At 35.3% G+C, this 247,077-nt stretch overlaps 1 pseudogene; it reads left to right on the top strand.

The window, feature by feature from the left end:
• The first annotated feature begins 38,381 nt into the window (after window positions 1-38,381).
• Window positions 38,382-161,341, top strand: LOC123383995 (annotated as a pseudogene).
• Window positions 161,342-247,077: the final 85,736 nt, after the last annotated feature.

The following is a 247,077-nucleotide window of genomic DNA, read 5'->3' on the forward strand; positions in this document are numbered from 1 at the left end:
GTCAAAATGTCAATACTACCCAAAGCTATCTACACATTCAATGCAATCCCAATCAAAATTGCACCAGCATTCTTCTCGAAACTAGAACAAGCAATCCTAAAATTCATATGGAACCACAAAAGGCCCCCAATAGCCAAAGGAATTTTGAAGAAGAAGACCAAAGCAGGAGGCATCACAATCCCAGACTTTAGCCTCTACTACAAAGCTGTAATCATCAAGACAGCATGGTATTGGCACAAAAACAGACACATAGACCAATGGAACAGAATAGAAACCCCAGAACTAGACCCACAAAAGTATGGCCAACTCATCTTTGACAAAGCAGGAAAGAACATCCAATGGAAAAAAGACAGTCTCTTTAACAAATGGTGCTGGGAGAACTGGACAGCAACATGCAGAAGGTTGAAACTAGACCACTTTCTCACACCATTCACAAAAATAAACTCAAAATGGATAAAGGACCTGAATGTGAGACAGGAAACCATCAAAACCTTAGAGGAGAAAGCAGGAAAAGACCTCTCTGACCTCAGCCGTAGCAATCTCTTACTCGACACATCCCCAAAGGCAAGGGAATTAAAAGCAAAAGTGAATTACTGGGACCTTATGAAGATAAAAAGCTTCTGTACAGCAAAGGAAACAACCAACAAAACTAAAAGGCAGCCAATGGAATGGGAAAAGATATTTGCAAATGACATATCGGACAAAGAGCTAGTATCCAAAATCTATAAAGAGCTCACCAAACTCCACACCCGAAAAACAAATAACCCAGTGAAGAAATGGGCAGAAAACATGAAAAGACACTTCTCTAAAGAAGACATCCGGATGGCCAACAGGCACATGAAAAGGTGTTCAACGTTGCTCCTCATCAGGGAAATACAAATCAAAACCAAACTCAGATATCACCTCACGCCAGTCAGAGTGGCCAAAATGAACAAATCAGGAGACTATAGATGCTTGCGAGGATGTGGAGAAATGGGAACCCTCTTGCACTGTTGGTGGGAATGCAAATTGGTGCAGTCGCTCTGGAAAGCAGTGTGGAGGTTCCTCAGAAAATTAAAAATAGACCTACCCTATGACCCAGCAATAGCACTGCTAGGAATTTATCCAAGGGATACAGGAGTACTGATGCATAGGGGCACTTGAAGCCCAATGTTTATAGCAGCACTCTCAACAATAGCCAAATTATGGAAAGAGCCTAAATGTCCATCCATTGATGAATGGATAAAGAAATTGTGGTTTATATATACAATGGAATACCATGTGGCAATGAGAAAGAATGAAATATGGCCTTTTGTAGCAACGTGGATGGAACTGGAGAGTGTGATGCTAAGTGAAATAAGCCATACAGAGAAAGACAGATACCATATGGTTTCACTCTTATGTGGATCCAAAGAAACTTAACAGAAACCCATGGGGGAAGGGAAGGAAAAAAAAAAGAGGTTAGAGTGGGAGAGAGCCAAAGCATAAGAGACTCTTAAAAACTGAGAACAAACTGAGGGTTGATGGGGGGTGGGAGGGGGAGGTGGGAGGGTGAGGGTGGTGGGTGATGGGTATTGAGGAGGGCACCTTTTGGGATGAGCACTGGGTGTTGTATGGAAGCCAATTTGACAATAAATTTCATATATAAAAAATAAAATTATAAACTGTTGCAGCTTTTAAAAAGAATTTTAGAATTTTTTGAATTTAAAGCATTAATTTTTTACCTGATTAATTATACCTACATTCTGATAAACTCTCCAGTTTGACAACTTCCATGAAAAATCCATACATTCAAATTTTTTCTCTAGTTTTACTCAGTCTTTCAATTTTCTAATACTTCTAGTAAATTTTATATAACATATACAATATATTTACTCATGTAGATACCTGATTTTTCTTTATGTAGTACTGTGTTTATTTTAGTAAAGTTTCAATTCAATTTATTTTTTTTTTGACTCCATATATTCTCATTAGAGAGCAAAGACAACTCATAGTTTCAGTGAGGCCACTGTATTGTATTGCCTGTGATTTTATTTCTAGTCATAAGTAAGGAGACATTTCAGATATTTTAAGAATAGTAATTTATATTCTTCAGTGATAAACTAAAATATGCATTGTATTTAAATATTTATTCACATTACTCTTTGAAAGACATATTGTATGCAAAATCAACATTTCAGTTGATTTCACTATAATAAATTTTCTTTGAACAAATACGTAATGCCTACCTTGAGTTAGGCATAGTGGGGTTCAACAATGTATATTCCACAGGCAATGGTCTCAAATAGTTTAACAACATGTATTTATATTACAAAAGTCAATCTAGTTAAGCATGTTTTAGATATATGATAAAATTATGTACTGTGTAGATAGATATTTGTGTATATGCATTACATAGCATATGCAGTCTCACAAAGAATCAACTAATTTAAAACAAGTATGTGAATCTTGTTTTAATATTGCTTTTATTTTTTTATTTTTTCATTTTTTTTTTCAACGTTTATTTATTTTTGGGACAGAGAGAGAGCATGAACGGGGGAGGGGCAGAGAGAGAGGGAGACACAGAATCGGAAACAGGCTCCAGGCTCTGAGCCATCAGCCCAGAGCCTGATGCGGGGCTCGAACTCACGGACCGCGTGATCGTGACCTGGCTGAAGTCGGACGCTTAACCGACTGCGCCACCCAGGCGGCCCTAATATTGCTTTTAAAATGTGACTTAAACTACCCTAAAAGTGTGTATACACTCCAGTTCTGAAACAGAGACAGTTATGAATTAATAAAAATATTTCAAAACATGTATTATTGGTCTGTAATATTAGAAATTCATGGAGTTCTTTCCTTAATTTTATTTTTTATGATTGAAGAACAGTTGGATTACAGTGACGTATGGCTTGCAAAATAGGTTAGATTTATTTTATCATGCATTCCCTTACAAATTCTATTATTACTATATATTACTTAGCTAAATTCTTTTTGCTACTTGTTTTCCTGTGATTACTTAATGATTGCCTTAATTTTAGGAAAAAAATTGTGTTGATGGCGGTTTGAATTTATGATACAAAACATTTGTCCATTACCTGGGAAGTTATGAGGTCCTGAATCTACCATATTCTTTCATTTTGTACATGTATTACAAATATCTAAACAGAATCCTTCCATTAATTAGGTAAAGTGAATCAAGTGAAGTAGATGACATTCTGAGGTAAAAGATGTGTATGTTTCGTTTTTGATTTAGTAAATAATTAACTGCGCCATCTGGTTGAACATTAAGTAGTATATGCCACAGATTTATTTTCTTTACAAAACCTGTGATAGGATAGCTTTTCCAGAATATTTATAAAATCCTCCAATTCTTGACCAGGACATGACCTTCACTAAGAGATTTGCTGATGCTTTGGGAGGAGTATTGTGTGAATAGGAATCTTTGTAAATATGTCTTTAATAGACCTTAAAACCAGAGGCCAGAATAAAGAAAACAAACATAGTGTCTTCAAAAGGAAAACAAAAAGTAGATCAATCCTTGCCAAAGTACTGTAGTAATTGTCTGCAATAGGTCTTACTGTACCTTTTTTAGGAAAAAAGTAAGTACAATTTAGACTAAACAATGACAAAAATTAATTGGTTTTTAAAGGAAGAGAATTCCTAAGGTAAGTAATGAAACTGCCAATCTCCATTTTATGCAGCTGAACAACAGGGCACATTGCCCTTTTTAAGAGATGAATCATTCTAACTTTACTAGCCCTGATGTTTTGCATTGTAAGCCTAGCACTTGCACATCAGCACACATTTAAAAAGCATCCAAATGTACAGCCAACTAATCTTCCACAAGGCAGGAAAGAATATCTAATGGAAAAAAGACAGTCTTTTCAGCAAATGGTGTTGGGAAAACTGGACATGCAGAAGAATGAATCTTGACTACTTTCTTACACCGTACACAAAAATAACTCAAAATGGATGGAGCACCCAAATGTAAGCTGGAAACCATCAAAATCCTAGAGGAAAAGACCGGCAGCAACCTTTTTGACCTTGGCTGCAGCAACTTCTTAATAGACATGTCTCAGGAGGCAAGGGAAACAAAAGCAAAAATGAACTATTGGGACCTCATCAAGATAAAAAGATTCTGGACAGTGAAGGAAACAACCAACAAAACTAAAAGGCAACTGACAGAAATGGAAGAAGATATTTGAAAATGACCTATCAGATAAAGGAATAGTATCTAAAACCTATAAAGCACTCCTTAAACTCAACACCCCAAAAACAAATTATCCAGTGAAGAAATGGGTAAAAGACAGAACAGACATTTTTCTAAAGAAGACATGCAGATGGCTAACAGACACATGAAAAGATGTTCAACATCACTCATCATCAGGGAAATACAAATCAAAACCACAATGAGATACCACCTCACACCTGTCAGAGTGGCTAATCTTAACAACTCAGGTAACAACAGATGTTGGTGAGGATACGGAGAAAGAAAACCCTTTTGTACTGCTGGTGGGAATGCAGACTGCTGCAGCCACTGTGGAAAACAGTATGGAGGTTCTGCAAAAAATTAAAAATAGAACTACCCTGTGACCCAGCAACTGCACTACAAGGTATTTATCCAAAATATAAACATGCTGATTTGAAGGGGCACTTGCACCCTAATGTTTTTAGCAGTGCTATCAACAATAGCCAAATTATGGAAAGAGCTCAAATGTCCATCAGCCGAGGAATGGATAAAGAATATGTGCAATGGAATATTACTCAGAGACCAAAAAGAATGAAATCTTGCCATTTGCAAAAATGTGGATGGAACTAGAAATAAGCAAAATAAGTCAGAGAAGGAAACATATCATGTTATTTCACTAATATGTGGAATTTAAGAAACAAAATAGATGAACACAGGAGAAGGGAAGGAAAAATAAGATAAAAACAGAGAGGGAAGCAAACCATAAGAGGCTCTTAATACAGAGAACAATCAGGGTTGCTGGAACAGTGTTGGGTGGGGGGATGGGCTAAATGGGTGATGGACATTAAGGAGGGCACTTGCTGGGAAGCACTGGGTGTTATATGTAAGTAATGAAACACTAAGTTCTACTGCTGAAGCCATTATTACACTGTATGTTAACTATGTATGAATTTAAATAAATTTAAAAAAATACATTGTGCCACTAAAAAAAAATTATCCAAATTATCATATTACATGTCATATTTGGAGTACATAATCAGAGGAAAAAATAGCCAGCACTTTTATTCTAGTGGGATAGATGGAGAGATGATTCTGGTATTGATCTCCTATCTGGGAGTTCAAAGGAATCCTTCAGTAAGGCTTTATAGCAAAGGTAATAAGACAGGCCATGCTCAGTATGAGACTTGCACACATCTTGCAACCCACAATTTAATTCAGATTAGTCTGTTCATGTTATTTCATTATCTCATTCTAATTTCGGTACCACAGATGTTATCTTATAGTACAATGCATGAATCTTTTTATTTTTCAAAGTACCTTCCATATAACATTGTGAGTCTTTGTGTGTGTGCTTTGTGTTTCTCCATTCTCACAATGAAGTAAAGGAAGCTTGATTTCTCTGTGGCAGAATTATAGATCCCTAAAACTGCTGCCAACAGAATATATTTCACTGTCAGTTTAAGTGATAAAGTGAGACCGAAGTATGAACTCTTTTTACGTTTGCCACCATCTGATTTAATGTGTATGATTTTTGTTGGTTTTGCTGTATACCCATGCTGTGGTCTAAATGTGTCTCTTCCAAATTTATGTGCTAACATCCTAACTCTCAAAAGTGATCATATTAGGATGTGGGGCTTTTGGGAGGTGCTAAGTTAGGAATGTGGAACCTCATGAATAGGATTAGTGCTTTATTAAAAGAGACTTTAGAGAGATCTGTGATTCCTCGTGCTATGTGAGGATACAATGAGAAGGCTAAGACTCAGAATAGAGCTCTCACCCAGCCGTGCTAGCACCTGATCTCAGATTTCCATCCTTCAGAACTCTGTGCAGTAAGTTTCTGTTTTGTTTTGTTTTTGTTTTTGTTTTTGTTTTTGTTTTTGTTTTGAGAGAAAGAGAGAACAGAGCATGTGTGCGCATGGAGGAGAGTCAGCAGGCTTAAAGCTGTCAGTGCAGAGTCTGATATGAGGCTCAATCCCATGAAGCACGAGATCATGACATGAGCCGAAATCAAGAGTTGGATGCTTAACCAACTGAGCCACCCAGGCACCCCAAGTTTCTGTTCTTTATAAGCTACCTCGTCTGTGGTATTTAATTATTAGCAGCCCAGATGGATTCAGACAACCCATTTATGAAAATGCAGGTAGTCAATCTGACATCCTATAAAATTCAAGAGATGTGTCAATTAGAATGTGGTAGGGCACGTGAAACATGCTGAATTCTGTGTCAAATTAAAAAAAAAAATGAATTCCAAACAACAAAATCTAATAAAATTGAATTCCATTAAATCTATCTGTGTTATAAAGCCTAAATAACAGATTCTCTGCCAGGCCTCTCTTCTTACTCTTATGGAGAAGGAATTGCTTTTCATCAGCAGGTGAATTGTTTTATGCTTTGGAGTAAAAACAAAACAAAACAGAAACAACAAAACAAAACACTAGGTTTAAGGACAGACTCTAAAAGGTTTCAGAGAGTGATTGTAATCCTGTACAACTTCTATATCGGTACATATATTTGGGTAACCGACCTCAAAGGAGAGACTGAAAACAAATGGTTATATTTAATTGTTCTTTACAATTCCATGGCTTTTACTGTTTATTTGACATAGTTTTTAATTCCCGATAACAAACATTCTGTGACTCTCAGAGAGAATGGCTGTTTGGCTACAGATCAATTAATTCAGAGACTGGATAGGACCAGGACTAGGGAAAAGCAATGCACTTCCACAGAGGAGTTCTGCTATATTGTCCTATTTTCCGTTGTATGCAAGAGTGGATGTAATCCCATAAGATTTTACTGAAAGAAATCAGACCTATTTCTAATAATCAGGTAATAACCAGATGTCCTTTGCTAGATTTAAAACTGTTTCTAGCGCACAACATATTTTCAGAATATTTGAATATCTAAAATCAAATTTACATAAATTTACGCACCAGTTGTGCCATTTCCACATATCCATTCATCAGTTTTTTGGGTTTTAACATAATTATCATATAAGAATATATCAGAAAAAAATGAACCAAAGAGACTTGAATGATTTTAATAAAAAGCCCATAATCCAATTTAGCTTCTTCAATTGACATAAGGAAAATACCCCTCAACCTTGCCATATAAAATAATAGACAATCGAAATATTGTACAGTATAGAAGTTTTAAGTTTTTAAAATATTTTTATGAATATATTACTTACACGAAGTGATCCATGGGGGTGGGTCTTTCTTGAATGAATTGAAAGTAATGATTCATGTTTTTATTATTTTTTCAATTATTTCAGCAATACCACATATGGAGTTGAGGTACGATGACTCTCTTGTTATTTAATTATTTTAGTTTATTTTTGTCTGTAGTAAACAAGAGATTTATAGCTTTCTCCCTCCCAGAGAAGACTTTGAGGTTAAGAAGAAAAGCTCTGCCCCAAAACAATTTTATCAGTGTTATCTATGTTGTAACAGTGCCTTGGAACTGAAATATATTGCCTCTTCAGATATTGAATCTCTGCTTTTCTTTCCATGGATTGAAAAGCGATGGTCCAAGTTACTGTTACAATGTCCAAAGAGGAGAAGGAAAAGGAAAGAAAACCAGACTATCGGTAACAAATCCTGCAGGCTTACAGAATAATCTTGAACAAGAAAGGACAGTGTAGAGAAAATTGGCTCTACTTCAAAAGGGCCCCTTCCTTAGAAGCATAATAGAACCATTAGCATTAGAAAACAGAGAAGCAGACTCCATACAGTGTTACTTAAGAGAAATCTGAATACTACCATGTTCTCAAGTAATTTTAAGAATAGTTTTACAAGCCTAAATCATCTTTGGGATAAGGCAATAAATTCCACTATTCAAATTCCAGTGGTCTCCTGGGAAAGTTAATTAATTCACTCTACAATATATTTTTTAAAATTTGCTTTATTAAAAAATATTTCAATCTTACAGGAAATTACAGATTTAAAAACATGTTATGTGAATAAATAATAAGTTTGGCAAGTAATTATTTGCTTCATGTTATGTATGAGGCAGTTTGTTAGCACCTGAACTTTCAGGGTTTGAAGAGGGACAGAACAGTCTTTACCTTCAATGGCCTTTAATTTTTATAATAGAGACTTGTGCACATAGCTCACTATAGTAAAAGATTGATGGTGGCAAATGCTATGGAATAATTATGCACACAATACCATAGGAAAATGAAAATATGCAATAACGTAAGACGAAGGGGAAGCAGACTTTCAGTCCAAATCTGTTGAGATGATAGTATAGCACTAGTGAGCAGAAGAGTGTTGAGCAGAGGTTACATGAGAGTGGGTGCCTCCGTGTGCATTTCCGTTGTGCCCTCACACATATCAGCTGTCGTCTGTTAGGGGGAAATACGAGGAAATAGGAGTACTGGCAAATACACATAAAAGGGACGGGAGACGTTTTAGCAGTAAAGAAGGTGCTGTTTATATAGGGTAGTCAGATAAAACCTGTCTGATAAAATTACATATGAGGGGGAAGCTAATGGAAAAGAGCTAGCTCTGTGAGTGGCTATCTGACCATGGGGGTGGGTATTGAATCTTCCTGACAGAAAAGCAGTACAAAGGCTGAGTCTGGAGAGTAAGTGCTGAATTACAGGAATGGGTGGGTGGCTAGAGCAGAGGGAGTAAAGGTATGGAGTGTGGGTAGTAAGACAAGTGAGCTAAGAGGTAGCAGATGGGTTGTACTGAAAATTCAGGAATGTTCCACAGACCTTCTAGAGTACCCAGAAGAGGTCAACACTGGCAAACGGTTTTGATTAATTTGCCTAATAATCTTTTAAATGATTAAGATTAGAAAGATGGCTATTTTTACCACACACTTTATCTTATGATTAATTATTTCCCTTTCCTCCCCTAAACTGACTTCCCCATAACCACGTGTGGAGCATGGATCATTTGATAAATAATAGAAGACTTCAATTCTTAAAATTCTGAGACTTGGAAATTATTTTACCAGATGGACTGAAGTTTGTATCTTACCATAATATGTTTTTCCTTAATGTTTGTTTATTTTGAGAGAGAGAGAGAGAGAAAGAGAGAGAATGCATGCACATGCACATGAGCAGGAGAGGGACAGAGAAAGAGCAGGATAGAGAGAATCCCAAGCAGGCCCCTCACTGTCAGCACAGAGCAGGATGCTGGGCTCATGAGCTGCGAGATCATGACTTGAGCCTAAGTGAAGAATACGATGCTTAAATGATTGAGCCACCCAGGCGCCCCTGTATCTTGCCTTATTTTTTCTTAGGTGGTATTACCAATTAACTGCTGAGTAGAAGTGACAACTGGAAATTCCACTGAGAAAAAGATGGTAGTTTTTTTCCTTTTCCTTTTTGTACCTTTGGACATTGTATCAGTACCCTAGCCCAACACTTTTCTCTTATGGAAAGAGATCAGAAAAGATTCAACATCGGAAGAGGTAGTATCTTTCTTTCAATCCCAAGGCAGTGTTACATTATAGATAATATTAACAAAATTTCTCTTGGGGCAGAACTATTTTTCTTAACCCTGAAGTTTTCTCCATGAGGGAAGAGAAATCTATAAATCACTTGTTTACTTCAGGGAAAAAAAAATAGCCAAAAGAATAAAATATATAACAAAAGATTTGTATTATCTTAAACTTCAAAGAAAGTGGATCTTTAATTTCAGTGGACTTGCTAGATATTTATATGTCTGCAGCTTGCCCTGAGAAAGGTAAAAATAGCAATGAAGATAATTAGAAAACTGTGATGTTACTTTTTTATAGTAAGCCAGGGAGGAGATTGTAAGGGCAAATACACATTAAAAGTAAGAAGCTTAATTCTCCCTGTTGAAAATAAGAGAAAATACTTTATCCCTTCATATTTCTTAGAGCATTTACTTCAGAAAATTTGTAATTTTAAGTTCTTTCTATCTCTTTGAAATGTATATAAATTTGTTAAAAAGCAAAATAGTTTCTTGCCAGCATTAAGCTCCAGGAATATCTGCTTAAAGGTGTTGCGGATAATATCTGGTATGTAATCAAGGAAGATAGCCACCCTGTCTCCCAGTTTCTGTAGAAAGAAGGGTAGAGGCCTAACTTGGGCGAGCAGCCCTCTTGAAGTTGCAAAACTACCTCTTGTTATAAAGATACAAGTTTACTTTTCCTTTGGATAACCTAATTAGCAAACTCAAATGACCACTCCAATTACTGAGAATGAACCCTGGGTGACAGATGTTGCTATCTAGTCCTCTTACCTGATACCCAGTTGTTGTTTACGAGAGCATGTTGTAATGGGTTGTATCTGCTTGTCTTTTTATAAAGGGTGAGATTTTTTTCTGTCTGTGCAGTGTTTTAACAGATTACCTGTGATGCACAACACATTCTGGTTTAATGTTTATTCAGTAGCAAAATTGTTTTCTTTCGTTTCTACCTTTGTGAGAAGTTTTTTTGAATTAGGAGATTAAAAAAAATCTATTTCCCCAATGCATGTAATGTATTTAATATGCCTCGTTTTGCTAGACTCTAAGCTCCATGAGTGCAGGGCTTTATCTGGTGTTTTTCTGCATCTCTAGTATCTAGAATAAATAAATATATCAATCAATAAATTAACTAGAATTTATCATGTAATTTTGTCACCAGATACTTCTTTGATAAAATGTCATTTCTACTTTCCAGTGGTTCCAAAGCCCTAGTTCCATGTTGTAAGTTAGTGCCTAAAGCATAAAGGCCCAAACTTTTAAAATATGAACATACTCAGTAATGGAGCCGTCAGTTAGTCAGACATCTTTAAATCTTATTCAGGACAGTAGGAATGTAGGGATAAAACAAAAATTGCCTTAGTCTCCATTCCTGTCTGGTACCTTTTTCATTACATAAGGAAGGGAATAAACCATTGAACCTGATATCAGAACTTCTTATGTTCTGGTATCAAAATTGCAATACATATGCAGATTTAGCCATAATGTCCTTTTGCAAGTCATAAAATATTTTTTCTCTGGCTTACACAACATCATTAGGAACCTCAGATAGGACTGTTCTCTTTTTAGAATACTAACATAAATATTGTTCCCTTGTATAAGAGGATACTTAAAGACTTTTGTAAAAGATGTATATATATACCTGTGTTCACAAAAACCTGAGACTTGAAATATACTAACATCCCAGTTTGTCTGAAGGAAAAAAAGATATGTAACAGCTGCTATCCACAGGTCTCTGCACCCAGTGATAATGATACAATAGAGAGGAAGGTTGCAGAATTTAAATTAGGCATGATAGATACATTTTAGATGATGTTATATGGAGCAATCCAGCATTAGTAAGGTAATATATATATGAATCCTTAATAGTTTATCCTACAGAATGACTTTTGTATATTTTATGCTGAGGAAAACATTGCTTAGATCCTCAAAAATAAACTCCCACAAAATTTCCCTATAAACTCCATGGCTCTGAGAATTACTTATTACTGCTTCTCTGTTGCAGATTAAGAATATGGGGAAGAAAAGTAGGAGAGTGTGATCATTTGAATACAGTGATGATAGCTTTAGTTTCAGGATATTCTGAAAATGAAACTGCTTAAAGCCTTTAGTGAGCCTTCGGGCAATTCAGCAGCTCTTTTCTCCTGCTGCTTCAAAAACCATTTATAAGACAAACCCTATTGGACTTCTTGACATCCTCCTTCCAGGAATCCACATTCAAATCTGATTGTACCTTAGAGGTGAGGGATGCCTCAGGCCTAAATTCCACTTGGGTAAACATTCAAAAGATCCACTGAAGCTATGCCGTGTCATTTGCATAGTTATGTCTGCACAGCCAAAGCTTCTACCAATTCCAGAAATAAAAGGAAGAATTATGGTAGAGGAAGGACTCCAGGTAATACAAGAACTTCTGTCTGCTATATTTGTTCTCATGAATTATGCCAATATATTAAACATATAATTTCTTGTTGTAATCAAGTGGACATCTTTAAAAAGTTAAGGAAAATGGGGTGCCTGGGTGGCTCAGTCAAGTTTATCTGACTTCAGCTCAGGTCATGACCTGATCTCAGGTCATGAACAGTTTGTGGGTTCGAGTCCCACATCGGGCTCTGTGCTGACAGCGCAGAGCCTGGAGCCTGCTTCAGATTCTGTGTCTCCCTCTCTCTCTGCCCCTCCCTCGCTCACACTCTGTCTCTCTCTCTCAAAAATAAACTTAAAAAGGGGCGCCTGGGTGGCACAGTCGGTTAAGCGTCCGACTTCAGCCAGGTCACGATCTCGCGGTCCGTGAGTTCGAGCCCCGCGTCAGGCTCTGGGCTGATGGCTCAGAGCCTGGAGCCTGTTTCCAATTCTGTCTCCCCCTTTCTCTCTGCCCCTCCCCCGTTCATGCTCTGTCTCTCTCTGTCCCAAAAATAAATAAACGTTGAAAAAAAAAATTTAAAAAAAAATAAACTTAAAAAAATAAAAGAATATAAAATTAAGGAAAAGTATTTATTATTGTCTTAAGTATAAGAAAGAAAAGTTATCCCATTAGAATTCATTTATGTCTGAAAATTTCTCAGATCCTTTTGGCACTTGTTGCAGCTGGAGTATATAATTTCATTGGGTATGGAAGTCTTTTTTTTTTTGTTTCTTTTTTTGCATAATGTTTCTCACAGAGGCAGATTTGCTTGACAATCCACAGACTTACAGGAGGATTTCAGAAGAAATGTTTTCATTTGATGGGGGAAAAATCCGTTGCTAGCATTGACTACCAGGAAGAGACTGTGCTCTTAATGTAAAGAGCTTTATTATCACAATTAAACAGACATATGCCATTAACATAAACAATTGAGTGTATTTTATGCCATTTATGTCGTTATGGACCGAATGTGCCCCCCTGCCCCACCAATTAATATGTTGAAGCCCTAGCCCCGAACAAGATTATATTTGGAGACAAGGAATTTAAGGAGACAGTTAAGGTTAAATGAGGCATAGAATGAGGCCTAATCCAACAGGCCTGGTGGTCACAGGCAGACAGCAAGAGACACCAGGAGTGTTTGTGCTCAGAGGAAAGGCTGTGTGAGGACAGAGCAAGAAGGTACTGTCTGCAAGCCAAAAAGAGAGCTTTCACCAGAAACCAACCCAGTCGGCAGCTTGATCTGGGACATCCAGCATCCAGAACTGTAAGAAAATGAATTTCTGTTGTTTAAGCCTCCCAGTTTGTGGTATTTTGTTATGACAGCCCTCTCAGACTATACATAATGCTAATGCCAATTTCTTCTTTTTTTTTTAGGTTTATTTTGAGAGAGAAACACTCTCATGAGTGGGGAAGGGCAGAAAGAGAGAGGGAGAGAGAGAGTCCCAAGCAAGTTCTGGACTGTTAGTGTGCAGAGCCCAACATGGGCCTGGAACCCACGAACCATGAGATCATGACCTGAGCCGAAATCAAGAGTCAGATGCTTAACCAACTGAGTTACCCAGGTGCTCTGCCAATTTCTTTTAGATATGGAATTCCAGAAATGGCAAAAGTGACTCAACCAGGGCTGCTATTGTGCCTTACTGTTCTTGAGGTGACAAATATGGTGAAATATTATGAGTTTTGGACATACCAAAACCAGGCTCTAACTATGGGAACAGATAGGGTTGGGCTGAATAAAATGATTGAACTTTCCTGGTGAGTCTTATTTTTGGGCATTTTATTCAATAATTGTCAACTGCAATAATGGACTAAGTGCAGAAGTACTTTATTTCCATTTCAATATAAAACTATGCTTATAGATTAATGTGTCCTTATGGGCTTTGATCCAATAACAAGTCTCAGACAAACTTTCAGAAACAGACTTAACAATTTTTTCAAACTCTAAGTTTATAAGTGGCTGATTTTGACAGGGCAGGTCACAGAAATGACCACTTTGGTCATATGAAGCTCCTTAGGGGCTTCAGCTGAAAACACTTTATATTGATTCCTAGGTAAATAATAGAATGACTTGAAGGGACTTTTTTCATCTGATTCTTTCAGCTCACTTATTTTGTATTTTTCTCATGCAAGTTTCCATTAATTTCTTATTGTTCCTCCCTAGCCAACTCACTATCCCCCAATTTAACAAATACTTTCTCTGGTCATCTTCTACCTGTATGCTGAATTCACTCTTTTACTTTTAGATAACTGCTTCCTTTCTGTCTAGCATTTATGATGCATTTCTCTCAATTGGTTCTCCTCTTAAATAATCTCATCTCCCCAAATATATCACTTCCCAATAGTCTCACTGTAACTTACTGTGAATTTCATCTTCTGTCCAATTTCTCTTCTGCTTTTGTGTTTAAATTTACTGATTACATAGACTTTATTTACCTGTTGTACATCTATATTTAGCACCCTTAATGGCATATACCCCCTTGACGTCCACAGAAGACTGAGATGGTTTTTTGAGAGTGTTGTATCAGCAGACACACTTGCAGCTTGGACTGAAGGAGGAGGGGCAGAGAGAGGGCAAAATGAAGGAAAACTGACAGACTTCTGGGATTCCATAGGCAGGAAATGGACTGATGCCAGAATTACTCAGCTGCAAACATGTACTATTCTAGAAAAGAAGGACATCTGGGTGGCTCAGTTGTGAAGCATCTGACTTCAGATCAGGTCTTGATCTCACGGCTTGTGAGTTTGAGCCCTGCATTGGTTGAACTCAAGCCCTGCTTCGGGTGAGAGTGAGCCCCATCTGTCAGTCTCTCTCTTTTTCTCTCTCCCTCTCTCTCCTGCCCCTCCTGGATTCGCTCTATCTGCACTTGCTCACTTTTGCCCTCTCTCTCTCTCTCTCTCTCTCTCTCTCTCTCAAAAACAAAAAACAAAGAAGACAAAAACAAAAACAAAAACGGAATGATTTCTGGGTCAAAGCGCAGATGCAGACTCAGAGGCTAACACAGCCCAGAGGTTGGGCCTGCAGGGCTACCACAGGCCTATAGGGCAGATCAAGCCACAAAGAATTATACGCAGGCCTTGAAACCTATTGGAAATTGCCCTGCTTCAGAGCCTTCAAAGGGAGCTTGACCCTGCCAGCACTTCCATTTCAAACCTCTGGCCTCCAGAACCAGGAGAGAGTTTATTTCTGTTGTCTTAAGTCATCTCATTTGTGGTAACTTGTTATGATATCCGTATGAGACCAGTAGAGCTTACGGAACAGTTGACAACTAAATACTTACTTAATTGTGTTATTTGTAACGTACACTTCCTCTAATGCTAAACAAATACTACTTACATAAGTCAAGGTGTATGTGGACTTCAAACACTGACTTGCTCACTATACTAGGTTGTAAATGAAGTGAGGTATGCCTAAAAGTTATAACCTGTTTCAAAGTAAAAGTAATACGTGCAACATTACACTGAGAAAAGAATCCTAACTTTTTATTATATTTATTATATTTATTATATTTATTTCTTTATTTATTATATTTATTATATTCATTATTATTTATTATATTGTTAAAGAGCAGCTATTATTAATTTAGCATGTCTTTTTGGCAATTTCTTTTTTCCTCACCTCACTTCACCCCCTCCTCTTCCTCCTCTCTTTTCTTCTCCTTTAATTCCTCCCAACTTGATACTTCTAATATATCAGTAAGTTATCATTTTCTTTAAAGTAATTGAAATGTATTTAAAGTCTCTTTAATGATGAAATGAAAAAAAATTCTAGTTCTGGACCAAAGAGAGCTTGATTTTAGTTGGCTAATACTTACAACTCCATATTATTGCTTATATATATGAGCATTTATAATTTGTAAGTCACAATATGAGCATATAGAATAGGAAAGTTCTAATCTCATTAGGATTTTTAACAGCCTGGTGGTAAAAATAGTTGTAGTTGTTTGAAATAGAGTCACAGGATTTACTTAGGAGATCCTAATAGTTTTAATGATGTTTGAAAATGTATTGTAATTTTAGTCAACCAGAACAATTGTCTTAATCTATAAGTTACAAATATATTCACTGTTCGAATGAAAAAAAATCATCAATTAATTACTTACCATGCTCTTTTTATCCTTATGAAAAATTCATAGGATAAAAGCCCCACTGCAGGTAATTAGAGCACATTATGTATAATCACTTGCCAAATTCCATGTTTTAAATCAATCATTTTTTGTGTTCATATGTTTGAAGTAATTTCAGAAGTAAATAATCACAGAGCCCAACAAATGAGATAAAATGGTAAAACAAATATAGCAAAGTATATTAAGAAAGCAATGGAATGAAGCAGAATCTCTTCTGTGAGCAAGCAACCAGGCATCTTTATAGCAGCTGTAGGTATTGGGAAAACAGAATTTGAGAGGAGTGATCTCTGAGCTCACCGGTGTGAAATAAACTTCCTCCTGCCTTCCAAGATGTCTGAGTGCCACTTGGTTTTTCCACCAGTGATCCAGCCTGTTTCCGTAACATTGCCATGGAAATATCTTTCTCTCCTGACTGAAAAGATGTGGTTTAGTGGATAGAGTTCAGATGAAGTCAAACGTATACCTTGTGGCTAGTTTATAGAGTAGTTTATTTCAGGTTATTAAATGGCTTACAGGATTATTTGAAAAAGTAAATAAACCTTAAGGAACTTTTCAGAAGAATTCTAAAAGCTGCATTTCAGAAGTAACCACCAGGGAGTTGTTCCCTCCTTTAAAATTAGGATGTTGGGGGCACCTGAGTGGCTCAGTCGGTTGGGCGGGTGACTTCAGCTCAGGTCATGATCTCACGGTTTGTAAGTTCGAGCTCTGCGCTGGGCTCTGTGCTGACAGCTCGGAGCCTGGAGCCTGCTTCCTATTCTGTGTCTCCCCCTCTCTCTGCCCCTCCCCTGCTCATGGTCTGTCTCTCTCTCTCAATAACGAATAAACGTTAAAAAAAAATTGAATATCCAGTTGCCTTTCCCACAGGACCACTTCACACAACTGAAGCTCAACATGACCCAAACTCGAAAACCTGCTTTAAAAATAAATAAATAAATAAAATAAAATTAGGATGTTGTCTTCTGCAAAGGAAAGCTTTGATAAATTCCACACTGCTATTGTTGCAATTATTAGGAAGCCACCACATTCAAGAAATTGCCACATCAGAACTTTGTACTGCTTTAGATTCTAAAACCTTGCCATATCAGCTCTGATCATGTAAATGATCACATAAATACAGTGGAATCCCTCAACCAGATGCTCTTAGTAGTCAAAATGGTCAAGATCAAGTATTGCTTCTTTCAATAAATTTCTACAGTTTTCAGAAAAATCAGTTCCACTCAGTATCTCTATTGAATTCTATATATAACACCATATTAGCATGCATTCCAATACCCTGTGATTATTTATGTGTCTGATTTTCATTGCTACTTCTGACTTAGAACAATAGTTCCTTTTTTTAATTAAAAAATTTTTTTTGTTTTATTTATTTTTGAGAGAGACAGAGACAGAGTGCGAGCGGAGGCTGTCAGCGCTGAGTCTGCTGTGGGGCCTGAACCCACAAACTGTGAGATCATGACCTGAGCCAAAGTCGGACACTTAACTGACGGAGCCACCCAGGCGCCCCTAGAACAATAGTTCTCAACTTTTTGCTCTAAAGTTGCCTTTCCAGTCTTAAAATTATCAAATCCTTCAAACAGGTTTTGTTTATGCAGTAATGCCTATTGGTACTTATCACTTTAAAAATTAAAACTGAAAAAATTTAAGGCATAAGAATTCACAACCACTTATTAGCCATCAAAGCAGTAATGTCATCAAACGTATGTCGCCTCTGTAGACACTCATAAGAGAATGAGAGTAAAACAGGTGCAAATATCTTAATGGTATGAAAATAGCTTTGACTACATTGATCCCAGAGAAGGTCCCCAGAACTCCCAGGGGTCCTGAGAACCTGTTTTAAGGAAGTAGTAGTTTAGAGGAATTTGAACTCTCCTTGCAGTGTCATAGGCTCAGACCATGAAATGTTATGTGAATAAGAAACATAGTCATTAGTGTTTGGGGAACCAAGTTGGAGATTAATGTGGAAGCTCTGAATTTAAGACTTTATTTTCTGGAGAAAATAAACTGTTTACATGATTATATTTCTATCTGTCTATAAGGCAGAAATATATGAGGTTATTACTTTCAGATATGAAACACTAAACACTAGAAATATGGTCCTAACTACACAGGGTACTCTTTAATTAAGTGAAAAAGTGAAAATATAATATAGATACACTTTTACTTATAGTACACTTCACTGTTACCTAAACTGGATGTGCCATGGATCACACATTCAAATCTATTTCTACCATGATGGAAATCTGTGTATCATGTTTATTTTTGAGTAGAGGTTTGTCTTATTTCCACACTAGTGTTACAAATAAATTTATGTCTGCTTTGGAGTTTTCAAAGCTAACAAATACCTCTAGTCAAATATGGGAGAAGTTTTGCCAACTTTCAGTCTTGGAACTCATGGACAGTGAGTTCTAATCCCGATTTTGTCAGTGACTCATTCTGTGGCATTGAACATGTCATTTTACTTTTCTGTCTCAGTTCTGTCATCTGTGAAGTAGAGATAATATTGTTCAGTTGAGCACATTGTTCTAGCCTGTATCCTCTGGATGACTTCACAAAAGAAATTCTGCATATGAATTTGAATATATGCCAAGAAAATTATAACAAGTTATCTACCTCAAAAACATGCAAGAAAGAGCCAATGGAAATAATTTTAAAAATACACCATATGCATTTTTAAAAGTAGAACAGATACCATCCTAGGAAATCCATTGCCATATTTGTACAAATTTAAGAGATAATTGTTTTTTTCTCTTATTATAGAATAAAGTCAGACATCACAGTACAACTTGTCTTTTTTGGAACGGTTGTAATCTCATCACAATCATTTAACTATACCTATTAATCACAGTTGGTGCTAGCTGATTTACTGGAAAAACTGTTCAAACAATGACAGAAAAATGGAGAAAAATAAATCTTTTTGCTCTTTGTACAGTTAAGTAATCAGCCCTTTCAGCCTCATGAAACTTCTGTATTGCTAGTTTAAAAAATAAGGTTACTGAGGTATAATGTCCATTTTTCTTGAAACTAGTAGCCATGACAGAGAAAAAGGAATGTTGAAAAAAAATTTTAAAACTTATATACGTGTCTTTACATTCGTAAGACATGTTACGTACATTCGTAACTGAATTACTTTCAGTTTACTTTTGGACATCCCTGACACTTTACATTGTTGGTAATATTAATTGCTTGCTGCTTTTCCAAGAATCATGCATAGTATCTTCCAGGTGCACTTTAATTAATAATTATGATCATAGGGTCTGGAATCAAAGAGACTTGGGTTTGAATTCACTTTTTCCATTTACAAGTTATAGAGATTTTTTAATCTATAATTTCAAAAGTTACTTATTGCAGTGAATGTATAATTGTACCGAACATTAAACTATATGCTTGGTTATAAATGAATAAACACTTGCTTTAGAAAATTAAAAGAGAATCTATTATGTGAGAAACACTTTTTGAATAGCATGAACTGTGATTTATATTATAAATGTTAAGAGTTGTATTTTCTTGGGGCACCTGGGTGGCTCAGTAGGTTAAGCATCTGATTTCGGCTCAGGTCATGATCTCACGGCTCTTGTGTTCAAGCCCCACTTCGGGCTCTGTGCTGACAGCCCAGAGGGTGGAGCCTGCTTCACATTCTGTGTCTCCCTGTCTCTCTGCCCCTCTCCTGCTTATGCTCTCTCTCCTTCAAAAATAAATAAACCTTAAAAAAAATTTTTTTAAAGAGTTGCATTACCTTGCAGATACATAAATTCAATATAACAATATCTTAAAGAAGTTTGGAGGAAAACAGGCAAATATGAATAGTGGTCATATTTACTCCTGGAGCATAGAGCTCGTATGTTAAATATTTCTTTAGACCATTCTGGATTTTCTGAATGTTCTGTGATTAGTATGTCTAACTTCTACAGTGCTTTCTGTTTATCCTATTGGCAAGTTTTGTTCCATTCTTGGGTTTTGGTTTTCTTATCATTAAAACAAAAAATAGTAGTGGTACTATCTTTCATAAATAATGACATATAAACACAGAATTGATGAAAAAATACTATACCACTTTTCAGATCCATTGAGATCACTGTATCTCCTCCAAACCCTCTCCCATATAACTTTTTCCATTTTTCAGATTTGTACCTTTAATTCCTAACTATGAGAACAGAATCCAACTTTAAAACAAATCTAGATATTTAAAAAAATTTTTTTTAATTTATATATATATATATATATATATATATATATATATATATATATATTGAGACAGAGAGAGACAGAGCATGAAAGAGGGAGCAAGGGAGAGGCAGAGAGAGAGGGAGACACAGAATCTGAAGCAGACCCCCGGCTCTGAGCTGTCAGCACGGAGCCTGATGTGGGGCTTGAACTTATCAACTGTGAGATCATGACCTGAGCCGAAGTGGGATCAACTGACTGAGCCACCCAGGTGCCCCAAAACAAATCTAGATATTTTAGTGATACTGGCCTGGGGTTGATTAGATTACTTGGGTGGAGCACAGTATAGAAGGATAAAGGCTCTGGGTTCAATTCCCACTGTTGTCAGTTCCCATTGTTTCAGATGGGAAGTCATTAATCTTGTCTTTATTCTGTTTGTAATGAAATTTTCTTATCTGGCTGTTTTTAAGATTTTTTCTTTATCATGGTTTTCATCAATTTGATTGTAATGTGTTTGTGTTTTCTCTTTGGGGTTCAGGAAGCTTCTTGAATATTTTACTATGTAGTGATTTTGTGATGCATCTCTCAGGAATATGGATGTAAAAGTCAGGATCCTCTCCTTCAAAAATACATTGACTTACTTCCTTCCCCCAGTTCATTTCCTTCTCAGTTAAGATCTTGTATTTTATTTAAAAAAATATATATATTTTTGGCATGGAGGGAGTAATTATGTACCATAAGAGTACTACAAGGATGTCGGTCATCAAGCTGATATAAATGACCACTTCAAAGAACAAACACTCTGACTTAGTTACTACTTTTCACCCCCCAAGTCAGGTTTTCACATTATGATTGAATTTATGCTTACTAAAAATAGATTTTAAATGGCAAACCACTGGCTTCTTCAAAGCCATTGAAATATTTAAAGCTAACCAGTGGGATTTATTCTATGTAATACATTCGTTTCTAAAAATTTACAGTTAGGAGGGTGAAGATGAAGTTAGGGGCTCATTCCCTGCGAGGAACAAACATGATAACTGTTTGGGTAGGAGAAATGGGCTGAGTGCCACCTGAAATGAATGATGGCAGCAGGAAGGTTGAGACTGAGTTTGTCTTCATCTCCCAAGCTGTGTAGCTTTGGGCAAGTTATTTAACACTTTGGAATCTCAGTTACTTTACGTATAAAATGGGAGCAGTGATACCCCAGAGTACTCTAGAAGAATTAAATAAGAAGACAGGGGCACATGGGTGTCTCAGTTGGTTAAGCGTCTGACTTCTGCTCAGGTTTGGTCTTGTGTTTTGTGAGTTTGGGTCCTGTCAGCTCAGAGCCTTCTTCGGACTCTGTGTCTCCTCCTCTCTCTGCCCCTCCCCTGCTCATGCTCTGTCTCTCTCTCAAAAATAAAAACATTAAAACAATTTTTTTAAAAGAACAGATGTATGATGTGTAACTTGGGACATGATGCATGCATAACGTACAAGAAAGTATAGTTACTATAATTTTACTTACTGTTAGGATCAGAATTTCATAGGCCCATAATATGACAAACTAGTAAGATAACTTTTTTAGCTAGTAACTTTGATTTTCCAAAGATATATGCTTGCATTCTAACTTTCATAATACAGCAGATTATAATAAGAAACACCAGAAAACATTTAACTATGGATTAGGTGTCTAATTAACAAACCTAACTATGGATTAGTAGGTCTAATTAACAAACCTAATCTTTGGCGTTCTATGTTATTTGCACACTGCTATTTAGACTATAAAGAATAAAATTATGTAAGACATTTTGTATGGCTCTCAACTATATGAATTTCTCCTTTCTTTGGGTGATTGTATAAATGCCTTCACACACACAAGTTATTTTTATTTAGGATCATGGAACCAAATAAAAAGAACAATTGAATAAAATAGAGTGGGGAAAGCTTTACATATGGAAGTTTCAGGGCATGTAAAGAGTTTTTTGGACATATGGGACAAACTTATTTTGATGGAAGAAATTCAGATCTCAATATGTTTAAAGTAAATGAAATTATTAAAACAAAAAATTATAACTTGAACACATAATTTAAGCCTGTTGTTTCTATTTGATGGTCTTGCTCTCTGGAGTTTTATGAGATCAAATTCAGCTGAATTTGAATTTGAATCAAAATCTTTTTTAAAGAAGGATGAGCAAGCAACTCCTTAAAATTTTACTCCAGTGTGCTGCCTTTGGCCTGAATTAGGATTGTTAGTGCAAAAATGCTTCTCTGTTCTGCACCCAGACTTGATTCAGTGCTTCTCTTTTTACTTCTCCCCCTCTCCCCCTGAAATTCTTTCCTCATGATCTGGTCAAAAATATCCCAAACATATTCTAATGCAGTGCTTTTATCTTTTATACTTTTTTAAAAATCACATTCATATTCTTTTCACACATATTCCAAAAAACATACAGATTAACAAGTTAAAGAAGTAAAACCACACATAATTCATGCTAAGAAAGCTAATATGACACACACATGCACACATATACACACTTCAATTTACTTGTAAGTAGAGAGATCTACAACTTAGCAAACTAACTTGTGGGAGAGAATGGTAGGACAAAACCTTTTTTGGGAAAGAGATAAATACACCCTCAGAGAAAATTCTACCTATTGAAAACAAATCAAAGTCCTGAAATCATAAAAGAACCTTGGATGGGATGGTAGTGTTGGAAAATCATCACTTATGCAGCAAAAAGGAGGGAGTTTTGGAGGTATTCCTCAGATGGTTTGTTGTGAATGTAAAGGAGGGAAAGAAGAGGAAAATGAGTCTTCTAGAGAAAAATAAGAGGGAGAGGAAGAAGGGGAAGAAAAAGAACCACAGAAGTAAAAGACAGTGTTCCCCCTCCCGCAAAATTAAGCTGCCATTATGGAAAGTACACTTCTCTGTAACAACAAAGAGGGCGAACTTGAACTAAACAATTTAATAAATAGCCCAAACCTCTCATCCCTACTTGGTATTGTTGCGGATTTTGTAAAATAGGAGACATTTCCCAGTGGACAGAAAACTGCTTGCAAAACACATACCACAACAAGAAGAAAATATAAAATGAAAATGACAAGAGTTTAGCTAATGACTTATTCTTAAACAAAACAAAACAAAACACACACAAAAAAAACCCGGGGAACATATCAATCTGTATTAAACATTCTTAAACAATTATGTGGATGAACATATTAAAAGAAATTGCTTCAAATAAGACATCCAAAAACTCAGATTAGAAATGAATAATAAAAGTAGGAAATAAGAGTTGGCAAACTCATGAAAGACATTGAAGAAAAATACAAAATCATTTCACGAATGAAGAATAAATTAGAGTGCATGCACAAATAGCCTGGATTCAACTGAAAACATATGAAAAGTCATTTAATAAAGATAGGAAGAGAAACAGAAGAAATAAAAAGTAAAGAAGCAAATACCATTAGAGAGGGAGCAGTAGAGAAGATAGGCATGGAATATCCAACATATATGTACATTGAGTCCCTGTAAAGAAAAGACAAAATAATGAAATAAAAAATAATATTGAGAAGTATATTCCAAGAGACCATTTCAGAACTAAAAGACCTACTACATTCCCATTTCGATAAGGCCTGCCATATAGTTTAGAAAATTGACCTACAGTGGCCACATCGGAGATTTATCATGATAAAAAACTAGTAGACTTTAAAGATGAAACAAAAAATCTGAATCTCCATGGAACAAAATGTTACCAGGAAATAAAATAAAAAAACAATCATAAATATTTCTACTCATTGCTGTCCTTAAGGCACCAACTCCTTCAGCCTTACATAATGTCTTTTATAATATAAGCTCTTTAAATATAAGAACACAAGAAGATTGAAAGCAACACATATCTGCAAACAGTAAAACCAAAGAAGACAGTGATTGCTGTATTAATATCAAAGTAAATTGAATATAAAAAGTAAAGGAAATATATATTTCATAATAACAAAATATGAAGTTTATAAAGAAGACATAATAAGAGTAAATTAGTAAAGCCCCTAAATATTATATGAGTTAACTTGGTATAGTTTGTGAAATGGACAAACTCCTTGTAAAATACACCAAAAACTGAAGAGTAAAGAAGTAATGAATATCCTATATCTGTAAAATAAGTTAATCTGTAAGAAAATGCTTTCTACAAAGAATACTCCAATTCTGCATAGCTTCATTGTTCAAGTTTTCTATGTATTTAAGAAAAAAAATACAAATCTTATCAAAATAATCTAGGGAATAGAAAAAAAAGGAACACTTCTAAACTAGCTTTATGAGTGAACATAATTTTAATATCAAATCTTACATAAGAGCATTATAAGAAAAACAGAAAAACAAAAGCAATACTGTATCTCTCACAAATATAGATGCAAAAGTAAACTGAAGTCATCAGTACATAAAAACAACTATACATTATGACAAAATGAGGTTTATTTTAGGAGTGCCTGATTTGTTTAACATTGGAAAGTTAATAAATTTTATTCAAAACCTCAAGATAACAAGAAGAAAAACCTATCTTCTCTGTAGTCAAAGAACTTTTTTTTTGACCAAGTTCAACATAGACTCGATTTTAAAAGCCACTTAAGCTAATTTTTTTTTCATTTTTTAAAAATTGTTTATTTATTTTTGAGAAGGAGAGCGAGAGAGACAGAGCATAAGCAGGGGAGGGACAGAGAGAGAGGGAGACCCAGAACCTGAAGCAGGCTCCAGGCTCTGAGCTGTCAGCACAGATGCTGGTCTCCAACTCAGGAACTGTGAGATCATGACCTGAGCCAAAGTCAGACTCTTAACCCACTAAGCCACCCAGGCACCCCTAAAAAATTTTTTTTAAACTATAAACTGGGAACAGTACAGAATTTATTTTTCAGGTGATGAAGTTCATCTGGGAAAAACCTACAACCCATTATATAATGATGAAATATTAAGGCATTCCCACTGAATTAAGGAAAAAGTCAAAATTTTCTATTGTACTCAATATTGTATTAGAAATTCTAGCCAGTGGTTTAAGGCAAGTTAAAAGGGACAATTATTATAGCAGCACCTGGGGGGGGGGGGGGCTCAGTCGGTTAAACATCCAACTTTGGCTCAGGCCATGATCCCATTATTCATGAGTTTCAGCCCCGAGTCAGGCCCTGTGCTGACAGCTCAGAGCCTGGATCCTGCTTCGGAATCTGTGTCTCCCTCTCTCTTGGCCCCTCCCTGCTTATACTCTGTCTCTCCCTCTGTCTCTCTCTCAAAAATAAAAACACATAAAAAAATTTTTAAAAAGGACTCATAAACATTACAGGAAAAAAATGGAAACCATCATTATACACAAATTTCAGAACATGCAACAGATAAGCTATTACAAACCATCAAGGAATATATCATAGTTGCTGGATAAGTAGTCAATTTAAAAGTAAAGTATGTTTTATATATGAGCAAAAACCAAATTTAAAATCATCTCATTTATAATCACAAAATGCATACAATACCTAGATCGAAATGTGGGCAAAATCTTTATTTTGTACATCTCTATTGCAGTATTATTGACATAATAAAATAAATTTTACATTTGAATGTATCCAAATTGATTAGTTTTGACATACCTATATACCATGAAACCCTCACAAATATAAAGTATCTTTCCTCATTAAAAATGCATTTAAGACATTTATAGGTAAAATAACTTTAAAAAATTGCTTTGAAATACTTAAAAATAGCATGGCATGGTGCTGTATATAAAATAATGATGGAATGTTGATAATTGCTGATACTCATGATAGATATGTGAAAATTTATTATATCATTTTCTCTATTTCTGTATATCATTGAACATTTTTTTAAGGGAGGAAAGGCATAGCAATGAGATCAATAATGATCAAACCAAATAATCAATAAGGCATTCAAACACAAAGTGTGTGTAATAAGTAAGATTTTAAGAATAAATGCCTAGATAGAATGGGACAGTTTTCAAAATTTGTATTTCCTCAAGCTGTTATAACTCTCACAAATTTTAACTCACGCATTCAAGAATATCATGTTTTAAAATTCATCATTAAACCTCAACCTCAGATACAGATTTCCTTCTCCTCCAGCATATCCAGATTCTGAAACTTAAGGCATCTTTCTGATCAAAAGACCCTCAAATGATCTGACTAGTCAGTAATCATCTTCTAATTGCTATGGGCTTTCTTTTCTCAGCCTGACATTTCTTTGTATTATATGTGTGTTATCATGCTGGCTATCTTCTGAATGTCATCCAGAAAAACTGCCAAGATGAAGCTAAAGATAAATTTTCTCTATTTTCTAGCCATGTCTTCTCCCTTTTCCTGTGTTGTCTTACAGTAATTTCTATGTGTAAGAAGTACAAAGCTATGCAATTGTTTTCCAGCCAAAACAAATGATTTTTTTTCTTTAAAAAGACCAAGCATATTTCCTGAAATATATATTTCTAGATGCTGGCTCTCCACTCTATTGCAAATACAGTGACTACTATAGTGTTGATATTTAAAATTACCTCTAATAATAATGTTTTTGAAGTACCATGTATTTTTGCTGCAAAATATCAAAATTTTAATATATTAAAGCAAGATTGAATATTTTAAGAATTCTAGCACTTGATAACTGTTTTAATATATGTTTATTAGCAAAGTAACAATTTAAGTTTACCTGGTCAAATGCTTAGCTACAGAGAATTTGTTAATGAATAAGTAAATAAAATTATTATTTATGTAGATATCAGTATGATAATATAAGTGATAAAATAATGTAAAATGCTAATGAAATATGTTTTTATTAGATATGTTTACTTGACAATTTTACAAAATACATGAAATTAATAAGAAGAAAATTAACAGAGGCAACAGAAAAAAGGCAGAGGACAGAAGGAAAGGAAAAATAAAATGGAACCAAAGAATGCATGAGGCTACTGGAAGCTAGGAGCAAGGCCTGGAAACAGATCCTTCTATAAAGATCCTAGTGTCTTGAGGCACCTGGGTGACTCAGTAGGTTAAGCTTCCAACTTTGGCTCGGGTCATGATCTCACAGTTCATGGGTTTCAACCCTCTGTTGGGCTCTGTGGTGACAGCTCAAAGCCTGGAGCCTGTTTCAGATTCTGTGTCTCCCTCTCTCTGTGCCCCTCTATCTCTCTCAAAAATAAATAGACATTAAAAAAATTTTAAATAAATAAAGACCCTGGTGTCTTTAGAGGGAATATGTCTTTGCCAACATTTTAGGATTCTGTTTTCCAGAAACGTGAGACAGTAAATATGTATTGTTTAAAGCTGTGTACTTTGTGGTATTTCATTATTGCAGCTCTACCTAGAAAACTAAGAGATGGGGGAAAATTTCATATTTCTTTTGAGTAATTTCAGCTCAGATTTAAATTTTTCTTCCATTAACAATACAGGTCACACTCAATAATATTATTTGCAATTCCTGAGACTTGCCAATAGAAAACATAGATGTCTTTATATTGTTAGTGTTGTTGGGGTGTTGGAGATACCTCTAGGTAATATTGATTATCCTCATTACTTTATTTAGAGTAGTTATTAGAACCAAAGCTAAATTTTGTTAGATTAAATAATAAAGAACACTATTAATATGGAATAATAGTATATTAGATATATTAATGATATGATATATTAGTAGATATATTAGTATATCATAATTTTGTTAATATGTTAACTATTTCAATGTAATTGGTACTGTCTATAACTCTGTAATTTGTAATGCACATTTTAAAAGATTAATCTGAGAAGAGGTTTAGAGATTCATAAGCTTGTCACAAAAGTATTCAGAATCTTGTACAAAGGAAATTCAAAATGATAATAGCTGAGATTTTCTGAAGGAATAAATGACATCAAGCCACAGACTTAAGAATCACAAGAACCCAAGGAATCTGATCTGCAAAAGCATACGTAGACACCTCTTGATTAAATTTCTGATTAAGAGAAACACAAAAAGGTATCTTATAAGCAGAAAGAACAAAGGTAGATTATCTTCAAAAGAACAACCAACTTCTCAATAGTATCAGTGGAAGTCTAAAACCAAGGATCCAGGGCCTTCTGGGTGGTTCAGTTGGTTAAGCATCTAACTCTTAATTTTGGCTTGGGTCATGATCTCAGGGTTGGGAGATTGAGCCCCTCATTGGGCTTTGCACTGGGCATGAAGCCTGCTTAGGATTTTCTCCCTTCCTGTGTCTTTGCCCCTCCCCCACTTGCATGTGCATGCTCTCTCAAAATAAATAAATAAATAAATAAAATAAAATAAAACCAAAGATCCACCGGAGAGTATCGGAAAAATACATGGTGTTTTAGGGGGATAAGGATAGTTCCACTTTTCATTAGCCTGGATGGAAATTATATTCATAAGCATTAGGTAGAGTACTCAAAAAAGGCTTACCTAAGTAGGCCTAAATTCAGTGACATGCTGCTCCATAAAATAAAGCCTAAAAGAAACGAACATGAAAAAAAAACCCTGAAGAAATAAACTGTTCATAACTAAACTGTTTCCCAGAACCAATCTCCAAAATATTTGTAAGAATACAAAAATAACCAGCACCAAACTAAGTAAAACCTTAATGTGTAGCATTCATTCAATAATTGTCATGCATGCAAAGAAGCAAGATAATTTTACCCATTATAAAAATAACTAACGAAAACCACACCAGAAATGGCACAGATACTAGAATTGGTAGAAGAGGATGTTGCAACATTTGTTATAACAATATGACACATGTCAGGAATCTAAAGCAGGGATCAGCAAAAGTTTTATGTCAGGAGCGAGATTGAAACTTTTGTGGACCAAAGTTTTTGTCACATTCACATTTGCTGTTGTAGCATGAAAGCTACTATAGACAATCTATAAATAAGTAAATAAATAAATAAATAAATAAGAAAGCAAGCAAGCAAGCTGTGTTCCAACAAAACTTACTTTGAAAAAGAGGCTGCAGGTTCTGTTCATTCTATAAACTGTGGTTTCCTGAACTCTGATCTAGAAAAAAAATTGGGTATTTTAAGGTTAATGGAAGATATGAAAAAGACACACACTTTAGAGATAAGAACTAGAATACCTAAGGCATAAAACATACTGTATGAAATTAATACCAGATTAGACATTGCAGAAGAAAATATTAGTGAACTTGAAAACACATCTAGAGCAATTATGTAAAATGAATCACACAAAGGAAAACAAACTGGAAACGACCCCACAATAGTCTGTGACAGTTTTAATAATTTAATATGTATGAAATTGGAGTGCTCAAATTTTTTTGAGGGGGCAAACAAACATTATTTGAAGTGCTAATCATTTACAGTTTATCTAAATTTGATGAAAACTGAAAACATACTGATTCCAAGAAATTCTAAGAAATTTAAGCAATAGAAACATAAGCTAAATAAAAGATGAAACTTTAAAGCTCTTGGAAGAAAAGATAGGAGAATGTCTTTGTGACTAAGGAATAGGGCAAAGATTTGTAGACTGAAAGAAAATAGAGTACTTGAAACAAAAAGAAAAAAATGATTACCTGGACTTCATTAAATTTATAAGTTTCTGTTCCTCAAAAGATACTGTTAAAAATGAGAAATCAGGTCATAGGCTGGGAGATAATGTTCACAATGTATTTGAAAAAGAATATTTAAATTTAGAGTATAAACATATAAATAATAATAAATAAATAACAAAAATGGTTCAGTTAAAATGGAAAAAAGACTTTAACATGCAGTATCTACAAGGACCTGTGGATGTACGATAGTGTAAGGTGATATTCAATATTATTAGTCATCAGAAAAAATGCAACTTAAAACTGAAATGAAATACCACAGTGGTTTCCTTTAGACTGGCTAAAACTCTAAATATTAGCATGCAAGGTAAATATATCTGTCATATGTTACAGTTGATAGTGTAAAATGGTGCTATCATGTTGCACAGATTCAGTTTTTATTTTTGTTTTTTATAATGGTGGACCTATGACTTCCTTAAGATAAAACTGACAGTTGCTGATCCACTGCTCAAAATTGATTTTCACAAAGACTAACATAGTAATATCCACTAATATTTTATTTATAATTCAATAGATGAAGAGATAAGTAGATAAGCAACCAATTATACAGGAGAATGAATGAACGTATTTTGTCACATTCATACAATGGGATGCTATTTAGGAATAGAACAGAATGAACAATTTATGTGTACTACAACATGTGACAGTATTTAAAAAAATTATGCTACATATAAGAAGGCAGATATAAGAATATATATATTATTATTTTATTTATATGTTGATACAGAACAGATAAAATGGATCTATGGGGAAAAATTCAAAATAGTGAATACTTCTGGGTGGTGTAGGGAATATTATGAAAAATTTACAAAACAACTTTCTGTATCTTGGTGGTTGTTTTGATTACACAGCTACATACATACATTTGTCAACACTCATTAAGATATACAAATGAGAGCTCTGAGCTTTACTGAATATATATTTATCTCAGTAAAAATTAAATTAATATAAAACACAAAATGAAATGCCAATCTCTTTTAAAATTTAGATTAAAAAAACAAATGAGTTTTTGGTAAATTGTACCTATCTATATGTAAGATGAATAATTACTATCAAGTTGATCTTTATTCCAGGAATAGAAGTTTTATTTAGTATTTGGAAATAAATCAACTTAATTCACTTTGTAAATGATAAAAGGGATGGCCATTTTTCTAGTATATGTGCTGCCGAAGCGAGCACAAGATGGCCATTTTTCTAAAACAAGAAAACCATTCTATGAAATTAAGGGCTATTTGGGATAAAAGCCCTTAGAAAATCTGGAGTAGAGGATATTTGTTAATCTGGTGAGAGGGGCAACTATAAGAAATCATAGTTAATTTTCAAATTAAAATGTTGATGGTTGAGATAGGGAACAAGATAGAGAGTATCTACTGTCACTACTTACATTTAACACTGTACAGTTCATAGCCAGTGCAATAAAGACAAGTATGTAATGACAGTTAGTAAATAGAAAAGAAGAATAGACCTGACATCATTCCTAGATGATATGGCTGTGAATTTGGAAAAGTACAAAAGAGTCTTCAGATAAACTACTAAGTTGATGATACAGGTTGCCACATTAAGTTTTACTTCTATATATAAAAAACAATCTCATATTTTAATTATAAAAGGTTATAATTAAAATAAGAATAAGTGTAACAAAACATACACAGTAAAACCTTGGTTTGAGAGGAGTTATGATGGCAGAGCAGCCTGGAGACACTGAGCCTCTCTCGTCCCTGAAATGCAGACAGATCGGTACCAAACCATTTTGAACACCTAGGAAATTGACCTGAGGATTAACACAACAATCTGTATAACTTGAGCCCCAGAACTCAACAGATACACTGTGCGGAGAGGTTAACTGGGGGAGAGAAAAGCTGTGGAGGGTAAGGAGCTGCTTTTGAGGAGAGAGGACAGAGAAAGGGAAAGTGTGGTGCACTGAGATTGTGCAGGAAAAGCACTCCCCCGTGTAAACACTCCCCAAGTGAAAACACTCTCAGGGAACTAAATAAAAAAATCTATTCCCCAAAACCATTGACGGGAAGAAGGGAGAGGGTTTCAATACTAACAGAATTCTATAAATAGTGGAGCACAGGGTCTGAAGTTTTGGAACTCATTGCCTGGCAGTGCTCTGATGAGGAATTAGGGCAAATCCGTAGGAGCAGGCAAGCAGGGTCTAACGGGTATGTGTGCTACATGGGGAGAAGCGGTTCCTCTGCTTGGAGTGCACTTAGTAGAGGCGATATGCCCTCCCCGCAAGAAAAAGTCCCAGCAGACCCTGGAGAGCAGCCACTTTGCTGGTATTGGGACAAAGAAGCCAGAGTGTGATGAAACCTGGCGTCAGCTGTGTGCTGTGGTTTGCCATAATCTCTGAACTTCTGCAGCTGCGTGATCCCATGAAGATTTTCTGGGGAAGGCTGGCACCTGGCCATTGCTCACTGATAACTGTCCCCTAGAGAGTTGGTGCGCGTCCAAGCAGCAGAGGTCGCTGAAATGTGGGGTTTTGAAACACAAACATATCTGAGATAAAACTCTGGAGGAAGGTGCTGCCTGGCAGGCGCACAGCTTGGACACAGACAGGGTTAGGGGTGGGGAGTAGATAGAAGCCTAAGACAAATGAGAGGGGCTTAATGGAGGGTCAGTGAGCACGAAGTTCCTGTGCCAGAGACTAGGGAGCTGAGTGAAGTTGTTTATGCCTATCCTGACCACTTGCATCCATGTCCCACTGATCCACTCCAGTAAGCTAAGTAGCACCACCTAGTGGAGGATGGAGCCATTACACCAAGCCTTGCCCACCTGCACCCTCCAAGCACATTCCCTAGAAGACCAGCACAAGTCACTCCACCTGCTTAGTGTACAGACTACAGAATGTTTCATAGTTTCAGTTCCAGGGGAAACTAGATACAACTTAATTCAGGTTTCATTCTGCTTGCTGGTTCATTTATATGTTCGTTTTCTTCTGTTTTTGCTTAAATTGTTTCCTTCTTTTTTTTTTCTTCCTCATTCTTGGATACAGAAAGAAAAACAAATTTATTTTTTTACTTTAGTTTTTAATTTTTTAAAGTTTGTTATTACATTGCACATTATTTCATTTTCTATTTTATTATATGAAATGTTTTTTTTTATTTTTAAATTTTTTTCTTACATTTTTTTTTCTTTCCCTTTTTTCTCTATTCTATCAAGCTTCTTTCAACAAGCAGACCGAAACACACCTAGGATCTAGCTTCCTTTATTTGCGTTTATTGTGTTCAGTACTCACTCTAAATGTCAATGGATTAAACAATCAAAGAAGATAAGGTATCAGAATGGATAAGAAAACAAGACCCATTCATACGTTGCTTAGAAGAGACTCATTTTAGGCCTAAAGGCACCTGAAGATTGAAAGTGAGGGGATGGGCAGCCATCTATCACTGCTAATGGTTGTCGAAAGAAAGCGGGTGTAGCCATACTTGTATCAGACAAACTAGATTTTAAAATAAAGATTGTAATAAGAGATGAAGAAGGGCATTATATTATAATTAAGGGGTCTATCCACCAAGAAGATCTAACAATTGTAAATATTTATTCCCCCAACATGGAAGAACCCCAATAGATAAATCAATCACAAACATAAAGAAACTCATTGATAATAATACCATAATAGTAGGGGACTTCAACACCCCACTTATAGCAATGGACAGATCATCTAAACAGAAAATCAACAAGGAAAGAATGGCTATCAGTGACACACTGGACCATATGGACTTAACAGATATATTCAGAACATTTCATTCTTCTCCAGTTCACATGAATCATTCTCCAGAATTGATCAGATATTGGGTCACAAACCCAGGGGCTTGTGGTTTTCAGACCACAATGCTATGAAACTCGAAATCAACCACAAGAAAAAATTTGGAAAGACCATGAATACTTGGAGATTAAAGAGCATCCTATTAAAGAATGAATGGGTTAACTGAGAAATTAAAGGAAAATTAAAAAGTACATGGAAGCCAATGAAAATGAAAACATGACAGCCCAAAACCTCTGGGATGCAGCAAAGGTAGTCATAAGAGGCAAATATATAGCAAATCCAAGCCTTCCTAAAGAAGGGAGAAAGTTCTCAAATATGCCACGTAATCTTACACGTAAAAGAGCTGGAAAAAGAACAGTTAATAAAGTCCCAAACCAGCAGAAGAATGGAAATAGTATAGATTAGAGCAGAAATAAATGATATCGAAATTAAAAACAACAACAACAGCAAAACCCAGTAGAACACATCAATGAAAACCAGGAGCTGATTCTTTGAAAGAATTAACAAAATTTATAAACCCCTAGCCAATTTGATCAAAAAGAAAAAGGAAAGGATCGAGTAAATAACAAACGAAAGAGAAATCACAACCAATACCACAGAAATACAAACAGTAAGAGAATATTATGAGGAATTATATGCCAACAAATTGGGCAATCTGGAAGAAATGGGCAAATTCCTAGAAACGTATAAACTACCAAAACTGAAACAGGAAGAAGTAGAAAATTTGACCATAACCACTAAAGAAATTGAATCCGTAGTCAAAAATTTCCCAGCAGACAAGAGTCTGGGGCCGGATGGCTTTCTAAGGGAATTCTATCAAACGTTTAAAGAAGAGTTAATACCCATTCTGTTGAAGCTGCTTCAAAAAAAAAAAAAGAAATGGAAGGAAACCTTTCAAACTCATTCTGTGAGGCCAACATTACCTTGATTCCAAAAGCCAGACAAAGATCCCACTAAAAAGGAGAAATACAGACCAATTTCCCTGATGAACATAGATGCAAAAATTCTCAACAAGATATAGTAAATTGGATCCAACAACACATTAAAAGAATTATTCACTGGGGCGCCTGGGTGGCTCCATCGATTGGGCGTCTGACTTCGTCTCAGGTCATGATCTCGCGGTCTGTGAGTTCGAGCCCCACATTGGGCTCTGTGCTGACAGCTCACAGCCTGGAACCTGTTTCGGATTCTGTGTCTCCCACTCTCTCTGACCCTCCCCCGTTCATGGTCTGTCTCTGGCTCAAAAATAAATAAACATTAAAAAAATTAAAAAAAAAAAGAATTATTTACCATGATCAAGTGAGATTTATTCCTGGGATGCAGGGCTGGTTCAATATCCACAAATCAATCAATGTAATATGTCACATTAATAGAAGAAAGGATAAGAACCACATGATCCTCTCAATAGATGCTGAAAAAGCATTTGACAAAATACAGCATCCTTTCTTGATAAAAATTCTCAAGAAAGTAGGGATAGAAGGATCATCTCTGAAGATCATAAAGGCCATATACAAAAGACCCACTGCTAATATCATCCTCAGTGGGGAAAAACAGACCTTTCCCCCTAAGGTCAGGAACATGACAGGGATGTCTACTCTCACCACTGTTTTCAACATAGTGTTGCAAGTCCTAGCCTCAGCAATCAAAAAACAACACAAAGAAATAAAAGACATCCAAATTGGCAGAGAGAAAATCAAATGTTCACCCTTCAGAGACAACATAATATTCTATGTGGAAAACCCAAAGACTCCACCAAAAAACTGTTAGAAGTGATACATGAATTCAGCCAAGTCACAGGATATAAAAACAATGCACAGAAATTGGTTGCATTTCTATTCACAATAAGGAAGCAACAGAAAGAGAAATCAAGGACTTGATCCCATTTACAATTGCGCCAAAACCCATAAAATAACTAGGAATGAACCTAACCAAAGAGGTCATAAATCTATACACTGAAAACTATGGAAAACTTAGGAAAGAAATTGAAGAGGACACAAAAAAATAGATAAACATTCCATGTTCATGGATTGGAAGAACAAATATTGTTAAAATGTCGATACTACCCAAAGAAATCTACATATTCAATGCAATCCCTATCAAAATAACACCAGTGTCCTTCACAGAGCTAGAATAAACAATGCTAAATTTGTATGGAACCAGAAAAGACTCCAAATAGCCAAAGCAATCCTGAAAGAGCCCTGCATCGGGCTCTGCACTGACAGCGTGGAGTCTGCTAGGGATTCTCTATCTCCCCCTCTCTCTTTCTGCTCCTCCCCTGCTTATGCTCTCTCTCTCTCTCTGTTTCTCTCTCAAAATAAATAAACATTAAAAAAAAAAGAGGATTGTTGATGAAAATATGAAAGTAAATCAATATACCTTCTAGAAGATAATACAGGACAGTATCCCTGTGAGGTCAGGAAAATCTGTCTTTCTTTCTTTCTTTTTATTTTTTTACTGTTTATTTATTTTTGAGAGAGTGGGTGAGAACGTGAGCAGGGGAGAAGCAGAGAGAGGAGGAGACAGAGGATCGGAAGCGGAACTGGGCTCTGCACTGATAGCAGGGAACCCCACGTGAGACCCATGCAAGCCCCATGTGAGCCCCACCAACCGTGAGATCATGACCTGAGCCGAAGTTGAACGATCAACCACCTGAGCAACCTAGGAGCCCCAGGAAGATTTCTTAAACAGGACCCAAAATGCACATTCTAAAACCAAATACAAAAAGGAACTAATGAAATTAACTATAAATCAAATTTATAACATAACTAACAATAGCAAGATAAAAGTAATTTCCTCAAATAAACTTTGAAGGTTGTATCCTAACTATATATCATAGGATTTTCTTGAAAACAGAAGTGTGAATATAAATTGTCTTTAATAATTTAAACAGAACACATAAAAGTCAACAGTTGTAATATTGTCTTAATTTTGCTGCTAAATCATAATTAGAAATTTTCTTTCAGGGGCCCCTGGGTGGCTCAGTTAAGTGTCAGCCTCTTGATTTAAGCTCAGGTCATGATCTCGAGGTTTGTGGATTTGAGCCGCACGTCCATGTGGAGCCTGCTTGGGATTCTCTCTCTTTCCCCCTCTCCCTTCCCCTTCCCCCACTTCTCTCTCAAAATAAATAAACTTAAAAACACAAAAAAGAAATTTTCTTCTAGAAGAACACATGCAGAAATACTACTACTCTGGAATTTTCATGTAATATTTTAGTTCATTCATGTTTTTAACAAATACCTAAAAATGCAAACCAGATATTAAGATTATAGCTACTCAAGTAATGAACAGAAATCATGGGAAGGCAGTGTATCCATTTTATTTTGCCACAGTAAAGTCCCACTGTGAACTACAATATCTCAGTCACATTAATTCATTTGGTTTATGAGTTTGTGGGTTAGCATCGGTCATCTGGACATGGCTAAATGTCTGTGATTCAAGGGATGGATCTGGGTGGGCTTTCTCTAGAGGAAGTTTGGGCACATGTGTTCTCTGCATGTGTTGTATGTGTGTTCATTCTGTGGTTCTAGCTGAGGAGCAGAAACTATCCAGAGAAGGTCTTACATAAACATGTCAGAATTGCATGGGTCATAGCCCAGTTGCACACACATTTTTAGTACCTGATAACATCCCATTGGCCACAGCAAGTCACGTGGTTGAACTCAAAGACAAGGTGTGGAAAGCATATACCACCCACTTAGTGGGAGGGACATCAAAATCACATAAAAGATACAAAGGGATGATTAAAGAATTGAGGCAATCTAGGCAATCTACTTTAGGCAATTTGACCACATAATATTACACACATAATTGTAACATGAACCACTGTATGGCAGCATGACTCCAATGTTTGTGTAGCCAAACTTATATTTAAGTGTTTTTAGGAATAAGGATTTATTAGCCAATGAATTAGGGCACTAGTTGTACTTAAAAAAAAATTATAATGTAGTTTGCCAAAAATTTATCCTGTGAGAACCCATGGAAAATTGTATGTGTAGTATTTTTTATAAAGTTTTTAATTTTTTAAGTTATTTATTTACTTTGAAAGACAGACAGTGCAAGTGGGGGAGGGACAGAGAGAGAGAAGGGAGGAGAGAGAGAATGCCAGCAGGTTCTGCACTGTCAGCTCCAGTGCCCAATAAGCAGTTCAAACTCATGAACCCTGAGATCATGACCTGAGCCGAAATCAAGAGTTGGATGCCTAACCGACTGAGCTACCTGGGCACTCCTTACAATTATGTTTAAAACTAACTGTTTAATATTTGGCAATGGCCACTCCAATGTATCCATTTCCTTTTCAGCTATCTTTGATGACTCACCATATCTCTCTTAAGCTATCACACGATTTTACTTCAAAACCAGATAATAACCTAATTGTCTTCAAAATTCCTTTTTTAGGTGTAATTTATTTTTTTTCATCCAACCTATTTCTATCACCACTGACTAAAAACCAGCACAAATATTAAATATTTACCAAGATCATAAAATAATCAAGGCAATCAAATTGGCATATAGCCATTGACGGAATGCCAAGCATCTCAGTAGTCTTTCCTTAGGGCTTTTGAAACAGATTAAATATCCAATAGATCTGGGGCTGCTGTGCTTTTTGTTTTTTGTCTTTTTAAAAATATAATCTTGCCTGAAGGCTGGAGAATGGATTAGATGAGGTACATGGCTACAGTGGTTCATGACAATACAGTGATGGATGAGAACTGATAGTTTACAACTTTTTTTTTAATTATCATAAAAAAAATAACTGGAAGTCACTGTCTAGCATGGCTGCCAAGCCAGTAAAAGCAGCAGGCAAAACATTAACGAAAACAGATGACAAATTCCCTGTGGAAATGCGCTTGCTTGGCAGCTACTCCAGGTAATGTTGATGAACAGGCAAAGTGGGAATAGGAGTCTGCGGGAGGGATGCACGTGAGTGGATTCCCTTACTTACTGTCATCTGATAGGCGTCTCTTCAGTCATAATATAGTTTAGACATAAATTATATCATAAAAAATCATAAAATAATAGCAAACTACTGTTATTTAGATAAAACTTACTCAAAACATTTAGTTCTTACTTTGAAGCAGGGTTAAAAAAATTTTTTTTAATGTTTTTGTTTAGTTTTGAGACAGAGAGCATGAGCACGGGAGGGGCAGAGAGAGAAGGAGACACAGAATCCAAAGCAGGCTCCAGGCTCTGAGCTGTCAGCACAGAGCCTGATGCAGGGCTCAAACTCACAGACTGTGAAATCATGACCTGAGCTGAAGTCGGATGCTTAACCGACTGAGCCACCCAGGCACCCCTAGAAAAAAGCAGGTTTAAATAATTCGTTTGCTGGGGCGCCTGGGTGGCCCAGTCGGTTAAGCGTCCAACTTCAGCCAGGTCACGATCTCGCAGTCCGTGAGTTCGAGCCCCGCGTCAGGCTCTGGGCTGATGGCTCCGAGCCTGGAGCCTGTTTCCGATTCTGTGTCTCCCTCTCTCTCTGCCCCTCCCCCATTCATGCTCTGTCTCTCTCTGTCCCAAAAATAAATAAACGTTGAAAAAATAAATAAATAAATAAATAAATAAATAAATAAATAAATAAATAATTTGCCTCTCCTTCCCTCTAGGCTATGTCATTTCCATTGTTACCACATTCTGTTAAATGTCATTGACTGACAATAAAAGAACATGGTATGTTATGTTAAATTCAAAACAACTTTGTCATTAGGAATGAAGATAGTTAAAATAGACAATTACTGCATAGACAAATACTTCTCACCCCGTTACTTTAAAAATAAAAATTTTAAATTAACACATTCTAGTTTTGGTTAATCATTAGATATATTAATAGTCCTTCAGAAATAAAGTAAGCATCCTATAAATATATTGTGACAATTGTCATTTACATACCAAGTACATTCAAAATTTAAGTGAATTTGACTTTAGGCAAGGTACTGTGCAGCAGTTCTTTCTTTCATAAAAGTCGCTAGTAGTTTGTATCTCAGACATTTGTGGTGAGAAGTAAAGGACACAATATATGAAAACCACTGGCATGAGTATGTATTCCGTATTTATTTTTAAATGCTGTTATTAGTACAATTATTATTATATATATATATTATTACATACTGTAATAAGTATCATGTCCCTTTTTTAGTTTCAGAATTTTATAATTATAGTAATCAAATTTCACAATGGATTAATCAATACTGGGTAGTAGCTACTTCTATGGAACACATCTAAATCAGGAAATAAGATTAATGATTATGCCTTTTAAAGAAATGTTTTTATATGTGCCACCTGCCCTGACAAATTTCAGTAAAGCTATGGAACATACAGACACACTTTTGCTATTTTGTATATTTTTACAATTTATTTTAGTCTTTATCTTGTTAGTAATCTTTAGTATTCTTTTGGTATTTCTCACCTCTCTACCAGTTGTAAGTACATAAAGGAAATCATGCAGTTGGAGGAGCTTTATACCCCCTGAAAAATATGATTCTTTGAGATGTCAGATTGGGACGATAGAGAAGTGGGAAGATACTAAATGTGTATTTATTATCTTATAGTTATGTAGGTCAGAAGTCTAAAATGGATCATCAGGACTGTATTCTTTGTGGAAGCTCTAGGGGAGAATCTCTTCCCGATCTTTTCCAGCTTCTAGAGGCCCTCTACATTTCTTGGTTCATGTTCCCTTGCTCATTTTTTAAAGCTGGCACCATAGCATCTTCTCTCATCTCTGATGTTAGCTTCCATCCTTACATTTTCTTTCTCTGACTCTGATTCTCCTGCCTTCCTCTTACAATAACTGTTGTGATTACATTGGACCTATGCAGATCACCCAGTATTATCTTCCTATCTCAAGATGCTTAATTTGACTGTATCTACAAAGTCTTTTTAACATGGAAGGTGACATATTCCCAAGTTCTGGGATTTAAGATATGGACATCTTTGGGAGTATTATTCATGTTATCACAGTGTTACATACTTTATGGGCCACCATAGAAAGCAAAAACTTAAAAATAAAAACACTTAAAATGTTCTCTTTATTCAAGCTCAGACTTAGTGAGGACAGTCTGGAGAATAAACTTTGAGTAAAGCCGTTTCTATTTAGAGAGAAAGAAAGGGATGAAGGGATGAAGCAGAGAAATATTAAAAATCTCTGCTGTGCAAAAACAGTAGCAAGACAAATTGAGAAAAACTGTAATATGTGGAGAATATTTGAGAATTTGAGTAATTTTCTGAGAACTTGCTGTAGATATTTAATTTAGAGAATGTGGGCAATATTAGAGAACTTGCTATGGCACATCTACTTTTACTGTTAACTGCTATTTTTCCTTGCATAAATTATACTTGCAAATATGACAATATAAAGGCCTAGTACCTTTATTTTATAGAGAGCTTGCCGTTCCCAGTATGAGCAATTTGAAGACCTAGAGTGGATTAGTTAATGCTTTAACTCCCTTGGGTCATATACCATCATCCCAGTGCAGCACATCAAGATAGAACATGAAAATGATGCACTAGGAATACACACACACACACACACACACACACACACACACACACACACACACACAAAACTAGCCACAAGTTTTCATGTGCAAAAAGAAATGTATAGCTAAAACCAAAGCTTTATGAAGGGGCCATTATTGAACATAATGACTTATATTGCCAATATAAAAGTCCAATGTAAATATGGCAATACAATTCTGTTTTCTGAAATTTATATTTTCAAGTGAATGGTATTCACTAAGAGGTTTTGAATGGTGAAGACAATCTAGTGTCATATGGAGATTAAAAGAGGGCCAAATACTGTTCTCCGATAGAATATTATGACAAAAGAAATGACTTTGTTAATGAGAATACATTGTCTTATTTTCTATAAAAATAACTGAAATTTGACATCAGTTATGTGCCAAACTATATTAGAACAAAATTAAACACAACGCAGGAAATTACAATCATGTAAAAGCAAAATATTGTACCCCCAGATTAGTAGATGCTCCACATGTTTGAGAAAAAGTGATCACATAGAGAGTGATTTACTTGTATTTGTTCTTTTCAAGAAACTGCTGAATTTTACACTATTGAGCATATTCATGAATAAAATAAACTTTTAAAAATGTTTTTATCATTATGTCATTATGCTCATATCCTGCCCCCAAAACCAAACAAATGTGGCTCAGTAATCATTGGGTATACTTAGGATCAGGATTTCATGAAGAGCTTAGACACCTAGTTTTTCCCTACATCTAATTTGTCATCTGAAACAAAGTTTGGTCTCATAAATTAGAGAAGACACATTATGAAATAAGTCATTTCACTAGAAGATCCTGAAAGGTCATTATATAAAAACCTCATATATGTAATATTTCTCTTTCCAGAGCATTCACATCATAATATACCAAATAATTGATGAATATAATAAAATAAAACAGGTGACACCAAAACTTACGAAAGTAATAGCTAAAATGAATATACTAAATTTTTATGATGGTATAGTTGATAGAACATTATATTAACTTCAGTTATTCAGTGTGATGATTCAATATTTGTATATTTTGCAAAATGATCACTACAGTAATTAACATCCCCCCAGTTACCATCCATCACAATACAGTTACACAATTTTTTTCTTGTGATGAGAATTTTCAAGATTTGCTCTGCTAGCTACTCTCAAATATGCAATACAGTATTATAGTTACCCTGCTGTACATTGTGTACCCATGACTTATTACCTGGTAATTTTGTACCTTTTGACTCACTTCACCCATTTCACCTACCTCCTACCCCCTGCTTCAAACAACCAACCACCAACCTGTTTTCTATATTTATATCCAAATTAATATTTAACAGCATATCAAGTGCTTTGTGTATACAGATGGATTCATGATCAAAGGTACTGCTTTCTTTTGATCAACACAAGCAAACCTCAGTCATGTAATTTCCCAGAGATACACGTAAGAGAAAGTAGTAACGTTTGTACACTCAGTGTTCCTTTTACATTTTTGGCATTTCTTAAGGGCTTCAGATATATTAACTCATGTAATCCCCATAACAAACCTATAAGGTAAGTATATCACTATCCCCATTTTGCATTTGAGAAAAATAGTCAATAGAGGATAAGTAACTTGCTCAAAATCGTGTAAGTGGTTGAAGTTAGTCGGCTTCCAGGATCCATGCAGTTAGCTATCATTCTATATCGCCTATCCATTATAGTACACATATGCATAGATGAAAAACAGTAAGAAAGTTTTTATTGTTTACTTATGAATATTTTCATTATATTCAATAGCAGTTACTTTGCGATCAAAGTTAAGAATATATGAAAATATAAAAATTACCTAATGTCAGTGCTGCATTTACCAATGTTATCTGAATAGGGAGGCTGTAGTGAATTTTCTAGTCAGACATATTGCTTATTGTATCATGCATTTCTCTTTCCTATTCCTGCTTTTCCAGTCTTGGATTCTGTCAGGTCAGTTGTGGAATTTAAACAATTTCAAGGTGTGGTGAGCCATGAACTAAATTTCCATAAATATTCTAGATGGAAGACAGGTAAAATAAAGATGTCTCTAAAACTGAGTGCATGTGAACATACTCATTTTAAAACCTCTCTCTGTAACTATGCTTCCTTTTGGGTATAAACTGTATCTTAGTTATCAGGCTATCATAGCATAGTATTTTCATCAGTTGTTGCTAACAGTATATCACATAATAATAAGCACTGTGATAGGAATAAAAATGATAGTTCTGAGGTGTACCTAGATATGGGCTTCTAATTTTTTTTTTACCATAAACCATATTCTATTTTCCTCCCTTCTCTTCAGTGGTGAAAGGAAATACAATTCCTTTTCTAATACTCTTAGCAGAAGCCTCCCTCTCTACAGACATCTGAGATGTATGTACTGAAATGATTTAACATTCTCGGATTACCCGTGATGAAAAAAAAACCACTTCATATGAAAAAAAAATCATTCTTAATATGAGTTTATTCACACTGTGGATTGGAAAGGGTTATTCCAAGATGTGACACATATGCTTTGCAATCAGTTTACATTTAGAGAAAAAATGCTTTATTTATAACATATTTGTAGGTACCATTAAGAGGGAACCATCAATTTTAAAGGTTGAAATGGCTTCTTTAAATATCTAGCATACATTGTGATATCCTTCCTGTGAATGATGCCTCATATAACATGTAAGATTTTGTGTAACCGTTAGAGTAGGTATAAAATACTTCTCACTTTCCTCTAAAGCCTTGAATTTGTTTACAAAGCTCTATCACATCCTGTTGACTTGAGGAAGTGAATTAAAGTGTTTACTAATGCCATTAATGAAAATGAGGTCGTGATAAATGGAGATGCTTGTGACATGGACCATTGTGCTAATGATCAATATCCATAGGTTTATAGAAGTTACAGCTCTTACAAAAGAAAATTAGCTAATGCCGATTACAATTTATCAAGGTGCCATTGTTAGCTAGTGTGCTGTAAATGCATTAATAATAGCTTACAACAGGTTTGAATGTAAAAAGGTCCAAATAGCCAGTTTTGCAAATGGTATGCTAAATTTGAATTTAAAGTTGTATGCAAATAACAGACATGTGAAATAGGAGTTTGAGATGAATAGTTAATATGTTTTTTCTTTCTGTTAGTCAGCTGACACCAGTTTTTTCAGACTGATTTTGTCAGATAAAGTCAATTCTGTAAGTTTGGGACTTATCCAGAGATAAATATATACTAATAATTAAGATTAGACATTCGTAAAGAAGAAACCTGATGTTAAATATGTTTTCCAATGGAATTCCTTAGAAATCAAGATTTTGAGTCATTGCTTTATGAGACAAGGCATAAAAACCTGTAAAATCTTGAAATATTATCAGAAAGTCCACTTAAAAATGTTCTAAATAAGCCTATATAATATTCCTGAAAATGGATAAAAAAAATCTAAGTTCAATGACAGTTCAGGTAATTGGATTTATTGATGGATATGCTCCTATGTCCCTTGCTTGGTTCCCAATGTTTCCATAATATATACAACCAATTCCCTAGGTTAGAATGAGTCTATTTTATTTTATTTTTAAAAATTTTCAACGTTTATTTATTTTTGGGACAGAGAGACAGAGCATGAACGGGGGAGGGGCAGAGAGAGAGGGAGACACAGAATCGGAAACAGGCTCCAGGCTCCGAGCCATCAGCCCAGAGCCTGACGCGGGGCTCGAACTCACGGACCGCGAGATCGTGACCTGGCCGAAGTCGGACGCTTAACCGACTGCGCCACCCAGGCGCCCCAGAGTGAGTCTATTTTAATACTCAAGTTGATTTCTGTTTTCTAGTTATACCCCCGAGTTCCTGTCAAGTTCTGCTTTCAGAAATAGACCCAGAGAACAGTACTCATGCTGTGATTCCTTTTTTTAAAAACATTTTTGAAGTATTTTTTATTATATTTATTTATTCATCATGTTAAATTACTCTTTAATCTCCATTTGTTATTTCACCCATGCCTCTACTGACCTCCCCTCTGGTAACCATCAATTTGTTGTCTATAGTTAAGAGTCTGTTTCTTGGTTTGTTTCTCTCTCTCTTCTTTCCTTCTTTGCTTTTTTTTTTGTCTTAAATTCACATATGAGTGAAATCATATGGTATTTCTCTTCCTCTGACTGACTTTTTTCACTCAATGTTATACTCTCTAGTTCTATCCATGTTGTTGCAAATGGCAAGATTTCATTCTTTTTTATGGCTGAATAATATTCCATTTTTATATATATTACATCTTCTTTATCCATATATCAGTGGATACTTGGGCTGCTTCCATAGTTTGGCTACTATAAATAATGCTGCAATAAACATAGGCATGCATGTATCTCTTGAAATTAGTTTTGAATTTGGAGGGGTAAATACCAAGTACTGTGATTCCTGGATCATAAGTTAGTTCTGTTTCTAATTTTGAAAGGAATGTCCACATGGTTTTCCACAATGGCTGCACCAGTTTGCAATTCTACCAGCAGTACAAGAGGTTTTCTTTTTCTCCACAACCTAGCCAACACTTGTTGTTTCTTGTGTTGTTGATTTTAGCCATTCTGACAGGTGATAGCTCATTGTAATTTTGATTTGCTGATGATGACTGATGTTGAGCATCTTTTCATGTGTCTGTTGGCCATCTGTATGTCTTTGGGAAATGTCTGTTTATGTCTTCTGCCCATTTTTAAATCAGGTTATTTGGTTTTTGGGTGTTGAGTTGTATCAATTGTTTATATATTTCGGATACTAGCCCTTTGTTAGATATGTCATTTGCACATATCTTCTCCCATTCGATAGGTTGCCTTCTAGTTTTGTTGGTTGTTTCCTTCACTGTGCAGAAACTTTTTATTTTGATGTAGTCAGAAGAGCTTATTTTTGCATTTATTTCCCTTGCCTCAGTAGACATACCTAGAAAAATGTTGCCATGGCTGATGTCAGAGACATTACTGTGTTCTCTTCTAGGATTTTTGTGGTTTCAAATCTCAAATGTAAGTCTTTAATTCATTTTGAGTTTATTTTTGTGTATATAAGAAAGTGGTCCAGTTTCATTCTTTTGATGTTGGTGTCCAGTTTTCCTAACACCATCTGTTGAAGAGATGTCTTTTTCCCATTGCATATTCATTCCTTCTTTGTTGAATATTAATTGTCTGTATAACTGTGGTTTTATTTCTGGGTTTTCTATTCTATTTCATTGATATATGGCTATTTTTATGCAAGTCCCATGCTATTTTTATACTACCACTTTGTGATATAACTTGAAATCTAAAATTGTGATACCTCCAGTTTTGTTTTTCTTTTTCAAGATTGCTTTGGCTATTCAAGGTCGCATGCTGGGATTCTTGTGTTGGGTTGTTCATAATGTGTAAAAAACACAATGATAACCTCCTTATAAGTAAAAAAAAATACATCAGCTTCTGTCACAATCTTCTGTAGTACTTCTTCCTGCTGTGTTTTTCACCATTGTTCTATCTACACATGTTATCGTGAGATGTACTTTGAGAGGTTGACAGAGAAAGATAGGAAGCCTGGTTTACAACAGGTGTGCATGATATGTTAGAATCAGGCAGAAGAGAAATACTGCTGTAGTTCAGATCCATTCATAATGTGGTTCTGAAGGAAGGAAAATCTTTTAATGGGTAAGACTTCAGGCAATATACCTGATTGTGGAAGAGAAGTATGTAGATAGACATATATTGATTAATTGACAGAGGTTTGACATGTGCATCAGAACTTGAGAAAAACAAGACTGGTAGAAAGCCAGTGAGAGGGACTTGCTTCAGCATCACTTAAAATATGCCCTGATGGCTTTTCTTCATAATCCAGGGCTGGTGGTAGTAGAGGCTGTGACATACCTAGGCTCACTGAAAGTAATGAGAATAATAGAACTTGGAATCTTTAGAGGCCAGGGGACAGTGCTTAATTAATGGAAGCTTTGTGGGCACCATTATGTAGAGAAAGAAAGGATCAGGGTGCCAGCCAATGGGGCAGACTCACAGAAAAGTTGTGAAAATGATTGATAGAACACAGTAGTCAAAGGAAAAAAGATATGGCCATCCAACAAGAGTACACCTAATCTTACACTGTAGGAAGATATCAGTGATGGGATTTCAGGAGCCTGAGGGGAGTTACTCCAATAAAATATCACTATCTCTTTCCCAGTTTCCTTTCCTAAGATAGTTTTCACATTGGGAACTCACTGAATGAAGAGGAAGCCTTTTCTCCAGGGAAAAGGAACCTGTAATACCTCAGTAATTATAAATGGTAATGATTTCCTCAGCTTTTCCCCAAAGATCTCTGTGGCCATTAACTTGGGTAACTGTACACTGGGGAAGGAGAAATACCCAAACATTTCAGGGACCTCTACATACAGGGTCCAAGTTGAAACCCAGAGACCAAAGTGTCATCATGGCTACCTATTATAATGGAAGCATGTGAGTTTCAGCTATAGATTGAATGCTGGCCTATGTTAAGCTTATTATAAAGCACCCAAAAGATACATACACTCATGTCTTAGTATTGATGCAATCCCAGAATGTATATTTGTTTTTGATACACTTGGTACCTAAGTTGTGGAGATGAGCTATCATGCTTGGGAAGGCCAAGGGGGAACCTCTAAAACTATCCCTCTTCCCCAGCCAAGGTAATAAATCAAAAATAATATTGTAGGGAGGAACATGGAGGAGATTAGATCTTTCTTTCCTGAAAGATCTAAAGATGCAGGGAAAATAGTTCCCATCAGACCTCCAATTTTTTCTCCATTTAATACATCATTATGGCCACTGCAGAAGTCATATAGATCTTGGAGGATGAAAGTAGACTTCTACATACTCTATCAAGTAGTAGCCTTAATTGCAACTGCCGCTCCAGATGTGATATCTTTGTTAGAGCAATTTGACATTGCATTTGGCAGATGTATTGAGGAATGCATTCTTTTCTACTCTGATCAGAAAAGACAATCAGAAACAGTTCATATTGCAGACAACAATATAGGTTTAATATTTTGCAATACCTTTCAGGTATTGACTTCCTTGCCCTCTGTCATAGTATATTTCAAAGAGATCTAGTTCAGAGGTCAGCAAACTTTGGCCTGCCACTTCTTTTTGTAGCGTATGTGTGTGAAGAGTAGTTTTTACATTTTCAAATGTACATTTTTAAAAACGCTGTCAGCTTTTGAGTGAGAAGAGTTGCTCATTTTTCCCTGTTTACCTACAAAGTCTAAAATATTTACTCACTGGCTCTTTACAGAGAATTCTGTCCAACCCCTGATCTAAGCTGTCTTATCCTGCAGAGTAAGGATCAGTGACATCAAAGATATGCTAATTGAATCAGATGAATAAGGCTTTATACTTTACAGAAAAGTAACATTAAAAGTATACAAAAAGTAACCATTGTAAAACTCTATGTAGGGCAAAGTTAACTAAGATAATATTTTTTCATCTTGGTTTCAAAGTTTTATTTACTGAAGAGGTAGATGCTAACTTTTCTAATAATACTAGGTCTGGTTTGCAAACTTGTATCTTTGAAAGCTTCTGAAAGTATTGTGGCCAAACATATTCTGGAAAAATGATGTATTCCCCTGTTTAGAAGTTTTAATAAAGTGTTTTGTTTTGTTCTTATCCTAATTTTAAGATTTTTAACCCATTTTTGTCTTTTTCACTTTTCCCGAAACATTTACATTTTAGTTTCCATTTCTTTTGTGAGAACTTGATTCTCCAATTGTGTTATTTTGCTCAGTGGAGGGGCACTATAATTGATGCAACCAACTTTTTTAGTTTTCATTTTAGCGTAAGCATATACAAGCCATCTTATTTTCTTCTTCTCTTAAAAAATATTTATTTATTTATTTTGAAAGAAAGAGAGAGATGGTGAGAGAGAACCCCAAGTAGGCTCCATGCTGTCAGTGCAGAGTCTAATGTGGGACTTGATTCCAGGAGCATTGAGATCATGACCTGAGCCAAAATCCAGACTTGGGGGACGCCTGGGTGGCGCAGTCGGTTAAGCGTCCGACTTCAGCCAGGTCACAATCTCGCGGTCCATGAGTTCGAGCCCCGCGTCAGGCTCTGGGCTGATGGCTCGGAGCCTGGAGCCTGTTTCCGATTCTGTGTCTCCCTCTCTCTCTGCCCCTCCCCCGTTCAAGCTCTGTCTCTCTCTGTACCAAAAATAAATAAACGTTGAAAAAAAAAATTAAAAAAAAAAATCCAGACTTGGACGCTTAAATGACTGAGTCACCCAGGTGACCTCTTTTCTTAAGTACCTTTCATTATTATCTTCCTATTGTCTTAAATTTTTCCTGACCTTATTATTATTTTTACAAGTTGTAATATAGAGGAGGGTTTGGCACAAATTTTTTTTCAAAATTTTTTTTGCGATTTTTTGGTTGCAAATTAAGACATCCATGTATATGTATATACACATACATGTATAACATTTATTAGTTATCTTAGTTGAGCCTTTAATTTTTTTTCTTTGGTAAGCCTTGCTAATGCATACATAGGTACACACACATATGTAAATATAAATGTGTACACACACATATAACATGTTTATTAGTTTTCTTAGTTCACTCTGCATCATGAAGAAAAGAGTATCCTCTGTTTTAATTAGTGTGCCTCAGTATATTTCAAATTACATTCCCCTAGCCAGATTGCTTTGCTTCCCAATTACAAATCCCTAGCTCTTAGTCTCAGATGATTTTTTAAAATTTTATTTAAATCCAAGTTATTTAATATAGTATAATAATAATTTCAGGAATAGAATTTAGTGATTCATCACTTATATATAACACCCAGTGCTCATCCCAACAAGTGCCCTCCTTAATGCCCTTCACCCATTTAACTCATCCCTCCACCCAACACCCCTCCAGCAACCCTCAGTTTGTTCTCTGTATTTAAGAGTCTCTTATGGCTTGCCTCCCCCTCTTTTTTTTAATCTTATTTTTGCTTCCCTTCCCCTATGTTCATCTGTTTTGTTTCTTAAATTCCACATATGAGTGAAATCATATGATGTTTGTCTTTCTCTGACTTCTTTCACTTAGCATAACACACTCTAGTTCCATCCATATTGTTGCAAATGGCAAGATTTTCTTTTTCATTGTCGAATAATATTCCCCTGTGTGGTGTGTGTGTGTGTGTGTGTGTGTGTGTGTGTGTGTATACACACCACATCTTCTTTATCCATTCATCAGTCGATGGACATTTGGGCTCTTTCCACAATTTGGCTATTGTTGATAGTGTTGCTATAAACATTGGGGTGCATATGCCTCTTCAGATAAGCACTTTTGCATCCTTTGGATAAATATCTAGTAGTGCAATTGTGGGTCAGAGGGAGCTCTATTTTTAATTTTTTGAGAAACCTCCATACTTTTTTCCAGAGTATCTGCAACAGTTTGTATTCCACCAGCAGTGTAAAAGTGTTCCTCTTTCTCCGCATCCTTGCCAATATCTGTTGTTGTCTGAGTTGTTAATTTTAGCCTCAGATGATTCTTATAATATTGCCCTAAATAATAATGCCCTAAATAATACTGAAAATATACTGGTAATTTTTTGATTTGCATAAATTTTGTCATTGGAGTCAACTTAATAAATTTAAAATTCATTAATAAATTTGCAGCTGGTAAGCAAATGAATTTAAGACAGCACAAAGCGTAAAATATTGGATTCAGTAAACAAGGATAACTTTAAATGAGGGATTAATATAATGAAAATCATATATTATTTTAAAAACATAAAATCATTCAGAGAAAACTAACTTAGCAAATAATCATTATAAGGCAGATATTACGATTATCCATTGTCAGAGCAAAACGGACACCTCAGATTGAAACGCATAATGAAGGAATACAAAGTTCTGGATGACTTTATCAGAAAATAAACAAACAAATATGGAAGTAAATATTTGCTATAAGCTGATTCTTATGTCTTAGTTATTTTTACTCTATGCTACCAATAAATAAATAGGAATTTTAAAAAATTATTACTGCAACAGGTGTCCTTGCTGCATAACTGTAGAAAAAAAAATTTATTGAGACTGTCGGTGCAGCTCTAAAGACGTCAACAATTTCTTCCAACAGTACTCACTTTTTTATATTGACCACCATTTTAAAAAGCATCATTTGTAAAGCACAGCAAGAATTTTGAAAAATGGAGAATTTATGTGACTTGCTTTAGTGGGAAATATGAAAAAAATATGTTTTAGCCTATCCACCATAACTTTTTCAGGGGTAGTAAAAGAAACTAGGGAAGATCAAAGGGAGACTTCAACCTAGAGTAATTTTTAAAAGTTGGAAAATTCTTTCCTGGAAATTAAAAAGTATAAAATTAGGCAGAATAGTTGAAAACAGCCTTATTGTGTTCTCTGGAAATGATCAAACAAATAAATTGAGAGGCATGCATTTTTAGAAACTGCCAGCAGTTTTGGGAAGAGTACTGAAGTCTATTCTGTTTTTTCCTGATACTGCTTCAGTCAACCCTGCCCCTCTGAGGCAATTAGAATGTTACCAGGGTGGACTGGCCATGAAAATGAGCAATCATGTTGGTAAAGGGAGTAGATTCTATTTGGAGCCAATAAGTGGAAAACTAACATTAGTGACAATATCAGTAAAATTTGCCAGCTTTTAGGAAACAGAGATGAAACTCATATGTCTGCTAGCCATAAGTTGCAGTCACAGTTGGGTCAGACCTGCCTGAAGTTTAATGAGGAATGCTCAAACTTGAGAAGTACATACATAAGCCATCCAAACCTGGCTGATATAGAAAACTACACACATATGCAAGGAGAACTGAGAAATTCTGGTGTATAGTTAAAGCCAAGACAGATTGGAAAACTGGCTGAGGTTTAAATGAACTCTCCAGTAGACACATAGGGTCTGAGGGTTTTGAGCACATTATCTGCCCAAATCATTAGCTGACCACTAAAATACAAAATAGAATAATGTAAAATAAATGGCTGATACTGAGAAAAGAAAAGGCAACTCCATGAGACATCTATTTCTCTAAATTTATTGCTTTCTTCCAAGAAATTAGAAAAACCCTTGATATTATATACTAAATGTTTCACTAAATTCTTATTGAATCCATGAATGAACACATAGTATATTATATTCTTGTTTTGCTTTCTCTTATTGTTCTTCTTTTCCTTTAGTTTTTCCTTTTTCTTCTTTAAAATGACAAAAGGTGAAATTCATAGGGAACTGGTAGATGGCCTATGTTAAAGCATGAACACCTCCCTGGCCCTGGTTTCCTTTAGCTGTTAGTGACTTCTTTCATGTACCACCCCCTCCAAATCTTCTATTGCAGAGTTAGAGGATTCTTTTATTTTAAAGAATAATTAATCCCCGATAAAGGTTTTTCAACTCTAACCTAAAACTCACAGCTTGGTGGAGCTACAAAGGAAAATTTTTCCTCCAAAGGCAACTCAGCACTTGTGAAAAATATTGTTTTATCTCATTAAATACTGATCATCTGTATGTGATAAAAGATGTGTGATTAAAATTCATGGTCTCTTCTGTAAAAAGCAAAACTATAGGGATGGGGAACAGAACAATGTTTCCTGGGCTGAGAGTAGGGGGGAGAGTGTACTACAAAGGAACAACATGAGGGAATTTTTTGTATCTTGATGGTAGTAAAAGATAACAAGACTGTGCACTCATCAAAATTCATCAATTGTCCACCAAAATAAATGAATTTTACTCAATTTATATTAAAAGAAAATCATGGTCTATAATATTTTTGGCACCCTTACTGTTGGCAAAGTCTCCTAGTCAGTTTGAAAAAAAAATGGTGGAAATTATTAACTAAGGTCAACTCAGTGAAATCTCTCAGGTTCAGACAAAAGCCAAAAGCCTTGTTACATAGTAAAAGGCATTTTGAATATCTTCTGTATATAGTGCCACCATTAATACGGATATTTTAAATTGGACTGAATGTATTCTCCCTTAACTTATTTTGATGTTCTGCCTTTCACCATACCTGTCATTGAGAACCATAGTTAGAACAGTTAAAAACGAGCAGATAACTCCCTCACTTCTAACAACGGCATTCAGCTTTATCTCAGCTTCATTTCTCTTTTAAGAATAACTGTTTTTCCTAATTATAATTCCAGGAGATTAGACGATTAGAGACATTCTGAAGCCAACCTTTAGTGATTTATGTCTGTCTCTGTCTCTATCTGCATCGCTCTCAATCTCTCTATAAAGACCAAACAACCACAAAATTCATAAAGTATCACTTCAAGCTAAACTCAGAGAAAGTCACTTTAAAAAAAACAGAAAAAAAAACACTGTTAAACTAAGATCTGTTGATAAGCACCTTACAGTTTTTAAGTGGAATTATAATAGATCCCAAAGGGACACACTGGTATTTAGCTGTCAAGCCCAATAAGGACTGCAGTTTTGGTGATACTATCACACATGCTATGACTTCTAATAAGAGACATCGTAAAAGCATAAATCTTTAGGTATGAAGGTTTTTTTTTTTCCTTTTTAGTCCTATGATAATCTTTTTTATTTCATAGTTATAAGATTTCCATAACCTAGAACTCTCTAACCACGGATGTAAAATACTTGGGACAACTACTGCTGAAAGGTGTTTCAGGCAGAGATGCTGCACATTCTGATTTACTTAGATCCTTTCCTGAGAAAACTTTCTCAACTATTTTTAAATTCATTAATAATGATTCAGTTATCTGTTGCTGCATAAAAACTGTCTCACAAGTTAGCAGCTCATGATGTCTCTCAATTAGTCTTTTTAGTCAATTAGCCTTTTTGATTAAATCAGCAAATGAGTTTTAGGCATTACTACTTCTAAATGTATTATTTAAGTGTACTCTCTCTGTGCTGAGATTATTATTTTTGGCTAATCTAACTTAAATGCTATTTTGTGTCAAAATAGTGTGGGAAGCTCACTAATGGCCGTGAGAGATAAATACTATCATTCCTATTTCACAGTTGGAGAGAAACTGAGGATTAGAGGTGTTAACATCTCCAGATGGGCATACATAGAGGTCTTGCTGTTTTCCAAGTCCATGCTTTACAAAATAATATAATAATATACTGCCACATTGTAAGTGAGAATATTGCTTTCAGAAGTTGATCTATCATCAGTCTCCAACTTCATAGTCAAGATCACTGTAAATACAAACCTTAATGTTGATGCCTCCCTTTAATTATTCATGCTACTTTGTAATACTCAAAAATAAGTACCCAGTACATAAAATAGTTGCTGGTACCGGAAAAGCTAATTCCGTGTGAGCATAAATTTTTCCAGTATGGTGGCTAAGAGGAGCACTTCTTGGAGAGATCCCTAAAAAACAGAAAAAAACACTGGGAGAGACAAAGTCAAAAGACTTCAACTTAGAAGCCACAGAGAAGGTAGAAGAATAGAGTTGAAATGAAAAGAACCAAAAGGAAAGGCAAATCAAGAGCCAAAGGTCTAGGAAGACTGGAACAAAGGGAAAAACATTGTTTTTGAAGGAGATCTAGATATTAAGATGGTTTGTGGAATTCCTAAAAACTCAGGTATTTAAGCCAGAGATTGAGTCACAGCAAGGAAGAGAGATGGCCTAGTGACTTCTATGAAAATTGAAGTTTCTTTGGAGATGAAGTAACTTTCTTTAGTACCATTCTTAGGACACTCCCTTCCATAGAAAAAGACAGGGACATTATTACCACTAAAGGCTTAGTTGCATACTATGTTTTATTTGTGTGTTTTGTGTTAAGAATCTTCCACTGCTTTGGGGTGCCTGGGTGGCTCAGTTGGTTAGACGTCTGACTTCAGCTCAAGTCATAGTCTCATGGTTTGTGAGTTCGAGCCCCACATCGGGCTCTGTGCTGACAGCTCAGAGCCTGGAGCCTGCTTCAGATTCTGTGTCTTGCTCTCTCTCTACCCCTACCCCGCTCATGCTCTGTCTCTCTCTCTCTTAAAATGGAATAAAGGGTAAAATATATATGTATATATATATATATCATCCATTGCTTCAAGAATGGATACTGACCGAAATATTAAGGAATCCTGAAAGAACTGAACAACTGTATGGTTGACACAACCCTAAAAGGCTCTTAGGAGAAGCTTGGATACCTTAAACCCTATGGTATTTTTCAGGACAGCACAGCAATAGGTTCCTCATTGCAGGTCTTTCGAAGCTGATTTTGGCAGTAAATACTGTTGTTTATGAACCTTGAGTCTAACCCAGTAATGGTGTTCCTTTATCCAGCATGGGATCTACTGGCCAACTAATGTATAAGTTCTCAGTAGAAAATGACCCAGAAAAGATATTCCTACTATTGGAAATCAAAGACATATGTTTATAATATATGGCTACATAGACTACAAATGAGTAATGTACTCAGTGGATATTGGTTAATATGATTTGGTCATAGAGATCTTATGCAGATGGTCCAAGGTGTGTGTTATACTTTACTAACAAGGCAAGTAGGACTGACCCAAGACTCTACTTTTCTACATTTTATGCATTGGGAAATGAAGGGAAGTATATGGGTCAGGGTTATTTATATTCTTTATTTGAGAGAGGTGGTATTGTTTCTGTTTTCTTTAGATGGTATGTTTAAGTTTTGTTAAACCATCCTTTAACATGTATGTAAAAAATGTGTTAGAAAATCAGTTGTTGTTGTCGTTATGTTTTAAATTCCCAAACTTGGCTGAATATATTGGTGGCCACTTCTTTGGAAAGTGAAGGAGGTACAAAACCATCTTCTCATCTTTAGTCAGATGTGTGAGATTTTAAAATCATAGTACTGAAGCATTTGTAATCTGAGATTGCGACCTTCATGTATGCATTGCATATATCAGTATATTTCATATATCTATAATGGATAGATACAGTTATATAATGGACCTATAGATATATTTATCTCCTATATTTATCAAGGATTGAAGCCAAAGCCCTAAGGTGACTTCAGGAAAAAATCTTGAGAAATGTGGAAAAACTAATTTCTGCTGGTGTTTTGATGATCGCGTCCTCAGCAGTGCTGCCATGGGATAGGAAATTGAAATCCAGGAAAGGTCTTTGGCAGCATCAGGTAGGAATCAATTGCACCCTGTGTCTCAGGAAAGCAGTCGGGCTCCCACTTCACTGAGCAAAGGTTAACCCATTTCCACTTGCTCTGGGTTGTTTCTGAATGAGACTTCGGGGCACAAGACATTCTCAGGTGTCCTTCTGAATTTACTTCCTACCACCTGGACTGATAATTCTTCTTTCTCTGAAGTCAGAGTCCCCTTGGCTAGCTAAGAACGAGCAGCATTGTATGCCAGATCACAAAGTGACACTGTTCTTCCCACCGCTCTGCCCTCTTCCTCCTTCATAAAATCAGACCAGTTTTTTTATGTTAGAGTAAAAATGTCTTTTTAACCCACGGGAGTGTTTAAACACTAGGCAGGTGCATAAATGAATATATAAAACTGCCAGGTGTAAAATCTTAGGAGTGGTGAGTCCTTTTGCCGAGTGTGGAGTGTGTGTAAATCTTGTGTTTTTTGGCTCATATGCTACTTTTGTTGTTTTTGTTCTTGAGTTGTTATTTATTAGGAAAGAAAAAAAAAACCTGACAACAAGCTGTTACTGCACATGGGTCAAGAATTAGAAACCCATCTCTAATTGATTGCAAAAGATCTTTCATAATGTGTCAAGAATAAAATGTATCCGGATGAGTCATTAGCTCATGAAAGTATCAACAAGTGATATTCTGTGGAAGACGATAATATCTATGATTCCAAACTAAGTTTTTAGAGTAAATCTTGAAACAAGTATTCATCTGTAAATATATTGTTTCATCCGAAACCTGTGCTTCTCCATGAGAGGAGGCTGTCGTACAATAGTGATTTTTTTGCATTTATCTTCCACTGTGAAATAATCCTTTTATTTTCCTTTCAGGTTTATTTTAGGAGGAATTTTTAAGTATTTTGCTTCAGTTCCCATTCTGTTTTTTCATTTCTCTCGTGGCATCCATACCCTGTTCACGTTGTTTATACAATGCTTTAAGCTTCAAGTCTTCTCAGTGGAACAAGAAGAATCATTCCACTCTTTCATTTTAGAGGGCATTGTACCTCTGCTTCCTACTGTAGAAAAGGAATAATCATAGCATTTACCTTGCAGGATTAAGTTATATTATTAAAAGAGAGCCTGCATAACATCCTTACAGAAGTGTGTGGCACATGCATAGTTTGAGTCCAAAATTATTGGTTGTCATCATTATCATTATCTCAGAGTCTGTTCACCCACAAAATCCATCTAGACCGGTTGGGAAGGGTTGTGTTACTCCACTTTGAAGTACTGACAGCCTGGTTGTTAATTCTGTAAAAACTTGCTAATTTTTGCCAGTCCTACTAGCTTACATTGATCAACCCTGAGTCACAAATTCTGAGAAAAGGCCATAGTTATACTTCTGTCAGCGGTGTGTGATGCCTTCCATTTCTCTAGTACCTCCAAGTGGATCTAAAAAGTAGTACCATCCCTAATGAAATCAAAACTAAGAAAACATATCCATGCAGTCAACCTAACCTGGCAAAGGGTGTAAATAAACACAAGCTGTTTTCTTTATTCAAAGGAAGCCAATAAAAGTGCTTTAGAATTAGGTAAATACTTCAAAATCTAAAGAGCCATTTAATATTAACCCCATGAAGGGAGTGTGTGTGTGTGTGTGTGTGTGTGTGTGTGTGTGTGTAGATGTATTAAGGGGTAAAGGTGGGAGAGACTGGAACTCAGAGGTAAGGCCAACCAAGCACATGGGGCTTTTACTGATGTGTTCAGACCATCCTGGAGGAGACAGTCCATCTTGCCATGCCTCCTGCCATGCTTCCTTTTATGCTTAAAGCATAGCATAATGGGCAGCTAGTGATTTTCTTGACACATTCTGTTCCTAGGAACCACTCAATCTCTGGGGATAAATTCACTCATATGCTTTCTATTTTTGTTAAATCTGTTAAGAATTTTTTTCTTGGGAAAAAAAAACTGCCTGCAGCAGAGCTGTATTTCACAGCTGGCATATTGATTTTAGTGTGAAGTTCCTAAGGATGCCTACTCTATAAATGGTTATTGTGTTCTATTATAAAATAATGCCACCGGCTACAGACATCTCTCTCTCTTCCTACCTCTCATTCTTCCTTGCTGGGTTCTCTCTGTCTTTTTCCAACTCATACTCAATTCTCTTAGCTCACTTACTAAGATAAAGGTTGGATGATGCCATCCCCCAAACCCCCATGTCAGATGTGCAAAGGTACAGTAGCATGGGTGGGACAGATCAAGCAGGATTGTAGGACTCTATTGCTTCTAGGTGCTTCTAGGTGGGCTGGGAAGGAAAATAAACACACATTATCAGTATAGACATAAAAAGAATTTTTAATTTACGTTCATTAATTTTTCCTTTCATCATTTCTATAGCTACAGCTATAGTGTCATTGCTGAAGAGCAATGGAAATGAAAGCCAATTTATTTGTCTACCACATCCAGGACTGCAAACGGTCTTTCAAAGCAACGTCATTGCAACACAATTAAGTAGCATAATTCTTCTGTTGTGTATTATTTTTTTCTGTTGTCCTCAGGTCATGTATACTTCTTCAAGACAACAGTCTTACTTCTGCTTAGTTTATTATATGTCATGGTTTATATCTTGAGGGCTGCTCATAAAATTAATTGATTATGTAGGTGTTGTCAATCTGTTGTCAAAGGATAAGTAATTTTTTTTAACTAATGGATACTGCCTTCTCCTGGAAATGTGGAGCATATCAAACAGTGTTTGTAAAACATGGCTAAATAATTGTGTTTATCATCAGTGAGGGCAATGTAGTATATACACACACACACACACACACACACACGTATATATATATACATATATATGTGTGAATATATATACATACATATATATGTGTGTGTGTATATATATATATATGTATATATATATATACACACATATATATGACCTTTTGATAGTTTAATAGTATTTCTTAATACTGTTTCAATAAGGCGAGACTGTTGAACAGATAAATAGAAAAGGCTATTTTTGACATACCGAGACATTGTAGGAGATTAGAGAGAGAGACAGATATAGAAAGATCATGTCACCTCAGCATCTTTCATGTGATAGTCACCATAGTATACATCTTACATTCAGTGTTTACATTTCATTATTTATGATCTTGTCTTCAATATATCATTCTCTTTGTATTATAGATACATTAACTGTGACACAGAAAGATTAAAAGCAGCCAGGAAAATTCAGTGCTGATCATATACGCAATAAGATGGCTTGGTGGGCAGATCAAGCAAGACCACACACTCCGGGACTAATTGAGGGCCATATAAACTAAATAATGGATCTACAGGGAGATCTCAGGCCTTTGTCCCATGGTCCAATTATTTCTTTATGCTTACATATCATATCTTTATCTGCACTACTTTCTAGCATGTCTGGCAACAAGAGATTTAAAATAAATTTGGTATTGAGATCGATATAGATGTATGAAAAATTTGAGTTAAATATACAGTATGATAAAGTGCTATCAGTGTAGCAGAGATAAAGCCTTAGACTGTTAAAAGTTTCAGTCCTGGCTACAAGTGCATTTGGTTTAATTTTATTAGTGGGAGGAATAGTTTAATAGTTTATATAAGAGCAGTTTATCTAATGGCTATCATAATTGGGCATTTGCCATAACATATATATGTTGGATATTAAGTGGTAGAGTTCACACATGTATACCTTGCATACATGTTGTGCAGTGATGTGTCATGTCTGTACTGAAGCACACTGAGGTGTGGATGAAGTGTGGTATGATTCAGCAGTGGCTTAGAACCTGCAGAATTGCCTCACAAGATTGTGTAAGGGATTAAATGACATATTAACTGAGAGAATACATACAAGACATTTTATAAACTATGATATGTGACACAAACCACAGGTGCTATTTCATTTCTTCTCTAGAACTTATGTTAAGTGAGTTTTACAATTCTGGGCTTCAAGCTGTATTACAAAGCTGTAATATTCAAATAGTATGGTACTGGCACAAAGACACATAGATCATTGGAACAGAATAGAGAACCCAGAAATTGTGGGTCCCCACAAGTGTGTGGTCAACTAATCTTCAACAAAGCAGGAAAGAATATCCAATGGAAAAAATACATTCTATATAATTTCATTTTGTTATATTGAGCAATACATGTTCACTATTTTATGACTATTATACTTTTTTATGGATGAGGAAACTAAGGTTCAAAGAGGTAAAATAAGTTTTCAGAAATCAAATAACATAAAGCCAGGACACAGATATATAGACATAGATATCTGTCTGATTCCAAGCTGTGCTCAGTCTAAGTGAAATAACCTGTTTAAAACCTTCTCTCAACATTTCTAATGATCAGCAGATTCGGGGGTTTTGGAATAGGTAGTTGGACTAAGTAATTTCTAGACTAACCTTAAGCCCCTAAATTACATAATTTAAAGTTTACTTTTGGAGAAAATATAAGCCAGTGTTATTTGCCTAATATGCTTTTTATCTTGTTTTTTTTTTTAAATTGAGATGCAATTCACATATGACTTTATATTATATGCTTTTAACAGAAATTAGACACTGAATCTCCATCGTTAATATTGTAAACAAATTTAAAAGATGGATTCTGTAAACTAAAGATGTTCAGTTTCCATGAACATTAACTGAACATTTACTATGTACTTATCTACTCAATAAAGGTTTTCCTCCATTGATTTGGGATTTCCCTATTGTCTTTACCTTGAAGACTAAGGCTCAAAGCTCAGTCTGAAGAAAACTGGTAACCATTATGCATGGACTCCTTATCTCAGACTTTCTAAGAGACAAAAGAATTGTGATAGCAAACTCTGTAATCATCTATTCCAGTTTTCTCCCTAAGGCTGTGTTAGCGAGAGACTGGAGGAGGAGTGGGAAGGGATTTATGGGTATCTTTGGCTTTGGGGAGAGTTGCAGTCCTTGCGGTGAGACATCATACTTTTTTTCCCTTCCTTTATAAAGAAAGGAAAAGGGTTCTCTTCCACTCTTTTTTACCCTGGGCTTGGTGAGCAGAGGAATTAAAAAAAAATATTTTCAAAACTGTAAGTATTTTCAAGAAAGCGAGTCTGAGATTCCACGTGAGAGATTTCCGGTGAGCCGGATAAGTAAAAATTTGAGAGAAGTGAACAGAGAAAGAAGTTGTATTGTTGCTTAGCTTGGACCGCACTGTTTGCAGTGGCAAAAGGGGATGTACGTATCCCAGGGATCAAGTGGACAAAGGGAAGAACAAGTGAATTTGAAGTTCTTTCTGTTTTTTCCACTTTTGAGGGCTGAGTGAGAAGAACTCAGCAGTCAGATGTTAGAATGTGTACTTCCAGGAGAAGCAGCCAAACGAGATGTGGAAAAGGTAGAATTGAAGCGGGTTTCCCAAATCAAGAAACAAAAATGTGAGGAGGCCTCACTGAGGCTTCTTAAGACATACACATGCCCAGGGTCACTGGTAGTTTACAGGAGGACTTTGTAAAAATTAGAAAAGATACCCTTCTGAGAAGTTACAGCTCAGTGGCAGCACACACAACTTGTTGACCAGAGCACAGACTGAACATCAAACTCCCTTCACTCCAGTGAAATACTGTTTATATCTTATGCAGATCACAGCCTGCACAGCTTCACATAGCCTCCTGATGGATGAGCTCCTAAAAATGTTGGCATCAATGACCCAAAATTGTTGGCCCTATCACAGAGACATCCAGCAGAGAAAGGTTAACATTTATAATCTTTTAAAAAGTCACATGACCCTGCTCTTCTCCCCTTTCCTTGCAGATCACACTGGAGAAGGTATTCCTGGGAGGAATAGAGGATGTCTTTTAAGGGTAGTTCATGCCATGATATCCTAAATAACTCTGTGTTCCGAACAGTTGGGGTCCCAGCACATGTGCACTAATTGAAAGGAGGGTGAGAAGAAAGTGGAAGAGGAAATGCAAATGGAAGTTCTCCAAAACTGTGGAATCTACCTGACATGTTAAGATGAGAGAGAGATTGAGAAAAAGCACATATGCCACACTGTGCTTACATACTTTCCTTTTGAGAATTTTCAGTAAACTTACTTCTCCATCATCATCATCTTCACATTCTTAGTACAAATTGTTAAATAAGGTATGAATATCTCCACTTTGCATATGAGGAGGCAGAGCTCTGAGAGTTACATATTCCGATGTAATGGCTAGATTCTAAATATAGGTCTGACTTGAAGTCCATTTATGAAAACAATCCTTCAAATGATACTTCCACCCTTTCCCAGAGTTTGACAATGAAAACTAAGCCTTGTCAGAAAGCCTTGACAAGTCCCATATCTTTTTTACTGTTTCTTAGGTATTAACCTGAAGGTTTTATGGAAATATGTTCTTGAAATTCCTAATTTTTGCCTTTGACTGAGCATACTGAAGTTTTTACTTTGTGATGAACACCCATCTGCCACACCAGTAAGATTTAGACCCTCACAATTTTTAAGTAATGTAGTCCTAAGTTATGAAGTGCTGACTCATAATTAAAGAGTGCCAAGTGGGTTATAACCCATGAGCATTAATTAATGCTCATGTATTACACCAGAAACCGTTTGAACAAACAGAAGTAATTGTCAGTGCACAGAGAAAATATATTATAGTCTTTGCTTCTAGAAAGTCATGACTAATGTCTGGAGGAATTTTCTTTTTTCATTTGGCACACCGACATCTGAAACACCTTCCATATTAGAGGAATGCTCCATCTTTTGTCGACAGTCTCCTTTCTCACTGTAGAAGCTGAAATCTCTGCATTCTTTCCCAGTTTCCCTAGAAGGTACAGCCTGAGCATCAGATATGTGCTGCACTGGTCAGACAGATCTGCGCTGGAGGGTGAATCTGGATTTAAAGACATAAGGAAGGCTAGATCATGCAGAACTTGTTGTGCTATTTTGTCCTAATAGCGCTAACAGTTTTCCAGAACCAGTGGATGGCATCTCTCACGGAGAATACAGTCCCCAGTGTTAAGGTACAGGTGGCAGTATCTGGTTTGTATGTCTCAAGGCTCCGGTGTTTTTATTCGGTTAGTTTCTTGCATATGATTGGTTATTGCCTCCTAACCTTGATTTTCTGGCCGTTGTGAATAGGCTATAAGCCAAAGACACCCCAGAAGCAAATTCTTAAATCACATAAGCAGAAGCCTAACTAATGAAAGTTCAGTTATGGGATGGGTAGGAAAATATAGGTTATACAGTGTCCATCATGCAAAATGGTATAGATTTCATGCTTGTTAAATACCTGTTTCTTCACTGATACGGGGTTGAGATGAAGAAAACCTCATTTCTAAAATTGATTGCCAGAATGTACGTTATATTTAGAAAGAATTTATATTTTATGTATAATTTTATATTTAGAGACAAAGGATGCAGTTTCTAATGAAGTATTCAAATGCTCCAAAATCATTTGAAATGTCTCGATATGGTTACTTTTTATGCAATATTAAAGTATTGAAATCACTTATGGATTTGAAGTATATTTGTACACAAAACTATCTTAGATTTTTTTATCTTAACAGTTAAATTAAAAATTTCAAAGTCCCTGAGGATATCTACATAAAACTATCACTATCGTATCATTACAATTATCACTATCGTATCATTTGCTAAGGTGATAACCCTAGCAAACAGTCGGTATGAAGGGTTTCATCATAGATGTTCAGTAGATGTGAGCTTACATAATTTATATTCTCACTGCTAATTGCCCTAGACTATCTACAAATTCCAACCAGTAAAAGGAATAGGAAAAAACTAAGACACAAATGATAGTAATGGCACATGGAGGTAATTGCCAAAGCATTAGTGTCCCACTTATAATTTTAAGGTAGTTGATTGTAACCTTTTCCATATCCATCTTCAGTGTGCATATGGGTGACAACTTCTGAGATGGAAACAAAATTAAGCAAAGCAAAGCAAAAGAAAAAGCAAAAGGAAGTCCCCTCGTAAAAACACACGAACAAACAAAAAAGTTCTAGGCCAGAGCCCAGTTGTTCTCTAGGACTCGTTTCTTTTTTAATTTTATTTAACTTTTTTTAATGTTTATTTATTTTTGAGAGAGAGAGAGAGAGACAGAGTGTGAGCAGGGCAGAGAGAGAGGGAGACACAGCATGCACCGTCAGCACAGAGCCCTATGCAGGGCACAAACCCATGAACCGTGAGATCATGACTTAAGTTGAAGTCAGACGCCCAACCGACTGAGCCACTCAGGCGCTCCATCTAGGACCCATTTTTATATGCATTGCTTCATATTATGGGGGATGTATTGAAGGGTGGAGTCCTGAGTCACTCCAGTCTTGGAAGAAGCGCAGTTGTGCACACTGCCTACTTCTTCATGTTGTGCACACCGTCCTTCCCTTGCCGGTCAGAATAAAGCTAGAATTTCACTGGTTCCTCTCCACTTACGGCTTTGGGCGTTTGGGTGGTTTCCAGGTTTTGGCCACGAGACTGCCATGAACACTTATTTGTATACAAGGTTTTGTTCGGATACATGCTTTCATTTCTCTTGGTCAGCTAGTCTCTTTTGAAATACTCTCTCTCTGCCTATTATGACATCCTTCTCTGATTTTGTTTCTATTTGTTTCTTGCTTTGCTTTCTAATTTCATTATTCTCTCTGCAGACATTATGTGCTAAAGGTTATCACATCCCAATCTTGGGTCTCCTCTCACACTTAAGCAGTTCATGCATCTTGGTTTTAATTATCTCTTGTATGCAGTTAACTCAGATTTGTATCTCCAGCCTAGAATTTTTAAACACAGAGCTGTATATTTAACTGTCTATTTGACATCAGCTGTCGGCCTTCTCTGAGGCATCTTAAAATCATCATGTGCAGTAGTTTTATGACTGTTCACCCCATTAAAACCTGGGCCTTTCCCATTTCCCCCCAAGCTATACAATTAGATCATAATAAGTGATCTTTAACACCGTCTTTGTGTGTTTGTGTTAGAGAGATCATCTCTTCTGAGTAGCATCTGAAAGGACTACCCCTTTCTAGTTTTTCTTTACACAGCTGAGGCATCACCTTTTCAAAACAAATCTGATCACATCAGTTCCTCATTTTCCATTTTCTGCTTAGATTATTGGCTTTAAGTTACTTATGCTAAAAACCAGATTTCTTAATATGTCTTATAAAGTTTGATATAGAAAAGTCCCTACTAAGTTTATTCAGACTCATTTTGAAAGTTTCCAATCTCACATTTCACACCAGTGTACAAGCCAGAACACTGTCTTCTGTTAGTATCTCAAACCTAATATGTCCCTCTGACCACTAAACCTTTTGCATATGTTCTTCCCTCTCCTGAAATACTCTAAACCCCCTTCATCTATTCATGCCCTATTTTCCCTTAAGTTTTGAGGACCATGCACCACTTTCTAAGTTGTTTTTTTTAAACACTAAGAACACTAAGGACCTCTCCTTCATATACTTGTGGTATAACTGCAGTTGTTTTTTGAGATTACTTGAGTAATGTCTGTCTGTCTCTCAAACTAGTCCACAAAATCCACTGATGTCAGGGATTATGCAGATTTAGCTTATCCTTCCATATCATCATATATCAAAGTCCAGCATGTGTCAGGTACTTAAGAATTGTCTGAATGAGTAAAAAGAATAGATTTAATAGGATTAGATGAATGTGTGAACTTGAGAAGGTGATCTTGAGGACTGTTTCAAGTTTTCTGGTTTAAGATAATGAGGAAGAATAAGAAATCACCAATGGAGACAAGTAATAGAGGAGAAATAATAGGTTTAGAGAATTAGAAAATGAGTACTATTCCCTTGTCTCACATCTTAAATGGCACAACATTCTTTGAAATAATATTTCCTATTAAATAATGAAGTGCGTACCTTACATGAAGAAATTCTCTTATATAGCAAATGTTTGGAGTTTGCTTCCCAGAAGTAGCTTAAGACTGCTTTTACATAAATTTTCATCACTCTCTTCTATCTCTACTACTCAGTATTTTCATGATATTAAAAAATGTACATCAAGCACGTGGAACTTCTCGGAAGAAGGTCACCATTAAATAAAGAAATAATTAGTACATGATACAAATAACTGACAAGTAAGGCACCAGAAATAAGTGAAACGTCAAAGAGAAGACAATATTTAAAGGCCTTTGAGAAGTCAGTAAACAGTATCAATCATATCCCTGTCGCCTTTGGTGAAAAATAAGAAGGGGTTGATCAGCAGAGAACAATTTTGCAGGAATACAGGAGACCTGATGTTGAAAAGTCTTAGTGTCCTATGTATGCTTTGAAACATTTAAGGCAGTAGTTCCCAGTGGAGGTTTCCTTGCTCAGGTGCAATATAGTTTGAAGAGTCTGTGCTGCTTGTTGAAGCATCACAAATGGCATGCTTTGACAGCTGGGGTACCTGTTGAATAATTTCTCTGTCAAACATTCAAAACAAAATGGCACAGATGTTAAGGTGCATGCATATACAGTGAAAATATCCTACTGAAGGGCAACAAAAAGCTTTTCACCATTCAAAAGTTTGAAGGATTAGAATGCCTTCTTCTGAAATGTAACAATTGTTATATTTAAAAATCTTGCTTATCTATAGTCCTGTTAATAACCCTTTTATAGCAAATATCTATTAAAATTGAAAGACATGATGACATTTTAATTATAAATAATGAAATAAAGAGTGGAAGTTTTGCTAAATCTATAATTTTAACTAAAATTTAACAAAAATATATTAAGTATGTAAAATGTCCCACCTTACTAGTGGAGGGAATGGCGAATCAGACATAATACTTTCCTTTAATCATCTTTTAAATTAGATGATTAGAAAGAGAGATGAAAAGGAAATATCAATTCAGGTTTGCAATAACTGTGCTAGGGATAGACTCCTCACTTGGTGGGTACACAGGAGGAGTAGTCGACACAACCTTGAGGGATCAAGGATGGATAATTCATAAATAATATTTAAACTAAACTGAAACAGAATAAGGAGTTAAAAAAATAATCTTGGAGAAAGAAGAGGAAGGGTTGAGAGAACATCATTTAAAGACCCAAATGTTGAAAAACACAAAACACTAGAAGGCTTTAACTAACGAGGCATTGTTGTATTTAAAAATTAAGGGAGAATTGCCTCCTAAAAGGATGCCAGAGAACAAATCAGTTTCCAGGTTAAAAAGTGTTCACTGTACCACATTAGACGTTTGGATTCTAATCTTAAGATAATTAGAAGCCTTTTAGAGAGGCGCCTGGGTGGCTCAGTCAGTTAAGCGTCTGACTTCAGCTCAGGTCATGATCTCACACTTGTGAGTTCGAGGCCTGTGTCAGGCTCTGTGCTGACAGTTCAGAGCCTGGAACCTGCTTCAGATTCTGTGTCTCCATCTCTGCCCCTCCCCTGCTCATGCCTCTCTCTCTCTCTCTTTAACTCAAAAGTAAATAAAAATTTAAAAAAAGAAGTCTTTTAGAGATTCTAATAAGAAGAGTGACATGATGAGATTATTCTAGTCTATCATATGGCAAATAGAATTAAATGGATGTAGTGATTAGTATTTAGTACAGCTGTATGTAACAGGGACCAGACCATACTGGCTCAAACTCCTGAAGGTCTTCTACTGCAAATATGTGTGTGTGTGTGTGTGTGTGTGTGTGTGTGTGTGTGTGTATGCAATAGGAAAAAATATGTATAATTACATTTTAGATTTCTAAGATGGCTATTGGAATTCTTGCCAAGATAACATCTTTTGAAACATCAGGGAAGAAGAAAGTGAACCTCTCATCAGCAAGACTTCCTAGAAGTTTTCCTACAACATTTTCTTACCTCATATTGGCCAGAAATTTGTCACATGGTATCTCAAGCTGAATGAGAGAACAGACAGATTGCCACACAGAGAAAAACTGAGGCAAAAAACAGGAAGTGCAGCAAGTGGGGAATAGATTTTTGGGTAGACACCTAGACTCTTCTTACAGGGGATAATCCTAGAAAATAGAAGAGCAGTTAAATTACCTTTTTTTTTTTTTTTTTTTTTTTGGTAAGGTGGAGTAGTATAGACTCAGACAATTAGAAGGATATTGAAAGATATTTATGGTGTATGATTATGATGGTTAAGTGATTTTTTTTTGAAATGTAGGGAAAGGATGAATAAGAAAGGAGATGCCAGGATAATTTGAGTTTCAATTTTGAGTAATTGAGTTAGGGAGTAGCTGAAGGAACTAGTTTGGCTAAAAATGATTAATTCAGTTTAAACAAGATAGTGGCTGATTGGAACTAATTGTAATATTTAGCAAGTAATTACAAACACAGGTCTGGCGAGGTAAGTAGAAGGTGAGAGAGTAATATGAGTATTTTTTTTTATATATGAAATTTATCGACAAATTGGTTTCCATACAACACCCAGTGCTCATCCCAAAAGGTGCCCTATGGTTTCACTCTTATGTGGATCCTGAGAGTAATATGAGTATTGATGTCATTTTGGAGAAAGTTGAATGGTACTGAAAGAAAAATATATAAAATTTCTGAAGAGAAACAAATTGAACTAATTTTCTTATTCTTATTTATGAAATATTGAGGAAGGGATAATTGAAGATTTTTAGCAGAAAGGAAGACACTGAAATATAATGAATAACCAGAAGAGTCACTCTTGCAAAAAGGAAAGATATGGTAATTTGGACTGTATGAGGGAAACCTCTCTCATTTTAATGGAAAGTGGGAGGAAAGACAGTAAATAAAAACAAACAAAAAAATCTGTAGTCATGGGACATAGAGTACAATCATTCATTGTTGGTTTCTGTTTTCTCAGTGACAGAATATGTGATCACTAGTGATAATGATACATGGATCACGGAGAATTTTAGCATAACAGATTTAAAAAAATTGTCATCCTTGGGGCGCCTGGGTGGCGCAGTCGGTTAAGCGTCTGACTTCAGCCAGGTCACGATCTCGCGGTCCGTGAGTTCGAGCCCCGCGTCGGGCTCTGGGCTGATGGCTCAGAGCCTGGAGCCTGTTTCCGATTCTGTGTCTCCCTCTCTCTCTGATCCTCCCCCGTTCATGCTCTGTCTCTCTCTGTCCCAAAAATAAATAAACGTTGAAAAAAAAAATTTAAAAAAAAAATTGTCATCCTAAATGGTATGAAATTGAATATTCTACCCTTGATGTTAGAAACAAGGCAAAGAAAGCCATCTTGCCACTTCTATTCAACATTGTATTGGAGGTTCTAGCCATTGCATTAAGGCAAGAAAAAGAAATAAAGACCATAAAGATGAGAAAGGAAAAAATAGAAGCATTTCTATTTACAGAAAGCATAATTGTTTATTAGAAAACACTAAGTGCTGTGGACTGAATCATGTCCCCCCTTAAATTCATACATTGAAGCCTTAACTCCTCAATGTAATTGTATTTGATCATGAAGCCTTTGAGAAGTTATAAGGTTTAGATGAAGTTATGAGGGTGGGATTAGTGCCCTTATAAGAGACATCAGAGAATTTGCTTCCTTTGTGTTTCTTCACCATGTGAGGACACAGCAAGCATGTGGCTGCAAGCCAGGAAGAGGGCCTTCATCCCTGGGGACCCAAATTGGCCAGCACCTTGATCTTGACTTTACAGCCTCAAAAACTGTGAGAAATAAATTCCTGTTGTTTAAGCCACCCAGTCTATGGTATCTTGTTATTTCATGCATCCCATGAAAACTAATATACTACACTACGTGAAAATCAGTATCTGGGACTAATCAGGTAAAAAAAAAATACTGTATTTTTACATTTTAGTATCATGTAATTAAAATAACATTTAAATAAATATAAATAAAATTTAATAAAAATAGTATAGCATCAAAAATGTCATTTAGGAATAGATTTTGCAAAAGTCATACAAGAACTCTTCACAGTAATCTATATCACTTTGCTCAGAAAATTTATAAATCTATAATTTAGAGCTTTATAATCTTTGTGAATTGGGGGATTTGATATTTCTAAGATGTCAGTTGCCTCCAAATTTTTCTATGGATTCAACATAATGCAAATTATGATCACAGAAGTCTTATTTTTTTAGTAGAAATTGACAAAATAATTCTGAATTTATATGGATGTGCAGAGGACCAAGAAGTATCTAAATAATTTTGAAGGCCAATATAAATAAAGAATAATACTAATAATAAATGATAAGAATAATAAAGAAGACCAAAAGTTGAAGGAGTTACATTACTTAATTTCAAGATGTATTATAAGTAAACAGTGATAAAGCCATCCTTATTCTAACTTTTAGGATCCCATTCTTTCCCAGTTAACACCCTGTGAGTTTGGGAATTCATTTTCTGTTGTACTTCAGACACTCACAAGATGATATTCTGAGTTTGGGTTTTATCCATCTCAGCTCTGTGGCCATAAGAGCGAAAGGGTCTCTTTCTAGGCAGATATAGCAGCTCTCAAGCCATTTATTCAGTGCTTGTGCTGGGAGTTTGAATTTATGAGATTATATTTTGTTTTATTTTGTTTTGTTTTGTTCCCCACCTTGTTCAGTGACATTAGGAAGAACTAGCCAACTTTATCATATTCATTAGTTTGGCAAAGATATTCTTAAGTATCATATAGATGGTCATTCAGATCCTTGCCTCTTATAAGTGTTGAATTAAGAGTATCCAGTGGATATATTATGTGTATTTTTATTGCCAGATCATGCCACAGACTCTCATTGCTGTGCTGAAAATGGAGTCATTTGTTGTCCTTACATGTAGTCAGATTAAACAGGGAGCCAATTAAACATATGCCTACGTTTTGACAGAGCCATTCCACTTGTACACATTTACTCCAGAAAAATGAATACATATGTCCACCAAAAGACTTGTAGAAGAATGCTCGTAGCAGCTTTATTTGTAATAACTCCATATTGGAAACAACTTGAATGCCATCAACTGAAGAAAGTGTAAACAAATTGTAGTATATTTATTGAATTAAATAAAAGGGAATGAATATATAGGCAACAATATGGATGAATCTAACAGTTACAATGCTTATTGAAAGAAAGTAGTTTTTCATTATAAAGCTAGTGAACCTAATCTGATCTAATCTATGTAAAAATTAATGTATTGGGGGTGGGGGTGGAATCCCAGAACACTAGTTACCTCTGTAGAGAGGGGATTGAGTAGGAAGAGACATAAGAGAACTTTCTGTTCTGAAAGAAATGTTTTATATCTTGAAATGGGTGTGAATTACATGGATATTCATTTACCAAAATTGAACTGCTAAGGTTTATGTTTTTTAATATATGGAAATTTCATTTAAAGAACTAAGAACTAGGGACCTACTGAGTGCAGAGTTTAAAACAAACAAACGTGGCAGGTGATTGATGTTTGTTAATGGGGATGATAGGTGTTCATTGTGGTATTTGGTTTACTTCTTATATATTTGGAATTCCCCGCGATATGAATTTAAAACAATTTTTAGAGGTGCGGGAAAGTGAAAAGCCAAAGGGCCCTTGCAGGCACCATTGAGGTTCAAATGAGTTGGCTTCCAGGGTTGTAGAATATTTCTGATCAGTTTAAATGGAGGTTTGATTGAAGAGTGACAGTGGAATTCAACCAACACTCAAGTTTTTGTCCAGTAATTGACTAAATTATAGAAGATCATGGAATATAGGCTGGAAGAGGAAGAATATTAGCTTCCATGGGGCCAATAGGTTGAGAATAAACATGGAGGTGTTTTTGTGAGACCAAAAGACCCATTTATGGGGAGAAGCTGAGTGAGAGAGCTGGAATTAAATGATACTGTGGTTAGAAATAAGGTAACTTTTTATTATTTTATTTATGTTATTAAGTTATTTATGGTATTTATAGTTATTAAGGTAACTATTATTTTATCCATTCATTTATTTATGAGTTTATGAGTTTATTATATCAGATAATGAAGGATGGTAAATTAAGGTACATATTTATTTGTAAATACAAAATTGTGTTCCAAATTGAGATACGCAAATTTGAAAAAAATTACCCTGTTTCAACCGTTCCTCTTTAAAATATAAAGAGAGAGTCATTAAATAGGTTGATGAAGAAAATCTAAGAGGAAGTTCTTGTCTGACAACTACTATTAGAAATTCCTAGGATATATAGTTGTAAAGAAACAGTTTTATGGATGATGGAGTATTGGCAGATCATAAATCATGTAAAATGCTGCTGTCAGTTCGTGGAAAGTTTAACTTATTCTGCTTTTCAGAGCTAAGCTCCAGTGCATATCAGATGGCAGAATTTGGCCTCTAGTACTATTCAGTCTTTTTCTGTGTGGTCAGTAATTCAGATTGTCACACAGAAAGTGCCCTTGGCAGAGATGGTAAATCACATGGGTATGGAAAAAAGAAATGAGGCACAAGAATTCTATTTGGTTTTCAACTTTTTAGGTACCATATGAGATGGATGGCAACAGTTTAACCAGCACTAATTAATTACAATATGCAGAAGAAAAATTACCAATCCTTGTGAAGTGGCTATGTATAGAAATCCCGTATATATTATCTCACTTAACTCTTAAAATACTCTTGTGAGATTATCTTTATCATCCTTATTTTGAGATGAGTACTTAATAATTCAGAAACCTTAAGTGATTTTATAAAGGTCAAAATATTAGTGACAGAGCTGTGATATAAATCTCAGTTTTTCAGGTTCCAAAATCCTTGCACATTCCTTTATGGGAGGATTAAAATAGATGTCCTAAATATTATTGGTAAGAGCGAATCTGAGTACTAAGCAGGAGAAGAGTTCTTGTGGGAATTTAAAGATTGGTTTGACTTTCATACATTTTACCTTTGTTCTCCTAGACATACTTACAGTTTTATCTCTATGTATTTTCATTTTTTCTGAAAAATTTCAGTAATTGTCTTGGCTTAGATAATTTTACAGGCTTCTTTTAGCGTGAAGCTATAATTAGGGCTTTAATTTTTTTTTGACATTTATTTTTGAGAGACACAGAGAGACAGAGCGTGAGTGGGGGAGGGGCAGAGAGAGAGGGAGACCCAGAATCCGAGGCAGGCTCCAGGCTCTGAGCTATCAGCACAGACCCTGACACAGGCCTGAACCCACAAACCCTGAGATCATGACTTGAGCTGAAGTAGAACACAACCGACTGAGCCACCCAGGCGCCCCAATGGATTTAAAACTGGGAAGGATTACCTTTACCCAGTTTGTTTCACAGGATGTCAAGCAAACAGCAGACCATGATTTAGACCATGATTTAGACCATGTATTTTCTATTACAATTGATTTAGTAAATAACATGCAAGAGTTATAGAGCATAGGCTAGAACTGTGAAGGAGAAGTCCTGCAGCTGCAAGAAGCATGTGGTCACTAGTTCTTTCAGCATCTTACAGTGATGTGTACTTGGCTTGGAGTGGAACTAAGACATTGTTTGGGCTGTATAAGACGAATCTCACACTCTATCATTTTGTATATATATGGATTTTCCATAAACATAGTCTTGCAAAGTAGAGGGGAAGTCTGAGTGGGAATGTTGCTTAGGAAAGTTGAATTCCAATTCTTGTATGTCAACTGCAATTATAGGTAGCTAGAAAGATAGGACTATAACAGCCCTTCCACCTATGGTGAGAAGTATTTGATTCTGACTCATTCATTGGCAGCCAACCAGAGAGCTACCAGTGGAGTAATTCAGTGGACAATTTTATTTGTCTCCCCAAAGATGCATTTATGGTAATTTTGACACTTGACTTGTGTATAGTGCTTGGATGCTGAGTGTTGGGAAGAATATCTATGAATGTAGACAGTGTATCATCTGTGTCAAAACTTGGAGAGCAAATTTTGAAAATTAATGTATGAATACCAGGTGTCCACCAGAAGAATACAAGAGCAACAGGTGGTGCAAAAAGAGAAACATCAAAATACTTTTTTTTGCTATCTCATTATAAAGAACTATATTGCTTATAACAGGATATAATTGAAAAGTGGATAAACTACAATTTGATAAGGAAATATGTTTCCATGTAGAGAGTGGTTTTGCTTATTAGCTTAACATTTTATAAATGATTACTTCTTTAAGCTGGATTTGTTTTTGTTATATTACATGTATGATGATACTGGCTGTAATGTATCATGATGTTAATTAAGTTTCTTATAATAGTTACCAGCAAGTATGGCAATAATTTGTTTGGGAGACAAGATGAAGTATCTGTGAAGTCCAGCTGCAAGTAAGGGTCATTCTAATCAAGCAGACTGTAACTGTATTTTTGATAATTGATTATACAATTGATTGTATAATTTATGCTTACAGTGTGAAATCTAAGTGCTAACCTGGTATTTGAGCACAGAGGTCAAAATTACATAGCATATACAAAGGATTGCTAGTGATAGTGATGATAAGTTGGGACACTTTGAAATAAGTGAGGGTGGGACAGTAGCATTACACTACAAAGAAATGAACCAGAGAATGGGAAGGAGAAGAGGAGTTTACTTATGATTTATTGTAATTTAAGGACTTAGCTTTCAGTACCTATGTTACCTTAGTCACAACTCACAAATGATTTTGTAAGGCAAATTAAAAGGTACAGGAAAAAAAAGCCCACAGTTCTGTTTAGTCACTTGCTCCTACTACATTGGGTGAATAACAGAATAAGCACTGCAATCCATTTGATCAATAGACTGCTGATGTTCTCTCTTTGGACTAATTTGACACATTCTGTGGTTCTGAATGACTATTCATTTTCCATACCAGTGGATTTAGAATAAGAGACCATTGTCTCTTTGTAGTTAAGCTATCTGAAACAGCAGTAAATTGAGAGCATAGAAACTATAGTTTTAATTCTATTATTAATTTATAAAGGATAGATTTTGATTGCTTCACTGAAAAACAAGGAAGACTTTGTTGTCTTAAACAATGCAGAAATCAGTTTTATATTATTAAATTTTCCATCTCTCATACTGGTTAATAGGATTGATAAGACATGGATAATGGCTCCAAAGTAGTGATGGCTGAAGTTTTAATAGTTACTTCCAATACATACCTTAAACACACACACACACACACACACACACACAAATCATATCTCAAAATATGTCTAGTGTATTACACTGACATGATAAAGAGTATACCTTTTCAGTAAAAAAGGAGAGATAAAATAAGAAAATGAGTTTAAAATCTTTGAATATTATCTTTTTAATTGCTTATAGAGTCTTAGATACTCATTGTTCTTCAAATATAAAACTCTTGTACCTAAGAATAATTAATTGCATCTATAGTGTGATACAGTGGTAGGAATATAACAAGGGAGTAGGTGTGATTGATAAGCATATAAACATTTGGGGTTTTAGACTTAAATAATTTAAAATATACCCCTAATCCAGTCAGCCTGAATAAATATAGTCAAAGACACTTTTTTTCCAGTACAAGAGGGGCTATCATGCATTTATTGTATATCTTTTAAAGTCCACTATGTTTATACTTTTACCTACATTTGCATATATGAATTATTGAGCATAATAAACATTATTTCTGTGTTTTAAAATTTCATAATTAAATTCTTCTCGTGTCTTGGCAAATGCTTACCCAATGTTACATTTCTATATTCTGTTTAAATAGATATGCATGTTTCTAACACATTAATTTTAACCATGATAATAGTTTCTTTCCCATCCTCATTTTGTAATTGGCCATTCCACTTTGTGTGTCATTTATTTTTTTCCAAAAAGGACTATAAAAAGAATTTTTGTAAATTGTCTCCTTTTTCACATGTAGAAGATGGTTCAGCTTGTACATGCATTGCAGAATTGCTTAGTCTGCTATTGAGGTATGGATATGGGCTTTACTAGCTGCTAATGTACAGTTGCTCTGACAAGTTATACTATGAATAATAGTATGTGAGTTACCATTTCTCCAGATACTTTTTAATACTTGATATAGCAAGACTGTAGTATTCTTGTAAATTTAATATTTATGAAATAAAGTTTTATTTTTAGTTTAATATGTGTATCTTCGATTATTAGTAAATTTATACTTATTTTATATTTGTAATACTTATGAAAAAGTGAAATCCAATGTGGTACATTATTAAAATTTTTTTAATGTTTATTTATTTAATTTTTAAATGTTTTTATTTTTGAGAGATAGAGAGAGAGACAGAATGCAAATGGGGAAGGGGCAGAGAGAGAGGGAGACACAGAATCCAAAGCAGGCTCCAGGATCTGAGTTGTCAGCACAGAACACAATGTGGGACTCGAATGCACAGACCATGAGATCATGACTGAGCAGAAGTAGGATGCTTAACCAAGGTGCCCCCAGTATGGTGCACTGTTAAAGCAATTTTATTCTTTCCTTTCAAATGCCCATAAAACACCCAAATATTGGTTCCTTCTTCCAAATCTGTGGATAAAAATCTAAGGCAAGCCCCATGTTCTTGTAGGTCATGCTCATACAATAAATGTATATAATGTAGCTGTCTCTTCTAGTTTCAAAACACTCTCATATCAGTAATTCTGCTTCATAGTAGAGGAAGGACAGTAAGAAACGTGGTTTGCCTGAATAAAACTTCATTGATTTGGTGGTGGTTGAAATCTATCTCATGAGGTTCCTCCCAGTTTCCTGAAAGATGTGTTGCTGCCGCTGAGCATCTCTCACCTTCAGTTATCCTTGGTAACATTTCTTCCAGTTGGCAGCTTATGACTTGACTCAGCTTTTGATTCTGGGTGACACATTTAGCATAATCTCTTTGTTGGGGTACAATGCTCCTCTCAATGACCATCTCAGTTCCAATTCTCATACTCATGTTTTTACCCTGACAAAATTTAGAGTTCCAGGCTCTCCCTGAAGTAATACCCTTTTCTGCAACTGCTGTCAAAGAAGCTAGCCAGCTATAGTCTTTCATTTTCCTAGGCATTTGTGCTCCTCAAACTATGAAAGTGCTCTGTAGGCTTGAATCCCAAGGCGCCACTTTCAGCAAATTGTTCCTTTCTAATTTCCACTTGCCCCCTTTTTTATTAGCATCAAGGTCTTTATAACCTTGTGAGTGATAGCCTAAAGGTCACAAGTAAAGGTTTTCCTTCACACTATTTTCAAAACCTACTTTGATGTTTATTTTTTTAATATTTTTTACAGTTTAGTTTCTTTTTTGAAGTTTTTATTTAAATTCCAGTTAGTTAACATACAGTGTAATATTAGTTACAGGTGTACAATTTAGTGATTCAACACTTTCATACAAAACTCTTCACAAGTGTACTCCTTAATCCCCATCACCTATTTAACCTGCTTTAGAATGTTAATTTGGCATCTATTGCCTGGGAACCTTGTTTAAAACTATGGATGGGTAAAAGAGTTCATTAAAAAAATTCTGTTAGAAGATTCGGGTTTCTTCTGTGAACTGTCTGTTCATTGGGTTGTTCATATTTTTCTCTTGGATTTGAAATAATCCAAGAAATATGTTGAAATATGTTGATAAATTTGCTGTAGTTTTTATCCATCAAATCATAAACATTCAGAGACATATTCTCATGATGCGAAATGTTTAAAGTACATTTGGAGTGGTTCATTTTTGAATTGTTCTTAAAAGTTTGTTGAGAACTTCCAACCATAAACCTTAAAAACCATAAACCTTAAAAAGTTTAGTCACTGTTTAAATATAGACTTCACTAAAATGAGGGTTGATATGGAAGAGAAATACACATAAGTATGTCTTTATTATTTACATCAAGAAGACTATTAGGATATAATATCTTAAATGTTGTCTTGACTAATTATTAAGTTTTTCGTTCAATTTTTTTAATCCAGCTTTTTATTCTGGATAAAAAGATAGTTCATCGCTATCCTTTCAACTCTTCAATTTGTCTATGTGGCATCTCAAAGTAAAGGCTGTGCTCCAGGGGAAGGACAAACGGAATAAAGAAGCAATTCATGTATTTTTTTTTTAAGATTTTTGGCTTAATTTACAACTTAATAGCAGTCTTCTCAGTATTTTTGATGTTACCTTGCCTGAACTGATAATAATCTACAAGATTTTTTTTTCAAAGATCGATCTCTGCTCAGTTGCCAGGACTTTTTATTTGTTAATTGTAAAAAAAAAATATTTAACTTGTGTGTTTATGTGACGGGGGCAAGTTGGATGGAATATTTGTGTAATATATGTTTAGAGTCAGAGAGACAGTTTTCAGAAGTGGAGTGAATTTCCTGAAACTAATGACTCAGATTGGCATCCTTGTCAAGTATTAGAACATTTAGTTGTCACAGCTTTTATTACTTTTCCTGACAATGCCACTTCTATGTTTCTGTTATGTCATGGGTTCCAAACAGCAGTATAGGCATCATCAGCCATTCTCACTCAAAACTGCACAGCAACATAGTAAGGTACCTAGGACTGCTGAAAAAAATAATTCTCCTTTAAAAAGATAAAATGATTAGGGGCACTTGGGTGGCTGAGTCAGTTAAGTATCTGACTTCAGGTCAGGTCATGATCTGACGGCTTGTGAGTTTGAACCTACATCAGGTTCTCTGCTGTCAGCATGGAGCCCACTTCAGAACCTCTGTCCCCCTCTCTTTTCCTCTCTCCTGCTTGGTCTCTCTCACAAAAATTAATAAACAGCATAAAAATACAAAAAGATAAAATGCTAACCACCTGTAACAGAGATGGCTGTGGTCTTAAATATAAAATATATGTGTGGGACGTTGAAATGGGAATGAGAAGTGAGAATAAAAAAGTAGATGTTGAACTACAACTCTTTAAGTATAGAATTTTGTGTACCAAGGACTATAATGGAATGCCATTTGTCAGAATCACCTAGGTCTGCTATTTTAAAACAGGGGCTTATTTTGAGTGAAAGCAAAAATCAAATACTGTAAAAATAAAATAACTTTCTAAGCATACCTTACATTCATGATAAGGTAAGAAAATAGAAGTAGGGATGAGTGAAGAATACTGTTAGGGTGAAAAGACAAGACTGAAACAGAGGAATAGGGAAGCTCTCTCATACCTGTTTTTTTTTTTTTTTAATTTTTAATGTTTTATTTAAGACAGAGACAGAGCATGAGTGGGGATGGGGCAGAGAGGGAGAGAGACCCAGAATCAGAAGCAGGCTCCAGGCTCTGAGCTGTCAGCACAGAGCCCAATGCGGGGCTCGAACTCACGAACCGTGAGATCATGACCTGGGCTGAAGTCAGATGCTCAACCGACCGAGCCACCCAGGTGCCCCTCTCATACCTGTTTTATCTGTAATATCATCTCTTCAGGTGACCATTACTTAAACTTTCAAGTCTGCTTCTTTTTAAAAATGAAAATGTATAAAATACTTGGTGTTACATATATATTATTGAATGAATAAATGATTGTATAATCATCAAATTTTTTTTTCTGGGTGTGAAATTAGGAGAAAATATCTAGAGGAAATAAGAGCAGAATTTTAGGTAATTAAGAGCAAAGGTGTACATAAGAGGGACAAGTTGTTACATAAGGTGGAAAAATGTAGAAAAAGGCAAACAGATTTGCCTAAAAAAAGTTATATTCCGAGGTAGTGACATTAATACTGGAGAACTGTTCCTTTTTCTCTGTCTCTTCTTCACTCTCTCCTTCTCTCTTGCCCGTTTACTTGAAATATAGTATTTTTTAAATTTTTTTAAATCTTTATTTATTTTTGAAAGAGAGAGAGAGAGAGAGACAGAGTGCAAGCAGGGGAGGAACAGAGAGAGAGGGAGACACAGAATCTGAAGCAGGCTCCAGGCTCTGAGCTGTCAGTACAGAGCCTGATGTGGGGCTCGAACCCACATCACATGAGATCATGACCCAAGCCGAAGTCGGAGGCTTAACCGACTAAACCACCCAGGCGCCCCGAAATAAGGTATTATTGAAGTGAAAATTGGCTAAGATCCTAAATAAAGTATCCAATCAGGGACATCCCAAGGAGGTTTAGATAAAGGGTGAGACAGACAGTGAAACACATTTTTATGCCTTTTTTTTTTTTTTTTTTTTTTTACTGGTGATCAATAATGAAGAAGACCCTGAAATGGTGGTGACACTCTGGTGTCAAATGGTTCCTTGGGGAGAAGGCTATAGGCAGGGTAACTCCAGCTTTTGAAGAGTAATATATATTGCATAAAAGAAACGTCTGGGAGGGGCACCTGGGTGGCTCAGTTGGTTGAGTATCCAACTCTTGATTTCTGCTCTGATCTTGATCTCTGGGTCCTAAGATATGTGCTGAGCATGGAGCCCGCTTGAGATTCTCTCTCTCTCTCTCTCTCTCTCTCTCTCTCTCTCTCTCTCTCTTTCTGCCTCTGTCTCTCTCTTTCTGCTTCTCTCTCTCTCTCTCTCTCTCTCTCTCTCTCTCTCTCTCTCTTTGTCTCCCTCCCACCCCCACTTCTGCTTCTCTCTCTCTCTCTCTCTGTCTCTCTCATTAAAATAAAAAAAATAAGCCTGGCATTTTGTGTGGATTTATTTTTGGTAAATCAGGCATATTCATTCATTTGGTTAATTTCATGTTTTTTTCCATTGTCATTAGAAATAATATACAAGTAAATGATGTGTTTTTTATTTAGATGTTTGTGCTTGTGTTCATAATTGATTCAGGACATATATGTAGAATTTAAATTCAGATAGCTGAATGCTCTGAGATGTAATTTCCAGAATTCTGCTAGTGTTAATTACAGCAGTACAGCTTGGGGCACCTGGGTGGCTCAGTCAGTCAAGCATCTGATGCTTGGTTTCATCTCAGGTCATGATCTTAAGGTCATGAAATCAAGCCTCACATAAGGCTCTCCCCGCTCACAGCATGGAACCTCTCTTTCTCAGCGCCTCCCCAACTTGCATTCTCTGTCTCTCTTAAAATAATAACTTAAAAAAATAATTCATTAAAACACTATAGCTAATGTATCATATCATACATCAAAGTTAGATTAGACTCCATGTTGTGTAATTATGGCAAAGAATAAAGAGGTATTTGTTAAAGATTTGAGGTTATTTATATTTGTTGGTGATTATGCTTGAGGGGAAAATGATAGATAGATAGATAGATAGATAGACAGATAGTAAATAATAAACTTATTTAATGACTTGAAATCTTGATGCCAGGAAAATACCTCTGGGGAATTTAGGTTTACAAAGCATTAGAGTAGCACGTGAAAAAAATATCCAATTCAAGGCTGCATATAATCAGTAATTAGTTTTCACATGCAAACACAGCACTTTGAAATCACAAAACTAATTAGCCACTTTATGATCCAATAATATTTTGTGTGTTTATTAAGCCCATAGGATTCTTTTTTTATTAGAAATGAATAGCTATTATAATAGTACCTATTCAATGGCTTCCATTTTTCAGAATATATTTTATGTACAGATTCTGTTTTATTGCATGTATTAAATCTTGAACTGAGGTTAATATATTCAAAATATTTTTTTGCATAAAAATCCAAGTACTTTTTATCACCTCATTATCTAAAATTTCTAGAATTTATAGTAAAAAAGCAATTCTTAAATATCTAATGGGCAGATTAACTGCCCATTAAATATCTAATGGGCAGATTAGGTCAATGGTGCACTCAGTTTTGGTCGTCTTCTTGTCCAGGCAAATGCAGAATTGGGTTAAGACTGTGTGTGTGCGTGTGTGCATGGGGTGGGGGCGGTATATGTGAAAAGGAGGAAGAAAGAGAAGATGATGGAGGAGGAGGGAAAGAAGAGAAGAAGAAAAGGGGATAGGAAAGAGAAGGTGAGAGAGAGAAGACCTGGGTGGTTTGTAACAAGTTAGTTAATGTTCTTAGCTTTGTTTATGCAGATCTCTAACTTTCCTAAGTAAATTAGGATACTTTCATCTACAACTGACAGAAGTGCCAACTAAAAATGGTTAAATCAATAAGTAACTTATTTTTCTTATGACAAAAGCACAAAGAAGGGATGATTCTATGGCTCATTAATTTATGACTCAGTGATACTACCAAAGACCTAAGTTCTTCTGTCTCTTTTATCTGCATCTTGAAGTGTTTTTGTTTGTATATTTGTTTTTCTTTTAGGGTAGATTTCTTCCTAATTCAGTGTAATGCCTCATTTCCAGGCACCACATCCTTGCTTAGTCCTCTTCAGAGTTAAAAAAGAGAAATTTTCCTCATGTTTCTGACTGAAAAGCTAAGATACTCTTTCCTAGAAGCTCTTCAGTAATCTTCCCCTTCTTAATTAAAATTACATCACATGTGAACCCAAAATACTGACAGGTAAGGAGAACAGAATTTCCAGGATGGCTTATGCTATTCACTAGTCACCCACTTGTTAATAAGTGAACAGATGACTAAATGGTCAGAGCAACTGAAAAAATAAAGGGAAACTCTCCCAGCCGCCAAGAAGGGAGTACCTTTTGAGTTCACAGCCCCTTCTAATTTTTAAGAATCCATATTTCTAAATTTATATTAAAATAGTTAACACTCATTTCTTTAGGCAAACACCATGTCTGTGTCATGTTTTTGTTTTTGTTTTCCTTCTCAGTCTCTTTTAGATTTACTTATTTCAGTGAACCAATTATGAGAAAAAGTTAAGTGAAGGCTTAATGTGCGCGCGCGTGTGTGTGTGTATGTGTGTGTAGGGGGGTGTATGTGTGGGTTAGAGAGGGAGGGAGGGAGATAGGGAGGAAGAGTGAGAAGCATATTCCTTGTTATATGATCAGAGGGAGAAAGGGGGAAAATTATTGACTATTAGTAGTTTGCGAGTATCTTGTTTGTAATGCGCTAATGGCTTCATGTGACAATGGATCCAATGCACCATGCAGACTTTGAACCTACAGTTTTTGTGCATTCATCTGTAAGAAAACCCCGGCAAGAATGACTGTCACCAATAGTTAAGCAACACTTAAGCAGTAGTATAGTATGTGTACAAGTAGCAACAAGAGAAAAAAGTTATAGTTTTGACGATTTGGATGGGTAGTGATGGAATATACTGACAGGGCACTTGTTGGGATGTGGAATCCAATGTTCTTTAGGCTTGTTCAGTTTAACATGATTTTTTTAATACAGGCTGAGATTTTAAATAGGCAGTTGGATATATGCATCTAGATTTCAGGAGAAGTCTGGTGTCTAGAGTCATTTATTTGAGATTAATTGGTATTTACTTAGTCTTTCAGGCTGTGGGACTGAATGTGATCACTCTGTTATACAGAAGAAAAGGGAGCCCAGGGCCAAATTCTGGAGAGTTAAAAGTAAAGGTGGAAAAGTCAGAGTCAGGAAAGGAAAGGAAAGGAAAGGAAAGGAAAGGAAAGGAAAGGAAAGGAAAGGAAAGGGGAGGGGAGGGGAGGGGAGGGGGGGAGGGGAGGGGAAGGGAAGGGAAGGGAAGGAAAGGAGGAAGGAAGGAAGGAAGGAAGGAAGGAAGGAAGGAAGGAACAAAGAAAGACCAAACAAGACTGTGAGTAGCAGAAAATCCTGCAAAATATGTTGTCATGAACAATAAGAGAGATGCTTATTTGTGTTGTTTGGCAATGGGCATAATAGAATGACAATAGATTAAAGGCCGTTTCATAGGATAATAAGAGACAATCTGTTATATTTGCTTACCCCTGTACAATTTATAGTCATGTGGAGAAAAAAAAGGCCACAGATTCTTCAGCATTTCTCTAATTACGATGTGTGCCTTTGTCCCCTGTCCTTTGTATCTGGGAAACTCGTGTGCTTAATTTGTAACCAAAACAATTCAGGAGAAGTTATGTTTCATGGCTTCCCAAACTAGGTTATAAAAGTTAATGCAGCTCTGTTCTTCTGCTTGGATTGCTTGCGCCTGGAGCCCTGAGCCATCATCTAGAAAGTGAACTTCTCTGAGGCTGCCATGCTGTGAGGAGGCTCAGGCCACATGGAGTGGCCACTTGTAAGTGCTTTAGTGAACAGCCTCAACTCAGTTCCCGCTGAGATCCAGAATTAACTGCAAGCCTTGTGAATAAGCCAAAATGGCAATTATCTGGGAATTAGCTAGAGCAAACCAGAGCACCTGCATGTAGCCTGAGCTTCCTCAGAGCATGGTGGCCTCAGGATAGACGAATTTTGTACATGGAGTGTCAGGACTCCAAAGGACTATTCCAGCAAACAAAGTAGAGTATTTAGGTAATTACAGTCCCAGCCACCAGCTGATTATAGCCACAGAGAGACCCCAATCAAGAACTTCCCTCTGAGCCTTTTCATAATTAATTCCTAACCCACAGAATATATAGCCTAATAAAATGGATGTTTATGCCAGTAAATGGTTTGTTATTCAGTAATAGCAACTGTAATAATTTCACACTCATTCTAAAAATAAATGTGATAAACACTTAGATATTTTTAATTCCATTTTATAGTTGATAAAGTGAGGGTCACATAGTTTAAGCAGCTTTTCATAGGTCCCACATCAAAGATATACACATGGATTAGAAGCCAGATCATTTGTTGTATTTATATGTTCATATTACATTGTATCTTATTGTTTCTCTATGGAATAGATGCACAAGTGTTTTAAAACAGCATTCTTTTGTTCAGTAAATATGCCAAACACGGTGATAGGTATTGATAATACAGAAATGATAGGAATTGATTTTTCTCTATAAGATATTTATAGTCTAAAGGAAGACAGAAATTTAATGCTATGAATGTAACACGATCTAACAGATTTTATAATGTCGGTTTGCATGAAGGATGAAATAATGGGAATAGCATAGAGATTAGATAAAATGACCAAGATGTGTGTCAGGATGTGAGGGGAGGTGGTAACTGGAGGCACAGAAAACAGTAACAAAATAATAACCATAAAAGCGTAATTAAAATACCTGAATTAGTCTATTGGAAGGATGTGGCAAGAAGTTAGAATCTATAGGTTGAGTTGTGTGTGATTCAATAGCTGGATGGTGGTGCTTAGTATAAGTTTCCACATTAGGGAAAGAATATGAGCAAGCAAAGTAAGGAATAATCACTTAAAGCAAAAAATATTCAGTTAAGTTTACAGAAAGAAACAGAAAAAAAGAAAAAGAAAAGGAGGGAATGGGTTGTACATTTATTAAGCACCCAACCATATGACAGATAGAAAAAGAAAAAAAATACTCCAAAAGAAGTGAAAAAAAAAACACAAAACTCCATCACTCATTTTTTCTCATTTCTTCATGTCTATTTACTTCACTCTTAAATGTAGGTAGAGAGAAAGGGGGAAGAAATCATCTTCATACTGTATGAAGATTATCTGGGAGGGCCCTAAATCTAATGACAAGTGCCCTTGTAAGAAATAAGTCAGTCAGAGAAGGACAGATGTCATATGTTTTCAGTCATATGTGGATCTTGAGAAACTGAACAGAAGACAATGGGGGAAGAAAAGGGGGGTAAATAGATACAGAGAGGGGGGGAGGGAGGCAAACCACAGAGACTTTTAAATACAGAAAACAAACTAATGGATGGATGGGGGGATGGGAGAAAGGAAAATGAGTGATGGGCATTGAGGAGGGCACTTGTTAGAATGAGCACTGGGTGTTATATGTAAGCCAGTTTGACAATAAATTATATTCATTAAAAAAGTGAAGCAGAGGGAGATTACAGAGAGAAGAGAATACTTCTCTGCTTCTCCACTTCTCTAAGGCACCCTCTCTTCCCTTTCTGTCACATCTAGCATGGTAACGTGAATGATCAAAGCTTCAGGAAGAAAAGGGCCAGAGATTTGAGTTGTAGGCACTTTTCTTCTTTAGGCTCCTTAACAAAACACTCCCTGAAGGCAAGGCGTTTAACAGCTCTGCCACATTTCTGAAGTTAAAGAGGAAAAACTACATGGGCAAAAATTTAGTGTCTGAAGCAAGATGATTGTGGACATTTCTTGTTATATTAGGAATACACTTTGAATTCACTATGTAAGCCATTTACTTCTTGGAATTCTATATTCTCCATTGGAAATAGAAGGTAATTCAGAACCCTATGTGCTTGAATGTTCTTCGTGTGTAATAGGGTAGATTCGCCTTACACTGACCCAGCAATGCTTTTTCTAACAGCATCCTCTAGGTGTACATATTTGGGAAGAAGAGTTGGATGTTATTTCCCCCCACCCAGCATCCAGTACCTCTTCCTGTGCAAGCCTCGTCCTCCTGATTTCACGGACTTACTTCTCAGCTGTGTGACTTCCCTTGGCCAATGGGATGACAGATGGGACATCCCACTTTCCAGAGAGGTTTTAAGGGCTAATTTGTGATTCCATTTCCCTTCTACTACAGCCCAATATTGTCCCGGATACAGGCTGCTTCTTGGGACTCCATTCTAGCGTGAAGAGGAACAGGGTTCCTGACTGAACTCTGGCTGAACAGGGTTGCAGCCAAACCATAGTTGACATTTAACCTGGCTCAGAGATCAAGCATGTGCCGTCTGCCATTGCTATTCTGTGTGTGTTTTCTTATACAACATAATTTAGCTTACTTGGTTGGTACAGAATTCTTATCGTTAAGAAATCAAAGAAATTTAACGGAGGGTTAAGAAATCAAAGAAATCAAAGAAATCTATTAGTATTAACAATATACAGTAAACATGCAGACAGCACAAAATATGACCCATAAAAGTAACATTATTTTAATATTAAACAAATTTATCATTCTCTGTCCATCTCTGAACAGATCTTTATTGGTTTTGAGAAGATGATATAATTGAAGGCTCAATATCTCTTTCTTGTTTTCACTCACTCTTAGTGAGACTTGATGCATTGGAAGGATGAGGACTGAATATCCTGGTTACAAGACTTTCAAACATATTGTGCTGGAGTCATTTTATCAGAAATATCTCAGACAACTAGAGAACTGAGGGAGGATTTATTTTTGAATGGTGTCTATACTTTGATATAGCAAGCTTTGCCCGAGAGACAGCTCTTCCCTGGGGTGAGACAGTAGGAGATAGAGCCTGGAACGGATGGATGGTCAGGAGTCATGGGGAACATAGAGTGGCTTGTGTCTATGACCATGTTCTTCTTTTCCTGATTAAGAACAGTCGGTCAAGACACCATAAAAATTACCTGGAAGATAAAAATCAATAGAACAAACATTCTCTAAATGGTCTGCTTGGATGGAACATCAGTTGATCACTTATCTTTTCTCCTTCATTTTTTATTTTTCTTTTATATTTAGGATTGATGAAATTGGGAAGGGAGCTAACAATTGCTGACTTTCTTTATTTAAGCACAGGATAGAAGTTAAGGTTATGGGCTATGGAGATGTGCTGTTTACATTTAGATCTAAACTCCACCACTAAATAGTTAAGCAACACTTGGATATTTGTTTACCGCTGTACAGAGCAATGTCTTCATATGTCAGATAGAGATAACACTGTATTTTGGAGGATTTTAATAAAAGCTAGTATTAAATGAGTCAATATGCAGGAAGTGCTTAGAATAGTTCCTGATATACAGTAAATTTAAATATGTGTTATATATTCATTTTTTATTAAAATCTCTTAAAAAGCCCATGAGTTTGGTGGTGGTATGCAGTTTTACAACTGAAAAAACTGAAGCACAGAATGTTTAACCAATTTTATGAAGGTCATTCAGTTAGTAAATTGTTAATTACACAGCATAAATGTGTCTGTCTTACAACACAAATGTCCATGTTCGATGAGATGGGCGGTGGGTGGCTTACTTAAATGAAAGGGAGAGTGGAGCATTGATTAGAGGTGTGATGAACTGTTCTAAAATGAATTGTGGGAAAACAAATGTTTAAAATGCTGATTCAAATAAAAAATAAAGAAATTGGGGAAAAGATCAGTGATCCAGGCAAAAAAAAAAAAAAATAATCTTTTTCCGTTTAGTCCTCCAATCCTTTGTTTGTTTGTTTGTTTGTTTGTTTGTTTGTTTTAACCAAAAGTGAGGGATGCATAAGGAATTATTCAAAAGTTCATCATGTTGTGCTCCCAATCTGGAACCTTCCGCTAACTTTATCGGAGCTACCACCCTTTAGGGACCACTGATTTTCAAGTCAGGTCTAGCATGTCTGGGCTCTTTTTGCACTGGTCCATAACGCTCATGAGAACTCTGTTTAATTTTTAATTTCTTGCATATTCATTGTAAGGAGATTTAGGAAGTGCAGTGTAAGGTGATTTAGGAAGTGCAGCTTCTTCAGGTGACCAGGTATCTTCAGGGATGATCCAGACTGAACCTGTGAAACCTGCCCAACTTGTACATCTGGGCAATAAAGAGAAATATCAGAACAACTCTGATGCTTTGAAAATAAGATTATTATCATTGCAGGGAATTCTGACTCCTAATTGGTTAGGATATACAACTGAAATGAAGGGACAGTTTAGATAAACATTCCATGTTTTACATTAACCCGCAGTGTCTTATACTTGTAGGGGAACCATATTTTGGGGAGGTTTCATTGTAAAGACCCACAGCTGGTACCTCTTCCCTGTCAGCTAGCAATTTGTTTACTGAGATGCAAAAAGGACTTGAGACATTCATTCTTTTTCTTGTTCACATTCATTATTTTAGATGTTGGATTTGTGTTAAACTTGCAGTGTTGCAAATAGATTATTTCTAGCACAGTCTTCTATACAATTAAGTACTCAGTAGGTGAAATTTTATTAATGGGAGTAGCTTCAAGGAAAGATTGTGTTTGTTGCATCTCAATGTCCTCTCACTCTGGAACTGCACCCAGCATTTATTCTGACAGCTATCTTACAATTTTCACACTTGGGTTCTTGACAGTATTAAGGATTTTATTCATGTTCACACTGAGGGATGGCTACATCTCAGCATTTTATAATTATTTGACTTTACCTCCTGTGTCCTGGGGTCATTTGTGTTGTGTTCTCCTAGTCTGCTCAGGAATACTGCAAATCCAGCGTACCTCATGCCATTGACCCTCAGAATCTAAGCAGCTGAGAGATAACTAAAATCCCAGCTGCCAGTAGGAAAGGGCAAATAAGAGGCGGGGCATGTTAGAACAGTCTGAGAGCAGAGGAGGGGTTTTCCTCTTCCGGTCTGTGGAATGACAGGGGTCATTCAGCAAAATAGAATTATGCTGCAGTTTCTTACTCTTCAACAAAGGTTAATAAATGTGCCTTCTCTGTCTCTGAAAAAAAAGTGGTTAATTAGATAACAATAATGAAACTCTTTAGTGACTTGGAGAAATTCTCAATGCATGTGAATGGCATATCAGGAGGGGTTTTTCTTGTCTACAACTTTGAAGAGTAGTCAGAACCATTGAGACGTGTTTTTCTATATCTTGTCATAAATGTAATCTTTGAAACTGTGGGCCTAATGACAGTTATTGTGGAATACTGAATGAAATAGTAGTTCTGTGTGCCTGATATAAAGGAAAAATATTTCCATTTAGAACATTTAATGTATATGGTGGGGAATTCCTTCCTGAGGCTGTAAATGCATACTACATAAAATGTAAAACTTCTGGGTGACTAAAAGGGAGCCCATTAAAATAAAGACAGGTAACAAACTGGGAGGAGGTATACTCTAAAATGATAAAGGATTAATACCTTTATTTTAAAAATTCTCTTTACAAATCAGTAAGAAAGCCCCCAAAATGTTACAGGTAAAATAGCTTAGAATGTAAATTTACAAAATTTGAAAAAGAAATAGAAGCCAAACATGATATGAAAAATATATTCACACATACTAGTAATCAAAAAAAAATGCAAAGAAAAACAATAATCGAATGTAGTTTTTCCCATCTTTCCACTTGACAAAGTTTAAAATGGCCAGTAACAAATATCTTTGTGCTCGTTTGCAATACACTGCAAAATTTTGTCATTAGGTACCAAAACTTAAAAAAAATTAAGTTCTTGATCCAAAATTCTATATTTGAAATGTATTCTAAGAGGAAATAAGATAAGTTGACTAAAATATATGAAAGAGCATGTATATTAAAACATTTTTTATTATATTAGTAGCCTTTAATACAGGTTTAAATAAATTATGCTGCTATAAAAAAGTAGCAGGTAGCCACTAAATAGAGATAGATAACAAATAAGCAGGCAGACAGAGGGCTGGAGAAAATTCATGTTAAACTGCACTATACACATTCACAAGCACACACATGTATACAAACACACATATACTAATTTGTCTGTAAACGAGATAGATGTTATGTGAAATCAGAAGAGAAAAAAGGTTGTGGCAGTCAGCAAATACAATTTAAGTAAACATTAATATCCGAATCCAAACTCAGGAGCAAGGCAAGGTACACATTATTGATTATGATTTCAAGAGTTGCAAGCAAGATTCAGAAAATCTCTTTCGTATCATCCCTTGAATCAAATCTAGCATCAAATTCTATAATTTCTAAAATGACCAGAACCTGTGAGAAGGTGGCGTATAATGTAATCTTACATTTGGTAGTTAATCTTACCAAATGGATGAAGGAAGCTATCGATGAATATATACTACATGCGTTTTTATATATGAGGTCTGTGCTGATGCCAAATTGCAGAGTCGTTATCCCTGGCTTTCCAGTTATAAACCTTTATTCTTACTTCAGTCATATTTTATACCTTTGAAAAACTATCCTCAAGAAAAGCTCTGAAACCCGTTAGCAGGAAAATATAAATTGTAACCTGATTCAAGAGTATTTGTATTTCATCTTTAGAATTATCTACAGCAACATTTTCAGATTTAGGGAGCCTGGGGAGAGGCATTAAGAAATCTCCCTTTCTGCCAAAACACGCTGGGTTAGTGGTTTCCTCCTCCATCTCTGTTTCCTGAGGGGCCCTGGCATGCAGTGATATCTAGGGAGGTGGCCAGACTGCTTAGAGGCCTTGAGCAAAGAGTCAGTTTCAAATTATCCTATCAGTCTGGGGACAATAAGAGAGAATTCAGCTTGCCTTCCAAGTCCAGAATGACCGTGGAAACAGGAGAGAGGATTCTTTGGTAAAACTGAATTCACTTCTCTTTCTGACTTTCAGGTTTGCTGGCATCTGCTCGGACTTCAGCTGTGGCTCAGATGCCCTGTAGTCTGTTCACTCGGTTTAAGTTTTGAGTGAAACAGTAATGCCAGCTCAGATCTGTGAAGATCTTATGTTTCTCTGCTCTTCTAAATTATTTGCATATGTTAATTCATAAATCCTTACAACAACCTTATGAGTCTGGAATCATTACTTCATCTTCATTTTACAGATTAAAAAAAAACTGAGGAAGAGAGAGGAAAATGTTCCTTTGGTTTTGTGGCTTTTTTTTTTAAGAGAGAAAGAGAGTAGGGGAAGGGCAGAGAGAGAGGGAGAGAGAGAGAGAATCCCAAACAAGCTCCTCACTGTCGGCACAGAGTCCGATGTGGGGCTTGAACTCAAGAACCATGAGATCGTGACCCGAGCCAAAGTCAAGAGTCAGACGAGTAACTGACTGAGCCACCCAGGTGCCTGGCTTTGTGGCTTTTTATGTAAAAAACAGAATTTCAGTCCAAGCAGTTTAATGCCAAGAATCTGTATTCTTGAACGAATTTTATGGTGTCACATATTATAGTAATACTACTTAAATATTGTGCTACTTGTCTTTTAGACTCACAACTGCTAAGATCCCATAGCCTTATTTGTTTTTTATGTGTAGTGTGTATTTCTTTTGACTTAATCTTCATGAGAAAGTTTAATAATGAATAAATTAAATAAAATATTTAGAAGGGAGAAAGAGAGGGGCACCTGGGTGGCTCAGTGGTTAAATATGTGACTTTGGCTTAGGTCATGATCTCGCGGTTTGTGGGTTTGAGACCCACGTTGGGCTCTGTGCTGATAGCTCAGAACCTGGAGCCTGCTTAGATTCTGTGTCTCCCTCTCTCTCTGCCCCTCCCCGCTCACACACACACACTCTCTCTCTCTCTCTCTCAAAAATAAATAAACACTTAAAAATTTTTAAAAAAAAGAAGGCAGAGAGAGAAATAAAAACTGCTATCTTGCACCCCATCACATTCCTCTGATGTAAACATTAATAAACATCTGCTGTTATGCTTATGTACCATCTTTCAGTTCATACATGCATTGATTCATTTAAAAATCATTTGAATTTATCTGAAGGAACATAACTGTGTTTTGTTTTTAAAAAATGGAATCACAATGTACATATTACTTTGCCACTTACATTTTTTCACTGAGATACACACATACATGTATCTGCATATATGTATATACACGCACACATACATATATCTAGTGGATATCTCCACTGTCAGGGAATGTATCTTACCATTTCTGTATTTATTATATCATAAGCTAATGAGTGTCTCCTTCTAGATCACCCTGTCTTCACATTTCAACTCTTTAATTATGTTTTCTCTAATCTTCTTCATTCTTAATTTCCTACTCATTATGTGTTGATTAAGTCTTCATTAACAAACATTTCCTAAACCCTTTCCATGTGCTGGGTACTGTTTTAGGTGCTTAAAGTAGAGGTATTTAGATTTGTGCCTGCCATCTTGGAACTTAACATTCCTACTATTGTCAGGTAATATTTCCACTTGATCTTTCAGAACATCTATTTTTTATTTAATCTTTTCATGTAAAAACTCATGTTTTTCTTTATTTTAAAGACTGGAAAACTTTTTGCACTGTAATTTCATGTCACTGGGAATTTCTATTATTAACTAATTAATAATTAATTAATTAAGATTGCTGTGTTTTCCATTGTTACAATTCTGTTGGGGCCATTGATTTTATATTTTCAGCTGGATCTTCCTCTTTCAGGTTGGTGGCCCTCCTTCAATGAGCTGATATGTATTATTATTATTTTTTTAATTACACTTTGTGTTTTTTCATTAGGTGTACAATAGGATCACTTGGGTAATGGCAGACCGGTACTAGTGGATGCTGTGGTGATATCTGCTTAAGTTAAAATTAGCTGGTAAAGTATCACCCAGCAGTTGAGATGCAGAGAGAAGTTCACTAACTTTGTTAGGACTTCAGGGTAGAATATATAGCCTTCTCCTCTAATATCATTTTCCCAGCTCTTGCCTAATGCCTGGAGGATAGATCTCTTCACTTTCCCTCTCCTCCAGAGATCTCTTTGAAATCATGACCTTGAAGGTTGTTTACTCCAGGCTTTGTGAATGTGTACAATTATTCTTTTAACATAGAGAGACAGGGTGCCGCAATAATATTTCAGGGACATAAGTTCACTCTTATAATTCTGTTTGTTGCATCCTTCTTATCTGTAGAAAAGAAACATTAAAGCAAATGATCAGAGTTAGTGAAATATTCCCGTATCACAGTGATCTGAAATATATGATTTGATTGGTATTACTAATTTTCATCTAATATGTCCACTGATTATGGTTTAGTATTTTTCCCCTGTTGTATATATATGTAAGTCTTTACTTTAAAAATTTATAAAAAAGCATCAGAGAACAAAGTCAGTCTTACTAGCTGATACCCAGAGGCCACATCTTTAATAACATAATTTGTGAAAGCGCATCTCTGCATATCTGTGAGAGCAGCCTTGCATGTGTACTGCTTAGGGGGGAAACACCAACTGATACTTCATTGTATTCTTTTCACATTAGCACAGATCACAGCTGGCAGAAAGGTATTGGCTTTTTAGATATTTTTTTGAGGTCCTTACACCAGTTAGATAATAAAATGGGCAGATATTAAAGTATCAGGTTGGCTTATAGGAACTGAAAGCAAAATGTCATTTCATGATGAATGAGAAAATTCAGCTGAAACTTTCTTCCTTTAGGGGCTTGTTCTAGTAAGAACAGAGCACAACTAAATGGTGTTTCTTGCTCAAAGGAATATTTTCCTATATGGTAGACAGCATCATTCTACTCACTTGTGTTGCTTGTATTTTCACAAACCATTGTATTTTACATTGCCTAAATATTAAAACAAAACATGCTACAATTTGCTCTAAACTTTGAGACCAACATTCCGTTTTCTGTTATTATTTATATTTTTTATTTTAGCGAGCTGAAATCTTTATGCTCTTTACTAAAGAGAGAGTATACATAGAATAAGAGTTTTATAGTTGTATAATTCATGACACCAATTTTGAATAAATGTGATAATTTTATATATGCATACGAAATATATTCTACATCCCAGTATGAGTTTCTTCTGTCTTCCATACTAGCATATATATTAGTTTATGGTTTTAAGGGCTAGAAAGAAACAATAGGACTTTTAAAAATTAAATATGTAGGGGTACCTGGGTGGCTCATTTGGTTAAGTGTCCAACTCTTGATATCGGTTCAGGTCATGATCTCAAGGTTTGCGGTATCGACCCCTGTATTGGGCTCTGAGTTGACAGCACAGAGACTGCTTGAGACTCACTCGCTCTCTCTCTCTCCCTCTCTCTCTGTCCCTCCCTGCTTGTGCTCCCTCTCTCTCTCTCTTTCTCAAAATAAACATTTAAAAATAAAAATTAAATATGTAAACTAAGCAAGGTAAATTAGATAATGAGATCTCATGCCAAAGACTATTAATACTTTGTTTCAAACCTGAATGCCTATGAAAATCAGGAGAGGGACTATAGGAAATGTACCAAATATTTGATTCATTCACCTTGCATGCATGTGGAGGAACTTGTTCTATATGCATTTTGCAATTGATGGTAATTTTACCATTTGCAATTGATGGTAATTACAGGCTTGCTGTGTAGTTCTTTTCTTATATGCTATATTGCAAACAATCAGTTATAACTGCTGGGTTTTAAAATTTCCTGTGAAATATTTATGTAAAAGTAATACATTATTAAAAATTACAAATTAATTTTCTATTTGCACTTATATGTTTATTTTTTATATATTTATATTTTTCATTTGACTGACAATGTGAATTGAATGGTTATGAAAATATGCTCCTTCACCTTCAGAGAGTCTGATGAGTTACACATTTGCACACACAGGCACACACACACACACACACACACATAATCGTAACAAATAAAGCAAAATATATGAAAAATAATATCGATCTCTAAATTCACTCTGCTTCCTATTGTTTATCCACACACCTTTGAGCTCTTTGGTTCATCTACCAAATGGAAAATTATTTACTTCCTATACATGCTGTAAAAAACAAACTATTTCACGCACCATAAAATACATTTGCAACAAATGTTTTTCACACCCTCCTGAGAAGCTACCTGTCTTTAAACATGGTAATTGAGTTACACTCAACTGACCTAATTTTATTGGGGCAGATGAGTATGATCATACTGGCCTAAAGCTACAAATGAACCACAAATCTTTCCTAACATTTTAACTTTTGATTTAAAAACTGTGTTCTATCAGTTCTATTAGTTTTCCTTCATTTTAGAAACCACACAATCATTTGAGTTTATGACTGTAACTGTTCCCAGCTGTGTTGTAGGAATGCATTAAATGAGAATGCGAAATATAAAAACAAATCTCATCTCATTCAATGCTATCAAATAAACCAATACTTAAATGAAACCATATCACTGTTGAGGGTATGGAAAACAAAGATTTTCAATGTGAAGAGATTCAATGTAAATCTGGACTAACATAATTTCACTTATTTCACTTATAATGTGGTAGATTACAGTAGACAATGCATCATGTATTCTTGTTAAGGACCCCCAAGTTTTACCTAATTATGCAGTAGGTATGAACAGTGTTGAGATTTTATAGAGATATATAGTATGTAACATGATGTGATATAACAACATAATGTGATATGATATAATATGGGTAAATGACTAAATCCGATGGAGAAATAAATGAGGTAAAATTTTTTGAGATAGCATATGGAAAAGGCTAATCAGGTGCCACTCAGCTGTTTGGAATAACCAATTCTCTACAGAAACCCAAGTGTAAGTCTTAAATGTTTTAATGTTTGAAGGATCAATTAAGAATTGTGTAACTCTAGTGATTGAAATGAATAGAAAAAAACATTTTGGAGTCTAGTTAAATAGGCAAAACATAACTTGACATAAAGGCTTACATTTAAAGTTATATATAGGAGAAAACCTATATTTCATGTAGTACTTCAATGTTCAGTTTAATTTGAATTAAATTCAAATGTTCAGCCTAAATTGTGAATCCCATATTCTCACCCATTATATTACATGGATAACAAAAGATACAGTTCTGTTAGAAATCAGCTTGACAAAAGTAGTAAGAAAGCATTGCTTTCCTAATATACATTTTCCATAAACCTAATGCAATTTAAAATTCTAATTTTAAGTGTGTAAGTAAAAAATTGTTCTCATTTACCTAGTCAGTGATATTAACGTAATCATCAATGCAAAAAATGTAACTGAGTTAACTCTTGTGTATAGTGTGTGTGTGTGTGTGTGTGTGTGTGTGTGTGTGTGTTTAGGAAAAAAGGAAGAAAGAGGGAATTAGCTCTGAAGAGAGAAGAAATTAGTTCTAGAAAAAGGTACCTCAAATTCTTATAACAAACACAAAATAGATATTTTATTCTCTACAATAAAATTGCTGAAAAAATTGAAGCTCATTTATCCAAGGAGTCAGTCAGTCAACATTTATTGAGCCTCCAGTAAATACCAAGTAATATTCTTGGTATTAATAACACAATTGTGAAAATGGCAGGTAAGGTCTCTTATTTTTATTGAGCATGTTATTTAAATAAGTGAAGGCCGACAAAAACCTACACATTAAAACAAGGTGATCTAATAGTGCTTCCATGATAGTAAAAAAGAAACTCTTTACCAAGGCAAATATAAAAATTTTCTGCATTTCAAAATATAATTTTCATGTATTTGGTTTTATGCATTAAATTTGGATGCATCCATAGGTACTAAATTTGTATAGTGCTGTAGTCAGTTGGTACACATTTAGTGACTTCTGTTAATTTACCCTTACTGATAATGTATATAATGAGCTGTGCCTTCTCAACCTAGTCCAAACCTTTACTCCTTTTTTCTTCCTTATATATTCCTAGAAATCTGTGGTGTCTGTGTGATAATTTCCAAGGTAGTGTGTATGTCTCTGATATAAATAACTGCTGTGTTTAAACCTTCAGTACATTATTTTATGTTTCTTGATAACATCGGTTTTATTTTATTTTTAAAAAGTTTTTATTTAAATTCCAGCTAACATACATGGTAATGTAGTACACCTAGTACAATATAGTTTTAAATTTGCATGATAGCAATGGTACAAACATTTAAATTATGCAGTTACCCCTTAGCTTGTTTAATTTATGTATTTATGTAACTGTACATATGCATGCTCATCTAAGTCAAAACTTTGACCTTTTTTTTTTCTTGTTGGCAAACCTATCCTCCTTTTATTGAGCTTCCCTTTACATGTTTTGTCCTTAAATCTGACTGGCACTGTTACAAAGCATGCTGAACTTTGACTTAGAAACCTAGATCCTGGAACCAATGAAAACATTTGTACTGGTGGCATTTTCCTTTATTCTAACAAATCTATAATAAAAGCATATGTTTTACAAATTGACAACTAATATGTGTTCTGGTAATATTAACATATCTAGCTAAATAAGGTATCTAATTAAACATCTATTACCCTTTTTTATATTAGTGATGCATAAAATACTAATTGGTCCTTAGTGATCTAACCAAGGGACCCTTATATTGGCTGGCTTAGGAATGAAACCAGCTCCTATGCTGTTCTTTACCAAAGCTGAATTTTCAACACAGCTGCCCCCAGGGATTCTACTTGATATACTTCACTATCAATTCGATCAGTACATGTTAAAAACCAATTTCATGATGTAACCCAATTCTTTTTGTCTCTTAACATCTTTGGGTATAGATTATCACCAATCTCCCTTATTCCCAAATTTGGAAATGTGGAATCACAGGAACGATCTTTCACGGTACATCCATTACACAGAAGCGTACACAGTGGCTCCAAGAGTGATTTGCCCAAATCCAATCAGGTATCCAAAGTAACAAATCCCGATGGTCCAACTCTTTAGTTCTTTCTGCTTGACTCATTTACCTCCTTCACCCACCACATGCATGTGTTAAATCATAAAGGTTTTTCCTTGCAGTTTTTGCTGTTGTTCATCCTGCATAAAACCATTTTTATGATGGCGGCCTGATTGTTAAATGTTCAATGTGTCAGCTTGTCTCATGCTTCTCATAGTCCTATTTAAATACACACCATAATGAACATTTGCCATGTTTTGCCTCCACTTTATCTAAATACACTTCCTAGTTTGGAGTAGTTTTCAACCATATGAGTGATTGCGGGTGGTGAAATCCACATCCCCATCCAGAACTTAAATTTATTAACCTAAACTTTACTAATGTCTCTGAAAACTAGGACAGAGAGGTAAGTGACCTAGGTTCAGCCAAAGACTTTGAAGTTAAGGGTAGTTGTCAGACTTTTTCCCTAGCAATAGAGTGGGTTAACTATCCTGAAATCATACCACCTCACCCTATAATAGGTGCTTTTTGCCAGACTGCATCACCTGTCTCTAGTTGTAGTTGAAAATTTTATGCTCAGCCACCCACAATATCTATCATGTTCAAGCTTAAAACTCACAGTGTGTATATAAAATATTTGGCCAGTGGTGTATATCACAGAACAAAGTAAGTATAATAAACACAGATGAGATAAAAGCCAAACTACTTTATTGGAAACTGAGCTAACAAAGCAGTGGCAGTGCTTAATATTTATAATAAATCCTTGATTCTGAGCATGGCCTGAGGCTTTAAATACTCTGTCTCTGTCTAACTCCTGAGCCTCATCTCGTATCTCCCTCTACTTTCAGACCAGTGTCCTTGTCACACTTACAGTCCTGCAGCCTCACACATAGGGCCTCTTAATTTTTCCTACAACATGTCAAGCTTATTCCAATTTCATATGTTTGTTATTGCATGAATATATGTATGTACTTTCCCCTGGCAAGCTACCAGCTCTACTAGATGGGTATAATGTAATTTGCATCTGTGCATACTGAAATGATACTGTTTTCCCCATACCCATAAATAGTATTTTGGCAGGCTAAAGAATAAATGTTGCAATGACAAATCTGATGCAATTGTAGTTTATTATTTTTATTCATAAATAACCTTTCTGTCTGAATATTTGTATAATAGTCTCTTTATTCTAAGGGTTAAAATATTTAAGGAGGAAATATTTTGGAGGTGCCTGGGTGTCTCAGTCAGTCAAGCGTCTGGCTCTTGATATCGGCTCAGGTCACGATCTCATGGTTCATGAGATCAAGCCCATTGCCAGGCTCTGTGCTGACAGCACGGAGCCTGCTTGGGATTTTCTCTCTCCCTCTCTCTGCCCTTCTCCTACTCTCTCTCTCTCTCTGAAAATACATAAATAAACTTTAAAAAAAGGAGGAAATATTTTGGGGATACATCTTTATTTTGAAAAAATTGCTTAGCATACAGGGAAGTCTTGGGAAAAGAGTACAAGGTACAATTGTGTCTTTCCTTCTTTCCATTTTCTAGACACTCTGTCATTTGAATAGTTGATCTCCTGGATCTATCTCAAGTAAATTTTACTTCACTTTAATCATTTTTACTCCCTTTTTTCAAGCTTTAATTATAATTTTTATAGTATTTATCTTGTGAATCATGATATATATTTTTAAATTTTATTTTTAATGTATATCTTTCTAGTTTTTTATATTACCCACTTCAAAACCGCTCAGTTTCAAATTCTCACTTAAAAGTGACTTTTTAAAAGTCTTCTTGGAAAGACAGATACCATATGGTTTCACTCTTATGTGGACCCTGAGAAATTAACAGGAACCCATGGGGGAGGGGAAGGAAAAAAAAAAAACAAGTTAGAGTGGGAGAGAGCCAAAGCATAAGAGACTCTTAAAAACTGAGAACAAACTGAGGGTTGATGGGGGGTGGGAGGGAGGAGAGGGTGGGTGATGGGTATTGAGGAGGGCACCTTTTGGGATGAGCACTGGGTGTTGTATGGAAACCAATTTGTCAATAAATTTCATATAAAAAAAAGTCTTCTTGTATTTATTATATCTGTTTAAATTGGAGCTGTTAGGGTTTATTATGTTCTATCATGACTTTAAATTAATTCTATCAAAAATGCTCAGTGTAAATTCATTTTTTATTTTCTCCCCAAATGTACAGGAGCAGACCAATGATTATTGTTAGTATAGTGTATTTTTTCAGGTACTCAGCCAGAGATGACTGGCAGGCAAGTAGCAAAAGGAGACGTCTCTTTCATAGTAATTTGGTATCTGAAAGGTGGAACCTCTATTTTAATAGTGAAAGAGGGAATTCTGAGCTCAGAGTTGTTGCACTTTGAGAGCACATAGACCACTTCTTTCTATTTGAGGAGAACAGTTGATATCAGGAGTTTGAGGACAGTCTGCATTAGAAGACAGATGTGGTAATTAAAATTCTCCTAGACATTGGGGCGCCTGGGTGGCTCAGTCGGTTGAGCGACTGACTTCGGCTCAGGTCATGAGCTCAGAGCTCATGAGTTCAAGCCCAGCATCCGGCTCTGTGCGGCCAGCTCAGAGCCTGGAGCCTGCTTCAGATTCTGTCTCCGTCTCTCTCTGCCTCTCCCCCGCTCATTCTCTAAATAAATAAATAAATATTTAAATAAATAGTTAAATAAATAAATAAATAAATAAGTAAATAAATAAATAAACTCCTCCCTAGGCATACTAAAGAAATTTTCTAAACTCAGTGTAATTTACTGGCCCATTCAGAGCACACAAGAAATATCTCATTTCATGCATACAGTAGACCCCTTTCTGCTGGCTTTGTGAGTTTACCACCACTGTGTCAAGCCCCATTACACAGTGATACGTGGCAGCTGCCTTCCCTTGCACTCTTAATTTGCACTTATCAGGAGGTAGGCTTTCTTTACCATGTCAAATATGGCCTTCAAATATGGTCTTTGTTGAATAGTTGAGTTGTCATTAAAGGACCTGGGGAACAGATATAATCTTCAGTATGTTATTAAGCTTTTATCTTTCAAAAAACAACTGTAAGAAAGATTTTACAAAGCACACCCTTATTTTTGGAACTAAACCTACCAAGAACTTGTATATTTTGCTCCTTTACAACATCAGAGATAAATAAATAGACAAATAAATAATCTCTCTTTTCCTTTCTATTAGAGTAGATTGTCAAACACACTCCAACCTAGACCCTCTAAATCTGGAACTATAGTGTTTTGGGGAATAATTTGTATTTTTGAAAGCTATATAGGTAATTACTGATAGGCTCATGAACCACTGATGACAGTTAACAGTCTCCCAAGTTGATTTCCTGCCTGATGATTGGAAATGGTCTTCCTCTACTCAAAGCAGCTCAAAGTCTAAGAGTTCAGAGTTCCTTCCTCTTCCATCAGTAATGGTGCCTCAAGTATCAGCTACAAGATTCACCTGATATTTATACTTAAAGTTTTAAGAAACATTAAAAATCTCTCTGAAGTATTGAGAGTGTCATTTGTACTGTTCCTGCTTCCACTATAGTTGAAATATAAAATCAAGTTGAATATGATATAAATATCAATTTGTAGGGAGAGTGGGATTCAAATAAATACATATGGATAACTTAAATTGAGAGAAAAACAGAGATACATAGATACGGGTGTATAGAGAGACATTGTTCATAATTAGAAAAGACTTAGAGTCACTAATGAAAAAACTGTTTTCCAGTAGAGAGATTGCTTGACATAGAAGAAAATGTGTTAATTAAACTCAGAGCAAACAATACACTATCAAATTATTAAATAGCCTTAAAAGTCATGAGATTAAAACCATTTTTAAAAGTGGAAAGAAATTATAATGATTTTTTTTTAATTTTCCAAACCAAAAAGTAGCTTAATAAATCTCTTAATGAAATTTAAGAATTTCTTAATGAATTTCTGCTTTTTTCCTCAAAAGCTAAAATGAAATTCTAAAGTACTTTTAAAAGGTATGACAGAAATGGAAAATCTTCACTTGATACCATATCCTTAAAACAGATGATGTCTTAAGGCAAATGCTTTTTCAAATGCTGTTTCAGTTGTTTGTACCTTGATATTTAGAGAGATGAGCACATTTAAGAGATTTGACATAATGGAAATAATCAATACAGTTTTTGTTTTAAGATGCTTTGGAAAATAAATAGTTAAGCATTTGTAAACTTTCTCAAAAGAGAAAAAAAGCAAAAAAAAAAGGGGGGGGACCCGAAAATCTTGGAAAACACACAAAGCTGCCTTGAGTATGCCTTAGCCAGTCTTAGCTTCCTGTAGAGGCACCTTGGAAGTAAATAAAAGCCACCACATTTCCTTTGATTTTTTTCATACCTTCTTCCATCTTCCCTGTTCTGCTTTTTGTTGGTTCACATGCTTTTGGTTTTGTGGTCCAAAAGCATGGACCAAAAGTTTTGTGGTCCAAAACTTTAAGTTTTAGAATTTGACTCTTCTGCTCTTTTCCATTGGATCTTTCCCCCAGATTTAGAATTACCCTTTTCAACTCTCATCCCAAATATGACTACTAATTTTATGCACTTTTAATAATATTGAGAGGAAACCTATGCAGCTTAGGACTTGGCCCTTGTCCCAGTAGACAGGAGATGCAGCTCAAATTATCAGAACCTAGACACTTTGGGCAATCTGTACAGCTTGTTCTATTGATACTTCTTAACAGAACTGTATAGTTTTGATGAATCCCCTCCACCTGGGTGTTAGATAGGAGAGTACAACTTGACTCAAATTCCTGACAGATGTGGATCAATTGGTTAAAAGTAAAGCATCAAATTCCCCAGAGTTCAAATGGGAGATGTTAAACTATTTGCATTAGAGGTCTCAAAAACAAATCAATGACACTTCTTCAATCAATACTTAGCCTATGTCTTTGAAAAGACAGGAGGTTGATCAGAGAGAGTGAGCGAGAATTCCTTTGAAGAGAATTGTCAGAATGATTTATGCATCATTATGCCTCTGTGGGAAAGGTAGGTGAGGTGCTTCAAGGGAGTATTTATGAGAAGTGCAGAATAACATCTTAATCCCAGAACAGTTATTGCTGATCTTTAAAATAGCTTAATCACAGTTGCATTGCTACAAAAGTGAAATGAGTAAGAACATTCTTAAAAGAAATTGTTCTACGTTTCCTAGACTTAAACAGAATAAAGACCCCAGTTTTCAGTCTTACCTGGAAAAGCCAAAAAAGTGAGTGTGGCTAAAGATGTTTGTGATAGCAGAGAAGGGTTAAAGACAAAATAGGAGCACCCTGGGCTTCTAAAAATGGGGCAAGAGGTGAGTGAAGGTAGAAAAGCTAGAACCACTTTCAAATACTATTTCACAGTGAGGCACCCATTGAGATAGAGAGACCCCAGAAGTTGAACCCATTGTATGATGAACTATAAGAACTGGAAGAGCCAGGGGCACCTGGATGACTCAGCTGGTTGTATCCGACTTCAGCCCAGGTTATGATCTCTTGGTTTGTGGGTTTGAACCCCACATTAGGCTCTGTGCTGACAGCTCGGAGCCTGGAGCCTGCTTCGGATTCTGTCTGTCTGTCTCTCTCTCTGCTCTTCCCTCACTCCATTCTGACACCTGTCTCCTTACTTCATCTTCCTTCATCAGTCCAAGTGTAGAGGAATTTGTAACAGCATGATGAGCAGAGGAGTAAAGTACAAAACAAGATGAAAATAGGAAAAGGGAAGACTGTATCAGATTTCTCTATTGCAAATGTTCCTGACATCTGAGCTGTATAGGGGGGAGAGGGAGAAAATTTAAATTGGAAAATGAACTTGAAATTTGGGTACAGGTCACTGGGATTAAAATACATAATGAAGGAAGTGTTCTAATGCCCAGTTCTGCCTGGAAAACTATAGTATTTGCCTTCAATATCATCCAGATGTGGAAAGGAATATTTTACAATGCAGTCTTAAAGGTAGTAATTAAAAAGAATAAGTGAATTGTGCATATAACTGAAGGAGACCCATCCATTTGATAACCTATTTACACTTGATCTTTTTAACTCAGGTAGTTTTAGCAACCTCAAGAAATCTCATGGGTAGATCAAAATTCTAGTATCAAGAAACAAAATCAGCTGGAAAAAAAATCTACAAATTGATAGAGAATGTTCAAAATTTAAGAGAATATAGGACCTTAAAAAAATACTGTGTAACTCCTAGTAACAAAAAAAGTAGTGTTTCTCAAAGTGTGATGTATGATATACCTTGATAGAATCATAGACATAGAGGGGGAGTGAAAGTTAAAGGTATAAATATCTGTATCACATTCCAGATTTATTTAATCAGAATCTCTGTGTGCTGAGCCCAGGTATTTCACAATGTGTTTATATGGTACTTATCCAACAAAAATTTGAGACTCTTCTAGACAAAAGAATAAAGAGAAAAGGTAGCATAAAGAGAATAAAATCAATTTGAGACTCATAAAAGACAAATACTGTTTTGTTGAATTATCTTTAACCAGGTACTTCTTTTCAAGATCTTTGATTTATATACTCTATGGAAAACATTGTCATAATAATTTCACACTAAAAGGGTACAGAATGGAAAATGTTCAGGATATCTGGAATGTCTTCCTTTGCTCTGTTTTCAACTTGAAGTTTTAGTTCTGTCTAATCACTAAAACTGTAGTTGGCTTATTAATCTACTATCCTTAATCACAGTGAATGTTAATAATTTAATTATCAACTAAAAGATTAAAATTTAGCTTGGCTATTTGAGAGACTGTAAGATGTTGAGATTACACTATTTGGTAATTTTGACTTTACATAAATGAGTATTTTCTATCATTTTTGAAATTACTACTCTAAAATATTTTATAGATTTTCCTTGTGTTATGAGTTGAATTATGTCCCCCCAATATATATATTGATATCTATCTATCTATCTATCTATATTGAAGTCCTACCCCTAAGGACCTCATAATGTGACCTTATTTGGAAATAGGGTTAATTAGTTGTAATTAATTGAGATGAATTTATCTGAAGAATGGGCCCTATATGACTCCTGTACTTATAAGAAAAGAAAACACAGGAACAGAGACACAAAGAGAAAAATGTGGCCATATGAGAATGGAGTCAGAGATTAGAATGATTCGTCTACAAAACAAAGAATGCCAAGGATTACCAGCAAAAACCAGAAGCTAGCTGAGGAAGGGGTAGGCTTTTGTCCTATTGGTTTGAGAGAGAGCATGACCCTGCTGACACTTTAATTCTGAACTTCTAGCCTCCAAGGCTATGAGACAATATGTTTCTGTTGTTTTAAGCCCTCCACTTTGTGGTGCTTTATTATAGCAGCTCTAGGAAATGAATATAGGTTGTACAGTACAAATAGTAATAAACAAATAAAATAAGGGCAATATTTCCAAAAAAGGAAAATTTACAAATTCTTTTTCATAAAAGGAAAATGTGTTTTCAATATTTTAACTCATAAGTGTTTGACTATTATAGACATGTTGAGACAATGAGTAACAGAGCTCCTTACATTTTGACAATTTGTGTAAACTAATTTAAGTGTAACTTTGAACTTCTCTGCAAGTAAACTCAATATGTCAATATTAGGGAAATAATATAAGATTTTTGTAACATTTGAAAGAATATTTACAGATACACTGGTGAAGGTAATAGAAGCTATCTTAGAGATTGGAATGGCTTACCTGACAGAAATATGTGTGATATATGAACATGTGAACATGTGTTTCTCTAAGTTACTCAGGCATTGGGTATTTTTATTTCATTTGTTCACATTTTTAAATTATCTTCTTGAGAAAGGGCTTAACTCATATCTTTACTACAATTCCATTAATATAATTGTAAAAAATGGACAAAGCAGTATGCATCCATAACAGTCCTAAGTAGGGGCATATTTGGTGTTCATGAGGGAACCATAGTTTTAACGAAATAACTAAATAAATGAATTCATATTCAACACAGCTGAATACAGACAAACTTCTAAGATTTTTAAAATGTATCTTAGTGTATGTTTCATATGACTTATGAAACAAAACAATCTCTACTATCTATAACCACACATATTATGGTAAAATTAATGAATCCGGCAAAGAGAAAACTATAACATCTAAGAAGAAAAGAGGCATCTAGATTCATGAGGACAGATATCAGAAATTATAATATTTTAATTTCTGAGACAAAAATGATGTTAAACACATAGATCAATGAAACAGAATAGAAAGTCCAGAAATAAACCCACAATTATATGGTCAACTAATCTTCAAAAAGGAAGCAAGAATATGCAATGAGAAAAAGACAGTCTCTTCAACAAAACTTGTCAGCTACATGTGAAAGAATGAAACTGGACCACTTTCTTTCACCATCCACAAAGTAAACTCAAAATGAATTAAAGATGTAAATGTGAGAATTGAAACCCTAAAAATCCTGAAGAAAGCACAGGCAGTAATTTCTCTGAGATCAGCTATAACATCTTTCTAGATATGTCTCCTGAGGCAAGGGACACAAAAGCAAAAATAAACTATTGGGACTACATCAAAATAAAGAGCTTCTGCACAGCAAAGGAAACAACCAAAAAAAAAAAAAAACTAAACTAAACTAAAAGGCAACCTTCTGAATGGGAGAAGATATTTGCAAATGCGTATCTGATATAGGGTTAGTATCCAAAATATATAAAGAACTGATACAACTCAACACCCAAAAAACAATAATCCAGTTAAAATTGGCAGAAGACATGAACAGACATTTCTCCAAAGAAGATATACAGATGGCCAACAGACACATGAAAAGATGCCTAACATCACTCATCATCAGGGAAATGCAAATCAAAACCACAACGAGATACCACCTCACACCTGCCAGAATGACTAAAATCAACAACACAAGAAACAACAAGTATTGGCAAGGATGTGGAGAAAAAGGAACCCTTTTGCACTCTTGGTGGGAATACAAACTGGTGCAGCCACTGTAGAAGACGTTATGGAGGTTTCTTAAACAGTTTAAAATAGAATATCCTATGATCCAGTAATGGCAACTGGGCATTTGACCAAAGAATATGAAAACCCTAATTTTAAGGGATATATGGTACCCTCTGTTCATTGCAGCATTATTTACACTGCCAATATATAGCAGCCTAATTGTCCATCAGCAGATGAATGGACAAAGAAGATGTGATATATATCTCTTTATATCTCTATATAAGTGATACACATGCATGCACACATGTGTGTGTGTACACATGCACAATGAAATATTATCTAGCCATAAAAAGGAATGGAGGTTTTGGCATATGCAATAATATGGATGGATTTAGAGAGTATTATGCTAAGTGAAACAAGCCAGTCAGAGAAAGACAAATACCATATGATTTCACTCATATGTGGGATTTAAGAAACAAAACAAGTGAACAAAGGGAATAAAAAGAGAGGGATACAAACCAAAAAACAGACTCTTAACTATAGAGAACAAACAGATGGTTACCAGAAAAGAGGTAGGTAGAGTGATGGGTGAAATAGGTGAAGGAGATTAAGAGTTACACTTACCTTGATGAGCACTTGGTAATTTATGAAATTGTTGGATCACTATATTGTACACCTGAAACTAATGTATGTTAACTACATTGGAATTAAAAATTTTTGAAAATGGTGTTGAAACTTGAATCCTATATCCTAATAAGTTGCCAATTATATGTTAGGACAGTTCAAGATAATTTTAGGCACAGGAAATCCTAATTTATTTTCTCATTGTGTTTTGTGGCATGACTACTCTACATTTATAAAAATACTACATCAAAAGAAGAAAAAATCACAAGAAAGAGAAAGATACAGGTTTCAAGAAAGAGTAGAACTAACTTAAAGGGTAATAAGAAACCATAGAGTGAAGCTACACATTTGACCCAAAAAGCAACTTATCAAATTAGAACAGCAATCAGTAGACTTCTAAAGCAAATAAATCTGTATACACACAAAGGGAATTCCAGTCAAGAAATAAGTGGTGAAGGATTAAGAAAACTTTGACAATAAGGTTTAAAAATACTTAAAAATAGTTACTACAAATTCCAAGAAATTATCAATAAAAACTGAAAGACCCAAAAATATTGGTGTGGTTTTAAAAATCATATAGCTTATAAGAATAAAGTCAACTTGATTTTAATGTTTGAACCATTCTCTCTTAAACATCACAAATTTAGAACCATTGTGATTAATAAAATTCAATACACTATTTTATATTTTGTAGCAATAGTTACGAGCTCATAGTAATTGATTAATATTAAAGGCATCTAAAAATTGGAAAGCAATGAGAATATTATGGGCTAAGATCCTATTAAGAAAAGACAATCTCTCTGGTAAGTCCAACATTATAAAACTACTTGCCAGTTCACAAAGAACATGTAGCACATGACTGAGAAGCTGAGAAGACACAGAGAGCAGCAATTGAGAAATCTTTTGGTAATCTCCTAAGACTGGAGAGAGAAGAATTTCGAGTTCTGAGATGGCAAGGTAGCCATGCCTTGAGGAATCAGGATCCTTAAGAGAAAGGAGGCATAGAGAATTAAGCCTCCTACACTGGACTGCTCCTCTCCTTGAGTCACTTGCACATACGTAAATGCTGCAGGGTGAAAGGATAAAAAGGATGCAGACAGCTTAAGGTAAGCACAGCTTCTGGCAGTCTCATGTTTCTAGAGATAAAAATATTTTTCAGGACCTCCCCAGGATGTAGAGCTCTTATCAACATTCCAGACCCTCACCTGGAACAAGTGAAGGGATATCACCTAGGATTAAGAGCAGATAGAGAAAGGCCTGAAAACACAAGCTTGGATTCAGTTTCTGATTTAATTTAAGGCACTCTACATCAAAACCTACTGATAGTCATAAACTAAATAAACTATTTCCAGATGTACATAAAATTATCTAGAGATTTTTAAATTTTGCGAACAAAATATTTGGTGTTTAATGAAAAATCACCATACTTAAAAAGAAACAGAATCAGTGGAAACAAAAAAAGAGATTTGCATTGTTATTCACATACAGATTATAAGAAATATAAACTGCAAACAAAACCTTGTAATTATTATTTTTAGCAAAATAATGATTCCAGAGAACGAGAATTTCAGAGAGTTGGGATCCATAAAAAATACGGTGGCAGCTCTAGAGCCAAACAATATAATACCTGTAATTAAGAGCTCAGTAGATGAGTTTAACATCGGAAGGAAGAGACTAAGGAGATGAATAGTGTATTGAAAAAATGGGCCAATAGAAAATACCTAATCTGGAACATAGAAAGTCACACAAATGGAAAATACAGAAAATAAAACAACAGACAGGTGATAGTTGAAAGAATTTTAACCTAAGTATAATCAGAGTTCTAAAAGCTGTGGGGAGAATGGGACATTCAACCAGATTCAGGATAAACTAAGAACTCCAATAATGTAAAGAAAACCTACCAGACTTCTTTATTGTTGTGATGACTATATGTGATGGTTTGCATAAATAATACTGAGTTATGTATGTATGTTTATTTTTTTCTGGTGTCATATTTAATGCTACTCTTTCCCTCCTGGAAGTTTCCAAATTGGAAAAGTGCATTTACAGTTAAATGATTAATAGTCATAATAGTCAATCTAATGGAAACATTTTCTAATTAGGGACATTAAAGCTTACTGTTGAGTTCTCAAAAGAAACAAAGGGAGCCAAAGGAAAATGGATTGACATCTTTGAAGGTCTGAAAGAAACTGCTAGCCCTGAAAATTAAATCTAGCAAACACATGTTTGAAAAATGAGGACAAAGTAAAGATCTTCTCAGAGTCAAAAATTGAGAGAATATGCCACCAACTTGGCTTTTTGTTCAGGAATAAATTAATGAGAGAGAATAGAAAACCCAAAAAAGAGTTATGAACATGTGGTTGTAGTTTATGACACAGGTGAAACTACAGTGCAGTGAAGAAAAAAAAAGTAAAAGGTACTGGATGAATTGAATATTTATTAGAAAAAAAAAGAAATTTGGGGGCGCCTGGGTGGCTCGGTCGGTTGAGTGTCCGACTTTGGCTCAGGTCATGATCTTGCAGTTTGTGAGTTTGAGCCCTGTGTCAGGCTCTGTGCTGACAGCTCAGAGCCTGGAGCCTGCTTCAGATTCTGTCTGTCTGTCTCTCTCTCTCTGTCTCTCTCTGCCCCTCTCCAACTCATGCTCTACTCTCTGTCTCTCTCTGCCCCTCCTCCACTCATGCTCTGACTCTCTCTCCTTCGGAAATAAATAAATATTAAAAAATTATTAAAAAAACGAAAAAAAAGCAATTTTGAATTGTAAAGTTAAAATTGCCAGTTGCTCGCTTTAAAGATCTAAAAACAAAACAGAGAGTGGATTCTGAGGGCTAATGAGGTTCTACTTCTTGACCTAGGAGTGGTTACCCAGGTCTACTCCTTTTGAGAAAATTTAGGAAGCTGTACAATTCTGATGATATACTTTTCTGGCATTAAGTCATGCTTCAAAAATGTTTACTTACAAAAACCAAATGACAAACTAGAAAATATATTTTCAGCATATGTATATTAATACCTGTATTAGTATTCTCAGGCTATCATGAAAAAGTAACACAAACTGGGTGGCTTAGACAGCAAAGTTTATTTTCTCACAATTCTGGAGGTTGGAGGTCCAAAACCAAGGTGTTTTCTGAGTTGGTTTCTTCTGAGGCCTCTCCATTTGGCTTGTAGATGTTCATTTTCTCCCTGTATCTTCACATGATTTTACTTCTGTTCATGTCTGTGTCTTTCTTATAACACCAGTCGTGTTGGATTAAGGCCCATCCCAATGACCTCAGTTTAACTTAATCACCTCTTTCAAAGACCCTATCTCTAGATACAGTCACACTCTGATGGACTGGGGATTAAGAATTCAACATATAAATTTGGTGTGGAGGGGATACAATTCAGTCCATAATAACCTCATTAAATAAAATTAAAATAAGACCATATAAAGGTAATAATTTGATAAGTAATGCTTTTCACAAAATGAAAAAAAAATATAAATGGCTGAAAACATAATGGTAACTTTAAGTTATAATTTTAAAAGAAAGTATACTTTAATGTGATTATGTTATTCCCCTCATTTTGGTTAAAGTGAGAGAGAGAGAGAGAGAGAGAGAAGGAGAAGGAGGAGGATAAAGAAAAGGAGGAGGAGAAGGGAAGAGAAAAGCGTGAGAAAATAATTCATGAGAGTGAAATAATATGGCCATTTTGATAGTTCTTTGAGCATATTAAATGGTACCTTTTTTTAGAGTGTAAATTTACAATATTAGTGTTTATGTGCATCTTCACACTTATGTAGTGTTTATATGTATAAATATGTACATGTATATTTAAAAGTGAAAATACAAACACATAAGATATATATGTACACATAGATATTTGTAAATATGTGTATATACATACATATGTGTATATAGTATAGGATAATACACAGAATTACATAAAAATCTTAAGATAAATGCTCATTGCTGTACAATGTATATTTTAATGGCATTCTGACTGTTTTTATTTCTATCTTTGTATTTTTACCCCAGAATTTTCAATAATAATTATATGTTATAATAAGACACAAAAACAATCTTCTAAAACATTTTTTCCTCTTCTTTTGAGATTACTGAAATATAACAAATGATTTTCAGTCATGACAGGGATTTAGTAAATGAATTTACATGCTGGTAGAAGGGAAATATCATGGATTTCTTGAGGGGAAAACACTAAGTGAGTCTATGGGAGCTTCAAAATTTCATTGACTATATTTCTGGTTCTGATAGCTATGGGTCTGTATTCTTAATTGAAGTACCACCACACAGCTGTGGAGCAAATGAGAAGCAGGCTACCTGGGAAGTTGAGAAGAAAAGCCCCAAGGAATAAAACTCTCAGATGTTAGAGTTGGACCTTTGGGGCAATAAAGGAATCCTAAATCAGCCTCACCAGAGGACCATGTTAGATGTGAAAAATAATATATCTGTAATCACTTCTTGGTGAAAAGTGATGAGTAGAATTAATAGAATAATTGTTTCCAAGGAAAAGGAGATAAACAGCAGATAGGTAAATAGATGTATCTGTATTATAGAGAGAGACATTGTATACAGATACATATATTTTTTATAGTTATTTTTACCTGAACAATACAGAAATATGTAAACTGTGTCTTTTACTACCAGACCCCCAAGTTAACCAATATACATAATTTAGCAGATACATTTCTGATGATCTTTCTAATCTTTATATTTATATGGTAATATAATAACAAAAAAGTTACCATAAGAACGAGTATTCTAGCATTTCCTGTGTGCCAAGCACTGTGAAAAGTATTTCGTAATATCTTCCTAACAACTCCTATGATAAATACTACTGTTTTCTTAATTTTATAGATGAATGAATTAAACCACAGAGAAGTTAAGTAAGTTTCCTTATATCACACAGCTACAAATTGGCTGAACAAGGATTTGAACCCAAACATCTGGCACCAGATCGCTCATTCTTAACCATTAGGAGAGGTGATTAGTAATTTACTTATTCAGTAAACATTGTTGAGCAGTACTATGTTCCAGGCACAGTTTTAGACACATGGGAATATAGCAGTGAGTTCTCTGCCTTCATGGAATTCATGAATTAGTGGGAATTCAATTAGTAAGCAAGACAACTGGGACATATAAAGAAACAAATGGTAAAGGATTAGGGTCAGAGTACACATAAAAATAGGATAGCCATAGAAGAGTTCATTAAGAAAGTGAAATTTTAATGAAGACCTTTAAGAATTGAGGAAGTTAAGCAAGATATTATGATGGGAAAGATTATTCTAGGCAGTGGGAATAGCAAGTGTATATACCCTGAGGTGGGAAGATGACTTGCCCATCTCTAAGGCAAATTGCACAAGTGAGTAAATTAGCATGATTGGGCTAGACCCAAGTTCTATATTCACTAGGGTAAATCTTTTTCTTAGTCTTTCTAAAGAAACATAGTCATTTACCAAAGTGGTTGTACACTAAGAATGTGAACATACTTAGACTTTGTGGAGATGACTGGGCTCTGCTCTGAATTTACACTAATCTAATGTGCAACAGATGTTCACCTTTCAGAATGGGAGAACTCATAAAGATCAATTGATAAGTTTAAATTTGACTAGATTTACTCACATATAGCTATGTGAATCTGTGACCCACAAATACTTATTTTGTCAGTTTCTGACCTCTTAGGTAGAATGTACAACCTCCATTCAACCTTTCAAAAAACCACTTCACCCTCATGACCTGGAAGAAGGACCATTAATACAAGAAATGTTATGTGAAACCTTTATATTATCCCCTCCTATCAAAATAGTGTTACATACATGTTCATATAGGAATTCATTTTTACATGATTAGAGAAGAACCTTCAGGCTGCCTCACCATTAAATATGAAAACAGGGGAAATTCTTTTTATATTTAGTAACTGTATCACCTGATATAGTGTTGTTGTTGGGTTTTTTTTTCTTTTTTGGTGGTATATGTATTTCCTTTTTAAAATAATGAGAATTATGTACTGAGAGAAATTGAAAATATACCAAAATATTTAGAATGCAATTAATAGTACTGAGAAGGACATTTATGGGACTATGTGTTTAAACAGAAGAGAGGACAGGTTTCAAGTCCTTAAGTTCCTACCTTAAGAAAACAGAAAAAGAAGAGCAAAATAAACCCAAAGTAGGCAGAATGAAGGAGATAATAAAGTCAGAACTCAATAGAATTGAAACAAGGAAACAGTAGAGAAAATGAACAAAACCAAAAGCTACTTCTATTTATTTATTTATTTATTTATTTATTTATTTATTTATTTATTTGTATTTTTTTTTATAAATTTTTTTTCAACGTTTTTATTTATTTTTGGGACAGAGAGAGACAGAGCATGAACGGGGGAGGGGCAGAGAGAGAGGGAGACACAGAATCGGAACCAGGCTCCAGGGTCCAAGCCATCAGCCCAGAGCCTGACGCGGGGCTCGAACTCACGGACCGCGAGATTGTGACCTGGCTGAAGTCGGACGCTTAACCGACTGCGCCACCCAGGCGCCCCTATTTATTTATTTTTTGAGAGAGGGAGAGAGAGAGCATGCTAATGTGAGTGGGGAGGGGCAGCGAGAGACAGAGAATCCCAAGCAGGCTCTGTGAAATTAGCTTAGAGCCCAACGTTGGGCTTTCAATCTCACGGTTCCTAAGATCATGGCCTGAGCTAAAATCAAGAGTCAGACACTTAATGGACTGAGCCACCCAGGCACCCAAAACCAAAAGCTTCTTCTTTGAAATGACAAAATTAACAAACCCCTAGCTAGGCTACCCAACAGCTCTATATCTCTCTTTGCCTCTCTGTCTCTATCCATTGATCACACAAATAACTAATATCAGAAATGAAAGGTGATCACCCCTACTAACCCCATGGACATTAAAATTAAAATATAAAATGAGAAACTCTATGCCCAGAAATTTGATAATTTAGATGAAATAGGCCAATTCCTTGAAAGATACAAACTACCAAAATTCATGCAATGAGAAATGGATAATATAAATTCACCTACATAAATAAAGAATTGAATCAATAATTACTAATCTTCCAAAAAAAAGAAAATACTAAGAAAAGATGGGTTCACGCATGAGTTTTGCTAACATTTGAGGAAGAAATGATACCAATTCTCTACATTCTTTTCCAGAAGAGATTTTAACTCATTTGATGAGGCCAGAATTACCATAAAACTAAAATAAGATAAATTATGAGAATAGAAAATTAAAAACCAATTATTTCTCGTGAACATAGATAAAAATTGTCAACAAAATAATTATCAAATCAAATCCAACAATGTATAAAAATAATTATATATTATTATCAAGTGGGATTTATTACAATTATGTAAGTCTGGTTTAACATTTGAAAATCAACCAATAAAATCCACAGTATCAGTAGTGTAAACAAGAAAAATTATTTTAAAATATCAGTAGATGCAGAAAAGTATTTGACAAAGTCCAGTACCCCTTCATGAATAAAAACTCTAAGTGCTAGGAATAGAATGGGACTTTCTTGACTTGAAAAAGAACATGTACAAAAACCTTCAGCAATAGAATGCTTCATTGTTAAAAGTTGAATGTTTTCCCTTTAAGACTGGGAATGAGACAAGAATGTTTGTTCTCACCATACTTATTCAAAATGGTGCTGGAAATTCTAACCAGCACAATAGGGCAAGGCAACAAAAAGTGTAAAAAACATACAAACTGCAAAGGATGAAATAAAACTTTTCTCATTTGCAAAGGACATGATAGTCTACATATAAAACCCTGAGTAATATTCAGAGGAACTCCTACAACTAAGTGAATTCAGCAAGGTCTCAGGATACAAGATTAACACAAATCAATCTTATTTCTACATATTAATAATGAATATATGGGTACCAAAATTAAAAAAAAAACTTTTACAATGGATACAATGAAAATTAAATGCTTGGATATATCTAACAAAACATGTAGGAACTATATGTTGAAGATTACAAAATCCTCATGAAAGATATCAAAAAAGACCTAAATAAATGGAGTGAAATACCGTGTTCATGGATTAGAAGACTCAATGTTGGTAAACTGTCAGTTCTCTCCAAATTGATCTATAGGCTTAATTCAATTTCTATTAAAATCTTAGCAAGTGTGCCTGGGTGGCTCAGTTGGTTAGGCGTCTGACTGACTCAGGTCATGATCTCATGGTTAGTGGATTTGAGCCCCACGTTGGGCCTGTGCCTGGAGCCTGCTTTGGATTCTGTGTCTCCCTCTCTCTCTGCCCCTCCCTTACTTGTGCTCTAGCTCTTTCTCTCTTTTAAAATAATAAAATAAACATTAAAAAATTTCTTTGAAAAGAAAAATTTTAGCAAGTTCTTTGTAGACATTTTAGGTATATTCTAAAAATTATATGGACAAGAAAAAGACCTATTATAGATATAACAATTTTGAATAAAAGTAATGAAGTAAGATTAATCACTCTACCAATGTTAAGGTGTACTGGTTACAATAATCAGCGAATTTTGGTACCAGAAGAGGGATAGATAGATCATTGAAATAGCTCAATGGAAAAGAATAGAAAACCCAGAAGTAGTTTTGCACAAATATGCCCTACTGATTTTTTACTAAACAAAATTAATGAAACAAGATTGGCGCAACAACAGTCTATCCAATGGAGGAAGAATAGCATTTTCCAAAAATTGGACATGCATAGACTATACCCCCACCCTTTCCAAAAAACCCTCAGACTTTATACTTTATACCAAAATTAACTCAAAGCTGATCATGGAGTTAATCATAAGCATGAAAATATAAAACATTTACAAAAAGTAAAAAGGAAGAACATTTATGGCTAGACAAAATGTTCTTAGACTTCCTTAGCCTTAAATGCATGATCTGTATGAATGAAAAATTGATAAATTGCCCTTTTTGAAATTAAAAACTTTTACTCTATGGAAAACCCTATTAAAAAGATGAATAGATAAACTACAGATTTGGAGAAAATGTTTGCAAACCACATTTCTGACAAAGGACTGGTATCTAGAATATATGAAGAACTCCCTAAACTCAATAGAACACTGTAAAAAAAATTCAATTAGAAAATGGGCAAAATACATGACTAGACATTTAACTGTAAGGTAAATACGGGAAGTAAATATATTCACTAAAAATGTTAAACATCATTAGTCATTAGGGAAAAGTAAATCAAAACCACAGCTAACACTATCTGCCTATCAGATTGGCTAAAATAAAGAATAATAATACCAGATTATGGTGAGGTTACAGAAAAATTGGATCACTTATACACATTACTAGTGGAAATGTAAAGTAGTATACCCAGTCTGGAAGATTATAATAGTTTCTTAACCAATTAAACATATAATTACCATGTGTCCTGGTAAATTTAATCCTGGGCATTTGTCCCAAAGACCTGAGAACTTATATTCATACAAAACCTATAACAAATGCTTATAGTAGCTCTGTTTATAATATCCCCCAGATGAAAGCAATCCAAATGTCCTTAGATAGGTGAATGGTAAAACAATCTGTGGCAAATCTATACCATGGAATACTACTTGGAAAAACAAAAAAGTATTGATAACACAAAACTTATTTGAATCTCCAGAGAATTGTGGCAAGTAAAAAAAGGCCAATCTGAAAATACAGTATGATTAAATTTATATAACACTCTTGAAATGATTGGATTATAGAGCCATACAACAAAGTTAGTGATTGGTAGGGGTTACAAAGAAGAGGGAGAGAGGTGGATGTGGCTTATAAAAGGGTAGCATAAGGCATCCTTGTGATGAAACTGTTACTTTGAATGTGATGATAGTCATATGATTCTACCTATAAAATAAAGTGGCACAGAACTCAATACACACACACGCGTATGCACACACAAGTTAAAATTGCTGAAATGCAAACATGGATGGTGGATTGTATCAATGTCAATTTTCTGGTTGTGTTTTCTTACTCTAGCTATGCAAGATGTATTATTCTCTGTATTATGTCTTAGAACTGAATGTGAATTTACAATGATCTCAAATTAAATACTTTTAAAAGGACTTAAACATTAAAAGGAAAGCTTTTATAATTTAAAACTTTTAATATCTTTAAAAACAAAATGAAGACTACAAAATATTCCAGATTAGAGCATAGATAATTATATGTAATTCAACTTTACACAAAGCTTCAATTTATAATATCTTAATTACTAAACTGTTATGTAAGTTCTACTTTATAATGTCAGTGAAGAAAAAACTTGAAGATAATTTTTGTATGTCTGAATTCTTTTAAATATCTACCAGAAAATGATGAAAATGTGACATTTTGCTCCTAAGAGGGCCATCTATTTGTACCTCAAGCAAATTGCAAACATGTGAAACTCTTCCTAGTTGAATTGTTTTATTAGGGTAGTTGTGAAAGTTTAATTCATGCAAGTGACATTTAGTAAAATATGTTTTCCCATTCGTTAGCTTGTTTATCCTTACTCAACGGTGTACTACAACAAATTTACCACAGAGAGTAACTTGAATGGTTGCTTGTTTTTAAGGACATTTTTATTTGCTGTTTTTACATTTATAAATGTCTTAATGCTGGCTCTAGTAATTTTTCATTAGAAAAATGAATCTCTTAGATAACCGATTAAACAAGACAGTCTGTAGTGTCTTTAACTGTTAGCCATATGTAGTTCTGTTTATTTTGCAATCACCTAGCACATAATCATATTCAGCTATATTACCAATGGCAATAAAAATGCACTTAGAATGTACATGCTAAATGCTGCTTCTGTTATCTCCTGGTTTAGAATCAGAAAAGAAACAACCTGAAGTCATTGATATTCATTTCAGTGCACTCAAAAGACATTAATATTTGAGGTGCCTAATAAAGTAAGTATGAATTATAAAGAATTAAGACAAGTTTGTATAAAATAGACTTTCTTCCAAACTCTTATAATTGGGTCTAGTGTGTCAAGAGGAGTATATACCATTGATATACCCAGGTAGAATGACCTGTGAGGACCATGTACAGATCACAAACTTACCAATCCATATTCCGACTTCTTTCCCCTAAATTTCCCTTATTTTGTTGAGAAGGTCAGAACCTCAGGTCACCATTAAGCCTCTGATAGCCATCTTGGAGCTCTGATGTCAAGCTATGAAGGCAGTTTTTCTGGCTTTAGCATTTGCCTATTGGCAGGCTCCCCAGGAAGCCGTGCTGAAGATTATAAATTGCCCTTGGGCTAGTCATACAATTTATCTTCCAGAAGCCAGGGTTGAATGGCTATTTTATTTTCTTTCATTCACTTTCTTTTTATTCTTTATTATTTCCCCTAAATTTTATTCTATTTATGTAGAGGTAAATGTAAATCACCATCAATGGCAAAGACCCTTTTTATTGCTATGCTTATACTTACATGATCCAACTTTTCATTTATTTTCATTAATGAATGTGAGCTCTCCCTCAAATCACCCATTCTTCCTTTGAAATACACTTATAAAGAATGAAAATCATAATATTCTCCATGTAATTCATTTGATTTTTCCTAGTTTTTCAAAATACTGTAGTGTATAACTGAGGGAAAATAATTTGTACCAGTATTGTTATTGAATCATGTTTGGAATGTTACTGGGACATAAATGAAATTTCCAGTTCACTCTGTTCACTTCACAAAGACTAAATACACTTGAATTTGTGATAATTTTTTCATAAGAGATGTTGTCTAGGGTTAGGCAAAATCTATTAGTTATCCAAAGTATAAAAAATATATGTTGAAAAATTAACTTGCATGAAAGTGACATACTTTACTAAAATGGGAATATATGGAATTCAATGTTAATAAGTTTAATCAATATCTTAAAAAAATTTTAACATTTGTTTATTTTTGAGAGAGACAGAGACAGAGTGTGAGCAGGAAAGGGGCAGAGAGAAAGGGAGACAGGATCTGGAGTAGGCTCCAGGCTCTGAGCAAGCTGTCAGCACAGAGCCCCACGCAGGGCTCGAACCCACAAACTGAGAGATCATTACCTGAGCCGAAGTCAGACACTTAACCAACTGAGCCACCCAAGCACCCCAATCGATAACTTTTAAAGGAGTGTAAAGTTTTATTGGATGAGTTTCCATACACTTAAATCATTTTTGAATTCTAAAACTGTATTTCACCTGTTTGAATATGAAAATGGAAGTGCTTTCTAGAAATTTTAATAGCCAATGTAATTTTATTTTAGTTGCTTTAATGTGTTTAACATTTAATACTGTTTTGAACTAGAGATTTTTTTTCATGTTAGTAGCCCCAGACTATACTTGAGCAAATCTTGTGTACTAGAGCAACTCCTCATTAAACAGAGATGGCTTCTGACCATTTGTCTTCTCTTAAACTATAACTTTTTACAAGCCTTAGATATGGTGTCATTTTTTTCATTTAGAAGATTTAAGTGTTTTCTCATATATCTAAACAATCACAAACTTACAAAAACAAGAGATAGAGTATAGAAAAATTATTCCTGAGTTATTTGACAACAAGTTATTAACTTAATGCCCATCATCCCTGAATACTTCAGGGTGTATTTTCTACATAAAAGGACATTCCCCTACATAACTGAAGTGGGACCAATATAATAAATAAATTTACACTGATACATTACTATCATCTGATCTTTACAGCCTGTTCCATTTTACCAATTGCCTCTCCATTATTTGTTAATAGAGAAGGTGTCAACTTCAGAATCTTAATTTAGATGTCATACTTCTTTAATCTCCTTCATTCTGGAGCTGTTTCTCAGCCTTTCCTTGACTTTCAGTAGCTTAATACATTTGAAAATTACAGCTTAATTGTTATGTTCCCTTACGATTATATGCAGGCTGAACTTTTTGACGAGAATATCACAGATATGTGTTGCATGGTCTCCGTTGCATCCTATCAAGTAGCACAAGATTTCCGTTTGTATCATGATTGATGATGTTCACTTTGATTATTGATTAATGTGTTGTCTGCCAGCCTTCAACACTGAAAACTTATTTTTGCTCCTTTGTAAATGTGATTTAGAGAAAGCCACTTTAAAAATATATAAATATCTTTACTCATTAAACTTTCAACTTATTTATTTATTTACTCTTACATCTGTATTATGGGTGACGGAAAAAAACAAATCCCAGTTTGCCCAGGATTGAAGGGTTTCTCAACATGCAGGGCTTTCAGTACTAAAAGTCAAACTGTATTGGGCATATGTACTTGTCTTTATATTGAAAAATGTTCCTATTTATATGGAGTAAATGCATAGACATGAAATGCCTGGGAATGATGATAATTATATGCTTAATATTTTATGAGACTTCCAAGTATTTTTCCGAAGTAGCTGTTCTATTTTAAGTTCCTACCAACAATGTATTACATTTTAGCAGCATCACATCTACTACAAAACTTTGTATAGACAGTTCTTTAAAAAAAAAAAAGTTTGTTTATTTTGAGAGAGAGAGAGAGAGAGACAGAGAACGAGTGTGGGAGGGGCAGAAGGAGAGGGAGAGAAAGCATCCCAAGCAGGCTTCATGCTCAGCACACAGAGCCAGACTTGGCTCAAGATCATGACTTGAGCCGATATTGAGCCAGATGCTCAACTGACAGAGCCACCCAAGCACCTCTGTATAGACAATTCTTAACTTTTTAACCATTTTAATAAAAGTGTAATAATGTGAAGTTACGATTTTGATTTGCATTCCCTTGATGACAAATGATGTTAAACACTTTTTCATGTGTTTATTGGTCAATTTATCTGTCCAAATATTTGTACTTTTTTAATGGACTGTTTGCCCTCTTATAAATGGTTCGTAAGATTTCTTGATATATTCTGGCTACAAATATGTCACATATATGTACTGAAACTATTCCCATTTGGCGGCTTGAATTTTTGTTTCCTTAATGGCATCTTTTGAAGATAAAGTGTTCCTATTTTGAGACTCCAATTTCCTAATTTTTCAATTAGGACTTGCATTTCGTGTGTCTTACCTAAGAAATCTTTGCCTATCGAAGGCAATAAAAATGTTCTTTTATGTTTTCTTCAAGTTTTTATAATATTAACTTTTAATTTTAGTCTCTGATCTGTTTCAAGTTAATTTTTGTGTGTGTTCATTTTTCTCCTAAATATAAAACCAAATGGTTCTAGCATGAGTTTTTGCAAAAATTTTTCTTTTGTCATTGAATTGCCTTAACATCTTTGTCGAAAATCAATTGAAAACTTATGGTTGGGTCTGTTTCTGAATTCTGTTCTGTTCCATGTATCTGTTCCATATATCTCCATTCTTTCACCTGTATCATACTCTTTGATGATTATACATTTATATTATATTATGCCTTAAAATTCAGTAGTGTAATCAGACCACTGGATACTTGTTTTTCACAACCTCTTTGGCTCTAGTGGGTCATTTATTTCTATAAAATTTTAGAATCACCATTAATTTCTCCAAAAGTATCTGTATTAATTTTGATAGTTATTGTCTTGAATCCATAAAGTGATTGATTCTCCCAAAATATAATGAGATGCGTTCAATTTTAGTGTCCTTTAATTTGAGTTGGCAGTGTTCTGTAGATTTTGGTGTGGAGATACTGCATGGCTTTTGTGAATTTATTCCTAAGTGAATTCATTTCTTCTATAGTGAATTTTTTTAAGTTTTATTTTTCAGTTCTCTGCTATTTTAAAAAGTATACACTTCTTACAAGCAAAATATATATATTCTAACTTTTGATATCCCTTTCTATTAATTATATCATCTGTATCATACTTGGGTCAATTTTTATTATTTGTCTTATTGTAATCAGGAGTCCTATTTTCTGCTTCTTTGCCTACCATAGTTTTTAGTAGGAGGCCTGAGATCATAGACTTTCCTTATGGGTGCTGGATATTTCTGCATGCTATAAATATTCTTGAGTTTGTCCTTGGATGCTATTAATGTCTTCAGAAGCACTGTAAAATGTTAGGCCTTGCTTTTAAGCTTCTCAGTGGGCCAGTGCATTTACTTCATCTAAGATTGTTTACCCTCCCATCTGAGACAAAACCCGTCTGAGTATTTGAGCCAATGTCTCATGCAGTGCGAGGTTTTCTAATCTGGCTTTTGTGAACAAACATTATTCTTGGTAGTTTGTGAGCTGGGATTGCTTTTCCCTTTAATCCTTTCAGATAACTCTTATTGTTCCATTGTCTGAAAATGTCTTTACTTCATATTCATTCTTGAAAAGTAATGTCATTGAATATAGAATTCTGAATTGGCACATTTATTTCCTTTTTATTTCAGCACTGCAAAGATACTATTTCACTGTCTTTTGACCTCCATGGTATCTGTTAAGAGGTAAGTGATCATTCCCATTATGTTTCATGTTTCTATAGTATGTAATTTTATATGAATTTTTTTTATTGCTCCTCCTTTCCTAAAATCTTTCTGCTTTCGTTCACTCTCCATAGCTCTCACTTGAGGTTCCCTCCAAGATTTTATAACTATTATTTGCTGCAGAATCAGCTTATTGAGAATTTGCATCCCATTGGAGGTACCTCCTTTTGTACTTAGGCAGGGAGATAATAGAGGGCGGGGAGATGACATATTTAAAGTATTTAAAAAAATAAAATAATAAAAATAAATAAAAAAGACTATCAACGAAGAAATCTATTTCACAAAAACCATCATTCAAAAATGAAAGAATAATTAAGACATTACTAAACAAAAACTAAGAGAATCCAGTGTTTGTATATCTGCCCTATTAGAAATACTAATGGGAGTTTTTCAGGCTGAACTGAAAGGACAATAGATAATAACTCACAACTGCATGGAGAAATAAAGAGTGGTGAAGACGATGACACATTTAAGTATTAATGTTAAAATGTATATAATCTTGTTTGAAACTCTTCTGTATTCTCATTTAAAAGACAAGTGCATAAAATACTAACTATAAGGCTATATTGATGGGCTATGATGTATAAAGATGCAATTGGTGTGACAATAGTATTACAAAGGAGGGTGGAAGGAAGGGAACTCTACTGGAGGAAAGACTTTGTGTACTAATAAAATTAAGTTGATATTAATTAAATGATGTTGTTTTAAACGTTGGAAGTTAATTGGAATCCCAAGGGCAACTACTAAGAAAAGAACTCCAAAAAAAGAGACAGAGAAGAAACAACACAGGAACTAGAATGATATATGAGAAAACATCTACTTAAAATAAACATCTATGTAAAATCAGAGGTTGCTAGAATTGGTTTTTAAAACCCTGACTCACTGTATCTTATTCACATTCCAAGAGAGCTGGAGTGGTAATCCTAATATCAGATGAAATATATATTAAGAAAATATTACTAGAGAAAGAAAAGACATTTTATAATGGCAAATGGTTCAATAAATTAAGAAGATGTAGCAGTTAAAAAAAAGATGTAACTATAATAGCCATATATGAACGTAATAGCAGACCACAAAACATGAAGCAAAACTGATAATTGAAAAATACATAATTAAACAACATCCCTGTATTGCAAAAGGCGAAAAGATTTTAAATCAATCATCTAAACTTCCACGTTAAGAAAATACAAAAAAAAAGCCAAGTTATACACTAAGTAAACATAGGAAAGGAAATAATAAAGACTAGAATGGAAGTAAATAAAACAAGGAAGAAAATAGTGGTGGAGAAAATAATCAAAACTAAAGATCTTCAAAAATATTAACAAATTTAACAAATCTTTAGTTAGACTGGCAAAGAAAAAGAAGAGAGAAGGCCCAAATACTAAAATAGAAAATGAAAGACAGAACATTACTCCTGACATTACAGAAATAGAAAGGTCATAAGGGAGTAATGTCAAGAATAGTATATCAATAAATTAGGTAACTTAGATGTGCCAGTTTTTTTTCTGTGATGTTTGGCAGGAGCAGAATAGCTTTCATTGAAAAGTTTTTTCATCTTGTTAAGCATCCTCTTTTCTTGTCCTTTGGCTAAGAAATAACAGGTTTGTTGTTGTTGTTGTTGCTGTTGTTTGGGTCTGCAGTCAGTTGATATTTCCAGATTGCCTTCTTCAGCTCCAGTGCTGAGATATATGAGATAAAAAGAAACCCCGAGGGAACTCTGTGCCATTTCTTGTGTCCCAATGTCCCTAGCGGGTCTGTCTTCTCTTTACACTTTAGATTTTTTTTTCTGCTTTGTATGTAATCCTCAAGATTCTTAGTTAATCATAAATTAAGTATTATAGATGGTTAAATAAGTGATTTGGATTAAGGAGTGTACTTACTGTGATGAGCACTGAGTGTTGTATGGAAGTGTTGAATCATTGAAACTAATATTATGCTGTATGGTAACTAATTGGAGTTTAAATAAAAACTTCAAAAAAGTATTAGAAATATGTCTCTTCCATCTTCCTGGAGGTGTAAGCTTCCCTCAGTTTTAAATGCAATGTTAAAACCACCTGTTTGTTTTTAATATTTCTGATTTATTATTATTAGAAAACTTTACCCATGTCATATTACTATTTAGAAATTCTAAAGACTTTCTGACCTCAAGCATATTCATTTTTTGTAAATGATTCATGTGTGATCGACAGAATCGGTTAATGTCACACTTAGGGTATCTCTCTAAATATCTATTAGATAAAGTTTGTTAACTGGTTTATTGGAATCCTATATATTTTTATAATTTAAAAAAATTAATTTATATTTTAATCTAATGATTAGAGGGTTATACAGTAAAACCATGGATTGCGGTGGCTTGTTTTGTTAGTGTTCTGAAAGACAAGCAAACATTTCTAATAAATTTTAACTTAATGAGCAATGCCTTGCAATATGAGTTGTACATGATGCCAAACATCATATGATCACAACTAAGCAGTGGTTCTTCTCTCTCTCTCTCTCTCTCTCTCTCTCTCTCTCTCTGCGGGATTGTGGGTGATCGTCCCCCATGCTCAGATGCTCGCTTTCAGGCCACGGTGTTTGGCAGAAATCAGTGATTTTTCAGAACATTGGACAGTGCCCACAACTGGTACTAGTGCATTTTTTGTCACTTCAAAACACCTATGAACAGTCCTTTGCTTTTCCATACAAGAGTAAGCTTAGGAATGCTTTGCTTCATTCTAGGTCAGGCTGCCTGCAGATAGAGACCCTTTCCTCTGCTGTCTTATTGCCAGTTACGTTAAATACGGTATATGGCAAGAATTTATTAATACTGTACCGTAGTCAACATTTGTGTGAGCTCATACAATGGCCCCCATGGAGAAAAAGATTCCATTGAGCCAATAGATAGCAGTGACTCAGTTAGTGATAGTGAAAGTCTTCCTACATAATAACCCTCCTCTCTCTTGTCTCTGTCTCACAAGCCATGAAGGTTTTCAAAGGTGAGTGCAGGTTAACTTGTTTATTTTTCTTTGTATTTAGTATTTTCTTTATTATTTTGTACTACAGTATTGTAATCATTTTTATATGAATATTTTTGGATTGTGGAATCAATCAGCTGAGTTTCCATCATTTCTTATGGGGAAATTTGCTTTGATATACGAGTGCTTTGGATTACAAGCATGTTCCTGGAAGGGATTATGCTCGCAAACCAAGGTTTTCTGTATTAGAATGTCACTATCAGATTCTAGGTCAATTTGCTTCTCCTTAGTGTTCGGTTCTTAATTTTTCTTTATAGATTTCAAGTTTTGTTGTTAGGCTAATACAACATGTTAGTTTTTATCTTTAGTTTTGAACATTGTTCCTTTTATAGTGATATACTATACCTTGGTATTACTCTCATTAGTACTTGTACATGAGTATCTGTTTCTTCTGATAGCAATATTTCTTTTACAAATTTCTTTAATATTTGTCTGTTATATATTTACCCATTTTTTATTCTTGGAGTTTCAAGCCACTTAATATTAGCGTTTCCTTGCATTTTTTTCATTTTATTTGATTTTGTGTATTTTAGGTGAATTTAATCCATGTTAAATCGACGTATTTAAACTAATTTGCACTATGCTTGTTGTGTTTTCTATTTGCCATAAATTGTCTTATACTTTCTCATTTATGACCTTCCTTTCTTGTCACAGTGTGTTTTTTCATTTGGTAGATTAACTTTCTTTGTAATGGTTAACTTAACATTCTAACACTGTATATCACTCATAAGGTAATTAAAGTTACTAAGCGTATCTGTCTTCCTCACAAACAAGACAATTACCTTGGTATGCTTAAACTACTCATTGAAATATTTCCCATATTCCTTGTTACTGCCTGTAGTTTTCTCTGTAGCTATTAGTTAAACACAAAATAATTTTACATAGTCTCTATTTTTTATAGGAAATTCTGATTTATGTACATTAACATGCATATTTTATTTTACAAATTTATTTTTCAGATTCCATTTTGACAGCCCAAGCACCATTTTATTCTGAAGCCTAGCTAAGGTGTTTTGTTGCATATGAAGTGACACAGGGTTTGTCCAACTAAACAGTGAACATCTAGACTCTACTAGGTTTAGATCTGCAACTTTTATTCTGTAAATGGTATAAAACACCACTACCCACGCCACCTCTCCAAACATATGTCCTAATCGACTTCTGTTTTTGTCTCCTCATCTGTTTCTCTTGTTTTTCAGTTCAGCTTTATGTTTTTATCATGTTTACAATATTTTTTTTCTGTTGCTGGCCTGTTATTGATGGAGTTTCTTTTGAAATCATACCACCATCAAGGGGAATTTGAGAATTTTAACTTTATTCTGCCATTTTCCTTTTAACTAGTGCTTCGTCAGTTACCTGGTGATATTGTTAAAAGTTAGTGGATCTGGGTGGAGCCTAGGATTGTGCACTTCTAGCAAGCTCTCAGGTTTTGCCCCTGCAGCTGGTCGAAGGACCACACTTTGAGTAATAAAGCTTTATTTATTTCCACTGTTTTCTTGCAGAGATGAGATTGACAATTACAATATTCTGCTTACTTTGATCATGTTTGACCAAGAGCTCAATATAAGCTCTTTGTTCTTTGGGACTAGTCAAGTTTGCCCCTGCCTTGGAATTAGCCTTTTTAGGAAAGAGAGTAGGCTTTCAATCATTTAAAAATTAATTTTGAGACATTTGATGACAGGTGCACTTCCATCTCTGTTCTCTTACGTTTAAAACAAATAACTTGTCTAAATGACAAAATGTGCAGGTTTACTACTTGTAACCGATCTATACAAATTATCTCGGAAAATTAACTGGAAATTGGGATTTGTGGATAAAATATAGTAGTAGTTCATGACCAGCACATGCTCTATAAGAAAGCATTTCTTTATTTTTCAGTTACTGACTTGACAGATATCTTTAATGTCAGTCAGGGAAATAGAATTGTTCTATCTGTTTCTGTAGATTTACAACAAAATTTGTGTACAAAAGCATAACTAATTCTAAGATTTGTGAAACTTTGAATAATACATTTTTGCTAAGTCTCTGTAGTAATGTGATAATGAAACCAATGCCTGACATTCATATAAAACCCTTAAAAACACATTTATGTTTCAAAGCAAAAGTCACCCTTGTCATCCTTGGCATTCACATTTTCTCAGTTTGTGGACATTTGCTGATATTTTACCCATTCCTCAAATAACCCAAGGCTGTTCTGCCTTTTTAGTTGTCTTATTTATATGGTAGTGTCATAACAATAAAGTTCTTATTAAAGCAACTGATTTTAAATGCGCAATGAATACTAAAAGAATGGAATCAGTAAAGTTGTGACTGCTTACATTTCATGCACGTGGTACTCTGGTGGAAAAAAATTGCTGCCAGGTGGCTAGTAAATGATGAGTTTACATCATAAGTTTCTGATAGAGACCAAAATATATTAATTCATGAGTAAGAGTAAGGATTTTTAGCAGATTCTCTTTTCTTATTAGGAAAAGTCCAATTTTTCCTAAGGAGTAATATTTTACATAATCAAATGGCCTTGAGGAATTCCACCAATGTCATTTATAGGTACAAACAAGCCTTCCTCTAGCATTAGTCATACAGTGACATTGAAAACTCTTTGGCTTATATAAACATATTCATTGTATTCATTAAAGTAAAATTCCATTCCCTTTTGCTTTCAGTTCCATATGTCTCTAGTCCACTACCAAGTCAGTGATGCAGCACAAGAATCTTGCCCCAAACACACATTTGCTTATTTTGGATCCTTTCTTGCACTGTGTCATAGAACAGCTGGTCAAGGATAGCTACCTTCTGTGGCTGTAATCCTAGTGCTTGGGGATAGTTCCTTCTATTTTAATACGAAAAAAGAAATACTGTTTTCTTTTAGACTGCTAGAATAATCTTATATCATTAAATTGTTACTATAAAATAATTAGGGAGATTATGAGAATTAGAAAACATCACTAGACCAGACTGTTGAATAGATAATGTCATGACAACATTGAAAATGGGCTTGCTTTCTCTGCTCAGAATTAATATTTGTCAGCTATCATTTCAAAATGCCAAGTTGAAAATTCCACTGACTATTTTTTTCAAATAATTAGGATTATTTAATTATAAGTAATATATATGCTGTTGATTCAGAAATAATGCATTAGAATTTCAGTATTTGTCCGTAAGAAAAATATTGACAGATTGGAAGTGAGGAGTAAAATAAAGACAGAAATGTTATTTGTGAATAGCTGGGCCTATTTAAATATTTAATAGAGTCTATTTTAGAATTTTTGTATTGTGTTTCTTAGCTAAATATAATTGCTATTGCTATTTGCATAATTTGCTGGAGGCAATTTTGAGTTTGTTGTGTAGGGACCAAAATAAATATTTCTAGTAGTATTTTGGAAGCTAATTTCTTTGACTCCCACACCCCTCTTGCCTAATACAGGGTATTTTATTTACATTAAAACTACGATTTTCTAAAAGCCAGTTATAACGTGAAAATTTTAGAGGTGCAAAAAACAAAATTAAATCAGGTAACGTTAGCCTAAAATCAGTAACATTTAGATTATATGCCAAACAAAATTTGTATTTTCTTTTCAAAGCTTTGATATTTCAAAATATATATCATTTTAGTATTCTATTTACTGTTTACAGGACTACAACAGATCATTGCTGCAGTTTATGTAAAGTAGGCCAACTGAAATGATGGTTACCAGCCTTTTAAACTACAGGGCATTGAAAAATGCCTGGGGTTTTGTCTTTTAATAATATTTGTGAAAACTGGGCTGTTTTGAAGAGAGATACATAATCCTTCTCTATGCTTGGCACAGCTTGCTAAACCGAATCTAATGAAAAGAGAAAAGAAAGAGGAAGAGATAGTGAAAGGACCACATAAGCCAAAATTCTGTAAAACTCTGTGTGATGCCTCTGGAATAAATCTAGTACAGGAAACCTATGTTCAAGCACCCTGCAGAAACAGCCCTTGTTGATTTATGACCATATAGTATACACATAAAAATAACTGAAATATCGTTATAGGACACAGATAAATAAGAGTAGAGATTGTTGCACACCAGTATTTCTTGGGAAGAAACATGATTAGAGCACTGAAAACAATCCAGCATGTTGAACTATAAAAAATTAAAGTTGAATCAAAAGCATCAGAGTAGGCAGCATCACAAACTCATTCTTTTTGTTTGAAGGTATAAGTTTGGGCAACTTTTGTGAAAATTCTTGAATTAGAGAGTTCTAAAAGTGTTTTTCTGGGTACAGTATGTCAAACAATATTTTTAATATCAACCAAATTTTCATAGAAGTTATGCAGGAAAAAGTATTTGTTTCAGTGAAGAACGATTTTCTCCCCAGGCATAAGAAGTGAAAATCAGAAATGTAATAATTAAATCTCCAAATTCAGGGGCTCCTTATTCTCTTTTCATTTAGCTACATTGGAAGAAAAAAAGAATGAAAATAATTTGAAAAAGTGAAAAGAGAAAAAGATAATAGAGGAAGGCATAAAACGTAGTAGTTTTCCCCCCTATAGAAATGGGAAAGTGGACTCAAAGCCACCAGAAGAGGGCGTAACCTCACCTGAAGCAATCAGTCTCAGAAAAATGAGTTATAATAGATTTCTAATAATATATATCCAATATATATTCCAATTTTGGAAACATTTTATAGATTTATCTGCTTAAATAAATGTTTTAATGATATTTACATTAAAGTGAACACAATTACTTTTCATATCTTCCTTTTCACTGTAGACCTCTGTTCTTCAATATGGTAACCACTAGCTATATATTGCTTTTGAGTACATTAAACGTAGCCGGTTTGAATTGATATGTGTAATTGTAAAGGGCCCCATATCAAAGAGTTAGGATAAAAAATGTAAAATATCTTATTAGCAATTTATATTGATTACATTGTAAAATTATAATATTTTCAATATATTGGTTTAAATAGAATATATTAAAATTAATTTTACCTGTTTCTTTAACTCCTATAATGTAGTTAATAGAAAATTAAAAATTATACACATGGCTAATATTTGTGGTACCAGTTATATTTGTATTGGACAGCTCTGGTGTTCTGACCAAGATCATCACATATGAAAGTGGGATCCATACCCAAAATCTGATAGAATTCAGTTCCTTTATAGAGACATGATATAATCATGCATGTACACTTACCTCTCAGGGACAGGGACACTTCCTTTTTTCAAACCAATCAAAATTTTAATAGATAATTATTATTCACTTTATCAGTATGAAAAAGGCGTTGTTAAGCAGTTGGGATAGTAGGTGACAAAAGAAAGACACAGACCTTCCAGTCATGATGTGTGTATTTTAGAGGAGGAGACAGAAAGTAAACAACATGAATTACAGAAATCAGCTCTCAGGTGTTACGGAGAAGCACAGTTTCTGCTTTGGATATGAAGGGGACCTAACCTAGTCAATATGTCTCTCCTGTTCCCAGGTACACCACTCTGAATATAAAAGATACTAATTTTTAATGGAAATAAGGAAAGTGGTTATTTTATTTTTAATATTATCAGAAAATGGTGTGTTTAGCCATTAAGTTACATTTTAAAAATTATTTAATGTTCATTTATTTTGAGAGAAAAAGAGAGCAAGGGAGGGGCAGAGAGAGAGGGAGAGAGATTGAGAGAGAGAATCCCAACCAAATAGGCTCCACGCTGTCAGCACAGAGCCCAACACGGGACTCAAACTCATAGACCTGAGAGATCATGACCTGAGCCAAAATCAAAAGTCGATGCTTAATGGTCTGAGCCACCCAGGTACTGCGGGGTAACTTACCCAGTAAGTTACATTTTTGAGTTAATATATCACATTTCAGGAAGTTTAAAATTTTAAAAACTGTATGTCAACGAAACTGTATATAGTCAAGACTTAATATAATCTGATTTTGTCTTTGAATAGTCGCCATACAATCTAGAAAATAAATGGTATCATTATATTTCTTTGTAGATTAGGCACTTTCATTATGCCTTTTAGGCTATGCTAAAGTTGAACTTTTTTCAGGTAAAAATCAGAGACATTTTGTCTAGGGAAGTGTATCACAGATTCATTTGCTGAGATTGATAGAACTGCTGTATTAATGTACTACATTCATTTCAATTTTGCAAAGCACATTGAAGTATGCATTGCTAGTGAGGGGCAACACATTGGAAATATCATGTATCGTGATTTATGTCAATAAACCGTTTCCCATGTCTGTTACTGTGTGTTTTCACATGTTGTCTACTGGCTTATGTTTCCAAACGTTGTAACCATCTTGCCCCTATCCAACTAGTGTAGTCTCTACTCTTCAGAAACCCTTAAGGCTTATATCTATATAGATTTTCTTATAGGTGTGCTTCTACCATACATTATACTTTTATATTTGTTTACCTTTTCTTACTATACCCTAATATGCATGAAATGGCAGTTTATGAGCTTAATAGATCAGTGTCTTAATATATATCATTATTGCATAGAAACAGTGGTTTTCAGTACATGTTTATTGCATAAGTGACTAAAGATTCATTTAAAAGAATGAAAATTTACTTTTTAGCAGGCATTTTTCTAGGCATTGTATATAGAAGTAAAAAGAGAAACAGAAGTATAAAATCTCAGTGATGTAAAAAGGTTTATATAGTCAGTGTATGTGAAAGCGTTAATACATATAGATATCATAGAGGAATTTAATGCATAATATATATTCATATTGAAACTTCCAGGAAAACAAGGAGCTAAATGTTCTCTTGCATAATAGGCTTATTCTTTGTCTTGTAGAGAAGAGAAAGTATTTAATAACTTTATTGATCTTGGTTATGGAAAATAACTTTTAAAACATACTGTTGGACAGGACTGTTGTTAAAGGTATGTGCATAAACTCGAACTTTATTTGATGCTGAAATAATGTTATTCTGGATATGTCTGTAAGTGTTTTTATAGAACGTGATAGAAATAATCCTTAAAAAGTCAATGAAACAACCAAAAATCTATTGAAAGAATTTGCTGCTTGTAATTTATTAAGTGGGTTCTGGTTTTCAGGTACTAAAATGAAATAAATCACTCCATTTGTCTTAGCAGAGTAAGAGAACTCAGCAATTATTAAGGAATAAAAACATGAATTGATAAGTTGGAGATGTTTAGAGGGACTTGTAACTCAATATTTTTGCTATATTTATTAATAGTAAGGAAAGCATGTGAAGAGACTGAGAGTGAAAGTTTAGACTCAGATGAGCCAAGAAATAAAAATAAAACAGTGAAAACTTAAAAAGGTAAAAGTTTGCAAAAAGTATTCTTTGTCAGTGGGAAGTTACCCTTTTTCCAGCTTTTTATTTTCTTAACTTTTATTAAAGCACACCTTTCTAGTTTTATTTCTGTTCTGCTCCAATGTACTTATTTAAGAAATATATAATGAGTAGCTAGTTCAGTAAGTAATATGGGCACTTGTGATGTGTCACACACATGATAAAATATAATATCATTTAATAGTCAACCATATATTATAAGTATAGATACCCCCTGTCCCTTATATAGGTTGGGATGCTGAATTCCAGAGAGATTAAATACCTTGCGTGTGGTCACATGATAGTGGTAGAAATGAGAGTGAGAAAAAGATCATTTTACCCCAAAACTCTCATTCTCAGATGTTATACATAGATTATAACGTGTTTCAGGTATTGAACTAGAAGCTGGATCTATAATGTCTTTACCTGTTTGTTTATTTTTTGCCTCCCTTCATCCAAAGGTAAATTCTTGATTCCCAATGCTTAAAATAATGACTGGCAATGTGGACAGTGTGAAATAATAATAATAATAATAATAATAATAATAATAATAATAATAAAAGAAAGAAAGATATGAGGGCTGGAAGGAAAGAAGGAGGAAGGGGGAAAAGGATAGGAAGGAGAGAGAAAAGGAGAAAAGGAAAGAAGGAAGGAAGGAAAGGTTCTGAATGTGTCTGCGTGTTCCCCTCCTCTCTCACACTTGTTCCACTCACTACACCTCACTAAGTATCTCAGGCCTGGCAAGGGACAACCTAATTATTTTGTTTGTCTTATTTTGTATGCTTGTGAGATGGACAGCTTGAGCACTTTGAAATTTTTATCTGACCATTTTATTCTCTCACTTAAAAGCGAACTCTCATTGCCTGGAAGATATAATCCTAGCTTTAACAGTGACTTGTAGACAAATCGCTTTACAATTTGGTTCTAATTATCTCATTCCTCTCAGCCCACATTAGTGGTTTCAGTTAAGTTTGAGATTCTGAACTCTCATAGCTGACTATGACAAAATGATGACACACACTGTGACATTTATATGATATTCCTTTGCTTGGAATGCCATTTTCTGCCCTTTCTTCCTGAAAAGCTTCCTCTCACCCTCCAATATCACCTTCCTTGGAAACCTCATAGCAGAATGCTGCACACTCAGCTCTCTGGTCTGGAGACCCTGACCCAGCAGCCCATCCTGATATTTTTATATCCTTTAACACATTGTATGGTCATAATTGTTTACATGTATGAGATGAAAAGTCTAAAATGTTGAGGATCATGTCTTCTTCATCTTTAAAAATGCCATAGCTGAGTGCTTGACACATGGAGTGGGTTCAATATATTTTTGTCAATTATATGAATAAATTGTCTACTGGATTTCAAAATGGGCACAATAGGATGAAATGTAAAAGCCTTGCTAGGGTTATACTTAACAAATCATTGTTCATCATGAAACCCAAATGACAGAGAAAAAGAGGCCTATCTTTTTTTCAAAAGAGAAAAACTTACTGTAATGAATATTAAATCAGACTATCAGTATTATTCAACAAAGCCCTACTGCAATAAATTTTGTGTTCTAACACTGTCCAAAAGAATGTTTTTGTAGTCTCTTTTATGTACTTATAATATATATGCTATTTCTATCAGGGATGTTGTGCTCATTTATTTATCCATTCATCAATTTATGAAACAGTGTTTTTGGGTGACAGGGTGTTATGGTGTGGAATATAAACTACATCAGATATTGATTGCTCTTTGTGTGAGAAGGCCTTGAAGCTGGTGTGAGCGGAGTAAAAGTCTTGTGTGGCTGTAACGGAGTGAGCGAAGGAGGTGTGAATAAAAGCTGAAAATTGCTGAGAGTAGATTTTAAACACTGTCAAAACAACAACAAAAAAGGAGCTAACTATGTGAGGTAATGGATGTGTTTAATATCTTAATCTTGGTATAACCATTCTATAATGTATATATACATTCTATAATGTACATCCAGTCTTTAAGATGTACATTTTAAATATGTGTAAATATATGTCTGCATGTTCCCCTCCTCTCTCACACTCGTTCCACTCACTACACCTCACTGAGTATCACAGGGCTGGCAAGGGACAACCTAATTATCTAACCATTTCCTTTCTCACTTAAAAGTGGACTCTCATTACTTAGAAGATACAATTCTAGGGGCACCTGGGGGGCTTGTTTGGGCGTCCGACTTCGGCTTAGGTCATGATCTCACACTTCATGAGTTTGAGCCCCATGTCAGGCTTTGTGCTGACAGCTCAGAGCCTGGAGCTTGCTTCTGATTCTGTGTCTCCCTCTCTCTCTGCCCCTCCCCTGCTCATGCTCTGTCTCCCTCAAAAATAAAAAAAAACATTAAAAAAAGTTTAAAAAAAAAGAAGGTATAATTCTACCTTAACAATGTCTTTAGACAAATCACTTTACAATTTGGTCCTAATTATCTCATTCTAAATATCTCATTCCTCTCAGCCCACATATAGAATGTGTGTATACATGCTATAATGTATATCCAATCTTCAAGACTTATATTTTAAGTATATGTAATTATTTGTCAATTTGGTTTGGGAGAAAAAAAGAATTTCAGAAGAAAATTGTGGACATTGGTCATTAAACTAGTAAGTAAAGCATTAAAAATAGATAATTATAATTAGTTTATGAGATATGTAAATGTTTCAGGTTTTTACCCTAATAGTAGCAAGATTATAAGATATTTTAAGCATGTTGGTGGTAGTCCATTTTTTAAGATATATATTTGTTTGGATAATGAATGTGAATGAAGGAACACTAAGACTTTTGAGACCAGTTAGGTACTACAGTAATTTAGGCAAGCAATGATGATGGTTTTGACTAATGATATGGCAATGAAGAGGAAAGAAGTAAGATTTAGGAGATGAAGCTGCCAGAACTTACTGATAGATTGGATGCAAAGCATATAAGGGAAAGTCAGTGTTTAGAAGAATAATGTCATTAATGCGGAATTAAAGACAGGAGAGGAGAGAGAGTATCAGCTGTACTACATTTTAAACTAAATTAACTCTATGCCATGTTTAAATCAATTAAATATTATAGCAGCAAGTAGAATTTCAAAAATGCTTTTGCCATGCACATAGTAATAAGCACCAATTTGGTGATTATTATTTGATCAGCTTCTGCTAAAAGATATCTATTATTATATTCTTAAATTTTGCCAAGACCAATTCCACCATAACCTGTAAGAACTATCTACAGTTAAAATATAAATTTTCCTTGCCTTGGAATTCACGTTGGCTAGCTATCTTGTTCTCCAACAATCAGTGGAGTTGGAAGAATATTCTTTTGCTGCCATAAGCTAGAAAGCTAAAATGCCTGGAGATTATGAAACCTCTGGATGTTTTACTGTCACTCTTCCATGGCATAATCTCAGTATGTTGTGTCGGGAAAGTATCTCAGGCACAATCATTAAAACTCTGTAATGCTTACAAATGTCAGCCATCCATCTAAGCTGTGTCATATTCGTGTAATAATGTGCAGTTTGTAAAGCTGTACTTATGATTTATTTTGCCTCAAGTTAAACCACTGTACTCAGTTAGTAAGCAATTCCGATTCTTATCTTCACCATGTGCACCTTTCAACATTGCCATTGTGATGCCCCTAACTGATGTATTTGGATTAGGCAACTCCCTCAAACCTCAGCTATCACCAACAGCCAGTTATTGAAATATGTATGCCAGAAATCAGAGAAAAACTTAGCTTTTTCCATGGACTTGCTTACTTAATTTTATTTTTTATTTTTTCATCGTGGCAAAACGCACATAACATAAAGTTGACCATCTTAACTATTTTTAGGTTCATAGTAAAGTGGCACTAAATACATTCATAATGTGCAATCATAACCACCATTAATATCTGTAACTCATCTTGTAAAACTCTTGAAACTTGACAGTTTCAACGTCTTGAAACATCTGGAAACTATACACCCCTAAACAATACCGCCCCCTCCTCTCTACCCACAAGTCCCTGGCAACCACCATTCCACTTCCTGACCTCTATAATTTTGACTATGCTAAGTAGCTCATATAAATGGAATCCTACAGTATTTGTCTTTTTCTGTTACTGTCTTATTTTACTTATTGCAATCGGACTTGCTTATTTTAGACTGCTGCATGATGCAGAAGAAAAGGCTGTTGCTGTAGCACCTCATTGTCACACCAAAATTCTGTTTGCCCTCTGTCCCTTCAGTCGCAGTCTTTGAAGTAGCAGACCTTGCACTCTCTACCTTTTACCCAGGAAACTTAAGTAAATGAAAAGTCTGCAACTACTCCAAATTCTTCATTATACAATGTGCTTCTTTTCCAGTATTCCTTTGGTGGTCTTGTGATTTCTTAGTGGCTAATTTTATTATGTCAACAAGAGAAGATGAGAATCATTTAGCAGTTTTGTCATGATTACGGTATCCGCCATAAAATCTTGGTATTTTGGTGCCTTTACACAAGTAATGTTCTTGTTTATTTTCTTTTTTTAAACATAATTTAGGGTTAGTCAACATTTTGGATTAAAACATTGTTTCAGAAGACAAAATTACACGTGTCTGATGATGTTATAAAGGTTAATTCCAGTTTTACATAACATACCAAAAGGTTTGACAGATTTTCAACTTAACTGTATCTTGCCTCGCCTTGATTGTGGGAATGCAGATATCTGCAGGGCATTTTAAGCTCAAGAGATCTGATTGTAGATTGAAAGGATTAACCCAGAAGTAACACTGCCATTACTATTACCTGGCATTTTTAGTAAGATCATCATTTCAGATTCTGAAATATTTTAACTCCCTGCCTGACTGATTGCATTTGAATATTGTGACCCTGAAATTATTGTGCAGTAATTAGAAACATGTTCTGTGGTTTAAATTGGCAAATCACTCTGTATTATTAACTGCTGCTCTATTTGTTATGTAAATACTTCAGGCTGCTGCCTTGTACAATGCATGAATTTCTGAAGGGATAAATAATTTACTTTCAAGACAGATGACTGCCACTATCCAAGCTAACTCCAAGTCAACTCCAAGTATTGATATACCTTAACTGATTCTTTGAGTTCTTTGAACTTGTCAGCACTTTCTTCAGTAAGCATTTTGGTTAATTCTTATGTTAATCTGTGTCTATAAAAGTACAGAAAATTATTCTCCTTGAACAAGTAGAAAGTGTACATGAGATTGGGAGTCCAAGGGAGGAGATAAAAGGCCTGTGTCTCTGCCTTGTGTTCATTTGGTATTTATATATATTCTTTTATTTGCATGAATTTTTTTACCGTGTGTGAAGATTTTATTTCTACTGTGTTATTCGTAACCCAATTTGACTTATGTGATCACACTAAGATTTGACATGAGAAAGATGCTTCCTCAACAATTTGATTAATGCATCTGTTCTGCCAACTTATTCACCCTTCTACTATTGAACTGATATTTGTAATGATATAAAAATACTATAATACAGCTTCTCCAGGTTTTCTGTGAAGCAAATACATGTCAGTGTTTCCATAAAGATTTCTCTAATTCTTCCTCAGATAGATGCTACTGTATGTTAGAAGAAAGGCATCCCAAAGCAAAGATGCCTAGAGTGATCTGTCCTAAATGCGATGGGGTTTATTTTTGGTATGAAAAGCTGAACATAACGCCCATCCTATGACATAGTGATTCCAATTCTAAGGATATAGCTAAAAGAAATGCGTGCATATATTTACCAAAAGATATGCTGAAGTATGTTTATAGCGGTACCATTCAAACAATTAAAAACTGTAAACTACCCAAATGTCCATCTACAATAGAAACATATATGTGGATTATGGTAGACATTCCATGAAGCGGAATACTATATGGGAACGAAAGTGAACAAACTAAAACTACATGCAGCAAATTCTGTGAACCTCATACACATAGTGTTAAATAGGCATAAATAAGTATATATGTTATTATTTTATTTATAGGAAGTTCAAAAGCAGACAAAAACCCACATTTGGTAACCAAAGTCATGTGGTGTGTATCTTGAAGAGGTAGGAGTTAAGTGGTTTGAAATGAGCATGAGAAGAGTTTTTGGAGTGCTGGTAATGCTATTTATTGATCAGAATACTTAGTACACAGGTGTGTTCAGTTGAGGAAAAGTCATTGGGCTATATATGTATGATTCGGTCCCATTTCTTTTTAGATTTTATGATTTGATTAAAAGATTCCTCCCCTTTCCCTTAAAAAGAGAAAACTGACATATCAAAAAGTAACAATAGTTACCGTGGGAGGCTTTAACAATTCAGCCTATCTTGAGATGACTTAGAAATTTGTTAATGTTATAAAAATGTGATGAAGCATAATCAATATTTGACCTAATTTCTCTCTCTGTCTCCATCTCCATTTCCATCTCTCTCTCTTTCCCTCTCTCTCTCTTTCCCTCTCCCTCTCCATTATTTGGGTTTTCTAGAGAAACAAAACCAGTAGGTTATATACACATACATATTATATATATTTATGATAATACATATATATGTATATACATATATGTATACACACACACATACACAAAGATATTCATTATAAGGAATTGGCTTATGCTGTTATGCAGTCCAAGAGGTCCCACAGTCTGCTGTTGGCAAGCTCGAGAACCGAGAAAGCCAGTGGTATCAGTTGCACACCAAGTCTGCAGTCCTGAGAACTAGGAGAACCAGTGCTGTAAGACCCAGTCAGAGGACAGAAGAGGAGCATGAGTCAGGTAGAAAGAACAAATTGTTATATATAATATAATATATGGTATACATATTTTCGCTTTACTCAATAATGACAAGCATTAATCCTGGCAATTATTTTCAGACATGTTTTTATTCACTGATTCACTATTCAGCAATGTCAAATATGTTACTTCTTTCCCCATATTGAGTTTCTAATTTTGACTATTATATATTAAAATCTTAGTTTGCCTTCAAAAAAATTTTTGTTCAGTTTTTATGAACCATTACTTTTTCATTATAATTTCAATACCTCCTTTATATTTTAAGAATATTACAAGTAAAACTGATAATATGTAACTAATAATTATCACTACTCTTATCTTTTGGCATTCTGGATCAATATGTTTAATTATTTTTTAAATATTATGTCCTCATATTTTTAAATTTTAATTGGTAGGAATTCCTAGAGGTTGTCATTTGAAGATTGTATTTTCCATATATTTGTTTCTGTCAGGCACCTAAGAGCACTATGAATTCGGAGCTACACTAAAATTAAATATTAACACAGATAGTATGAATTCATGGACCAGATTCAGGTTGATATGAGCATATGGTTAGCTATTCTTAAGGGATGCTTATTTTATTTTGTCTGTTCTGCTGTAAGTAGAATTTGAGAAAGGCATATATTCTCTCTATATATAATGTGATTTTTCTCTGCAAAATGTTGTCCTTTGGGATTCTAAGTTTCATGAGAGGTAGAAGTGGAGTGTCTAACATGACCCCAAAGTATTGGCAATATTCATGCTGTGTCTCTTGTACTTCTAAGCCAGACACCTGTTAAAACTTAGGCTTTATCCTACCAGAAACCCCTAAGGAAAAATGCCAGGGGCAGATCTCACCCCTATCTTTGTAATAAAACTCTCTTAACATTTGTGTAATTGATTTTCCTGCCATTCCACCCAAGGAATAAAAAAAATTGTAACATATTTTATGAAGAAATTATTCAGAGTGTTGGATTGAGAAGGTTTCCTCAGAAAATTCAGTCAGCATTTGCTACAAATTTAAGCAAGCAATCTTTCTAAATTTTAAATGTGATTATTTGACTTAGGTGAGTGAAATCTTTCAGTGGATCACTTTGATTTTGGGATAAATTATGAAGTACAGAACCTGGTGTCTAAACCTATTCCTCCTGGGGCGCCTGGGTGGCTCAGTCGGTTAAGCGTCCAACTTCGACTCAGGTCATGATCTCACAATTCGTGAGTTCAAGCCCCACATCGGGCTCTATGCTGACAGCTCAGAGCCTGGAGCCTGCTTCGGATTCTGTGTCTCTTCCTCTCCCATGCTCATGCTCTGTCTCTCTCTGTCTCAATAATAAATAAACGTTAAAAAAAAAAGTGAAAAAAATAAATAAACCTATTTCTCCTGCTTAATCTCGTTACACCCCAACTCATGCCCTTGATATCAGCAAGTTTTACTTTTGCTTTTGCATTGCTCTAAGTATGCCTTGGTCTCTCATGACTGCTCTTTGATAGTGCTGCATAATAAAAGACCTTAAAATATTGGTAGCTTAAGAAAGTTCATGTTTATTCTTTTTATGCATGGATCTGCATATCTGCTTCAGTGTGGGCAGATATTTTGATTCTGGGTTCAACCTGGTTTGATTCCAGGTTCAACTTGGCCTGATTTCAGGCTTTAGATTTAGGCAGTGCTCTATTTTTCTTCATTCTGGGCCTTAGATTGAAGGAGAAATGCCTCCTAGAGCATTCCTTTTTCTTGCTTGTAATCAGAAACTCAAGAGAACAGAGCAGGAACACACAACGCCTCTTAAGGGCTTGGCTCAGAACTGGCACACTGTTATTTCTGCCTGCAAGCAGAGACATGGTCTAGCATAACATCACTGGTGGGGCAGAAGGGTCCTGACTACAGTGAATTATGACAGGGCAGAGGAGTTACATGTGGAGAAAATTATACAACATAACAAATCTCTATAAAATGATACTATGGCCTTAAAATATCCATTAAAAACTATAAGGAAATAAAAAGGGGAAGTTTCTACCAGAATGTTAGAAATTATGTTTATGATATTACTCATTATCTTATCCACAGAGGTGGTTATGTTTAATTTAATTGATTTTGTTATATACTTTATAACAATATATTTTGAGGTTTTAGAAATTAGTTGATTTACTTCATTTTTTAACAGATTTTATACTCTTAATATGTTGTATACAACATAATAATAATCAGCAATGTGTTATTTCTTATTACCCTTGCTTGAAAATAATGTTTTCTGGAACTCCATATTTGTAAAATCTTCATCTCTTTGTTTTCTGTTTTTCTAAACCTGAAAATCAATCTACCATGGGATTTCTCCTAATTGCTTCTTTTTTTTATTTCTTAACTATTGGTAACATGTTTTATTAAATATAGTTCTTGGGGTAAACCAAAATTAAAAAGGAATATAACACAATATATATCAAGATCAAGGTCTGGATATCTACTAAAGCAACTTCAATGGTATGTAAAGAATACTTGATTGCCTTTCATAGGAAACAGTGTATAATTGCCTTAGCAATGTTAGACTAATATTTGTCAGTTAAAAGAAAGCTATTTGCTATAGAATGAATGTTTGTGTCTTCTCAAAATTCGTATGTTGAAGCCCTAGTCCAAAAAGTGATGGTATTTGGAGGTGGGACTTTAGGGAGGTAATTAGATCATGAGGATTGAGCCTTCATGAATGGGATTAGTACCTTTATTAGAGATATGAAAGATCGCTCTCTCTCTGCCATGTGTGGGTACAGCAATAAGTTAACAATATCTTATACAGAAATAAGATATCTGGTTTCACCAGAACCCAACCATGGCTTGCATATTGATCTTGAACTTCTCAGATTCCAGATTTATGAGAAAATTTTGTTGTTTAAGCCACCTGGTCTGTGGTATTTCCTGAGCGCAGCCTGAAATGTGATGTTACTTCATAAGAACAGAAACCTAAAATTTATTTTAAGATAAGGAAAAGAGGTGGCCAGAATTAAATATATATAAGTCACAGGAGGATTAATTGTTCTTATTTCAATATTCATTTGATTAGTCAGTTTAGGCAATTATTTTTCTAACCAATTAGTTGTTTAATTTGAAATAATTGGTTATGTAACCAAGAGTACCATTCAACTTAAATAAAATAGGTGAGATAATCTCTGTGTATAGATATAATTTAAGAGGTATGTTGTCTTCTTGCTAAAAGAATTACATGACCTACTGATTTCTTAAAGTATTTTTCACTTTTTAACATGTATAGCTACCTCCGAGGCTCCCTTCAGGTCTCTTCTTCTTATCTGAGAAAACTATTTTCATCATAAAACTACTACTGAATTATTATGTAAATAGTATAATGAAAAATGGGAGGTATAATCTGATAAAATATTTGGACATTGTTTTGAACTAACTTCAGACTGCATAAAGCTTCAAAATAAGATAAGACAAAACAAAACAAAACAAAACAAAACACATGCATGTTTAATAGGTATTAATTGTGAAGGCAACTTCAATGACAGTAATATAATTTCTACAGAAGATAGCGTCATTTTAGATCAGAAACAGTATGAATATTGTGGCTGTAGCCTAGAGGCAGTTTTTTATATATGTGTTGTAGAACTAACACTCTCTTTCACAGAACTGAAACTGATCTTGTCCTAAAGTCTCTCTTGTGTTCTTTAGATGTAGTTAATGGGAAATATGACTAGATACTCCTGAGAAATTCTGAGAGGAAATAAAGAAAATCAGGATTTTTTTTTTTTTTTTTTTTATGAAGTTACCAAGATGCACTACCAGAAACATGAAATTCTCATGTCCATTTGCTGGAATCTTTAAAAGCCTGTCACTCCGGGTTTGGTGGTCTCATATCAACAGATTGTGCCTCTTTAGAACTAGTAAAACAATATAAATAATAATTACACAAGTTTCTACCATCTACCTAGAGTAATGGTTACACCCAGCATGCTGTCTTCCAAATAAAGATCACCATAATGGTTACCCCTGGTTTTAGCCCTAAGACCACTGGGGAAAAAAAAATTATAGTCTGTGTTTTTCATGAATGTCTGAATGAGTATTTCCCAAAATGATTTCCAAATAACCCAGGATCTAAGGAAATGTCTTCAATAATTACTAATTTTTCTCCTGAATTTAAGAGTTTTAATCATCTTTCTCAATTGCCTGTTGATTAAATACATAATGATTTTTAGCATTGCTGAAATAATTTCTTAAGTAATAATAATGTTCATAGTTATACAAAAGAATCTGTTAGCTGCCTGAATAGCTTCAAATTTAAGCTGTAATGAGAAAACAAATTAAATATTAAGAATAGGGATAATGAAGTATCAGCTTTTTAGAAAGTATCTAATTTTAATTCATCTTCAAATAATATCTTACTGACATATCTCCTAAAGAGATTTTTAAAGCATGCATTTTCCTCAACATCTTGTGTATTTTCTTCAACATCTAGTTACAAAATATACACTAGTTACCTAATGAATGCTAGTCACCTTTCTTAAGCAGTGGTATGCTTTAAAGCCTTTTTAGAGTTACAGTATTCCTTGTAATTAATTTGTTTTAAAAGATGGTAAAAATGTTTTGCTACTCTAAGCTTCAGGACTTCGTTTCATTTGGATTCTCTTCATTATACAACTTACATGTAGGTAAACAAATTAAATTAAAAAACTATCTTGCCAGAGAGCAAGATTGCACACACACAAATTTTTCTTATCACTCTTCATCTAAAATCGGAGTACAAAGAAGGGCTGAGATAAACCCTGTAAAAACTTTTAGGCTAAGAGTGGAATGGAACTGAGAATTATTCTCCCAGATAATCTCCACTTTCACCTAAGGAAGACAGGGGAAGGGCCATAATCAGAAAACGTGAAACAGTGAAGTAAGGCGAAACAATCTGTGTGGAGGCTCAGAAATCAGTGAGTGATATGGAGAGCAAAGAAAATTCTACAGCCATCACAAATACATGAAGCAGATCTAGAAATCAAGGAGATATTTCCCACTTCTGAAAGTTTATAGCTCAACCTGGAAGCATAAACAGATCTTCAGAATCTCACCAGGGTTTATTTAGATCCCAGACTCTGCTAAAGAGAAAGTTGTTTGGGGAGTGGGAGGGGGCGGGTGAAGGGGGGAGAAAGAAAAAGTTGTGAGTCCCTCCTCAAAATATTAAAGTTGGTGTGAACTGATTCTAGCTAAAAGTCAAGTAAGCTCAGAATTAAGTAAACTATCAATACATTCTATATAAGAAAAAGCAAGACCCTCTCTGTGGGTAAATATTGTTTATTTCTTTATTATTCTTTTTTATTTTTGCAGAGAGAGAGAGAGAGAATGTGTGTACAAGCAGGGGAGGGACGGGGGGAGCAGAGAGAGAGAGAGAGAGAGAGAGAGAGAGAGAGAGAGAATCCTAAGTAGAATTCAGGCTCAGTACCTGGCCCATAAGGGACTCAATCCCATGATTTTGGGATTGTGGCTTAAGTTGAAATCAAGAGTCAGGCACTCAACCAACTGAGCCACCCAAGCACCCAATACATCTAGATTATTCTTAATGTAATAAAATCAGGATGTAATAAAAAATTATAATGAACATACAAAAAAATCAGGAAAATATGGACCATGGTAAGAGCAGCAATGATCATTACAGACACTGAGATGTCATAGATTTGGGATTATCACTTAGTTTGAAATGACTATAATGGAAGTGAAAAAGAATTTTGTGGAAAAGGTATAAAGAATTAACAAAGATATGGGAATTTTAACAGAAATATGAGAACTACATAAAAGAAAAGATAGAAATTCTATAAATTATATTATGTGTGTGTGTGACACATCAGAAATAAAGAATTCATTTAATGAACTTAACATAAGATTCGATATAACAGAGGAAATGATCATTAAAAAGTATATATACAAACAAAAATAAAAATATAAAAAAGGAAGAAGTAATAGAGCATCATCCAGGATATGTGAGAAAATATCAAGCAATCTAATATATATGTACTAGGAGTCTCTAAAGGACAAAAGTAAGAGAATGGGAAAGAATACATATTTACAGAGATAACAACCAAAAAAACCTTTGCAAATTTATTAAAAAAAATACCAACCCAGAGCTCCAAGAAGTTCAGAGAATGCCCCAAGGAGTATAAACAGACAAATGCAAAATATGTAGGCTCACTCACATATGCAGACACACACACATCATAGCCAAACTACTAAAAACTAAAGATAAAATCATATTCTTAAAAGGAGAAATTAGGGGAAAGAACCCTCTTATATGACACTAATAAAGATTGACTTCACACAGGAAATAATAGATAATGGAATATTTTTTATATATTAAAAAAGGAAATATAACTCTCGAATTAGAGTTCTAATTTTAGTGAAATGACCTTCACAAAATCATCCTCAGAAAAAGCTAAGTGATTTTGTCCTTAGTAGATCTTGACTAGAAGAATGTTGAAAGAAGTACTGCTTGCTGAAGTAAAGTTATGAAATACCACATCCGTCAGAATGGGGCACCTGGGTGGCTCATTTGGTTAAATGTCCAATTCTTGATTTCAGCTCAGGTCATGATTTTGCAGCTTGTGGACTTGAGCCCCATATCTGGCTCCCCATTGACAGCACAAAGCCTGCTTGGGATTCTCTCTGTCTCTCTGTCTCTCTGTCTCTCTATCTCCCTCTCCCTCTCCCTCTCCCTTTCTCTCTGTTGCTCACCTGATTGTGTATTCTCTCTCTCTCTCTCTCTCTCTCTCTCAAAATAAACTGAAAAAAAAAAAAAGAGAGAATGAATGAAGAGTACAGGAAATGGAAAATAAGTGGTACTATACCAATGTACTTGTTTTTCTTAGTTTTCTGAAAGATTACTAAGTGATGGGGCACCTGGGTGACTCAGTCATTTAAGCTTCCAAATCTTGGTTTCAGTTCAGGTCGCGATCTCACAGTTTCTCATGGTTTCATGAGTTCAAGCCCTGCATTAGGCTCTGTGCTGGCAGCCTGGAGCTTGCTTGGGATTCTCTCTTTCTCCCATTCTCTCTTTTCCTCCCCAGTCACACTGTCTCTCTCAAATAAATAAATAAACATAAAGATTAATAAGTGATTAAAGCAATCATGTTACCATAATGTGGCATTAATAGCATACATAAAAAACTAATAAAATAATATGATAATAAAAACTTGAATAAGTTTTTTACACTGTGGATGAAGTAGCATATTGTTTGAAGCTACGATGTTATGACATAAAAACTGTATAACAAGGGGTTAGTATCCAAAATATATAAAGAAGTTACACAACTCAACATACACAAAACCCCAAATAATCGAATTAAAAATGGGTAGACGACATGAACAGACATTTTTCCAAAGAAGATATACAGATGGCCAACAGACACATGAAAAGATGCTCAGCATTACCACTAATCATCAAGGAAATGCAAATCAAAACCACAATAAGATATCATGTCATACCTGTCAGAATGGCTAAAATCAAAGAAGCAGTAAGTAATGATGAGGATGTGAAGAAACATGAATCCTCACGCACTGTGGGTGGGAGTGCATACCAGTGCAGCCACTATGGAAAACAGTATGGAGGTTTCTCAAAAAGTTAAAAGCAGAATTACCATATGATCTAGTCATTCCACTACTGGGTATTTACCCAAAGAATATGAACACACTTCATTCAAAAAGATATATGCACCCCTATGTTTATTGCAGCATTGTTGACAATACCCCAATTATGGAAGCAACCCCAAGTGTTCATTGATAGATGAATGGATAGAGAAGAAATGGTATGTGTATATATTTATATACACACGTGTGTGTGTATGTGTATATATATATATATATATATATATATATGTATATATATATATATATGTATATATATAATGGAATATTATTCAGCCAGAAGGAAGAATGAAATCTTGCCATTTTCATGACATGGATAGAGCTAGAGAGTGTAATTCTAAGTGAAATAAGTCAGAGAAAGACAAATATGATTTCACTCATATGTGGAATGTAGAAACAAGTGAACAAAAGGAAAAGAGAGACAAACCAAGAAACAAAGTCTTAACTATAGAGAACAAAGTGATGGTTATCAGAGGGGAGGTAGGTAAGGGTATGGGTGAAATAGGTGATGGGGATTAAAGAGCACACTTATTGTGATGAGCACTGAGTAATATATAGAATTGTTGAGTCACTATATTATATACCTAAAACGAATACAACACTTAATTATACTGGAATTAAAAAAAATAAATTTTTTAAATGCATGTAGTAATATCTATGGAAATGACTGAAAATAGCAAAAGTAGACATAGCTATAATATCAATATAGGAGATAAAATCAAATATTTCAATATTTACAGTTCACTCACCAGAAGGTAGAAAATAAAGAACAAAGAACAGATGACTAAATATCAAACAAATGTAAAAATGGGAAACTCATTTTATTATTTTATTAATTTTTTATATTAAAATATTTTAATGCTTATTTTTGAGAGAGAGAGGGAAAAAGAGTGTGTGTGGAGGGAGGGACAGAGAGAGAGGGAGACACAGAATTCAAAGCAGGCTCCAGGCTCTGAGCTGTCAGCACAGAGCCCAACATGGGTCTCAAACTCACAAACCACAAGATCATGGCCTGAGCCAAAGTCGGAAGCTTTACCCACTGAGCCACCCAGGTGCCCTGGGAAACTCATTTTAACAGGCTGTTTGTGTCCCCAGAATTCATATGTTAGAAGCCTAACTCCAGGTATTAATAGTAGAAGGTGGGGCTATTGGGGGGTCCCATGAGGGTGGAGCCCTCACAAATGGGGTTAGTGATCTTAGAAGAGAGACTGCACAGAGCTCCCTTGTCACTTTCACCATATGAGGACACCATGAGAGTTGGGCAGTCTGGTGGCACCCCTCATTTGACCATGCTGGCACCTGATCTTAGACTTATAACCTCCAGAATTGTTTAATAATTGTTTAATAATACATTTATTATTATTATAAAATTATTAATTATAAAAATTAATAATTGTGTAAAAATAAGTTTATGTTGTTTATAAGTAAGCTGGTCTATGGTGTTTTGTTATAGGAGCCTGAACAAACTATGATAGGCCAACACAATTCTTGTATCAAAACATGGAAGATAACAGGAGGAAAAAGTTACAAAATACTATTCCTCTTGAATATAGATACAAAATTTCTGAAAATATTAGCAAATCAAAATCAATAATGAAATATATAATAAGTAAACTGTGTGATCCCAGAAATTTAAGTTTGGCTTCATTATAGAAAATTAATAACTATAATACATCAAATTAGCATAATAAATGAGAAATTATGTAATTATCTCAATAACTGCCCCCCAAAACTTGAAAAAATACCCACCTGTTGTTTAAAAAATAATACAATAAAACTGTCAGCAAGCCTGGAATACAAGAGAACCTCATCAATCTGATAATGAGTATTTATAAAAATCCTACAGTTAACAACACCCATAAAGTTGAAACATTAAACACTTGTCTTTCTAAGCTCAGAGAGATGGTAAGGATGTCTGTTCTTGCCACTTCTATTGAACATTACCGACAGATTTTAACCCATGCAGTAAGGCAAGATAAAGAAACAAAACTATATATGTTAGAAAACAAGAGGCAACTCTTCTCATTCACAAAGGACATTTTTGTCAATGTTTAAAATAAAAGATTTCTTGGGGAACTTGGGTGGTTCATTCAGTTGAGCACCCCTCTCTTGATTTCGGCCCATGGATTTCATGGTTCGTGGGATTTAGCCCCACGCTGGGCTCTGTGCTGACATTGTGAAGCCTTCTTGGGATTCTCTTTCTCTTCCCTCTCCCACTCATTCTCTCAAAATAAATAACCATTAAAAAAAAGAAAAATTCTCTTTACAAACTATTAAAATGTATAAGGGATTTAATAAGGTCACAAGACAGTCAGTATACAGTAATCTATTTTGTTTCTATATAATTGTGATGAAATTTTTTAAATGTAAAATATGGTAGCATAAAAACCAAATGTCTAGTAATCATTTTTTTAATGTTTATTTATTTTTGAGAGAGAGAGAGCGTGAGCAGGGAAGGGGCAGAGAGAGAGGGAGACAGAATCTGAAGCAGGCTCCAGGCTCCAAGCTGTCAGCACAGAGCCTGATGCAGGGCTGGAACTCACAGACTGAGATCATGACCTGAGCTGAAGTCGGATGCTTAACCGACTGAGCCACCCAGGCACCCCTAGTAATAATTTTTTTAATGTGAAATTACTTTAATTTGGAAGCTATAAATCATTACTGAAAGAAATTGATAAATATCTAAATTAATGTGGAGAAATATCAAGCTTAAGAATTAGAAGAGTTGATAACTGTAAAGATGATGTTTCTTCTAAAATTGATACGTTGATTCAGGCTGTTTGTTCTGAAGAAAGAGACATGATAATTCTAAAACTTACATGGAAGTAATGAGGATACAGAATAGCTAATTCTGCCTTCTTTAAACTGATCAGCTTTTTTTTAAACTTGAAAAAAATTTAAGGACTTAATTACTTGATTTCAAGAATTACTGTAAAATTATAGACTTAAGAGAGTGTTATAATGGCATACGGAATTATATAAATGTAATTAAGTAGACTTAAAAATAGACTCTCACATATTCAATAAACTGATTTTGACAAAGATGCTAAATACAATAGGGAAAGAAACGTCTTTTTAACAATTGTTGAAATGTTAGATATCCATATTCGAAATAAATGAAAATCATTTTTTTTTTAATTTTTTTTCAACGTTTATTTATTTTTGGGACAGAGAGAGACAGAGCATGAACGGGGGAGGGGCAGAGAGAGAGGGAGACACAGAATCGGAAACAGGCTCCAGGCTCTGAGCCATCAGCCCAGAGCCCGACACGGGGCTCGAACTCACGGACCGCGAGATCGTGACCTGGCTGAAGTCGGACGCTTAACCGACTGCGCCACCCAGGCGCCCCTGAAAATCATTTTTAACCCTTCAGAACATCAAAATACCTAGTATCATAAAGCTTTTGGATGAGAAAATAGGAGTATATTTTCTTGGACAGGAAACAAAACACAAAGTATAAAACAAAATAAGTTAAAAGTTAGTCAGCATCAAAAATTTATATATATTCAGCCAAAGAAACCATTAATAAAATGAATACCCAAGCCAGAATACTGATGGACATAGATCACAACATGTAGTTCTGACTAAAAGCATTCATCCAAAATATATACCTTATATAAATCAATAATAAAACGATTAATAACTGAATAAAAAATGGATAAAATGCTTGAGTACATCCTTCATAAGTTAATACATGCAAATGACCTATAAGCACCTGAAAATATGCTCTAAATAGCCAATAATATGCACATCTAAATTAAATCCATAATGAAATATCAGTTTAGTGCACCAGAATGTCTGGACCAAAACAATAATGGCAAAACAAAATGTTGATAAGGATCCTTTCATCTATCTGTTGCTGGTTGGAGTATAAAAATTCTTAAAGCACTTCAGAGAACTAAGCAACTTCTTATAAGTTGAACACATTTACTATTTAACACAGTAATTTAATTCCTAGGTACTTACAGAAAAGGAAAAAAGAGTATATGCTCAAATAGACTAATACAAGAACGATAAGCCTTCTTTATAATGTGCAAATAGAAACAATCAAAATGCCCAAAAGCAGAAAAATCAAATCATGGCATATGTTCATCTAATGAAATACTATTAAGCAACAAAGTCCAAACGAACAATAAAACTAAACGCATACACGTGTTCACTTATACAGATGTTACAAATGTCGTAGATGAATCTTGATCAACTAATTGACACATCATTAGATTAATCTCAAAAATTTTATGATAAGAGGGGCGCCTGGGTGGCTCAGTCAGTTAAGTGTCCTACTTCAGCTCAGGTCATGATCTCGTGGTTTGTGACTTTGTGAGACCCACGTCGGGCTCTGTGCTGACAGCTCAGAGCCTGGATCATGCTTCACATTCTGTGTCTCCCTCTCTCTCTGCCCCACCCCTGCTCACACACACTCTCTCTCTCTCTCTCAAATAAATAAATAAACAAACAAACAAACAGTTAAAAAAATTGAAAAAAATTTGTAAGAGAAAAAAGCCAGAAAAAATAAGTTATAGTATATTGTATGAACCCAAGTCAAAATTAATTCCTGGTGATTGAAACCAGATAATATCATGGGGAGGAATTGACTGGAAAGAGGCACAGGGGATCTTTCTGTGGGAAAGAGTGAAAATGTACTACAATTTGTTTTGGGTGATAGTGTCATAGGTTTTTTGAAACTCATCCCAAGGACTTCTTAAAATCTCTGTGTTTCATTTAGCAATAATTAAGAAGAAAACTTGAATTTCTAAATACATAGAAGCAGAAACTATAAAAACATATGCAGGGAATAGGAAAGTTTTATACTGCTGGGTCACTCTCATTTGGTGGATAGAATGTCAACAAAAATAATGAAACATTTGCTTTGAAAAATTAGTTTTCTTATCTGATATGGTACAAAAATTCTTGCCACAGGATACTGAAATGATATTTTGTATAAAAACAGTGATAAAGACTGAATTTCCACTGACTTGCCCCGAAACAGACACTTGTAAAAACATTTCTCAACATATTTATTTGTTGTTTGAATAAAACATGTTTAAAAAATAAATGTACTTTATCTGTTATCAAGTTAATAAGGTTAGTTAACCTCCTAAGTCAATAAAGGGTTTTTTTGTTTGTTTTTTAAACTGATAACTTAAGAGGGTGTGTAAGATGAAACTCATCTGGTTATTAATTGCACCACAATGTGGTTTTCCCAACAGGGTGTCTCTTCTAAGTAGCACTCTACCATCTGCAAGCCCTAGGCAATAAATTCTGAAGATTGATGTAATAGCAGTTTGCAAACAGGGCTTTTCAAACTGAGAGATGTTATTATTCTTTCCAGTATTCTGGTATCTGTGTGGTAAGGCTATGTATCTATCATGCTTTAATTCCTAGGTAATTATACCTTAGACCTGATGCTTGAAATCATAATGAACCAAAAACCCGAGTTCCTGATAAAATTGGAGGCCACACTGTGGTGCTAACAAGTAGCACTGTGGTTTTAAACTATGACTACCTATTATAATCAGCTGAGGTTTAAGATAAGTAAATAAAGAGCTTGAGTTCCATCCCAGAAGAAGTTCATTGTGATTTAGGAAGTCATGCTAAGGCATCAGTAATTTTTAAAACCTTACCAGTTGATTTTATTTTATTATTTTTTTTCAACGTTTTTTTATTTATTTTTGGGACAGAGAGAGACAGAGCATGAACGGGGGAGGGGCAGAGAGAGAGGGAGACACAGAATCGGAAACAGGCTCCAGGCTCCGAGCCATCAGCCCAGAGCCTGATGCGGGGCTCGAACTCACGGACCGCGAGATCGTGACCTGGCTGAAGTCGGACGCTTAACCGACTGCGCCACCCAGGCGCCCCTCCAGTTGATTTTATTGTGCAAGAAGGATGTAGATTTGCTGATAAATACTACATATTGATGCCTGAACATATCAGAGGAAACAATTGGGGAGCAGACAGGTGGGCCTAAAACCCAATTATCACTAAACCCAGCACACCTGGGCAATAATCAGCTGACAGCTATGACTGGCAACCTAGAAAAAAATACGGGTTGCAGTGCACTACAGAAGGATAACAACTGAAGAAGGTTATAGTGGTCTATAATTTGATGTGGTGCACTTTTTAAATGATTTTGCTCTTCTGCCTAAAGTGAGATTTGAAGCATGAGGAATTTGGGGAGTTGTGGTCTTCATCTGCATAAAAATCACCTCATATAAGTTATAAAATAGGTCTTAGCACTAGAAGTTCTTTCAAGTTGTTCTTTGGTAGGACTCCCGAATCTGTTTTTTAAATCCTGTTTATCTTGATGCAGCTGGTCCACAGTTTGCATTTAGTTAAATAAGGGCTGAAGATGTCCTGGACAGAATAAATTGTGTGGTCTAAAAAGGAAATGAAAGCAATATCAAGAAAAAGACAATGCGACACAGAGAAGAAAGGAAATAAGAAACTCTATCATTTGATCAGTCAAGCCTTTTCATGGGCGGGGGGGGGGGGAAACAACCAATTATCTTTATTACAGAAAAATAAGGAGGACTGACAGGCAATGTCAGCTATAATCAGTAAGAAAATAAACAAGATTACATCTAACATCAGCTACAACACTAACATTCTATGAAACAGTTATCTTTGGGTGATGTGTAGGATTAACCATATATTTGGAAAAATGTTTCCTGTTTGTTTATATGTGAGTGATGAGGGAGTGTGGGGCAGACTGAGGGCAAAATACAGGCTGGCACCCCTCCCCCCGCCCCTGGTGGAATATGTGTGATATTCCTCAGACATTCCTAGCTACCCAAAAACAAAGGAAAGGGGTTTAAGAGCTTGCCATGGTAATGTGGGAAACTAAGGCAAATGGAGAATTAAATTCCCTTACTGCCGACAGCCCACTTACAAGTCCTTGAAACCTGCAGTGACCTCCCTGCTCAGCTGCCTCCATAATGACACTTTGCCAGGGGCAAAAGAGAACCTTAGCTTAACATTATCCCAACCTTGAGAATCCTGTAGGTCTGCTTCCTTTACCTCAACTGCCCCAAGATATATGCTGGTGATCATACTCCAAGCTTATGTATGGCCCCATCTGAAGGGTCTCATGACTGAGGTTTTATTAAATGGTAGTAAGCGGCGTTTCCCTAGCAACAGCTAGCCCCTCAAGGTCCTGGAAACCTTGCTTCCAAAATACCTTAGAGTCTTACTCTATCCCTGAACCCCTCCCAGCCTGAGGGTATATAATGAGTTACCCTGCAAGATCCCATGGCTCTTCCTGCCCATGGGTTCTGTCCCCATGCTTTGATAAACTCACCTTTTTGCATGAAAGATGTCTTCAAGAATTCTTTCTTGGCCATCAGCTGTAGACCCCACAAACCCCCCATCACTGCAAAACTTCATCAGTGAGGCCCAATTGATTGGTTCTGACTCCACATGATTTAATTCTTGATTCAAGTGAATATTTGTTTTCTCTAGTTTCTATGTTGCTAGTGATCAAATGTGACTGCAATTAGAATCATTTGGGGAATCTTTCTAAAAACACTCGTATTTGGATCTCAAGTTTAGGGATATACCAGGGTAGAGCTTGGGCATTGAAAAGTTTTTAAAGTTCTTCCAATGATTATTAACGTGCATCAGATTGAGAATGACTGCCTTAGGTTACCGGTGGCTTGTTAACATTATCATTCAACTGAGAATTACATGTTAAGCATTGCTTTAAAAGACCTGAACTACTAAATGAGTCTCGATCACTGTAATATGGATAAACTGAATCTTTCTTGGAGAAAAAAAAATGGAGTAATTTAAACCATTCCAGAATTATAGTTGGAATTTTGCACATTCTACCCTGCTTCCCTGTTTTTTCTCTACCCAGCCTAATAAGTATACCTGAAGCCAATACCAGCACGTATGTTTGTTTCATTTTTCAACAGAAATATTTATACTGACCTACCTAGCACTTCTTTATAGGAAGTTTATAATAAAATATTTCAAAGGCATTCACAGATCTGAATTTGTGTGTCAGTGATAAATAATAATTACCCTTTGTGTTTGACTCCCTCCTCATTGATCGTATTGCAGGTCTATTAAGATCTTTTGACCTCAGAACCTATTCATTTGCGAAATATTTTAATAAAGGACATTGCTAAGGAAGCATAACTGCACATAATCATGCTATTTCATTTTATAGCTGCGGCCATAAAAAATATTTTGTTCCTGCAAAATGACAAATATATTATGACTAATCCAAATAGGTAATATATTTTTTGTTTTTGTGATGTTTTAAACACAAAAACTAGAATTTTCTTTTAAATTTAGTCACTTTATAAAGATCTTTGCTGTGACCCTATGCTCTACCTTTGATATGAGGTGGATATTATATATATTAGTTTGAGGTTATGAACTATTTTCCTATAGTTTGAAGATTAGTATTATTTTTTAAAATCATGCTATGAGTTATTACAAATATAAAAACTCAAAGTAAAATGCAAGTAAAATCCCAATAAAAACTCCAAAGTGTCTATCCATTAAAAGTTTATCCATTAGTAATAAAAGCTCAAATTAGGCAAAATTCTAAATATGAAACTGCAGAGTAATTGGCAATTTTTAATTATTAAAAAGGTGGGTTTTACATTTATATCCTTTCTCAACTAAAATATTTTAAATGATATGCAACATGCATGTAAGACAGTACAGTAAACTACATTATAAACTTGTAACACAGCTAGAAATATGTTATTTGCATGTGTGTCATAAGAAAGAGGTTGTTTATGATAGATACATACCATAAACCACCTAAGGTAACATAATAACAATACTCCTGTCTACTCACTGGAAAAAAAAAAGTGTAACACTGTCAGAAAAAGTCTTTAAAAGTATATTTTAATAAGAAATGCATTGGGGCGCCTGGGTGGCACAGTCGGTTAAGCGTCCGACTTCAGCCAGGTCACGATCTCGCGGTCCGTGAGTTCGAGCCCCGCGTCAGGCTCTGGGCTGATGGCTCGGAGCCTGGAGCCTGTTTCCGATTCTGTGTCTCCCTCTCTCTCTGCCCCTCCCCCGTTCATGCTCTGTCTCTCTCTGTCCCAAAAATAAATAAACGTTGAAAAAAAAAAATTTAAGAAATGCATTAAAAAAGGATGATAATATTGAGAGCCAAGGAAATCAGAAATTTAAAAGTCATCTTTTTTCCCCAAAATTTTCTAGAAAAATTTTCAAAATTTGTTTAAAGAAACACTGTTCATGAACAGCACATATTTACTTCACACACTTACTTTCTTCCTAATCAAACATCTTTGATAAATATCCAGGTATCCTAAAGCATACAGATAAGACACAGTTGAGATGAAACTAGATAAAATATTGGTATTGTTTTAAAGAAGAACTCAAGTTTTTGACTGTCCAAATAAGCAAAATAAAAATGAAATGTCACAGTATAAATTATAATTAAATCAAAATAAATATTTGTGTAACAGGAAAAAAGAAACAATACATTAAGCCAGAGCTCCTTAATAGCATGTCACACATATTTAAGTGATACACCATTTAAGGAAATAATTTAATTCAAATATAAGAGTAAAATTATCTTCTTTAAAATACTCACTTTTAATATCATTCATTTAAATAAAAACATAATTTTAATAATTTGTGAAATGTTGCAATTATTATACTCCTGTCTTTATAAAGCCATGCAATGGCTTTATAAAGCCATACAATACAATGAAGCCAATAAATACAATTTTTTGGTTTTTCTCTCCTTTCAATTCCAGACATATTCACTGTAACACCAAGTTTTGGTTTTTGATATAGTCTCCACAATAAAAAAAGTTTAAAAGTAATGTATAATGTGGAGGCAGTGAGAGCAAGAGACTGGATAAGAGAAAGGAAAAAGAGCAGTTCTGAACTTCTTGGCTCTCTTTTAAATGAATTTCTAGCTGTCTCACACCTTGCTGGCACAGATACCTCCCCGCCTACGTGTCCTTTATTAGCTGTGAAAATGACTAAACTGAGAAAAAAGACAACTTCTCCAGGAGGCAGTTGTGGTAGCTTTGCAACGTGGACCATCCCTACCCACTGGCTTCGGCAGTGCTCACAGGAGAATCGTGAGGGAAGTCCAGCGGGCTAATTGATCTTGGTGTTTCTAGAAGTGAAGTAGATGGCCCGGAAAATTCTTACGTGATCTGGATAAGCAGAAAAGTTTTAGGTCCGGGTCAAGTGAACAAAAGTGTAACATGAATCATCATAAAAACAGAAAGTCAAAATCACTCAATCAGTTAAAGATTTGAGACCATTTACAGACCCAGAAGCTCTTGAATGAAGGGGAAGCTGGGTCTCCTCAAGAAAAGACACCAGCACACTACAAATAATTTGTATTGTTAATTACTCTCCTAACTTTCCCTAAAGGTACCTATGACTTTTTACTGGGGTAACAATACATTGGGAAAAGAAAATAATGAGGCCTTTCAGTGACTACTGGACACTGGTTCTGAACTGACACTAATTCTAGGGAGACCCAAAACATCACTGTGGTCATCACTGTGCTTCTGGAGATCAGGTGATCAATTAGTTTTAGCCCAGGTCCATCTCACAGTGGGCCCAGTGGCTCCACAATCCTATTCTGTGGTTATTTACACAGTTTCAGAATGCATAATTAGAATAGATGTACTCGGAAACTGGCAGACCAAGTTCCCTGACCTATGTTGTTAGCGCTATTATGGAGGAAAAGGCTAAGTGGAAGTCGTTACGACACTCTCTAGGAAAGTAGTAAATGGAAGGAATACCATGTTCCTGGAGTGATTGCAGAGATTAGTGACACAAGAAAGGAGCTTGAAGTTTGCAGGGGTGCTGATTTCCACCATATCCCCATTCAACTTGCCTGTTTGGTCTGTACAGAAGACAGATGGATCTTGGAGAATTACAGTGGATTATCATAGACCGAGCCAGGTGGTAACTCCAATTGCAGCAGCTATGACAGATGTGGTGTAATTGTTTGAGCAAATTAACACACCCCCTGATTACCTGGTATGTAGCTATTGAGCTGGCAAATGCCTTTTTCTCCATCCCTGTCAATAAGGTCCACCAGAAGCCGTTTGTTTTCAGGTGGCAAGGCCAACAAAACACCTTTAGTGTCCTATCTCAGGGATATATCAACTGTACTGCCATATGTCATAATTTAGTTTGCAGAGATCTTGACCACTTTCCCTTTACATAAGATATTACATTGGTCCATTATTATACTGAATGACATTATACTGAATGGACCTAGTGAGCAAGAAGTAGTAATTACTGTAGACTTATTGGTAAGACATTTGAGAGCTGGAGGGTAGGAAATAACTAGTTTAAAAAATTAAAGGAGCCTTCTATCTCAGTGAAATTTCTAGGGATCCAGTGGTATGGGGCATGCTGAAATACCCCTTCTAAGGCAAAGGGTAAGTTGTTGCATCTGGCCCCTCCAAAGCTAAAAAAGAGGTGCAAAGCCTCATGGGTATCTGGATTTTATGGACAATATATTCCTTCATTGAGACAACATTCTTCAATGGCCATTTAACCACGCACCACTAAGCTACTATGTGACCTAAGGTGCCCATTATAAGCTAGGTGTTACTTGATCCACCAAGCCATAAGCTGGGTATGCACAGCCAAACCCCATCATACATTGAAGTGGAATGTAAGTGATTGAACCCAAACAGGCCCTCAGGACATAAATAGGATGATGTGAAGAAGTAGTTCAAATGCCCATTTTCCCACTCCTGCTACACCCTTTTATCTCCCAGGCTGCATGTATGGCTTCACAAGGCGTTCCTTCTGAGGAAGGAAGAGACCCATGACTGGTCTACAGATAATTCTGTACAATGTGCGGGCACCAGTCAAAAGTGGACAGCTGTAGCACCATGGCCCTTTTCTGGGATAAAGTAAATCCTCCCAATAAGAAGAACTTCTAGCAGGGCACCTGGTTGTTCACTTTGCTTGGAAGGAGAAATAGTCATACATGTGTTTATGTATCAATTTAAGGGCTATGGCAAGTGGTTTGGCTAGATGGTCAGGGACTTAGAATGAACATGATTAGGATATTGATTACAAGGAAAGTTGGGAAAGAACTATGTGGGTATGCCTCTATGTAAGGGAAAAAATGAAGAATTTGTTTTATATGTGAATGCTTAGCAAAGTGTAACCTCAGTAGAGGAAGAATTTTAATTAAGTGGATAGGATGACCTATTCTGTGGATACCAGTCCACTCATGAATAAAGTTGTCATGGTAGCAGAGAGAGAGGTTGTGCATGGGTTTGACAATATGGACTTCCAATCACCAAGGCCATTGTGGCTATGACCACTGCTGAGTGCTCACTTGGCTAGCAGCAAAGACCAGCACTGAATCCCCAGTAAGGCACCATTCTCACTAGGGTGATCAGCCAGCTACCTGCTGACTGGTTCATTATGCTGAACTCCTTCCATCATGGAAGTGGCAGGGTTTTTTCTTACTGGAATGGAGACTTACTTACTCTGGATATGGACTTGCCTTCCCTGAATGCAATGCTTCTGCCAAAATTGACATCCATGGACTTACAGAATGCATTATCCATTGTCATGGTATTCCACACAGCATTGCCCCTCATCTAGGACTCACTACACAGCAAAAAAGGTATGGCAGTTGGCCTTTCTCTTGGAATCCACTAGTCTTACAATGTTCCCCACCATCCAGAAGCAGCTTGAAACAGTGGAAAAGTCTTTTGAAGACTAATTACAACACCAGGTAGATGGCAATACCTTGCAAGACTGGGACAATGTTCTCCAGAAGGGTATGTGTATTCTGAATCAGCATCCAATATATGATATCCAATATATGATAGGTTTCACAAGTTCACTAGCAAAATTTTTGCTTTCTACTCCTGTGACCATATGCTTTCCTGCCCTAAAGATTCCAAAGGAAGGAACATTTCCACCAGGAGACTCAACAATGACTCCACTGAATTGAAAGTTAGGACTGCTGCCCAGCCACTTTGGACTTTACATCTTCTGAATCAGTAGGCAAAGAAGAGAGTTGCTGTGTTTACTGGGGTGATTTATCCTGATTACCAAGGGGAAATTGGACTCCTGCTCCACAACAGACCTGAGGAATAGTATGACTAGATTTACTGGAGGTCCCTTAGGCTGTCTTAGTCCTACTATGCCCTGTGAACAAGGTCAGTGGAAACTACAACAACCCAGTCCAGGTGGAACTACAAATGACCCAGGCTTGTCAAGAATGAAGGTTTGGGTCTCCCCATTAGGGAAAAACCATGAACAACTGACATGCTTTCTGAAGGTAAAGGAAATATGGTCTGGGTACTGGAAGAATGTTGTTACAAATACTAGCTATAACCACATGACCAGTTATAGAAATGAGGACTGTAATTATCATGAGTATTTCTCCTTATTTGGTTCTGAGTATATGTGAATAGATATAAAATATTTTTTTCTTGCTCTTATCCTCTTATCATATAACATAAGATGTATTGAATTTTATGTCACACTATTTGAGTATTATTAATACTGCATCATAATATTTAAATTATGGGATATCAAGGAGAAGAGTAAATAGCACCCATAGACTTTTCCTTCTCTTCTAGAGAAGTTTTAGTGTGTTTCAGTTGTATGCAGAACAGTTGTATTATGTGAGGTGAAACTATTATTGCCATTATTTAGAGATTGTAGTTAAGGAGATGTGCTGGATTGACAAGGTATAGACATGTGATGGTTAATTTTATATATAAACTTGAGGAGCCACAGGATCCCCAGGTATCTGGCTAAACATTATGTCTTAGTGTGTTTGTGAAAATATTTCCTGAAGAGATTGGAATTTGAACTGGCAGACTGAGTAAAGTAGATTGCCCTCCCCAATATAGACTGACCTCCCCATTCCAATTCATAGAGGGCCTGAATAGAAAAAAAAATGGTGAAGGAAGAGAGAATTTTCTCTCTCTCTGTCTCCCTCCCTCCCTCCCTCCTCCTCTTTCTCTGTGTCTCCTTGTCTCTCTCTGACTCTATTAGCTAGAATATCAGTCTTATCCTGCCCTCACTATTCCTGCTTCTCAGGGCTTCAGACTTGGACTGGAATTTATACCATTGGCTCCTGGTTCTTAGGTGTTTGAATTGTACCACCTGCTTTTCTGGGCCCCCAGACAATAGAAGGCAGATCAAATTGTGGGACTTTGCAGCCTCCATAGTCATATGTGCACGTTCCTTATAATAAATCTCATTTTTGATATAGAGCCTATTAGTCTCTTTTTCTGGAGAACTCTAGTACAAGTGTGTAACCATTCTTAACTCTTTGATCTTTATCCTTTGAGTTATTTTTCTTATTAAACAGAACAATCCTAGCATCCTCTTCCCACCAGCTCCTGTCTTGAAGGAACCCCTGCATCATGCTGCTGTAATCATGCTGCTTGCCTTAGAGCTAAGAATGCTCTGACTCAAACTGACAGATGGGTGAAAGAGATATGCTGTCCTTTTGCATTTTCTCCTAATGCAGTGTCAAAGTAGTTATCTGATTCTGCCTCTCGTGGTTTTTTTTAAGTTTTTGTTTATTTGATTTTTTACAAATGTGCAATATTTCTGGACATTTTCTTTACAGTGTGTTTTCATGAACAGAGCATTCTGAACATTCTAATTATTTTAAAACCATTTTTGTTTAACATTTACATATATATGCTTATGAAAATATAGTTTTCTAAGGAAATAAAACATTTAAAAATGGAATAAATTTACCACCCCTCATTTCAGAGAGTTTGCTACTGGACTGCAACTTAAAGTTGATGTCCCTTACAATGCTGGGATGCAGACCCAATAAAACTATTATGAATGATGTAACTATTTAAAATAGTGATCTTTAAACACAGACATTGTTATGAATAGAGAAGAAGTCAGAGACAATTTTAAATGTGTGGGAGCACAGAAGACTGAGGAAAGTGTCAGTCATGAGTGCCATCAAGAATTATCTTTTAACCAGGAGACTGATGTCATTTATTTTTCTCATTTGTGTTTCAGTCTTCTACTGAACCAAGGAGATTTTTATGACCTTCTCAAAACTAGTTTCTTTCATAAATCCAAATCTTGTTTCAAAGTTTCACTTTATTACTTCATTTCCTTTCCTTTTTCTGGCAAGTGAACCAAATCCACAGAACTGCTAATGGAACTTTCTGAGGTCTTACGTGAAGTGTGATGAATTTAGTTCAACTCCTGTTACAACAAAAGAAAAACTTGGGAAAAAATGTGGATAAAATAAAACCTAGCCTCCCCAAAATATAGTGTCGATGCAAACATAATTTAAGAGTCAAAGTAGTTATCCTATCTTGGCGGTGTTGGATAAGTAACATTTCACCAAATCCCTGTATCTGGGCAGTGAAGGCAGGAGTTTAGGAAATAATGCCAGTTATTTAAAATATGTCATCAAACTCAGTAAAGCATTGGGGTATAAATGGGTTTTACTGAAAACAGTGTTTAAATAATTAAAGTGGTTGACAGGCTGGTAGATGTGTTCTCTCTCTCTCTCTCTCTTTTTTAATGAAGTTAGCATACAAGAAACTCTATCAATAGGATACATGTTTTGGGCTTGATTCAAGAAATGAAGGTGATTTTTCTTGATTAAAGAATGGAAGAAGAAAGAGGAAGAGTAAGGAACATTATTTATTTTTCAAACCAGAATCTGTGCACTAGATCAGAATCACCTGGAGGTCTTCTTAGACTACAGATTGTTGGGTCAACCACCAAAGTTTCTGATTTAGTAGGTTTTGGATGAGGCCAGATACTCTAAATATCAAACAAGGTTCCAGGAAGTGATGATGTGGAGATAACATTCTGAGAACTACTGCAATAGAGTGTCATAGAAGATAAGTGGAAATTTCCAAGAAGATAAGATGGTCCTGTTCTAGCATATTTGATTTCTTTAATTATCCTATAAATGAGTTAGAATTCAGAAAATTTAATTAATGACATAAACAGCATTAAAATAAGTTGCAAGCATATGCATATGACTAGGAAATTAATGCAGTAAATATAAATTGACTAAATGATTGATGGCGAAGTAGGCTTTGAAAGGATAGGTAAGGGTTTTTTACTGTCTTTTATCCTGGGTCTCCCAAGATAATGAACAAAATGATCATTTTTTTCCCATGCTACAGAGATAATATGGAGAAAATGTTATCTTCCTAGTACTGGTAGGAATTTCATTATAAAGAGAGATGAGCTTTATAGGACTTTCCAGAAGCTGCAGGTTAGCTCTCCACACTTTATGCAGAGGAATTTACTATAATAAAAGAGAACGAAGGAAGAAAAAAGAGTAAAGAACTCACAAAACTCAACACCCAAATAACAATCCAGTTAAAAAATGGGAAGAAGACATGAAGAGACATTTTTCCAAAGAAGACATCCAGATGGCTAACAGACACATGAAAAGATGCTCAGGATCACTCATCATCAGGGGAATAGAAATCAAAACCTTCATGAGGTATCACCTCAAACCTGTCAGAATTGCTAAAATTAACAACACAGGAAACAATAGATGTTGTCGAGCATTCGGAGAAAGGGGAACCCCTGCTGACACTGTGGTGGGAACGTAAACTGGTGCAGCCACTCTGGAGGAAAGTATGGAGTTTCCTCAAGAAGTTAAAAATAGAACTACCCTATGATCCAATAATTGTGCTACTAAGTATTTACCCAAATGATACAAAAACTGATTTGAAGGGATACATGCACCTTGACACGGCACTATCAGCAATAACCAAATTCTGCAAAGAGCCCAAATCAGCTGACAAATGGGTAAAGAAGAAGTTGATTTATATATATATATATATACACATATATACATATATATGTATACACACATATATATGTATACATACATATACATATGTATGTATGTATGTATATATGTATGTATGTACATATGTATATACATGTATACATGTATACATACATATATACATACATATATATGTATATATATATACATATATACATATATATATAAACGCGGGAATATATATATTCGTTTATATATATATTTATTTACATATATATAAATTTCATTTCATTATATATATATAAATTTCATTTCATCATGTATGTATATATAATGAAATGTATACATATATATATATATATATATATATATATATATATATAAAATGAAATGTTACTCAGCCATAAAAAAGAATGGAATCTTGCATTTTTCATGACATATATTGAGCTAGAGAATATTATGCTAAGTGAAGTAAGTCAGTCAGTGAAAGACAAACACCTTATGATTTCACTCTTATGTGGAATTTAAGAAACAAAATAGATGAACACGGGGCGGGGGAGGGGAGAGGCAAAACAGGAAATAGAGTCTCTTCATTATAGAGAACAAACTGAGGGTTACTGGAGGGGAGTTGGGGAGGATGGGATAAATCGGTGATGGATATTAAGGAGGGCAGGTGTGATGAGCACTGGGTGTTGTTTGTAAGTGACGAATCACTAAATTCTCTTCCTGAAAGTATTACTGTGTATGTTAACTAACTGGAATTTAAATGAAAGAGGCTGAAGAGAACTGTGAGGAGTGACCTAGTGGCCTGGGGCCAGGGAAAGAGTCACATCTACTGGAGAGCTTCCAGTGAAATTCTATGGGGATGTTATTGGACTTATATAGCAGATATAACTGCGCTTCTTGTGGAAGCCAATGAAAAAGCTAACCTGTGTGTGTAGATTTTAGCGCAGGTCCAAGAGCACTTACAGCTAATTTACATTGATGTGCTAATTCAATAATTAAAATAACCTCCTTGTTCTCCTAATTTTCATGTGATAATTTAAACATAAAATTGGAAACTTCACAATGATTAAAAAGTTTAATCTTCACTATTTGAGCATTTTCCATGAAAAATAAGATTTCTAGTATCTTCAGAAAAATCAGGATATTTTCACTGAAGAGAACCTAATGGAAAGCTCTGATTAAAGAAAGAAGATTTCTACATGTTGTATCCAAATCCATCTCTTCCTAACTTCAAACTACTGGCTTTGATCTGCTAGTTTTTCCTTGTGAATTAGCATACATAAATGTAAATCTCTTTTCTCTGATTTTGTTATAGATAGTTTAGATTTTTTGTGTGTGTGTTTTCAATTTCATCTAGTGTTTTGGCACATAGTGTTTATTCAGTCATTGTGGAGGTAGGCTTCGGTTTCATGTGATGAAGGTACTCATCTAAGATCACTGAAATTTGCCATGTTGCTTTTCTTACACTGTGGTATGGGGAGCTGGACATGTTTCAGACAATGCTGGATTATAGTCAACACTTTTGGGGATTTTTGCCTTACCATTCCTTCTTTCAGTACCAGAATTTTCTTGGGGGCATCTCCCTTCCATCAGTAACTTTATATATGGTTTAGGGGCACTTGCAACCATCTGTGATCACACAGTAGCTTATCTGACCCTGTCGTAACAAACAGAGCATCACATCATCTGGTGATAGTGGCTGGTCGAGGATAGGCAGTTGATCCAGGCTGATCAAATGCAGTTTAATCCTGGGGCTCTTTGGAAATATTGAGAGGAGAGGTCTCTCTTCCCATGAATTTGGAGCTGTGTTGACTTAAGTCTGAGTTGCTGGGGGGAAACCATGTGGAGAAAGCCTGCCTGCAAATGAAACCAACACAAAGGAAAGCAGAGTCAAAAGAGACTAGTTAACGATGACATCCTTTGAGTCTTTGAAGCCCAAGAGGGCATGAAGGCAGCTCAGCTATAAGAAATCATATATTCTCTCTTTCAACCTAAGCCAATTTTGGATGAATTTTTTTTTAGTCCTAATTTAAACAGGACTTAGTGGGATCAGCATAGGGTGATGAATGCTGGAGGCATAAAGCTGGAGTCCTGTTTCTAATTCTAAAATTTTCAGGATGGTAAACTTCCAGTGGAGTTCGTTAATAATTGCATTCTTATAGACTGGTTGTTACTCAGAGTGTAGGCAGTGTAGCAATTACACAGCCCCCTTACCTCGCAGCTTATTAGAAATGCAGAATCTCTGCCTGCCCTCTCCCTATACCTACTGAATCAGAATCTGCATTTTTAAAAGATACCCCACAAATTTGCATGCCTGTTACCATTATTTGAGAATCCTTGCTGTGGATCTGTTAGATCTTGCCTGGCCTGCTTCTGCTTTGGGGCCTTCACATGGCTATTGTTTCTACCTAGAGTAATTTTCCCATGGGTTTCCCAAGGCATAGCTAAGCCTCTTACAAGTTTTTCTAAAATTTCACCTTTCCAATGAAAACTGTTTTTTTTTTTTTCTACTTTCCTCCGAGAGAATGTGAATTCCTTGAAGTGAAGATGTTTTGGCTGCTCTCTTTTGTGATATCCTCCAAACATCTAATGCAGGTGTCTGATACATAGTACTTAGTAAATATTTGTTGGACAATATTTAGCTATCACCTTATATTACTCTCTCCCCTTCTCCCACCCCCCCAACTTTTCATTTTTCATTCTGGTTTAGATATACTGTTTTCTTTTTTCTTCTTTAAATATACCAAGCTAGTGCTGTTCAGGGACTTTCCACTTGATTTTTCTTTATTCCTGCACATTTCTTTTTTTTAAATATTTTTTAATGTTTATTTATCTTTAAAAGAGACAGAGAGTGAGTGGGGGAGGGACAGAGAGAGAGGGAGACACAGAATCTGAAGCAGGCTCCAGGCTCCAAACTATCAGCACAGGGCCCAACACGGAGCTCGAACCGCAAGATCATGACCTGAGCCGAAGTCAGATGCCCAACCGACTGAGCCACCCAGGCGCCCCTACTCCTGCACATTCTTTATTCAGATCTTCACATGTTTTTCTCCTGTTCATCATTCAGGTCGCAGATCACATTTCATCTCCTCAGAGATGCCTTCTCTGACAGACTTCAACCAAAGTTACCATCTCCCCACAAACCATCCCTCTGTATAATAGCGCTGTCCAATAGGGAGTCACTGTTGTAGTTATTTAAGTGTTTCGTTTTATTAACAGCTTTATTGAGATATAATTCACATACCACAAAATTCATCCTTTTAAATTGCAAATTTCAACGTGGTCTTTTATATTCACAGAACTGTTCAGTGATCACTATCAATTTTAGAGCCTTTTCATTACTCCTAAAAAACACCTGTACCCATTAGCAGTCCCTCCCTATTTTTCCCTTTCCCCAGCCCCTGGCAAACTATTCCTTATTTTGATTTGCCTTTTATGAATATTTGATTTAAATAACAATATGATATGTGGACTTTCATGATTGCCTTCTTTTATTTAACATAACATTTTTAAGGTTCATCCATGTTGCAATATATGTCAGTACCTCTTGTTTTTATGACTATATTCCACTGTATGGATATTCCACATTTTGTTTATCCATTCATCAGTTGGTGGACATATGGGATGTTTTCACTTTTTAAATATCAAGACTAAAACAGTCTGAATAGTCTTGTACAAGATTTTGTATGAATATGTTTTCAATTCTCGGACGTATATATCTAGGAGTAGAATTGCTGGGTCATGCGCAAGTACGTTTAACAGTTTGAGAAACCACCAGACTATTTTCCAGAGTCTTCAAATAATGTATAAGAATTCCAGTTTCTCCATCACCACTAATATTTATTATTCTGTCTTTTTAATTATAGCCTTTGTAATATGTGTGAGATGGTATCTGATGGTAGTTTTCATTTCTATTTCCCTAATGACTAGTGATGCAGTTATTGAACATTTGTGTATCTTCCTTAGAGAAGTGGCTATATAAATATTTGATATTATTCAATTGGGTTATTTGTCTTTGCATTATTGAGTTTAAGAGTTCTTTATATATTCTAATTAGATACATGATTTTAAAATATTTTTTGTCATTATGTGCATTGTCTTTAACATTCTTGATAATGTCCTTTGAAACACAAATTTTTTACTTTTGGTGAAATCCAATTTACTTATTCTTTTGCCGTTTGTACTTTTAGTGTCATATATAAAAATCATTGTTGAGTCCAAGGTCATGAATATCTACCTCCCTTTGTTTTCTTCTAATAATTATATAGTTTTGGTTCTAACATTTAAGTCTATGATCCACTTTAAGTTAATATTTCTATATCATATAAATTAGGGATCCAGCTTCATTTTTTTGCATGTGAACTCAATTGTGCCAGATCACTTTGTTGAGGAGACTAATCTTTTTTTATTTATTTTTAATTTTTTTTAATGTTTATTTATTTTTGAGAGAGAGAGAGAGACAGAGCAGGGGAGGGGCAGAGAGAGAGGGAGACACAGAATCTGAAATAGGCTCCAGGCTCTGAGCTCTCAGCACACAGCCCAATATAGGGCTCAAATTCAGGTACAGTGAGATCATGAACTGAGCTGAAGTTGGATACTTAACCGACCACGCACGCACCCTGAGACTAATCTTTTTAAAATTTACTTATTTTGAGAAAGAGAGAGTGTGCACACAAGCTGGGGAGGGGCAGAGAGAGAGAGAAAGAGAGAGGGAGAGAGAATCCCAAGCAGACTCCAAACTGTCAGTACAGAGACCTACATGGGTCTCAATCTCATGAACCATGAGATGATGACTTGAGCTGAAATCAAGAGTTGGATGCTTAACCGAATGAGCCACCCAGGCGCCCCAGAGAAGACTAATCTTTTCTTATTGATTCGTCTTATCCTATTCAAAATTCAATTGACCATAATGTGAAGACTTATTTCTGAACTCTCAATTCTATTCCGTTGGTCTATATGTCACTCCTTTTGCCATATTGTCTTGATTATTTTTGCTTTGTAGTATTTTTGAAATTGGGATGTATGAGTGCCCCAACTTTATCCCATTTTTCAAGACTGTTTTTGCTGGTCTGGGTCCCTTGCATTTGCATATGAATTCCAGCATCAGTTTGTCAGTTTATACACACACAGACAAACACACGCACACACACAAACATACCTAGGATTTTGATAGAGACTGTGTTGAATCTGTAGATCAATATTGGGATTATGGCCATTTTAACATTATTAAATATTCCAATCTGTGGATAAAGAATTTATTTCTTTTCCATTTATTTAGACTTTCTTTCATTTCCGTAATTTTGGAAGATTTCTATGTACAAATCTTGGGCTTCTTAATATATTGTTATGTATATATTATTTCTTTCTGATGCTATTATAAATTAGATTGTTTTCTTAATATCGTTTCTTGATTGTTCATTGCTGATATGTAGAAATACAAGTGATATTTGTGTATGAATCTTTCATCCTTAAACTTTGATCAACTGATTTATTAGTTATGATAGTTTAGTGGATATATATTGGCTTGAGAATATACTTTGCAGTTATTTTTGTTGAAGAATCCTTTTATGTGATCTATCACTTTCTCTTTCTGTTTTTAATAGTCTTTGTTTTAAGCTTTGAACAGTTTTACTCTGATGCATCCAAATGTATTTCCCTTTGAGTTTTTCGTACATGGAGTTTATTGAATTTGTTGGATGTGTAGATTAATGTTATTCATTAGAATTAGAAATTTTTCAGCTATTTTTTCTTCAAATATACTTTCTGCCTGCCTTCCTTTCTGGGACTCCCATTGTGTACATGATGGTATACTTGATTATGTCTCATACTTCTCTAAGGCTCTGTTCATTTTTCTTTTTTTAAGGGGAGAGGGTGTTGGAGAATCGTTATTCAGTCTGAGTAATGGCGATTGACCTTTTTTTCAGATTCACTGATTCTTTCTTCAGTCAGCTGATATCTGTTCTTGAAATTCTTTTCTGAATTTTTCTTTCAGTTATTGTATTTTTTATTCCAGAACTTTTGTTTTTCTTTTATTGATATTCCCTATGTAATTCCCATACTTTCCTTTAATTCTTTAGATATGGCTTCCTTTAGTTCTTTAAGCATATTTCTTTTTCTGTGCATTTCACACACTTTCCTATTTCTTTGCAAGCATAGTAATTTTAAAATTTAAATTAATATGGGTGCCTGGGTGGCTCAGTCAGTTAAGTGTTCAACTTCGACTCAGGTGATCACGACTCAAATCATGATCTCACGATTTGTGAGTTCAAGCCCCACATAGGGCTCTGTGCCGACAGTGCAGAGCCTGCTTGGAATTCTCTATTTCTCTCTGTCTCCCTCTCTCTCTCTCTACCCCTCCCCCACTTGCACTTTCTCTCTATATCAAAATAAATAAATACACTTTAAAAATAATAAAAAATAAAATTTAAATTAATGTTGCAACCCTGGAAATCAAATCCCCCCTCTTCCCAGGGTTTATTGTTGTTACCATTTGTTGTTGCTGCTGGTGGTGATGTTAGTTTAGTGACCTTCTGGTACTAACTAATTTTTTAAAGTCTGTATTCCTTATCTTGTGTATCCACTGATATCTCTGCTCAGTTAGCTTAGAGGTCTGCTAATAATTTTTCTCAAATGCCTTTAAATAAATACTTATTTGAGAAGTGCCTGGATGGCTCAGTTGGTTCAGCATCTGACTCCAGCTCAGGTCATGATCTCATAGTTCATGAGTTCAAGCCCCACATGGAGCTCTGTGCTGACACCTCTGTGCTGGAGCCTGCTTTGGATTCTGTGTCTCTCCCCATCTCTGCCCCTCCCCTACTTGTTCTCTCTCTCTCTTTCCCTCTCTCTTTCTCACTCTCTCTCACTCTCTCTCTCCCCTTCTCTCTCAAAAGCAAATACACATTAAAAAAATTTTAAATATAGTTATTTGAGACTGACAAGATTTCCTCTGGTGTTAAATACAATTTTAATGTTTTATCAAACAGTTTGTAACTTCGCTTTAGCTTTTACTTCCTGCTTACACAGGGCTCACAGTCAGCCTGAGATAAGAGAGTAGGTTTTCTGAGATTTCTCCTAGGGATGGGAAACCTGTGAATATATGTATGCCTTCTAGGTTCCCAGAAATGTATTGAAATTTTCAAAAGCTCCTACAGACATCTCATTCCCCAGTTTTTTATTTTAAGTTTTTTGATCAACCTATTTTAGGCCCAACTAGTATCTTCACCTCAATTTGATGCAATATTAAACAATTGCTGCTGATTGTTTACACCAAACATTATGGAAACATGGCTGTCTGTTCAGTATGAACTCTCAGTTGAGTCAAACAAAGGCAAATCCTGCTTTTCCAGGGAGCTGCCAGAGAGATTAAACAGTGACAGTTTTCTGGGGATGGGGCTTTGTGGGAGATCAAACACGTTCTGACCTCCTTGTTGCAGCTATACATTATTTTTACAATTATTATGGGTTTGATGTTGATGTTGTTTTTCAGGGCTACCTCAGAGCTGAGTAGAGGGTATGGTAATATTTCAAGTTAAGACACAGCAAAGTTCATTGATCCTACTGACATTCGGCTAGTTTTCTTGAATAAACACTCATGTGATTGTTGCAAACTTTAGTTAATTGACAGAGTTCTGAGAAAATTGATTTTGACTTTGTTTTCATTTCTTGTTGCTTTATGGAAGAGTGGATTTTCACAGTTCTTTCCTCTGCCATTCTAGACATATGCCGTTGACTATTTAATTTATATTTGAGTTAAATGTAATTAAAATTTCAGTGTCTTGGTTTTACTAATTTTTTTAAGTTTATCTATTTTGAGAGAGACAGAGTGTGAGTGGGGAAGGGGCAGAGAGAGAATCCCAAGCAGTTTCCATGCATAATCGGCATGCAGAGTCCAATGTGGGTCTCGAACTCACAAAACTGTGAGATCGTGACATGAGCCGAAATCAAGAGTTGGTCACTTAACCAATTGAGCCACCCAGGTGCCCCTACACTAATAAAATGCTCAGCAGTCATATGGGGCTGGTGGCTGGCTACCTTATTAGGCAGTGATGTCAACGGGTCATTTTAATAACCACTAACTCTTTTATTAGATAGGGCTGTTCAAAAATATTACTTTGTAGCCCATCATTTAATTGTTTGGATAGTAAAACTGTTAGTTCTTTGTGGGTACTTATTTATTCCTCTGACCTGTCAAGTCTACTAATATCTGGGTTTCTCAGTTGTTTGGTCAGGGCAACCATACAACTGTTTCTGACAAGCAGAAGGCTTACAATGTAAGTGATAGCATGGGAAAATCCCAGAATTACTTTGTAATTTGGCTACCTTTGAGCATTGACATTACTGTAGTCCTGAAGTAAAATTATAAAAGTGAATTGAATCTTAATTTTAGAAGGCCTTGAATGCAGAAATTAGGAGCTCAGGCATGTAATTCCCATTTGCCAATTTATGATAGGTAACCATTAGTGGTCACCTATTGTATTGTGTTCAAAGAGAATCTCAGGCTACATTAAGGCTTTGTAGAATATTTCCTGATTCATAGATATTTTCTTTGTGCACAGGAAGTGTAAGTGGTGTTGTGTTTGCTACTTGTTAGTTATATCCAAAGTCTGCTGTACACAGGTGGGAGAAATCACAGGGTTCTCTTAAATTTTCAGAGGCTTTTCATATTAATGATCTCATTTTATCTTCACAGCAACATTGATAACTGGTTGTATTATCTGTAATTTTACATGTGGACACTGACAGAGAGGTTAATTAGCTAGCCCATGAACATAGAGTTACATAGGGGAGGCGTTGTTTTGTAGCATACGTTAGCTAGCTTCCAGCCTTTAAAATATAAAAGATAGCACACTGTGTAATTTGCTACATGCATGTCAGAATAACATGTCACTTGGTTCTAAGCTGTTGTATAATCAAATACCCACCATTTTTTAGTAACAATATCTCTCAGTTTATTTTTTAAAACTTGCAATCCTTATTCAATTACTTGTAAGATACACCCAGATTTCAGAAACAAAAAGAATGTGAAAATATAAAGTGCTAGCAATTTTCACAGCCAAAGAAGATAATAGATGCTTTTTTTTTCTAATTGGGATCAAAATTGTATATTCATGTTGTGACAGTTGAGTTCTCTGGGAAATACACAGGAACCTTTTTTTAAGAATTCAGACTTTTACTGGATAGTAACACCTATGAAATAAAACAGGAGGAAGCACAACTGGGCAAGAAGAGTCATCATGTCATTACACAGACATAATGAACTCTGTGAGCTCCTTGAGGATCTCTAAGACTTGCTTTGGGTGGAAATGACTGGGCCTTTGTGGCATCACCTTGATTAGTCATTAGCTGGGGCGACATCCTTGGGAAAGTGTAACCTTAGTTCCAAAACTGGAGCCAACTATGAAAAAGCTAACAGCTAGAGACTGCCCAGTAGCCACATTCCTGGAAACTGGACAGTGAAGGAGAATCTTGAAGGACCATATGAGTGATGTATGTTCATGTCTGCCACATAAATCTATCACAAAATCCTATTTTTAAGCATACATAAATCATTATAGTATGGAATTTATATATTCTATATAGTCACAGATATTCAAGCAATTCATCACAATATGTGCTTCTATGATTACAGTTAACAAAAATGAGTATTTTCTGGCAAGGATTTCTGCAAACTCAAAATTAAGTAGATAAGTGTTTATGCATTTACAATCTGATGTTAACTACCTAAATGTTTGAATCTTCTCAACCTTGGTCACAGAACTTAATTTATAGTCAGTAGATCATATTCCCTAATAAAAATTGGAGACAAAGTAGCAAAAATTAACATATTACAGTGAAGGTAAGCCATTCCTAATTGTAAGATGCAGCACTATTACTAAAGGAAATTCCCAAGTAAGCAAGGATATAATTGTATCTTATGACATTTATTATAAGATGTAATGAGATTTCAGAGATCTCAAAATGAGAAAAAATACATATATTGCAGAATCATAGATATGTGGCTTTTTGTTATATTCCCATTGGTGGCTTTGTCTCAGAAAGAACCAGTAATCATTCATTCTTCTGCCTAGAAGAAACTCAATGATATATTGGAGATTCTAGCTTATGTACACTTACCTCCTTTTGCTCCTACTACACTTGCTGTGGCCCTTCTCTTATTTTCTTGCTTCCCATTTTGTAAAATCTTGGCCACTAAATATTTCTGCTCTGCTATTAGTCAGCATAAGCTAATCATAGCTTATTAAAGATTTATTTTTTTACCCATGGTAAATATCTATGGCATGAGTAGGGCTGTGCTCAACATGTCATTTAGGAACCAAGGCTGATAGAAAATCTACCATCTAGTAATAGAAACATCTTAACATGTAACTTCCAAGAGAAAGATGGGGTTCCTCCTCTTGTTGACCCAAGTGGTAGGTTCTTTTCCTACTCAGTACCATTCACCAAATAGCCAAATAATGAAACAGTATTTGATGGTAAGCAGGTAATTCAATGGAGAAGAGGAGCTCATGCTTTAAAGGCACCCTCTCCCAGATTAGATCTCATGATAAGGGTATTATGGGGTTAGAGTAATTAAGAGGCTGGTAAGCAAGCTGACCTCAAAAGTTTTTGGGAAAGGGGAGGAGGTTTCTCGGGATCCAACTGCCTCCTCTTTTCTTTTCTTAAATAGACACAGTTGTATCTGTTATGGCACTGGTATGTGTGTCCTTTGTTACTACAATTAGAGGATAAAGATCTCAAGGTCATCTGGAAGGTTAGCAGGGCATCCGAACTGGATCATAGTGGGCAAAGTCTGGGTCTGGGGGGTTTGTTTGGAGTGTGTGACTTCTGGCATCTGGCCTCCTGGTGGCAAGCAGCACCAGTAAGCGGGGTAGAAAACTGGGTTATTGTAGCTGTTAGCAAGTCTCTGGTGACATTTCTCTCAGACAAGAAGGCAAATATTACTTCAGCTTCCATTTGATTCTCAGAACTGTCAGATGGCTTCATCTGAATGCAAAGGGCCGACGAGTCAAATAAGGGAAGAATTGTGTCAAATAATTGGAAGAATATACCTGCATCTCTACCACAGCTAGTAACATTATTATAACTCATTTACATCTCATTATAGTAATTGAATAGTGTCTTCCAGAGATTTCAAGCCTTAGAACATAGAGATGACATTGATTCCTCACAGCTGGTCTCCTCTTAACATTTATGGCAAAGGGATGCCTGGGTGACTTAGTCAGCTAAGCATCCCAAATCTTAATTTCAGATCAGGTCATAGTCTTACAGCTGTGAGATTGAGCGTCGGGCTCCACACGGCATGGAGCCTGCTTAAGATGCTCTCTCTCCCTCTTCCTCTGCCCCTACCCCATGCACACTTGTGCATGTTCTCTCTCTCTCAGAAAAAAAAAAAAAAAAGAAACTTATGGCTAATTCACCAATTTGAAACATACCACTAAATCTACTCTTACATTGTTATTTTGCAGATCAGTACTTTCTGCTCTTGGTACATTTCCTATCCTTTCAGAACTATTTCACTTAATAATTTCCTCACTTAACCCAGAAAAGATAAAAACATATTGAAAAACATATTTATAATTTCTAAATAAAGTATGTTTATTAAGATGTTGAGAATTCCCAATTTATAAAGTAAGTTATTAAGGTTAAAAATAATTTCCCATCTTTTCACAAAAGTTAAAATACTATCTTTTTATATTTTCTATCTTATTCCTATTTTTATTCATTTTCTCGTATTTTGCTATACTCATAATTCTATAACAACTGGTACTGCTCCTACATCTAAGTTAGTCTTTTCCAACAGTCTCCTTATTAAGACTGGATCTACTGTACAATTAAACTTTTATTTCAAAAACACTTAAATTAAGATCCTTTATGTCTCTTTCGAATCCCTACTTGCCAATCGATATGGTTACATTTGGTGTTGACCAAATTTTGAGTGTAATACTTAAATAATTCAAGTTTTCAATACAAAATATACTACTTGGATCACACTGTGATATATAACAGGACACTTCCTCTGATGTATTAATTTATGAGTAATTAAAAATCGGTGTTAACTTAGTGGCTGTAATGGACTTACTACCCTCATCACTAATTCTGTGACCTATAAATTATAATTGTGGTGAACAGAAATATTTTCTACTGTTATTATCAGTGTTTTTTATTGTAACTATCAAGTTCTAAAATATAATTTTGCATCTGGAAGTCCTAATGGATAAGTGAGCAGGAAAACTGACAATATGTTAATGGGGACTTTCTGCCATACTTATTGCCTTAAAGAGTGGACTGGGTTCTGTCTTACTGCATTATATTTTGTAGTCTGGTTGACTGCCTTTAAAAAAATGTCAACAACAAGTTAAAACTAGGCAGGTAAATCTCTCTGAACTGATAGTAAAACTCTTGTAATTCCTTCAGCAAAAAAAAAAATCAAATTTTTATTAAATTTTGGGAAGCAAATAATTTTGATGATGAAGTAGAAACTGCATTTACCTCTTTTTTTCACATTATAGAAATTTCAACATTGTAATGTTGTACAAAATTGTTGGTGTACAACATTGTAATTTGACATCTGTATACTACAAAGTGATCACTCCCAAAAGTCTAGTTACTCTTAACCAGTAAGCACCAGTGACTGAAACTCCAACCACTAAAGAAAACAGAAATAAAACCATAATTAGAAATATTAAATCTTTATTCATTTACTCTAAAATGTTTTAATAAAAAAAGCTCTTGGAAGCAAGGGCCCTTTTTATTTGAATACTCTGTCCACATATTGGTGAATTGAAGCATAATGAGTTATAAAGGCAAACATATCTAGTTTCAAATTTCGGATCTCAGAGTTGTGTCATTTAGGAAAGTTACTTGATTTCTTTATTTCTTCTAGTTTTCATACCTTTTAATGTGAAGTGTGAATAAGACCTAACTGTAAAGAGTCTATGAAGATAATTTGGATATTTTTTGAAAAAGAAATAGTGGCACAAAATCAGTTTGGATAAACTTCCCTTTCTTGCCCTGCATTCTATATTGGGATTTGGAATTTATACCTAGGTCATAATTCTGTAGCACTTGCATCTCTGGGACACTCTAGAGAAAGAAAAGATGTGGTGGGTCTTCAGACATATAATAAATGTAAATAAAAGTTGGCAAAGGTTGTCTAACTCAAAAAAGAATCATGTGAAAAAAAAGAGCCTTACAAATTCAGCACCGATGAAATAAGCCAAATGCTATGGTCTCATTATTATTTGAGCTTTCCTAATTATTGCTCAGATTTATTGGTGTTTACTAGAAATGCTGCTATGTACAAATGAAATTATATACTTGTAAACCTATAAAATTTTATAAAACTATGCAAGACTTTTAACTTCTTGTGCAGAAATGTCCATTCATGTCATTCACAGTTCTACAAATATTCATTGAGCACTTTTGTTCCAGGTAAACAAACTAAACATTGTTTTTTTTTAATGTTTATTTATGACTTGAGAGAGAGAGAGAGACAGAGAGAGAGACAGAGAGAGAGAGAGAGGCAGAGAGAGAGAGAGAGTGGGTGAGGGGAAGAGAGAGAGGAAGAGAGAGAATCCCAAGCAGACTCCTTTGCTGTTAGCAAGGAGCCTAATGTGGGACTCGATCTCAGCCTGGAAGATCATGACCTAGCCAAAAATAAGAGTTGTTTGCTTAACGGATTGAGCTACCCAGACACACCAAAATATTGCCATTAGATGTTAGAAGGTTGAATGATTATTGTTTCAAAACTATTAGCTTCAGACAGTGATTCTTGAGGACTCCAAAAAAAAAAAATCATTCATTGTTCCCTTTAGCAATTCATTTTATCTAAAGGAGTGTTATTATATCATGGCCACCTACTTACATCTGATTTATGAGTAGTAGGAAAATGGCAAAGGTTTTTGTGCCTGTAGTTAACGTGAACACTTATGAAGTATATCTTTGAGTTCTACTATGCCTGTATTTAGTATAATATTTGTAACAAATTGCAATAGTAACCTGACTCATTTAAAAATTAAGTTGTGGTTTGGGGTGCCTGGGTGGCTCAGTCAGTTGAGCATCCGACTTTGGCTCAGGTCATGATCTCGCAGTTTGTGAGCTCGAGCCCCGCGTCTGGCTCTGTGCTGACGGCTTGGAGCCTTAGAGCCTGCTTCTGATTCTGTGTCTCCCTGTCTCTCTGCTCCTCCCCTGTTCACGCTCTGTCTCTCTCTGTCAAAAATAAACTCACAAAAAAATTCGGTTGTGGTTTTACTAAACCTTGAAATTAAATTAAACAACAGATTGAATAAAATAGTTTAACTGTCTAAGAAAAGCATATCTTGAAAAACCCTGATTCTTCAATGTCAAGTAACTTAAATATTTACTTGTTTAGAAAAGATATATTCACATGGACCTTATTTTATCTGTGCTAGAAAGCATTACAGTATAGTTCTTGAGAGCACAGTTTTAATTCGGCTTGGTAGAACAGAATTCAGTTCTGGAGCATGTTGCTTAAATTAACTATCAGTTTTCTCATCTTTAAAATGCAACTATTTAAACATTTTTGTGGAAATCAACTTATATAATTGATTCAAGATGTATAACATGTTATTTGGAACACATTTGGTAAGGAATAGATAAGCAATAGCTTTTGATGCTTTTATCAAGCATTTCATATTGTCAGTTATTTTATATTATTAATTTAGTTTTCAACCCATCGGGCAACACTATTGCATTGGTATTAGAAATTGTTTCTGTAAAAGAGTAAAGGTGATAATTATCATTGCAGTATATTCTTTTTTTTTTAATTTTTTTTAACGTTTATTTATTTTTGAGACAGAGAGAGACAGAGCATGAACGGGGGAGGGGCAGAGAGAGAGGGAAACACAGAATTGGAAGCAGGCTCCAGGCTCTGAGCTGATTCAGCCCAGAGCCTGATGCGGGGTTCGAACTCACTGACCGTGAGATCGTGACCTGAGCTGAAGTCGGACGCTTAACCAACTGAGCCACCCAGACGCCCCGTGCAGTATATTCTTAAATGTGGTCATTGTGCCCATTTACCTCAGATGAGACATAATTACTTTTTTATTTGTTCTTTTTTTTTTTCCATTAGCAAACTTTATTAGACAACGAAATTGATGCCTCCTTAGGACAGGATTTAGAAGTACTGTATTTATCTTTTTACATACAAAATAAGGGAAATTGAACTTCTCATCCATTTCATTTTCTATTTGTTTGTAGTATTTTCTACACTCAATCAGCTTTTATTACATGAGGAAAAGGATTAAAATGCAAACTCATTACAATTATATTCAGAGGCCTATAACTTCCTGCTCTACACTGCTAAAATTCCTCTTTATCCAAAATAAATAAGTAAATAAAAGTTTTGTCCTTCTCCTATGGCCCCGGCATTCACTGGAAATCATATTTTCTCTCTAGAGAGGTACCTGAGATCCCCTAGACTAGATGACTCTACTTGACAAAAGTCTATCTCTTACAGCATTTAGCAGACCTGTAGCAGCAACATGACTCTGTCCCTTGAATCCATTGACTTTAGACACAAGAGAGCATTTTGAATAGATAGTAAAAGTGATTGATTCATCTCATAGTATTTAACTTCATGATAGAATGCCAAGAGCTCCAACAGTCAAAATTTCCCTTCCCTGCCTGGCGAGTCTGAAATTCTGGATTCAAGGGAAGAGTTTCTAATGAGATGTCCTCCTAAAATATAAGGAAAGGAAGGAGGGATTTGAAGAAATAAGACGAAGATGACTGCTACTGAGTGTTAATTCTCTGAGTTGTTATAATGCATTTCATGCTATCGGTGATAAATAACTTCTGTAGTTATAAAATATCTTGAGTCCTAATTCCAGATATTGGTGAAGTGTTTTAGTTATGTAGATGAGTGCAATTCAGCTGTCGTGTGACATTAATAAGTTTGGAAAGCCATGGTTTTGAATGAACAGATGAAATATTAAATATTTGGAAAACTATTAACAAGAAAATACATGCTGTACTTCCATATTAGAAGCGTGAAATGCATGAACAAAAAATGTACTGTAGACATTTTCTACACAGAATAATATTACTTGTCAAATATTACAAAGTAGCAATTTCCTACAGAGGGAGATCTCCGATTTTTAAAGTAATGATTATTATCCTTAGAATATTAACACTTGCCCATTATGTAAGAATCAAAAAGAGAAAAGAGATCGCATGCTTTAAAAAATGTACTAGAATAATGAGATTTCTCAATTTCTATTTTATTCATCTAAGATGACAAATGTTGCCTATCACAGATTATAGAAGACTAAGGAAGAATGATCTCATGTGAACTATGATGGCTGTTTTTGAGAATGAAAAAAGCACTAGATATTGCAATTATGTTTAAAAGGAGAAATATTTACTTAGGGGAATAATATTAAGGAAGATTTTTAAAAAGATAAGACATTCTGAACCCCACAGCAAAGTATCTGAAAAGACTGACATAGTTTTCCAATTACGAGATAAACTCCAAGAACTATTTTATAGTACTGTGCAAAGGGAAAAAAAAATGAAGGAGCTGGATAGGTTTATTTTAAACTATTTCTGTTACACCATTTACTCATTTGCAAATATTAGCGATCATGATAATTTTGAACAAATGCAAGGTTTTATCATTTCTTGCATTTTGAATGGTGCTGCCTTTTCATGAATCAAAAGATAGAACAACGAAGTAGTCAAAAGCCAAAAAACAAAGGCCGTCTTGGAGGAATCTCCAAATAGCAACTATCAAAGATGGTAAAACAAGTGTGATTTAGAAATGAGTCCAAATGAAGTTAGCCTAGGATGGGTATAAAAATCTATGGGTTCCCTGAAAACTTGAAACCCTTTTTAGAATCACAAATGCAGTTAGTTCACACAGAGATAAATAGGACTGACTAAATTGTGGAAGGCATTAATGACACCCATGTTGTATGCTGGTAGCAGAGAATTATACGTATTGTAATTTCACAAACCCAAATTTTGAAATAGTCTTTCACAAAAGTTTATATAAACCAATCCACCCTTTTACACTCTAATATATTTTATAATTCTCAACTCAGTTTTTCCCTCTTCCATGATAACTCTCATAAGGAAGTGATACAAAAAAAGAACATGCATTGACGTTTGTTGTCAAGGGTGTCGTCTTGGGATCCAGTTTTCCTCTCCTGAACCTTTCTACACACCCAGTTAACACATCTAAGAAGGCGCCTCAGAAGGCTGGGGGAAACAGATTCTGCTAAGCGTCATAAATTCAAAAACCAATATCAATTTTACAAAAATCCTACATGGCAAATATGCACAAGGTGAAAATTTCCCGTTTGAACTATCTCACCAAAGGTATGTCCTAAAATGAAAATAAAATGTTAATATCTTTTTTTTTATTTTTTTAATGTCTATTTATTTTTGAGAGAGAGAGAGAGAGAGAGAGAGAGGCAGCATGATCAGGGGAGGGACAGAGAGAGGGGGAGACACAGAATCTAAAGCAGGGTTAGATACTTTAAATACTTCCCACAATGAAAAGTCAATAGTTCCAGCAATGACTATAGTGTAAAAAATCTTGAACATTAAAACATTTGAAAGACACAGTTATTTGCTATGGTCTTCACAGAGGAAATATGAGGACAGTCCCACTAAGAAATTATTTAAACATATGAATGGTTCCTACATAGAGACATAATTGGCTAATACCATATTTGTGACCAATAGAAAGACCTCTGGTATCTTAGACCAGTTGTTTTTATAAACTTATCTGACAGAATAGAAGTAGATAAATTATTGGGAATAATTTAGGCAAATGACTTTTGGCCTAAGATGTTTGAAAGCCTCCCAAGAGGAAACGTTACAGCTGTTAATAAATTGTGTAATATGTTAACACATCATGTGGCAAAACTGGTGGACTGACTGCCTGTATGATTTCTAATGAAGCATATTAGACTGCAGGAACTATCAAACTAATAATCTCCCTTCCATACTTACAAACTTGATATCACTATGATATATTATATATTCCCCAACTACAGGAGGTTGATGGTAGGGGTTGAGGATTGGAAGAATATTCAGGGCAGTATTCTATGACTATAATTCTATGAGGATTGTATTAGACAGGATTAAAGGACTAACTAGTAAATATGATCTGTTTCTTAAAAATAAATTTATACAACAAAGTTTAATTTAAAAATTAAGGATTCATTGGGGTGCCTGAGTGGCTCAGTAGATTAAGTGTCTGAGTCTTGATGTTGGCTCGGGTCATGATCTCACAGCCTGTGAGTTCGCGCCCCATGTTAGACTCTGCACTGACAGCATGGAACCTGCTTGGAATTCTCGGTCTCCCTCCCCTCCTCTAAAGTAAATACATAAACATTATAAAAAATAAACAAATATTAAGGATTCATGAGCTAGAAGAACTTCCTTTTCCGGATTTAGTCTTTGAATCAAGAAGCCCAGGGCATGAGTGCACTTAATCAGTGTTTATTAAACATGCTACTACATCCCTGCCATTGTGGCAGACACAAAATATACAAATAGGACTTAAGATCTTACTCTCAGTAACCTCAAAGTTTTTTAAAAAAATAATGTAAATATGAAAAAACAATAGAGTATGTCAGTATACTACAATTGTTATATATACAAAGTTACCAATGGAAGATGGAGGTGGTTGTTGGTCATAGCGTGTTCTGGACAAGGAGTAGCTTCACAGAAGTGGTGGAATGCGGAAGACAGATGGCATTCTCCAGTTAGGAAAATTAAAGGAAGCAGGTATTAAAGGCAGAGAAAAATTTATACACAGAAGATACAAAGGGTTTAGAAAAAGTTGTATATGTCTAGTATTAGCATATAATTAAGATGGGATGAGTATCAGTTTAGAATCTGTTATATAAATCACAAGTTGAAGTTCTTAAAGGCCATTATAAATGTTGTTTTCTACTTTTAACTATCAGTGATGAGCCTTTGAAACCTTTAAATATTTGAAGTAATAAAATTAGATCGGTGCTTTAGGAGGATAAATCTTGAACAGTGTAAAGTGTAGCATGTGGCTGAGTCAAGGACAAGAGGGTAGCTAGACCTGGAAAATGGAAGTGGAGAGACTGGCCGCTGTTTGAATGTGCAGGAAAGAGAGACAGGGGTCAAGAGCACCGTTTTAACGAGTAGCTGGATGACGACAATGGTCATGAGCTATTACAAAATCTGGAAACAGTAAAAGTGGTTTTTGAGAATCTCATACGTGTGTGTGCTTAATCTCACAACATTAAAGATGATGTGGGATTAAAAATAAGTTTGATTTTTTAGTAAACTGACAGGAAAGAAAATATTAAATATCCCAGTATACATGTTAGTAAATTAAGAGTACTACCCACCTCTGGTGGTCAGGAACAAGTTCTGGGTAGAAGACATGAATTACATAAGTTTATCAACTTATTAAAGTCCTATGAGTAAGTAAGTTCATTTAAAAAATGTCTGTAGAGACTAAACTCAAACCAATTAAGTGACAAGGACATTTGTCTTGCATAATGAGTCAGAAAGTGATGTTACAGATCTGGTACTTCAGATCTCTAAATCCATTTTGCTATGATTGTCTTGTCTCAGTTCCCCTTAAAGAGGTTGTTTTATTCTCAGCTGGCTCTCTTCCTCATACACAGCCACTGGCAGGAGCTGAGGCACCCCGCTTCCTCACTCAAATCTGAGATAGAAAGAGTGGGAGTGAAGGAGAGAAATGTCATCCCAAAGCGTGAAATGAAAATTCTTTGATTCAATTATAATGGGCCATCTTAGTTCCCATGCTCATTCCTGAGCCAGTAGTGTTGGTGGCAGTGTGCCATATGTGGAATCACTTAATAATGAAATAACCACGGAGGTAGGGATGGGGTTAGTTTTGCCTGAGTGTAAAGTAGAAGAGAAGCCTTAACCTGACAAAACCAGATTCTGATAGGAATAAAGGGATAAATACGTGGTAGGCAGCTAATAATGCATACTGTAGATAAGGAAATTCAAGTTTTGCTGAGAGAAACCTCAGCAGTATCAAAGTGAAAGGAATTGCAAAGAAGAAGGAATTTCTTAGTTAATTCTGAGAAGAAAAAGTTAGAAATGGGCATGTAGGGGAAGAGGAGAAACAAGAGGTATTCTGGAATCTAATGGAGAAGAGATTTTTTTTTTTAATTTTAGAGAGAGAGAGGGAGGGAGGGAGGGAATCTTAAGCAGGCTCCACGCTCAGCATGGACCCCGACATGGGGCACAATCTCACGAACCGTGAGATTATAACCTGATCCGAAATCAGGAGTCAGATACTCAACCACCTGAGCCACCCAGGTGCCCTGAGCAGAGTTATTTTATGAGGAGAATGAGACACAAAAATTTTGGAGACTGTGCAGCTGGGATCATAATTATTCAGTGTTTCAAAATACCTACCCAAAGGTAAGTATTTTATAATTTAGATTTTGTTTCTCATTATAGAATTTTCCAACATTCATATAAACCAAGGAAACATAAATCTCTAGTGACCTTCAAGATTACAGTCTTCTCTAAAATCCAGTGTTTCTAAAAAATAGCTAATAACTAAAACCATACAAAGTGTTTGTTAAAGTATTGATCCTCAGTCTCTGGAGATTGTGTTTCAGCAGTTCCGAGTACGACTCAGGAACCTGTAGCTGTGATGCACCCACAAAGTTCCCAGGTGATTAGTCAAGTTTTGAAAACTCTGCCCTACATCATGAAAACTTATTACTTATTGAATAGTTACCAGTAAATATTTTTAAGCACCTTAAGAGAGTGAGGATGAACACAATATTGACGAATATAATAAGGTAATTCTTTCTATAAAAATAATATTTCTATGTATATAATATGTAGACTCTGTATAATCTTTTATAAATCATTTTTTTATAACCTGGCAAAAGGTAAGTAGGTTCAAAATATCCAATTCAATGTGCTACAATATTTAGAAAGAAAAAAAAGGTGACCATAGGGGTCAGTTAAGCGTCCAACTTCGGCTCCTGTCATGATCTCATGGTGTGCAGGTTCAAGTGCTGCGTCAGGCTCTGAGCAAAGCTCGGAGCCTGCAACCTGCTTTGGATTCTATGTCTCCCTCTCTCTCTGCCCCTCTCCTGCCTTTGCGCTCTCTCTCTCTCTCTCTCTCTCTCAAAAATAAATAAATAAACATTTTTTTAAAAAAAGGATGACCATAGATATTGACCACCATCAAAAACTTACTGAAAATAATGACAGTGTTTTGTGTTTTTTCGTTTTTTTTTTTTGGTTTTTTTTGAACTTTGCACATTACCGAGATAAAGCTGCACCTGGCATGCTATTTGGATCTTATCAATCAAAGTACACAGAGTGGATCTGGAAAGTATATGGAGGTGATAAACTAAAATCAAGAAGAGCACAGTAGAAATGCAAAGGAGGTGACTGCTCAATGAGGACAGGGTGAAAGGTTAGGACTCTCGTGTCTTGAGATAGTGCAATAGAATTGTGGTTGGATCAGATAGTATAAAAGAATTAAGAGATTGGACCTTAAAACATGAAAGAATCTAAGACCTCAAACTGGAAGCAGTATATTACACACGAGGTAGTATACTCAAGAAAACCCTTTACTCAAGAGAATGGTATGCATCGAAGTTATAGTTACAGGATGAAAGGTTTAGGAACTTTGAGGATGAAAGATCTAGTGTGAATTCACACTGCTAATATGGAGAAAATACCCTCATTCTGACCTAAAACCAAAGCCCTCTACTTGTCCTACACCGCATTTCCTTATTCCCTCAGGTCAGAGGCATTCTAAATATTTGTCCTCCTTTCTCTCTCAGCATTTTTTCCCACAATATATATTTCATTTCTGTCAACATGTGACCATGTTATTATTTTGCTTATGTTACAAAACCACTTTTCTGCATATTAACTTCCTATAGACTATTGTTCCATTTTTGTATGTCCCTTAACAGAAAACTTTTAGAGAAGAATTAATAAGAAGTAAAGATGGTAGGAAGAAACTTTTGGAGGTGATGCATATATTTATGCCCTTGACTGTGGTGGATTCAACCTTGTACTCTTCTCTCCAATCCCATCAAGTTCTATACATTAAAGTTCTATGCAGGTCTTTGAATGTCAATTGTACTTCAATAAAGTGGTTTAAAGAAAGGAAAAAAAAAGAATTGTCTAAATTCACTGTCTTTCTTCACTTTTTTATTCTCTCGATTTTTAAAATAAACATTTTAATTAAGGTATATGTACAGAAAACTGCACACATCGTGAGTGTTCAGCCCAATCACTGATTTTCACAAAGTGAACATGGAAGAATTCTAACCACTACTCAGGTTAGGTAGGCAAGACAAAAAAGTCCTACCTCAGCCTGCAAAACCCCACTCCTGTACCATCCCAGGCACAATCCACTCTCCCTTCCTTTAAATTACTGTGTATTCTGTGAATAAGCTTTCCTGTTTATAAATATCATATATACACGGAATATTATAGCAATTGTTTTTTTAAATTTTATTTTTTTTATTTATTTTTTTAATTTTTTTAACGTTTATTTATTTTTGGGACAGAGAGAGACAGAGCATGAACGGGGGAGGGGCAGAGAGAGAGGGAGACACAGAATCGGAAGGAGGCTTCAGGCTCTGAGCCATCAGCCCAGAGCCTGACGCGGGGCTCGAACTCACGGACCGCGAGATCTTGACCTGAGCTGAAGTCGGACGCTTAACCGACTGAGCCACCCAGGCGCCCCAACAATTGTTTTTTTTTTAATTTAGCAATTCTAGAGATGTGTGGTGATACATCATTGAGGTGGAACTTTACATCTTCATGGCGGAAGTCTAGAGACTTTTCATAATTGCATTGGCCATTTGAATATCTTCTTTTGTGAAGTACTTAGTTAACTAGGTCTTACTCATTTGTAATGACAGCTTATTTTCTGTTTGTTGAGCTGTAGGCATTTCTATATATTCTGGATACAAGTTTTTTGTCAATCATTTGATTGCAGATATCTTCTCTAATCTGTGGCTTGCCTTTTAACTCTCTTAATGGTATGTTTGAATAAATAAAACTCTTGAATTTTATTAGGCTCATGTCCCAAGTATTTAGAATCCTCTTAAAACAGCTTTTACTACCCAGTGGTTACGAAGATACTTGCTTATGTTATCTTCTCTAATCTTTATTGTTTTACCTTTCACATATAAATATACCTCGAATTGATCTTTTTGTGGATTTTGGAAGGAGCAGCTCAAGATTATTTTTTAATGGCTATTTAACTCAGTTCAATTTACTGAAATGACTGTCATTCTCTCATTGCTGTGTGCGACCAACTTTGGCAGAAATCTTGTGTGCATGTATGTGTAGGTCTGATTCTGAACTCTATGCTGGTTATAACTCTGTACAGCCTTGTGACATTAGTAAAATGACACAACTAAAATTTTGTAAGACATCTTTATATCTGATTGGAAAAGCTCTCTAGTTTTGTTCTTTTTTTTCTTTTCATTATCTTACTGTGTAGCCTTGACCCATTCCATTTGCATATAAATTTTAGATTTGACGTGTCAGTTTCTTTAAAAAACAAAACCTTCAACTTTTCAATTTAAAATAAAAACCTTCTAAAATTGAGGTTGAGATTACATTAATCTGTAGACCAGTTTGAGAGGGATTCTTTATAAAATTGAGTCTTCAATGCATAAATATGAACTATTTAGGTCTTACCTTTTGCTCAATACATTATACAGTTACCTGTGTAGAGATGTACACAACTTTTACTATATTCCTTTCTACAAAATTTATGGGTTTTCTATGGTATATTTTTATTTAAAATAAATTTTATACCTTAATTGCTTGGTGCTAGTAAATGGAACTGCACATTTTTTTTTTGTATAGTTCATTATCTGTATTGACATAAATCTCCTGGAGGCTAAGGCTTTTATGAGCTGACAGTAGTATTTGTCTGTGGAGGAAAAAGTCTCTTGGAGGAGACAGATTCCATCCAGAGAGAAACCAGACAGTTGTTTCATCATTTTGTCTCTGATTCTTCTTTCAGTTGCCCATTTCTCAAAGTCATTTTAGTATTTCATTGTACACATTAAGAACAACTCTTGGTTTGGCCCATATAACAACCCTCTTACAGACATCAAAAGCAGAGAACGCTGTTTTATGAGATGCTGCCACTGATTAATTTTAATCCTTCTGAATTGCTAGTGCCTTTTTTCATTAACACACAATAGAGACTCAATGTCTGTGCAAATTGTGAAGCAGGTTAGGTTGCAGTGGAATAATATTTACTAATGAAGATTCCTGACAAAGAAGACCCCTTGATGTGGAATTCAGAGATGACTGCTGGAAATTGCTCTATTCTGTGAGATGCATACTTAAACACAAATTGTGCTATTGTGTTTTGGTTATGCGTGGTATTATGTCATGCAGACTTAAGAGTGGAAAATAAAATGTATAAAATTATACATAAAATGAGAGAAAAATCTAATTTATATGGGCAGCAAAAATGGATCGTGCTGTACAGTCACTGCTGTTGGTATTGAAATAGCCAGAGAAAAGCCCTGCCATTCCAGCAAGAAATGAGCAAGCAGCTATTAAAAATTGAGTGTGAATCCCCTCCAAGATGCAACAGTCTAATTCAGTCTCTGGTGGCCTCTACTGAAGAGAAGCCAGACAATTACAAAGGAAATCGGAAAGGAAAACAAAAGAACCATGGAATAATTAAAATATTTTGAAGAAACACATGGAAAAACAATGCCCTATTCCTACTTTGAAGAAATAAAATAAGGGGCACCTGGGCGGCTGAGTCGGTTGAGCATCGAACTTCAACTCAGGTCACGATCTCACAACTCGTGAGCCCGAGCCCCGCGTCAGGCTCTGTGCTGACAGCTCAGAGCCTGGATCCTGCTTCAGATTCTGTGTCTCCCTCTCTCTCTGCCTCTCCCCTGCTCATGCTCTCTCTTGCTGTCAAAAATAAATAAACACAAAAAACTTTAAAAAAAAGAAATAAAATAATATAAAAAAACACTTCTAGGTATGCAGATACAGTTTTAACAAATTGTGTCAATTGCTTTAAATCTCTAGTACTTGTTTGTAGCGTGTACATATTTGCCTATTATAAGTCAGAAAAATGTAAGAAGTATTATGTTTGGATAGAGAGATACATTTGGGAGTTTATAGAAGAAAGTTAGAGTGGAAGCAGAAACAATAGGATTTTGTTAATTTAGTATCATCATTGTGTACTTAGTATGTGGCTGGCTCTTGGATACTTGGATTTAATCTCTACACAAATCCTTTGATTGTGCATTTCCATCCCATCCAGCATATGAGCATGCTGATATTCAGTGATGTTAAGTGATAAAATGGTCATGTTCATTAGGTAATGAAAGTCAAATTCCATCCACATTTCTGAAATCATATTTTCTTTTTCCATAATACAGAAACATGTTGTATTGTTCTTTCTTCAAAAGGTAAATGTTAGTATATAAACACAGGCCCCATACTACCAAATACTTTTATAAACCTGGAACAGGATTTGGAGGAGGAAGAGTCTTTTTACATGAGCAATATTATTAATGGTAAAGTCCTAATCGATTTAGTCCCTTTATTCAGTGTAAATGAAGGGTCACATGTGTTGTAGCATGCAATAAATCAGGAATGAAATGTGTCCCTGAGTCACTTCTGGAATTATACTGGCAGTAAGATAAAATCTTTTGTAAATGAAAAGAGATGCAATTTTCAGGATGTGCTTTATAGTAATAATTCTTGGGTTGACATACAGAAAACACATGGCATTTCACTTTGTGCCTATTTTCCTACAACTCTTGTGCCCTTCTGTCAAAACATTTTATTATTCACCTTTGCAAATCATGTCACAAATGATGTAAAGAAATACCCAAGATGTATTGTAAGAGGAGTGTTGAATACTGAAACAAATTTTCCTCTACTATCATTGTTTCCATATTAAACCACAGTGGTCAACAAACTATGTAAAGTCATCACCATTAGAGAATTTTATATGAAGAGGATTTTATTTCTTAATTTTAAAACCAGTCACTTAGCCACACTTGTATGTAGTCCTAATCTCTTATTGCTGAAGGAAGTCGTATAAAGTGCCAGCGTGGTTGCTTTGAGATTAATCTGTTAGGAATCTCACTGACTTGCTGAGTTTTTTTTCTTTAACGTTGAAAAGAGAAGAGGGAGAATTTAAACAGAGACGATCATAAGTGATTGTTTACTAAACCCTCTGACACTTTAAAAGTCACTGATCCATTATAAGAAATAATACGAAAAAAAATCCAAACAAACAAGTAATTATTGGAACATCTTCAGTGTCTAGGATGTAATTAGTGAACTGGCGACTGGCCTCAACAGCCAGAGCCATATATATATATATATATATATATATATATATATATATATATATATATATTTTATGGGTGATCCTATAATCTCTTCTCTTCGGAAGCATCAGCAAAACTTACGAGTTTTAGTCCTGATAACTTCCTGAATGTCTAATGGGTTAATTCAAACCTGAGCTTCAATTCTATGATGTTAATGAAAGCATTTAATAATCTTAAAAATAAATACAAAAGGAAGATGCGGTTTAAGTGTGACAACAAGAACAAATCTAATCCAATCCATTTTCCATTAAGAATAATGACACTGAAATTCAGAGTCCTAGTTACATAGCTAGTCAGTGGTAACATTTGAGTTGGGATATTTATTTTTCAAATCTCACTCTCAAGTTATTTCATCTGTTTATTTTGTAGATTGGATATGATACAACCTGAAAAATACTAGCATGTTATAAATTAAAGCAATATAATAATTAGCTATAGTCTATAATGCATTAACATGTTTAAAGGTGGGAATAAAGTAAGACTAATTTTATAGTAATTCATGATAAATATAACGATGACTTAAAATAGGGGTGTGGCAATGGGGAGTGGTTCTTAGGTTTAACAGGGCTCAATGTATTGGACATGAACAGCAGTTATGGGGATAAAGAGACCATATGGGTTTTCAGGCAATTGGGAAGACATTAGCATAATCGTTACAGATTCAGAATACAGGAGGAAGTTTGGTAGGAAATGATTCATTTTGTATCTGCACTTGAGATACATATGTAGGTAACCAAGAACATTTGGAAATTTGTATCTGAAGCTGAGGGAGAGAGTTGTGGGTGGGAGATTAAACTCAGATTGAATTGGTATATGAATTATAATTGAACCCAGAGATTAGAAGGATGAGATGATGACCATCTGAGACACATCAATTATGCAGTTGAGTGAGAAGCAGATATCAACAAAAAGATTCACAAGATTTAAAGTTCAAAAACAAGCAAAGAAATGAAAGTGAAAAAAAATCTTTCAAAAGAAGATTGTATTCAACAGTTTGAACGCGGCTTAACAAAAGAGCTGAAAAGTATGCATTTGGCTTAACAACAAGAATATATTGGCGAATTTCACGAGAACATTTTCTATGACATGGTTAAGTAGAAGCCAAGGTGAGGAAGGTTGAGGTACTGGTATGAGGTAAAGAAGTAGAGAATGAAGAGAACTTGTTCAAGGAATATGTGCCTGAAGATGAAGAGAGAAATAAGGTAGTAGCTGACTGGTAATGCAGAGTTGAGTGTGGCACCCATGAGAATGCAACCTCCTACTACCTGGAGCATAATTGACAAAGGGCTCCAGCCACTGTGCTTTAAAATCCATGACAACGTTTACACCATGGTGACACTTCGTCTAAGCTTGATCTTACCAACACGAGTCTGTCAGAAATACTAAAGTAAATCATTTCTGGGAGATGGGGGCAGACGGGCGTAAGGACCCCTTGATGACTTTGTTGAACATTTCCCAAATTGTACAACTTGCACCCTTCCTTCTCTCCATCTCTTCTTCACGAAAGGTCATATTGCATCACTTTCAGCCTTCTCTGGCTCTTTTCCTATTTCCTTTCACATTGGCTTTTCCCCTAATAAAATCTTTGCATGCTTATTCCTTGTAAGCATCTCAGAGGACCTGAAAAACACATCAAGTATTAAGGGCTGTGGGGGAAGGTGCTAAGTTTTCAAATTTATTTCAAAGACTGTTTAAGGGGAAGAATTAGAACATAAGGGATGTCTGTGTTATCAACAGAGAGTTCCAGAAAACAAAGTTGCTAGTTTTGAGAGGATGAGCAGCTAGGGAAGATGAGGAGGCTATGTTTAGAAGAAGATGCATTGCAGCCCACATGGTGAGAAACTTCTGAGGAAGAGTAAGCAGGAGGCTTACTTATTGGGCTGTGATGAAGGAGATGAAGTTCATAGGGTTTAGGTTTTCATTAGATTTTAGTATTAGTATTAATTCTTGTTGTTGTTGTTGTTGTTGTTATGGTAAGAGCATTTGATATGAGATCTACCCTGTTAACACATTATTAATTGCACAACACAACATTGGTAACTGTAGGCACAATGCTGTCCAGTGAATCTCTCGAATTTATTCTTGTGTATTTGAAACTGTATAGTTGAACAGAAACTTGCTATTTTCCCCTCCCTTTAGCCTCTAGGAACCACCATTTTACTCTCTATTTCTGTAAGTGACTATTTTAGATACCTCATATAAGGGGAATCAGGCAGTATTTATTCTTCTATGGCTGGCTTATTTCTCTTGGCATAATGTCCTCTGGGTTCATGCATATTGACACGTATAGCATTATGCTTTGATAGACCTACTTCCAGCCATCTCCTAGTGGATGTAGGTTTGTAGGTTTGTAGGAAGCTGTCGGATGCTTGCTATCTTTGCCATTCTGGCGAAGATCCTGGTCATTAGTTTCCTTCTTGTACAAAGCAGAGGTTTGTATGGTCAAATGCCTGGTCGAGGATCTGATAATGGTATGGAAATGACCATGGTAGACTCCAGATGCAAGGTGCAAATGGGGGCAGAATCCTAGTGGTGGAATCTTATTGACCAGAAGAGGTACAAATGCAGGCCTGTGTCTGTAGTTTTATTAAATATTTTAACCCATTTTTATTAATGTCAATACAATGTAATAAGCAACTCAAAGTATATAAAAGGAGGTCTTGTCTTATTTGTGTGGATTTGCGAAAAAGCAGCAAAATATTCTAACTTAGATTAAAATATATCTTAAAATAAGCTTTTAAATAAATGACACTTTTTTTAAGGGAATTTTAGACTTCCTTGGTCAGAGAGTGGATACTAGAGAATCAACGCTTTTGTTGAAAACTCTGCTATCAGATTGTGATGAATCAGCTGCTTTACCATTACTAGCCCTAAAAGTGAGCCATGTTTAGAAAGATCAATATATAAAAACTCCAGACTTAGCCATTTTAAAGCAAACACTTGTGTTGAATTTTGTGCTAGAGGCTGTCAGGATGTGGCATGCATTCTAGAAGCATGTGAATCAGCAGTCTTCTGCTTCCAGATCTAGAATTAGGAAAACTATGAAAAACTAAATAGTAAAAATAAAGCATAATTTCATATCATAAATGAGTGTTTAAGTCATCAACTCTGAAATAGCATCACTCGGTGACAGAAAGTAGTGACTGTGCATTTGAGATGAGGGGAAAATTCAAATAAATAATTGCCATCCAGCTCTCAGTTTGATTTGAAGGGATTCAGTGATTTCTTATTTACTTAGAGTTATTTTGAAGTTCCAACATTCTTTGACTTCAGAGTTGCTGATGGTTTTTGCGTAGTTGCATTTTTTTAAATTGTTTGGAAGAGCTAATTATTAAATGTGAAAGCAAGTAGCCACATTGTCTTTAATTACATAGAAATTCCCTCTTTCCACTTCATTTTATTGTTGATTATTTTTGGCATGCAGGAAACCTTTTGATTTTTCTATGTTGAACATTTATCTAGCGACCTACTTGGTTTCCAAGTGTATAAAACTACTTGTCCATTGTTCTTGTGTTTTAATTATATTGTGTATGATTAGTGTGGCCAGCATGATTTCTGGCCTTGCAGATTTACATCTGGCTTGAAGCAAAGTCATATTCTTTAATTTAGAAAGAGTTAATAGGTCCTTTAAGGGACTGTTACGCACAGAGATGAACACTCACAAATTTTATGTTAAATAAAAATTTATTAAATGTGTATGTATAATAATTAAAGTTATAAAACTCAGTTTTTCTTAAAGATTTACCATTTATCTTAATCATATTCTCTAAAATTGGTACTGCAATGGTATCTCATAACTGATTTTTAAAAACGAAAGTTTCTCATATAGAGCACAAAGCATGCATAATAAAAATATTCTATACCTTATTATTAAAAGTTATTTTAATCATATCAACGTAAATATATTAATAAAATTAATTAATACTTGTATAATTCTAGGTGATGCTTAGGATTTTTGTTATGCCCACTTTTGTATATTCCTAATGTTTTAATGTATCACTTTGCTATCTTACAGTGTCTGCAGCTAGTTTACCAGACCTAAAAGTAAAAGACTATATTCTTAGCTCACATAAATTCACAGTATCTTGGTTTTCAATTGATTACTTTTCAAAATAATACAGGTTTGGCCATTTATGTAAAGGTGATTCAAAACTAAATCACTGATCATCAGGATAAGCTTCTCTTTTATAGATAAACTTCAGTTGAACGATCAATAACATTTATTTCTAAGTGTATTTCCTTTTCCATAGGCTTTAATTGTTTGAAATTTTTGTCTTCCCCCCCCCAAAAAAAAGTGATATACTTTTATTATATAACCTGTCATCCTTTAATTGGGATATATTGACCAAACCTGTTACCATTATTAAAAATATATGTGTCTTATCATTGTTCCATTATAATTCATAGGTGATCTATAGTATTCATTTCCTGGGATATAGGAAATCAGTTATTAGCTTCTCTTGGGTATATCTGGCCAATTCATCACCATGGAACTTACTGCTGAATCTTTTTTGGGTCATTAAGTGTGACACTGAGCTGATTACTCCTTCTTATTCATGGTATTTTTCTTTTACTTCCTAAGCTAGATTGACCTACTCATTTTCCCATTTTTTAATTTTTTTTCCAGCTTACGCAGATGGTAGGTGTTGATGAAACTTGTTTCAGAGAATTGGAAGATAGAGGTCAAATTATGCAGTAGTAAATATTTAGTAAAAGTCCATCTGTAATTCCTGGGAAAGCACATATTAAACTTGTATTAAGTTCATGAGAAAGTATGTGAACAGTATGTTAGCATTGTGATTTTGTTGTGTTTTTTGATGCACTTAGCATGTGCTACAAGAGAGAGGAGCCGTTTGCAAGCAGAGAAAACAGCGATAGAGATTCCAGAAATGTGCGAAACTCAGGGTAGAAATAAACAACTGTTTCTTAACTGAAAACAGTAAAGAAAATGAGGAAAGTGACAAATTTATGTAAAGGTGACTAAATAAATGCTGATTTAATCAGAGTTGTATGAGGAGACAGTGACGATTAAAGAGTATGGAAAGAATATTGATCAGAAGATAGGGGACGAGAGTTTGTGGAGACTTGTGGAGGTTTTGTTTAAACCAGGCGGGGAAGGGGAAGTAGGTCACTTCACTGCCAGCTACATTGTATCATGTTACCTTGTCATGAAGACCTCAGGAGAAGTTGTGAAATACAAAACCCCTCCGTGACAAAGAGGAACAGAAAAGAGGTTTGGTGAACACATAGTTATCTCTATCATACTACCCTTTTTGTACTTTTCGCCTAATTCAAAATGCTTTCTGAAGGGGACCTATTAACACCTCCAAATGACATTAGAGATTTTTCAGATTCTCCTTGTATTTCATTCAGTATCTCCTGTATGCATTTTAAAAGTGATGTTTGGGCCATATAAACTTATCACTGTAAAGTCTTATGGTGAATTTTATTCATTTCAAATATTACATGTTTCCCATTTATACTATTTTTAAACTTACATTTATTTAAAAATCACTTTCTCTGATTTCTGATTTATATAACTATTATATCTTATTCTATTTCTTTTTTTCATCTTCCTCTGTCATTTTGCTTTGATTGAATTTATTTTATGGAACAGAGTTGGGTTTTTAGAAATTTTTTATCCCAGCCAAGTTTATCTCATTTTAGTGATGTCAAACATTAATACTGATTGTGGTTTATATTTAATTTTATGTTTGACCTCACTGCTTCTACTTAATTTTATATTTTCTATATAAGTTGAAATTGCCACTTTTCATTCTGAGCTGAAGTTCAAGCTCACATAGATGTATAAAATTTAAGTTTCTGTAGGATGCATCTGAGCTCACAAATATCATATACAATTTAAAAATATCATTTAGAATGCAACTTGTATGACTCACAATATAGATAATCAATTAGGAACAATGTACATTTTAATAGAATGATATAAACCTCAGGCACTAGCTAGTGAGTCACAAACTCTTACATGATTTTGTAGCGTAACTAGGAATATAAATGAACAAATAAGGGTAACTGAATCAAAATGTTGCATGTTAAGTTTCTTCATTCAATCAGCAATTGTTCTTTTACAAGTTTACAAAGTAAATAAATGTATTTATTGATTACTGCAAAGGTTTGCCTTTTAATATGGCTAAAGAATAAATTTACAATTATTAATTATTAGTACTATAACTAAAATTATAGTTAATAACTAACACAGAGAAGCAATGTTGAAAACTGAGACAGTCCGTTGAAGCCAAAGTTAAAAGCCTGAGTAGTTTTAATAAAATGCTATCTATAGTAACATGGGTTTTTTTTTAATTAACATTGATCTAAAAATATTCCTTTAAGGGACGCCTGGGTGGCTCAGTTGCTTGAGAGGCTGACTTCGGCTCAGGTCATGATCTCGCAGTCTATAAGTTCGAGCCCCACGTCAGCCTCTGTGCTGACAGCTCAGAGCCTGGAGCCTGCTTCTGTTTCTGTGTCTCCCTCTCTCTCTGCCCCTCCCCCATTCATGCTCAGTCTCTCTCTGCCTTTCAAAAATGAATAAATGTTAAAAAATTTTTTTTTAATATTCCTTTAAAATAACTCCAACAACTTTGTAAAAAAAAAAACAACTCCACATTGTCTCTTTCTATATTTTACTATAGTAGACATGATGCCAGCCTATTAAGAGCAAGCATGATTTTGTGTACTAAGAATTTGAAATTAAAGTTAAGAACACAAATATGGAGACACATAAAAATTAAAAATCAACAAAAACCCTGAATTAGCACTGAAGAAAATCAGTGTCTTTACTCTAAATCTCCCACAGATCTCCCTTTGCATCTTTCTTAGAATCTTTCTTATCCTTCATTTGCTACTGTTTAAATTTTGACTACATTTTAAATTCCTAGAAGTTAAAACCTATGTTTGATTTATCCAGTATAGGGTAATGATCAAAGAAAACATTCAGGGGCTAAGCAAATATTTGTCTGTTAAGTGACTTATTTGTAAGTAAAGGAAGTTACACCCCTGGTGGGAAATGAAAGATGTAAGTCACAGGAACTTAAGATTTATGTACAAAGATACACAAATTTTCTTTCTTATTTTTTTACTTTCTTTCCTATTTTTGAAGGTCTGAAGGAGAAACTTTAATCTAGTTTTATTGGATTCAGTTTAAGAAAGGATGGGGCGCCTGGGTGGCGCAGTCGGTTAAGCGTCCGACTTCAGCCAGGTCACGATCTGGCAGTCCGTGAGTTCGAGCCCCACGTCAGGCTCTGGGCTGATGGCTCGGAGCCTGGAGCCTGTTTCCGATTCTGTGTCTCCCTCTCTCTCTGCCCCTCCCCCGTTCATGCAATGTCTCACTCTGTCCCAAAAATAAATAAAAACGATGAAAAAAAATTTTTAAGAAAGGACACAGTGTTTGGATGAGGACAGAAACATGTTTGCGTGGAAGAAAGAGAAGACACACAAAATGGTGATTAGGAAAGGAAAACCTGGGCACCTTAAGGGCACCCTGGTGGAGGGTTGAGGCATATAGTAACAAGAGCTGTAAATAAAATGAAAAACTATAAACTGAAAAAAAGTAAAGATAAGGACTGAAGGTGGCTTTTTGTGCAATAATAGTAACAACTAAGGTGTTGTGCTAGGATCTCCAAGACCACCCTCAGACTCAATGATTCATGAGAAGGACTCACAAGACTCAAAAGCCGTTACACTAGTAGTTAGATTTTACTACAGGAAGAAGATGGAGACTAAAATCAGCAAAGGGAAGGACTCTGAAGTGAAGTCCAGGAGAAAGGAGGCACAAGCTTCTAGGCATCCTCGCCCAGTGGAGTCACATGGACCCATTTAATCTAGCAGCAATGATATGTAACAACCTGTGTGAAGTGTTACCAACCATGGAAGCTTACCTGAGTCTTGTGTCCAGGGTTGTTTTTGTTTGTTTGTTTGTTTGTTTGTTTGTTTGTTTTTTACTGGGGTTAGTCATGCAAGAATGCAGCACCTGCATGACTAACCTCAGCTATTGAGACTCCAGCCCCCTCAGAGCAAAAACATGTGTTACCATAAATTACATTGTTAACATAACCTGTGTGATCAAACTGGTACAGCATGGCCCATGTCCTTCGGCATATAAAAACAAGCACTCGCTATAGATTACATTGTTAGCATAAATTATTTCGTCAAATTGAACAACATGGGCCACAGTCTCAGGCATACGAAAATATTTTTATAAGGCAGAATATTCCAAGGGCTCAGAGTTCATCATCTAAGAGCTAGCCAAGGGCCAGTCTTGAAGACAAGCATTTCTTGGGAATGTACAGGATTTGAGCAACCCAAACCTGCAGAACTACCTCTTTCATGCACAGGTGTCTTAAAGAGTCTAAACTAATATGAGCTATCGTGACATAGTATCTGCTATTAATAATAAAATAATTGGTACCAGATGTTGTACTGTTATTTAGTTCTGAAATTTGAAACCCTGGGCACGTCCTAACCTACAAAAGAGGAAAAACGTAAATTTGGAAGTAATGAAGAAAAAAATGGCAATCTCAAGGTCATAAGGTAGTTTGTGATATAGCTGAGGAACAGAATATAGTACTACAGTATCTCAACTTGCAGAATAATTAAGTAAATCAAAACTCTAATGTCCTCATATATCATGTCTAATGAATATGACATCATTAATACATAATGACAAAATAAAAGCAGAGCATACCATAATCAACAAAAAGTGTAAGCCACATGCTTAAGAAAATTGTTTAGCATCTTGAATCCTTGATCTTCTGTTTCAAGTATCATTGAAAAACATTATTGAACTAATTTGAAGAAAAGCTATAATTTGTAACCTGCAAGTTGTAGGAAATTAAAAATAGACTTTTCTTTACCATAAATGTTAGTAGCTTTCTTAATATTAAGATAATATTACAGAAATTCATTAATTATTTTATCAAGTCTTAACTAAATGGCAAACACAATACTAAGTTTTAGGGAATGCACAAACTATACACAAAGTTATTTGCATCAAAGAATTCACAGTCTGGGGGAAACATGTATCCTTTTATTATTTGAGCTAACCTCAAAAGGATAATGATTACAGGTGTCCAAACTGTTGTTAAATTCATTTAAAGTTTTTGTTTTGTTTTTGTTTTTTTTTATAAAAGAGATCTGCCTGGCTCTGTGGAGTGCATTGATGAAGAAGACCCCCCCCCCCAAAAAAAAGGAAATTAATCTGATAAAAGGGTTGACCTCACCAAAAAGGATAGTCAGATCTCTCACGCAAAGTGTTCAGAAATTTGTAGGAAATTTTGGACTTGTGTGAGGGTTTTTATACATTCCAATGTAGAGTCTGAGAAAATGTGATTCGTAGAGTAGAACATGGAAAAGAAAGGCTTAGGTGACCGTGGACACAGAATACTAGGGTATATGGTATAGAATACTAGGGTATATAGCTAGTTATGTCAGAAGGTTCCACCATTGCATGTGAAAATAAGAGAAATAGAGTCCATTTGCCATGACACAGAGCTCCAGGGACCATTTCAAAAGTGCCTAAGATCAATGGGGCAACTGAAGGGTTACACAAAATACAAAAAAGAAATCCAGTCACAGAGAGCATAGAACAAATATGGTAGGCAATCAAAGAAAGCTGCTATCCAAAAGGTGCCCAAACTCTACCCCAGACAAAATCAGTTGTGAATCAGTGCTAAGATGTTGATGTAGTAGTACAGTTTTCCTCTGCTCTGCCATTCACCCTGCGGCTGTATTGACTAAGGACATGGAAGTGAAGGGCTGGTGATTATAGCTCATCAGTTGTGTCCAAATGTAAAGGCAATCATTTCAATTAAGTAATTTGCTGACTATGGTATTGTCCTATTAACACTATGAAAATCAAAAGGGGTATCCTGATAAATTCAGGAAAAACATTAAGTTGCCTTTATCTATTTGAATATTGTTCCTATTAAAAACTTCCCCTGAGCTGTAAGCACTTCACTGAAATATGCCTAATGCAAGAAGAATGTTCTGAATTAATTCTACTTGGAGTAATTTGAATTTCTGTTTTTCTTTCATTGCTGTCTCTGCACTAAAACATTTTAAATGATGTGCTTTAGTTATTAGTTTTAAAGCTAAATATACATATTTGTGGGTGCTATTACAGTAAAAACCGTGCAGGGTAACTAACCCTTTGGCACTATTTCCTTCCATTACTTATCAGATCTGAGATTCCCTCCAAAAAAGCAAGAATTAAACCACATTAATTCTTAATGATGACAAATGCAATTTTTTTTCAAAATTTTAATCCTAATATTTGAAAGAAAGAGACGTGTGAAATGTGCAGAGGTAATGGTCTCATGAATAACTTTGGAAGGCAGGGAATAGTGCTGTTATTTGCCATTACTCCATCAGGTCCGTGTCTGTATGTCCTTTACTATCTCCACACCTAGATGATGGCCTGGACGCATAGGTATCATGAATCCTGAATGCATTTGACATTCCCAAGTACACAGATTTATTTGATTAGTTAAGCATCTTGAGACCTAGGTTTGTACCCAGAAATATTGTTATGCTTATAACAAAACAGAATTTGCTTCTACATTGTGAGACATAATTTATTTGGGGTCAATTGTTCTATTTAAGGGTATCTACTGATTTACACATTCATTTTATTGTCTCTGCTGCTGCTGCAGCTGTAATACAATACTGATACTAAATGTTCTGAATACAAAAGTAACCAGCTAAAAAGTTATTTTAATTCAGTTGTTAGCCCCAAACTTTTGATTTTTATTTAGACCATCTAATTACTCATTTATTCATTCAGCAAGAATTTTTAAGCACATACCATGTGCCAGGAATGGTTAGATGGAGAAATGCTACAATAAAAGGTAAATATAACATGATTCTTTCTCTATGAACATGTTAAATAATAATAAGAAAAATTAATTAAAATGAAAGCAGTAAATCCTTGCAAGCACTCTGATAGATGGAAGTTTTTATGATACACAGTGGGTCTCCAAAAGAGGTCATTGTGATTTGCATTTCCAGTTTATAAAAGGGTTCCTAGAGGATGTATCCCTAATTGCAAATTATTTTTTCCAAAAACTGTGGCATACATATTTTAATGTTTTAATTTTAATACCATGGCCATTTAGGAGCCTGTGGGTGGCTCAGCTGGTTAACCATCTGACTCTTGATTTTGGTTCAGGTCATGATCTCACAGCTCATGGGTCCAAGCCCTGTATCAGACTCTGTGCTGACCATGCAGAGCCTGCTTGGGATTCTCTTACTCCCTCTTTCTCTGCTCCTACCCCCGACCCTCAAAAATAAATAAATAAACATTGAAAACAAAATGAACATCATAGCCATTTATACTTGCCAGATTTTTCATTTCTTCTTCTTAAACTACTCTATATTTAAGAGTTTGAATAATTAACAATTATATTTACAAAAGCCTACAGTTTGTTTGGCTTACTCTGTCTTTCTGTCCTCTACCCATCCCCAAGAAGATTGACCCTTCCAGCCTTCATCAAGAAGCCCACTTGGCTTTTGAGTCCACTATTGAGAGACACTTGCAAAAGAATCAGGGGAGATAGGCGGATGGTGGATCTGGAAGGAAAAGCAGAAAAAAATTGAGAACTCTTTGAATAAAAAAAAATCCCAGAAATGTATGCTCTTTAATACATGGTGATGTATTTATTTACTGCTTGCTCATTTCAATTCAGTTAGTACCACTGCACTAGTTTGTTAGGGACATGCTTCATTAGGAACAATACAGAAAACAGAATAGTCTATGAGTTTCTAGAAACAATGTTTTCTTCTCTCTATGATGGCTGTCACACTTTTTTTTTGCTTACCAGAGACTGAGCAAATACTTACCTTTTTTTTTTTTTTCTATTTTGCCTTTGTTGGAGGTGCCTGAAAGAGGAAATTTTGTGTATAAGCATTTGCTAAATGTGTTGATTTCCTCTGCTGGGGATTTACATATTTGTTTTATGAAGTATTTGAGCTTTGTTCTTTTGTCTTAAGGTAAATCCATCAAAGTGTACATAACGTTACAAATGAAAACAAACAAAATATCTTGGAGCACTTTTTATGATAATCCATACACCTTAACCAAAAAAGATTAACCTATATATATATATATATATATATATATAATCAAAAGCCAAATGCTAAAGTTTTTCAAGAGCATTGATTAATAAATACTGCTATTATATAGCTATATGGCAATTACACATCTACAGTGAAGTCCCCCCTAGAATTTAATTTCTGAAAAAGAACTATAAGAATTCTCTAAAGCACTTGACCAAAAAAACCATCTAGTTGATTCCCACTTGGTCAGAAAATATTAATTGAGTGGATAGTATGTAGGAAGCTTTGTGCTAGGCTGTGTACATATAACAATGAATCACTTCAAGGTAGGTAGAGGAATGAAAAGGCATTTTCAAAACAAAGTGTAATAGAGTTAAATTAAAATACAGAATGCTATGGGAGCCATGAAAAGGTGAGTGATACATCAAACTTGAGTTTTGAAGGGAAAAAAGGAATTATCCAAGGCAAAGAGAACAATTTGAGGGGAGAAATGTCGAGGCATAGGCAGAGGATTAGGAGTTGGGAGGGAGGGAGCTCAGTGCTTTTAAGCAGGGGTAGAAGGAGCTTGGTATGTCTGGAACTTGGGTACAATACCCAGAGGTTGGATGAGAGGAGGGTAAGCTAGAGAGGGAGGTGGTAACTCATGAAAAGTTTCCATTTAATATTAAATTGGGATTTATCTGCAAAGATGTTTGCTCTCAAAAAGAATTTTAAGTGGAAATGGAAAGAATTACATTTTTGAGTAGCTATTCCAGAAGCTATGTGAAAATGTGTTTATTGTGAGGGAATTTATATCACCTTTTGTTGCTTGGTATCATTATGCTTTTTTCTATTTGCTTCATTCTCATCAGAATCTTTACTTACTTAGTCATAATGCATAACTTCCTCCCACCTCCTTTGTTGGCATGGAAGTATTCTTACTTGGCATATTTGTGTATGGAGGGTGAGCCCTAGGAATGAGGCAGTTAGATATGTATGTACCCCTTCCCCCTTTGTGCCATTTTATCATTCTTTTTGTTAAATTAAAGAGAATGGCAGATTAGTATGGCTGCCTTTGTATCTGTTTTTACATGGTTGTTCAGTAGAGTATTGTTTGTTCTCCTGTGGACTATATATCCATATGTATTTGAGATTAAGAAACTCTTTCCAGATGTGCCTCACTACTTATTCTATATTCTGTATTAGTTGTCCTCAAGAAACTGGTATCTTAAGTTGCTTTAAAATGTGACAATGTGCTAAAGTTTTAGTTAGACATTAAACAAATTCTATATGGCTTGGCTCCTGGCTTGTGCCAGGAGTCTATGTACAGAATGAGAAGCAGACAATCCCAGGCTCTTGCTAAGGAAATACACTTCTGGGTTTAAGGGAGACTTTACCAAGTCAAGGCATGCAAAAAGTGGTGGAAAAAGTCAAAAGCTCAGTTGAGTAAATGTGAAGGGTAGAGGGGTTTGTTGGGTGCAATTGAAGAAGGAAAAGAGATCTATACATGACCTAGAAAAGAGTTGACCAGTCTATAACCTGTCCAAGACAGTAAGCTATTTGGCTTATCTCCACTATCTAAAAGTAGAAGATCAGAGTTACTAATTCAATAGGTTAGGCACTGCAATGGAAAAGTCACAGGATTCTAGCTGAAATACACAGTTCTCTGGTGATAACAGAGAACCCAGCAACAGTTATAATGTTGGAATTGGTCCAAGATATCCATCATTGTGCAATCACATCTGCTGCCTTTTCCACTTGCACAATTTGTGAAATTAAAAAAAAATCTTACTCTTGCAATGAAAGAGCAGGGAGTCTGTACTGTTTGGAGGTGCTCCAACATTGTTCTCAAATTGAGCTTTCTTTTTTAGTCATCTCTAACCCATTGGGTAAATATATATATGAACTTCTTTCCTAGAGCAAATGTCTCTTTTCTCTTTTGGATTCAAGGATTACCGACAAAAGCAAGTAAGTTACTTTTGTCTTAGATTTTTTTCCCAGTGATTCCTGCTTCACAAGCTTTGTTTCTGTTAGCAGTTTTTTGAATTTCAACTTTGTTTCAACTGTAAAGCTCTTTGAATGGGAATCCTAGAGCCCCTCCATACCAACATGCCTTCAGGATCCAATATATATGTTAGTAATATTAAGTAAGAACTTCAGCTGTGCATTCCAAAATATATTAACCTGAAATAAGGTAAACAATAAGAGCGAAACTGCTTTTGGACACAAAATTCTGTATGAATTGAAATCTAACAACTACAAAACCCAGGGGCACCTACATGGCTCAATCGGTGGAGCATCCAAGTCTTGATTTTGGCTCATGTCTTGATCTGAGGGTTGTGGGATTGAACCCCGCATCAAGCCCTGTGTAGGGCTCCACACTGTGCATGGAGTCTGCTTACGATTTTGTCTCCCCCTCTGCCCCGCTCCCCTGTTTGCACGTGCTCTCTCTCTTTCTCTCTCTCAAAATAATTAGAAACCCACATAAATAATTACCAACAGAACTAATCACTGAAGTTATTATTAATGGATAATTCTGTTGTTTAACTGTATGCATTATGTGTAGAAAAAATGATTTTTTTCTTGTTTTTGTATAATGTTACCAGGAGAATTTCACAAAGATGTTGAACACACACATATTTGCACACACGCACACACACACACAAATTTATAGTGAATGCCCATAAGTTTGAGTTAAATCTGTGAACAGCTTTACTCTAATAAAATCCCTTTGGGACTTTGATACATACTTGGAAAGTGGCTCTTGGTTGGATGCTATGAAACTGAATTTCAGAAAAACTGGCAATATTTTCCTTTGAAAGCTTGATTATCTTTTCTGTGGCAATACCTCTTTTGAATTATCTGATAATTTCTCTCTCATTTTCTTCCTATTATTTCTCCCTTCTTTAAGTAAAGACAGACTTCCACAACCTCACACCCAATGCAAAGAATACTTAACTTCCAATTTTATTTCATCTGGTTTTGTTTGCACGTCAGATCAATATTTGGGGCCCTGACCATTTTATGTATTCTCCTGTGAGTTACTCCCACTTTTCTCTTCATCTTGTATGTGTGTGGGTATGTGTGTGTGCTCAGTGAGGCTTAGAATTAAAGACTCTATTCTACACAATGCATCCACTCTATCAAGAGCCAAATTCTTATCTTGCTTTGAACCCTCAGGGATCATTGACTTCAAAAGAATATATTATGTTCCAAAGTGGCTCCATACAGCTGTAGAGGAAGGCATAAAATTGGTCCCGAGAGACTAGTTCCTCAATTCAATGTGATGTTATTCTGCTGCATACATAAGTAGCTCTGTCTTTCTCTCTGGTGCATGAATGTCTGTGTGTTTGTGATCAAGTGTACTTGGGCAAAAGAGAATTCTGGTACCCCTTCTGTTAATATTCTCAAGTAATAGCAGAGATAATATTATCAAAATAAAAACTCATTAATATTTTGAACTAATATTTTGAACTGTTGTTGTTTTGTGGTGTATGTTATCTTTGAAGTGTAAATAAGCAATAAGTCAGGTTAAAAATCAACAACAACAGATCCATGGTGCATAAATGGCCAATTCTGTAGGCGCCTTCCAAACCAAAAGGTTTCAGAATATCAGTTTACTTGTGGAATTGCAGTAATTATGAGAGGGTCTCAGATATCAAATAAAAATCACATAGAAAATGAAAGGATCGTGTATGATCACTATATGTGTGAATCACTGTGTATGTGTGTGAATGCCACCACACACACACACACACACACACACACAGATATATATCAGTTTGCTTTTATATAATTTCATAGTTCAGCCTGTTTTCAAAGAAACCTGAATTCCTACCTAGAGATGTATCTCTTTGAAACTTTCCCCTGCACAGTGTAAGTGTACAAAATCATTTGGGATTTATATTTTTCTGTAGCACTTTTTTTTCACAAAGTGTGTATTATGTTTTAAAAGTGTTAAGCAAAAAGATAAAACAAGGTTCTAAGGTCAGATACATTTGGGAACTTTGGGAATAAAAAAATGCTAACCAAATTTCTTTTGTTTAGTACTTTGTAAACCTTCACTGTGCCACATTGTGCTGCAAAATAGGGTAAGGAGTATTCATCATTCTCAGAGAGTATTTGACCACAGAACCAAAGCCACTCCACTATCCCAGCCCTGCCTCAGTATTAGTTTGCCATTTTGCAGGGATTTTTGAACTTCTAGGTATACCATTACATTTAGTAAGGAGAATCTCATTTGATTCTTTTATAAATTTACCCTTCCATGTTTTTGAATCGTTTTGTTACTCAAAAATGAGCACCGCTATTTACTGTCAAATGCACCCACAGTTTTGCATTATTTGACAGTTTGGATTTGTGCTGGTGCATCAAGTTGGTGTTTTAGCCAATAGATAAAAAAGGAAGGCTTTCCAGCTCTAGACATTTAAACTTCTCTGGAATATTATGTATGGGCATAGCTAATGAAGCTAAACGTTGGCAGCCTCGGTTGTAAATATAAGAGCAATATTTTCTGTATATGTTGAAAGACATTGATATTTTTATTTATGCCCTTATAATTAGATGTTAGATTTTAACTATCATTACCTATTCCTTCTTCTGTTGGCAATATATGTGGGTATCCTATTAAATGTTGCTATTAGGTGAATTACAATCTTATTATCTAACCATGTTGGAATTTATAGTACACAAACCATTTTTTGGCACAGGTTGGATTGGTATGTAGAGAAAACACATTGCAGTGAGACAAAGATAGTTGTTAGTCCCAACTTTCTTCAGCTTCATGAATTAGGCATTAGTTGTATTGTCATTGCTCTTTACCAGTGTTTTTCTAAAGTACTGAAGAAACAATAGGATAGCAGAACAAATAAAGTTCTTTTAGTGGGTCAGATAATAATTATGAGACTTCCGCATCGAATTTCCACATGTATGCTTTGTAACTTCCTGGATTCAAAGTGAGCAAAAAAGCAGTTTTATGTTTCTTTCCTGGAAAAAAAAAAAGTGCAATATGAAACACCATATGAAAATGACTTGCAAAGCACTTTTCCTACCTTCTGATTATGATTTAAAAGAAGTTACATAATGGTGCACCTGGGTGGCTCAGTCAGTTAAGCATCTGACTTCTGACTTCGGCTCAGGTCATGATCCTAAGGCTCGTAAGTTTGGGCCCTGCATTGGGCTCTGTGCTGACAGTTCAGAGCCTGGAGCCTACTTCAGATTCTGTGTCTTCGTCTCTCTCTGCCCCTCCCCTGCTCATGCTCTGTCTCTCTCAAAAATAAACACTAAAAAAAAATCCTTTTAGGTTGTTACATAAGCACTAATTTTTGATAGAACAGAATCCTATTTATTGGAATATAATAACTGGTGGAGACATGCAAAAAGACTTAATTCTGAATCTTGGAGGTTCTTTGAACGGTATGGGCAGAAATTTTATATGTGAAATATCTAGTGTAAATATTTCTCCGTGTTTATTAAATTATACTTCATTATTATAGTGTTTCAAGTCTGTAAATTTTGTTAAATTATATATATTGTCACACTAAAAGAGGACTCATACCAGAAAACAAAAATAAATTAATTAAAAGAAGCCTAATTTTTTACCCTCTTATATAATTCCACAACTTTTATCATTTCAGTCAATACATTAATAATAAGACATGTTAATGAGTGCCTGGAAATCCATAAAGTAAGCAAAGATAAAGACAAAAGTTGGGTGCTGTGCTAACGTACAGACACAATTTAAGAGTAAGAGAAATGGTTTCAAAATCCGCCTTTCCTATGTTTTTTGCTAATTCCACAGTATATTTCTGGAAAAAAAATGAGCATTTGCTTGAATTTTACAGTTTCTGTTTTACATTTCTTTCAGGAAAATAATGGCAGCACATGAAAACATACTTTTAAATTTGTTGAAAGAAACTTAGAGATTACAGACAAATTACCTAAATTAGAAATTGGTGAAATGAAATTTTAAAAAGCATTTAGCAGAGCATATCAAGTAAGTGTGCTGTGTTACTATGAATGTCTGCATATTTGATTTGAAGACTAAGATGAATATTTTATACTGATGCCTGTGGTTTGGAATTTTCTGCAAAATAATTGTTATTTTTGTTACCATCAGAGTAATTTTCTACTAGTAGTTGTAGCACTAATATAGTAGTGATATCACCAACATTACTATTATTTGTCATAAAACTTATGTGAGAACTCTTTTGAAGATCAGGAAGTTGTTTTTTTTTTTTAATATTAGAGCCCATAAAGCCAAATTAAGAGATACTTAAATGACCATGTTTGAAATCCAGATAGATTGTGACTTAACTATGTGAATAATCTCACATTTTAAGATCTCTTTTAGCCATAGCTCTGTCGTGGCGGCATAAATCTATTGCAAAACAAATTAGGCAACGAAGTCCAAAGTATAGCAGCACATTTTTCTTATTATATGTCCCTCCAAAGGTATTAAGAACCTACTTAGAACAGAAGAGTAAGTCCCTCTATGTTGTGTGATTGCATGAGAGGACTTTAATAATATGATATTCTACATAATATATGCTGTAGTTATATTCCCATTCTAAGGACCAGTGCTTTTCCTTTAAAGACCTTCACACCCCGTGGGATGTGCCAATAGCCATTTTTCACTGTCTGCTGTGTTGAAGTCCAAATACATGTTAAGCTGTCATTTATTTCCATAAACTCACAGGTGAAATCAGTTAGCATTTTATCTTAGAAATATATAACTATCATGTTTTACTTAAAGGGGATAACTGCAGTCTATAGAGCACACAATCTGTGCTGTTTTCCCAAAGTTCTCAAGAACATGATAAAAATAAGAGAAAAACACTCGAGGCGCCTGAGTGGTCCAGTCAGTTAAGCGTCAGACTTCATCTCAGGTCATGATCTCATGGTTCATGAGTTTGATCCTCGCATCAGGCTCTGGGCTGACAGCTGTGGAGCCTGCTTTGGATTCTGTGTCTCCCTGTCTCTCTGTCCCTCCCCTGCTCATTCTCTCTCTCTCTCTCTCTCTCTCTCTCTCTCTCTCACTCTCTCAAAAAGAAACATTAAAAAAAAGACAAAGAGACACTCTCTTTATGGATACCCATATTTTTGTAATAGCATCAAGGGGATAACTTTTAAAATTTAGAATAATTATTTTCTTATGACAAAACTTTTCTCCAGGGGATTACTTTTAGTAACAACCCAAATAGAGTATTTGAGATATAATTACATTAATAAAATATTAATTTATAACAATTATTATAAGAGAATACTTGATGTATTTATAGACATAAATCTTAAATTCTCATTTTATCTCATTTAAATTGTTAGTTTAAAATAGAATCTCATAAATATCTAATCACTATGTTTTTTACAAGATAAGATAAGTCAGAAAGTTTTTCTTTAAGATACCCTGCCTGGGGACGCCTGGATGGCTCAGTCTGTTAGGTGTCCGACTTCAGCTCAGGTCATAATCTCACGGTTCGTGGGTTCGAGCCCCACGTTGGGCTCTGCTGGCAGCTCAGAGCCTGAAGCCTGCTTCAAATTCTGCTTCTCCCGCTCTCTGCCCCTCCCTGGCTTGTGCTCTGTCACTTTCTCTCTCTCAAAAATAAATAAACATTTAAAAAAAATTAAGATACCCTGACTGCATGCAGTAACTATAAACAACTTCATCTACTCAGTATTTGAAAACAGCCCATTAGGAAAATATATATATGAAGAAAAAAGAATAAGACTAGATTTAAGCAACAATTCACAGCCAATTGAAAACAGCATTATTGACATCTTATGACTTCTCATTAAGTTACCACGGAGAAAATATTTAGAAGTCCCTCCCACAATCTATAATATTATCTCCTTCACTGAACTAGAACCTCAGTGCAGTTTTAGAAAATAAAGTGCAAAATAGTCGTAAACAAATAGACTTTTAAGCTGTGAGACACACACATACACACACACACATGCACACACACAGAAATTCTTTTGTAAATTTTATTCAGACTATTTCAATGGTGGAAGCTGGTGAAAGTCAATATCCTTTTGTTAATTAGGAATGTTTGCTACAGCATTATAAAGGAAACTGAACTAGAGCTCAGTGTCTTTATTCTTTACCTGTGCCTGAACACGCTGAGTTGCAAGGGATATATGAACTCCTTAAAATGTATTTAAAAAAAAAGGTGTATAATACATTATCTGGATTGGCCATAAAATTTTTAAACATGTCTTTGTAATCTCTAAATTAAGCACCACTTTTCAGGCCACATAATCTTACTGCACTGATAACATCAGCAATATGGCTTCGTTCCCTACAGACAATATGGGACAAGGTGGTTGGTAACAGGCTGTAGTAACTTGAACTCTTGGCCCTGAAGAAGCACGGGTTTCTACCCAGACTTCATAGATTTCCTAAACCATGGATTTATTTTTCTTCATAACACTTATCATACCTCACGTATTATAATTTATGTTTGTTTATTGTGTCCACTAGAATAAAATTTTTAGAGAAAGACACTTCTTTTTTGTTGTTGTTGTTTAATTGCACTATCTCCAGTATCTAGAAAAGTGCTTGATACATGGTTGGTGTGCAGTAAATCATTGTTCAATGAGGGCAGGAATCTCTATTCAAGAAAGTTTACTGGAGAACACAACATTGTAATTCATGATCACAAATAGCTTGTAACAACATGATGTTGCAAAACTTCTTTAAAATCAAAGTATTTTAAAACATATTGCAAAGGAAAAAGCCAGTAATAACTGAAGGCCTATTATCTACAGAGGAAATAACATACAAGGGAAATTCTGACTGTGATATATCTGGAAACAGTTCTGTGGTAGCTTGTCTTCAATATGGCCATCATCAATTCCTTTTCTTCCTGTACGTGTGTGTGTATATGCATTGCCCCATCCAGCGCTAGAGTCTGTTCTTCCTTACCTTGAATCCAGGATGTAATTTGATTGACCAGTAGAATGGGCAAGACTAATATCCTGGGGCTTCTGAGGCTGGATTATTAAAAGCCTTGCATCTTTTACCTAGACATATTCCAATAAGTCTTGCTCTGGAGAAAGCAAACCAATGTGTAAGAAATCCAACTACCCTGAAACCACCATGTGGTGATAATCACAAGCTACATGGGCAGACTCAATATATTAAGATGCCATGTGGAGAGAAAGAGAGACCAAGAAGTATTGGGGCACCAGACATTTGAATGAAGAGGTCATTTTGGAATTGTGTCTTCTAGCCCCAGGTGTCCAGCTGACACTGTCAGGGATCGGAAACAAACTACTCAGCCAAGATCTTCCTGAATTCCTGACCCACATATCAAAAGCAAATAAAATACTTATTTCAAGTCTCAGAATCTTGAGGTAGTGTGTTACCCACAAGGAGATAAATGGAGCAAGTTCCAATACCGTTACTAGAAAGCAGAAAATCCAACACTCTGAGCTTCCAACACAGAAGAGGTTGGTGTATTTCATTCAGGTTCCATTATGCAGCATGTGCTAACTATACTGGAATTTTTGACACAGATTTAACTGAGACCGTTCTGGTTCAAAGAGCAAACTACAAAGAAATGACTGAAATAGTTGGATTATTGGGTCAGGGAATTCATCATAGACTCAGATATTGCTTTGACATATATTTTTATCTTGTTGTCTTATTTTCCTGCATCATTTAGATATAATATTCATAAAAGAGGCCCATTGCCCTGTACTGACTCTGCTAATGTTTTATTTATGATATGAAGGTCTCTCTTTGCCTTTTAGCTGGGCACTTACAGGGATATTTCAATGAATTTTTAATCTTCATTTTTACCCTCCCTTAAAGCGGAGCTACAAGTGTCTCACAGACAGCTATGCTGAGCAACCAGGTATTTGTCAGACTGCCACATGAGTCATTTTTTTCAATGACAAAGCAGGTGGCTGCCCTGGAGGAGAACATAAAAGGAATCTCAGTAATCATGTCCTACTTGAGTTGCCTATATACTGCTGACTCAACAGCTGGCTCTATCCAGAAGAAAACAAGGCAGGAGATAAAATATAAACTAAAAACAAACAAATGAAAAGAAATGTAATAAAAGCACCACTGAAACAATAACCACTTATTTCCTTTCAAAGAATGATTTCTTATAATGCATGCTTTACATGAAAATGTATAAAATAAATTACAACAGAAATCTTTATACTTTACAGGACATTGAATCTGGTGTTTCATCAACAAAAGCTGCTGGGGAGAATGCAGTCACATAGTCCTCAACTCCTTTCTTATTTACTGAATGGAATATCTAAGCCCAAAACAGTTCTAGAAGTTTTGAATTGGATCTTGGTCCAAGATCTACATCAGGAGTTTCCAGGCCTCATATTTACCACATGATTTGCTGATGGCATCATTACATAAAAGAAAATGTAATTTCTGGAAATACCTGCAATTAGATACTGAGCAGACGCATGTCATTCTCTTCTTCAATCCAACGGTAGACAAGAAAAGTCCCTCTAGTGGCATGTGGGGGCTTCTTAACAATCACCAGTGCCTGTGAACTTGTGAGTAGGCTTCTTCAACAGAATCGTTTTGTTTCTGATAAGATGAGACACACATTCTTAAGAAGAAAAAAAAAAGCTATGTAATTATATGAAAAAGTTGGAATTCCTGGATAGGTAATAAAATATGGAGAGATTCAGAGATCTCCTCTTCCATAGATCACCAAAGTAAAGGAAAAAGAACCATTGCGTTAGTGGAGACCATTGATAGGATTATATCCCCACCTGAAACTAGGAAATAAACCTATGGCTACTCTGAAGACCTTCTCTTTGGGAGTGACCACCAGAAAGTCTTTGACATTATGAGACAAGAAAACAAGTAATAGGTACCAGGGAGGAAGAGTGAGGGCGAATAAGGGAAGGGGGCACCAGGACCATGAATAAAAGGCAAAATGAGAGTTGAACATTTCTACCACTGACGGTCTGAAAACAAATCGACAGAAAGCATACCTGCAAGATAACGAAATAATTTTGAAGTTCCCATGGTATAGTTATCAATGCCTGACAAAGTAGTTTTCAGACCTGATCATGAATCCTGAATCTTCACATTATTCTATGTTTTTATTGTATAAATAGGTATACAACTTGATACGGGTATACATTGTAAAATAATAAGCACCATCAAACTAATCAATACATATATCACCTCACATGGTTACTTTGGGGGGGTGCTGCATAAAAGCACTTAGGAGCTATTCTGCCAGAAAATTTCATGTATAGAGTACAGTAATGTTCCTTGTAGTCACCACACTCTACATTAGATCTCCAGAACTTACTCATCTTGCGTACCTAAAATTTTGTACCTCTTGACCAACATCTCCTCATTTTTCATTCCTCCCAGTCTCTAGTAACCAGCATTCTGCTTTTATGAGTTTGATAGTTTGCCATCACTTCTGAAACTAAATCAATCCTTACTGCTTAGATAAGAGTTTGCTTTTCTTTACCCAGCCTTCTACTGTTGCTTCTACAAACCAGCCATACTGGCCACCTGAACACCAGCTGATTTTCAGTCTCCTGCTGTTTCACTACATATACATATATTTACTATTCATTACACCTAGAACACCTGTCTGGTGTCCCATTCCTGCTTAATTTTGTCAGTGCCCCACATACACAACTTTACCTGTGTAAATTTGTTTCCTTTTTCGGTTTTCAAAGCATCAGGTAAAGTCATTCCATCAGGGGAAACTTCACCAACCCTCCCAGAAGAGGTTAGCAACCTATTCAAATGTTTATATTTAAATTCTTGGCTGTGTGTTAGTTTTCTCACAATGTGGGCCAGCTCCTTCCCACATACTGCTAGGTTCCTTCATTTTGGGGCAAATGTCTGAACATAGCACTCTTTGCATTTCTGTGTATATATTTAAGCTTTGTCAACATACCATTGATTAGGGAAGGTTGTAGCTCTGTATTAGGGCTTATTAAAATTCAGTACAGCACATGTCTGCTCATGTAAAAATGTAGAAGTAATATCCATATACAGAACCCAAATGCCATGCTCAATTAAATACCAAGCACAATCCCAGCGCATCTGCTCGGTACATGCTCTGGTCACAGCCTAATAGTCAATTGTACGATGACAAATAAATGCAGAATATATCATGTTAAGATAATTTTGTATTTTAGAAAATCTTAGTTTTAAATTTTGAGCCTTTGTGCTTGGATTTTTTTTTTTTAATCATGGAGAGTAATCAGCAATTCCTTTGATATCGTTAGTGATCTAACTTGAAAAGAAAAGTCTTATTATTCTTTTAAGCTGCTTTATCATTTTAATTAAAGAGTACAAACATAAGCCATTAAAAACGCAACTTCTTAACCTGTGAATCAGAATTTCTCCATGGTCTATAAACCAAGAAGAACCAAACCATTATATTACTTTTTCTATGATCTTTAGGCCTGGATCTACATTTTTATGTATAGCTAAAGAATCTCATTTCTCTTGATAAACTCTTTTGTGTATAAATACTTTGCCTTTAAATTTATAAACCAGATTTACAAAATATCGCTTTAAATGTATAAACCATATTTATTTATCAAAATACAACGATTCCAATTTGTGGTGAATATGAACTTTTCCCTCCAACCTGGGATATAAAAATGACATATCTCTTTTTTTTCTTTAAAATTATATTTAAAAAAATTTTTTTTAATGTTTATTTCTGAGACAGAGAGAGACAGAACATGAGTGGGGGAGGGGCAGAGAGAGAGGGAGACACAGAATCAGAAGCAGGCTCCAAGCTCTGAGCTGTCATCACAGAGCCTGACACAGGGCTCAAACTCACGAACCGTGAGATCATAACCTGAGCCGAAGTTGGTCGCTCAACCGACTGAGCCACCCAGGCGCCCCAGCTTTAAAATTATATTTTAAACAAAATTATATTTAATCAGTTTTATGTCTCCAAACCCTTGATGGGAGGAAATTAGATTTCAGTCACTATTGGGCTTCTCTCCTCTGTGGAGTCAAACATCCTGAAGTTATTGTCACTATTGATATACTTACGGTCCATGTGGTTCTCTAAAGGGAGACAGGTCCACTGCCTACCCAGGAAATCTGCTGAGATTAAGACTGGCCTCCTTAGGGTGTCATGCCACTTTTCCCCTAACAGAGAACAAGCAGGAGGAAGCACAAAACTGCTTATGGAATCCACAAAATCCTGTCCCTTTCACCGTCTGGGTTGAGTTTCTCAAATGCTCACTGAAATTTGTCCTCAGATTTTTTGTTTTTTTAAGACTCAGGGGTGAAATGTTTAAAGGATCCCTTTTCCCAAAGCCAACAATAAAACTGGATAAAATTGTTGATAATAATTGAGGGCTCTTGAAGCTGACTAAATATAAGCAATACATTGAGAAGTATTTTTTTCAAGAAAAATGACTCACCTTTGAGTTAAGAACAGTGGGAATCAGGAGCCTTCTTGCCAGGGGCTGCTTTCACCAACCACTTTCCCCACCCAATGTCCAGATCAGTAGGCACAGTGACGCCACTAGGACGAGACAGCCCGTGGAAATCTGTTGCTTCACTGAGAGGGGGCAGACTTGATTTTGTGCAAAGGGCAGAGAGGTCATGCCCCGTAGTGTTTGTGAGTAAAAATGGCAAAATTGGTAGGAAACGGACAAGGAAAGCTGACAATGCTTCTAAAATGAGATAATAGTTGTCCTTAGAGTGAGCAGTAAACTGACCGAGCCAGAAACTTAACACACAAATCCTAGAAATGAGAAGAAACAGCCGCAGAGGGCTGCATCCCAGCTTTCCACATATCCGTGGCTGACTTGGGGAAGCTAGTACATATACGGAAAGGAGATATGGACTTTGAAATACCCAAAGTCACGATTAAAAAGAAGAATAAAGAAGAACTATGAATAATTTAGACCCCTATCTAACACCATCTACAAAAATCAAATGAAAAACATATCTTAGGTTAAATGTAAGGGTCAAAACTATATTACTTCTCATAGCAAACAGAAGAAAAAAAATGAGACTTTGGATTACACAAAGATTTCTAAGATTTCTTAGATTTCTTAGAAATAAAAAGACAATCCGTAAAAAGACCCAAAAAATGGGCCTCATTAAAATTTTTGTTCTTCAAGAAACACTGTTATGCAGGTAAAATATAAGGTACAGACTGGGAGAAATATTTGCAAATCATGTATCTGATAAAGGATGTATATTCGTGGCACCTGGGTGGCTCAGTTGGTTGAGCCACTGATTCTTGATTTCCACTCGGATCATGTTCCCAGGGTCTTGGGATCAAACCTCGTGTCAGGCTCTATGCTGAGCATGGAGACTGCTTAAAATTCTCCCTCTCTCTCCCTCTGCCCCTCTCCCTCGCTCATGCTCTCTTTCTCTAAAATAAAACAAAAAGGATGTATATTCATAATATGAAAGAAACTTTACAATTCACTAAGATGACAAGCAATCCAGTTTAAAAACGGGCAAAATATTTTATAACACATTTCACGTAAGGGGATATATAAATGGCTAATAAACACATGTAAAGGTGTTCAATGTAGTCAATACTCATTTTGTCATTTTGCCCAAAAATTCATTAATAAAATTCTAATGAAATACTACTAGACATCCACTGGAATAGTTAGCATCAAAAAGTCTGATGGTAGCAAGTGTTGGCAAAAACATAGAGAAAATGGAACTTTACACAATCCTGGTGGGGATGTAAAATGGTACAGATGGCTTTGGAAAAGATTTTGGCAATTTCTTAAAAAATTAAATTAATAATAAGCTTAATTCCATTCTTAAGAGTATGAGTTATCAAAACATATATCTAAACAAAGTCTTCTATGCAAATGCTCATAGCAACATTTTTCTGAATCGCTAAAAACTGGAAACAATCCGGGGCACCTGGGTGGCTTAGTCCGTTGAGCCTCCGACTTCAGCTCAGGTCATGGTCTAACGGTCTGTGAGTTCGAGCCCCACATCGGGCTCTCTGCTGACAGCTCAGAGCCTGGAGCCTGCTTCCGATTCTGTCTCCCTCTCTCTCTGCCCCTCCCCTGTTCACACTCTGTCTCTCTCTGTCTCAAAAATAAATAAACGTTAAAATTAAAAAAAAAAAAACAAAACTGGAAACAACCCAAAAATCTATCGATTAGTGACTAGATAAAGAAAATGTGGTATATCTATACACAATGAAATTTAATTCTGCAATAAAAAGAACAAATTGTTGGGGCACCTGGGTGGCGCAGTCGGTTAAGCGTCCGACTTCAGCCAGGTCACGATCTCACGGTCCGTGAGTTCGAGCCCCGCGTCAGGCTCTGGGCTGATGGCTCAGAGCCTGAAGCCTGGTTCCGATTCTGTGTCTCCCTCTCTCTCTGCCCCTCCCCCGTTCATGCTCTGTCTCTCTCTGTCCCAAAAATAAATAAACGTTGAAAAAAAAAAAAAAAAGAACAAATTGTTGATACATGTTACAACATGAAAGAACCTAGAAACATTATGCTAAGTGAAAGAAGTCCGGCACAGAAGACCATATACTGTGGTTCCATTTGCATAAAATTTTCAGAAAAGGCAAATCCCTAGAGATAAAAGTAGATTAGTGGTTGCCTGGAGCTGAGGAAGGAATGGAGATTCTGCAAATGAATACAAAGGAACTTTCTGAGTGATGGAATGGTCTACAACCTTACAGTATTTTCACAATAATTGCAACTATAAATTTTGCTAAAAATATTGAATTGCGCATTTGAAATGGATATATTCTATAGTATTTGAGCTATAGTAAAAAAAATCTGATAAAAAAAAACTAACTTCACTTCTCAATGTTCTTTAGAAAAGCAGATACTTTAGTCTTTTAAGGAGGTTGCTGATACTAAGATTAGTTAGAATATTCTGATCTTCTCCTTTTGTATTATGTGTTACATTTATGTGAAATTGGCTTATGCTATTTAAAAAGGATGGAAACTAAATTAATTATAATTTATTTTTCAGTTTATGTTTTTAAACCTATTAACACTTATCTATAATAGTTCAGTGATGTATTTTTGAAAAATGGAAATATTTTTGCTTTTGAAAAGAGAAGTAAATCATTTGGAAAACTTTCCAAAAAGGATTATCTATGCCTGACTTGACTAACACTTAAAATCAGGTTTTTGTTTTTAGTAGATTAAATCAACAAAACAAACTGCCTGTTTTCTTCAAGTCATAGAAAATGACAAATTTGTTAACATAAATTGTCGGTGTATTTATTAATAAAGCCAATACAATTAGTATTTTCCTAGAATTCTCCACATTGAGAGTGTATGAATTGCTCTTAATTGTCGCATTGGAGAAACATCAAATCATTAAGCTCTTCCTTCAGGGCTTTTAGTGATGGTGAGGTAATCTCCCTGTGCTTACCGATGAGGTCCTCCAGCTCCTTCCCCGACACCCCCAGCTTCCTCCCCTGCTTCTCCCTCTGAGGCCACACAGGTCCTCAGCTACATAATCTGCCCTCCTTACTTAAACTCCTAGACTCAGAACTGTGCTGTTGTTCTATACAATTCCTAAAATTACACTATTCCTGAGTTACACTATTGTGACATTGAAAATATTCTGATCAATTTTTTCATCATTGACTATGCTGAAATAGAGAACTACCTTCAATATTCATTCATTTAATCCTTTTTTACTAGGTTATAAAGCATGCCTTCCTTTCTTGTTTGTTGTTTTGTTTTGTCAGATAGTCACTATCAGAGTACTCAACCCCAGCTTTCAGATAGCAGCCAAACAAAATAACCTAGTGTGTCATTCTCAATATCATCCTCTCCTTTATTAGTCAAGTTTCCCCCACTGGTTAGCAAACTACTTATATTGTTAGAGACTTACAAGTTAAAAAAAAATGTTTATTTTTCTTGCTCATGGATCCAGAGGTGAAAGAGTGACTCTGCTTCTTCAGGCTTTTAGTTTTGTTCAGGTCTGATTCCTGTGTCTTCATGATTCTGGGTCCAGTGGTTACTATGGAATAAGTTTCTCATTGATGATCGTAAGAGAACAGGACAGAAGACCAAACCAGGAAAGCATTTTTAAAATCTCTCCCTGCATCATATCAACCGGCTAAATCCATCTCGATGTGATGGGAATGTGTTTTCCATCCAGATGGGGATACATTGCAAATTTCCATGACTGAAAAGTAGGAGTGTACTGCACAGATTAATAATTGGAACAGCAAATCCAGTGTATCACGAATCCCTTCGGCGGGAATCTATTAGCTCAGAACCAAATGTGTGTATGTGTATATATAATGATAATATAATGTATATTATATTTATTTATTTATTTATTTTGAGGGGGAGAAAGAGAGAGCAAGTGGGGAGGGGCAAAGGGAGAGGGTGAGTGAAAGAATCCCAAGCAGGCCCCACACTGTCAGCACAGAGCCTGATACAGGGCTTGATCTCACGAACCACAAGATCACAGCCTGAGCCCAATCAAGAGTCGGACCCTTACCCGGCTGAGCCATGCAGGTGTCCCCAAGTATGTATATCTTAACTTTCATCCTTCTCTTCCTTACAGAAGTTTATGTCTATAAAAATACTTTGTCAGTCCTGTTCTATCAGTTACCTATTGCTGCTTTATGTTTTGTATGTAATCACAGCCATCTCAGTGCCGTGCAACAGTAAACATGTATTTCTCACCTACGTGTTTGCACTTGGCTGGGACAGCTCTGCCTCAGGCTGTCCTGTCCCTCAGTGGGACAGCTAGGGTGGCTCTCTTTATATATTTCATTCTTGAATCAAGAGGGAGAGGTGGTGTCTACCTTCAGTGTGTTTTTCTTATGGCATAGCAGTTGGGCAAGAAGGCAACCGAACTGCACAAGCAATACCAGCCTGCGCCCATATTACGTTGCTAACATCTCATTTGCCAAAGCGTCACATAGCCAAGCTAGGGTGAAGGGGAGGAAAAAAGTACATCTGATGCCACATGAAGCCATAGTCGGCTGCCTTAGTCACACTTAGTTGTTTCCTTAACATATACCCTAAGGCTGTGCCACTTACTTTTGATTTAGCATGCTATAGTTTTATTTAAAAACACTGAAATTTCTGGACCTCTGTATTCCCTCTAAGTTGCCCTTAAATTGGCCAGTTCTTTTTTGTGCTCATCTTCCTTCTGTTTTAACTTTCATGGTAGCTAGTTCATGCTTTCAAATCTTTGCATCCAGACTTTCTTGCCCAGTGTAGCAAGTTTATGGGTATATTGTCTGACTGCAGTTTACCACATATTTTGCCGCTACAGAATAGAGATGATAATTTTTGCAGCCTCTGGAAGAAGGGTTTTGTTTGTTTGTTTGTTTGTTTGTTTTTTGCCAAAATCCAATGCACTTATTTTAGGTTTTGTTATGACACCACCCCTATCCACACACTGAAATTGAAATTGGTCAAGGTTTGGTCAGGAAAACAGAAACCATTCTATATATTCTGATTTAATACAAAACTTAATACAGAATTAAGTTGAAAGAGCACAGAGGTCAGAGAGACTCAATGTGGGTCAGAGGATTTGACACTGAACCAAGTTGGGAGCTGGTTCTCACAAGCTAACCAGGCCATGTCTCTGTTTATTTATCCACCCACATCGCCTAGCTGCAGCCTCTTCCAGAGAACAATGGGTTCTGCTTTTCATCTGCCTTCCAAACCTTACAAGAATTCCTCCTTTGAGCAAAGAAACTGGAAAAATCAAGAGGATTCTGGGAAACATAATAATCAGCCTTACAATTTGGTGGAACTGAGTTGACATCAGAAAATCCAGTTTGGTCATGTTTTCACAAATGGACACGTGGATCTGTGAGATTTAAATGTTGAGTTTCTCACTTGGAAATCTCTAGGCACTCTAAATTAAATCACAGTGTTTATGCATGTACACCAAGGATTTAGGACATCAATTTGGAATGAAAGGGCCTACAGAAGAAATTATGGGACCCATAGATACACATTTTAAGATGACTGTTTCCTCTCTTAAGAAGGCTTTTACTGAAGCCATTATATCAGTTACCTAATATATGAGTCCCGTCTTTTAATAACAGTGAAAAAATCAAACATCACTACCAGTGTACCAAAGATATCTTTGAATGGGTTTATTTCCTATTCTCTTTCTATCTTGTTTAAATATAATATTTAAATTTAAGAACCAATGTGAAAGTATTATTTGGGATAAGTATACCGTTAATCAACATAAAACACGTTTATTTGTATGAGCTTGAAGATATTTCCTGATGAGAAAATTTGATTGTGAAATTCCTTAAAAAATATATTTCTGGGGGCGCCTGGGTGGCGCAGTCGGTTAAGCGTCCGACTTCAGCCAGGTCACGATCTCGCGGTCCGTGAGTTTGAGCCCCGCGTCAGGCTCTGGGCTGATGGCTCGGAGCCTGGAGCCTGTTTCCGATTCTGTGTCTCCCTCTCTCTCTGCCCCTCCCCCGTTCATGCTCTGTCTCTCTCTGTCCCAAAAATAAAAACGCTGGAAAAAAATTTTTTTTTAAAAAATATATTTCTGCAGGGTTAGTATTGATAATCTTGAAACTCATAACTGGAAATTTGGGAAACAAGAATAAAAATGGAAAATTAGGGACTTTATGAGCATCCTGTATACTTCATGCCTCGTAGTGACAAATAAAAGTGATTATAGGTATTAAATATTGGTTTATACTGAGGGATAGGAGAAGAAGTTTCAAACTAAATACTAAAACATGTGAATTTTGGTGTTTCTTTTCACTAAATGTGTCATTTGTAGTAGTTGGTTAACCTAAGACTTGCTTTCCTAAATTTTTAAAATAAAAGATTGAGACTAAAATGACAATTTTCTATTTCAAATCTGTAGTTATGAAATACTAAAAATATTTAAGGATATAATTTAAGTTAGGAAAAGATTAAAGGTAATCCAAATATTTCTATTTTTTATTACTATCTGAAAATTATCCCCACACTTAACTATTTAAAACAACAAACCAACATTCCTTATTTCTCACTATCTTGGGGGTCAATAGAGCAGTTTTTTTTAAGTTTATTTATTTATTTTGAAAGAGAGAGAGAGAGCAGGGGAGGGACAGAGAGAGAGAGGGAGAGAGAGGGAGAGAGAAAGAGACTCCCAAGCAGGCTCTGCACCATCATCACAGGCTCAAACTCATAAACTGTGAAATCATGACCTGATCTGAAACCAGAAGTTGGGTGCTTAACTAACTGAGCCACCCAGGTACTCAGCAGAGCAGTTCTTCAGGTCTGGGCTGGTTTGTCTATGATGGCATCCATTGCTTGTTTGGTAGTGAAAGGCTTGTTGGTTTGGGGGACAAGTTGACTCAGGTGAGATGGTTTAGTTCTATTGCACATGGCTCTCGTTCTCCAGTATGTCAGCCCAGGCTTTTTCATGCGGCAGTCATAAAGTTCAAATATCAGCAAGAGAAGGCAATGCCAAATGAGTGTTCTTCAAGCCTCTGCTTGTATCAGATTTGCTATTTTCTTATTGACCAAAGCATATCATACAGTCAAGCCTACTTCCAGACATGGAGAAATGGATTCCCCTTCTTAATGGAGGGAGTGGCAAAATCACACTGCAATGAGAATATGAATACATGAATGGGAAGAATTTGTGACCCATTTTGCAATCTCCCATCCATCCTATTCTCTAGCCAAACTGAGCTATATAATTTTTTTATATATAATTCATACAATCTTCCAAGTTTGGGTTCATTCATATATTTCTGTGCCTCTAAAACTTTCTCTTGTATGTATAAATTCTTGCCGTTCTTACCTCTTGTAGAGTATGGAGTTACTTAGCAACGTCCAGGTTTTTATTGGCATGAATAGAGAAAATAAAAAAGATGAGACAGAGCCTGGATTTTGCAGGCGTTGAGCAGGCTTCACAAGAGAAGACCTATGCTAAAGGGTAACAAGAATGCTAGATCCAGAGAGCTCATGAGAGTATCTTGAGGCAAATGATGGGCACAGGAAAAAAATGTGCAAAAATAAGCTATTTTCTTCTTAATTTTATTGAGACATAGTCTTTTCTTTTACAATGCAGTTGAGGAATGAGACTACCCACATCAAGAACTGTGTGTGTTAGAATTTTAACATATAGACATTAAAAGATTTGTTGGAGACACATGGTGTGCTCTTATATTTAAAACTTTGTGGAAAGAAGTCATTTCATAACAGAGTTATGAAAATACAGGAGTCTATAAAAGGGAAATAGCTTAACCTACAGGATGCTTGTTAGTTTGGACCAATAAGGTCATGAAATGCAATCCAAATTTTACAAAATCATTACATTTTTGTGCTCTTAAGGACAGAGTTCATGTTTGTTTGTTTATATTTCTGAATGTGTGAACCCACGAAACTAGAAAAGACATTTGGAAAAACAGTAAGAACTTTCAGTTTCCTAAAATACTGTCAGTATTGTAAATGATATTAAAAGCATGTATAAATCCTATTTATTTTTAAATATTTACATTATGCAAATATGAATACTTTGCAGATTACCTTCAGCCTAGGTTTTATGTTTACTTTGATTGGACAATTTTAAATGATCTTCAAAGTCACTTTGATTTGTAATTTTCTACACTCCTCAAAACTTAATAAAACTTTCTTTGGCTTTAGAGCTAGTCAAACACATTATTTAGACTACCAATTAAATATGCAAATATTTAATCAAATATATTATTATTAACCCAAAGTTTTAATCCAGATCACTTAAATAATGTCATATTCATTCAAGGATTTTATAAAAAGTATACTGTCCATCACATGGAATATATAAAATTTCAAAACTATTGCTCATAAAAATTAGAGAAGAATATCAGGGAATAGTTAAAATAAAATTTTAGGTGCTCAAGTGTTTGGATACCTTTGTATATGTGATTGCCTATATGACTTCTAAATATTTAAAAGTCATGTAATAGAAACAACATGTGCTTTTTACAAACTACAAGTAAGTGGCAATTCCACCACATAATAGATGTTTGATTTTAGGCAAAGTATCACTTCTCTAAACGTTAGTATCCTTTTTTTTTTCTTTCTCTCTCTGACATAGTGTTAGCGGGGAGGGGCAGAGAGAGAGAGGAAGATACAGAATTCAAAGCAGGCTCCAGGCTCTGAGCTGTCAGCACAGAGCCTGGGGGCTCAAACTCAGGAACCAGGAGATCATGACCTGAGTAGAAGTCAGATGCTTAACCGACTGAGCCATCCAAATGCCCCTAAACTTTAGTATCCTTAAATTATATGAAGACTGTAGTAATACTAGCATTCAGAAAGGTTTTTTTTTCTGAATGAAATAATTTAATACATGGTAAAGCTCTTTGAAATTGTACACAAATACATAATTTTAGCTCTACTCTGTATATCTATACAAAAGGAACAATATATGAAGAATACCTAATTTTTAAATGCCCATAGTAATATTCAATAATAATTATAAGTATCATTTATTTTATGCTAACTTTGGTCCAGACACTGAACAAAGGCTTTAAAATTATCTTTAATCTTCATCATGTCCTTATAAGTAATCTTCACACATTTTACAGTTGAAGAAATAGAGCTACTTATCAGTTGTGGAACTAGGTTTTATTTCAAACTTTGCCACGTTCATGTATCTGATTTTGACCATAATGTCAGCTTTTCCAATGTCTAGTCTTGGAATAAATGGGTAAATATAGTTTTAAAGCACTCTAACCTATGTTTTTTAAAAGTAATGCACAAATTGTATAATATATTAAAGTTTCTGAGACACTAAAGTTTCTGAGATATGTTGTAATAAATGTTATTTAAGTGTATTTGAACCTGAAATTCCCGAATGAATTGATTAAATTATTCTTTCATCGCGTTCACTTCAGCTTGTCATTTCTTCGTGCGTGGGTGCATGGTTATGTACCCATGTGTGTGTTACTGCAAGGGAGGGCTTCTATGTCATACTGTATTCAAACCTCATGATTTGAAGTTCTAATTATAAAATTTAAATATTTATATTTAATCTGGATGTTCAAGTTATTTGCTTCTAATCTAGTGTCTTCCTTGGTATATGCATGTGGCTTTAATCATTGCATAGTACCATGTGTAAACTTTTCCCCAAATTTGCATTTGAAGATCATTCCTATGAGACTGTAACTAAAAATGCACTTCCTTTAAGAAAGATGTGTTAAATTGGTCAAGAAACCCTGATATGTGTGTGTGTGTGTGTGTGTGTGTGTGTGTGTGTGTGTGTGTATATTTCCCCCCCCCCATGAAGAAATTTTTGGTGAGCCCATTTTGATACTTGATGTTTTTTATTTAGTTATTTTTTTATGAAGTTGCTTCATGATTTTAGTACTGGCAGTTTTATTCTGAAATATCACTGTTTCATCTACACTTGGGTTTCTGACCTTTGTCGGTAATGCCTTTTAAGTAGCAGTCTTGATATGGTTGGATGGGAGAGGACAGAAAGTGGCATATCTGGAGGATTGCAGATGGAAAGTAGTCTGTAGGGTTTGATCAAAGCTGATGGGTGGAGATTGACTGGCAGACTTCAAAAGAGGTAATAAAGTTGTTTTGGGCAATAATACAACACTGAATGGATATAACACTTCCTTCATATCTTTGTTACATAAAAAAAGAAAGTTTGATTCTACTATTATGTTTTTCACTCCAGCAATACCACTCTCCTTAAATTATTACACATTTATATCTTGCTATCTGATAGAGTACATTTAAATATTCCTTTGGAAAATTTCTTGGCTATTCTTTCATTACTTTTTGCTTATATAAGTTTCAAAACCTATTTGAAAATTTCATGGTAAATGTGATTGTATTGTATTAATAAATTAGTTTAGGAAGAACCAATATTTTTCTACTGTGGGATATTACCGTTCTAATGTTATATTTATATACATCTCATATTTGATATATTTTAATGTATTTTCTAATGAAATTTTTAGGATTTAAAATTGAAACTAGTGAAAACTAGTGAAACTAGTGAAAACTAGTGAAACTAGTGAAACTAGATTATCACAATTATTCATAAGCATATGTGTCATAAACGAGATCTATTGCATGGTGACAATTATGTTTATTCACTTTCCTGTATTTACATTGCTTCTCTTATTTCATTTAACTCTAGGATTTTTTACACAGGCAGTCGTATTTACACAAATGATTACATGTTTTTGCTTTTTCTCTGTCTCTCCATTATTTATACCTTTATTTCTTTTTCTTTTCTTATTACTAAACTACCTCATAGTTCAACAATAATAATAATACAATGGTAAGAATTTATCACTTATAGTTGACTTGATAGATAATGTTTCTAATATTTAATTACTAATTTCTATGGAATTCCAGTAATTTTTCTTTATCAAGTTGTGTGTGTACGTGTGTATGTGTCTGCTAGTTAATTTCTCCTTTGCTGTCTTTTTAGGAGTTTGGTATCAGTTGTAAAAGATACCATTATATTTCTTCTGTTGATAATATTCATATTTTTATTTCTTCTTGATTTTAACTTAAAAGAAAAAATAACAAAACCATTTATTACATGTAGTTTTTTAAATTACTACAAAGAATGATAAATACAATTACTTTAGAATTATTTATTCTATGTAGGGATATAAACTATTTCTAATATTCTGTCTCTTCATTTATTTTTCAGATTTACCAAGGTAGTCTATTTTGTTAACCTTTTAAAGGAATTCCTTTTAAATTTAATCTACTGAATTTAATATCATTGAATGCTGTTTTTTGTTTCATATACTTTTTATTTTATTGTTTTTTTTAATATACAAGATTTATTGTCAAATTGGTTTCCATACAACACCCAGTGCTCATCCCAAAAGATGCCCTCTTCAATACCCATCACCCACCCTCCCTTCCCTCCCACCCCCCTCCCCCATCAACCCTCAGTTTGTTCTCAGTTTTTAAGAAACTCTTATGCTTTGGCTCTCTCCCACTCTAACCTCTTTTTTTTTTTTTCCTTCCCTTCCCCCATGGGTTTCTGTTAAGTTTCTCAGGATCCACATAGAGTGAAAACATATGGTATCTATCTTTCTCTGTATGGCTTATTTCACTTAGCATAACACTCTCCAGTTCCATCCATGTTGCTACAAAGGGCCATATTTCATTATTTCTCATTGCCACATAGTACTCCATTGTGTATATAAACGACAATTTCTTTATCCATTCATCAGTTGATGGACATTTAGGCTCTTTCCATAATTTGGCTATTGTTGAGATGCTGCTATAAACATTGGGGTACAACTGCCCCTATGTATCACCACTGCTGTATCCCTTGGGTACATTCCTAGCAGTGCTACTGCTGGATCATAGGGTAGGTCTATTTTTAACTTTTTGAGGAACCTCCACACTGTTTTCCAGAGCGGCTGTACCAGTTTGCATTCCCACCAACAGTGCAAGAGCGTTCCCATTTCTCCACATCCTCTCCAGCATCTATAGTCTCCTGATTTGTTCATTTTCGCCACTCTGACTGGCGTGAGGTGATATCTGAGTATGGTTTTGATTTGTATTTCCCTGATAAGGAGCGACGTTGAACATCTTTTCATGTGCCTGTTGGCCATCTGGTTGTCTTCTTTAGAGAAGTGTCTATTCATGTTTTCTGCCCATTTCTTCGCTGGATTATTTGTTTTTAGGATGTGGAGTTTGGTGAGCTCTTTATAGATTTTGGATACTAGCCCTTTATCCAATATGTCATTTGCAAATATCTTTTCCCATTCTGTTGGTTGACTTTTAGTTTTGTTGATTGTTTCCTTTGCTGTGCAGAAGCTTTTTATCTTCATGAGGTCCCAATAATTCATTTTTGCTTTTAATTCCCTTGCCTTTGGGGATGTGTCAAGTAAGAAATTGCTACGGCTGAGGTCAGAAAGGTCTTTTCCTGCTTTCTCCTCTAGGGTTTTGATGGTTTCCTGTCTCACATTCAGGTCCTTTATCCATTTTGAGTTTATTTTTGTGAATGGTGTGAGAAAGTGGTCTAGTTTCAACCTTCTGCATGTTGCTGTCCAGTTCTCCCAGCACCATTTGTTAAAGAGACTGTCTTTTTTCCATTGGATATTCTTTCCTGCTTTGTCAAAGATTAGTTGGCCATACTTTTGTGGGTCTAGTTCTGGGGTTTCTATTCTATTCCATTGGTCTATGTGTCTGTTTTTGTGCCAATACCATGCTGTCTTGATGATTACAGCTTTGTAGTAGAGGCTAAAGTCTGGAATTGTGATGCCTCCTGCTTTGGTCTTCTTCTTCAAAATTCCTTTGGCTATTTGGGGCCTTTTGTGGTTCCATATGAATTTTAGGATTGCTTGTTCTAACTTCGAGAAGAATGCTGGTGCAATTTTGATTGGGATTGCATTGAATGTGTAGATAGCTTTGGGTAGTATTGACATTTTAACAATATTTATTCTTCCAATCCATGAGCACAGAATGTTTTTCCATTTCTTTATATTTTCTTCAATTTCCTTCATAAGCTTTCTATAGTTTTCAGCATACACATCTTTTACATCTTTGTAAAATCTTTAGATTTATTCCTAGGTATTTTATGCTTCTTGGTGCAATTGTGAATGGGATCAGTTTCTTTATTTGTCTTTCTGTTGCTTCATTGTTAGTGTATAAGAATGCAACTGATTTCTGTACATTGATTTTGTATCCTGCAACTTTGCTGAATTCCTGTGTCAGTTCTAGCAGACTTTTGGTGGAGTCTATCGGATTTTCCAGGTATAATATCATGTCATCTGCAAAAAGTGAAAGCTTAACTTCATCTTTGCCAATTTTGATACCTTTGATTCCCTTTTGTTGTCTGATTGCTGATGCTAGAACTTCCAACACTGTTAAACAACAGCGGTGAGAGTGGACATCCCTGTCGTGTTCCTGATCTCAGGGAAAAAGCTCTCAGTTTTTCCCCATTGAGGATGATGTTAGCTGTGGGCTTTTCATAAATGGCTTTTATGATGTTTAAGTATGTTCCTTCTATCCCAACTTTATCGAGGGTTTTTAATAAGAAAGGATGCTGAATTTTGCAAATGCTTTTTCTGCATCGATTGACAGGATCATATGGTTCTTATATTTTCTTTTATTAATGTGATGTATCACATTGATTGATTTGAGAATATTGAACCAGCCCTGCATCCCAGGAATGAATCCCACTTGATCATGATGAATAATTCTTTTTATATGCTGTTGAATTTGATTTGCTAGTATCTTGTTAAGAATTTTTACATCCATATTCATCAGGGATATTGGCCTGTAGTTCTCTTTCTTTACTGGGTCTCTGTCTGGTTTAGGAATCAAAGATATACTGGCTTCATAGAATGAGTCTGGAAGTTTTCCTTCCCTTTCTATTTCTTGGAATAGCTTGAGAAGGATAGGTATTATCTCTGCTTTAAACGTCTGGTAGAACTCCCCTGGGAAGCCATCTGGTCCTGGACTCTTATTTGTTCGGAGATTTTTGATAACTGATTCAATTTCTTCCCTGGTTATGGGTCTGTTCAAGATTTCTATTTCCTCCTGATTGAGTTTTGGAAATGTGTGGGTGTTTAGAAATTTGTCCATTTTTTCTAGGTTGTCCAGTTTGTTGGCATATAATTTTTCATAGTATTCCCTGATAATTGCTTGTATTTCTAAGGGATTGGTTGTAATAATTCCATATTCATTCATGATTTTATCTATTTAGGTCATCTCCCTTTTCTTTTTGGAGAAGCCTGGCTAAAGGTTTATCAATTTTGTTTATTTTTTCAAAAAACCAACTCTTGGTTTCGTTGATCTGCTCTACAGTTTTTTAGATTCTATATTGTTTATTTCTGCTCTGATCTTTATTATTTCTCTTCTTCTGCTGGGTTTGGGGTGACTTTGCTGTTCTGCTTCTAGTTCCTTTAGGTGTGCTGTTAGATTTTGTATTTGGGATTTTTCTTGTTTCTTGAGATAGGCCTGGATTGCAATGTATTTTCCTCTCAGGACTGCCTTCGCTGCATCCCAAAGCGTTTGGATTGTTGTATTTTCATTTTCGTTTGTTTCCATATATTTTTAAATTTCTTCTCTAATTGCCTGGTTGACCCATTCATTCTTTCGTAGGGTGTTCTTTAACCTCCATGCTTTTGGAGGTTTTCCAGACTTTTTTCTGTGGTTGATTTCAAGCTTCATAGCATTGTGGTCTGAAAGTATGCATGGTATGATCTCAATTCTTGTATACTTATGAAGGGCTGTTTTGTGACCCAGTATGTGATCTATCTTGGAGAATGTTCCATGTGCACTCGAGAAGAAAGTATATTCTGTTGCTTTGGGATGCAGAGTTCTAAATATACCTGTCAAGTCCATCTGATCCAATGTGTCTTTCAGGGCCCTTGATTCTTTATTGACCATGTGTCTAGATGATCTATCCATTGTTGTAAGTGGGGTATTAAAGTCCCCTGCAATTACCACATTCTTATCAATAAGGTTGCTTATGTTTGTGAGTAATTGTTTTATATATTTGGGGGCTCCCGTATTCGGCGCATAGACATTTATAATTGTTAGCTCTTCCTGATGGATAGACCCTGTAATTATTATATAATGCCCTTCTTCATCTCTTGTTACAGCCTTTAACTTAAAGTCTAGTTTGTCTGATATAAGTATGGCTACTCCAGCTTTCTTTTGACTTCCAGTGACATGATAAATAGTTCTCCATCCCCTCACTTTCAATCTGAACGTGTCCTCAGGTCTAAAATGAGTCTCTTGTAGACAGCAAATAGATGGTTCTTGTTTTTTTTTCCCATTCTGATACCCTATGTCTTTTGGTTGGCACATTTAGTCCATTTACATTCAGTGTTATTATAGAAAGATACGGGTTTAGGGTCATTGTGATGTCTGTAGGTTTTATGCTTGTAGTGATGTCTCTGGGACTTTGTCTCACAGGATCCCCTTTAGGATCTGTTGTAGGGCTGGTTTAGTGGTGATGAATTCCTTCAGTTCTTGTTTGTTTAGGAAGACCTTTATCTCTCCTTCTCTTCTAAATGACAGATTTGCTGGAAAAAGGATTCTCGGCTGCGTATTTTTTCTGTTCATCACATTGAAGATTTCCTGCCACTTGTTTCCGGCCTGCCAGGTTTCAGTAGAGAGATCCGTCACGAGTCTTATCAGTCTCCCTTTATATATTACAGCACGTTTATCCCTAGCTGCTTTCAGAATTTTCTCTTTATCCTTGTATTTTGCCAGTTTCACTATGATATGTCGTGCAGAAGATCGATTCAAGTTATGTCTGAAGGGAGTTCTCTGTGCCTCTTGGATTTCAGTGCCTTTTTTCTTCCCCAGATCAGGGAAGTTCTCAGCTATGATTTCTTCAAGTACACCTTCAGCACCTTTCCCTCTCTCTTCCTCCTTTGGAATACCAATTAAGTGTACATTATTTCTCTTTAGTGCATCACTTAGTTCTCTAATTTTCCCCTCATACTCCTGGATTTTTTTATCTCTCTTTTTCTCAGCTTCTTCTTTTTCCATAATTTTATCTTCTAGTTCACCTATTCTCTCCTTTGCCTCTTCATCTGAGCTGTTGTCATCTCCATTTTATTTTGCTTCTCATTAATAACATTTTTTAGCTCCTTCTGGCTGTTCCTTAGTCCCTTGATCTCTATAGCAAGAGATTCTCTGCTGTCCTTTATACTGTTTTCAAGCCCAGCGATTAGTTTTATGACTATTATTCTAAATTCACTTTCTGTTATATTGTTTAAATCGTTTTTGATTAGTTTGTTAGCTGTCGCTATTTCCTGGAGATTCTTTTGAGGGGAATTCTTCCGTTTTGTCATTTTGGATAGTCCCTGGAGTGGTGCAAAACTGCAGGGCACTTCCCCTGTGCTGTCTTGAATAATTTGTGTTGGTAGGTGGGGCTGCAGTCAGACCTGATGTCTGCCCCCAGACCACTTCTGGGGCCACAGTCAGATTGGTGTGTACCTTCTTTTCCCCTCTGCTAGGGGTGGGATTCACTGTGGGGTGGGGTGGCCCCTGTCTGGGTTACTTGCACACTGCCACGCTTGTGGTGCTGGGGATCTGGCATATTAGCTGGGTTGGATAGGCAAGGTGCACAGGGGTGGGAGGGGCAGCCTCAGCTAGCTTTTCCTTTGGTGATCCGCTTATGGAGGGGCCCTGCGGCATCAGGAGGGAGTCAGACCCGCCACCGGAGGGATGGATCCGCAGAAGCACAGCGTTGGGTGTTTGCGTGGTGCGAGCAAGTTCCCTGACAGGAACTGGTTCCCTTTGGGATTTTGGCTGGGGAATGGGTGAGAGAGATGGCGCTGGTGAGCACCTTTGTTCCCCGCCAAGCTGAGCTCTGTCCTCCGGGGCTCAACAACTCTCTCTCCCATTGTCCTCCAGCCCTCCCGCTCTCCGAGCAGAGCTGTTAACTTATAACCTTCCAGATGGTAAGTCCCGCTTGCTATCTGAACACACTCCGTCTGGCCCCTCCACTTTTGCAAGCCAGACTTGGGGGCTCTGCTTTGCCGGGCGGGCTGCCCCTCCGCCCCGGCTCCTTCCTGCCTGTCCATGTAGCGCGCACCGCCTCTCTGCCCTTCCTACCCTCTTCTGTCGGCCTCTCCTCTACGCTTGGCTCTGGAGAATCCATTCTGCTAGTCTTCTGGCGGTTTTCTGGGTTATTTAGGCAGGTGTGGGTGGAATCTACGTGATCAGCAGGACACGGTGAGCCCAGCGTCCTCCTACGCTGCCATCTTCCTCTATCCTTCCTGCCTTTATTTTATTGTTTTTTAAGATTTTCTTTTAGTTTGGTATTTTTTCTCTTTTCCTGAAATGAATCATATATTCGTTTGCTTCCAATATTTCTTATTTGCTAATAAATTTATTTATAGCAAAACTTTGGCTTTGAACTTCTCTGGGCTTTAAATTTACTGGCTTAAAACCATCATTTAGGGGCGCCTGGGTGGCTCAGTTGGTTAAGCCTCTGACTCTTGGTTTCTGCTGAGGTCATGATCTCATGGTTTCATGGGTTTCCAGCCCCCAGTGTAAGGGCTCTGCTACAGAGGGGAGCCTTCTTAGGTTTCTGTCTCCTCTCTCTGCCACTCCCCCACTTGCTATCTCTCTCTCAAAATAAATAAAAATAAACTTAAAGTGATCACTTAATTTAGTCATGTTTTTGTTGGTCAGAAATTTACTGAGGGTTCAGCTGAAGGGTTGCTTTCAAAATAGTTTCTGTACTCGTGACTGGCAATTTAGTCTCTTTCTTTCCATGTGGCATCTTATTCCCTAAGACCTCTCCATGTTTTGGGGTTTTCCCATAATGATAGTCTTGGGTAGGGAGTCTTATGTGGGGCTTGGCCTCCCTAACAGGGAATATTCCAAGTGATATGCAGTCAAAAAAGCAAGCTGGCAAAAAGGCTTCATTTCTACATTGTTCTTTTGGTTAAAGCAATCAGATTTGTAACCACTTCTTGTTGGGAGAATGTCCAGTTGTTTGTGGCTCTCTTTATCTCACCACACCCTCTTCATCTCTGTATTCTAGCTCTTTATTTTATGTTTCTAAATAATTTATCATTTCAGGTCTCTTGTTAACAAGTTACTTTGGAATAGACTTAGTCTTGTCTTTTCTTTCTTTCTTTTCCCTCCCTCCCTTTCTTCCTCTTTCTCTCTCTGTCACTCTTTCTCTCTCGCCCTCTCTCTCTCTTTTATAAATGTTCACACTATCATTTTAAAATGTTTTCTAGTCTTCATTCTGTTGGACACAATATGACCAAAATAAATTTGATTTTTTTAAGTTTAATTGAGACTTTCTTTGTGACCTACTATATACTTATTTTTTAATACTTCCTGAAGGAACTTGGTTTATTGAACTATTCAAATTAATTTCACTATGATTTTATTTATTTCCCTTTATTTTAGCTATGCATCTTAAATTCTTCCAATTGATGTGAAATGTATCTGATTTATTTTATATTTGTTACAGTTCATGCCTTGTATATACCAAAGTTTTTAGGTTTATAAAGATGCTTAATATCTAATTTGTAGCTTTACAACTTTTATTATAAAGCAGTATTGCTATTGTGTAATACATTATTAGTCCCTTGTATCTAATAATAATACTAGCATCTATTCATCACATCATTCTTTTCTTATATGCTCTATATAAAGGTAACTGTTGTTTTTCTATAAAGAATTCTTAATCACATAAGTTGAACTCCATTTAAAGGTTAACTATGTATCCCCCTAATGTGACAGGAAAAAATCCATATTTTGAAGGGAACAGAAGCTTTTTAACTTACATAGCTAAACTTGCTTGCTTCAGTAATTTTTTTTAATATCCTTTGAATTTGTGGAAGTCAGTCCTAGTGCTCCTGAAGTAATCACACAAGGGAAGTCTCATCTGTTGGTAGTCAGTCACAATTCAAGGAGAGACTTGTATAATCTCGTTTTAGGATGGCAGAGTTTCCACATAGCAAATTTCAGAAAATGTCCCAAGAGGCAGCTTAGCAATAGCCACCAGCCGCAAGTCTATACAACAGTCAGCAAAGAAAGTACAAGCTGTCGCATAGAATTGCTTTCAAAAAGCTCTTTACTTGTTTGATAGACAGACTTGGGATGCTTTTGTTTCTTCAGAGCAAACCCTTTTTTCTTAGATTTTGGCGTTCTGTCACAGTAAATGCCTTAGTAAACTCCTTTCTCAATACCCTTTGACATAGTTTAATTTCATAGAATACTTAATTAATCAAATTATATTTGATTATTGTGAGAATAATTATCTGGTTCAATATGACCATATGATTCTAAAATCAAGTATCAGTATATGTGGTTATGCATTTTCAGCTTATTATGCCCCCCTTAATCTAACCCCATTAAATGGGGGCTCCTGGGTGGCTCAGTTAGTTAAGTGTCAGACTCTTGATTTCGACTCAGGTCATGATCTCATGGTCATTGGATCGATCCCCACGTCTGGCTTTGTGCTGACACTGTGGAGCCTGCTTGGGATTTTTCTCTCCTTCTCTCTCTCTGCCCCTCCCCCACTCATCCCCCCCACCTCTGTCTCTCAAAATAAATAAATAAATATTAAATGTTTCCATTAAATGGAAACATTAAGTAAAAGTAGTAATTCAGATAAAACAGCACTAGAAATAATCAGGTTCCCAAATTAACTGAGTTTCTCACATTTGGGGGAAAATTTAAATAAATAGTAATTTTATTTTAATTTTCTCACATATAATTCTCTACATAGTATGTAATTATCCTACATATGATAATATACTTAATATAATTTACTTTTTTATGAGACTTTTTGACAACATTTACCCTCAAGTGTATGAAATAAAGTTCAGATTTTTCCAGTTTATATTTAATATACTTGGTGGACACATTTAGAATATGGAATGAAACTATTTTACACCACCTGGTGGTGGACAGCCCTAGATTTATATTCAATAGTAACAGTATTACATCATTATATTTATATCAGTATGTATGCTTTTATAATGTAGTTTCTGCTCACTCCATGATGTGTTGTGCTAATCACACATTGTGTGATGAGCTTCTACTGTAGTTTGAATTCTAGAGCAAAATATTTTAGTCATGATGAATAGATAAGTTCTTAAATGCTATTTGAATGTCAGTGGGTTTTATGCATAGCTCTGCAATGTGGCTGTGATGTCAGAACACGCATCATTGCCTATTCTTTGATCTCCCCGAGTACTCCAAGATGTTAAGCTTTGAGTAATTTCATAATTTACTGACCTCAAATATGGGTTTTGCCCATTAATTTCCCTACTTCACGTAGATGAGAAAAATAGTATTTTCATTCATTGGAAATTATTTAAGTACTGTGTTCTCAGATGAAGAAATTTGTTGGAACAGCTGAGAAATAAGATCCGCGTTTCTTTCTGGTGGCTCCTGTGGCTTCAGCGAAGGGCGGAATCAACAGTGTGGGTATTAGATGGATGGGAGGGAAGAATAAATCAACAGTGGAGTTAAACATGACACAAAATAAGTGTCCAGTTTAAGAATATCTCAAATACAATTATTCAGTTTGGAATCCAGAAAAATAATATCTGTATTTGAATATCAGTAATGTGCCACTGAATGTATTAACAGATCTCAGCACATCTCAAGATTTTGGTGCCTTGAAGTAATGAAGCAATAACATTTTTTCAAGGTGCCTGTGTGTTCAGTTGAATACCATAGATGGAAAGTAGATTGCCACGCTTTCAGAGAAATCTATTTCATTGGCAGCTTATATATTTTTTTTAACACCTCAATCTTGAATTTGCAATAGCATTTTAATTGTACAAAATGAGAACATTTAAAAATAGGGGTTTGGGAGCATGTATGATGTGTATGTAGGGAGAGGGAGAGGCACTGCGGAAACAGCTTAAAGCAGGAAAGTACTCAAGGGATACTGCAGTGTTTTGTATGATATCACTGAGCAGACACCAGGCAAGCTTGGAAGCTATCACCACGAACACCTTGATTTAAGTACTAATGAAATCTTGTTGTTTTAAATTCAGTCTGGGATTCAAAATGTGAAAAGAAAATCCCTATGTGCGGTTTAAAAAATTACTGAAATGGATTTTGAGAGAATCCTATCCTGTGGTTTTCAAGGATTCATAAATCATTCTCAGTTCTCACATGGTTTTGATGTAATTTGTCCTTTATAAATCACTGTAGACTGTGGACCTTCATTCATGGGGTTAAAAGGCCATACACTCAACAATGACACAGTGGTTTGTTTAAGATCAAGTTTCACCCACTGAGTGCCAGAGTCTAGCACTCGCCTCTCCCCTGCTGCTCCATGAATATTCAACCAAGTGCACCAAAGCTAAACACAGGAGTTATTTCACAGTCAGAAATTGGGGAAAAATCATATGCTTCAACTAGTGAAATTTTAAAAGCTTAGGAGAGAAAAAAGGAATATGTAAAAAGTATGTGGGGTAAAGACAAGGTTTCTAAAGCAGACTAGTTTTGCTGTCGCTGTTTTCAACATATAAGTTATTACAGTAAAGTGGACTCTCCATAACATCTGTGTTTGGTATATACCATTTGATGTTTTGTAAATAGTATTTCCTGGTAAGGACATTGTTTTATGAATTAACAACAGATTTCCTAAAATGTTTAAAACGTTTACTATGGGAAATTAAAATGTATACAAAAACATTGAGAAAAGCAAAATAATCTCCCATATAACCGTCACCAATTTAAACAATTGTGCATTTTAGTTGTTAATTGTTTCCTTCTCAGTGCAGAAGTCTTTTGTCTTGATGAAGTCCCAATAGCTCATTTTTGCTTTTGTTTCCCTTGCCTCCAGAGACATGTCTAGTAAGAAGTTGCTAAGTGCTGGGGAGGTAGGCTGGGCAGAAATAGGCTAAATGGGTGATGGGCATTAAGGAGGGTGCTTGTGATGAGTACTGGGAGTTATATGTAAGTGATGAATCACTAAATTCTACTCCTGAAACTAATATTATACTATATGTTAACTAACTAGAATTTAAATAAAAACTTGAAACATAAAAAGTAAAACAAAACAAAAAACAACAACTATGTCACAGTGGCCTTTCTTATTCACTGATAGCCTACCTTGTAAATCCCTTGGAACATTGTAAGCAAGGCCTGATGTCAGCTAAGTTTAACTGTAAATACTTCCACATATATCTGTAAAAGAGAATTATTTTTTAAATAATACTAGATTGCTAAAAACATATATATAATAATTCCTTAATGTCATTAAATATCTAGTCAGTGTTGGCATGTCCTCAATTGTCCTAAAAAAGTGTTTTGTTTTATTGTTGGATTTTTAGTATCTTGATCTCGATAAGGTTCATATATTGTTAGCTATGTCTAACATTTTTTTTAAATTTTTTTTCAACGTTTTTTATTTATTTTTGGGACAGAGAGAGACAGAGCATGAACGGGGGAGGGGCAGAGAGAGAGGGAGACACAGAATCTGAAACAGGCTCCAGGCTCTGAGCCATCAGCCCAGAGCCCAACGCGGGGCTCCAACCCACGGACCGTGAGATCGTGACCTGGCTGAAGTCGGATGCTTAACCGACTGCGCCACCCAGGCGCCCCAATGTCTAACATTTTTAACATTTAGGTTCTCTATAACATTTGAGAGTTAAGTTACAAACTTGAAACCTCATTCCTACATTATAATTCAAATAGGAAAATTACATTGAGAGAATATTATTACATAGTGTACCAACTTTTCTTTATAGGAATACCAAAATTCTGGCCAGGATCCAAACCAGTAGAACATATCACATTGAATTGTCTCCTTTAACCTGGAGTGCCCTTTGTCCTTCATAAATTTGAAATTTGGAGGAGTATAGACCAGGTTTTTCCTTCTTTTCCTTCCTTCCTTCCTTCCTTCCTTCCTTCCTTCCTTCCTTGTAAAAAGTCACTTAATTTGGGTTTGTATGATGTTTCCTCATGAATAGGAAAAGATCATCATCCGTTCTGAGTAAGAATATCCAGAAATGATGTTTTATGCTTCTTAGTGCATCATCTTGGGAAGTATATGATTTTTGGATTGTCCCATGACTAATTTTGATTATTTGGTTAATATGGAGTCTGTGACTTTTCAATTATAGCATTACAATTTTTCACTTTCTAATCAGTGAGGAATTGTGAGAAGGAACTTGAGACTATATAAAATGCTATTTCAGATCAAACATTACCCACTAGTTTTAGCATCACTAATGTCTCTTCTGTAATTCAATTATTACTATAATGTTTGAATTTCCAATTTTTTCAAGATGGAGTTAGGGATGCTGGTAATCAATATATCTGACATTTTGGGCTGATATTCTGTTATGAGGAAGAGCTTCTATCCCTCCTAATTTATTTATTTAAACAAAATTTTTTGTTTATATGTGAATTTATGGATTTTTTTTTTATTCAATATACTAATAGCATTATTTTTTCTGTCTAAACTCTAAGATTTAAGTTTTAGACTGGTGGATTTAACTAGTAGGAGACCCTACAAATGGGATCCTTTTGTAGGGATTTTTAATTGCTGACATAAAATGATATTCTAGTCTCATTTAATACTTCCCTGTTGTAGCTCCAGCTTAAGTCATCTCTCCAAGAAGCCCCAAGTCCATGTAAATATAAATTGATGATTACCAGAGGGGGAGGAAGGGGAGGCCTGGGCAAAATGAGGGTTGGAGGGTGGGAGATACAGACTTCCAGTCATGGAATGAATAAGTCACAGGAACAAAAGGCACAGTGTAGGGAATATATAATGATATCATAATAGCATTGTATGGTGACACATGGTCGCTTCACTTGTGGTGAGCGTAGCGTAATGTATAGACTTGTCATATCACTACTTGTACAACTGAAACTAGTGTGACGTTGTATGTGAATTATACTCAAATTTTTAAAAATTATAAAAAAGCCTCGGGTACTTTAGTAAAATATGTTATGAAAAAATAAATATATATGCATACATATTTATGCATAGACACAAATATATTTATATAGTTTGCATGCTAGGTAGGATTATTTTCTACTGTGTATCATTATTTTTGTTCCTTCTCAGCATACATAGCTAGAAAATGTGTTTATGTCTAATCAGTATTTATTAGACCAGCCATGAATTAATTCTAATCTGACACCATAGGTTTTATTCTAATTTCCCTTTTCTATTTGAAACAACCATCTCAACATATTTAATTATTAGCTGAGTTAAATATAGAAACTAACCTCAAACCTGCTAACTCACACTGCTCAAAATCAAAACCAAAACAACCCCTACTATTTAGAGCCCATTGTTCATTTATAGATTTCCTTTGGCCTAGTGGTAGTATATAGGCAAAATACGTTGTCACAAATTATTTGGGTTCCTGAATTTCATCCCTTTTCACCTTCTTGAGGACTTTGTTCCTGCAATTATCCTGTTGTACCTACAATATCAGCTTTACCTTGTTCATTTCCATCAGCATACAAGGGTGCTTTATTGTCACTCATCTTAAAAATAAAAAAATGAAAAACTTCCTTTGACCCTTTCACCCATTTCTCTGCTTTCTTTATAGAGAAGCTTCTCAAAGTAGTTAATTATATTCACTAATTCCACTTTCTCAGCTTTTGTTCATTTTCTCCTCAACCTACTCTTTTTGGGCTCTATATACAGCCACACTATAAAAACAGATGTTGTTGAGGTCATCACTGATCATTTAACATACTTAAACTTTACTTCCCACTTAAAACATTTCTCTATACTTCTATGGCTATACTGATCTTATTTTCCTTGCACCTCATCGTACCCTCTTTCTCAGTGTTTGCCTAACCTCTGTATCTTAGCCAGAGCTATAAATTTAAGAATGTCCTTTCCTCTATTCTCCCTAGAATTTCTTCTTCAAAAGTGATCTCACCCACTTCCAAGGCTTAAAATAACATCTATACACTGATGACTTGACCCATAAATCCACAATGCTAACTACCACCTCTCCCGCGGAGCCTAAGGTACATAAATGCACATAAATACTTGCCATTTCAACTTGCATGTCTAACAGACACTTCAAGCTTCCCAAGGCTGGAACAGAACTATTCCCTTCCTAACTCTCTCTCCCAATCTCTCTCTCTCTCTCTCTCCAATTCCTTCCAGGTTTCTCCATCTCAGTAAATTGCCTACTATCAATTCATTATAAATCAGTTATAAATTTAGTAAACCTTGGGGTTCTCTAAATTTCTGTCTCACTTCCATCTCTCTCACACATCCCGTCTATCACTAAATCCTGATGGCTGTAACTCTGAAATATATTCCAAATGAGCCACTGATCGCCATCTCTACTGCTGTATTTCTAGCAAAGCCACAGCACTCTTTCAGCAGGTCTTTCTTTTTCGCTCTTACCTTTTCACGTTCAACTATTAACAAAGCAGGAGTAGTTTGGTGTACATCAGTTGATATCATTCCAGTTTAAGACTTTCCAGTGTTTTCTTTTTCTTCTTGAAACCTAAACAAACTAGAATTCCATTCCATAAACTGCAAGTTATTGTTTGACTTGCTTTCTGCTTCCTTTATGACCTCATTCCACCAACTTCTACCTTTCCAATTATCAAACTTTTCCATTTGATGCTAGGTGATAAGTGAGTTCAATTCAGGGGGAGAGAGTAGAAACTCTTTTATTAGCTTCAAAAACAAGACAATCTCTAGAATCCAGCTTTCATATTGTAAGTGATAAAATTGTCATTGCATTTTAATTTCTGTGTTTAATTATGTTTAAGTGGAGGAGGAAAGAGCAATTTTACTCCTCAAAATCTCCAAAATATAAATAGCAAATATATACGTAAGGATTTGTGACATATTTACATTAATTTTAAAGTTACATCTTTACAGTATTGACTTATATGTGGTATATATTTCCTAATTTAAAGCTTTATTAAAGTAGGTCCCCTACTTCTGATTTACAGTTACGTTATAAGATTATAGCTCACAAGTAATGAGCATTTACTATATGCCAGGCATGGTGTTAAATAGTTTACATTAGTTATCTCATGCTTTTCATTTATCTTTCTATACTTCTCTTGTTAAATATAACTCCTAGTTGTTTTATAGTCTTCTAATTAATAAAAGGAATATAATTGTTTTCCAGATTTTATTTTTACATTTAAAGTTTCTCTTATATAGTTTATAGTTTATATGAGTTACAACTCAGCATATATTTTAAGTGCTCAACTTGATTCCATTTACATTTCTTACCATAAAATTGTGATTGATCTCATATCTGTCATTTTTGTATGTTTCAACTGCAGTGCTTGCTTGAGATTTTCTCAGTATTCCATAAATTTTCATTGTGGTTTGTGTTTTATTTCCTCTTTCAGGAAAATGGAGAACACATTTATAATTTGTCTACTGAAAAGCCTAGTTTTATTGGAGAAAAAAAAAGTCTGTTATAATTGCATTATAATTATCTTTTTCAGTATTTACTGTTATTGACTTATTACATGTAAATTTTATTGTGGTTTGTAACTGTATCATTATGACAATTAACCACTTCCATTTCTAATATTTCAGTGTTCATCTGAAAGCCTTGAATGCAATAATTTTCCTACTTCGGTGCTACCTTGCTTCTTATTTTGGTGAACAATAGGCCTTCTTTTATATATCCTTTCATTCTTTATGGATGATACAGGACCTTCTTCAAGTAAATTGTTAGGAATGGTTTATACATAACCTCTGTCCTTCCAAATTAATGGAATCAGTTTGATTTGCAAGAAATCCTTCCAACTGTATCAATATTGTATTACCTTCCTAGGAAGGAGAATAATGTGTGAATTCTTGCTGTCCTCCACCATTTCTTTTTCTAATCTACATAGTATTTAGCAGATTTTTTTTCCAGTGGTGGTTAACACCATTCCTACTCTTTCCATTTCAACACTAATTGAGGCCAATTTATGATCCCATCTACAATTCTGCTTCTTTTTGGTCACTTTAGTCAACTTCTACAGGATGAGTTGGAAGCATACTTGACTCTACCTTATTTTTCAGAGATCAGTGCTTCAGTTTGTGTGTGTGTGTTATTTTTTTCTCTCTTAAGTTTGAATTCAAACATTTGAATTTTTGGATGTCCATTTTATGGTATTCCCATTTACCAGAATCCCACCAACAGTCAAGATAAAATAGACTATCACATTATCTAATTGACCATTCAGTTGACATGAATAGTTAATTTCAAAGAAAAGAAAAAGAAATGTCAAAAAGTTAATTTCTTTATGCTTCTTCAAAAAAGTCATGTTTTTAGCCTAACAGGGTTTTAATATCAGTTTACGTTAGGTGTTTAGTCTATATTATGGATGGACATGTTTTATTTTCTCTATACATCTATGTCTTTGCACTTTTATGCTTTTGGCTTTTTTATAGCCTTTATTTGTTCTAGGCCCATTATGAGATTGTTTTGTTTTGATTCACTACTGTGGGGAAAAATAACTTGTATTTAAAAAATAACTTTGATTTGGGTGATAGTTATATGGGACTATATATTTGTCAGAAGGCATTGACCTACACACTTGACATCCAAGCATTTCACTTATGAAACTAGAAATACAGTTTAGAATTACTAGGATTCTTGGAATAAAGAATGAGCTACTGATATATCAATCTGGCTGAATCTCAAAAAAAAAAAAAAAGTATTATATTGAATGAAAGAAGCCAGACACAAAAGATTACATCCTTTATGGTTCTATTTATAAGAGTTTCAGGGGCGCCTGGGTGGCGCAGTCGGTTAAGCATCCGACTTCAGCCAGGTCACGATCTCGCGGTCCGTGAGTTCGAGCCCCGCGTCGGGCTCTGGGCTGATGGCTCAGAGCCTGGAGCCTGTTTCTGATTCTGTGTCTCCCTCTCTCTCTGCCCCTCCCCCGTTCATGCTCTGTCTCTCTCTGTCCCAAAAATAAATAAATGTCAAAAAAAAATTTAAAAAAAATAAAATAAAAAAAAAGAGTTTCAAAAACATGAAAAACTAATTTATGGTGATAAAAATTAGTACACACATATACACACAAAAAGAAATTAGAACACTAGTTTATCAGGAGAAGTGATGGGGGCATCTGACTGGGCCCATGAGAGAACATTCTGAAAGATGGGTATATTTTATAACTTGGTTGGAGTGTTAACAAAACATCAATCTGTGCACTAAAATCTGTACATTTAATTATACCTAAATTTTACCTTAAAAGTTAATAATAAAGCTTTGTAGTGCAGAAGAAATATGTATGATGGTTGATAGTGGGAAATTGATTTTCTCTTCCTCTTACTCTGTGGAAAGTGTAAAAATATCATGCCCCTTACTGTGAGGAAGCCAAAGCCCCCAGGTTTTTGGATAGCCAATCGTCATCATTGTAGAGGACTCCTTAACCATCATTTCCTATTCTGATAGCTCATTTCTACTTCAACTTTGTATTTATAGAAGCTGTAATCAGTATATTACCAACTCCTCTTTTCAGTAAAGTAAGCCCCATCTACCAGAAATATACAACAGAAGGAATAAAATTGGCATTCTTTTAGAGTAACCCATGAATTAAAAATTGAACTGTAACAATGATCTGTTGAAAATAGATCAAGGATAAAGCCCCACATTCAAGCCCCAGAATGAACTAAATGAGGGCTAATTAAATATTAGTTAAGGGTTTTTTTTCCTATTAAGACTATGTACTCAAGAAAATGTTGAAAAGTTATCTTTATTAAGAACAGACTAAAAAGTTTGTATTGTCTGATCTCAGTTCCTTTAGGATTCATTTTATTATTCTCCAACTTCTCGAGATATTAAGGAGTTATTAAGATAGGTAGCAATCCATAAGCTCAATTTAGGTTCAGTTAGTAACAGGACTGTTAGCAAACACTACTCTCACTATTTTTTTTTCTTACAATCCTCCAGAGACCAACTAGCAACAGACAAAACAAAAAAGAAACAATGGAAACTTACAGATAATACCACATCTATCTCTCTGTTAAAGTACATTGTGGCTGGGAAGAAAAAAACACAAAAAATACCAATTTACATTAGCAGAAATGCAACAAAATACTTAACTTGAAAATTATGTACACACTCTCTTCAAAGTAAAACACAACAAACAAGCAACAAAGATACTCTCTTTATTGCTATGGAAAGTCTGTCTAGCCCAGTATAATTTGTGAACTCAACTGTTTTCTGCTCCTGTACCTTCTCTATTTAGTCACTCTTCATTCATTGGACAGACTATTACAGAAATAAAGTCAAGGAGAAAGAGAAAAAGGGACAATACATATGCACTATAGACAGGAACATGTCACTGTAACAGAAGGAGAACCAAAAACCACAATGTTCTGCTGTAATCTCTGACATTGTTTTTGATAATTACTGATTGGATCAATGTATTTTCTGTATGGGTATGTGTGTAGTAAAATTTAATACATACATATGTATTGAAAACATCCTGCTCTGTTCAAAAGACATACCCAAAGAGGAAAATATCTAGTGATTTATGTTTTGTATTGTGTAGTGTTTCTTTTTTCTCTAGTAAAACGTTTGAGCACACTATAGCATTCATATTTGTGAATTTCTGTTTGAACTCATGCCATGTGGCAATTTACAGCACAAATCTCCCTCACTTTGAATTGCTCTAAGCTTCATATATGGGAATGCAAGTCTGGGGAACTACTACCACTGAATATACCTGTTGGTTATTCTTAATTGTTCATTGACAAAGCTTAAATATTTCTGTTACTAAAAAAAGACCTTTAGTAAGACAATAGTTGACTATTTAATCTCTGAAAAAAATGGCAGAGTGCTGTAAGATTTAGTTACAAAAAAATAATAATGATAATTTCTCTCCGAGAATGAGTGGTTCAGGCCGAGTAACCAGCCTTCCTGGTGCCTTTTATCATTACGTAGGAATTGATTAGTATGAAATACATAGGCTATTATCAGATCACACATACAAAGTTACATGGGCTTAAAACAACATGAGACTTATATTTATATTTTTTCATTATTATTTAGTATAATTCATTATATTGTTTTGTTCATAGCATGATATAACAACACAGATTTCCACCACAGCATCTGAAAGTTTCTTACCATGAGGGATTGATGAGCATTTCACCTTAGCCATGATGTCTTATGTATATCTCAAAAGATGCTTATTCTCTATTAATGATATTTATTTATTTATTTATTTATTTATTTATTTATTTATGTATTATGCTTTATTCAAACCTGTTCACAAGTACAAAGATAGACTGGGAGGGAGAGGGGTGGTTTGAAATGTCTACTCAACTTACTCAAAACCTCACATCATATCACATATATCTAGAACAATTTGTCTTATCTATATTTAGCATGAATTATAAGGCATGTTTTTTTATTTCTCTTTGTTAAAACACATCTATCTTTCTGGTTCAAAATACTTAGTCATAATAATATGTTCTCCTAAAAGACAGTTTTTGAAATTTTACTTCTTAATGTCACTGATAGCTGTGTCAGAAAGTCTCAAGTCAGCTTCTCCTCCCTTCAATTCCTACAGACCTTGCCACTATGTACATAACTTCCTCTAGAAATTGAAACTGAGAGTTTATGTCATGAAAGGGTCTTGAATTTTATCAAACACTTTTTCTGCATCTATTGAAATGATCTTGCAATTTTGAACCCTTGTTTAATATGGTGTATCACACACTTGATTTTCATATGTCTAATTATCTCTGCATCCCAGGAATAAATCCTACTTGGTCATGGTGTTTGATTTATTTAATGTATTGTTGAATTTAGTTTGCTAGTATTTTGTTGAGAATTTTTACAACTGTGTTCATCAGAGACATTGGTCTGTAATTTTCTGGGGTTTTTTTAGTGTATTTGTCTGATTTTGTCATAAAATGAGTTTGGAAGTGTTCCCTCTTCTTCACATTTTTGGAAGAGTTTAAGGATTAGTTTTAATTATTTTTCAAAAGTTTGGTAGAATTCACTAGTGAAGTTGTTTGGTCTTGGGATTTTCTGTGTTGGGAGGTTTTTGGTTACTGATTCAACCTTTTCATTTGTTATTGGTCTGTTCAGTTTTTCTGTTTCTTCATGATTCAGTCTTAGTAGGTTGTATGTTTCTAGAAATTTATCCATTTCTTACTGGTTATCCAGTTTGTGGTGTA

This window comes from Felis catus, chromosome A2, assembly GCF_018350175.1.
Source record: "Felis catus isolate Fca126 chromosome A2, F.catus_Fca126_mat1.0, whole genome shotgun sequence".
In the NCBI taxonomy this organism is placed as follows: domain Eukaryota; kingdom Metazoa; phylum Chordata; class Mammalia; order Carnivora; family Felidae; genus Felis; species Felis catus.